General features: G+C 37.4%; 2 protein-coding genes across 2 annotated transcripts; both read left to right on the forward strand.

The window, feature by feature from the left end:
- Positions 1 to 11,533: 11,533 nt before the first annotated feature.
- ATR (ATR serine/threonine kinase) lies at positions 11,534 to 117,006 on the forward strand. Its single transcript, XM_052645566.1, has 47 exons — positions 11,534 to 11,541; positions 21,506 to 21,597; positions 22,721 to 22,870; positions 24,584 to 25,461; positions 26,320 to 26,498; positions 27,394 to 27,585; positions 28,593 to 28,783; positions 29,249 to 29,401; positions 30,042 to 30,234; positions 30,462 to 30,724; positions 32,459 to 32,649; positions 32,742 to 32,842; positions 33,033 to 33,204; positions 33,836 to 34,006; positions 35,760 to 35,954; positions 37,134 to 37,319; positions 46,111 to 46,203; positions 47,706 to 47,836; positions 49,171 to 49,314; positions 51,256 to 51,349; positions 52,339 to 52,464; positions 57,974 to 58,180; positions 62,082 to 62,195; positions 66,044 to 66,159; positions 68,812 to 68,932; positions 73,367 to 73,504; positions 75,138 to 75,348; positions 78,372 to 78,550; positions 82,159 to 82,323; positions 83,469 to 83,560; positions 88,563 to 88,654; positions 88,876 to 89,053; positions 90,403 to 90,582; positions 91,005 to 91,164; positions 93,067 to 93,246; positions 97,565 to 97,707; positions 99,194 to 99,291; positions 99,752 to 99,984; positions 100,948 to 101,082; positions 102,572 to 102,772; positions 106,007 to 106,150; positions 108,603 to 108,753; positions 109,349 to 109,505; positions 109,616 to 109,769; positions 111,058 to 111,209; positions 115,505 to 115,610; positions 116,833 to 117,006. Exons 1-47 carry the CDS (start codon positions 11,534 to 11,536, stop codon positions 117,004 to 117,006), a joined length of 7,884 nt encoding a protein of 2,627 aa, XP_052501526.1.
- Positions 117,007 to 118,394: 1,388 nt separating this feature from the next.
- On the forward strand, positions 118,395 to 230,845 carry XRN1 (5'-3' exoribonuclease 1). Its single transcript, XM_052650292.1, has 43 exons — positions 118,395 to 118,549; positions 131,718 to 131,950; positions 140,083 to 140,180; positions 141,322 to 141,431; positions 141,522 to 141,632; positions 143,324 to 143,406; positions 144,861 to 144,948; positions 145,030 to 145,198; positions 146,082 to 146,149; positions 146,478 to 146,615; positions 148,374 to 148,440; positions 148,649 to 148,754; positions 153,486 to 153,575; positions 155,442 to 155,598; positions 157,132 to 157,251; positions 166,884 to 167,053; positions 168,053 to 168,173; positions 168,271 to 168,369; positions 172,257 to 172,360; positions 174,971 to 175,102; positions 177,371 to 177,533; positions 178,514 to 178,627; positions 181,210 to 181,308; positions 184,067 to 184,182; positions 184,675 to 184,821; positions 191,625 to 191,714; positions 192,093 to 192,228; positions 195,107 to 195,163; positions 195,297 to 195,429; positions 198,379 to 198,448; positions 203,208 to 203,415; positions 203,888 to 203,983; positions 210,006 to 210,108; positions 216,875 to 216,936; positions 218,320 to 218,430; positions 218,587 to 218,709; positions 219,132 to 219,291; positions 220,649 to 220,827; positions 222,490 to 222,603; positions 222,697 to 222,799; positions 229,528 to 229,566; positions 229,917 to 230,077; positions 230,549 to 230,845. Exons 1-43 carry the CDS (start codon positions 118,475 to 118,477, stop codon positions 230,843 to 230,845), a joined length of 5,220 nt encoding a protein of 1,739 aa, XP_052506252.1. The 5' UTR covers positions 118,395 to 118,474.
- Positions 230,846 to 257,139: the final 26,294 nt, after the last annotated feature.

Here is a 257,139-nt window from a genome sequence, read left to right on the forward strand (position 1 = left end):
CAGCAAGCTGCAGGGCTGTGGCAGTCCTGGGACTAGCATCCACCCACTGGTAAGACAACTTCCTGGGGCTAGTACCAGCCCACTAGTGGATACAGCTGCACCCTAGGGTCTCTGGTTGCAGAGCCTGGGGTCCCTAAGCTGGTGTTTTGGCCTACTAGTGGCTGGAGCTGGGGACTCGGGGATCCTAGGGCTGGTGTCTACCTACTGGTGGCTGAGGCCAGTCCCTGGGCTAATGCCAGCCCATTGGTGGATGGAAGCAGATCCCAGCGTCTCTGGCTGTGGGGCCCTAAGGCTAATGCTGATGCACTGGTGTTCAGGGCCAGGTCCAGGACCCCCTGGTGTGTGGGGCTGAGTTAGGGTGGCTGTGTGCTCAGGGAGTATTATGGCAGCATGCCTGCTGGTAGGTGAGACTGTCAAATGCCAGTGGGCAGGGCTGAGTCCTAGTGCTAATCCTGCCAGTGACAGGATTCCAAATGGCATTTGTCAGCTCCAGTGTCCTTGTGGTAGACGGTGCTCCCCAAAATGGCTGCTACCACTGTCTATGTCTCCAGGCTGAACTCCAATTGCTGTGCCTCTCTGGGAGGCTCTTAAGATCTGACCCAAATTTCAATTTCATTACCTGCTGCTGCTGCTAAGTCACTTCAGTCGTATCCGACTCTGTGCGACCCCATAGATGGCAGCCCACCAGACTCCTTCATCCGTGGGATTTTCCAGGCAAGAGTACTGGAGTGGGGTGCCATTGCCTTCTCCATCAGCATTACCTAAGAGCCCATTAAAAATGCAAGTCATTGAGGTCCCTTTCAGACCCACTGAATTAGAATGCACTGGTGCTCAGGAATCTGTTTTAATAAGCCTTTCAGATGCATGTTCAAGTTGGAGAACTCAGAATCATCTCTTCAAGCTTTATTTGTATCACAGAGCTTCCTGTGCTCAGTTGCTAAATTGTGTCCAATTCTCTGCGACCCCATGGATGGTAGCCTGCCAGGCTCTTCTGTCCAAGGGATTTCCCCGGCAAGAATACTGGAGTAGGTTGCCATTTCTTCCTCCAGGAGATCTTCCTGACCCAGGGATCAAACCTGCACCACCTGGTGGCTCAGTGGTAAAGAATCTGCCTGCCAATTCAGGAGACACAGGAGATTTGGGTTCAATCCCTGAGAAAGGAAGATCCCCTAGAGGAGGAAATGGCAACCCACTCCAGTATTCTTGCCTGGTAAATCCTATGGACAGAGGAACCTGGTGGGCTACAGTCCATAGGGTTGCAAAGAGTCGAATATGCCTGAGCACACACACAAAATAATGGTTGCAAATGCACATAATCCTTACCATTTGAACACATCTGATATAATCTTAGGGTCATACTTCAGACCTTAGCAATGTAAATGCCAATAATTCATTACTGAGATAGAAATCTCTTGGACACATACAAAAGTACTCCATGTCATTTCTGAATTATCTCCAAATACAATGGAGTCCTATTCCTGTAATACAGCTGTAGTAGATGTACACATGGACAGGAAGACAAATAGTTTACGTTTAAGTTTCTTCAATATTTTAAGTTCCTTTATGAGAACAAGGTGTTTTTTTTTTTTTTTGATAATGCACCTTTTCAATGTTTCTCTTAAGTGGATTTAATAGAATTAAACTAATTCATTAATGCAGCTTGGCTGTACAGAATCACTTGTTCTGCGTTATTAAGTTTCAGAATGTTGGCTTGTGGTTACACTGGTCTGTTACTTGAGGCTTTATCCAGTGAAAACCAGCAGACATGTGCCCCTTCTTAGCCACTAAACAATATTCAACACATGGTCAAGCTACTGAAGCACAGGAATGGCATAATCACATTCAGGTTTTGGAAAGATACTCTCTGTCTGCTGTGTAGAACAATTCCAAACAGTACTGGCATCACCTAGGAGAAAAGTTTTAAAAACCATTAAAAATGAAAATTACTAAGTAGTAAAAAAAGAAATAACTTTAAAATTTTTTAAGAAATGAAAGTTATTAAAAATAATTTGAAATGTGAATCTGTGTATTGAAGTCCATTCAGTTGTAGAAAGGAACTTGTAAAAATGTTTATATTCTTTAAGCTCGTTTCTTTAAGATTTCTATTTTAGTATATACAGTAAAATCCTGAGAAAATGGAATTTAAAACAAAAAGTCTACTGCATTTCAATGGAACTTGCTGAGGTAAGCAGCCAGGAATTTGGGCATCTGACAGAACAAGTTCATCTTGGTCTCATTTAGGTTCTTGTGCCACCTGGTGGTCACTTTTCACTCTAGTTTAATCATGTGAAAGTGTTAGTTGCTCAGCCGTGTCAGACTCTGCGACCCCAGGGATTATAGCCCGCTAGGGTCCTCTGTCCATGGGATTCTCCAGGCAAGAATACTGGAGTGGGTTGCTATTCACTTCTCCTGGATCTTCCTGACCCAGGGATCGAACCAGCATCTCCTGCACTGGCAGACAGATTCTCTATTGTCTGCGCCAACAGGGAAGTTTAATCACAGTGGTGACAATTCTATAATTATTATAGAATAATAGTATACACAGGCTGGCTGAAACTTCCAGGACATTGGTAGGTGTCCTGTTGTCAATTGACCTGAGATGCTGGAGTTAGGAAACCAAGGTCTCAGGGACACAGGAACCCACTCACCTCAGCTTCTTTGCTTTCTGCTTCTCTCCCCACACATTCCACGACCCAAAATGAGACAGAGGGGAAGAGGATAAGAGGAAGACAAGAAGCAATCAATAGCTGAATTATGTCCCTGTATACCCCTAAAATATGTGGTTAATAAATATGCATATGTCAGTGTACATATTTTAAATGTTTTCAATAATACTGTTGAAGAGCAAAAAAAAGTTGGAACACTTCAGTGAGGAGAATAGACTGGAGAAAAAACAAGCCCAAGGGAAGAAAGATAAGAAAGAATGTCACTGAAGTAATAATCTGGGCATAAGACATCCGATGGTCTGAAACTGGAATGGCAATACCGCACTGGGACTGGGAGAGAAGCGGATGGGTTTAACACTCACAGGAGGTAGAATCGAGTCCTTACCATTTGTTCAGTTCAGTTCAGTCGCTCAGTCGTGTCCGACTCTTTGCGACCCCATGAATTGCAGCGCGCCAGGCCTCCTGTCCATCACCAACTCCCGGAGTTCACTCAGACTCACGTCCATCGAGTCACTGATGCCATCCAGCCATCTCATCCTCTGTCGTCCCCTTCTCCTCCTGCCCCCAGACCCTCCCAGCATCAGAGTCTTTTCCAATGAGTCAACTCTTTGCATGAGGTAGCCAAAGTACTGGAGTTTCAGCTTTAGCACCATTCCTTCCGAAGAACACCCAGGACTGATCTCCTTTAGAATGGACTGGTTGGATCTCCTTGCAGTCCAAGGGACTCTCAAGAGTCTTCTCCAACACCACGGTTCAAAAGCATCAATAGTTCGGCACTCAGCTTTCTTCACAGTCCAACTCTCACATCCATACATGACTACTAGAAAAACGATAGCCTTGACTAGACGGACCTTTGTTGGCAAAGTAATGTCTCTGCTTTTCAACATGCTATCTAGGTTAGTCATAACTTTCCTTCCAAGGAGTAAGTGTCTTTTAATTTCATGGCTGCAGTCACTATCTGCAGTGATTTTGGAGCCCCCCAAAATAAAGTCTCACACTGTTTCTACTTTTTCCCCTTCTATTTCCCGTAAAGCGATGGGACCAGAAGCATCAGTCCTTTCAACGAATATTCAGGACTGATTTCCTTTAGGATGGACTGGTTGGATCTCTTGCAGTCCAAGGGACTCTCAAGAGTCTTCTCCAACACCACTACTTCTGTGTAGAGTTGAAAATTGCCATAATAAAAATGTAAAAAAAAATAAAATGCCTGGGAAAATTTCAAGAGAAAAATGCAGCAGAAACGTAGGCATATGACATATAAAGCTCACAGAGCCATCTGAACAGAAGGAAGAATTTGGGAGAGGTCAGTAGGTCACTCAAATACAACAAATGTTAAATTTATCATGATTAATCTAATACTATTAAAAGAAAACCTTCACAAATGTGCTGAAACCTTATCATTTCATTCCCTTCTATCCCTCTCCAGAGGTATTACTTTCCGGGAGTTGATGTATATCCTCCCCAACATATTTCTATACTTTTATCAGACATGTATGTATACATGATTCACTCACACAAAGTCTGGTTTTAAAATGGTATGTAGTGATTTAATATTGTTATGTATCTCTTTGCAATTTGCTTTTTTTCACTTATCATCTTCAGAATTCATACTTCACTTTACCTAAGAAATGGTATTCTTGAATAAAGTTGTATATACAGTACACATTAGAAAAAGAAGTTGTATATACAATATACAATGGAATATTATTCAGCCATAAAAAGGAATGAAACAGAGTCAGTTGTAGTGAGGTGGATGAACTTAGAGTCTGTCACACAGAACAAAGTCAGAAAGAGAAAAACAAATACCATATATTACGTATATGGTAGAAAAATGGTACTGATGAACATATTTGCAGGGCAGGAATAGAGATGCAGACGTGCCATGAAGAAATAAGTCAGGATGGAGGAGAAAAGAGTAAGTGTAAGTGTGCTAGTCTATATGAAGCTCTCAGATGACATTTCAGCTTGAAAGAAGTCAAGACAAGTCAATTCAGTCACATCTGACTCTTTGCAACCCCATGAACTGCAGCATGCCAGGCCTCCCTGTCCATCACCAACTCCCGGGGTCCACTCAAATCCATGTCCATTGAGTCGGTGATGCCATCCAACCTTCTCATCCTGTCATCCCCTTCTCCTCCTGCCCTCAATTCTTCCTGGCATCAGGGTCTTTTCAAGTGAGTTAGCTCTTTGCATCAGGTGGCCAAAGGATTGGAGTTTCAGCTTCAACATCAGTCCTTCCAGTGAACACCCAGGACTGATCTCCTTTAGGATGGACTGGTTGGATCTCCTTGCAGTCCAAGGGACTCTCAAGAGTCTTCTCCAACACCACACTTCAAAAGCATCAATTCTTCGGTGCTCAGCTTTCTTTATAGTCCAACTCTCACATCCATACATGACCACTGGAAAAACCATAGCCTTGACTAGATGGGCCTTTGTTGATAAAATAATGTCTCTGCTTTTTAATATACTGTCTGCTGCTGCTGCTGCTGGTGCTGCTAAGTCATTTCAGTCATGTCCGATTCTGTGCGACCCCATAGACGGCAGGCCACCAGGCTCCCCCATCCATGGGATTTTCCAGGCAAGAGTACTGGAGTGGGGTGCCATTGCCTTCTGCGAATATGCTGTCTAGGTTGGTCATAACTTTTCTTCCAAGGAGTAAGTGTCTTTTAATTTCATGCCTGCAATCACCATCTGCAGTGATTTTGGAGCCCAGAAAAATAAAGTCAGCCACTGTTTCCACTGTTTCCCCATCTATTTGCCATGAAATGATGGGACCGGATGCCATGATCTTTGTTTTCTGAACGTTGAGCTTTAAGCCAACTTTTTCACTCTCCTCTTTCACTTTCATCAAGAGGCTCTTTAGTTCTTCTTCACTTCCTGCCATAAGGGTGGTGTCATCTGTATATCTGAGGTTATTGATATTTCTCTCTGCAATCTTGATTCCAGCTTTTGCTTCCTCTAGCCCAGCGTTTCTCATGATGTACTCTGCATAGAAGTTAAATAAGCAGGGTGACAAAGGGTGCAACAAATGCAAAAAATCCCTGAGGCAGGAGTGTATTTGGCTGTTACTCCATCACTTTGAGTTTTTTGTTTGTTTAAAGATACTGTATAATGATTATTCTCATTTGCTAAGTAACAAATGTAAGCACACCACACGCCTTGTCTGATCAAATACATAATTTTGACGTTAACAGTCTCTTATTATGACCATTTTTCATAAACAAACTGGGTTGAGCTAGAAAATATCCACAGCCAAAAGCCACTGATTTTACTTTAAAAAAATTAAATCACAGGTAATAGATGCCCGTAACGGTGACATAAATATATTAAATACATAGCACTGTTGCTTACTTTATGAAACACAAATAAATACAATTCAACTCTCTTTTTCAATACTAAAAGTGCGAGAACTCTCAAGGAACCCTAAGGGAGACGTCTAGTTGTTGGGGGAGGGAGGGGTGGTGAAATCTGCTGAAACAGAAAGGACAAGAAGGAGCCCAACTTCTGCCCCGTAACTCTCAGAAAGGATGTCAAGGCAGTGGTAGAAAATGAGGAACCTGGGAGCTTGACTCTGGGGGGGAGGAAACCTGCGATCTAATTCCGGGCCTTTAGCTGCTGAATTGCCTCAGTTTTCAAGTTTATGATGCGAGGGATTCTGGGTTGGTCCCCACCACGCCCCTGTCGTCCCCAGATTCAGAGGTCTGGCTTCTCTGAGCCTCTGTGTCTGGGAGTGATAGTGCAGAGCAGCTAAAAACCAAAACTAGCAAATCTCGCCTGCCGAGCGCTCCAGGCTGAGAGAGAACCTTGCCCGGGAAACCGGACCGGAGCGCGTCCCGCCCCTCGCCACGCCCCCTCACGGCCTCCAGGCCTCCCCCGGGTCCTACACGGAAAAGAACTGCGGCCTAGAGAGCTGACCGGCCGCGGCTTCCGGGAGGAGTTTTGGGCCCCGTGAGGCTCCGTCGGGCGCCGCGCCTCCTCACCAGAGGTAGTTGTGGAAACGCCAGGAGCCCGCCTCGTTGTAATTGAAGAGTGCCGCGCGTCCTCAGAATGGGCGAGCATGGCTTGGAACTGGCGTCTATGATCCCAGCCCTCCGGGAGCTGGGCAGGTAGGGCCAGGCTGGCGTCTAACGTGCTCTTCCTCACCGGTCGCGCGCGTCCCCTCAACCCCGACCGCGGCCCTTGTGGAGATGCTCCACGGCTGACTGGAGCGCTTCTCCCTCAGAGAGGCCGTTGAAAGGTCGCGGGGCGCGGGGAGTCGCCGCAGACCTGCGGGATACGGGTTGGAGGGGACAGGTCGTCTGTTGATCCCACTTTACCTCAGCCGCTGGCGGAAGTTCTTCCCCCAACCTCCATCCCGAGCCCCCAGGGGATTGCCTCAGCGGCGGGAGGGAAGTTGCCTTCTGATCACTTTCTCGTCACTTTCCTTCACTCATTTGCTTCTCCAAAGCCTCGTCCCTTAGATAGGGTGCTTGCCCCCTGCACTTTCCACAGCTCCTATGCTTTATGATCACTGGTGGTATTTAGTATTTGGTATTGGTATTTAGCTTTTTGACCCAAAACTACCCTCGGAAGAAAAATCACTCATTCTGATTTTGTGCAAGGAAGCCCAGTTGTTTTAAAAAGTTTCTAAATGAAACTATAGGCCATTCTGGAGACGGGACCTTTTCGTACTGATCATCCACTCTTCAAAACGTTATTTTACTCAGAAATCCCAGGGATCTCCCACAACGTCCACAAAACATAAATGTTCACAGAATGTTGCTAAAATTTGAAGATAGCTTAATGTTCCAGTTGCAAGTTGTTATTTCCCGTAAACGTCGTGTCTCTCTGACTCTTTGTGACCCCATGGACTGCAGCCTGCCAGGCTCCTCTGTCGATGGCATTTTTGTCAGCAGCCAACCAGGCTCCTTTATCCAAGGGATTTTCCAGACAAGAATACTGGAGTGGGTCTTCCGGACCCAGCAATGGAACGAACCCACATTTCCTGCATTGGCAGGTGGATTCTTTACCACCCAAGTAAAAGTAAAATTCTGTAAACGAGCTGCCGAAAGAGAGGGGACACATGTCAGTGGCTGCTATCCCCATTCAACACACATATAGCCTTTCCTAAACCTGACCTGAAGATAAGAGACAGGGTTTTTTGTTTAATTTTTGTAATACACTGTGAATAGAAAATAAGTGAGCTTGTACCACTGCTGCAGTTGAACTGTCAATTGGAATAGTTGCTTTTCGATTTCTTAAACTGCTTGAAAACTTAGCACACAGCCACAACTGACATTAATCCCATGGGATATTTAATTCCTTTTGTTTTTGCCATACATTTGTGTCTATCTCCACTTGTAGATCCTATAGACATTGACATTTAGTCTTCCTCAGTTACATAAATAGGAGAATATAAATGAAGGGACCATACTTATCTTAACTGAATCATCCTATTGTTGTGTATATAATTTTTTCCCCATTTTGCATGAATGTTGCAAGCATACTTGTGTTAACATTTTGTAAAGTAACATCTGCCTTTCTAAAATAAGATGAAGGCAAGTGTTCATATGGGAAACTGATATACAGATTTCATCTTTCAGGCTCAGTGTGAAGCTCAGTGTGTTTTCCCCACCTTGCTTTAATATAGAACTTATTGATTAATACTTCTCTTCCCTTTTCTGTCTTCCTCTGTAATATTTGTTAATGAAAATAATAGTATCTTGGATTTGTTTATACTCTCTTTCATCAACAGAACTTAGATTACCTTTTACTCATTTGTAGCCGTTCTAATAGAAGGAGTAGAAAAACTGACACATAGAATTGTCTAGTAATAGTTCTTAATGATCATGATTTTTTCATTGCAACTGCTTCATTCAAGCTTACTCAGTCTCCCAGTATCTCCATGATCTGGGAGAATGGGGCAGATACTATCACTTGATTAAGAAATGGAGTCATGAAAACTGAAGAATTAAAGTCAAAGAGATAGCAGTTATTGGAGCTAAGTTTACAGAGTCAAGCTGTCAAAGCTTTATTTCCCCATTCCCCTCCCCCTCCCTTTAATTGATCACAGCAGTTACATTTCTGAAAAAAGTAAGATGTTACTATTTAATGTGTAGTCTCTTCTTCCTCTGTCTCTCAGGGATAAATTTTACTCCTGTTTTTTGCTGGTTGAACTTTTTTTTCTCTGCATAGCCTTTGTGGTATTCTCATCCATTCTCCTGCCTTTGACTACCATCTGCTATTTGATGACTCCAGATGTGTGTCTCCAAACCATATTTCCTTCCTGTAGAACCAAAATGCAACTGTATATTGGCAGTTGTTAGTGTAACCCACTTTCCCTGGGTGTCCTGTGTACAGTTAAGACTCAATATATCCAGTACAAATTCTCCACACATACCAACCTCTCCAAGCTTTTTTTTTTTTTTTTTTTAAATTCTCTTATTTGCTGAGGTAGGGATATCTCAGTAAATGATACCATGTTCATTCATTTTTCCAAACCAGAAATCTGGGCATCGTTCTTGACTCTGTATGTGCTTTCAGGCTATATCCTTAGTCTTCTTTCCATCTTTTTTCTTTTTTAATATTCATTTCTTGTTATTTATTTTTGGCTGTGATGGGTCTTCGTTGCTGCACACAGCCTTTCTCCAGTTGTGGCGAGCTGGGGCTGCTCTCTAGTTGCAGTGTGAGGTCTTCTCATTGCAGAGGCTTCTCTTGTTCTGGAGCACGGGCTCTAGGTGTGTGGGCTGAGTAGTTGTGGCACACGGGCTTAGTTGCCTCACAGCCTGTGGGATCTTACCAGACTAGGGATCAAACCAGTGTTCCCTGCATTGCAAGGTGGATTCTTAACCACACAAACCCCTCTTTCCATCTTATTCCTCAGTAACTTGTCTAGTCCCATGGCTTTAAATATTGCCTATGGCAGAAAGTGAAGAGGAACTAAAAAGCCTCTTGAGGAAAGTGAAAGTGGAGAGTGAAAAAGTTGGCTTAAAGCTCAACATTCAGAAAACGAAGATCATGGCATCTGGTCCCATCACTTCATGGGAAATAGATAGGGAAACAGTGGAAACAGTATCAGACTTTTTTGGGGGGGCTCCAAAATCACTGCAGGTGGTGGCTGCAGCCATGAAATTAAAAGACACTTACTCCTTGGAAGAAAAGTTATGACTAACCTAGACAGCATATTCAAAAGCAGAGACATTACTTTGCCAACAAAGGTCCGTCTAGTCAAGGCTGTGGTTTTTCCAGTGGTCATGTATGGATATGAGAGTTGGACTGTGAAGAAAGCTGAGCACCGAAGAATTGATGCTTTTGAACTGTGGTGTTGGAGAAGACTCTTGATTGAGAGTCCCTTGGACTGCAAGGAGATCCAACCAGTCCATTCGAAGATCAGCCCTGGGATTTCTTTGGAAGGAATGATGCTAAAGCTGAAACTCCAGTACTTTGGCCACCTCATGTGAAGAGTTGACTCATTGGAAAAGACTCTGATGCTGGGAGGGATTGGGGGCAGGAGGAGAAGGGGACGACAGAGGATGAGATGGCTGGATGGCATCACTGACTTGATGGACGTGAGTTTGAGTGACCTCCAGGAGTTGGTGATGGACAGGGAGGCCTGGCGTGCTGCAATTCATGGGGTTGCAAAGAGTCGGACATGACTGAGCGACTCAACTGAACTGAACTGATGTGCTGATAGGGTTTCCCAGGTGGTGCTAGTGGTAAAGAATTCACCTGCCAGTGCAGGAGATATAAGATCCTTGGGTCAGGGAGATCCCCTGGGGGAGAACATGGCAACCCACTCCAGTATTCCTGCTTGGAGAATCCCATGGACAGAGGAGCCTGGTGGACTATGGTCCATAGCCTCAAAAATGAATCAGACATGACTAAAGTGACTTAGCACACATGCATGCATATGCTGAAGGCTCCCAAACTTATATCTCTAGCCCAAAGATATATGTTAGGTTCTTACTCAACATCTACACTCAGAAATTAAAATGAATATATTTAAAGCAGCACTTGTGATTTACTGTCCTTAAATCTGTTCCTTCCCCAGGTTATTATAAATCTACCAACCAAAAGCCTAAGAGTTATCCTTACTTTTTTTTCCTTTATGCCTTAATAATCCATCAGTAAATCCTGTCCACCCTATCTTTAAAAAAACACTTTTCACCATCTCCACTGCTATCACCATAATTTCTTATCTAGACTATTAAAGTAATTTCCCAGTTAATTTCTTCATTTCTACTTTTACCCACTCACAGTGGATTTCCTGCTCAGCAACCAAAGTGATTTTTACAACCATGAATCATATTGTAGATTATGTAACATTATTCCCCTGCTCAAAATCTTCCCTTGGTTTTCCAGCATACTTAAAATAAAATCCAAACTCCTTCCCAGAGCCTCTAAGGTCCACCATAATCTGGCTTCTGCCTACCTCTGATCTCACAGCCGTGTATTCATCCCTTGCCCACTCTACTCCAATGACGTTGGCTTTATTTTTAGAGTACACCAAGGTCGTTCCTGCCTTCATTCCTTTATACTTGTTTCTTCTATCTTAAACACTGGCTGATTCCATTCAGATATCATTTCCGAGGACCATCTCTGACTTTCCTGTTTAAAATTTCATTGTAATCACAAAATATTTTCCAATAGTGATAGTTCCCATCAAAATGTTAAATGAGACAATGAGAGGGAGATGAGGGACTGGAGAGCAGCAACATTAGCCACTAGAGAAGGTTTAGATGGTGAGAAGAAGCTCATAATGTGAAACTGAGAGAAGTGTCTGAGATGGAGTAGGAAATACAAAGATCCCAAGGTGGGAATAAGCCTACTTTGTCAAGAGGAGGAAGAAGCCTGGAACATAGGGAGCAAAGAGGAGAGCAGTATTAAGGATGGAGGGGTACGCAGAGGCCAGATACTTTAGCACTTTATAGGGTAGAATTTAAGTTCAGTAGGAAGCTATGGAATTAACATAGTTGAATTCATGTTTTAAAAACATGTAAATTCATTCAGCTACTTAGAACCTTTTGCTGTCCCATCGCCTTCAGTACAGAATTCAAACTCCTTAGTCGGTTCTTTGAGCTTTGACCTTATCGTCCCTCTTCAGCTTCATTTCCAGATAATGCCTCCCTGATCTTTGGCCATGCAGACGCTCTGACAGTTTCTAGAGCAGCTTATGTTCTTTTTCCTGAGCCCTTACACATGTTTCCTCCACAGGAATACCCGCCTTCCTTCCCTTATTTTACCTGCCTAGCCTCCTAGGGATTCTACTTTGTGTCACCTCCTCCAGGGAGCCTTGACTCCTCCAAGGAGGCTTGACTCCTCCAGGTCCTGCTCAGGACTTAGTGTCCCTTCTATGTTCTGTCTTGGCTGTATTAACTCTCAACCACACTGTGTTAAAATTGCCTTCTTACTTTTTTGTCCTTTAAACTGCTCATTGGTTTAGGGGAGATACATCAGTTCAGTTGCTCGGTTGTGTCCAACTCCTTGTGACGCCATGGACTGCAGCATGCCAGGCTTCCCTGTCCATCACCAGCTCCCGGAGCTTGCTCAAACTCAATGTCTGTTGAGTCGGTGATGCCATCCAACTGTCTCATCCTCTGTCATCTCCTTCTCCTCCTGCCTTCAATCTTTCCCAGCATCAGGGTCTTTTCTAATGAGTTAGCCCTTTGCATCAGGTGGCCAAAGTATTGAAGCTTCAGCTTCAGCATCAGTCCTTCCAATGAATATTCAGAACTGATTTCCTTTAAGATTGACTGGTTTGATCTCCTTGCAGTCCAAGGGACTCTCAAGAGTCTTCTCCAACACCACACTTCAAAAGCATCAACTTGGTAAATACATGGTATCTTGGTTTTCCTGGCATTTGATGCTTGCCCAGGTGAAGTGCTAAAGTGTTTATTAAATGTATCCAAACTCTATGTGATACTAAAATTACCACCCAAATATTATTGTATACTTTTGAAGAAGTATACCCTCTTAAGCTCAGTTCTAAGGTCGAGGTTGCAAAATAAGAAATGCTTACCCTCCCATGAATTTCTTTATTCTAATAGTATATCTAATAAATGATAGTCACTTCACCTTTATAAACTGATTTTTTAAAATTATGCAAATGACACATGAATGCATAGTCTTTTTTACAAACTTAGACTTTATAGGAAACTCTCACCACCGCCCACAATCCCAGTTCCTCTTCACCACAGACCTCCTCATTCACGTTTTTAAGTGACACTTGTCAAATTACACTTGGTTTATGACAAAATCTCCTGATTTTGTCTAAAACAAGTCATGTTACCTTGTAATTTCAGACTTGAAAAATTTTTGGTTATATTTAAATCTGTGATGTCCTAGAGTACACTATAGACACCAACTTTATGTGGCCATTGAGCATTTCACATGTGTCTAATCTAAAACTGAGATATGCTATAAATATGAGATACTAGGTTTCAAAGACTTAGTTCCCAAAAGGAGTATAAACAATCTCGTTAATAATTTTTATATTGATTACATTTTCAGATAATATTTTTGACATATTATTGTGATGAAAATTGCCTGTTTCTCTTTACATTCTTAATGTGATTATTAGAAAATTTATAATTATGCATGTGGCTTGCATTATATTTCTATTGGCCAGTTCTGGATTAAATAATAAGATAAACAACATAGTTTTTTCTCTGATGTATAAATACAACTACTTATTCTTTGATTCTGTGTGCCTAGGGTTTACATTATTTGTAAATATTTATTATTTCAGTTAGTGATTTTTTTGTCAAACAGGACACAGTTCTAGGTGGGGTATAGGCAATGCAAAGAGAATTAAAACACAGTTTCTCTACTGAAGCAGCTTATGGTCTCTTGGTAGTGCAGAAATTCATAGAGAAATATAATCTCCCACCTCTAGGATCCTATGGTCTATTGGTAGATATTCCGCAGGTTCGGAAAAGATTACACATTAAGGATGAAGGAGGCATAAGATTCAGAAAGATTCTTATGAACCATTGATTCATTCCACAAAGTTTTTTGGACTGTTTACTATGTATCAGGACCATTTCCATCATGGCAGTTATAAACTGTAGATGCCTTGGGTCCTGTATGTAATCACTTATATTGGACTTTGTGATTGAATAATCAAGAAAATAATTAGCTTTCTCATTTTTTCTTTTAGCATTGTTTAAGTGGGAAAATATATGTACATTTACAGTACTATGTAGATGTTATAAGTTATTTGTATGAAATACTTAATTTTATTTTTTGTAAATAACCAGCTTACCTAATATATCCTCAGCTGTTTTGCCAGTAGAAGTGATGGAGTAAGCCCATCACTTATACACAGCTTTCCCTGAGTCCTCTAGGCAGAGTTAGTTATTTCCTGCTGCGGGTGTATATAATGCTTGATTATTGTTTTTGTGTGTTCTTCCCCTCTCCCCAGCAACTTCCTTGAAGCAAGGCATCTTGCTTTATTTGTCTTTTGAATTTATTATTAGTACCTTTACTCATCTTTTCATCCTATATTAATATATATTAATGATTATCATTATAACTAATGATAATCATGCTATCCAAGGAGTCTCTCTACTTAAACATGGATCCCAGGAAGGAAAGCCAAGTTCCAAGAATTAGTTGTTCAAGTCTCTTCATCTTAAGGGAAACAAAACAAAGTTGTCTTGATCTCATGTATTCATTTAGTTAGTGCCAACTCCAATTCTTCCCTTCGTTTCATGGTCAAGCTTTAGAAAGAGCATGCTCTTCTCAATATTCACATTTCATTTGTTTTTCAAACTTTTAAAATCTGGCTTCTGCCTTTACCTCTACATTAAAATTTTAAAATTCAAAGGACATTAAAAAAAATCAGCTTAAAATGGATCAAAGACCTAAATGAAAGAGTAAAAACTGTAAAACTCTTAGAACTCTTAGGGTAAAAGCTTCATGACATTGGATTTGGCAGTGATTTCTGAATATGACACCAAAAGCATGACAGCATATCAAAAAATAAATTACATTTTAAATTATCAAAATTAAAAATTTTGTACAGTACAGTATCAGCAGAGTGAAAAGACTACCCATGGAAGGAAAGAAAATGTTTGCGAATCATATATCTGTAAGGAGTTATCATCCAAAAGTTATTAAGAACTATAACTCATTATCAACAGCAACCAGAAAATTAACCTGATTTAAAAATGAGGAGATGGTCAGTAGAGCATGAGACTTAAAAATAAAGAAAGGTCTTGAGTCGACTTTCTCCAAAGAAAAAGACAAATGGGCAAAAGGCACATGAAAAGATGTTCAACATCCCGAATTACTAGGAAATTGTGAATCAAAACTATGAAGAGATATCATTGCAACCCCATGAGGATGGGTACTATTAAAAAAAAAACAAAATAACAAGTGTTGGTGAGGATAAGGAAAAATTGGAACCTCTGTAAATTGTTAGTAGGGCTGTAAAATGGTGCAGCTATTGTGGAAGCAGTATGGCAGTTTCTCAAAAAAATTAAACGTAGAATTACCATACAATCTTTCATTTCACGTCTATGTATATACCCAAAATAACTGAAAGGGAATAAAACAGATATTGTGTTCTCACCTTTTTAGGGGCATTATTCACAGTAGCTAAATGGTGGAAGCAGCTCAAGTATCTGTGGAAAGATAGATAAAATATGATATATGCACACAGTATATAGAATATTATTTAGCCTTAAAAAGGAAGGAAATTCTGACACGTGTTACAACAGGCATGAACTGTGAAGACATATGCGAAGTGAAATAAGTCAGTCACAATGGACAAATATAGAATATAACTTGTATGATGTAGTCAAATTCATAGAAACAGAATTGTAGGAAGAGGAGGAGGAAGTCGGGAGATAATTGTTTACCGAGTACAGTTTCAGTTTGGAAAGATGAAAAAGTGCTAGAGAGGGATGATGGTGATGGTGTAGGATAATGTGAATGTGCTTAATGCCACAGAACTGTACTCTTAAAGGTTAAGGTGGCAAATTTTATGTTAAATGTATTTTACCATCTAATATATATATGCAAAGGACATTTTAACTAATTTTATTTGATCTTGTTGACAGCTCCCTCCTTAGAATTCTTACCTCCTTGGATTCTAGAACACATCTCTCATGGCTTTTCTGTTTCTCTGACCCTTTGCTTTTCTCCTCATGGCTTCTCTAACCTTAAGGTTCTGTCTTTGGCTTTCCTGTTACTTACTACCTTTGCATCCTTATTCAAGGCTTCCACTGCTACTAGCTCTAATACTGGTAGATTATATAATCTGCATAAGAATCAGTTTTCTCATGTGAAAATTAGGGTCTAATTTCCTGCTTTTATTTCGTGTGAAATATGAAATAATACAGTATGTCTAGCTTTGCTTGATATGTACTATTATGTATCGATAACTTAGTCTGTATCTCTAGGCTAGTTAGTCTATATCCCATTTCACTTGAGGTCTAGAACTGTTACTCCAACAGTCTTTTGGACATCCCACTTAGTTCCCTTGAGACCTTAAACTTGCCGTTTCTAAAACTGGGGTTTTTTCCTCCCCATACCTGTGTTTCCACCTGTGTTAACTGTTTTGGTGATTAAATCATAATCCGGTCTGGATAGAGGGCTAGATTGACTTATCAGTCTCCTCCATTAAACTATCTTTTACCTTCCCAATAGTAGCTTCTGATGAGTTCTCTGGTACATTCAGTTCAGTTCAGTTCAGTTCAGTATAGGCACTCAGTAAGTGTTTGTTGATTACATGATTGGCTTAATGATTCCTCATCATGTAGTGGAATACAGACTTTGTATTATATTCTTATGTTCTATTCCTTGGTTACTCATACAAAATTATAGAACTCAAGTTGAATTCATTCAGGATTCTAGAATACTCTTCCTCAGATTAATTATTGTATCTCCTTTTAATATTACTTTTTCTTGGTGGTTCTTAGGTGAAGTTGCTCAGTCGTGTCCGACTCTTTGCGACCCCATGGACTGTAGCCTATCAGGCTCCTCCGTCCATGGGATTTTCCAGGCAAGAGTGCTGGAGTGGATTGCCATTTCCTTCTCCAGGGGGTCTTCCCGACCCAGGAATCGAACCCGGGTCTCCCGCATTGCAGACAGATGCTTTACCGTCTGAGCCTATTGAATTTTTATTGTGGAAAGTTTAGAACATACAATAAAAGAGAAAATGGTATATAGATTTCCCATTTCACATAATGATAATAATCAATTAATGGCTCTATTCCTCTCCTCAGAGTTTAGTTCATTTCAGTTCAGCTGCTCACTCATGTCCGACTCTTTGCGACCCCATGGATCACAGCATGCTAGGCCTCCCTGTCCATCACCAACTCCTGGAATTTACCCAAACTCATGTCCATTGAGTCAGTGATGCCATCCAATCATCTTATCCTCTGTCATTCCCTTCTCCTCCTGCCTTCAATCTTTCCCAGCATCAGGGTCTTTTCAAATGAGTCAGCTCTTTACATCAGGTAGCCAAAGTATTGGAGTTTCAGCTTCAACATTAATCTTTCCAGTGAACACTCAGGACTGATCTCCTTTAGCATGGAGTGATTGTATCTCCTTGCAGTCCAAGGGACCCTCAAGAGTCTTATCTAACACCACAGTTCAAAAGCATTAATTCTTTGCCATTCAGCTTTCTTTATAGTCCAATTCTCACATCCATACACGACAACTGGAAAAACCATAGCCTTGACTAGATGGACCTTTGTGGACAAAGTAATGTCTCTGCTTTTTAATATGCTGTCTAGGTTGGTCATAACTTTCCTTCCAAGGAGTAAAAGTCTTTTAATTTCATGGCTACAGTCACCATCTGCAGTGATTTTGGAGCCCCCCCAAAATAAAGCCTCTCACTGTTTCCACTGTTTCCCCATCTATTTGCCATGAAGTGATGGGACTGGAGGCCATGATCTTAGCTTTCTGAATGCTGAGCTTTAAGCCAACTTTTTCACTCTCCTCTTTCACTTTCATCAAGAGGCTCTTTAGTTCTTCTTAGCTTTCTGCCATAAGGGTGGTGTCATTTGCATATCTGACGTTACTGATATTTCTCCTGGCAATCTTGATTCCAGCTTGTGCTTCCTCCAGACCAGTGTTTCTCATAGTGTATTCTGCATATAAATTAAATAAGCAGGGTGACAACATACAGCCTTGACATACTCCTTTTTCTATTTGGAACCAGTCTGTTGTTCCATGTCCAGTTCTAACTGTTGCTTCCTGACCTGCATACAGATTTCTCAAGAGGCAGGTCAGGTGCTCTGGGATTCCCATCTCTCTCAGAATTTTCCACAGTTTATTGTGATGCACACAGTCAAAGGCTTTGGCATAGTCAATAAAGCAGAAATCGATGTTTCTCTGGATATCTCTTGCTTTTTTGATGATCCAGCAGATGTTGGCAATTTGATCTCTGGTTCCTCTGCCTTTTCTAAAACCAGCTTGAACATCAGGAAGTTCACAGTTCACGTATTGCTGAAGCCTGGCTTGGAGAATTTTGAGCATTACTTTACTAGCATGTGAGATGAGTGCAATTGTGTGGTAGTTTGAGCATTCTTTGGCATTGCCTTTCTTAGGGATTGGAATGAAAACTGACCTTTTCCAGTCCTGTGGCCACTGCTGAGTTTTCCAAATTTGCTGACAGATTGAGTGCAGCACCTTCACAGCATCATCTTTCAGGATTTTAAATAGCTCAACTGGAATTCCATCACCTCCACTAGCTTTGTTCATAGTGATGCTTCCTAAGGCCCACTTGACTTCACATTGTAGGATGTCTGGCTCTAGGTGACTGATCACACCGTGATCATCTGTGTTGTGAAGATCTTTTTTGTATAGTTCTTCTGTGTATTCTTGCTACCACCTCTTAATATCTTCTGCTTCTGTTAGGTCCTAACATTTCTGTCCTTCATTGAGACCATCTTTGCATGAAATCTTCCCTTTGTATCTCTGATTTTCTTGAAGAGATCTCTAGTCTTTCCCATTCTATTGTTTTCGTCTGTTTCTTTGCACTGATCACTGAGGAAGGCTTTCTTATCTCTCCTTGCTATTGTTTGGAACTCTGTATTCAAATGGGTTTATCTTTCCTTTTCTCCTTTTTTTTTTAACTTCTTTTCTTTTCAGAGCTGTTTGTAAGGCCTTCTCAGACAGCCATTTTGCTTTTTTGCATTTCTCTTTCTTGAGGATGGTCTTGCTCCCCGTCTCCTGTACAATGTCACAAACCTCTGTCCATAGTTCATCAGGCACTCTGTCTATCAGATCTAGTCCCTTAAATCTATTTCTCAATATATTTAAATAGATTTCTTAATAGATTTAAATCTACTCCTCAGAGTACTTTGCAGCAAATTCCAGACATCATTTTATCAATAAATACCACTATTTATTTCTAAAGTGTAAAGACTTTTTAGACATACCACAATACCATTTTCATACCTTAAACTTTAATTTCTTAAAAACATCAAATATCTAGTCTGCTCAAATTTTCCCAGTTGTTATTTATGGTATTAGTTTTTATTCTTGATTCAGAATCCAATGTAGGATCAGCCATTGTGCTTGGTCGATACAGCTTTTTTTTTTAAATTTATTATTTTATTTTTTTTTTTTACTTTACAATATTGTGTTGGTTTTGCCGTAGTTCAACATGAATCCGCCACAGGTGTACACGTGTTCTCAATCCTGACATCCTGGGTCGATATAGCTCTTAAGTCTTCTTTATAAGTTTCTTCTCTCTTTTTTTCCCTTGGAATTTCTTTGTTGAAGAAACTGTTTTCTCTTGATTTTTCTAGAAGTCTAGATCTATTCAACAGAAATATGAAGGAAGTCACGTATATAATTGAAAGTTTCCCATATTACAAAATGCTACATTACAAAAAGGAAATAGGTGAAATTAATTTTAGCAATATATATTATTACCATATTGTATATATCACTTATATGTGAAATTTAAAATACAACACAAATGAACTTATTTTTGAATCAGAAACAGACTCACATATAGGGAACAGACTTATGGCTGCCAAAGGTGGGGAGCAGGGGAGAATTGGGCTGGGAGTTTGGGACTAGCAGTACTCTTGCCTGGAAAATCACATGGATGGAGGAGCCAGGAAGGCTGCAGTCCATGGGGTCCCTGAGGGTCAGACCCGACTGAGCGACTTCACTTTCACTTTTCACTTTCATGCATTGGAGAAGGAAATGGCAACCCACTCCAGTTTTCTTGCCTGGAGAATCCCAGGGACGGGGGAGCCTGGTGGGCTGCCGTCAATGGGATCACACAGAGTCGGACACAACTGAAGTGACTTAGCAGCAGCAGCGGCAGATGCAAATTATTATATACAGATGGATAAACAACAGCATCCTATTGTATAGCACAGAAAGCTATATTGAATATCCTGTAATAAACCATAATTGAAAATAATATGGAAAAGAATATATGATAACTGATTTACTTTGCTGTATATCAGAAACTAATACAATGTCATAAGTCAATTATGCTTCAATTAAAATAAACTAAAGAAACCCAACATATATTATTTAACTCAGTATATCCAGATGTTATCATTTTGACATGTAATTAATATAAAATTATTAATGCAGTATTACACATTTTTGGTAGTGAATATTCCAAATCCAATGTGTATTTCATACTTGTAGCACATCTCATTTTGGACTAACTATATATCAGGTTCTCAATAGCGTGTGATAAAGGTTTACCATATTGGGCAAGACAGGTCTAGACTTTGCAGATTGTATACTTTGCAGAATACTATCAGTGTCAACATTAAAACTAAACACGTTTGGTAAGTTCAACTTTAGAGAATTCTTTACAGATGAAATCATGAGTCCCTTTAAGGGTTGTTGTTCATTCGCCCACTTATGTCCAACTATTTGTGACCCCATGGATTGCAGCACGCCAAGCCTCCCTGTCCCTCATCATCTCCCAGAGTTTGCCCAAGTTCATGTCCATTGCTTCCCTGATGGCTCAGACGGTAAAGCATCTACCTACAATGTGGGAGACCTGGGTTCAATCCCTGGGTCAGGAAGATCTCCTGGAGAAGGAAATGGCAACCCACTCCAGTATTCTTGCCTGGAAAATCCCATGGATGGAGGAACCTGGTAGGCTACAGTCCGTGGGGTCACAAAGAGTTGGACACGACTGAGCAACTTCACTTCATGTCCATTGCGTTGGTGATGCCATCCAGCCGTCTTATCCTCTGACACCCTCTTTCTTTGTGCCCTCAGTCCCTGCCATCAGGGACTTTTCCAGAGTTGGCTGTTCACATCAGGTAACCAAAATACTGGTGCTTCAACTTTAACATCAGTCCTTCCAATGAGTATTCAGGGTTGATTTCCATTAAGATTGCCTGGTTTGATCTCCTTGCTGTCCAAGGGACTCTCAAGAGTCTTCTCTAGCACCACAATTCAGAGGCATTAATTCTTTGGTGCTCTGCCTTCTTTACAGTCTAGCTCTCACAACCCTACGTGACCACTGGGAAGACCATAGCCTTGACTGAGTTGGACCTTTGTTGGCTGAGTGATGTCTCTGCTTTTCAACACACTGTCTAGGTTTGTCATAGCTTTCCTGCCAAGAAGCAATTGTCTTCTGATTTCATGGCTGCAGTCACCATTCACAGTGATTTTAGAGCTCAAGACGATGAAATCTGTCACTGTTTCCACCTTCTCCCCTTCTATTTGCCATGAAGTAATGGGGCTGGATGCCATGATACTAGTTTTTTAATATTTAGTTTTAAGCTGGCTTTTTCAGTCTCCTCCTTCACTCTCATCAAGAGGGTCTTTAGTTCATCTTTGCTTGCTGCCGTTAGAGTGGTATCATCCATGGTATCATCCCTTTAAGGGTTAAAAGCATTTTATTTGTGTTTTAGTGCCAGTCCAGAGGAATATAATACTGTTGTACAGAAGCCAAGACAAATTCTATGTCAGTTCATTGACCGAATACTTACAGATGTAAATGTTGGTAAGAAACAGTTATTTCTGATATAAATCATGAATTGTTTTCTTTTTCATGTATGCACATTATAGTAGCATTTTTCTCCATGTAGCTTTAGATATATAGTTAGGATTTATGATAGTTACTTGTTGTTGTTCATATTAAAGTATGTATTACTTATTATATAATGTGATTTACACTTTTAAAATAATTCTGTTTTCCTCATTGTTATCTAGATAGTGCTTGCCACTGATTCTTCTTTGATATATGAATTATTTTAAATAAAAATATTTGGCCAGTTCTCTCTTAGATAGGTCTTATGTCAGTGGTTGAAAAACAGCAAATGCCATTTTAAGAAACTCTTTATATAAGAGTTGGCCACTTTGTCTATGGAAGGTAATAAGATTCTGTGAGTTGTTGAATCAACTATTTACTGTTTGTGACAATCTAAAAGACAAATACTACCAACTTGGTAAGATGGTGTCATATGTGCCATGTCTGTTGAAATTACATGGAAGGGACAATCTGGAGTGGCATGTGGCTCATGATTTATAAATTTAATTCCAAATTTGACATAGATTTTAAGAATTACAATAGTCATCTAGCCTTTCTTTTTCAATCAGTAAAATTTTGAGTTCCTGAAAAATAACAAAGGACTACTGAGTACTTGCAAAATGTGTTTTCATATGGTACTCCATCTGTTTAGACCACTTGTCCTTACCCTCTCTGTTTGACCAACTTCTCATCATCTAGGAATCAACTCCTTCACAGGCTCTTTCCAGACCCTTGTTTCATTTATTGTAGATTAGTGTAGTTAACACATCATATTATTGATATAATTACTAGTTTATTTGTCTGACTCCCTCACCTGATTGTTAGGGTGTTTTTTTTAATCCTCAGATTTTAACACAGTGCCAGGAATATTATAGGCCTATAGCCTACATGTTTGGTAAATGGATATATGACAGATGAATACATGTGATTATTAAACATTTAAAATTAGGAAGATAGGATTGTAGTGTTTAGTCCCATGAATTTATCATAAACACTGTATTGGACATAATTCTTGTCACCAAAGACTAGTTACTTAACAAAAAAACTGCCATTTAATTTGTTATGACTTTTTAAAATGAATCTTTTGTTGTTTTAGTTGCTCTGGAACTTGTAAAGAAAACTGACTCTCAGCCAACCTCTGTGATGTTGCTTGATTTCATCCAACATATCATGAAGTCCTCCCCACTTATGTTTGTAAATGTGAATGGAAGCCATGGGCAAAATGAAGCCAGAGGCAGTTGTATTGGTAAGTTCTGCTGTTTGTACATTCATTTTTGATCTCTTATATGAATTCTGCCTCTTCTGCTCTCCTGAAATGTCACATACACATTGTTATGTGTATTTTAGTCAAATTTGCTATAAGTTGAGGGAGCGAAATGGTTTTATTTCATGCATCCTTGTTTTCTTTTATTATGAACTAGATACCACAAATGGAGCAGAAGTAACTGAAAATGTTTATACACCATTGAACATTTAAGCAGTTTTCTTTTTTCTGTTTTTGATAATGTCTTTTTTTAGATCATGCATTAGCAAACCATGGCTCATAGACTGGCTGCCTATTTCTGGAAACAAAGTTTTGTTGGAACATAGCCATGATCATTCATTTATGTATTGTCTGCAGCTACTTCAAAGGCAACTGAGTAGTTGACATGGAGATCATATGGCCCTCAAGCCTGAAATATTTCATATATGGCCCTCATGCCTGAAATATTTCATATTTGGCCCTCTCAGAACAAGCTTACTACTCCCATTCTGGATGTTGAAATTTTTTTCCAGGCTTTTCTCCTTATTCTCACTACTTTTGTCCCTTTGTTAGCTTCATCATAAAGAGATGTAAAGCAAATATCTTTTTTTCTGTACAATGCATAGAGTATTTTAAAATTTTTTGCTTGAATCTTAAGAGTCAACTTTGATAGTATGTCCTCTAAAAAGTCTTTTCTGACGATTACTGATGGTCTATGCTAGGACTAGCTTAGTTAGGCTTTCTTTATGCTCTGTTGATACAAAGTGTTCTACATTTCTTCTGTCATGGTACTTATTAAACTACTAATACATTATCAGTTCAGTTCAGTTGCTCAGTCGTGTCCGACTCTTTGCAACCCCATGAATCGCAGCACGCCAGGCCTCTCTGCCCATCACCAACTCCCAGAGTCCACTCAAACTCATGTCCATCGAGTCGGTGATGCCATCCAGCCATCTCATCCTCTGTGGTCCCCTTCTCATCCTGCCCTCAGTCCCTCCCAGCATCAGGGTCTTTTCCAATGAGTCAACTCTTCTCATGAGGTGGCCAAAGTATTGGAGTTTCAGCTTTAGCATTGGTCCTTCCAATGAATACCCAGGACTGATCTCCTTTAGAATGGACTGGTTGGATCTCCCTGCAGTCCAAGGGACTCTCAAGAGTCTTCTCCAACACCACAGTTCAAAAGCATCAATTCTTTGGCGTTCAGCTTTCTTCACAGTCCAACTCTCACATCCATACATGACCACTGGAAAAATATAAATACTTGTTAATCTATATTCTTTGCTGCACTGACTTTTAAACAACAGGTTATAACTCATTTAGTGGGTATTAAAGATGAAATATAATTGACTAGAAATATCATAGAACATTGCAGAATAAGTAATATTTTATGAAACTTGTATCATTTATTAAATAAAATAATATTCATATTTATGCTACACTGTGATATAAAATATATATCTCTTAGTTGCAATTTAAAAGTTCAGGAAATTATATTGTAGGATTTAGGAGGACACAACTACTAAGTGGAAAGCTAGAATCTTGTCTGACTCCAAATTGGTATTCTAAACTATTATAATATGTTTCCATTGTGTAGGGAATGTTTTAGACTATTTGGTCAATGAAGTTTATACTTTAAAAATAAATCAAGCATTTAGCAAATTAAGTAGCACTCTAATATACTTATTTATTTAATATCTTTTTCTGTTTATTTCAAAGAATTCAGTAATTGGATCATAACAAGACTTCTGCGGATTGCAGCCACTCCATCCTGTCATATGTTACACAAAAAAATTTGTGAAGTCATCTGTGCATTATTATTTCTTTTTAAAAGCAAGAGTCCTGCTATTTTTGGAGTACTGATGAAGGAATTATTACATCTTTTTGAAGACTTGATTTACTTCCACAAAAGATATGCAATAGAACACTTTGTGGAATGGCCAGTGGTAGTTCACCGGTTTTTAAGTCAATTCGATGAACATGTAGGATATTTACAGCCAGCTCCTTTGCAGCTCACGAACATGCAAAATTTAGAGTTTATTGAAGTCACTTTATTGACGGTTCTTATTCGTATTATTGCAATTGTGTTTTTTAGAAGGCAGGAACTCTTCCTTTGGCAGATAGGTTGTGTTCTGCTAGAGTATGGGAGTCCAAAAGTTAAATCCTTAGCAATTAGTCTTTTAACTGAACTCTTTGAGCTTGGAGGACTACCAGCACAACCAGCCAGCACTTTTTTCAGCTCATTTTTCGAATTATTAAAACAACTAGTACAAATGGATGCTGACCAGTTGAAACTCTATGAAGAGCCATTGTCAAAGCTGATAAAGACCTTGTTCTCCTCTGAAACAGAAGCTTATAGAAATATTGAGCCTGTCTACTTAAATATGCTGCTAGAAAAACTCTGTGTCATGTTTGAAGATGGTGTGCTGTTGCAGCTTAAGTCTGATTTGCTAAAAGCGGCTTTGTGCCACTTACTGCAGTATTTCCTTAAATATGTGCCAGCTGGGTATGAATCTGCTTTACAAGTCAGGAAGGTTTATGTGAGAAATATTTGTAAAGGTCTTGTAGATGTGCTTGGAGTTCAGGCAGATGTGGAGGTAAGTCATTTTTAAGGTTACTTGTTAAGCATATATTTTTGCTTTAAGTGTATGCATTGTGCAAAAGTAATAAAGAGGAAATAGAATATCGTTTTTTGGTTGTGAGAATATCTATAATAATGTACATTCAGAATGGGATACTTTTTATAATCTACTTTGACTTCCTATTATGGATTTTTAATTTGGTTTCAGAAAGGTTTGTTCACTATGTTGGTAATGAATTGCCAATGGAGTAGAATGTTTTAGAGTTTGTGAAGAGTAAACATGTTTGTTGCATTACTAATTAAAAGGGGGCCAGGTATCAACTTCATTGCAAAAACTGAGCACTCACCTAGACTTTTTCTTTGTCAGGTTATAATCGATCACTTCTAGAAAATCTATGAGTATATAGTACTAATCATGCCAAATTATGTATGACTAGTTATGACTATTTTTTTTCTATTTGAACTGTGGGAGTGTGATACAATAGATATGCAATAAATTGATTAAATATTTTAGTTTATATATAATAATATTTTACTTTATCTGTAAATCTTGCTAGATTTGTTGTATAAAAGAAGTTAGTCATTTTCTTGTAGAATTTTTCTTTTGGTCAAGGGAAAACAGGTTATAGAAGGATTTGTCTTAGGCCTTCTAAAACTATAGAACCATAATTCTAGATATAAAGCTATATATGTGTCTATATATACACTGTGAAATAATTAGATTAACTTAGGTTTTTGTTTTGTTTGATGAGACTCTGAAAATAATTTACCTTCTTTGGAATCTTGATACCTAATGCATTTTTGCTATCTATGAATAATACATATAAACTTATTTTCTAAGAAATAGTTTTTAAAATTATTTTTGCTTTCTCAGTATTTGTTGGGCCCACTATATGCAGCCTTAAAAATGGAAAGTATGGAAATCATTGATGAAGTTCAGTGCCAAATTCAACAGGAAAACCTCAGCAGTAATAGCAATGGACTATCACCCAAAAGGCGTCGACTCAGCTCATCTTTAAACTCTTCCAAAAGAGCACCAAAACAGACCGAGGAGTATGACTTTCATTCAGTTTGTATTTAGCCACTTAATAGAACTTTAGTGACTTAAAAATCACCTTTATTTAAGTGCTTTGCCTTAAATACACCAAGAATATTTGTTCTTTCTATAAGTAGTCGAAGGAGTGCTTAAAAAGTCTAATAGTTCTTGTAGTCTATTTTAGTATAAAAAATTCCATGACTAAATATGGTTACTTGAAAGTCTTTACTTGCCTGATTTGACTTTTTAATACATTAAAAAAATCTCTGTGACTATACATCTATCAACAATTTAAAAAATGTTAGCAAATTATTTTTTTGGTAATGTAGCCAAAGAGTTCCCATATTTTAGCCAATTGTAAAAATTGTTATAAATTTCAGTAGTTGTAAGGATTTCCCTGGAGAAGGCAATGGCACCCCACTCCAGCACTCTTGCCTGGAAGATCCATGGACAGAGGAGCCTGGTAGGCGGCAGTCCATGGGGTCGCAAAGAGTCGGGCACGACTGAGCGACTTCACTTTCACTTTTCACTTGCATGCATTGGAGAAGGAAATGGCAACCCACTCCAGTGTTCTTGCCTGGAGAATTCCAGGGACGGGGGAGCCTGGTGGGCTGCCATCTGTGGGGTCGCACAGAGTCGGACACGACTGAAACGACTTAGCAGCGGCAGCAGCAGGGATTTCCCTGGTGGTCCAGTGATGAGGACTCAGTGCTTTCACTGCTGTGGCCTGGATTCACTTCCTGGTTGGGGAACTAAGATCCCGCAAGCCATATGGTATAGCAAAAAACAAACAAAATGCCAGTAGTTGCCATTACATGCTGTCTTTTGTTTAAAATATTTTTCATGTACAAGCAAGATTATATAAATTCATATGAATATGAATCTTTACACTCTGGTTATAATTAATTACAGAATTAAACATGTGGATATGAACAAAAAGAGCATATTATGGAGTGCACTGAAACAGAAGGCTGAGGACCTTCAAATTTTCCTTGAATCCAATAATGTGAAGAATCCTATTAGTGAGATTTTAGAAGGAGTTGCTGTCATTCTACAACTGACTGCTCTGTGTACTGTTCACTGTTCTCATCAAAACATGGACTGGTAAAAACAACTTGTATTTTCTGGGTGTAATACATTTGAATTTATTGTCTTGGAAGACCTCTTTATTCACTTGATTTTTGTGACCTTAGAACACAAAATTTTTCTGTGAAAGAGAAATTTGTTTTTTATTGAGCATCTGCTAAATGCCAGATACTGTGTTAAGTACTGTACATATCTTATTTAATCTTTACAATAATTCTCTGAAGTAAATGTTTTTATGTCCTCTTTACACATTCAAAATTGAGGCTCTTTTTTGTCTGAAGCCTGAACTAACTTTCTGGGGTGGAAAGGTAGAACATTTTTTTATACAACTCAAAATTCAGTGCTCTTTAAGCCAAATATTTCATCAAGAGAACTTTCCCCTTTGATAATAAAAGTAGGAATTTAAAACTCATTAGAGATATTTTTAGTTTAGCGTTAATATAGGTTAATTACTCTATCAGAAGAAATACAGTGTGAACCCTCTCTGAAGATTTAGTCTTATTTTTTACTGCCATGTTATAGACCATCACTCCTTGATAATTTTTTATATGATCATTTATTCCGTGTTTCCTGATTCACTCGTTGTTTTTCTTTTTTTTTTAATCTTTTAATTTTCCTGAGTCACTCTTCACTTGCTAATACAAAGTTATGAAGGAGATTAAAAAAGCTGTATTAATTCAGATTGCCTTAAATTTGGAATTTGAGATAACTTGAAGTAATAGCTAATTTGGGTAAAGTCTGCTTTTGTCCTATTATTAAGAAAGGGTTTACACAGCTATATCTTCTGTTATTTTAAAGCCTGGTGGTATCACATTTAAATAGCATAGATTAACTTTAATTACCAAATCCTGTGTGATTTAGACTGACATGAAGAGATTAAAATTAATTGATATGCATATTTACTTTGAATTGGTTTATAGTTTTAGGTTAGTTTTATACTCACAATTTCTTTTTGCTTACTACAATATTAGTTTTGACTATAATAAAATTCATTTTAATTGTCTTAAAAAATGTTTTAACTGCAGCTATAATTTCAAGGACTGTCAACAGAAGTGTAAGAAGAAACCTTCGGTAATGATAACTTGGATGTCTGTGGATTTTTACACAAAGGTGCTTAAGAGCTGTAGGACTTTGTTAGAATCTGTTCAGAAACCTGATCTGGAGACAATTATTGACAAAGTGGTAAAAATATATGATGCTTTGATGTATATTCAAGGTGAGTACAAAAAAGCAACGGATCAAAATAACCAGTAATCAGTATGAAAATAGGTTTTGTTTTTTGCCTAAGGCCTAAATGAACCAATGTTGGGAATGCCCAAAAGTTTATTTTTAATTTCAGTTCTGTTAAGCGTATCAGTAATATATAAGTTCTAAATTTATTTGTATAATACTTTTAGTATTCTTTTTCAGTCAGTAGAAATTATTTATAGCTTTTAAATTTTATTTTAAGAATATAAAGAATGCTACTAAAAATATAAATGCATATTTTCATAAAGTCACAGTTAATTCCTTTGGATTCGCAGACCTCAGAACATCATCTTTATGTTAAGAACCCCTGTTTATGAATGTTTATTGTAATTCCATTTGATGTGTAGAATGTCTTTTTTTAAATTGAAAGAAGACATAGCTAAATATGATTAAAGAAAAGATATCATTAATCACCTATTGTGTGTTTCTGTAGTAAACACTTCATTTGAAGATCATATCCTGGAAGATTTATGTGGAATGCTCTCACTTCCATGGATTTGTCTCCATTCTGATGATGACTCTTTAAAGTTGACCACGTTTGCCACCAGTCTTCTAACATTAAGCCAGAGGATTTCAGATAGCTACTGTAAGTGGTCACAAAATTCTATATGTGTGATTATAAAATAAGGTACATTTTTAAATAGTTCAAAAAGGAGTTAGACGTGTAGAAAGGGATAAATTGTAGGATTTATGCATCCTCAGCTCTATTCTGCCACATTGTTCTCCAAAGATGTCATTCCACATTACATTGCTGTTAGCAAAATATGAGTTCCTTTTGTTTCATATCTTTACCAGCACTTGGCATTATCAAATTTTAAATTTTTTGCTGTCTTAAAAAAGAGAGGGAATTCCTTGGCAGTATAGTGGTTAAGACTTTGTGCTTTCACTGTGGAGGGCCCAGGTTTGATCCCTAGTCAGGGAGCTAAAATGCCACAAGCTGAATGGTGTAGCCAAAAAAAAAAGTCAAAGATGTAACTACCTAAACAAATATATGTTTTTTTGCTATTTTCTGGGTGTTGTTTTCAGTTTGGATTTCCCTGTTACTAGTAAGATTATACATAGACCTTTTTTAGTGCATGTGCTTAATAAATGGAAAAGGAGTTTTTAATTAAATGCTGTATATATTTTAAATGTTATTTGACTTTACAATAAGGAATAAGTATGTATGTTGTGTGTATATAAAATAAACACTTAGAAATCTTGATTAATGGACTTAATTTTTTTAGCACCACAGGCCCAGTCACGATGTGTATTTCTTCTAACTCTGTTTCCAAGAAGAATACACCTTGAGTGGAGAACAGCAGTTTACAGCTGGGCCCTGCAGAGCTCTCATGAAGTAATCCGGACGAGCTGTATTAATGGATTCTTTATCTTACTGCAGCAGCAGAATCCTTATAACAGAGTTCCCAAGATTCTTGTGTATGTATTAATATTTTAATTTGAATATACAACTTGATTGAACAGATATCATATATACAAATTTATGTTTATTGCTGGATATATAGAACAAATGTTGCTTTTAGTTTTAGAATTAAAATTTTTTTGCTTCTATTCTTTGTTTAATCAGTACTTTTGCCCCAAATGAGGCAAGACTATTTAGACCACAAAATGAAACCAAAAGATTTAGTACTTTTTTTCCCCCCTAGAGATAAAGTCAAAGATGATTCTGACATTGTCAAAAAAGAATTTGCATCTGTACTTGGTCAGCTTGTCTGTACACTTCATGGCAAGTTTTATTTGACAAGTTCTTTAACAGAACCTCTCTCTGAATATGGGCATATTGACCTCTTATGTAAGAGCCTAAAAGTCGCTTCTCAACCTGAATGTTCATCTTCTCGACTAAAAGCTTCCGTTTGCAAGCCATTCCTTTTCCTACTGAAAAAAAAAACACCTAGCCCAGTGAAACTTGGTAAGTGGTTTGTTATGATTTATTTAATATTTTGAAACCTATTTAAGCTCCTTTAAAAAAAAACAAAAACAATGGTGGAGTTAGCCTGAAGCCTTAAAAAATTAGACTTGCTTGATAGATTCAGTGCTTATGTAATTATTTATAAACAGGATGTCTGATATTAGACTGTATCACAGAACTAACAAGGGAAGTAATTTTTAGAGTTTTAGAATGCTCTTGTGATTAGACACTGTAAGGGAAATACCTGTTGTTTAGTTCAATATTGTGAGGTTCAGTATCCTGTATCCTCTTTAGTGATCCCAGGGACCTTCTTAATGTGTCCCCTGCCACTGCTTTGGACCTTCAGAACTTCTAATAGTCCAATACTTTGCCCCCTGAGGAGTATAGATTATATCTTTACCACTTTACAATGGTAATGGTGTATGAATTTGTTGGGAGCATGAAATGTATACACATACTTGGATGATGGCTTGCTTTGGGTGGTTATTGTTATTGAGTCACTAAGTTGTGTCAGACTCTTTGCTACCCCATGGACTGCAGCATGCCAGAGTTCCCTGTCCACCACCAACTCCCAGAGCTTACTCAAACTGATGTCCATCAAGTCAGTGATGCCATCCAACCACCTCATCCTCTGTCGTCCTCATCTCCTCTTGCCTTCAATCTTTCCCAGCATCAGGGTCTTTTCCAGTGAGTAAGTTCTTCACATCAGGTAGACAAAGTATTGGAGTTTCAGCTTCAGCATCAGTCCTTCCAATGAATATTCAGGGCTGATTTCCTTTAGGATTGACTGGTTGGATCTCCTTACAATCCAAGAGACTCTCCGGCTCAATGGTAGAGAACCTATCTGCCAGAGCAGGAGGCATGGGTTCGATCCCTGGTTGGGGAAGAGTCCCTGGAGAAGAACATGGCAATCCACTCCAGTATTCTTGCCTGGAAAATCCTGTGGACAGAGGAGCCTGGTGGGCTACAGTCCATGGGGTCGCAAAAGAGCTCGACACGACTTAGTGACTAGACAACAAAAACAACAAGCTTTCCCGTTATTCACACTTCTTTAGATTATGGAAATGTGCTTTTAAGTCTATCCCAGTAATTTTAAAAATCTGACTGAGTAATCATTTTATAACTTTAAAAATTCTAGAGATTATTTTAGATTTAAATTATGTATAACTTTTACTAAAAAGCATAAAATAAATTTTTTTAGTATAAAAGATTATTTATTTATTTTTGCCTGTGCTGGATCTTTGTTGCTGCATGCCCTCTTTCTGTAGTTAAGGTGAGCAGGGCTATCCTTTGTTGAGGTGTGCAGGCTTCTCATTGTGGTGGCTTCTCTTGTTGTGGAGCACAGACTGTATAGGGCAGGCCTTAGAAGCTGTGGCTCACAGCTTGTAGAGCTCAAGCACAATAGTTGTAGTGCATTGGCATAGTTGCTCTGTGGCAAGTGAGGCCTTTCCTGACCAGGGATGGGACCCATGTCCCTTGTATTGGTAGGCAGATTCTTAACCATTGGACCACCAGTGAAACCCCTAAAGGAAATTTAAATTTGTAGGTATTAGTTTTTCAAGTATTCATTTTAATCCTCCACAGTTCTATATGCTTTACAAATTTAAACACAAAATATTGACTTTATAAGACAACTTAGCATTCTGTGTAGTGTATTATTTATTGGCAATATTTTTATAGTACAACTTTTTAATGTAATGTGTTAACTTAGGTATTATATGCTCTTGTTTTTAGCTTTCATAGAAAATCTGCATCATCTTTGTAAGCATCTTGATTTTAGAGAAGATGAAACAGATGTAAAAATGGTTCTTGGAACTTTATTAAATTTAATGGAAGATCCAGACAAGGATGTTAGAGTGGCTTTTAGTGGAAATATCAAGCATATATTGGAATCCTTGGATGCTGAGGATGGATTTATAAAAGAGGTTGATGACTTTTATTTAAAATTTTTATTTTTATGTATTTTCATAAACTTGGTTCTAAAAATTTCTTTAACTAGTTAATATTATTGTTCCAGCTTTTTGTCTTAAGGATGAAGGAAGCATATACACATGCTCAGATCTCAAGAAATAATGAATTGAAGGATACCTTGATTCTTACAACAGGGGATATTGGAAGGTAAGTTTGGCAGCTTTCATAGACTTCCATATTTATTTTGGCCATTCACCTTTTTTGTTTGCCTGCTGTTAGAAATGGTAATATGAGAGTTGTGATGTTATAGAGAGAAGTGTGGTAACAGTTTGCATTTATTTATAGATTTTTATTTTCAAGACATTGATAATAATTTTTTTTTTTTAAATAATTTTAGGGCAGCAAAAGGAGATTTGGTACCTTTTGCCCTCTTGCACTTATTGCATTGTTTATTATCCAAGTCAGCTTCTGTCTCTGGAGCAGCGTACACGGAAATTAGAGCGCTGGTTGCGGCTAAAAGTGTTAAACTGCAGCACTTTTTCAGCCAGTATAAGAAACCTATCTGTCAGGTGAGATTCAGCACTGGCCTTGACTTTAGGAAATAGCATTACTTTACTTTGCAAAAAGCTAAAAAAAGAACATATATATGTTTTACTTTTCTTGTTTTAAGAGAGATATTTCTTTTTTTAATGATGTATTTGGTTTATTTAAAAGACCCTACATCTTGTCATTTTTCTATTAGCATCCTAGTCTGAAAATGTAGGGCTATAAATGGGAGAGGGGAAAAAAATCATCTTCTAATAATTATTACTCTATTGTTAATCTATGAAGAGAAATCTTTTTTTTATTAGTGTTTCTTTTAGTGATAAACTTTTTTATGCTTTGATATTATGGATAAGGTACTTTGTTTTAAGAAAGGTTCACTCAAGAAAGGTTCATTCTGAAAAGTTGGGAAATGTTAAAATACAGGCTTTGCTCTGTGCTAGTGGTGTAATCCTTAAGAACATATTCCAGTTTAACTAAGCCTGTTTACTTCATCTATAGAAGGGTGTTTATATATACCTCATTAAGGTTGTTATAAAAACTAAATGAACTATTCAGGTAATATGTTTAGAACTCTGATACTGGCCTTTATGTTAGCCTAAAACATAATAGTTAAATGTTCTTCCTTGTGTGAAAACTAACATCATTTTGCTCTAGTTTTTGGTAGAATCCCTCCACTCCAGTCAGATGACGGCACTTCCTAGTACTCCATGCCAGAATGCTGAGATGCGAAAACAAGATGTGGCTCACCAGCGAGAAATGGCTTTAAATACCTTGTCTGAAATTGCCAATGTTTTTGACTTTCCTGATCTTAATCGTTTCCTTACTGTACGTTGCAAAGTATAGTTGACTTTATTGAGGTTTTCAGTTCCGTATTTTGTGTTTATTCCATTCTCTCTCTATTTTTTAAAAAAATCTGGCATTGTTTATTATCTGGCAAGTATAATGAGGACCATAGATTTTCAAATTTACATGTTATCTTTTGACTTTGATATGATGATATTACTTATGTTATAAAAGTGAAATATGTGTTGTTTTGAGTCATTGCTCTTTATGGTTAGCTATCTTGAAAAGTTAATACTAATTAATTAATGCTAATTAATTCCATTTACCAAGCATTTATGTCTTTAGTGCTATGATGGGTTTCGTTGGTAATGCAAAGTCTAATATGATCATATCTATCCCAAAGTAGTGGGAGTACAAAATAATGCTATAGATAACATGTGAATTCAGATAATGAAGTTTGTAGTATGTAGTGGTTTGGGAAGCCTTTGAAAAGTCATTAGTGGGGCTGAGGTTTCAAAGATGGATGGTGTAGGTTATCTTCTTATGTGTTCCCAAAGGCAAAGTTTATTATTATTAGTTAATAAATTATAATAATGATCTAGGCAAAATTTTTCCCTACAGTATTTCATATTTTAACAAAATTAAATTGTGTGTAAATTGGACAAATCTTAGAAGAAACTATGATACTATACTCTAAGGACCACAAAGATATTTTTAACCTTTTCATTTAGTAATTTCATCTGAGGGCCTCAAAGCAGAGGTTTACTGCAGCATTTTCCAAGTATCAAATAAACAAAACCCTGAGAAGAAACTTAAGTAGATAATAATTAGGTCATAAAATATTATGCACTGTAATACAATAATTATAAATACTTGGTAGAAACTACCTTATAATGTCCAGTCTTACTGGATTAAGTTGAAAGACATAACACAAATAAGGTGTAAGTACCTCTGAGGGTAGGGTTTGGGTCTTGTTTATTGTCATATCTTCTGTCCTATAATAGTCACTGACATGTAGTAGTTGTTCGTTAGATATGTGAATAAATGAAAGGCCAATTGTTTTATGTTTGGAATTTTATATATTATTTAAGAACAAGATCTTAAAGGAAATAGACCAAAATCAAAATAGATTTGTTGCCATGTTGGGATGACGGTGTATTAAAAAGGTTTTCTTTAATATTGTAGCATCAACTTTTTTTTTTTTACACTCAACGTATTTTATTTTATTTATTTATTTATTTTTAATGTTTATTTTTACTTTATTTTGCTTTACAATACTGTATTGGTTTTGCCATACATTGACATGAATCAGCCACAGGTGTACATGAGTTCCCAATCCTGAACCCCCCTCCCTCATCAACTTCTTAATTTGAAGAAGTTAAAATACTGTATTTATGGCTCCTTTTGTTTATTGTCTAAATACTAGTTAGATCAAATAATAAATCAAGCTTGAAACCTCTGCTTTAATTAAAAGCATGAATACATACTAATGAGAAATTATTTTCTTTGCTACTTGAACATTAGCTTCTTTATTTCTCTCTCCCCACCTCCAGTGTAAACTTCATACCATCAAGAACCTTGCCTATTTTTCACTGCTGTATCTGCAGTGCCTGTGCCATAGTAGATGCTCAGTACACGTCTGTTGAGTGAATAAGTGGTAAATCTGAATTCAGATATGTTGTAGGTGGACTCCAAATTTGGGTGGTATTTTTAATTATTTTTGTACATAGCTCATGTGAATATTTTATCACCTAGTCAAATATGCTTTTTGGTAATTGTAGTGTTTCTTTTTCAGAGAACATTACAAGTGTTGCTTCCTGACCTTGCTGCCAAAGCAAGCCCTGCAGCTTCTGCTCTCATTCGAACTTTAGGAAAACAATTAAATGTCAATCGTAGAGAGATTTTAATAAATAACTTCAAGTATATTTTTTCCCATTTGGTCTGTTCCTGTTCCAAGGATGAATTAGAACGTGCCCTTCATTATCTAAAGGTAATTGAATGTTTGTATATGCTTTACTCTTTTGTGTAAATTAGTATTATAGGAAAGCTATTGTGACATTCTTATGGAAGTAGAGTGAGTAGTTTATAATTTATCTTAGAGTAATATAAGTTCAAGTGGTACATAAATAAGTATTGTCCTGGGCCAAAGGAGAGTATTAAATAGAAGTATTCTTTTGTTATTTTTTTTTTTATTGTTTTATAGTGATGGTATGTGATAGTCATCCATTCATGGATCAGCTTCTCAACTAATTTCATTTTAGAATTTATTAATTGATTGGAACTATCAGTGACTAATGATAGATAATTATATCTGTCAGAAGAGGCAATATGCTTCAACTGTAGTATTATGACAGCATTGAATTTAGTTACTTCGTGCTCTGATTACAGTTTGGCCCACTTTCTTGCTAGTTTTCAAATTTAAAATTATAGCCTGTGCTGCAATTTTTGGTGTCGTAGTAGCAACAAAATCTGAGGAATAAGAGGCTACATGGGAACAAGAGAACCTGTCAGATATGCATATGTAACTATTGTTTTTCTCCAATGTTAATTTATTTCCTATATTTCATGATATGCCAGCTATGGATCTCTTTCTACGTGAGTCTTTTTGAGTATTGAGTGTATTTATTCATTTTGAGAAAGAAAATCTGTGTTATGAAAGTGGAATGGTAACAGCATTCCAATGCTTACATGTCGGAAACTTTGCTAAGCAATTTTTATGGATTATTTCACTTGCATAACTCCTCTCAGTTACCCAGTGAGATAAAGTACTATTATTTTTCCATTTTGTGGATGAGAAAGCTAAGGCAGAGAGAGGCAGAGCCACTAATTTGCCTCTCAGCGGTTATATTTCTTTGAATGTAATGACATTTTAAAACTTTATAAAAAACTATACTCCCTTTAAAAAATTTTATTTCAAAACAAAGTCTGATCACTTCTCTTTTTTACCTGTAGTCCATGCAAACCTACCAGGAAAAGTCAAGATTAGGATCGTTTTCCAATGCCTTTTTAAATATTATTAGTAATTCTTGTCACCTGATCCAGAGTTCATGATTAACTATAGCGTATTAAAATCAATTAAAAAAAAATAAAATCAATACACTTATTACCAAGATGTTACTATGGAGGAAAAAAGCAACTTTTTATTTTTTTTAATGTATCTCTCGGTTAGAATGAAACAGAAATTGAACTGGGGAGCCTGCTGAGACAAGATTTCCAAGGACTGCATAATGAATTATTGCTCCGTATTGGAGAACACTATCAACAGGTTTTCAATGGTTTGTCAATACTTGCCTCATTTGCATCTAGTGATGATCCATATCAAGGTCCAAGAGATATCACATCACCTGAACTTATGGTAAGAAATACATTATATGGGTTTTTTGGTTTGCTTTTTTCCTTTTTGTAGCTTTATGTAATTGAAAAAACAGGTGTTTTATATATTTTCCAAATGCTAGAGATTTATTTAAATTTTAAATTGGAATTTTTGTTTTGAAAAGACTGTTTATTTAAATTGCATGGTCACAGCATACATATCGAAATTGAAAATATACATTTTCAAATGATTTTAGATTTTATTTTTTCACTGGGTAAAGCTGTTTATTTTTCTTCACTACCTTTTAACTATGGATCAGAATACATTCATAGCTTTCCCCAGTGCCACTATCCCTTCCTTGGCACAACATACTAACTTTATCAGTTCTAAACTATATTTGAATTCTTTGTTGGGTTTAAGGCAGGTTAGAAAATATTCCTTTTTGTCTTTCCCTGTCTTAAATTTGTATCTGAAATCATCTTACTATTTTTTTCTTTTTATTGTCTTCATTCTTTGAAGATATTCAAAGTGCTATCAGCAAAATATCTTGAGAGGTTTCTGTCTTGGCTTTCTCATTTACCACCATTCTTTAGCTCATTCAACTCTGACTCTGAAATATTCTACTGAAATTTTCATCTTGTCAAGGTCAAAAATGATCTTCCTGCTATCAAATCCAGTGGTTGCTTCTCTTTTTCTGTCTTATTCGACTTTCACTGGTGTTCAGTACAGCTGACCATCCCTTCCTATTTGACATCTGTTACACCATATTTTCTTGATTTTCTTTTTGCTTCACTGTCCACTCATTCTTTATTTCTTAATTTATTTTGTTGAAGTATGGTTGATTTACAATGTTTGGTTAATTTCCATTGTGAAACACAGTGATTCAGTTCTACATATATATCTATTCTTTTTCATATTCCTTTCTGTTATGGTTTGTTACATGATACTGAATATAGTTCCCTGTGTTATACAGTAGGGCCTTGCTATTTATTTGTTCTATATATAATAGTTTGCATCTGCTAATCACAAACTCCCAATCCATCCCTCTCCCACTCCTGCAACCACAAGTCTGTTCTCTATGTCTGTGAATCTGTTTCTTTTCATAGATAAGTTCATTTGTGCCATATTTTAGATTCCATGTATAAGTGATAGCATATAGTATTTGTCTTTCTCTTTCTGACTCTCTAGGTTCACCCATGTTGCTGAAAATGGGATTATTTCATTCTTTTTATGGCTGAGTAGTATTCCACTTGGCTTCCCGGGTAGTTCAGCTGGTCAAGAATCCAATGTAGGAAACCCTGGTTCAATTCCTGGGTAGAAAGTTCCCCTGTAGAAGGACAGGCTACCCACTCCAGTATTCTTGGGCTTCCCTGGTGGCTCAGACAGTAAAGAATCTTCATGCAATGCAAGAGACTGGGTTGGATCCCTGGGTTGGGAAGATCCCCTGGAGGAGGGCATGGCAACCCACTCCAGCATTCTTGCCTGGAGAATCCTCATGGACGTAGGAGCCTGACAGGCTATAGTCCATAGCATAACAGAATCAGACATGACTGAGCGACTGAACACAGTATTCCATTGTATATACATATATATGTGTGTGTGTGTGTGTGTATAATATTCATTCATATATTCATTCATTGGTGATTGTCCACTCATTCTTAATTTGTACTTTATCTACTTATTCTCTATATGTTACATTCAGTACTATGTAATTGGGTCTTTTTCCTCTATAAATATTCACTCCTTAAATGACAGGGAATCTGAATTCCTCTGATCCTTTAATATGATTTATATTTTGATGATTTTATAATTGAAATTCTAGTCCAGAGCTCTCTTGAACTTTGGGCTTGTGGACTTAATGCAAGTTAGGTCCTGGCAGGAAATAGATGGCACACACGCAAATGTTTCATTGAAAATAATTTAATGAAGGGGCTATTTTCATTGACATAAGCAAGGTTAAGAGAACTAGCAGGGAGTGTTAAGAAACCCAAGACTAGAAACAGCAGAAAACACATGCTCCCCTTCCTCCTAGGCAAGAAAAAATGGTATCATCAGAGAGCTAGAACCATGGTGTTTGGGAAGGGCTATTGTCGTGGAGGAATATAACCACTGCCAGAAGCACCTCACAACCCAGATAGTGCAGGAAGTTATAAATATCACACTCTCTACTCCTGCCCTATGTTCCCCTGTTGGTGGCTCCACTTGACTGAATTTAGTAGGAAACCCAGAGGAAAAGAAATCTTGAGTGATGAAACCTGGTTGGCCTCCCAGGCACATCAGTGCAGTGCAGTTCAGTTCACTCACTCAATCGTGTCTGACTCTTTGCCACCCCATGGACTGCAGCACACCAGGCTTCCTTGTCTATCACCAACTCCTGGAGCTTGCTCAAACTCATGTCCATCAAGTCGGTGATGCCATCCAACCATCTCATCCTCTGTCATCCCCTTCTCCTGCCTTCAATATTTCCCAGCATCAGGGTATTTTCCAATGAATCAGTCCTTCACATCAGGTGGCCAAAGTATTGGAGTTTCAGCTTTAGCATCAGTCCTTGCAGTGAATATTCGGGACTGATTTCCTTTAGGATTGACTGCTTTGATCTCCTTGCAGTCCAGTTCAGTTCAGTCGCTCAGACATGTCCGACTCTTTGCGACCCTATGAATTGCAGCACGCCAGGCCTCCCTGTCCATCACCATCTCCCAGAGTTCACTCAAACTCACGTCCATCGAGTCAGTGATGCCATCCAGCCATCTCATCCTGGGTCGTCCCCTTCTCCTCCTGCCCCCAGTCCCTCCCAGCATCAGAGTCTTTTCCAATGAGTCAACTCTTCACATGAGGTGGCCAAAGTACTAGAGTTTCAGCTTTAGCATCATTCCTTCCAAAGAAATCCCAGGGTTGATCTCCTTGAGAATGGACTGGTTGAATCTCCTTGCAGTCCAAGGGACTCTCAAGAGTCTTCTCCAACACCACAGTTCAAAAGCGTCAATTCTTTGGTGTTCAACTTTATTTATAGTCCAAATCTCACATCCATATAGGACTACTGGAAAAACCATAGCTTTGACTAGGCGGACACTAAGCTTCCTCTCTACAGTGAGCTGGTGTACACTTTTCTTACCTCCTCATCCAACCTGGTAGCATGTGTGACCTAAAGATACATGAATTAGGTACCTCAGTGTCAAACAATGCAACTTTCTCCTGGAGTTGGAAAATATTCTAATTGCTGCTTCTCCCTAGCAATTAGCTGACAAAAGTCCACATAGTCAAAGTCAAAAATTATGTCTCTGCTTTTTAATATGTGATCTAGATTGGTCATAGCTTTTGTTCCAAGGAGCAAGCATCTTTTACTTTCATGGCTGCAGTCACCATCGGCAGTGATTTTGGAGCCCAAAAATACAAAGCTTCTCACTGTTTCCCCATCTGTTTGCCATGAAGTGATAAGATCGGATGCCATGATCTTTGTTTTCTGAATGTTGAGCTTTAAGCTCATTGTCTTCTTTCACTTTCATCAAGAGGCTCTTTAGTTCTTCCCTTTCTGCCATAAGAGTGGTGTCATCTATGTATCCGAGGCTATTGATATTTCTCCTGGCAATCTTGATTCCAGCTTGTGATTCATCCAGTCCAGCATTTCGCATTATGTATTCTGCATATAAGTAAATATGCAGGGTGACAATATACAGCCTTGACATACTCTTTTCCCAATTTGGAACCAGTCTGTCGTTCCATGTCTGGTTCTAACTGTTGCTTCTTGACCTGCATACATACTTCTCAGGAGGCAGGTCAGGTGGTTTGGTATTCCCATCTCTTTCAGAATTTTCCACAGTTTATTGTGATCACACAGTCAAAGGCTTTGGAGTAGTCAATAAAGCAGAAATAAATGTTTTTCTGGAACTCTCTTGCTTTTTCAATGATCCAGCGGATGTTGGCAATTTGATCTCTGGTTCCTCTGCCTTTTCTAAATCCAGCTTGAACATCTGGAAGTTCACCATTCACATACTGTTAAAGGCTGGCTTGGAGAATTACGAGCATTACTTTACTAGCTTGTGAGATGAGTGGAATTCTGTGGTAGTTTGAACGTTCTTTGGCATTGCCTTTCTTTGGAATTGGAATGAAAACTCACCTTTTCCAGTCCTGTGGCCACTGCTGAATTTTCCAAATTTGCTGGCATATTGAGTGCAGCACTTTCATAGCATCATCTTTTAGGATTTGAAATAACTCAACTAGAATTCCATCACCTCCACTAACTTTGTTTGTAGTGATTTTTCCTAAGGCCCACTTGACTTTGTGTTCCAGAATGTCTGGCTGTAGGTGAGTGGTCACACCATCATGATTATCTGTGTCGTGAAGATCTTTTTATATACTTTTTCTGTGTATTCTTGCCACCTCTTCTTAATATCTTCTGCTTCTGTTAGGCCCATACCATTTCTGTCCTGTATTGTGCTTATCTTTGCATGAAATGTTCCCTTGGTATCTCTAATTTTCTTGAAGAGATCTCTAGTCTTTCCCATTCTATTGTTTTCCTGTATATCTTTGCATTGATCACTGAGGAAGGCTTTCTTGACTCTCCTTGCTATTCTTTGGAACTCTGCATTCAGATGTGTATATTTTTCCTTTTCTCTTTTGCCTTTCACTTCTCTTCTTTTCTCAGCTATTTGTAAGGCCTCCTCAGACAACCATTTTGCATTTCTTTTTCTTGGGGATGGTCTTGATTACTGCCCCCTGTACAGTGCCATGAACCCCCATCTGTAGTTCTTCAGGCACTCTTTCTATCAGATCTAATCCCTTGAATCTATTTGTCACTTCTGCTGTATAGTCATAAGGAATTTGATTTAGGTCATATCTGAATGGTCTAGTGGTTTTCCCTACTTTCTTCAATTTAAGTTTGGATTTGGCAATAAGGAGCTCATGATCTGAGCCACCTTCAGTTCCCGGTCTTGTTTTTGCTGACTATATAGAGTTTCTGCATCTTTGGCTGCAAAGAATGTAATCAGTCTGATTTCAGTGTTGACCATCTGGTGATCTCCATGTGTAGTCTTCTCATGTGTTGTTGGAAGAGGGTGTTTGCTATGATCAGTGTGTTTTCTTGGCAAAACTCTGTTAGCCTTTGCCCTGCTTCATTTTGTATTCCAAGGCCAAATTTCCCTGTTACTCCAGTTGTCTCTTGACTTCCTCCTTTTGCATGCCAGTCCCCTCTGATGAAAAGAACATCTTTTTGGGGTGTCAGTTCTAGAAGGTCTTATAGGTCTTCAAGAACCGTTTAACTCCAGCTTTTTCAGCATTACTGTTTGGGGCATATACTTGGATTACTGTGATAGTGAATGGTTTGCCTTGGAAATAAACAGAGATAGGCAGGCCGAAAAGGACAGAGAATGGATCTGAGGATGAAGGAAATTGGCAAACCGAGACTGTCCAACTTCTTCTTTGTCATCTATATTTGCCTGTCTTTTAAACATCTCCAAACGAGTCCAAACATAACATTTCCATTGCCCAATGTTAGTCAGTCAGTCATGTCTGACTCTTTGTGATGCCATGGACTGTAGCCTGCCAGGCTCCTCTGTCCATGGAATTCTCCAGGCAAGAATAGTGGAGTGGTTTGCCACTGGTTCCCTTATCGAGGGGATCTTCCCGACCCAGGGATTGAATCTGGGTCTCCTGCCTTGCAGGCAGATTCTTTACCATCTGAGCCACTATGGAAGCCCAAATTATAAAAATCTGTATTTTCCTTCCCTAATTCTGTTCCTCTCATAGTCTTTACTTCTCAGGAAATGGTACCAATATCTACAGTATCTGTCCTCAGATACCAGTTCCTCAGATCAAAACCTGGAAGGCCTCCATTTCCTGTATCCTTTAAAATTAAGTATCAACAAGTCCTTTCAAGTCTGTCCCCCAAGTCTGTCTTTCCTTATCTGCAGCCACCACCCTTATACAAGTGACCATCATCTTTCTCCAGGACAACTGTGATCACTTCCTAATTATTCTCTCTTTTTGCTCTTTCTTTCCTACGTCTTTAATCAGTTACTTACACAGCATTTGAAGTACTCTTCTGACAGCTTAAACTCTTTCCCTTGGTTAAATTTCTTCTGGGATTTTCATTAATCTATAAGGCTCTACATGGTGCATACTTTTCCACCCTCACATATTGTGCAACTTTTATCTTCCTTTCTGCCTATGTTTCAGTATTGTTTGTATTTCTTAAAGATGTCAAGCTTTTTCCTCCTTCACAACCTTTACAGAAAATAGTCTCTTTACTTGAAATTTTCTCCTGGATGTTTCTCATTCTTTAGATCTCAGAGTTTCTTGATCATCCCATCTAAATTCCTAATCACTTCATCCCAGTTCTTCTGTCTCGTGTGACCATGTCTGTTTCTTTATAGCACTTATTGCAAACTTATTTACATACTTACTTATAAATGTTATCTTCTATCAGTCTCCCGTGTAAGCTAGTAGGGAGAAAGTGACTGCTTATCTTGTACACTTGCACCTGGCAGAGTATTCTAGACATACATAATAAATATTTGGTGAATGGCAGGTGAATGAACTATTTGTCTAAATGTAAGAGCTTTAAAATTAGAATGTTGACATAGATTATGTGAGTATCACCTATATCAACTTTTCATTTACGAATAAGCTGCTGCTGCTGCTGCTAAGTCGCTTCAGTGGTGTCCGACTCTGTGCGACCCCATAGACGACAGCCTACCAGGCTCCCCCGTCCCTGGGATTCTCCAGGCAAGAACACTGGAGCGGGTTGCTATTTCCTTCTCCAGTGCATGAAAGTGAAAAGTGAAAGTGAAGTTGCTCAGTCCTGTCTGACTCCTAGCAACCCCATGGACTGCAGCCTACCAGGCTCCTCTGTCCATGGACTGGAGTGGGGTGCCATTGCCTTCTCCCTAAGAATGAGATAGAACCTTGCAATTAGTGAATTATGACATATTAAACTTGAGTCTTAATCCAAATTGGAAGTTTGTAAATTAAGTGCAGTTTTAGGCTTTGGTAAACATGATTCTCTGTGCTCTGCAAGAGAAAAAAGTTTATCCCAGCGTCTAATCTGGAAAATGTGTTGGACACTAAGCTTCCTCTACAGTGAACTAGTGTGCACCTTTCTTACCTCCTCACCCAACCTGGTAGCGTGTGTGACCTAAAGATACTTGAATTAGGTACTTCAGTGTCAAACAATGCAACTTTTTCCTGGAGTTGGAAAATATCCTAACTGCTGCTTCTCCCCGGCTTCCCTCCTTGTTTTTGGTCCCTTTTCTTGCCTATATGTGAAGTTTTTTTTTGTTTTTTTTTAATCACACCCACCTTCATTGTGTTTATTGTGGAAGCTTAAACATGCACATTACTCATGTCCTTGTCGTAACTAATTTTGTTAAAGATTTTTTTCTTTAATTTTGTTTATTTATTTTTGGCTCTGCTGGGTCTTTGTCGCTGTGCAGGCTTTTCTCTAGTTGTGGTGACTGGAAGCTTTTCTTTGATGTGGTGTGCTGGCCTCTCATTGCAGTGGCTTCTCTTGTTGCAGAGCACAGGCAGTCAGGATTCAGTAATTACAGCACGTGGGCTCAGTAGTTGTGATTCCTGGGCTCTAGAGCACAGGCTCAGTAGTTTTGGTTCACAAGCCTAGTTGCTCCACAGCATGTGAGATTTTCCTGGACCAGGGATTGAATCCTTGTCTCCTGTACTGACAGATGAATTCTTTACCACCGAGCCACCAGGGAATCCCCCTGTTGAAGACTTTTATAGAGAGGAAAATTCTTCTTTGCAGAGTACTCACAGTCCCAGTTTGTAATAATGTTAAGATTTATTTAACATTTGCTGTATTCCAAGTATTTAATACATATTATCTTATTTAATCTCTACAGCAGCGTTACGCAGTTGATACTTTCATTGTTCCCATCTTATAGACTCAGAAGAGCTGAGTAACTCATCCAACATGATAAACTAGGAAGTTTTAAAATTGGGATTTGCACCCAGGTTTGGCTGACTTAAAGTCCATACCCTGTCCTCTACTCCCTTCTTTCAAGAAAGAGTTAACCCTGTCCACTTCAGGAGACTCAAAATGCCATAATTAGTGATACCTAACTTGTAGCTGTTGATGCCCAAGGTTTGTAGCCCTTTTACTATTTCCTCAGGGGATATTGACTGCTATGGCAGACCATTATTCTGGCAGGGTGCGTGTGCATGCATGCTAAGTTGCTTCAGTTGTGTCTGACTCTTTGTGACCCTTTAGACTGTAGTTCACCAGCCTCCTCTGCTGGGATTCTGCAGGCAAGAATACTGGAATGGGTTGCCATTTCCTCCTCCAGGGTATCTTCCCGACCCAGGGATCAAACCTGTATCTCTATGTCTGTTGCATTGGCAGGCAGGTTCTCTACCATTAGTGGCACCTGGGAAAAGCCCCTCTGGCAGAGTACCTGTTTCTTGTTCAAGTAACTTTTCTTCCCCACGTTAACTCTAAATGCTCTAAATAAGGACATTCACTAGCTTTTTTCTATTCTTCTCCTTAAGATGAATATCCTCACCACTCTAGATCCTGACATGAGTCAGATCCTGAGGATTCTATCATAGCTCAACTCTAATTCAAAGGCTTATGATTTTCTCACAGTACAGAACTATTTAATCATATATTATCATAATAATTGTGAATCAGTTTTATTAATTTTTGAAGTATTACATGTGAAAATATATGCTTTGGGAGAAACGTAATTCTGCAAGTGGTTATTTCCAGTATTCTAATGTAGTTAGATAAAACAGAAATGATTTTAAGTAAATGGTTGACTTATGAAATTTGGTTTGTATGAAACTATGTAATACCTTTTTTATGTGTTGGTTTTTTTCCCCTTAGGCTGATTATTTGCAACCCAAGTTGTTGGGCATTTTGGCTTTTTTCAATATGCAGTTACTAAGCTCCAGTGTTGGCATTGAAGATAAGAAAATGGTAGGTGATGATAGTTGGTTACAAAGGGCCAGAACAGAATTCATATAGAATATGTAGGAGACATCTGCTTCTAGCTGCAAACATTCAAAGAAAAAAAATTATCAAACATAATATTCTGTATTCCTGAACAACTCACATATGCTTTTGAGGAATCTGAAAAGAAAATGTTATCATTTACTGTTCTTTTGTTTATAAGGGACAGAAAACTCACCCAAACTGGCTTGAAGGAATTTGTTGCCTATGTAACTAAAAGTATAAAGATAATACATAGCTTCTGGCATAACTTGATTTTGGATATTGTATTCTCAGAATTAATCACTTAGCTCAAATTTCCTTGGATTAGCTCTAACTTAAGTGCCAGGTAATGGTCTCAGCAGCTTTAGGCTCACATCATCACAACACGTAGGTCAATGGGAAAAAAAGAGACCGGCGCTCCCTGACAGCGCAAACAAAAGTTGCTTTATTAAATTCATTAACCCAAGTTGGTCTCATGTGAGTCATGTCCCATTGTGTTTTTGAATACCAGAAGTGTTGGGCTATAGAAAGTAAAGTAACTTCTGTATTTGTCTGTATATATTTAAACACATTTGGCATAGTGTAGTTTCATTATGATTGCAAACAAATGGAAATTTTTGTCTGTAGTTTGGGATAGTATTTTAGATACTGATTAAATTTTCCTTTTTATTGCTTCCCACTCTGCAGTCAGTAAAATTATAATAAAAACCCATGAATAGATGCTTTTTTTTCAATCTATACTCCACTTTCTTAATGACCTTAAAGAGCTAGGAAAGATGGGGTACAATATTAATCTATGAAAATTTCAGCAACATATACTTGTTCTTTTGGTGTCAACTGGTGAATTTAATCCCCAAAACGACTTCTGTGTATGTAAACTCTTTCTTATTGTTATCCCAAGTGAAAGGATAACCTCAAATCTAAGAAAACTAGAGTTTGTTTGTTTAAAACATAAAGAGCTTTCATGTTTTTCCACAGAGTTAAGGTTGACAGGAGAGTTTCTTTACCCATTCATTAGAATCTGAAGCTATTCATACAAGTCTGATTCTGTGTTCCACACAATAAAATGTGTGTACTATTTTCTGAGTATGCCATTAGTTACCTGTTTTACTAAATTAGAGCATTTGAATTTAGTACCATTAGGACATAAATGCATGTGTTACATAGCTGTTCAGGATGGATATGAAGACGTTTAAAAAATAGGTATTATGGTTTTAATAAATTTGAAAATTACTGCTTAAGAAGACCACAAAGACCAGAATAACAAATCACTTTCAAAAGCAGGAAATAAAAGGAACCCAACTTGTATTTTTCAAATTACAATTCTTACATAAGCACTTGAACAAAATAAACTACTGCCATTAGGCTTTGTGTTGTCAGAGAATAGATATACACTGAGATTAGGATGGAAAGCACTTGTCCTTAGGGCTCATCTGCTCCTGCCAGCTTGTTTATGGCTTTATTTTGAAGCCCTACTTACTTTTCAGGCCTTGAACAGTTTAATGTCTTTGATGAAATTGATGGGACCCAAACATGTCAGTTCTGTGAGGGTGAAGATGATGACCACGCTGAGAACTGGCCTTCGATTCAAGGATGATTTTCCTGAATTGTGTTGCAGGTAAATAACGACCTGAATTCATTAGATATTTTGCATCTTCCTGTAACACTAACTTGAATTCTTATCCCTTTGAGGGAAATTGGGTTCAAACCAGTTGTAATATAGAGGGGCATTTGCACTGAAAAGGGAATGTGTTTACTTCTTTTAAAACATTTTGCTGTGAAATCTTTTAATATCCTGAGAAATAGAATAACATAATGAACCCCTGCATACTCACTTCCCAGCCTCAGTAGTTAGCAACCTTTAATCTTATTTTGTTTAACCCTTCTACTTCTAGTTATTGTTACTTAGAATGTTTTAAAGAAAACCCAATATCATATCATTTTATTTCTAAAACCTTAGATGTATCTAATGGATAAGGACATCTTAAAAATATGTAACCATCATAAATTATTATACTTAGCAGAATTAATAAGGATTTCCTTAATATCTTCTAAAATTCAGATTTCTCCAATTGTCTCAGAGATGTTTTCCCCAAAGATGTTGACTTGTTTGAATTAAAATCCAAATAAAATGTCACACATTTGACTGTATGGCCCCCTAAGTCAGTCCTATAAATAGATCAATCCCTTAAACACCCTCTCTACATTTCTTTTCGGCCATTGAGATTTTGGCATGTAGGATTTGGCTGATTGCTAATTTGGTTTAATTTCAGTATTACTGCTAACAGTAAAACTCCTGAATGCAGTTTAAGCTTCTTAAAGTTTCTTTTTGTTCTTGACTGAATTTTATTGGAGATGTATAGTCAGAATAATGTTTTACTATATTCAAAATTCTGTGATAAATTATAATGGGAAAGAATATGAAAAATAATTTTTTTAAGAAAGAATAATATGTTTTAAAGTCATGTAAAATAATTTTTTCCTGTGTGCCTGTGCCATCTACTTGGTATTGTGAGGTTCAATTGTTTCAATTTGCTTAATAGAGATTGATTTTACCATCTATTTTATTTAATTTAAAGATCATATAAAACATTTACTTTGTCATAAATTCAAATTTGTGTAATAAGTTACACTCAAAGAACCTAGCTGTCATTCCTAAATTACTAAAAATAGATGTGTCTAATTTTATTTTGTGTAGTCCCCCCTTTCTAAAAGTATAAGCAAATTTTTTTATATTAATCCTGCCCCAAAAGGTAGCATATTATAAGCTTTGTTTTTCATCTTGCTTTTTTTTGACTTAGTGTATTATAGAAGTCACTTGATTTGAGTATACTGACTGATCTTTATTACATTTTTACAGCTGCCTTATATTCTTATTGTTTGTATTTACCATTGTTTGTTCAGCTAATAATTAACTGATGTGACTTTTAACTTTTTTTTTTTTCCACATAGAGCTTGGGACTGCTTTGTTCGTTGCCTGGATCATGCTTATCTGGGCTCCCTTCTCAGTCATGTAATAGTAGCTTTGTTACCACTCATACATATCCAGCCTAAAGAAACTGCAGCTATATTTCACTACCTCATAATTGAAAACAGGTATTGTAAATGAAATAGAGATAGCAGCTTTTTATTACTGCATTTTTGTATCAAGGTATTAGGATTACTGTGAGTAAACTGTTCACATTCTTTTTAATTTAGAGTCCATTAATAAATAGAAGTAATTGACATGTTTAAAGTCAATATTCAGTTGTGACATGGCTTTTATTGTAATTATATTTTAAACTTAATAGTTAGTAGATCAATAGCTCACAATTATTTTTCATCAGTTTTGAAAGAGATGAGGCTCAATTTACCTTTCTTCTCACAGTTAAAAGGCAGACAGTTGAATGCATGAAAAACGTTAGGAGGGCTAATCACATAGTTTCTACAGCTTGCCTTATTTTAAACCCTTATTCATTGCAATAACCCTTTAACCAGCCTCCCTTCCTTTAAGTTTTTATTATGTTTCTTTGTATTGTTCATGTTTTAAAACAGCTCTTTATCTTTATCATTCCAGCATGGAGGGACATTCTGTGATTCTCCATTTCTGAATTGCAAATTGTTTATCTGGATATTTAAAGCTTTCTAAAATCTGGCCACATCTTATTTCTTAAAATTCTTTGCCAAGATTTTTCAAAGCAGATACCAGGCTGTAGTCAATCCACATTGCTAATGCAAGAATATGCATTACTCCTTTCCATTTTTATTTTTCACTCAGGCTGCTTTTTAGTTTGGAATGTCTTTCTGTACACCTGTTTTTGTTTTTAATTTTTGTACATACTGTTGTATATCAGGATTCCTTTGCTTCTGAAAAATTAGAATTTAACTACTATTTACTTACTTATCTATATGCTATTGCAATTCCATTAGTCATTTTCAGGAACTATCCAATCAAGGAGTAAATAAAGAATAAAAAGTTAATGGAGTTTTTTCCAATTAAAGTACTTTTATTTTTGGTATTCTGAACATAGTAGAACAACATTATCACTGATCTAGATCACTTTTCAAATACCTTTTGGATTGTTATGCAAATAGTTTATCTGTGCTGTTTATTATAGAGGAATCATTTCTCTACCTTTTAATATAATGAAACAATTCTCTTTCACTCTACTGGAGAGAAGACTTTAAGCTCTCTGAATGAAGGAATTATTGCAGTTTTCTTGGTTGTTACATCCCCAGCTTCTAGGAAACAGTAGCACATAGGAGTTACTTAATACCTGTATGTTGCATGAGTTAGTAAATATAGAATTTAGAAACCCTTTTATTTGGACCTAGAAATATTAGGGCTTTATATTTGAAGCATGTTAAAAATTGTAACCTCCAGTAGAATTACTTATGTATTTTTCTCTAATATACCTTCGTGAGAATTTGTATTTTGGGGTTGAGTTTCTGTTGCTGCATTATAAACCACTTCAAAACCTAGCACTCATAATTTTGCAGTCTGGGCTGGGTTCAGCTGGTCAGTTCCTTGGCTGTTCTTACCAGTGGTCATTGCAGTCAGCCAGTAGGTAGACTTGACTGGACTTCTCCCTCTTTCCATTTAGTCTCAGAGCTTCTTACTCTCTCCATATAGCTTGTCCCTGATGGTGACCAGACTTCTTACATGGTGACTCAGGACTCTCATGAGAACAAAACCAGGAGCTGCCAGACCTTTTTAACACTTAGGCCCAAAGTCAGTTCAGCATCTCCTCTGCCACATTCTAATTTTTAAAACAAATCACACACCTAGCCCAAATTGAAGCTGAAGTGACTCTACATGGGAGCGTATATCAAGACATAGAGATTTTTCAGAGCCTCTAATGTAGCAGACTGCTACAGGGCGATTTTCTCAGATTTGACTATTTGCCAGTATTGACTGAGCATCCTAGACATGTCAACAATCAGCTAGCACTTTTAAGTGTGAATTAAGTTGGCCTTAGTTTCAACCTCTGCTTTGTATGTTTTTTTTTTAGTGTTCATATTTGGTAAATAATTCTTTTTCTTTCAACTGACTATTAGGGATGCTGTGCAAGATTTTCTTCATGAAATATATTTTTTACCTGATCATCAAGAATTAAAAAAGATAAAAGCAGTCCTACAGGAATATAGAAAGGTATTCAATTTTTTATGTATGGTTTAGGAGATAATTCATACAAAATTATTTCCAAGTGCTAAAACACTGAATAGAGATTCTTTAGAATGATGTCTGGGGATATTATAGTGATATTCTGATGCCTAATTTCTGATGACTGTATAATCCTGTCTTGAGTCTGATTTTTAGAAGAAAGTTTTAGGATCTGGATCAAAGATATAATATAGAATTAGATAGAACAGAGAGCAAAGGATTCAGTTTGTGTGCCATCCCTACCCAGATCAATATGTTCTTACTTACAGTCCCTAAAAGAAGTGACCATAGCTGTATACTCTTGAGTAAAGGAAAAAAAGTGCTATGGGAAGATTCCAATTACTTTGTGCTATAAACCATGGTATAGATATGTCAGGTCTGACTAATTCTGAGCTTTAGGAGAATCATCTATCATTCCAACATCTGGAAGTTCAGTGAACTCTCTGAAATATAAAAAAGATTGTTGGTGATTTTATTTTAGGGCAGAAAGTGGGATACCTGAGCATGGGTCAGAGTAGAAAATGTATTTACTACAGATCCCAAGATTGATTCTGAAGACTTAATATGCTTTTTTACTGAGTAAATCATCAGTCATAAGAAAGTAAGTAGTCAAAATAAGGAGTGAGTTATCTGCATAATCTGTAGACCTTGTTCAAGGCTTTTATGTAGCCCTTTTTAAATTAAGGGAAACTTGTATTTCTTACCAAGAAGGGTTTATTTTGGATAAGTAAATTCTTATTTAGTTAATATAAAATTTTTCTCTAAAACTAAAAATTTTGGAAGAAAATCCCTTTCCTTGAGAATTACTGAAAATTGATATGCTATACAAAAGAGATAGAAATTACTCTTTAAAACTGCATTCAATTGGGGTCCCATTTAACTACTTTGATGGTAATGGTGTAGGAAATCCAGACCTTCTGAAATGGTTCCTGATGTGATTAACTGATAAGGTGTATCTCTCTGTGGTCTTTTAATAGGAGACCTCTGAGAGTACTGATCTACAGACAACTCTTCAGTTATCCATGAAAGCAATTCAGCATGAAAATGTAGACGTCCGTATTCATGCTCTTACAAGCTTGAAGGAAACCTTGTATAAAAATCAGGTATGAAAAGTGAAAGTGTCAGTTGCTCAGTTGTATCCAACTCTTTGCGATCCCATGGACTGTAGCCCACCAGGCTTCCCTGTCCTTGGGATTTTCCAGGCAAGAATACTGGAGTGGGTACCTATTCCTTTCTCCAGAGAATCTTCCCTACCCCGGCATCAAACCTGAGTCTCCTGCATTGCCGGCAGATTCTTTACAGTTTAAGCCACCAGGGAAGCCTAAGATATAATTAAAGAGCTACAGGAAAGAAAGGGTAGCTTTCAAGAAAAGATGACGATAGGCATATTTGCTTGAGATTCAGTAGGGTCAATGAAAAAAAGTGATTTTTATTTAACAAGATTATCAGAGCTGACCTAGAATCAGTAAATTCATGAGATGCCCTTTAAGGCTGAAGAGGTTTGCATATTTTTTTCTTGTTTTTTTTTGAAGGATCATGATTTGGCAGTTATATTTTAGGTAACTGCATCTTCCTAAGGAAGGATGTATGCAGTTTATATGAGTCTTCTCATGTAATTTCCTGTAGATATCTTTTATGTAAAATTTCAATAATTTTGCCAATTTTCAATTTGATGGAATTCTGTTAGTTTTAATAAAGCTAAATTTTAAGTTTTTATGAGGTCAGTGAACTTTATTCTTTTCCTTGTCAACATAATATAGATTATCCCAAACCTTGGTGAGAGTGAGAATTGGTATTTAAAATACCAGATCACTATAAATCTATAAAATGGAAAAAAATTGTTAACGAAGTTTTCATTTTTGCATATCAAGAACTCATATGATAAGATGTGAGAGCCTAAGACCCTCAGGAGTTAGTTGATTGCAAACTGAGTTGTATTTGTTTTCATGATAGAAAGAAGCATTTTCTTAGGATAAAAGATATACATGATGGTAGCAAGTACATTCTTCTGGGTCAGTGAGCTTTTATACCCAAGGTGGGAAGCAGCCAATGTGGACATGATGCTACCACATGGAGGAGCCTTGAATCTCTTTGAGTGTAGATATTATACTCTCCTAACTGTAAATTTGCATTATCAGTAGAAAATATAATCAGCACACTGCCCCAAAACATCTAGGACAACAAGAAAAATGATTTCTTTTCCAACTGTGGCAAGCAGGTAACATCATCTAAGATATCACAAGCTATCTGGCATGCCCTCCCCCCCAAAAAAAGAGGAATTGAATGAAGAATTTAAAAAGAGAAATGGGCAAAAAAGCAAGATATGAAACAAGAGGTGACTAAACTGAATAAAGAAATTAAAGAAATGAAGATTAAATTATAAGGAGCATACAGGAGGAATATATATGACTAAAACTTTAGGAAGGAGCATTGAAGAAAGGCAGGAGAATAATCAAGAGAACAAAAATGAGATTAGAGAAAGGAGTACAGAGGATCAAAGAAGCAGGTGAAATGGAAACTTGGCAGAGATCTCACATACAAATGAAGTTTGTAAAGAAGAAACATAAAGCAATAGTTGTAATATTTAAAGCTATAATCCAAGTAATTTTTCTGTAAATAAAAGACCTAAGTCTGTATATTGAAAGGACCCATTGTGTACCTGTAAAAATTGACCCCAGCATAGTCAACTCTGAGACATATCTTAGACTTTAATAATAAGAAATCTTCAGGACCTACAGGTAAAAAAATATTCTTAAAAAATCACTTAAAAGGGCAAGAAAAGTAAATTAGTATCATTATTCTCAACAGTAATATACAGAATAGACCTAGAGGATAGCAGCATTTTCAAAAATGAAAGGACATAAAGAATAAGGCAAGCTGTCCTTAGAATATCATGGATAATAAACAGAGTTTTAACATATAAGAACTGAAGAAATACAAGTTTCACAAGCAAGCCTTTCCTAAGAAATATGCTAGAGAATGGTTTCATTCAATGAAGTGATGACTGGGGAGACTTTGGCAAAAGAACTGATGGTTACTAGTTATATATTTAACAACAGTGGGGCAACTTCAGGAGAATTCTATGTAAATGCTATAGCATTTTAATAAGATAGAAAGAATGCATTTTTTTTTTCTAATGAGAGAAGAAGAGACTAAGATATGAGTAAAATGAGCTTAGTCCCTATTGTGTAGGCAATAACTCGGGGTCAAAATATACTATTTAAAACTGGCAAACTGGTTAAAGAAGATTAAATAAAGATACTTTTATTTATATGAAGGATACCTCTAGAACCTTTTTATTTATATAAAGGATACCTCTATATAAAGGATAGCTCTAGAACAAAAGTATAAATTTTCTTCTGTACCAAAAGAAATTAAATTTTAGGAGTTAGTTATAATACATACAGTATTATAATTTTAAAAGGCATGGGATTCTCCAGGCAAGAATACTGAAGTGGATTTCCATTGCCTTCTCTGAGAGATCTTCCTGACCCAGGGATTAAACCTGGGTCTCCTGTATTGCAGGCTGGTTCTTTACCATCTGAGCCACCAGGGAAGCCTATTTATGTAAAGGATACCTCTAGAACAAAAGTATAAGTTTTATTCTGTACCAAAAGAAATTAACTCTTAGGAACTGATTATAATATATATAGTATTATAACTTTAAAAAACTGATAGAATTTAGGCCCAACATATCAATCATATTAATAAATGTGAAAAGACCTTAACAGAAAAAAATTACAAATTGTTTTACAAAGCAGAAAACAACTCTGTAATACACACATATAAAATAAATTATTTAGAAAGGCTAAAAGTAAAGGAAGGAGCAAATTTATGACAGATAAATTGAAATTAGAAAGCAGGAATTCTGATTCTGCCACCAGACAAAGTAGAACAGAAACCAAAAAGTATCAAATGTGATGAAAAGAGGGCACTTTATACTGCTAAACGCTGTAATTCACAAAGATACAAGAGACGATACAGAATTTACAAAGAAGATACATTATGAATGTATATACTTCTGAGGAGCTAAACTCCTAGAGAGAGGAGACAGATTAGTGGTTGCCTGGGGCTCAGAGATTGGGGGAAAATGATAAGGGAACTAATAATAGAATTAAACAGAAAATATAATACCATTATTTTCATAAATGCTGAAATAGCCTTTGACAAACTATAACATCCATTTCAGATAAAAGCACTCAAGAAAATAGGAATCGATGGATAATACTTTGATACATCATAAATGTATACATATACATATATGTGTATATGTATACTACATACACATGTGTGCACACACACATGCATGCTTCATGGGGAGATAAGACACCTTCCCACTAAAAATAAACTTGCTCATTATCTCCACTGCAATTTAATATTCAGTTGGAAGTATTGGCCAATGAATTTAGATTAGAGAAAACCATATACAGGCATAAGATTTGGAAAAGACATGAAAATAGCCCTATTTACAGATGACATGTAATGTACTTGAAAAACTATAGAAAAAATCAATTAACTCAGACAACAAACAAATTCAGTAAAGAGAATATAAAAATCATAATCTTCATATAACTAGCTGTAACCAGGTAGAAGACTTGTTGGAAAACCCAATTTGTAGTAGTAACAGAAAGAGAGAATATACTTAGGAATAAGCGTAACAAGAAATGTATAAACCAGTAAGGAAAACTTTGAAACACTCCTGATAGACACAAAAATATAATTGATTTAAACAGAAACACCCCTTATTTATTAAGTTGGCTCAATATTATGAAGATTTTAGTTCTCCCTAGTATAATATATAAAGTTAATGCCATCCCAAAGATGCCAAGTTGTTTTTTTTAACTAGAAAACTTCATACTAATGTTCAGACAGAAAAACAAACATGTAAAAATAGCTAGAAAAAATCTGGGGGGAAAAAGCAACTAGGAGAGTTCAGTAGCCCTCCGAGACATTAATATATTCTATGTAGTATGCTCTATAGCCTCTATAATTATTATAAAAGTGTGATACTGGTACATGAATAAACAGACCAGTGGGAAGAAATAGAAAGTCCAAAAATAGACCCAAGCATATATGGACATTTATGATATAAAAATAACGTTTCAAATAATTAGAGCAAACATGGATTTTTTTTTTTTGACAACTGGTTAGGTGTTTGGAAAATGATATAATTGGATTCATACTTTAAAAACACTTTCTAAATAGTTGCATTGAACACATAATTCTTTTGGAATTGGATATTTTTTGTTGAAAATACAAACCCAGTTTATGTAACCTAAAAGTGAAATAAAAACATTTTTAAGTAACTGATTTTGCTCAGTCGTGTCCGACTCTCTGCGACCCCATGGACAGTAACCTGCACCAGGCTCCTCCGTCCCCGGGATTTTCTAGGCAAGAGTACTGGAGTGGGTTGCCATTTCCTTCTCCAGGGAATCTTCCCAACCCAGGGATCGAACCCAGGTCTCCCACATTGTAGACAGACACTTTACCGTCTGAGCCACCAGGGAAATCTGAACTTATTAAATAAGTATATTTTAAAATTATCTTTCTTTTAGTGTCTCATTTATATATTTAGTATGAACTGCATTTATCTTTTACAACTAAAATGTTCTTTTCCATATTATCTAGTTTTAGCAAAGTAATAAATGCCTATAATTTTATTAGTTTTGCTGTTTATTGTTTCCTAGTTCATCTCTTTAAAGTATTTATGCCTGAATTAACCTATAATGTTAATTTAAGTCAGCTACTATTAAAGATTCTAGATGAGATAAAGTTGTCTTTTTATTTTTCTTTTGAAATCTATTACATTAATTTGAATCACAGTTTTAACATGGAGTTTGAAGTGCTTGTATGTGCCTTACTTTTGCTAGCAGGAAAATTATGTAAATGAAGCAGTTCTAAAATGGTTAAAAAGATACAATGTCTAAATCTTACCTGGCCTGAAAGTAGTCACTTCTTATCCCTAAGTTTTTTATTACAGCATCCTCAGATGATAGATTTCAAAAGATTACTTGAACCAACATTTTTTTTCATAAAGCCTACCTCTTTTTCCTGTGTCTTTTTTAAAAAAATCATCTGCATTGATTTCTTTTCCTGTATCTTTTTCTCCTGTACTTGCTTTTTATACTCTTCAGTTTTCTTATTTGAACTAATAACTCATCCTTCTTGAATTATTGAAATACCTATTATGCTTGAAAAATACTCTGGGCTCTTTTTCATCTTTTTCACTGCTTCTTTACCTTGTACATATATTTGTTAATGCACATATTGTATAATATTTTAATTATTTGTTTGTATGTCTATTTTCACTTTAAGTTGTGAACTCACTGGGATAAGACCATGTCTTCTGTATACTGATGTAATAATAGTCCCTATTTATTTAGTGGATTAATAATAGAAATTCTTAAACACAATTATGATTCTAATCCTACAGAATATATTGTGAATTATATTATGTGAACTCAGCAAAAACTCAGTGAAAAGACTGCAGAACCTGAGTTTAATTTTGTCAATATTTATCAGATATTCCTGAATGTTTTTAAGCTTTCTAGTTAGGAAAGTATACTAGTTTGTAGAAGTTACATATAAACTTCCTTTCTATTTTTATTTTAGGAAAAACTGATCAGATATGCAACAGATAGTGAAACAGTAGAACCTGTTATCTCACAGTTGGTAACAGTGCTCTTGAAAGGTTGCCAAGATGCAAACTCTCAAGCTCGGTTGCTCTGTGGAGAATGTTTAGGGGAATTGGGGGCAATAGATCCAGGTCGACTAGATTTCTCAACCACTGACACCCAAGGAAAAGATTTTACATTTGTGGTAAGTTATGATAATTTGGTTTGACAAGAAGAGTTCTCTCTCCTAATGGGATTTCTACAAGAAATTTGTAGAAATGGGATTTCCATTTACAAGAAACTATTCAGTTTGTCCTTCAGTTCAGTTCAGTTCAGTCGTTCAGTTGTGTCCAGCTCTTTGTGACCCTATGGACTGCAGCATGCCAAGCCTTCCTGTCCATCACCAACTCCCAGAGCTTATTCAAATTCATGTCCATTGATTCGATGATGCCAACCATCTAATCCTCTCTCATCCCCTTCTCCTCCCGCTTTCACTATTTCCCAGCATCAGGGTCTTTTTAAATGAGTCAGCTCTTTGCATCAGGTGGCCAAAGTATTGGAGTTTCAGGTTCAACATCAGTCCTTCCAATGAATATTCAGAATTGGTTTCCTTTAAGATGGACTGGTTGGATCTCCTTGCAGTCCAAGGGACTCTCAAGAGTCTTCTCCAACACCACAGTTCAAAAGCATCAATTCTTTGGCGCTCAGCTTTCATTATAGTGCAACTGTCATATCCATACATGACTACTGGAAAAACCATAGCCTTAACTAGACGGACCTTTGTTGGCAAAGTAATGTCTCTGCTTTTTAATATGCTGTCTAGGTTGCTCATAACTTTTCTTCCAGGGAACAAGCCTCTTTTAATTTCATGACTGCAGTCACCATCTGCAGTGATTTGGAGGCCCCCCAAAATAAAACCTGTCACTGTTTCCCCATCTGTTTGCCATGACGTGATGGGATCAGTCAGATGCCATGATCTTTGTTTCCTGAATGTTGAGCTTTAAGCCAACTTTTTCATTTGCCTCTTTCACTTTCATCAGGAGGCTCTTTAGTTCTTCTCGGCTTTCTGCCATGAAGGTGGTGTCATCTGCATATCTGAGGTTATTGATATTTCCAGCAATCTTGATTCCAGCTTGTGCTTCATCCAGCCCAGCATTTCTCATGATGTACTCTGCATATAAGTTAAATAAGCATGGTGACAACATACAGCCTTGACGAACTCCTTTTCCTATTTGGGACCAGTCTGTTGTTCCATGTCCAGTTCTAACTGTTGCTTCCTGACCTGCATACAGGTTTCTCAAGAGGCAGGTCAGGTGGTCTGGTATTCCTCTCTTTTTCAGAATTTTCCACAGTTTGTTGTGACCCACACAGTCAAAGGCTTTGGCATAGTCAATAAAGCAGAAATAGATGTTTTTCTGGAACTCTCTTGCATTCCAATGGGTATATCTTTTCTTTTCTCCTTTGCTTTTTGCTTCTCTTCTTTTCTCAGCTATTTGTAAGGCCTCCTCAGACAACCATTTTGCCTTTTTGCATTTCTTTTTCTTGGAAATGGTCTTGATTCCTGTCTCCTATACAATGTCACGAACCTCTGTCCATAGTTCATCAGGAACTTTGTCTATCAGATCTAGTCCCTTAAATCTATTTCTGACTTCCCCTGTATAATTGTTAGGGATTTGATTTAGGTCATACCTGCATGGTCCAGTGGTTTTCCCTACTTTATTCAATTTAAGTTTGAATTTGGCAATAAAGAGTGCATGATTTGAGCCACAGCTCCCGGTCTTGTTTTTGCTGACTGTATAGAGCTTCTCCATACTTAGCTGCAAAGAATATAAGCAGTCTGATTTCAGTGTTGACCATCTGGTGATGTCCATGTGTAGAGTCTTCTCTTGTGTTGTTGGAAGTGAGTGTTTGCTATGACCAATGCATTCTCTTAGTAAAACTCTGTTAGCCTTTGTTCTTCTTCATTCTGTACTCCAAGGCCAAATTTACCTGTTACTCCAGGTGTTTCTTGACTTCCTACCTTTGCATTCCAGTCCCCTATAATGAAAAGGGCATCTTTTTTGGTTGTTATGCTAAAAGGTCTTGTAGGTCTTCATAGAACCATTCAACTTCAGCTTCTTCAGCATTACTGGTCAGGGCATAGACTTGGATTACTGTGATGTTGAATGGTTTGCCTTGGAAAGGAACAGAGATCATTCTGTTGTTTTTGAGATTGCATCCAAGTTCTGCATTTTGGACTCTTGTTGACTATGAGGGCTACTCCATTTCTTTGAAGGGATTTTTGCCTCCAGTAGTAGATATGATGGTCATCTGAGTTAAATTCACCTATTCTAGTCCATTTTAGTTTGCTGATTCCTAAAATGTCGAAGTTCACTGTTGCCATCTCCTGTTTGACCACTTCCAATTTGCCTTGATTCATGGAGCCAATATTCCAGGTTCCTACACAATATTGCTCTGTACAGCATCGGACCTTGCTTCCATCACCAGTCTCATCCACAACTGGGTGTTGCTTTTGCTTTGGCTCCATCTCTTCATTCTTTCTGAAGTTTTTTCTCCACTGATCTCCAGTAGCATATTGGGCACCTACTGACCTGGGAAGTTCATCTTTCAGTGTCCTGTCTTTTTGCCTCTTCATACTGTTCATAGGGTTCTCAAGGCACGAATGCTGAAGTGGTTTGCTGTTCCCTTCTCCAGTGGACCACATTTTGTCAGAACTCTCCACCATGACCCGTCTGTCTTGGGTGGCCCTACGCAGCATGGCTCATAGTTTCATTGAGTTAGACAAGGCTGTGGTCCATGTGATTAGATTGGTTAGTTTTCTGTGATTGTGGTTTTCAGACTGTCTTCCCTCTGATGGAGAAGGGTAAGAAGCTTTGAAAGCTTCCTGATGGTAGAGACTGACTGAGGGGCAAACTGGGTCTTGTTCTGATGGGCGGGGCCATGCTCAGTAAATCTTTAATTCAATTTTCTGTTGTTGTGTGGAGCTGTGTTCCCTCCCTGCTATTTACCTGGCTCCAAACTATGGTGGAGGTAATGAAGATAATGGTGACCTCCCTCAAAAGATCCCATGCATGCACTGCTACCCTCAGTGCCCCCACCCCTGCTGCATGCCACCACTGACCCACGCCTCTGCTGGAGACTCCTGGACACCCACAGCCGAGTCCGGGACAGTCCCTTGTGGTGTAACTGCTCCTTCCTCCTGGTTTCTGGTGCACAAGGTTCTGTTGTGCCCTCTAAGAGTCTATTTCCCAATCCGGTGTAAGTTCTGGTAGCTCTGTGGTGGGGTTAATGGCGACCTCCTCCAAGAGGGCTTATGCTATACGCAAGACAGTTGTACCCAGAGCCCCATCCCTGTGGCAGACTACTGCCAACCCATTTTGTCCTTAATGGCAAGTTAATCTAAACTAGATAATTTGGGTAATTTCTGAGTTTATTCCTTAATACTATTAACAGAGACCTTTAGCCAAAAAATATAAAGCTAAAGTCTAGTCTCGAGTGCTGCATTCTTTTAAATAAACTTTCTGACATAATTGTGACAAATACTTAAAATCTAATTGACTATTTAAATTTTACTATTTAAACCCAATTTCTCAATGTCTCCATGAGAAATTAATTTCCCAGGGTGTTTTAATAGTGTGTATATAAAGATGTTTCCATGGTCAAATGAGTGTGGGAAATCTTGTAAAACAAAATTAAACAGAACTTTAACATATTGGAGAACATTATGAATCTCCTACAGAAGGGCATGTTAAAATTATTTTTTGAAGCTTTTCAAGTGACCAAGGTTCTAATGAATGTAATTTAGGAAATTCTATAGAGCAAATTTTCTTTTTAAGAGTTAAAAAAACCAAAATATGCAAATTGCTGACTCTGTAAAATTTGAATGAGTCTAACACTTTAAAAATAGTTTAAGAAGTGTTAGATTTGGCTTCTTAGCTACAGATTATATTTTAGACTTGGTGCCAAACTTCATTTGAACCTTACTGAGCTTTCCTTCTCTAAGTTAAATTCACTTAAGTAACTAAGTTAAATTCACCGTGGTATGCACAGTACAATTTAAGAAAATGTATACAAATTATCATATAATTTTTTCTTTTTTTTTTGAGACTGGAGTAGAAGATTCAAACTTCGCCTATGGATTATTGATGGAACTAACAAGAGCTTACCTTGCGTATGCAGATAACAGCCGAGCTCAAGATTCAGCTGCTTATGCCATTCAGGTAAGAGTATATGTATACCTTACTGGCTTTATGTTATTAAATTTTATTAAGAAAGTTGTAAATTCTCTACTTTAGGAACTCTTAATTTTTAACTATCATTTTTATTATCAAAGTAATACAAGTTCTTGACAAAAATTTCAAGAGTACAGAAATGTACTCTTCTAACATTATTATACGTACTTTAACATTTTTTCTATTTATATACAAATATATGTGTGTTCTCCAGCAAACAAGCAGATCATATTTGTTGATTTTCTTTTGTGTTTAACAGTATATGTTGTGTAATTTTCCATGTCAGTACATATAGCTCTAATTCATTCTTTTCAGTGACTTTATATTCAATATAATATACTGTAATTTGTTTAAAAAACTTTATTTAAGATAACTAGGTTCTGTTCAATATCTTGTTTTTACAAAAAAATTATTTAGAAAACATATATATAATTTCTGAGTATTTAGTGAGTATATCAATAATATAGATATCTTGAAATTAAAATCTCAGAGCAAATACAGTTTACGTTTGATTATCAAAAAAGCTTCACCACTTTATACTCCCTTGACAAACCTGCCTTTAATTAAAATTTTAAATCTTTGCCAGTATGACAGATAAAATATGATATTGTTTCATATTAATTTATACTTAATTATAAGAGCAGTGTAACATATTTTATATATTTATTGCTTTTTTGTGAATTTTCTCTAAATGATCTTTTCTCATTTTTCCCTTGGTAATGATCTATTTTTTAAATTGACCTTTTAAGACCTATTTGGATGTAGTGGAAATTATCCCTATGTCTTCCATACGAATAACAAACACTTTCTAGTTTGATTTTCTTTGCCCCTTTTCATATTTTTTCAATTAAAATATTTTTTTAATTTTGTTAGATATTCAGGTCTGAAATTCATGATTAGAGGCCTGAGTTAAAGATACAATTTGGAGGTGTTCATAGTTCGTAGTAGAGATGGTATTTAAAACTGTGATTCTGAGGAAGTATGTATAGGTAAAAAGGTTCTAGTAACTGAGATCTGGATAATGAGGAGTCACTGAGAAGAGGGAAAAAGTAAGAAAAGGGAGAAAGAGCTATCAATAAGGTGGGAAGGATGGTGTTCTGGAAGACAAGAAAGTGTTTCAGAAAGTATGTCTGTGTGTGTGTTAGTTACTCAGTCATGTTGGACTCTTTGCACCCCTATGACCTGGAGCCCACCAAGCTCCTCTGTCCATGGAATTTTCCAGGCAAGAATACTGGAGTGGGTTGCCATTTCCTACTCCAGGGGATCTTTCCAACCCAGGGATCTGACCCAGGTCTCCCACATTGCAAGCAGATTCTTTACTGTCTGAGCCACCAAGGAAGACCCTTCAAGAAGTATGGCGTGATCTAAATGCTGACCATATTCTATAGGTGTAATTATTTCAGGACTACTAATTGACCATTGGCTATAGTAACATAGAGATCATTGCTGTCCTTGAAAAGAGCAGTTTCAGTGTAGTTTAGAAAGCCTCATTAGAGTATTTTTAAGAACATGTGGGAGGAGAGGAATTAGAAAAATTACAGAAATTCTTTTGAAGAGTGTTGCTGTCAAGGAGAGCAGAAGAATGAGATAGTAGCTAGGGAGGAAAGAGGGGTAAAGATGGAAAAAATGACAATGTGTTTACATGTGCTTGGGAATAGTTCAGCAAGAGGAGAATAGTGATGATATAGAAGAGAACTGATCTAACACTACTTTAAGTAGGTAAAGAGATGTGGAATATAGTGTACAAGTGGGAAGAATAACCTTAATTAAAACAAAAACAGTTCATCTTTAGTAACAAGAGAAAAAGCAGAGCATGTAAGCACTGATGTGGTATTGTCACACTGGGGAGATATTAGCATGGAAGTTGTAGAGGTCTCTTGTAAGTGCTTATTTTATCAGTGAAATATGAAACAAGATGAACAACTGTATATTAGTGTTTTTTGTTTGTTTTTTCTTCTAATTTTGTAGATTTATAACTGACATACAGCACTGAATAAGTTTAAGGTGCATAGCATAATGATTTGACTTTTGTACATCATGAAATGATTATCACAAGTTTAATGAACATCCATTTATCTCATATAAATACAAAATTAAATCTTAAAAAAGTTAAATTTTTTTTAGCACAAGGAATGTTTTCCCTTGTGATTAGAACTCAGGATTTACCTTCTTAACAGCTTTCCTGTATAACATAGCAGTGTTAATATATTTATCATGTTATACATTCAGTTCAGTTCAGTTCAGTTGCTCAGTTGCATCCGACTCTTTGTGACCCCATGAATCGCAGCACGCCGGGCCTCCCTGTTCATCACCATCTCCCGGAGTTGACTCAGACTCACGTGCATCAAGTCAGTGATGCCATCCAGCCATCTCATCCTGGGTCGTCCCCTTCTCCTCCCACCCCCAGTCTCTCCCAGCATCAGAGTCTTTTCCAGTGAGTCAACTCTTCGCATGAGGTGGCCAAAGTACTGGAGCTTCAGCTTTAGCATCATTCCTTCCAAAGAAATCCCAGGGTTGATCTCCTTCAGAATGGACTGGTTGGATCTCCTTGCAGTCCCAGCGACCCTCAAGAGTCTTCTCCAACACCACAGTTCAAACGCATCAATTCTTCAGCGCTCAGCTCAGCCTTCTTCACAGTCCAACTCTCACATCCATACATGACCACAGGAAAAACCATAGCCTTGACTAGATGGACCTTAGTCAGCAAAGTAATGTCTCTGCTTTTGAATATACTATCTAGGTTATACATTATATCTCTAATATTTCTTTATAACTAGAAGTTTGTACCTTTTGATTGATCTAATTCTAAATATAAAGTACATATTCTCTTAGTGTTTATAATTGTTATTAATAGGAATATATCTGTTGCATGTGGTCCTTTATAGTGGAATTGTAAAGAAAGAATAGTAGGTGATGAAAGATATAATATCCTAACATTTGTCTTGTGTTAAAGATTGATATTAGAAAGGTTTTTTTTTTCCTTCATCTATAAAATCCCACTTGTTTTATTTTCAGGAAAGTAAAATATAACCATTTCATTGCTGGATTTGACTAATGAATTGGTCTTTAACATTTGCATCTTATTTTCAGAATTTTAAGCTCAGTATGTTATATCTAGAATTTGAAATATCTTAAAGTTTTGAACTATTTTAGATTTATAGTACTTTAATTAAAATTCAGAAAAGGTCACACTCTAAAAATTCTGCAAGTATGCTGCTGCTGCTGCTGCTGCTAAGTCACTTCAGTCGTGTCCGACTCTGTGCGACCCCACAGATGGCAGCCCACCAGGCTCCGCTGTCCCTGGGATTCTCCAGGCAAGAACACTGGAGTGGGTTGCCATTTCCTTCTCCAATGCATGAAAGTGAAAAGTGAAAGTGAAGTCGCTCAGTAAGTGTCCGACTCTTCATGACCCCATGGACCACAGCCTACCAGGCTCCCCCTGACCCCATGGACCACAGCCTCCCAGGCTCCCCCATCCATGAGATTCTCCAGGCAAGAGTACTGGAGTGGGATGCCATTGCCTGCTTCGTCTGCAAGTATAGAAGATTTCAATTTTTTCCTCCAAATAACTTAGTCATTTATTTTAGAACATGTTATATGTAGCATGCAAATTACATGTTCCATTATTGGTACTACCACAGCTTTGTGACCTTGAGTAAGTCACCTGAATGGTTTTAAGCATTGAGATAAATCTAAGCAAGTTCATAACTCCAAAAATGTTATAATTTTATATATTTTTCTATGTATTTTTATAGCTGTAGTATGTAGAATGTTGGTGGATGTAAAGGTGTATCTGTTTCATTGATGATTTACAACTGTAAAATATATATTTGTAGGAGTTACTTTCCATTTATGACTGCAGAGAGATGAAAACTGATGGCCCCGGTCACCAATTGTGGAGGCGATTTCCTGAGCATGTTCGGGAAATACTGGAACCGCATCTAAATACTAGGTCTGTAAACTCATTAATACTATTTTGATAGAATTTTTTTAACTTTATAAAATAAAAGTTACTTTTGATATAACATTTTAGCTTTAAAAGTGTTTTTAGTATGTTTTAATGTGTATTTTTCCACTATGATTTATGTTTATAATCTTGTCAAAATGGGAACAATCTGCTCATTGTTTAAATTCTATAACTTTGAATATTTAGACAAATTCATTGAAGCTGAAAGGATTATTTTTTAATTCCATTGTCAGTAGTACTTTGAAAAAAATCTACTTTAAATTGAATATGAGTTGAAACTTTTGATGTATATGTGCTAAGTCACTTCAGTTGTGTCCAACTCTTTGCAACCCTTTGGACTATATAGCCTGCCAGGCTCCTCTGTCCATGGGATTCTCTAAGCATGAATACTGGAGTGGGTTGCCATGCCGTCCTCCAGGGGATCTTCCCTGACCAAGAGATTGAACTCATGTTTCTTAAGTCTCCTACATGGGCAGGTGGGTTCTTTACCACTAGTGCCATCTGGGAAGCCCTGTGAAAATATTTTCTTCTCCTTAAGAAAAAATTTTTTTTCTAACCTTTTATTTTTACCATTTAAAAAACTTTGTTAGGATTGATTGAAGTCCATTAATTATTTTTAGTTAGAAACTTTAGTTTTAGTTAGTCTAAGTCCCAAAATTATTGGATATTTGACCTTAGATAATTACTTTAGCTTTTGAACCCTAGTACAGTACCTAGACACATAGTAAAATTCTTTATAAGAGCCCTTAAGTATGTATACTTATTTGCTACATATCTTTTAATATTTAGAAACTTTTTAAACATCATTTTATTTCTTATGAATAGTACTATTTAAAGATATAGTTTGTTAAGATAAAGTTTGTTTTTTCTGTTTTGAGAACTCTATACTTCTCCATTTCTTTATCTGTATTTTATAGCACTTACAGATGCTTAAGAGTTTCTGTGAACTAGATAGATCAATCACCTATGGTTCACAATTGCCACAGAAGTAATTTTAGGAGAAAATATCAGGATGTGACTTGACAGAGCCTTACTTGTTCCCCAATACCCATAGTTTCTAAGTTCAGCATAAAACTTGTAAAAATCATCCAGAGAAGTATATTTGTGATGGTTCAAAATAATGATGATTAACTGAGAGACACTGGATTTTTCATTTTTTAGCAATTTGCGATACAGTGAAATACATAATGTTTGCTGAGAACCTTGAGTGTAGGGCATTAATTATATTTGTCATTTCCAAACCTTACACTGGTGATTAAAAAGGAACTGACTCACCTCAATAATTCCTGTACACATGTGTAAATGAGACCTGTTTGAACAGGTTTAAATGTTAGTGCTGAGGAGCAAATAGAAAGAATCATGTTGAAGTTATGGAAGAGAGAGAAGTGTTAATTGATAAAATAAGGCCCCAAGGAGCATCCAGAATACTAGCCATGGGTGATTAAAGGAAGTCACATCTCTTTCTCTGTAACAGAGGAAGATAAAAGTGGTGGACAGAACTTATTTACAAATTTAACTGTGGGGTTGTGTTAATGGTTTCTTTTTTCTCCATGAAGTAAGAGGTATAAGAGACAAGATTATTGGCTGAAAGTAGCAGTGCAGTTGGTAATAGGTCACATAAGGAGAACAATGATCATTTGACATAGCCACTGTGGAAAACAGAAGAGAGAGCTGATAAGGGATATTTAGGATTTCTGGGCAGCATAGAGGTCCATTGAGGTTGAAAACTAAGATATGTAGTAGTACTAATCTCTTAAACAATTTCATGATGTTTCCTCTATCGATGCAATGGCCTTGATATCGTTTCAGTGAGGGCAAGCATTTAGACTGATCCAAGATTTGGAGCTTGGCAGATGGGTCCAGCTGGTAAAGACAGTGTGGCATTGGAGTGTATAGAGGATATTACCAAGAGAATGCTTGAAGTGAAGGACCATAGAAAGCAAGCTGGTTAGGAAAAGAAGTAAATGAAAAGGAGGTATTATAGGTTAGAAGCATTTAGCAGAATCAAGATACAGAAGATCTCAATGAGAGAGAACAGATGTGTCAGTAACTGAGTGAAAGAACTGGAAATTTGGGAAACTGTGACCGCAAAGTGGGGACTAAATAGTACATTTTGGAAGTGAAGAAGTTTCTCTGTTCTGGCAAGGGAGTCCCGAAAAAGAAGTAGAGGAGAAAGCCACTGAGAAGTTTTCAGTTTGACTGGATGGTCCAACCGGACATTGAAGTCACTCAGGATGATAAGACTTGGGGAGGAAAGAAAATGCTGAGCAGTCTGCTAAATTTATCAGTGAGTTGGTAGATGTCCATAATGAGTATAGTATAGTATGTATATGTGGATGACTTGAACCTCAAAGGAACAGACCTTTTTTGTTCCAGGGTGGGGTTGGAAGGATCTGAAAGAGCATTGAGGAAGGGAAGAAGCAGACTCAAATACTTTGATGTACTTGGGGAGTTCAAGAATGACCTATCACCCCGTCACTAAGAAGGCTTTAGAGAAAGTAGTGTCTTTAGCCAGATTTCAGTAAAGGCAAGGCTGTAGTAGGGTAGTCAGCAAAAGAGTTGATATGATTCCTTATACTAAAGTTTTAGACAAATGGATATATATTTATTTTTTAATAAATAATTTTTAAATTACAGATATAAGAGTTCTCAGAAATCAACAGATTGGTCTGGAGTAAAGAAGCCAATTTACTTAAGTAAATTAGGTAATAATTTTGCGGAATGGTCAGCATCTTGGGCAGGTTATCTTATAACAAAGGTAAGAGAGCCTTGTCCAGAATTTAACTGAATAGAAATTGTCAAGGAAATGAGAACATTTTATCTGAATGCATAGCACACACAGTAGGCACTGAAATATTTGTGCTGTTAGTGATAGAAATTTTTGTAGAAAATGTTTACTAATAGAGAGTTTCTCTTTTGTTACTAGTAACAGTTTCTGAGTAAGAAGGTAGTTTTTTAATCAAGCAAATAATTGTGTTCTTAGTGTGTTTGTAAAATATCTATTACATTACATCCTATCATTTTATGTTTTAAATAATATTGTTTAAAAGAATATAAATGCCTTATCAGACTTTTTATATATAATAAAAAGATTTCTTAGGTAATAAAAAGATATATTATCCCTCAGTGGCCATTTCTAAAAGAGAATACATTATCTGAACTTCCTCTAAAATAAAAGTAATCTGAATGTGAAAGTTCAGTCATGTCCAGTTTTTTTCTTTTTTAGTGAATATACTGAAAATATTATATGTGAAATGTTAATACTATTGAATTAATTACTTTCAGCTGTGGAATATTTTATTTAGCTGTATTTAGTTGGTTTTTTTTTTTTTTAGTGAAGGATTTTTATTTGAAGAAGGAAAAACCTTTAAACTTTTATAGGAGAAACCCAAGATGATAGGTGTTGCAAGAGGGCATCAGAGGGCAAACACACTGAAACCATACTCACAGAAACCTAGTCAATCTAATCACACTAGGACCACAGCCTTGTCTAACTCAATGAAACTAAGCCATGCCCACGGGGCAACCCAAGATGGGCAGGTCATGGTGGAGAGGTCTGACAGAATGTGGTCCACTGGAGAAGGGAATGGCAAAACACTTCAGTATTCTTGCCTTGAGAACCCCATGAACAGTATGAAAAAGCAAAATGATACGATACTGAAAGAGGAGCTCCCCAGGTCAGTAGGTGCCCAATATGCTACTAGAGATCAGTGGAGAAATAACTCCAAAAAGAATGAAGGGATGGAGCCAAAGCAAAAACAATACTCAGCTGTGGATGTGACTGGTGATAGAAGCAAGGTCCAATGCTGTAAAGAGCAATATTGCATAGGAACCTGGAATGTCAGGTCCATGAATCAAGGCAAATTGGAACTGGTCAAACAAGAGATGGCAAGAGTGAACATCAACATTCTAGGAATCAGCTAACTAAAATGGACTGGAATGGGTGAATTTAACTCAGATGACCATTGTATCTACTACTACGGGCAGGAATCCCTCAGAAGAAATGGAGTAGCCATCATGGTCAACAAAAGAATCCGAAATACAGTACTTGGATGCAATCTCAAAAACGACAGAATGATCTCTGTTCGTTTCCAAGGCAAACCATTCAATATCACAGTAATCCAAGTCTATGCCCCAACCAGTAACACTGAAGAAGCTGAAGTTGAACGGTTCTATGAAGACCTACAAGACTTTTTAGAACTAACACCCAAAAAAGATTTCCTTTTCATTATAGGGGACTGGAATGCAAAAGTAGGAAGTCAAGAAACACGTGGAGTAACAGGCAAATTTGGCCTTGGAATGCAGAATGAAGCAGGGCAAAGACTAATAGAGTTTTGCCAAGAGAACACACTGGTCATAGCAAACACCCTCTTTCAACAACACAAGAGAAGACTCTACACATGGACATCACCAGATGGTCAACACCGAAATCAGATTGATTATATTCTTTGCAGCCAAAGATGGAGAAGCTCTATACAGTCAACAAAAAGAAGACCAGAGGCTGACTGTGGCTCAGATCATGAACTCCTTATTACCAAATTCAGACTTAAATTGAAGAAAGTAGGGAAAACCACTAGACCATTCAGGTATGACCTAAATCAAATCCCTTATGATTATACAGTGGAAGTGAGAAATAGATTTAAGGGCCTAGATCTGATAGATAGAGTGCCTGATGAACTATGGACTGAGATTCATGACATTCTACAGGAGACAGGGATCAAGACCATCCCCATGGAAAAGAAATGCAGAAAAGCAAAATGGCATTCTGGGGAGGCCTTACAAATAGCTGTGAAAAGAAGAGAGGCGAAAGGCAAAGGAGAGAAGGAAAGATATAAACATCTGAATGCAGAGTTCCAAAGAATAGCAAGAAGAAAGCCTTCTTCAGTGATCAGTGCAAAGAAATAGAGGAAAACAACAAAATGGGAAAGACTAGAGATCTCTTCAAGAAAATTAGAGATACCAAGGGAACATTTCATGCAAAGATGGGCTCCATAAAGGACACAAATGGTATGGACCTAACAGAAGTAGAAGATATTAAGAAGAGGTGACAAGAATACACAGAAGAACTGTACAAAAAAGATCTTCAGGACCCAGATAATCATGATGGTGTGATCACTAATCTAGAGCCAGACATCCTGAAATGTGAAGTCAAGTGGGCCTTAGAAAGCATCACTACGAACAAAGCTAGTGGAGGTGATGGAATTCCAGTTGAGCTATTTCAAATCCTGAAAGATGATGCTGTGAAAGTGCTGCACTCTATATCAGCAAATTTGGAAAACTCAGCAGTGGCCACAGAACTGGAAAAGGTCAATTTTCATTCCAATCCCAAAGAAAGGCAATGCCAAAGAATGCTCAAACTACCACACAATTGCACTCATCTCACGCGCTAGTAAAGTAATGCTCAAAATTCTCCAAGCCAGGCTTCAGCAATACGTGAACCGTGAACTTCCTGATGTTCAAGCTGGTTTTAGAAAAGGCAGAGGAACCAGAGATCAAATTGCCAACATCCACTGGATCATGGAAAAAGCAAGAGAATTCCAGAAAAACATCTATTTCTGCTTTATTGACTATGCCAAAGCCTTTGACTGTGTGGATCACAAGAAACTGTGGAAAATTCTTCAAGAGATGGATATACCAGACCACCTGACCTGACTCTTGAGAAATCGGTATGCAGGTCAGGAAGCAACAGTTAGAACTGGACATGGAACAACAGACTGGTTCCAAATAGGAAAAGGAGTACGTCAAAGCTGTATATTGTCACCCTGCTTATTTAATTTATATGCAGAGTACATCATGAGAAACGCTGGACTGGAAGAAACACAAGCTGGAATCAAGATTGCCGGGAGAAAGATCGATCTCCTCAGATATGCAGATGACACCACCCTTATGGCAGAAAGTGAAGAGGAACTAAAAAGCCTCTTGATGAAAGTGAAAGAGGAGAGTGATGAAGTTGGCTTAAAGCTCAACATTGAGAAAACAAAGATCATGTCATCCGGTCCCATTTCTTCATGGGAAATAGATGGGGAAACAGTGGAAACAGTGTCAGACTTTATTTTTGGGGGCTCCAAAATCACTGCAGATGGTGACTGCAGCCATGAGATTAAAAGATGCCTACTCCTTGGAAGAAAAGTTATGACCAACCTAGATAGCATATTGAAAAGACGTTACTTTGCCAACAAAGGTCCGTCTAGTCAAGGCTATGGTTTTTCCAGTAGTCATGTGTGGATGTGAGAGTTGGACTGTGAAGAAGCCTAAGCACTGAAGAACTGAAGCGTTTGAACTGTGGTGTTGGAGAAGACTCTTGAGAGTCCCTGGGACTGCAAGGAGATCCAACCAGTCCATTCTGAAGGAGATCAGCCCTGGGATTTCTTTGGAAGGAATGATGCTAAAGCTGAAGCTCCAGTACTTTGGCCACCTCGTGCGAAGAGTTGACTCATTGGAAAAGACTCTGATGCTGGAAGGGATTGAGGGCAGGAGGAGAAGGGGACGACAGAGGATGAGATGGCTGGATGGCATCACTGACTCAATGGACGTGAGTCTGAATGAACTCCGGGAGTTGCTGATGGACAGGGAGGCCTGGCATGCTGCGATTCACGGGGTCGCAAAGAGTCGGACACGACTGAGCAACTGAACTGAACTGAACTGAACTGAATGCTGGTAAACTGAGGTTTGGATCATACCAATAAAACTTGACTCTGACACCAAGTAATTTAAACTTTTTATTTCTTTCATTTTCTTTCTGATAGTTAATCATTGTTGATTACTTAATAAAAATATGGTCTTGTATGTAATTTACTGGCCCAGGAAATACTTTCTAGTTACTTTCCTCATCTATTTGTTCAGGAGAAAAATACACTAAATTTAATGTAGCTAAGTAAAAGATAATGTAATTAGCAAAGTTAATCTGTAACAAAACATGATACATTTTAAAATGAAGTCTGTGGTGAAAAGACCATTTTTGCTGAGATAATTGGCAGCCCAAGTAGCTATGTTGCTCTTGTTAGGGGTCTCAGCAGTTTAGACACTTGACCAGAGGGATGGTGAGCTAAATCCTCCCTACTTGAGTGCCTTTCTTCATAGGAAAATACCTACTCTACAATGATAGACTAGCTCACATGTTGTCTTTTGGTGTTAATCAAAAGAATAAAATGTACAGAACTACTTACTCTCTCTAAACCATTGGAGTTTATAGGTTCGGCATGATCTTGCCAGTAAAATCTTCAACTGCTGTAGCATTATGATGAAGCATGATTTCAAGGTGACCATCTATCTTCTTCCACATATTTTAGTATATGTTTTATTGGGGTGTAATCAAGAAGATCAACAAGAGGTGAGATAAATTATTTTATTTGGTTTCTGTTTGTACAAACATTTGGGAAACGTAGTTAGTATTAAAAAGGCTATGTATTAGTTGGACCTGTAGATCAATGTATGCTATTTAATGGGATATCTAAACACTTACAAAATCCTTTTTTAAACTTTTATTTATCAAAGAGTTGTTTAATGCTTAGTTCATATCCTTTGCCTATTTGAGGTTGTGTATGTGTGTGCCTTTTTAAATAATTAGTAGGAGTTTGATATGTATTCTGGATACCAGTTTGTGCCAGTCATATTGTAGAAAATTTTTTTCCAATTACATCTTTTGCCATGGGAAATTTTAAATATAAATGCCAAATTTTTATATATTTTATAACTTTTTAATATTAAGTGTTTTATGCGATGCCTTCTCTTATCCAGTATCATGAACATATTTCCCCGTATTTTCTTTTGATTTTTTTTGTTTGTACATGCCCTTCAATTACTCTGAAGTGATTTCTGCAGATACTGTATTTATTTTTGTGACTCTTTATGTTGTTTTTGTTTGTTTAATAGGGGCTCTGCTTTATTTTCTTAAATATTAACTAATACACTAGCATTTGGCACGAATCCAAAATATGATGACAAAAGTCACTATTAACTTTTTATTTCAAATATATCATTTTAGTTTAAAAGGCTTTAAGAGGCTTGCAAGTTCAAGCTTGACAGGTTTCCTACTGTCAAAACCAAGAAACCTTAGAAAATGAGGAGGGCACTCTGTGCCCTTTTGATCTGATTCAGTAAGGCAACAAAACAACTTTGCAGTGTGATTTTGTTTTGCTTTAGAATTGGTGTGTCATTACAGAGCATGGTCTGTAATTCCATTCTGTTGAGGAAATTAAGACACAGAGAAGTTAAATGACATGGAAACACAGACTCTTTGAGTAGAAGGGACCTTAGAATTAACATAGATCAGATTTTGGAGGCAAAAAAGTTTTGCTTTGGGGAAAGAGGCCTCCTTAAGGAAATCAAACTGCAGGCTAGTACCCCAACTTCTCATGACTGCCTCCCTTGAACCTCTAAACCCATACTATATTTATATTCAGCACTGAAGTGCTCCATGATATTGTCACACTGTTTACACCTTATCATATGCTACCTTGTATTGTTCATGTGTGCACATCAAGTATACACACAAGAGGGCTTTCTTGGAGCAGAACCCATAGCTGGTAAAAGTCTGAATCCCACCCAGAGCCCATAGCTGGGGAATGTCTGAATCCTACCACAGGGCTTTGCACATGAATATCTGCTTGCCTGTTTGACAGTGACATTCTAGAAACTGCCACAGTGAGCAGCGGGCTTTCCTTTTGTTTGAGGTGTCTGTTTGTGGATGAAGCACGAAAGAGACATCATAATCTCTCACAGGCGCTTGAATAGTCTCAACCATCTTCACCAAGTCTATTTTTGTGACTCTTTTACAGTATGTTTTCTCTTCAGAGAAACATTTTATTGGCTTAATTTTAATGAGAAAGATAATTTATTATTAATCCATCATGGATTTTTTTTCTTTTGAAAATTATTCCCTGAAATGGCCAACCTTATATGTCAGGTAATAGTAAAATGGTATTATGTAGACATATCATTAACCATAAAATGGTTCTTCTTAGGTTTATGCAGAAATTATGGCAGTTCTAAAGCATGATGATCATCATACCTTAAGTACCCAAGACAGTGCATCTGATTTGTGTCAACTCAGTACACAGACTGTGTTCTCCATGCTTGACCATCTCACACAATGGGCAAGGCACAAGTTTCAGGCACTGAATGCTGAAAAATTTGCACAAGGCAAATCAAATAGAGATAAGGTGGACTCCGTGGGTAAGTCATAAGTTCTATATACTTCCTTCTCTTTATTATTAACCAGTTAGCTCCTTCCTATATCAATTCTATAATGTAAGCATTAGCTTTTAAAAGACCTATATTTTCTTTCATGCCTTTTCCCCCTACCTCCCCAGGAGATGGCCTTGTCTGAGAAAAAGCGGTGACTTTATAGTAAGAAAGCCTCTCTTTAAACTCTTACTCTCACTTCCTCAAGCAAAACACATACCTAATTTTTCTTTGCATAAAATAAGGTTTATATTATCTCCCCTAGAAGACTGAGGATTAAGTGGGTTGATGATTATATATAGTAAATTGTAAAGTGTTAAATAAATGCTATGTTAATGTTATTAACCCACTCCTCACTGTTAACTCATTTATTCCATGCCCTCAATGTGTGTATACATTGTATATATACATATATGTGTATGTATATAAGTGTTCTTTATCTTTTTTCACTTATGAGATACTCTTTGCAGTCTTTTTCACAGTTAAGTTTTACATTTCAAAGATTTTACTTTCATTCATTTCATGACCTATTTTTTTTTATTCATGTCACATATTTTCTTCTTTTTTTTCCCTGTCTCTGGTAGTTTGGTATCCAGCAGCCTCTCCAAATATGCTTAATATAGGGAGGGAGGTGGGAGGGGGGTTCAGGACAGGGGGACACATGTACATCCATGGCTGGTTCATGTCAATATATGGCAAAAACCACCACAATGTTGTAAGTAATTAGTCTCCAATTAAAATAAATAAATTAATAATAAAAGGAATTAGTAATCTTGTTAATCTGTACCGCTATGTACTTATCTACCCCGTATTGTTTGTAAGTAAATCTTAGGTATCATTATTTCATCTATAATATTTGAGAGTATAGCTCTAAAAGATAAGGACTCTTTGCAAAGAAATATAATCAACATATCTTTATGATACCTAAAAAAACTGGTCATTATCCCTTAATATCAAATACCCAATTTCCAAAGTTCTAATTATCTCATGAATGTCATATTTTTCAATAATTTGTTTGAATAATTTATAAACAATATTCACACTTTACAGGTTCTTTCAGTTCAGCATTGTTATATCTTTTAATTTGAGTCTAAAGATTCTCTCCAAGTTGGAGGGGATAGATGTATACATATAGCTAATTCACTTTGTTGTACAACAGAAAATAACATAACATTGTAAAGCAATTATGTACAATTAAAAAAACACCACTACCAAAAAATAAAATAAAGATTCTCTCTCCAAAAAAAAGAAATATGATTAGTACATACTACAACACTAACACCCTGTTGTACCTGCTAACATGTTATTTTTTTCCCTTTGATTTTACAACTCCCACTAAGGTGACTAAAAGAAGAATCTCATTAGAGTCTAAAATGACACTTGCCCCTATGATATAAGCATTTGGTAAGATTTTTATGAATTACATTCTTCAGACATTAATAGATACACTTAATGTCTTTAAACTTTTGCACTTTTCATTCTTGTGGCAAATGGGTAAAGTATATGATCGTTCTGCTTCTCTGTACTTCAGCCATTTTAGTGGGAATACATGATTTTCCCCCAAAGCTTTGAGACTAATTGGAAAAACTGACTAAGACCCTTAAAGAGGCCTTTACTTAAGTTCTCCACTTGTGAGCATCTCCTTCTTGTTCCTCTATCTGTGGAAACACATACATTCCTGTTGTTAAGCACAATAGTTTATTTTTTTAGGATAGTTTGGACTGACAAATAATTATCTCTTTAGGGGAATGTTTTTCTGTACTATATGACATATTTCTCTACAACATATTGATATGTTTTATATTAACTCTACAATTAAAGGTTTGTTTCTGTTTCTGCATGTGAAAATGGTACATAAAAACCAAACACGAACTCAGTTATTATCATTTCTTACTAACATTGTAATAAAAATTCTAGCTTTTAAGAGTAACATTTGTAATATTTCAAAAGTACAATACCTTTAACATTTCTCATAATTTGAAATGAGTTACAAATTTTGATGGAAGTAAGAAACTAATTTTAAATATAATTTCATTTAAATTTACTATCTTGATTGTGAAATTTGTTTCCTGTTTTCTACATGCTGTTATGAGTCATTATTAAAAGCTATAGCTTTTAAATAAGACTTCTTAAACTAACTAGTCCAGAAGTTTCTCAGTTAGGTCTTTTCTTAGATTCTTTTTTTAAAAATTACCATTTTAAAGTATTTGTGATTTTATTTGAAAGGCACTTTTACTTTCTATTTCCATCTTAATATTTAATGTTGTAGATATAGCAACACAGGAAAGAAATAGATTGTTAATAAAGAAAGCTATTTCCATAATTCTGCCTTTTCCCAACTCATATTTTATCACTGTTTTTATAGTTATTAATAATAATTAACTCATCTTTGTATCTTTTGTGCATGCGTGCTAAGTCAAATCAGTTGTATATGGACTGCAGCCTGTCAGGCTCCTCTGTCCATGGGATTCTCCAGGCAAGAATGCTGTAGTGGGTTGCCTTGCCCTCTGTCAGGGGATCTTCCTGACACAGGGATCGAACCTGCATCTCTTAAACGTCTAACCTGCATTGGCAGGAGGATTCTTTGCCTCTAGATCTTTTGTATCATCTTTATATATCCTCAACATTTAATGTGAATTTACATTTAATCCTTACAACATTTAAGGAAGGCAAAACAGATGCTAGTATTTTTAGGAAAGTGTGTGTTAGTTGCTCATTAGTGACTGATTCTTTGCGACACCATGGACTGTAGCTCCCCAGGCTCCTCTGTCCATAGAAACAGAAGTTCAAGTAAGTTAAATGACTTAAGTTAAATGTTCAAGGTAAGGTAAGTAATAACTGCTGTTGGACCAAGAGTATTCTGAGCAATCATCTTGCTAGTAGTTACATTCTAAATAAGATACACTGGTACATGTAGATTAATTTATTTCATGAAATAAAATAAATTTAAATGTATACTTTTAAAATTACATCTTCTAAGTCTTTAATTACTCAATTATCTTTTTATGATCTAGTGTCTACTGTGGATTATGAAGACTATCAGAGTGTAACTCGTTTTCTAGACCTCATACCTCAGGATACTCTGGCAGTAGCATCCTTTCGCTCCAAAGCATACACACGAGCTGTAATGCACTTTGAATCATTTATTACAGAAAAGAAGCAAAACATTCAAGAGCATCTTGGATTTTTACAGGTTTGAAATTAATATAGTGAATTTAATAATGATGTTTAATATTGCCAGTCTTTTATGTTTAGATTGTTCATTTTATTGGTTTAAATGATAATGCTATGATTGTGTATGGAAGAAAAGAAAGTAAGGACCAGTGGGACTAATACAGTGAATTAAATAAGAGGTCAAGATTGGTGGGCTTCTTTTCAGGTCGAAAAGCAGAATGCTGTGAGAGAACTGGAAAATAAGTAGCTTGTAGTCTTTTGGTGACAGTCTGTCCTGTCTTTGTTTGCCTTCTTGTCTAGCATTAGTCTCTGTTAATTGTTAAAGACATTCTTTTATAAGGGCATTCAACTCCCATGTCTTTCTCCCTCTGTATTGTATTCACTTCGTAAGACTCCAGTCCTGAATAAACTCACCCATGTGTTTTCCAGTTGTTTGCATGTAAGCACCTGAACATCACTGGAGAAAAATCACACTGTGGATATTTAACTGGTTTTCCTTCACACTCATAATCTCAAACTTCAGCAGAACTCTTTAACACTGCCTTCAGTCTATGTTTCTCCAATTAAGACTACTTTCCCTCTCTTCATGATGACTATTTCTTACCTTCTCTTCATGTCTCTTCTCACCTCACTTATTCTCAGTTGGTGACCTTGCTTTATTGTTCATTAGGAAAATAGAAGCCAAATCTACCAAATCTGAAAATTCATTGGATTCTGCACCATATTCTAATTTTCTTCTCTATTCTGTTCCTAAGGAAGAATCCCTTCCTGCCAAAATTCAGTTCTTCTACTTTTGTTCTTGATTTCAAGGATTTCACTCCTTCAGATATTCCTTCTTTCTCCAGTATGATTAACTTTTCTTTCTCAACCAGAGTAATAAAGTATATAGACATGTTCTGGTATAACCCATTTTAATTTTTTTCTAATTCCCTTGAAAAAGTCTTACAGTATCTTTTTTCAGATACTTCCCAACTTTCTGTTTCCCTCCATAGCCAGTTTTTAAAAGAACTGCCCATCTTCTTTATAGACCTTTATTCCTTATTTACTCTTTGCCCATTCCAATAAGAGTTCTTTCTCCATTCAACTGACTCTATTCTTGCTAAGAAAATCACTGACATATATATATATATATACTATTATGTATAAAATAGATAACTAATGAGAACCTTTGGATACTGTTCATGGGATGAAACACAAGCTGGAATCAAGATTGCCCGGAGAAATATCAATAACCTAAGATACGCAGATGACACCACCCTTATGGCAGAAAGCGAAGAAGGACTAAAGAGCCTCTTGATGAAAGTGAAAGAGGAGAGGGGAAAAAGTTGGCTTAAAACTCAACATTCAGAAAACTAAGATCATGGCATCCGGCCCCATCACTTCATGGCAAATAGATGGAGAAACAATGGAAACAGTGAGAGGCTTTATTTTCTTGGGCTCCAAAATCACTGCAGATGGTGACTGCAGCCATGAAATTAGAAGACACTTGCTCCTTGGAAGAAAAGCTATGACCAACCTAGACAGCATATTAGAAAGCAGAGACATTCCTTTGAGAATGTCTTGTTGTCCGGAGACGGCCAACAAAGGTCCATCTAATCAAAGCTATGGTTTTTCCAATAGTCGTGTATAGATATGAGAGTTGGGCTGTAAAGAAAGCTGAGCGCCGAAGAATTGTGGTTTGAACTGTGGTGTTGGCCTTGGACTGCAAAGAGATCCAACCAATCAGTCTGAAAGAAATCAGTCCTGAATACTCATCAGAAGGACTGATGCTGAAGCTGAAACTCCAATACTTTGGCCACCTGATGCAAAGAACTGACTAATTTGAAAAGACCCTTATGCTGGGAAAGATTGAAGGTGGGAGGAGAAGGGGACAACAGAGGATGAGATGGTTGGATGGCATCACCAACACGATGGACATGAGTCTGAGTAGGCTCTGGGAGTTGGCAATGGACAGGGAAGCCTGGTGTGCTGCAGTCATGGGGTCGCAAAGAGTCGGACACAACTGAGTGATTCAATTGAATGGAATGAGAGCCTACTGTATAGCAGAGGAAACTACTCAATACTCTGCTCTGTGGTGACCTAAATGGGAGAGAATTCTTCAAAAGAGGGGATAGGTGTATATGGTTAGGTGATTCATTACTCTGCCAACAAAGGTCTGTATAGTCAAGGTTATGGTCTTCCCCATGGTCACATACTGTTGTGAGAGCTGGACTATAAAAAAGCCAGAGAGCCAAAGAATTGATGCCTTCAAACTGTGGTGTTGGAGAAGGTTCCTATGGGTCCCTTGGACAGCAAGGAGATCAAACCAGTCAGTATTAAAGGAAATCAACCCTAAATACTCATTGAAAGGACTGATGCTAAAGCTGAAATGCCAATACTTTGGCCACCTGATGTGAAGAACTGACTTAATGGAAAAGACTGATGCTGGGAAAGATTGAAGGCAGAAGGAGAAGAGAGCTTCAGAGGATGAGATAGCTGGATGCCATCACCAATGCAATAGACATGAATTTAGGCAAACTCCAGGAGATGGTGAGGGACAGGGAGGCCTGGTGTGCTGCAGTCCCTGGGTTTGCAAAGAGTTGTACATGGCTAGGTGACTGAACAACAGTGACATTGCTGATTCACTTTGTTGCACAATAGAAACTAACACAACATTGTAAAGCAACTATTCACCAGTAAAAGTTTAAAAGAAAGAAAATTGGGGGCCTCCATGTTGCCAAGTCCAATAAATACCTCCCAGTCCTCATTTTCTTCATGGCATCATTTGACCACTCCTTTATTAAGATATTTTCTTTTCTCTCACAACTTCTGGGATACCACATATTCTAGGTTTCTTCAAGCTAGTCTCTCCTCTCAGTTTCATTTGCCAGTTTTTCCTCATCTGTAAATATAGAAGTACTCTAGTGTCCTCTTTTCTTCTCTGCCTCTGTTCATTTCATAAATCATTTCATCCTTTCCCCTGCCATCTTTGTGCTAATTGGTCCCAAATTTTTATCTTCAGCCTGAATATCTCCTTTGAACCCAGATTTAGTGTCTTGTGTTTCTTATTGTTCAGTCTCAAAGTTGTGTCCAGCTCTTTGCGACCCCATGGACTGCAGTACAACAGGCTCACTTGTCCTTCACTGTATCTCAGAATTGGCTCAAACTCATGTCCATTGAGTCGGTGATGCTGTCTAACCGTCTCATCTACTGTTACCCCCCTTCTCTTTTTGCCTTCAGTCTTTCCAAGCATCAGTGTGTTTCTTGAAAGTATGTTAATACCAATATATTAAATGCTTATTTAAAATATTTTAAAATTTTAGTATGTAACTTATACACTATACTCAACAGAATTTATTATATATCGGATTTTAACAAGAGTTCAAGACCTTGAGAGTCTTTACGGTTGTCATTGTCACTAGCAGTTACTAGTGGAGATTTGTATTTAAGTGGAATATGAGTATATTTAAGTGGAACAGAATGCCTGGAAGTAAGTTTGCAGTTTTACTGTGAATCTACCCTGAAACAAATACTTATTGTTGCTTTGGATTAAAAAAATGCTTATATGCTTTTTTACATGAATGGGTGGTTTTATTTCTAGTTGTATCTTTTTTCTTATTTCACTGTTTCTTTAATGATTGAACAAAGAAATTATATGCTGCTATGCATGAACCAGATGGAGTGGCTGGAGTGAGCGCAATTCGAAAGGCAGAACCATCTCTGAAAGAACAAATCCTTGAACATGAAAGCATCGGCTTACTGAGGGATGCCACTGCTTGTTATGACAGGGCTATTCAGTTAGAACCAGACCAGGTAAGAAAAGAAATGAAAGGCAACATAATAAAAAGAACTATGAACTAGAATCTCTGAAAACCTTAATTTCAATACTGTCTCTACTAGTACTCTTGCCTGGAAAATGCCATGGACGGAGGAGCCTAGTGGGCTGCAGTTCATGAGGTCGCGAAGAGTCGGACACAACTGAGCGACTTCACTTTCACTTTTTACTTTCATGCATTGGAGAAGGAAATGGCAACCCACTCCAGTGTTCTTGCCTGGAGAATCCCAGGGACGGGGGAGCCTGGTGGGCTGCCGTCTATGGGGTCGCACAGAGTCAGACACGACTGAAGTGACTTAGCAGCAGGAGCATACTTAGTTTTAAGCTGTATGTTCAGTTACTCTGAAATTAAGGTAATTTTGCTTTACTATTAAAAGTGTAAGACTTGCATCAATTTTTAATAATAATAGTGATTCTATAGCCTAAGAAAGTTTTTCAGATTACACATGCCCCATCACCATCTGGGAATCTCTGAAATGGTCCCTTAGTATCACTGAGCTACAGTTGCTAATGGGGGCACGTCATGTATCTCATGTATATTAGAACAGGAAAGAGGTTTAGAATCATTGGTTTACAATCTTGGCTTAGAATCTCTCTAATCTTAGGTATCCCTTTTTTGTCATAATTGGCCTGTTCATTTTCTCAGAAGTTCAGTGTATAGGGCCTTTATTTTTCAGAATCTTGTTCTCAATTTTAAAGAATACTTCATAATCCTATTTAACTTTTCAGTTTCTATAGCCTGAAGTCTATATTAATAATATTGTGACCTTTGAGTTTAATTTTTACATGAGAAAAAATGACAGTCTTTAAATGAAGTATTAAGAAATACTCTTACTTTTATATTTAATCTGAACAAAAAATTAGACCTTATCTGGGAAAAATAATAAAATCAATCTGGGATACTTTTTAGGTTGTCTGAATTAAAAAAAAACAACAACAATTCAGATGTGTATAGAACATCGGCAGAGGACTCTGCCATATAGCCAAGCAAGTCACTTGTTAAACTAAGAAATGTAGGCTCAGTGAAGAAGAGCATTTTTTAAGGACAAGCAGTTAAACACTTTTTGGTTCCTAAGATGTATTTGAAGTAACAATTGCTATTTTAAATACTTTAAATTTCCAGATCATTCACTATCATGGTGTTGTGAAGTCCATGTTAGGTCTTGGTCAACTGTCTACTGTAATCACTCAGGTGAATGGAGTACATGCTAACAGGTAATGCTTTTTAAAAGAATTTTTTGTTGTTTTGTTTTGAAATGGGAAATTTTAAATTGACTGATTGGTTTGAAGTAATGTTTACTAAAGTAATGAAATCTTTTTTGTTTTCATGGTGTTGGAGATAAGCACCAAAAAATATTTTGTCCTACTGTCTCTCTCGTAAGTCAGCTAGCACTTAACAGCTTATCTTTTGTGCAGAGAATCATCTTTGAGGTAAATTTGCTTTATGACAGGAACCTGCCTGACTTTACCTACTGTGGGTGAAGTTAATATTCATACTTCTAAAGGGTACAAGCTCTGCCTACATAATCAGCACCAGTTATTTTATGTGTTGGAGAGAGAGAAATTTTGTGACTGAATTAAAGAATACCACTCTAAAATCTAGGGATTGTTTTCCCCTAAAAGACTAATAAAAATGAAAACAACTTTCCTTTCCTAAAGAAAATAGATTTCTTATAGCAAACCAAATGATACCCCCAAAAAAAGTGCTTATATGTGGCAAAGATTAAAGCATCTATGTTTCTTTTAATATAAAAAATAATTAAGAAGGTTGGTTTTGCTCTTGAAACTGCCTTGCTCTGCCAGCTGAAAACCTTTTTCCTTAATATATTTGCCAGACCCCAAATGACTTTTCCAGACAGTGTTCGGTTCAGTTCAGTTCAGTTCAGTCACTCAGTCATGGCTGACTCTTTGCAGCCCCATGAACCACAGCACGCCAGGCCTCCCTGTCCATCACCAACTCCTGCACTTTATCCACACTCATATCCATTGAGTCGGTGATGCCATCCAGCCATCTCATCCTCTGTTGTCCCCTTCTCCTCCTGCCCTCAATCTTTCCCAGCATCAGGGTCCTTTCAGATGAGTCAGCTCTTTGCAACAGGTGACCAAAGTATGGAGTTTCAGCTTTAACATCAGTCCTTCCAATGAACACCCAGGACTGATCTCCTTTAGGATGGACTGGTTGAATCTCCTTGCAGTCCAAGGGACTCTCAAGAGTCTTCTCCAACACCACAGTTCAAACGCATCAGTTCTTCAGCACTCAGCCTTCTTTATAGTCCAACTCTCACATCCATACATGACTACTGGAAAAACCATAGCCTTGGCTACACGGATATTTCTTGACAAAGTAATGTCTCTGCTTTTTAATATGCTGTCTAGGTTGGTCATAACTTTCTTTCCAAGGAGTAAGCGTCTTTTAATTTCATGGCTGCAGTCACCATCTGCAGTGATTTTGGAGCCCCCCCCAAAAATAAAGTCAACCACTGTTTCCATTGTTTCCCCATCTATTTCCCATGAAGTGATGGTACCGGTTGCCATGATCTTAGTTTTCTGAATGTTGAGCTTTAAGCCAACTTCTTCACTCTCCTCCTTCACCTTCATCAAGAGGCTCTTTAGTTCTTCTTCACTTTCTGCCATAAGGGTGGTGTCATCTGCATATCTGAGGTTATTGATATTTCTCCTAGCAATCTTGATTCCAGCTTGTGCTTCATCCAGCCCAGCATTTCTCATGATGTACTCTGCATAGAAGTTAAATAAGCAGGGTGACAATATACAGCCTTGATGTACTCCATTTCCTATTTGGAACTAGTCTTTTGTTCCATGTCTGGTTCTAACTGTTGCTTCCTGGCCTACATACAGGTTTCTCAAGAGGCAGGTCAGGTGGTCTGGTATTCCCATCTCTCTCAGAATTTTCCACAGTTTATTGTCATCCACACAGTCAAAGGCTTTGGCATAGTCAATAAAGCAGAAATAGATGTTTTTCTGGAACTCTCTTGCTTTTTTGATGATCCAGAGGATGTTGGCAATTTGATCTGTGGTTCCTCTGCCTTTTCGAAAACCAGCTTGAACATCAGGAAGTTCACAGTTCACGTATTGCTGAACCCTGGCTTGGAGAATTTTGAGCATTACTTTACTAGCGTGTGAGATGAATGCAACTGTGTGGTAGTTTGAGCATTCTCTGGCATTGCCTTTCTTTGGGACTGGAATGAAAAGTGACCTTTTCCAGTCCTGTGGCCACTACTGAGTTTTCCAAATTTGCTGACATATTGAGTGCAGCACTTTCACAGCATCATCTTTTAGGATTTGAAATAGCTCAACTCGAATTCCATCACCTCCACTAGCTTTGTTCGTAGTGATGCTTTCTAAGGCCCACTTGACTTCACATTTCCAGGATGTCTGGCTCTAGGTGAGTGTCCAGACAGTGAGATCTGGTCAAAAGGGATGGGGTCATCTTACTTTACCAAAGAGCACAGGCCACTGTCTTTAGTTAGTTCATGCAGTACTTCTAAATACAGGTTCTATATATTCAAAACTATGGTTTTACAGACCACTGTTCTACAGTATCTGAGAGCAGAGAAACTCAGTCTTAGTTGTATGGTTTCAAAGTAGTGGAATTTATAAAATTATGAAAAAAAAAAAAAGCTTTACAGAAGCAGGGAAAGATTGGATATATGTTTTAGACTTGTTTCTCCAGATTATTTGAGACACCTGATGAATAAAAGGGTTGCAGGAATTTGGGGAAGTTTGTCATGGCTCAAGCCAATGTGTCTTACTTCCTTATGATGCACACTGCATGCTCTTCTCTTTGGATCTGGGGTACATAGAGCCTCCTGATCATTGTACTGTAAAAAGGCAAGCTTCAGTATTCAATGAAGGATACTATATCACTGGTGCAAGTGGTCACTGAGGGGATGTGTTTTTCTTGGAGTGAATACTTGTGTTTAAACAAATATTTCTCCAAAATTATTGACTGTGCTTAAACTACACATTCTTTTATTTTTTTAAATTTTGTATTGGAGTTTAGCAGATTAACAATGTTATAGCAGATTAACAATTAACAGTGAAACAGTAGTTTCAGGTAGACAGCACAGCCATGCTTATTATACCTGTATCCATTCTCCCCCAGACTCCCTTCCCATCCAGTCTTCCATATAACATTGAGCTGTGTTCCCTGTGTTGTACAGTAAGTCCTTGGTTGGTTATCCATTTTAAATACAGCGGTACACAGTCATCTTTTTAATGCATTTATGGAAGTATCATCACAGCCTGATCCTCATGGTCATTTGGTACAGCACTTCTTGGTACAGTGCTTGGTGTGACCCTCTGGTTTAAGGTCATGGCATCTAGTTCCATCACTTCATGGCAGATAAAAGGGGAAAAAGCAGAAGCATTGACAGTTTTATTTTCTTGGGCTCCAGAATCATGCAGATGGTGACTGCACCCATGGAAATAAAAGACACTTGCTTCTGGGAATTAAAGCTTTGACAAACCTAGACAGCATATTAAAAAGCAGAGACATCACTTTTGCTGACAAATGTCCATATAGTCAAAGCTATTCCAGTAGTCACATATGAATGTGAGAGTTGAACCATAAAGAAGACTGAGTGCTGAAGAATTGATGCTTTCAGTTTGTGGTGTTGGAGAAGACACTTGAAAGTCCCTTGCGCTGCAAGGAGATCAAACCTGTCAATCCTAAAGGAAATCAGTCCTGAATATTCATTGGAAGGACCGATGCTGAAGCTGAAGCTCCAATACTTTGGCCACCCAATGCGAGGAGCTGACCTACTGGAAAAGACCCTGATTCTGAGAAGGATTGAAGGCAGGAGGAGAAGGGGATGACAGAGGACGAGATAGTTGGATGGCATCACCAACTCAATGTACTTGAGTTTGAGCAAACTCTGGGAGATGATGAAGGACAGAGGAGCCTAGTGTGCTACACAGTCCGTGGGGTTGCAAAGAGTTGGACATGGCTTAGTGACTGAATGAAAACAACAGTCCTCTCTGGAGAGCAATTCTTGCTAATTCTACTCAGATTTAGATCCTAAAATTTTTGATACTTCAGCATGTTGTAATAAACTTGTGAAGTTATTCAAGTTTGGATTTTTGAAAGTTATATTTCTGTTGTATTTCTTTTAGCTTTGTTCTAAATCATTTTTGGTGTATTCAGAAATTAGAAAATATTCAGTATTTATGCTGCTACTTTATTTTTTTAAATAATTAATTGATTCATTTGTTACATTTTCTTTATGTATTTTTACTACAGAAAGAACAAAGAGGGCTTTTAAGGGCATTGATCCCAGCCTGTCTGAATCTGTTACCTTATTTATAATATGGGGATATGTGTACATTTTGGTATTATTAACTAATTAAATGGAAAAATGTACCTGGCCTAAGGTCTAACATATAGCAGGTATTCACATAATATGATTTAATAAAGAAGAAACATGGAGAAAGTGTAGCTTCTTCTATACAGTCATGATCTAAATATCACTAGCCATGTTAGTATCACATAAGTAGGATGCTTAAAAAAATAGTAACCTATATCATACTGCTTTTACAAACCCCAATTTTAAAGTAACTGAAAATAATTTAAGAATAGATAAGTATTTGAGGTAGCTAATTTTGTATCTTTTTTTATACTATTGACACATAATTAGTAACTTGGTATGCCCTTATTATTGAGTATTCTGTGTTCCCTAATGCTCAATCCACACCACCAGTTTCTATGTTTTTGTATTAAATTTAGTTCAAAATTTTATTAGAATTACTTACTTGGGATACATATATGTTCAGTTGGCTCTTTTTCCTCCCTGCTCTTAAAGTTAAACCTCCAGCTAATCTTACAACTGTTCTTTGTAATTATCCAGGCATTAATTCTGATTTAATATATGGCAAATTTGTCAAAAATGAGATTTTTAAATGGCTCTATCAGAAGTAATTATTGAAAATAATTGAATTATTGAAATTGTAATTCAATTTCAATTGTAATTATTGAAAATTTCAATTGTAATTGCTGTAAAATATAATTTCAATTGTAATTATTGAAAAAGATATTTTGGGGGACTGGAAAGATTAAAATTGGGATTGTTGTGGATAGATATTAATTATTTTGTACTTAAGTACAAAATACAATAAATAGAGTATATAAACAAATGAAAAGTCTGTAAATGCCACCTTAAATTTAAATAAATGTTTAATTGATATGGATTTCTTTTAATAGGTCTGAATGGACAGATGAATTAAACACATATAGGGTGGAAGCAGCTTGGAAATTGTCACAGTGGGATTTAGTAGAAAACTATTTGGCAGCAGGTACAATTACGTTTTTAAAAATAACCAGTTTTAATATGACATAAAGCTAAGCAATATTCGTAATTAATTTGTCAGCTTTTCTTATGATTGTCTTGTTTAGTTCAAAGTGTAATGAAAGCATCTATTCCAGATTTCTGTTGACTATTTTACCAAATGAAATAAAGCTTGTTCTGGTACCAGCTATCATGGCATTCCTTTACTATCTATCAGTTGTTTTTCAGATGGGAAATCTACAACATGGAGTGTCAGACTGGGACAGCTATTATTATCAGCTAAGAAAAGAGATACCACAGCTTTTTATGACACATTGAAACTAGTGAGAGCAGAGCAAATTGTGCCGCTTTCAGCTGCAAGCTTTGAAAGAGGCTCTTATCAACGTGGATATGAATATATTGTGAGGTATTTTGAGGTTTCCATTTTTATATTCCTGGTTTGTAGGTGTCATATGACTAGTGATAGTATGTTTGGTGTCATGCATAGCTACACATAATGGCTCTTGCATTTTTTTAACTTCACAATCACCCTTCATCAAATTATAGTTTTTTTTTTTAATGTATATCCTTTTCATTAGAAAGGCAATTATGAGACTGCTAAAAAACTGTAAAAATATCTTACATTTATCCTAATATAGTGTCATAGTTTATTTTCTTTATACCTAAATAATTAGATACCTACTCTGCCTGGCACATTGGTGTCAGTACTTTTGGTTCCTTTTCCTTTTTCTCATTTAGAAATGCATTTGACATTTCCCACATCAAATTTCCCCCCTCAGATGTAGGCATTACATTACTCACAAGGAATATTAACTTTTAGAGGTAAAGAAGGCAATGATGGAAAACATAGATCTGTTAATTTACCTGAAGAAAATGATAAAACATGTTATAACTGAACTGTAGGAAATTGAAAAATAAGCAGCCTTTTTTTTTAGTTCATAAAAATTTATTAAATTTTGTATCAGCCCCTTTGATAACAGCTTAATGAAACCAGAGATTGGATCACTGAGATCAATTTAGTTCTGTAGCTACTCAACTGCATGCTTGAACACTGTCATAGAAATGGGAAGAAGCTGGTATGAATGTATCACAGATGTTTCCATCAGCCTTAGCAAAAAGAACAATTAAAATTGTGTTCATTTCACAATTTTTTACTGGCATTTACCATACCAGGTCCTCTTACAGTGGCACCAGTGATATATACAGATATTTATGTTGAGTTTTCCCAGGTGACTCATTGGTAAAAAATCCTCCTGCCAAGCAGGAGATGCAGGTTCAATCCCTGGGTCAGGAAGATTCCCTGGAGAGGAAAATGGCAACCCACCCCAGTATTCTTGCTTGGGAAATCCCATGGACAGAGGAGCCCAGCGGGCTACAGTCCATAGAGTCTCAAAGAGTTGAATACGACTTAGCAACTAAACAACATTATCTTCTTTATACATTTGAATTTTATACTTTCAAATGGCTTTCATACATTTTAATTTAGTTATATATACCCTTCTCCAGTTTAATTAGGGTAATCTGGTAATCACAGCATAGCACTAAATATTCAAATTAACATAAATTGGTGTGTATACTCAATTTGAAATATTATAAATGTTAATGTTTATATATCAAGAATATATATCAGTTAAAGTTCTTCAAAAGAAAACTACACATTCCATATTCTTCATGGTTAAAGTACATGCTTTATGTGTCAGATTAATGTAACTAAATATATGACAACATATTAATATAGGCTCTGTCTGTCTTCAGATTGCACATGTTGTGTGAGTTGGAGCATAGCATCAAACCACTCCTTCACCAGTCTCCAGCTGACAGTATTCAAGAAGATTCACTAAATTGGGTAGCACGACTAGAAATGACCCAAAATTCCTACAGAGCGAAAGAGCCCATTCTGGCTCTCCGGAGAGCTTTATTAAGCCTCAACAAAAGGTTTTATACACTTTTTTTTATGTCAGTTATTGTGTATTTAGTATTATATTTTCATATTATTTGGACTATTTGTCTTTCCCAATTTGTCTTTCTATTGTCAATTACCAAGACTGCACTATATAGTTGAAATGAACCTAGAACTTAAAAATTACTTGTATGTGCTATATATCATATTTTTTGAATATTAAAAACACTTGAGGGAGGTACAGGTATAAGTCAGTAGTAATATCTTCATAACCTTATAATCGATAACAATGGAGAGCTCTAAAAAATTAAAATTAGTCTTTTAACAAATTAATCTTCTTGATTCCTTTGAAAAGATATACTGAAAGGGTTCCATATTGGGAAGAGATGGTACAATTAAATTATTTAAAATATACTTAAAAATGCTCTTTTTGCTCTGTTTTGTCACATTTCTTTAGACCAGATTACAGTGAAATGGTTGGAGAATGCTGGCTACAGAGTGCCAGAGTAGCTCGAAAGGCTGGTCACCACCAGACAGCCTATAATGCTCTCCTTAATGCTGGAGATTCACGACTCGCTGAACTATATGTAGAAAGAGCAAAGTGGCTCTGGTCCAAGGTAATGGCGAAGGAACATCATCATATATATCTTCTGTTGTAGACTGGGTACTTCCTACAAAGTCCTGACAGAGATGATCCCTAATCTAAATTCAGAACCTTCCTTTTCTGTCACCTTTCTGCATCATTTATCTACCATCATTTGAAAGAAACTTCCTTCTGTACTGAAGTCCCAAATATTTTCCCATTCTAAGACTGAAAATGCAGTTATTTCAGTTTTCATCTTGTCTTTCATTTTTTTCTTGAAAGAAATGACCAATTTTTACTTTGATTTTACCTTCTATATGTTTACATGAGTGCATGTAGTAGGTACTTTAAAAATATTTAAGTGAGCATAACCCTGTCCTTACTTACATTCTTGGCAGATAATTAGTTTTGTGTAGACTTGCCAGTGTTGCTATGAAAATTTACTTTTAATCTAGCCTGTTAGGAAGAGCTTAGCTTCAGAACAAAAGTTCTCAGCAATCCTCAGATTAAAGCTATGGTTATAGGAAGGGGACTTTTTAAATATCTAAACTTGAAAAACGTGCCCCAGGTTTAAACGGCTCTTCCTTACATCTCTTCATGCTTGCCACCAGTCTAGAATTAATAGAGGCATAGCTTGTTCTGAAGTTGACAGTTAGTAACTATAGTTTGTGCCATCTGTAAATGCCCCAAGTGTTATGGTGACTAAGAAAGGACAGGGGAGGAAGCATTTCCTAGATGGGAAGTGAAAATAATAATTCAGCCTGCATTAGTCAGTATTTGGTCATTTTCAGAGCTAGTGATGGTCCATGTGTATATTGTAGTACCTTAAACTCAGTATGCTCAAAATACAATTCATTATGTAAAATTCAGTGTCTCTTTCCCCTCCTGTATTCCCAGTTCTTCTAAGTAGAGCTCTAGCACATCTTCTTATCTATGACAGAAATCTGGCCCTTCCTCTCCCTCACTTTCTACATCTAATTGAAGACTAAATGTATCTTTAAAATATCTTTTGAATCCTTTCTCTTATTTTATCTTTACTATTTTCCTTCATGCCCTTAGCATTTACAGCCTCTGACAATATTAACAGATTTTTGTTTTTGTTTTTCTTGAGGTCTCACCTTTTCTTGGTGTTCATTACTATAGTCTTTCCTCTTTCTAAAGTGCACACTGAATCGTACTGCTCCCCCATTAAAATTCTTCAAAGTATTCTTTGCAGCTTTAGGGTTAAGTCAGAACTCTAGAAAGTACATAGGCTCTTTCTCATTGAGTCCAGACTTCCTCTTTGGCTTCATTTGTCACTATCTCACAAACCTTTTAGTCTTCAGCTAAAACCAGCCTCCTTGCCTTCTCCCAATTAAAATCATTATTCCTTCTACCAAGAAAGTCCTTCACTGAATTCTTTGCCAGGAAAATTACTGTTCATTCTTTAAGACCTAATTCAGATTTTCCTCATTTGATTATCCTGCCTGACCACAGCTCAACTCTGTTTTCTTATATTTTTAGGTAGATTTAGCAGACCCTTCTCTTTCTTCCATAATATGCATGTATATTCTTCTATTAATTGCACTTGGTACATTGTGTTGTTGTTTTATAGTTTATTTCCTTACTTGACAATGAACTTTTTTAAGCTGGAGATTTTGACATACTTATGGTTATCTCTAACCATCTACTTATATCTTTAGTGCCCTATTCTTTGATTGTTAAAAAAAATAAACAATTGAATAAATGAATATAGGAGTTCTACATGAAATGAAGCAATAATTTCTTTTTAGGATTTTACTTTCATAGAAGGAAAATGCAAGATGAACGTGAAATTACAAACAGATTTATACATACGATACCTAATGAACTGTAAATTCTAACAATATTATTTATTTTTCAGAAAATGAAAATTTGTTCTTAAGTTAAAGATCTTTTGTTGCCTTTTTTCTTTCAGGGTGATGTTCACCAGGCACTAATTGTTCTTCAAAAGGGTGTTGAGTTATGTTTTCCTGAAAATAAAACCCCACCTGAGGGTAAGAACATGTTAATCCATGGTCGAGCTACGCTACTAGTGGGCCGTTTTATGGAAGAAACAGCTAACTTTGAAAGCAATGCAGTTATGAAAAAATATAAGGTAAGTGTATGTATAATGCAGTTTCTCACTTTTGAAAATAGAAAAGTTATTTTAAATTCCATATGGAAGAACATGTAGAAAAATAGCCAGGAAGCTTTTTTGACTTTTTAGTGAGTATGTAATGTAAGTATATAGTTGGAGGAATTATCACAAAATAAATATACTCATGAAAGCACCACTCATATCAAGAAGTAGAATATTAGCACTCCACAACTCACCCTTTCAGCCTCCTCCCCAAAGTTAACCATATCCTAGCTTTAAAATTTTTGAACACAATGAATACCTTCCTTACCAGAAAGTAAGCCTTACATAGATAGTGTTACAAAAGGGATAATTCGCAGTAACCCATGGGTCAAAAAAAAAAACTACAATAGAAATTTAAAAATACTTTGAACTGAATGATAATAAAAATAAGACATAGCAAATCTTGGATTCAGCTAAAGTCATTCTTAAAGAGAATTTGAAATTTTATTTACATTGTTAGAAGAAAATAAAAGTTCAAAATTAATGAACTAAATCAATTTCAAGAAGTTAGAAAAGGAACAGAAAATAAAACCTAAAAACTTAGAATATAAAAGATAAAGAGTAATAAAATAAGACAGATGGCTAGAATTGTGAGCTAAACTACCTGAGAAAAAGGAGTTAGACGAAAAGTTCTAGATTCTTTGACCAAATAGCAATATACATACATATAACTAAAACTCTATGTAAAGTCCAGATGGAAACAGCTGCTAAGGAAGGAACAATCATGAGGGAACTGTAAGAAAAACAATTTTCAGAAAGCAAGTAGGCCCACTGATATAAATCAGCAGTGTCAGTCTTTTGGGACACAGAGCAGGGTAGAAAATAATTAAGTGTGACAAGTATAGTTTGGAAGGGCAAACAACTGAGAATAACCAGCATGTATTTTAAGACTTATTATAAAAGTATAGTATTCCAAGTGATGTTGTGTTCATGTAAGGTTAGACAACCAGTAGGACAGTAGAGAGAACTCAGAAATGTATTCTTGGTGATATTAGAGAATTGTGAGAAATACTCTTTTTAGTAAATGGTGTTGTGTCATTTGGATATCTTATGGGGGAGAAATCAAACTTTATGTCTTCTTTATAACATAAAAATAAACTTCAAGGAGATTGTAGATCTAAATGTGAAAGGCAAAAGAATAAATTTCCCAAAATAGAATATAAGAGAGTATCTTCAAACCTAGATGTAGCTCAGGACATCTTGAACAGACCAAAAGCAACAACCATAAAAGGAAACAATAAATTTGACTAATATAAAATTATTAATTTCTGTTCATGGAAAGGTACCATTAAGAAGGTATACGCAAGAGTGAGGGGAGGTGGGTGGAGGGGAAATAGATGAAGGGGATTAAGAGGTACAAACCTTCAGTTATAATAACTAGGTCATGGAGATACACAGCATAAGGAATATGGTCAATAATATTGTAATAATTTTGTATTGGGATAGATGGTTACTAGACTTACAGCAGTCATTTCATAGTGTATGCAAATGTCAAATCACTGTGTAGTACACCTGAAACTAACATAATATTGTACATCAATTGTATTTCAATTTAAAATAAATATATATTTATTAATAATTATGAATACCTTTATTTATTTATTTTGGCCGTGCTAGGTCTTCATTGCTGTGTGGGCTTTTCTCTAGGTACGGCAAGCAGGGGCTACTCTGCTTCTGGAGTGCAGGCTTCTCATTGCGCTGGCTTCTCTTGTTCCAGAGCACAGGCTCTAGGGCACATGGGCTCCAGTAATTATGACAAGTGGGTTCAGTAGTTGCAGCTCTTGGTCTCTAGAGCACAGGCTTAGTAATTGTGGCACATGGGCTTAGTTGTTCCACGACATGTGGGATCTTCCGAAATCAGAGATCGAACCAGTATCTCTTGGCAGGCTGATTCTTTACCACTGAACCATCAGAAAGGTCCCTAATATAAATATTTTTTAAAAGAATGTAAAGACAAGCTGTAGATTACAAGATATTTTCCAATATATAAATGACAAGAGACTCATATCCAAAATATAATAAGAACTCTTAAAAGCCAATAAAAATACAGATAGCTCAATTTTAATACTGAATAGAAAACTTCACGGAAGTAAATATACAAATGGCCCCGCCAAAAAAAAATTTTGTTTTTCACTGAGTAGATAAGAATAGATGTAAATTTTAAAAGTATCATGATGAAACTAATAAAATATGTAAATCAACTGTTCAGTTCAGTTCAGTCGCTCAGTCGTGTCTGACTCTTTGCAACCCCATAAATCGCAGCACGCCAGGCCTCCCTGTCCATCACCAACTCCCGGAGTTCACTCAGACTCACATCCATCGAGTCCGTGATGCCATCCAGCCATCTCATCCTCTGTCGTCCCCTTTTCCTCCTGCCCCCAATCCCTCCCAGCATCAGAGTCTTTTCCAATGAGTCAACTCTTCGCATGAGGTGGCCAAAGTACTAGAGTTTCAGCTTTAGCATCATTCCTTCCAAAGAAATCCCAGGGTTGATCTCCTTCAGAATGGACTGGTTGGATCTCCTTGCAGTCCCAGGGACTCTCAAGAGTCTTCTCTAACACCACAGTTCAAAAGCATCCATTCTTCTGCGCTCAGCCTTCTTCACAGTCCAACTCTCACATCCATACAACTGTAGTTCAGTTTTAAAAGTATTATGACCTAACACTGTATACCTACAAGAATGGTTAAAATTTAAAAGACTGATATTTTAAAGTGTTAGAAAGACTATGGAGCATTTAGATGCTCATACAGTGCTGCTGGAAGTATAAATTGTCACAGTCATTTTGGAAAACACTTTGATGTTTTCTCCTAAAGCTGATAATACTATGACAGCCACTTTACCAATGCTCAACATGTCTCCATATAACACATACAAAAAAACCAAAAATGTTTGTACCAACATTATTTGTAGATTTTAAACTGGAAGTAAAAATGTCATTTATAGAATGGATAAACAAATTATAACATATTCCTTTAATGGAATACTGTATTTATAGCAATAGTTGTCATGGTTCAGGTACTCAGTTGTGCATTTTGGGAGACCTGGGTTTCATCCCTGGTTTGGGAAGATCCCTTCCCTGGAGAAGGGAATGGCAACCCCCTCCAGTATTCTTTCCTGGAAAATTCCTTAGACAGAGGAGCCTGGCTGGCTACAGTCCATGGTGTCACAAGGGGTCGGACACGACTGAGTGACTAACACTTTCACACTTTTCATGACTAGATGGTAAAAGCACACTGGGTTCCTCGTCCCGGTGGCCAGTTTTAGTCACATGAATCCAGCATCTCTGCTTCATACACCTAGTCCTGTCGTTCTCTCCTCTGTCCACAAGCAGGTTTGTATCTGGAAGCTTTTAGGATTAAATTCAGAGAAAACTTAAGATCTCATTTAAAGGTTCCTGGCCTAAACCATGTTCTTGAATTAAAAGCAGAGCTTTATAATTTTTTACTCAGCTATTCTATGTATTTTTTATCACATTTTAAATAATATCATTGAAAAATTAATAAACCACACAAATATACAAATATAAAGGAAAGGGAGAGGAAATGACAAAGGCAACTCAGAAGGAGTAGCCAGAAAGGTAGGAGAAAACTTGGAAGGTTGTGGCCTCACAAAAGCAAAAGGAAGAAGGGGATTCAAAGGAGACAACAGCAGGCTACCGAAGAGAGCTCACATGAGGTCAGAATCGGAAAGTACCTGTTTAAGTTGCTGCTTAAGTGGAGTGGTATCAACTAAAAGTGAAAAGCAACAGTTTGAGGAATGAATGTGAGATGGAGAATTCTTTTTAGAAGCCTGGTTATGAAGTAGTTGAGAAGAGGGAAGCAATAACTTATGAGAGATCTTAGAGAAAAATAAGATATGTGTTTTTTTTTAACCATATCTGTTTGCTTTTAAAGTCCTGTCCTCTTCAGAGATTTGATATTACTTCTTTCTCTGAGGTTTTTTTTTTCTAAATGATAAAAATAAACATACACACACATATATAAAATACTTTAATCCATCTGAAAATTATTTTGATGTATTATATGTAGTGGCAGTGAAGTGGAGTTTTTTCCCCCTACATAGCTAATTATCATGACATGTTGGTCAGCGGGCAACCCATCAGAACATCAGCCATCCTGAGAACAGCTTTGTAAGAAAGTAGCTCTTACTTACACCAAAGTGTCAGTCTGCCTTTGACTTCACCCTGACTAGATGTGGGTCTCATACTTTTGATCCCTAATTGTCTATTCATGCTTTACTTACCAGCATAATGGGGGATTTTCTTAAGTGAGTATTCTGTGTTCTCTTCTACAGGATGTAACCTTGTTTCTGCCAGAGTGGGAGGATGGACATTTCTACCTTGCCAAGTATTATGACAAATTGATGCCCATGGTCACAGATAACAAAATGGAAAAGCAGGGTGATCTCATTCGATATATACTTCTTCACTTCGGAAGGTGAGAGTAAGAACTGCATGTTTGCTGATTAAACAGATCAGAATGGTTCTGTGGATACTGAACTGTTTATCACAGATCTTTGCATAAGTAGAATGTTTTCTGCTTTACCACTGGTTCAGACTATCACTTTAGATGAGATGTAAGTTTTTTTCTTTATACAGTTTTTCCCTTCCCTTTAAATAATAACTATTTTAATGGAGTAAGTAATATACTTATGTGTTTTTAAGTTCAGTAGTACCAAGAACATACAATGAAAATTGTGTCCTTCCCACTCTGGGCCCTCATCCTCTGAGTCCCCTTCCCTAGAATTTTAGAATACCCTAAATCTAATGTATTTAATGGTTTTATTTAATTGCCAGTGAAATCTTTCCTTCCAGACCATTCTGCTAAGAAGTAGTATATATAAAAGTGGTTCTTACATTGTACGTGCTAAGTCATGTGAGTCATGTTTGACTCTTTGCAACCCTATGCACTGTAGCCTGCCAGGCTCCCCTGTCCATGGGATTCTCCGCTAGAATACTGGAGTGGGTTGACATGCCCTCCTCCAGGGGATCTTGCCGACCCAGGAATAGAACCCACATCTCTTATTAGTCTCCTGAATCGGCAGGCAGGTTCTTTACCACTAGTGCCACTTGGGAAGCCCGGTTCTGACATTAGACTTGTAGAAAGAGCTTATTTCCAAAACTAGATAACAGGTGCAATGTAACTTAATTTCATATATTAGTGTATTATAGTCATATAATATATTATCTCATGCCTACAGTTTATATTGTTACAAATTGTTAATTCCTGAGAAGTAATAGTAACATTCTACTCATTATTCTTATCATACTCATGTACCATTGCTTTACCTTGAAAAGTAACTTAATTCAGATCAATAAATTTATATAAAATTACCTATTATTTGGTATTTTGGCTTCTCAATTCAGTATTTTTAGGAATTAAAGCAGTATTTGTTTATTCATTGTCAGTGTTAAGATTGTAAGATTTGGCAAAGCCTTTCTTCCCAAAATGGAATTCAAGGGTTTTTTTGTTGTTGCTGTTTGTTTTTTGGTCCTACTGCATGGCTTGTGGGATCTCAGTTCCCCAACCAGGGATTAAACAAGGGCCACAGCTGTGAAAGCCTGGAATCCTAACCACTAAGCCTACCAGGGAACTCCCAGAAATGGAGTGATTAGGCCTAACCTCCGCTTATGGCCATGGAATACAAATAAAGGCACAAATCCTAAGGACAATTTGAAAGAAGTATTGACAGGACTTTGACTCAGTCAAAACCTGAGTTATTTTTGGTCCGTGTAATGTAGAACTTAGTGAGGAAGTTATAAAGGAAAAAATGGGAAGAGATGAGTCAAATGGGAAGAGAGGAAAAATACTGATACTATATAGTACAAAATTATAGTCAGAAGGTTATATATTCCTTTAAGTGGTAGAGTCTTTAAATATGATGTAAAAATTAATACTATGTTAATATCTTTTCTATTTGCAGATCTTTACAGTATGGAAATCAGTTCATATATCAATCAATGCCACGAATGTTGTCATTATGGCTTGATTTTGGTGCTAAGGCATACGAATGGGAAAAAGGTATGATTTTTTTTGATTAAAAATTTTAAAGGACTGAGAAGAATTATAATTTACACATGAGCAAGAAATCAAGTGTTAAAAAAGAGGAGAAAGACTAAACAGACTTTTAAAAGTTGTTGCAATTGCAAAGCCTGCAAGTGAAGATTTGCTCGTTCCTTGGTCAACCTAATACATATTGAAAAGTACTAGTTTAAGCCAAATAGTTTACCTTAAAAATTACTATGGATTGTTGCTTGTTCTCTTTGCTTCTAGTGAAAATTAATGGGCCTTGAGTTTTTCAGTGGACTTAAATATTTTTTCCTACAGGGATAGAAAAATTATCTTTTCACAAATTGGCAAGTGATGTAGCTTTGGACTTGGGAATAACATATATCATAAACCTGTTTTTAAAGCAAAACTGTTCTGGGGTGTTGTTTTTTTTTTTTGCTGGTATTTTTAACTTTTTTTTTTCTTTTTCCAGCTGGCCGCTCTGATCGTGTACAAATGAGAAATGATTTAGTTAAAATAAACAAAGTTATCACAGAGCACACAAATCAGTTAGCTCCGTATCAGTTTTTGACTGCCTTTTCACAGTTGATTTCCCGAATTTGTCATTCTCATGATGAAGTTTTTGTTGTCTTGATGGAAATTATAGCCAAAGTATTTCTGGCCTATCCTCAGCAAGCAATGTGGATGATGACAGCTGTGTCAAAGGTGATATATTAAACACAAAGCCATTGTCTTTTTCCATTTGATGTGGCATTGATTATTCAATGCTGATACATGTCCCAGGGTATCTCTCTTATATTAGATTTGTAGCAAGATAATACATTTTAAGTATTTTTAAAAAGAAATTGTAGCACTATTTCTCATTATAAAATTCAGAAATATATATCAAATTAAGTAAATAGTGTGTTTAAGATCAAAGGATTTATCATGCATTTTCTTTATGAAAGTATAGTAAACTGTTAGTGCTTGGTGTAAAATGGTAACCAGTTTTTTGTTCAAGTTTTTTTAAATTAAAAGTGCCTGTGCTATTAATACTAGAAAGTTTTTAGTGCATTATATTAATAATGTACAAGTTGGTAAATATATTTAATTAGTAAGTATATTAGGAGATTTAGAATATATACAGATATTTAAAAAGATAATTAAAATTCACTGTTTATATCGTTAATATTTTGATGTATTTTTGTATTTTTATCTCTTCATATTATAGCACTAAATTTGGATTACATAGGTATATAATTTCATATTTCTCACTTAAGATTGTTACCATAATCATGTTCCCATGTTATTAAATATTCCTTTGAAGACATAATTTTTTAAATTTTCTATAATGGTTACCCATCTATGTTCAATTCTTATGGATTATTAAGGTTGTTCACTTTCTTTGCTGTTATAAAACATCTGGACACGTCTGTATTTATTCTCATTTCTGATTATTTCTTCAGGGTAGATCCTAAGAAGAGGATTCATCAGGTCTCAGGATAGCAGCATTTCTTTGGCTGTTGATAGTATTGCCAAATTGATTTCCAGGACATTTGTATCACTGTAAAGTTTCATCATGCATATTGTTTAAGCTGATTTTTGTCAACCAAAGTTTTGTTATCTTAAAAAAAAAGACTTTGTTATCTCTTATAAATCTTTTAACAATTGAACTTTTTTTTATGACAGTCTTCTTATCCCATGCGTGTAAACAGATGCAAGGAAATCCTAAATAAAGCTATTCAAATGAAAAAATCCTTAGAAAAGTTTGTTGGAGATGCAACTCGCCTAACAGATAAACTTCTAGAATTGTGCAACAAATCGGTACTATCATAAATCTTACTACTTATAAATCAAGTTGGGTAATTTTATACCAAATTTCCATATGATTTTAGTGGGTTTTATTTTAATTTGATTAGTTAAATTTAAATTCTCACATCTTTTGATATCAAAAGTTATCAAATCATGTACTTTAAATATGTGCAGTTTACCTTAATGAAGCTGTTTTTTTAATTTCTAACTTATACCCTCTCTCAAATATTCTCCAAATTTCTAAAAGTTCTTAATATAAATTCTTTTGAGAGTGAATTATCTGTATTTATTAGAAATTTTTTTAAGTGGCAGATATGAAATATAAGTATATAAAATAGAGTTCTCTCTATGATTGTTTTCTGTCATATCTTCAAACTTTCAAAATTCATATACATTAACCTACACATGCAAGAGGAAAGTTTTGAGTTTCATTCTCTTGGTACACATTTCATAATCTTCCAGGGGACAGGCACTGTGCTAAGGGAAACAAAGATGAATAAGACATGTTCTTCTGCCCTGAGGTACTCATAGTCACATAGAAAACCACATAGATGGTTGTCATCTAGTGTAAGAGCTACATTTTTAGTAGGTGTATGACTGGAATATGGATATACTTATAGGAATGAACTGCTGTTCTTCCTAAGGCATTGGAGGGGAAAATACCTAAAGAATGTGTAGGAAAGGTAAAAGTGAGGATAAAGGTGTTTATAAGGAGGGACAGACTATAAGATAAATAGCTAAACTTCACTTTACAGACATTCACTCTATCACCTATTTACAGGTGGGAAAATATAGAATACCCTATGTCTCACCTTCCCATCAATAAACATCTTGAAAGAGTAATCTGTTTTGGCTATCTGCATTAATCCTATGTGACCTCTGATGCACTTGACATTGTGAAAGATAATGTTATGATAATGGCCAGCATTTATAAAATACTGGCACTTTTAAAAATTCTTTATATGTACAAACTTCTAGTTCTTTATGTAAAATCTTTATGGTTAGCTACATTAGAAATTCAGGATTTTTCAGATTTTTAAAGGTAATACAATACATATACTTTTTATTAAGTATCATCACTAGGGGTAATCTGACAGGGTATCCCATAATCAGATACATAACTATTTCTGCAGTGCAACATGTTAATTTTTGCACTAAGTGAGAAATTCAGGTATCTTTTTGCTACCAAATGAAATTTGGTACAAAAGAAAGTTTGATGTAAGGACCCCTTTGGAATTTATGTGTGCTAACAAATTGTAGGCCACTATTATCTTGTCATTTCATATCTTGTAATGTAGGTACTATTATTATTGATGAGGTAAAAGAGTACAAACAGGTTTAAATGAGATGATGTATTTTTTAAAAAATTAGAAAACTACAGGCTGCTGAGCCATTGAAATTAAGATATTATAGAAGTGAAATTTTTCTTTGGGTAAAATGAAGCATTCTGTAATTGGAGGTAAACAGAGAAATTAAAATGTACTACTTTTTTTCCCCCCAGGTAGATGGAAGTAGTTCCACACTGAGCATGAGGACTCATTTTAAAATGCTTAAAAGGCTGGTAGAAGAAGCAACGTTTAGTGAAATTCTCATTCCTTTACAGTCAGTAATGATACCTACTCTTCCATCAATCCCGGGTGCCCATGCTAACCATGAGCCGTTTCCTGGGCATTGGGCCTATATTGCAGGCTTTGATGATACGGTAAACTGCATTTTTATGTTGCTATGTTTTTAAGATTGTTAAAAATTTCAAATTAAGTTTAAGAGTGTTTTTCTCAGAGACTAAGTGAATTTTTTGTGTTTGTGAAGAAAAAAATGATTATAAATACAGAAAATTAATACTCTATTATACTAATGGGACAAAATTAAGTGATAAAAATCCCGTATTCAATCTGTTATTTTGATTTTTCAGATATTCATTTTCTCTTAGTATGACTAAAATCTTTATTTTTTCCATAATTTTCTTTTTCCAAATTCTTTGTCATAAAAATGGAGAGAGAAAGAGAACAAAATACAATTTTGTTTGTTATTTGTGTTTTGGAAAGAAGTGAAATTCCGCTAGGAAGAGCTTGATTCATTGTTGTTGTTGCTATCTCAGAGAAATAGTACCACAGCACTTCTAAATAAATACTTTTGAAAACTCTAGATTTATTCTAGTACTTCTGTGGCTCAAAATGTTTTAACTGTTAGCTTCAGAACCAGCTACTAAGCCACATAATGAAATCATTCTTGTTACTTATAATCATGCTTTGTTCTTAAGAATATTATTCAGCTTATTAAATTCCATCTTTAATTGGACCTGATTGTGAAGGAGTTCTTTTGTCAAAAATCAAATTACTTTCTATTGATAAACATTTCTTACCATTCAGTATCAGTATCAGTTCAGTCGCTCAGTCATGTCAGACTTTTTGTGACCCCATGGACTGCAACATGCCAGGCCTCCCTGTCTATTGCCAACTCCCAGAGTTTACTCACGTTCATGCCCCTTGAGTTGATGATGCCATCCAACCATCTCATCCTCTGTTGTCCCCTTCTCCTCTAGTCTTCAATCTTTACCAGCATCAGGGTCTTTTCAGATGAGTCAGTTCTTCGCATCAGGTGGCCAAAGTCTTGGAGTTTCAGCTTCAGCATCAGTCCTTCCAACAAATATTTAGGACTGATTTCCTTTAGGATGGACTGGTTGGATCTCCTTGCAGTCCAAGTGACTCTCAAATGTCTTTGCCAACACCACAGTTTAAAAGCATCAATTCTTCAGCGCTCAGCTTTTTTCACAGTCCAACTCTCACATCCATACATGACTACCAGAAGAACCATAGTCTTGACTAGAAGGACCTTAGTTGGTAAAGTAATGTCTCTGCTTTTTAATATGCTGTTTAGGTTGGTCATAGCTTTTATTCCAAGGAGCAAGCCTCTTAATTTCATGGCTGCAATCACCATCTGCAGTGATTTTGGAGCCCCTAAAAATGAAGTCTGACACTGTTTCTACTCTTTCCCCATCTATTTGCTATGAAGTGATCTGGGACTGACTGCCATTATCTTAGTTTTCTGAATGTTGAGCTTTAAGCTAACTTTTTCACTCTCCTCTTTCACTTTCATCAAGAGGCTCCTTAGTTTTCACTTTCTGCCATAAGGGTAGTGTCATCTACATATCTGAAGTTATTGATATTTCTCCCAGCAATCTTGATTCCAGTTTGTGCTTCATCCAGTCCAGCCTTTCTCATGATGTACTCTCGATATAAGTCAAATAAGCAGGGTGACAGCCTTGCTGTACTCCTTTCCTGATTTGGAACCAGTCTGTTGTTCCATGTCTGGTTCTAACTGTGGCTTCTTGCCTGCATACAGATTTCTCAGGAGGCAGGTCAGGTGGTGTGGTATTCCCATCTCTTTCACAATTTCCCACAGTTTGTTGTGATCCACACATCAAAGGCTTTGGCATAGTCAGTAAAGCAGAAATAGATGTTTTTCTGGAACTCTCTTGCTTTTTCGATGATCAAACAGATGTTGGCAATTGGATCTCTGGTTCCTTGCCTTTTCTAAATCCAGCTTACACCCCTGGAAGTTCATGGTTCACATACTGTTGAAGCCTGGCTTGGAGAATTTTGAGCATTACTTTGCTAGTGAGATGAGTACAACTGTGCGGTAGTTTGAGCATTTTCTGGCACTGCCTTTCTTTGGGATTGGAATGAAAACTGACCTTTTCCAGTCCTGTGGCCACTGCTGAGTTTTCCAAATTTGTTGGCATATTGAGTGCAACACTGTCACAGCATTATCTTTTAGGATTTGGAATAGCTCAACTCAAATTCCATCACCTGCACTAGCTTTGTTCATAGTGCAAAGTTAAGGCCTGCTTGACTTTGCATTTCAGGATGTCTGGCTTTAGGTGAGTGATCACACCATCGTGATCATCTGGGTCATGAAGATCTTTTTTGTACAGTTCTTCTGTGTATTCTTGCCACCTCTTCTTAATATCTTCTGCTTCTGTTAGGTCCATACCATTTCTGTCCTTTATTGTGCCCATCTCTGCATGAAATGTTTCCTTGGTATCTCTAATTTTCTTGAAGAGATCTCTAGTCTTTCCCATTCTGTTGTTTTCCTCTATTTCTTTGCACTGATCACTGAGGAAAGCTTTCTTATCTCTCCTTGCTATTTGGAACTCTGCATTCAAATGGGTATATCTCTCCTTTGCCCCTTTGCCTTTTGTCTCTCTTCTTTTCAGACAACCAATTTGCCTTTTTGCATTTCTTTTTCTTGGGCATGGTCTTGATCCCTGCCTCTTGTATAGTGTCACGAACCTCCATCCATAGTTCTTCAGGCACTCTATCAGATCTAATTCCTTGAATCTATTTGTCACTTCCACTGTATAGTTGTAAGGAATTTGATTTAGGTCATACCTGAATGGTCTAGTGGTTTTCCCAACTTTCTTCAATTTAAGTCTGAATTTGGCAGTGAGTTCATGATCTGAGCCACAGTCAGCTCCCACTCTTGTTCTTGCTGACTTTATAGAGTTTCTCCATCTTTGGCTGCAAAGAATGTAATCAATCTGATTTCTTACCATTTCTTTCTGATTTGTTACCATTAAAGGCATTTAAAAATAGTCTTAAGTTCTACAGAAAAGTCCTAAGGAAAATGTTTCAAAAATCGTTTAAACATTGTGGATGCTTTAAGAGGCTGCCTAAATTTGGATACTATAAACTTACATTGCTGACAAAGTAATCCTTTTACTTCAATAGCCATGTCTAATGGGTGAAAATGTGTCTCTACTTACGGGCAACCATTCTTTTCATAGATCATAGATAAATTAATAAAATAGTCAACTTTCTATATAATACAGGTTATTATATTTTCCTTTAATTATGTGAGATAACACAATATAGTACACATACAAATTTAAACAAAAATTTTGACCTTAATTTATATATAACTCATCATCTTTTAGGTAGAAATTCTTGCTTCTCTTCAGAAACCAAAGAAGATCTCTTTAAAAGGATCTGATGGAAAGTTCTACATTATGATGTGTAAGCCAAAAGATGACTTGAGAAAGGATTGTAGACTAATGGAATTCAATTCCTTGATTAACAAGGTTTGGATACAGTTTGCTTTTATTTTAGAATTGCTACAATTACTATTAATGAGATATGGGCAAGTAGATCCCTCTTGAAGAAGAAATGAACTATACTGCCTTTTTCATGTTCACTTAATTTATTTTATCAGGATAAAATACACTTACATAAAGTTTACCATCTTACCCATTTTTAAGTGTTCAGTTCAATTTAGTGGTATTAAGTACATTCACATTGTTGTGTAGTCATCCTTCTCCAGAACTTTTTTCATCTTCTCAAACTGAAACTCTGTATCTATTGAACAGTAAACTCCCTATTCCTGTCCTCACTGAGGCTCTGGTAACCACCATTCTACTTTATGTCTCTATGAATTTAACTATTCTAGATATCTCGTGTAAGTGGAGTCAAATAGTATTTGTCCTTTTTGCTCAGCCAATCAGTTGTGTCCAACTCTTTGCGACCTGTGGACTGTAGCCCACCAGGCACCTCTGTCCATGGGGATTCTCCAGGCAAGAATACTAGAGTGGGTTGCCATGCCCTCCTTTAAGAGATCCTCCCAACCCAGGGATCGAACCCAGGTCTCCTGCATTGCAGGTGGATTCTTTATCATCTGAGCCACCAGGGAAGCCCATATTACTGGCTTTTTCACTTAGCATTATGTCGTCAAGTTCATCCATGTTATATATAGTATGTCAGAATTTCTTTCCTTTATAAGGTTGGATAATATAGAATTGAATGTGTAATCCACATTTTATTTAATCCATTCACCATCAGTGGACACATGGGTTGCTTCTACCTTTTGACTGTTGTGAATAATGCTGCCATGAACATAGGTGTATAGATATTTATTTGAGTCCCTGCCGTCAGTGTTTTGGATATGTGTCCTGAAGTAGAATTTTCTGGTTTCACTTAATTTTCTAAAAGTAAGATACTTTTGTTATATTGAGAAAAAGAAGTAAAAGACATAGTAACAAAGGAAAATATTTTCTATGTAATGTTTAAATTATCTATAATGTACTTTTTCTATCAGATTTGTGTTTTATGTTTCAGTGCTAGAAAAAAATGTTCGTTCTATTTTTACCAGCACTCTTTTTAAAGGTGATCATTAGTGGGGGTTTTTTTTAATGCTATTGGTAAGTGCTTGATTTCTGTCTCAGAGATGGTATGAAGATTCTCATTAAAAGGTTATTATAAATGTATGGTCTTTAGGTGTTTTGAATTATTCTCTAGCAAGGTTTTTATAAGTGCATCTATTTTTATATTGTTAAAAAATTAAACCATACTGTGAAAACCTTACCTTTTTTTAATATGCTCTTTGTTCTTCCTCTCTATCCCCTTCCTACATTTTACTGGTACCTCTTTTATTAGCAGGAAAAGTTATGGACCTTTAACACAGAAAACGTATAGCAGCAGATGAGTTTTGTTTTTTGTTTTTTTTTAAGGAGAATTTGTGCTCAGTTTAACCAAAGGTAGTTTAAAAACTAATTCCATGTTAAAAACCAATTTCAAGGTATTATGAAGGGAAGGAATATTCTTTATTTAAAATGTTGTTTGGTAACTTGGTAACCTAATTTACTGATATTAAACTATCAATATGTTTGTTCCAAAGCTCCTTGAGTGTTTTTCTAGTTGGGAGTATCAAGTGGCCTGCATTTCATTTATAAATTTATCTTAATCAGCTTTGTTACGAATTAAGTTGTTTCATTACCATTCCCTCACATTAATATGGTCAGATAGCCTGATGGTGAAAAACTAGTCTCATTATGTTGGTCTAGAAGGTCATATTACTGATCTTGCTATGTGATTCTCATGCCATACTATTTTGCTGACATTTGTGTAGCCTATTTATTCCTAACACTTAAAATATATTTTTGATCAGTTGCTTGTGCTTTTGAATTTGACAGGTTACAATTATATATCTGTGCATAGTTTGTTCATTTCATACAGCTCCAGAATTAAATAACATACTGTTTATCCTTACCTAGTATATTTTAGGATTAAGCAGATGAGATGTGAAAAGCTTTCCTCTGCTAGATGATTTTTCAAATGAGGCTACATGGGGATATCGTAAAACTCATATTTTTTTGATCATGCATCTTTTGGATAAAATTAAATAGCTTCTCTGTGACTAAGGACTTAATGTTTCAAGAATGTCTTGGAAGCAATTTTTAAAGATTATTTTGTCATTATTTGTCATAATTGTAATATTTTTGAAGACTGTATTGTTGTCATATTAATAGTGAATAATTTAAAGAAGTACTTACCCAAGGCATTTTTAATGATTTGGAAATAAATTATGGATACTGTCCCAGTAGTTTCCTGCTCTACCATTCTGAATAATTATTCATCTGTACTACATAGTAATCTTTTATTGACATTCTTTTGCTATGAAAAGAAAAATCTTTAGATAGACTTGACATAACATTTAGAAATTTTTAACTTTTAAGTGTGTGTGTTGTTTTTTTTTAATAGTGCTTAAGAAAAGATGCAGAATCTCGTAGAAGAGAACTTCATATTCGAACATATGCAGTTATTCCACTGAACGATGAATGTGGGATTATTGAATGGGTCAACAACACTGCTGGTTTGAGACCTATTCTGACCAAACTATATAAAGAAAAGGGTACTAAAATTAATTCTTATGGTATAAACATACAATATAGGTATAATAACTATTAACATATATCATCTTACATTTTAGGGGTATAAGCCATAGTAAAATTTCTAGGTACTATATACAGAAGTACTTAAGACATTTCTTCCTTCCTTCCTTGTGTTTTAATTCTTTTTATTTATTCCAAAAGGATTTTAGATAGCTTGCAAATATCTATATGAAAATGTATTTCTTTAGGAGTTATTGGCTAGCAATTCTTAAACTACTTTATGTGTAAACTAGACTTGACTAAGTAAATAAATACACTATGGTTAATGAGAGCTAGTTTTACATTATTAAAGAAAGAAAAGGAAAGATAAAGCTAGAATGAAACCAAAGTGTTAGACTAGGATTAGACTCTCCCACTGGCCAAACCTCAAATAATTTAAGCACCAGAATAAACAATGACAGTATTAGATTATAACCCATGGAATAAAATAATTTGAATAAATTTGAATACAATTTGATTAAAAGTAGATATTTTCCTGTCCTATTTTCACCAAAAGAAAATTGCCCCTTTTTCCATTTGGCTTGTGTGATTAATGGAAATCACTTTACCTTGCAGGAGTTTATATGACAGGGAAGGAACTTCGGCAGTGTATGCTACCAAAATCAGCAGCTTTGTCTGAAAAACTCAAAGTATTCCAAGAATTTCTCCTGCCCAGGCATCCTCCTGTTTTTCATGAGTGGTTTCTGAGAACATTCCCTGATCCTACATCATGGTTAGTTACCAAGATTATAATATACTGTTATGGTTAGCTTTTTAAAAAAAATATATGTATGTTGCCTCATATGATACAAGGATATTTGATAGGCATTATATTTCCTTTAGGTACAGTAGCAGATCAGCCTACTGTCGTTCCACCGCAGTTATGTCAATGGTCGGTTATATCCTGGGCCTTGGAGACCGTCATGGTGAAAACATTCTCTTTGATTCTTTGACTGGTGAATGTGTACATGTGGATTTTAACTGTCTCTTCAATAAGGTATGTGTTATGACTTACCATAGGTAATTGTTATGTTTTCTCCTAATATCCTTTCCTCAACAGCTGTTCTTCCTAGACAATTTGTAGCAGTTACAGTCTCAGTTAAGTGACATTGCAAGTTGGTTAACTGGTTTTAGTCAGTGGATCCTATATCCCTCAGTAAAGCAACTTAGGTTGGAGAGAACTCAAAAGAGTGATACAGTAAAACTAAATTAAAGCACTGAACTTTTAAGTCCAAAAGTATAGATCCAAGGTCAGACTCATAGTTCTCTTAAATGAACAGTTCATTTGACTAAGACTCAGTTTTAAAGGGACAGTAATTTGACGTGATTGTTTCCAAACCTGGCTGCACATCAGAATCATTTAAGAAATTTTTTGTAATGCAGATACCTAGGAAACATCCCAGGAAATACAGGTTCTGTATTTCCTGCCTGGGGTTTGGTAATAAATGAAGGTAGTTGGACACTGCTTAAGGCCACCCTCCAATTTTCCAATGTTATGATCCTGAAAGGCAAGCTGGTAATTAGATCCGTTCTTTTCTTCATCCTGATTTTCTATGGGTTGCCGTCTGCTGTTTGGAAACCACAAAAAGCCACAGACCCAACAGAAAACAAATCGGAGATAAATCACTGGTATAGGAGATTCATACAAGAGAGGAACTTAGGGAAACTGACCAGAGGGATGAAAACATTCTAGGAAAGGCAGGTTAGAGAATGGCAGAAAATAAATGAACTGGACTTCATCATAATACATGTTACATACATTTCCTGTCTCTGGGATGTGTGTGTGTGAGTTGCTCAGTCATGTCTGACTCTTTGCGACTCCATAGTCTGTAGCCCACCAGGCTCCTCTGTCCATGGAATTCTCCAAGCAAGAATACTGGAATGGGTTGCCATTCCCTTCTCCAGGGGATCTTCCCAACCCAGGGATTGAACCCAGGTCTCCTGCGTTGCATTCTTTACTGTCTGAGCCACCAGGGAAGCCCCGTTAATATAAGGCTAAATAATAAATCATAAATACTTCTCTATAATGCTATTCACTTTAGTAATTCAGTGAAAGATGAATCTACCCATCCTCTAGATCTTATCCAAGGAGTTGTGTTTCAGTTGCTCAAAAGCAGAGGTAGAGTCATATGACTGATGATATAGGCCACTAATGTAAGATGCAAATATAAATATTTTGAGAGAATGTTTGTTCTTTGCTAAGAGTCTAAATATGAAGCCCCCAATTTTTTGCATATTTTAAACTTACAGCATTTTTACTTTTTAATGAAATGCCTTGTTTTTAGGGAGAAACCTTTGAGGTCCCAGAAATTGTTCCATTTCGCCTGACTCATAATATGGTTAATGGAATGGGTCCAATGGGAACGGAAGGTCTTTTTCGAAGAGCTTGTGAAGTTACAATGAGACTAATGCGAGATCAGAGAGAACCTTTAATGAGGTAATCCTTTATATTCTGTAAACAATTTAATAGTAACTTTGGATGTGATTATGGTTCTTAAGTATGTTTGCTTTATACAGAAGCTACTTTGTACTGGTTGAAGTTTTTTTTTAATAATACCTTTCATTCAGATATATTTTACCTAACAAAAATTCAGTCTTAATACGTATACTACAGTGGTTTTAGTATATTCACAAGATTGTGTGACCATCACTGCTATCTAATTATAAAATATTTCCATCACTTCCAAAAGAAATTAGCAGTCACTCCCCAATTCTACTCCCCCACCATCTCCTGGTAACCACTGATCTCTTTCTGTCTCTATTTGTTGTTGTTATTCAGTTGCTAAGTCGTGTGCTACTCTTTGCAACCCCATGGCACGCCAGGCTCCCCTGTCCTCCACTAACTCCTGGAGTTTGTTCAAATTCACGTCCATTGAATCCGTGATGCTCTCTACGCATCTCATCCTCTGCTGCCCCCTTCTCTTCTGTCCTCAGTCTTTCCCAGCATCAGGGTCTTTTCCAATGAGTTGGCTCCTCGAGTCAAGCCAAAGTATTGGAGCTTCAGCTTCAGCATCAGTCCTTCCAATGAATATTCAGGGTTGATTTCCTTTAGGATGGACTGATTTGATCTCCTTGCAGTCCAAGAGACTCTTGAGAGTCTTCTCCAGCACCACAGATAGAAAGCATCAGTTCTTCAGCACTCAGCTTTCTTTATAGTCCAACTCTCACATTCATACATAACTGTTGAAAAAACCAAAGCTTTGACTATAAGGACCTTTGTGGGCAGAATGATGTCTCTGCTTTTTTAATACATTGTCTAGGTGTGTCATAGCTTTCCTTCCAAGGAGCGTCTTTTAATTTCATGGCTGCAGTCACTGTCTGAAGTGATTTGGGAACCCAAAAAATCTCACTGCTTCTGTCTCTATAGACTTGCATATTCTGAATATTTCACATATAAATGGAATCACACAAATGTGACCTTTCGTGTGTGTCATCTTTCACTAGCATAATGTTAAGGTTTTATCTGTGCTGCAGCATGTATCAGTAATTCATTCTTTTTTATTGCCAAATAATATTCTATTATGTGGATATATCACCTTTTGTTATCAGTTCATCAGTTAATGGACATTTGGATTGCTTTGGCTATTGTGTATAGTGTGGCTGTGAACACTGAGCACAAGTTTCATGTTGATACATGTTTTCTTTTGGTTATACCTAGGAGTAGAATCCTGGATCATAAGTTAACTCTAAGCTTAACATTTTGAGGAGCTTTCAAACTGCTTTGAAAAGCAGATGTAATACATTAGAGTCCCACTAGCAGTGTCTGAGGGTTCTAATTTCTCCACATCCTTACCAGAACTTGTTATTGTCTAGTTTATTTGGGGCCTCCCACGTGGCTCAATGGTAAAGAATCCGCCTGCCAATGCAGGAGACGCAGGTTTGATCCCTGGGTGGGGAAGATCCCCTGGAGAAAGAAATGGCAACCTACTCCAGTATTCTTGCTTGGAAAATCCCATGGACAGAGGAGCCTGGCAGGTTACAGTTCATGGGACTGCAGAAGAGTCAGACACGATTTAGCGACTTGGTCACCTGCATATATTCTTTGGACAAATGTCTATTTAAATCCTTTGCCCATTTTAAAAATTGGATTATTAATCTTTGAGTTGTGATAGTTCTTTAAATACTCTGGATACAGACCTTCATGAATATATGATTTGCAAGTATTTTCTCTGATATATGAATTGCTGATTAATTTTTGATGATGCCCTTTGAAGCAAAACAGTTTTTACCTTTGATGACTAATTTATCTACATTTGTTGTTGTTATTTGTACTTTTTGGTGTCATATCTAAGAAACTACTGTATAATTCAAAGTCATGAAGAGTCACATATGTGTCTTAGTGTTTTATAGTTTTAGCTCTTATTTAAATCTTTGATCATTTTTAGTTATTTTGTGCATCTAGAGTGAAGCTGGGCTCTTTCTTCTTTTAAATATGTATATCCAGTTGTTTCAGCACCATTTTTGAAAAGATTATTTTTCTCTTATTGTCTTGACACTTCTGTTGAAAACCAATTGCCCATACATGTAAAGGGTTATTTCTAGATTCTCAGTTTTATTCCATTGATCTATATGTCTGACCTTATGCCAACAGCACACTGTCCTGATTACTGTAGATTTGTAGTAAGTTTTGAAATCAGGAAATGTGAATGCTCCAACTTTTTTTTTTTTGAGATTATTTAACTGTTACAAGTATATTGCATTTCCATATACATTATAAGATCATACTGTCATTTTCAGCAATGGCCAGCCTAAATTTTGATAGGAATGACATTGAATCTATAAATCAATTTAGGGAGCAGTGCCATCTTAACAATATTAAGTCTTCTGATCCATGAAGTTGATAAGTCTTTCTATTTATTTAGTTAGTTAAGTTGCTCAGTCGTGTCCAACTCTTTGCGACCCCATGGACTGCAGCCCACCAGGCTCCTCCATCCATGGGATTCTCCAGGCAAGAATACTGGAGTGGGTTGCCATTACCTTCTCCAGGGGGCTATTTAAGTCTTTTTCAATTTCTTTCAACAATGTTTTATAATTTTTAGTTTGCAAAACTTGTAGTTAACTTTTTAAAAATGTGTTCCTAAGTCTTTGTGACCCGTGGACTGTAGCCCACCAAGCTCCTCCGTCCATGGGATTCTCCAGGCAAGAATACTGGAGGGGGTTGCCATTTCCTTCCCCAAGTATTTTATTCCTTTTAATGCTATTCTGAAAGGAATTTTTTTTCTTAATTTCATGTTTGTTCATTGCTAGTATATAGAAACATAACTAAATTTATATATTGATCATGTATCCTGTAATCTTACAGAACCCATTTATTTGTTGTAATAGTTATTTTTATAGATGCCTTAAGATTTTTCTCTCTACAACAGCAGGTCATCTGTAGATAGAATTTTACTTCTTCTTTCCAATCTAATCGCAGTGTCTTTTCTTTTTCTTACCTAATTGCCCTAGCTAGATCAACATCAAATAGCCATGGGGAGATATCTATATCCTTGTCTTGTTCCTAACCTTTGGGGTAAAGAAGCCAGTCTTTCACCATTAAATATGATGCTAGTTGTGGGAAGTAGTTTTTTAGAAGAACATGGAAAGCTTACTTACCCACTTTTTTTTATTTAAGAGCTGTCTACCAGGCATTGTGGTAGAATACATTGGTTACGTGTCAGTTCAGTCAGTTCAGTTGCTCAGTTGTGTGCAACTCTTTGCGACCCCATGAATTGCAGCACGCCAGGCCTCCCTGTCCATCACCATCTCCCAGAGTTCACTCAGACTCACGTCCATTGAGTCGGTGATGCCATCCAGCCATCTCATCCTCTGTCATCCCCTTCTCCTCCTGCCCCCAATCCCTCCCAGCAGCAGAGTCTTTTCCAATGAGTCAACTCTTCGCATGAGGTGGCCAAAGTACTGGAGTTTCAGCTTTGGCATCATTCCTTCCAAAGAACACCCAGGGCTGATCTCCTTTAGAATGGACTGGTTGGATCTCCTTGCAGTCCAAGGGACTTTCAAGAGTCTTCTCCAACACCACAGTTCAAAAGCATCAATTCTTCAGCGCTCAGCTTTCTTCACAGTCCAACTCTCACATCCATACATGACCACTAGTCTAGTCCACCTTGACTAGACGGACCTTTGTTGGCAAAGTAATGTCTCTGCTTTTCAATATGCTATCTAAGTTGGTCATAACTTTCCTTCCAAGGAGTAAGTGTCTTTTAATTTCATGGCTGCAGTCACCATCTGCAGTGATTTTGGAGCCCCCCAAAATAAAGTCTCACACTGTTTACACTGTTTCCCCATCTGTTTGCCATGAAGTGATGGGACCAGATGTCATGATCTTCATTTTCTGAATGTTGAGCTTTAAGTCAACTTTTTCCCTCTCCTCTTTCACTTTCATCAAGAGGCTTTTTAGCTCCTCTTCACTTTCTGCCATAAGAGTGGTGTCATCTGCATATCTGAGGTTATTGATATTTCTCCCAGCAATCTTGATTCCAGCTTGTGCTTCTTCCAGCCCAGCGTTTCTCATGATGTACTCTGCATATAAGTTAAATAAGCAGGGTTACATGTAGGCAAAGGCAAATTCTCTGAAAGAGGAAGTATAGCATTTTCTCAAATAGTAGTAATGTGTTTAGTAAAGTATTATGATTAGCTTCTCATCCTTTAGTTACCCTTCACCTAAGTGTTGACTTTAATGAGAATTCTTTTTATAACAATAACACTGTATTATCATATTTGTTTCCATTTTAGTGTCTTAAAGACTTTTCTACATGATCCTCTTGTGGAATGGAGTAAACCAGTGAAAGGGCATTCCAAAGCAGCACTGAATGAAACAGGGGAAGTTGTCAATGAAAAGGTTAGTAGAAGGTGTAGCTTGATATGAATTGATATTGTGTTTCTCTGCAAATGGAAACTGATTCTAAATACTGTCAGTGACCACTTAATACTCTGAAATCTAGTTCTCCATGTAGTATGACAATGCCGTTAAGTTTTCTTGTCATTACTAATGTTAACACTATTATCCTTCATGTAATAAGGAGTTCAAGATATGTCTGTTTAATCATAACAATTCACAGTTATGATAAAGAGTGGGAAAAACGTGAACACAAATTGCCTGAATTTATAGAGCAGCAGGTCTCAGCTTCAATATATAGAAATCACTCTACTAACACAGTAGTCCCTTTTCCCTGGGTTTCCATTGGAGATAGGTTCCAGAACCCCCTTGGAGTGGATACCAAAATCCCAGATTGCTCAAATCCCTTATATAAAATGACATGGCATTGTATATAACCTGTGTATATCATCCCATATACTTTAAATCATCTCTAGATTACTTATAATACCTAGTACAAAGTAAATACCATGTAAAATAGTTACAAATATAGTGTAAATGCTATGTAAATAGTTGCTGGTATGTGGCAAATTCAAGTTTTCTGTTTTGGAACTTTCTGGAATTGTTTTTCCCTGAATTTTTTCAGTCCACTGTTGGTTGACTCATTGGCTGCAGTGAGCTGACTATATTGGTTGAAGACTCAAATTTTGCAGATAGCTGTTTTAAATAAGTTAGAATAGGTTGAGGATTGTTATTCTAATAACATCATTCTCACTTTTGCATTCTGATATGCTGTCTTGATTGAGAGAAATGTGTAGGATTCCAGGTGCTCATGTAGAACTCCCATTTGCATATACTAATGGAAAATATTAGGCATCAGAGTATTATTGCTATTCCTAGAATATTAATATTCAAATGTTTATGTCCTAAACACTTTTTAGGGTAGATTTTTTAAAAATTATTTTTCTAGACTTCTAATGTGGAAGACATTCTTGATATTTTACTTAGTCCTGAAAAACTTCCACGCAGTTGATGTTAGGTCAACACTGCAAGTTTTAAGATCAGTATCTCAAGTTATATTTGTTTCTTCTCTCTTTTGTCTGTATTTGCTCTTACAAAAGGGGTAAGGGTCAGTAAAATGGCATTAATATTTGTTAAATAACAGAAAGTCAGTAATTCCAGTTTATAAACATACATCCACATGTCATTGGGACCTTAGTTCTTACGATCTTCCATTTGTTTTTAGGCCAAGACTCATGTTCTTGACATCGAGCAGCGACTGCAAGGTGTAATCAAGACCCGAAATAGAGTGACAGGGCTGCCATTATCTATCGAAGGACACGTGCATTACCTTATACAAGAAGCTACTGATGAAAACTTGCTATGCCAGATGTACCTTGGTTGGACCCCATATATGTAAAATGGAATTACTTTAAACAATGTTAATAATCTAAATTTAATGCATTTGGTGCATTAATCTGTGGTTGTATCTATTCAATTCCAAAGTACAACATATGTTTATATTCTCAGAGTAACTGGTATTTCTCCCTGATTGTTAATAATATTTAAAATAATATATGTTATTATGAAATAAACAGTTTTCTTAATATATACTGTGTATTATAACTGGAGAAATGGAATATTGTATGTTTTTATGCTCTAAAAAGATATTTGCAAAAAACAAGCCAGCCTAATTTCATTTCCCAATTTTCACTGATTATAAGTGCTAGCATAAGGATTCATTTGAACAAAAAAATTATATTGAATAAATACTCTTTATGTTAACACTGTGCTATATTTGTGCACAAAGCTAACAATAGTTGCCCTGCCATCTGGGAATTGTCTAGTAAGAGAGATGTAAAACATAAACAGCACATTATAAAGTTCACTTAGTAAAACTCTCTTTTTTTGGTATGGTTGAAAATATGATAGGGAGAGAAAAGTTAGCCAATTAGCATGAATATGAAAACTATATAAATATTCTGCAATTTTAAAGATGCTACCATACTAAAAGTGTGCCAGAATGCAGAATCCTGTAGTTTGGGGGGAAAGCAGTACGTAACATTTCATCAGGTTTTAAAATCTAAACAATTTTAATAATAAATTTGGGGGTATGTTTTATTACAGAAGATTTAAAATAACTGATAGTAATTACAAAGCAATGAGATTATATGCAAATAAATGGAAAACTTTTTATAACAGGTAATTTCGCTTAAGTTCACCTTACAGAATTCTGCCTTTTGTACAGTTTAAGTGTGATGGGGGTAACCCAAGAGGTATAAATGTGAAAACTAAACATATACTTTCCTATTCAAGGAAAGTCACAATGTAAACAGTTGTAGAGTAAGCTGGATGGAGGGGTGTTAGGAAATTATTTTAAGCAAGTAATTTGGAAAAAGAAAGTTTTGAAAAGAAACTGTCGTAACCTCGAAAAATTTCCACTCACAAAGTAAACCAAATAAATCATCAGACCTTTACAAATTCGTGTTGAAAACCACTGAGATTTGTAATCCCAGGAGACAGAAACAGCCAGGATTCTTACAGTCGTCTCATGGGGTTTCCACACCACTTCCAAATCCACTGATAGAGCACGGCTCCATCAACTGACATTTTCAGAATTGAATTTCACACGCGCATTCAAATACGCCTTGGGTTTCTTCCGTGGAACCCACCAGGAAGCTCGGCGGCGGGCCTTTCGGCTGGGACTAGAGCCCCGCCCCGGGGATGCGGCCTCAGAGCCGGCCGCTCTAGGCCCGGCGGCCGCTCTCTATGGTCGGGCGGGCGGTGTGTTGTCATCCGCGGAGCGACGGCCGGAGGCGGCTGCGTAGGCCCCGGCGGGGCGTTTGGTTTCTGTTGGGCCCTGACTGGAGTTAATATTGACGGCCGAAATGGGAGTCCCCAAGTTTTACCGATGGATCTCGGAGCGATATCCCTGCCTCAGCGAAGTGGTGAAGGAGCATCAGGTGGGTGAGCACGGGGGCAGCGGCTGAGAAGGCGGAGGAGCCGGGGCTCGGCGGCCCTCTCCACCCTAGCACCTGGGCTCCTAGCCGCCGCCTGCTGCTCGTCGTCAGCTGGCTGAGCGGCGAAGGGAGGGCAGCAGGACGTTTGAGGACACCCTGGTGATCTGAGTGGGAGCGAACGCGCAGGTCGCCCTCCTGTGGGCAGAGCCGCAGGGATGCGGCGGTTCTGACAGCTCCTGCCGGAGCAGGGCCTGCGTGACTCCGACATCAAGTCCGGGGGAGCAACGCTCTCGGGAGTGCTTCCCCTTCCTTCCCAGGAAGTTGCAGGTTTCGTTTTTCGTTCTAGAGGTTTCGAAGCGGAGTGGATGTTCTCCTAGGGCCTCCCCCGGGTCCTCACCCAGAGCCTGCGGCAGACCCACCTACGAACGTTACTACCGGCCTCAGCCGCTGAATACCCCTGTTTACTTTCCCTTATCTCGAGCTGCATCCCGCCCCACCCCCAACGCCTAGACTTTCTGACGTGGCTGATGGTTCATATTTATGATGCCTTTCTGTACATTTTTTTCTACTACCCCAAGAACCGTACCAATCCCCCTTTCCGAAAGAAATAAAAATATATTTGGACGGGACCAGGACACTTATTTGAAGGCTTCATTGTGCGTGTCTGTGTGCTAGAGAAAGGTGGGGGGAGAGGGAGAAGAGAAGGGGGGAGAACGGAGAGAGGAACAGATTGTAAGAGCAATAATACTTGTAATCGTCATATTCGGTATATAATGACCCCAGGGCAGAGTTTATGTGCACGCTTCAAAAATGTAGTTCATGTATTGGAACTGTGGCAAAAAATAGTAAGCCAGCAAACTCCGGGAGATAGTGAAGGACAGGAAAGCCTGGCGTGCTGCAGTAGACGGGCCAAGGTTCCGACACGACTTAGCAACTGAACGACAACAGTATATTAGATAAACTAGAATTTGGGACTAGTGTTTGTTGCTTGTGTTTATTTAATGGTTTTGGTAGATCTCTTGTCCATTTTATATTTTACAGGGGAAAAATTATTTTTAAAATTTTTATAGCTAATTGACTTAGTTGTGATGATAGCATTGTTTAATATGAGGGGAAATAATCCGGTGAACACCATCATCCTGCTGCTGTTGCTGCTGCTAAGTCACTTCAGTCGTGTCCGACTCTGCGACCCCATAGACGGCAGCCCACCAGGCTCCCCGGGATTTTCCAGGCAAGAGCACTGGAGTGGGTTCCCATTTCCTTCAATGCATGACAGTGAAAAGCGAAAGTGAAGTCCCTGAGTCGTGTCCGACTGTTAGCGACCCCATGGACTGCAGCCTACCAGGCTCCTCCGTCCATGGGATTTTCCAGGCAAGAGTATTGGAGTGGGGTGCCATTGCCTTCTCCGGAACACCGTCATGCTGTCTCTTAAACTATGGTTTATTCTTTTTAAAAAATACTAAAAGTGGGAAGGTAGGGTTAAACTTCCCGGAGGTATTCTTTGTTGTTGGAGTCCTATCAGATTTGGTATATGAGGAAAAGCTTACCAAAACTTGCAGAATGGTAGTTTGTCTTTAATTTATCTGAAACGTAGTTTGAGTTAGACAGGAAAACATTTCTTTCAGAGAAGAGGATGAAAATAGTGACAACTAACTTAGGTTTTTCCTGGATCCTTCAGTCAACAAACATTTGAGTACCTGCCATGTATCAGTCTCTTTCTCTCTAAATTAAGACATTCAGACTAACTTGATAATACACAATCTGTTCAGTATTATTTTACCTCCCTACTCTTTGGCAAAGAATTTGGTTTGATGTAAGGATCTTGGATTTTCTCCATCTTGAGAAATTTTCTTGCTGAACAAAAATAATAGCTCTCAGGCAATTTTATGATATGAATCACTAATAATAGGTTTAAAACTTTGTTCATCAAAGTGATGTCTTTCAAAAAGCAATCACCAGCTACTCTCTCAAGCAGTACTTAAAAGATGGTAGTGCTAAGTAAGTCACAGTAGTTCAAAAGCTAGTCCTTGGGGGAAGGGATTGGATGGAGGAGTGGGTTCCAGTAAAATGATGGTAGTAATGACAGGGCATAGTTTTTGGTTTCTCTGAAAACTTATTTAAAAACAGATACTTATTTAGAAACAGATACTAGGTTGCAAAATTTAAATTGATAAAACAATTGCAAGAAAACCTTGGGACACAAGAATTCCAAGATAAAATAGGTGGGGACAGACTACCAATAACCTCTAGACCCTGTTGATATTGGCATCTCTGCAAGAGGAAAAGGAAAAAAATGGGGCAACATCTGATGAACCTGAGAATAGAACTTCAGGATATTTACTAACTCTCCAAGCCTATTAGTAGCAGTAGCTGTAACTGAAGGGTTTTAAAGGGCAAGAGCAGACTAACTCCTGTGAACCTTCAAAACTGACTTGCCAAGGCACCATTCTAAGGCACAGCCTACCCTAAAGAAAAACTGCCAGGAGTGAAATAAAATTTAATCAGGAAAGGGACAAGAGAGATAAGAGAAGAAAGTGAAGATAAAAGTCAGGAAGAATTACACAGTCAAGAAATCTTAGAAAACAAACCAAGCAAACCACCGTATTTGTAATACTATCCCAAAGTAGCAGAAGAGGAAGCTTTAAAGTTTTCCTAAATGCATCGTTCTTCCAAAAGTTCAGGAAAAATTAAATTTACATAAAAATGAACAATAGAAAAATGTCAAGGGTGTATAGTATGCGAAGTTATGGGGGAAAGGGGAACAAAATAACATTTGTACAGACAATAACCCTGGTGGCCCTAGTGATGAAGAACCTGTCTGCCAGTGGAGACATTAGAGACCAGGTTCGATCACTGGGTTGGGAAAATCCCATGGAGGCGGACATGACAACCCACTCCAGTATTCTTACCTGGAGAATCCCATGGACAGAGGAGTCCGGAGGGCTACAGTCCTTAGGGTCGCTAAGAGTCAGAGACAACTGAAGCAACTTAGCGTGCGCCCACACACACACAGACAATAAAAGCTTGCAATAAAGACATGTGCACAAAACAGATCAAAATTATAACCTATTTCAGAATGAGCTAAAAAGGCACTAAGAAAATGATATAAGGCATGAAAAACAACATATAATCAATTACAAAAATCCAGGAATAAGGTGACAGAACCTTATTAGAGAAAATTAGATGTAAATGAAAAAATCATGTCAGAAATGAAGCCTAGTAGCAAGGCAAAAGCAAATTAACCATAAGAAAAAAGATAGAAGGTAGAAATAAAAGAAAAATTTTAAAGATAAAAAAGATTCGAGTGAAAGTAGTGATAAATATAGTCAAAGAACACAATAGGCATTCTTGAAAAAGGAAATCAAAGCAAAATAATAGAAAAATGTGAAAACTATAATTAAAACTTACCTGAAGTTAGAAAACAAATTGACACCATGTTGAAAGAATATACCATGTACCCAAGAATATTGACATCAAGACATGCTCTAGTATGTTCTAGTATAATTCATGGACTTTAAAAAGAAAAAGAGAAAAAAGCTTTGTCACCTAGAAAAAAGAAACATATGACTTTTAAAGGAAAGGAAATTAGGTTCCCATCACAATTTTTCACAGTAGTGCTTTATGGATTAACATAAGGATACTATACTCACTTTTAAGTATAAGCTGATCAAGTATAGTTCATCAGGCACTCTATCAGATATAGTCCCTTATATCTATTTCCCATTTACACTGTATTATCATAAGGGATTTGATTTAGGTCATACCTGAATGGTCTAGTGGTTTTCCCTACTTTCTTCAATTTAAGTCTGAATTTGGCAATAAGGATCTGAGCCACAGTCAGCTCCCAGTCTTGTTTTTGCTGACTGTATAGAGCTTCTCATCTTTGGCTGCAAAGAATATAATCAATCTGATTTTGGTGTTGACCATCTGGTGATGTCCATGTGTAGAGTCATCTCTTACATTGTTGGAAGAGGATGTTTGCTATAACCAGTGCGTTCTCTTGGCAGAACTCTATGAGTGTTTGCCCTGCTTCATTCTGTACTCCAAGGCCAAATATGCCTGTTACTCCAGGTGTTTCTTGACTTCCGACATTTTTCTTGGGTGTTAGTTCTAAAAGGTCTTGTAGGTCTTCATAGAACCGTTCCACTTCAGCTTCTTCAGCATTACTGGTCAGGGCATAGACTTGGATTACTGTGGTGGTCAATGGTTTGCCTTGGAAATGAACAGAGGTCATTCTGTCGTTTTTGAGATTGCATCCAAGTACTGCATTTTGGACTCTTGTTGACTATGAGGGCTACTCCATTTCTTCTAAGGGATTCTTGCCCACAGTAATAGATATGATGGTCATCTGAGTTAAATTCACCCATTCCAGTCCATTTTAGTTCACTGATTCCTAAAATGTCAAAGTTCACTCTTGTCATCTCTTGTTTGACCACTTCCAATTTGCCTTGATTCATGGACCTAACATTCCAGGTTCCCGTGCAGTATTGCTCTTTACAGCATTGGATCTTGCTTCCATCACCAGTCACATCCACAGCTGGGTGTTGTTTTTGCTTTGGCTCCGTCTCTTCTTTCTTTCTGGAGTTATTCCTCCTATGATTTCCAGTAGCATGTTGGGCACCTACCGACCTGGAGAGTTCATCTGTCAGTGTCATATCTTTTTGCCTTTTCATGCTGTTCATGGGGTTCTCAAGGCAAGAATACTGAAGTGGTTTGCCATTCCCTTCTCCGGGGACCACATTTTGTCAGAACTCTCCACCATGACCCATCTGTCTTGGGTGGCCCTATGCAGCATGGCTTATAGTTTCATTGAGTTAGACAAGGCTGTGGTTCATGTGATTGGATTGGTTAGTTTTCTGTGATTGTGGTTTCTGTCTGTCTGCTGTCTGATGTCTTCACTCAGCGCCTACCATCTTATTGGGGTTTCTCTGACCCTGGACGTGGGGTATCTGCTCACAGCCCCCGCTCCTGACCTTGGACATGGCGTAACTCCTCTCGGCTGCTCACTGCTCCAGCATCATGTGGCTGCAACCCACCACTCCTTACTGTCGAAGGAGGTTAGTGACATTGTATAGGAGAAGGAAAAAGAAATGCAAAAATGCAAAATGGCTCTCTGAGGAGGCCTTACAAACAGCTGTGTAAAGAAGCGAAGCAAAAAACAAAGGAGAAAAGGAAAGATATACCCATTTGAATGCAGAGTTCCAAAGAACAGCAAGGAGAGATAAGAAAGCCTTCCTCAATGATCAGTGCAAAGAAATAGAGGAAAACAATAGAATGGGAAAGACTAGAGATCTCTTCAAGAAAATTAGAGACACCAAGGGAACATTTCATGCAGAGATGGGCTCGATAAAGGACAGAAATGGTATGGACCTAACAGAAGAAGAAGATATTAAGAAGAGGTGGCAAGAATACACAGAAGAATTGTACAAAAAAGATCTTCACGACCCAGATGATCACGATGGTGTGATCACTCACCTCAAGCCAGACTTCCTGGAATATGAAGTCAAGTGGTCCTTAGGAAGCATCACTACGAACAAAGCTAGTGGAGGTGATGGAATTCCATTTGAGCTATTCGAAATCCTGGAAGATGATGCTGTGAAAGTGCTGCACTCAATATGCCAGCAAATTTGGAAAACTGGGCAGTGGCCACAGGACTGGAAAAGGTCAGTTTTTATTCCAATCCCGAAGAAAGGCAATGCCAAAGAATGCTCAAACTACCGCACAATTGCACTCATCTCACATGCTAGTAAAGTAATGCTCAAAATTCCCCAAGCCAGACTTCAACAGCATGTGATCCAAGAACTTTCAGATGTTAATGCTGGATTTAGAAGAGGCAGAGGAACCAGAGATCCAATTGCCAACATCTGTTCGATCATAGGAAAAGCAAGAGTTCCAGAAAAACATCTATTTCTGCTTTATTGACTATGCCAAAGCCTTTTACTGTCTGGATCACAACAAAGCGTGGGAAATTCTGAAAGAGATGGGAATACCAGACCACCTGACCTGCCTCCTGAGAAATCTGTTTGCAAGTCAAGAAGCAACAGTTAGAAATGGACATGGACCAACAGACTGGTTCCAAACTGAAAAAGGAATCCTTCGAGGCTGTATATTGTCACCCTGCTTATTTAACTTATATACAGATTACATCATGAGAAATGCTGGACTGGATGAAGCACAAGTTGGAATCAAGATTGCCCAGAGAAATATCAATAACCTGAGAAACACATGACACCACCCTATGGCAGAGAGAGAAGAGGTACTAAAGAGCGCCTTGATGAAAGTGGAAGAGGAGAGTGAAAAAGCTGGCTTAAAACTCAACATACAGAAAACTAAGATCATGGCATCCGGTCCCATCACTTCATTGCAAATAGATGGGGGAACAATGGAAACATTGAGAGCCTACTTTTTTGGACTCCAAAATCACTGCAGATGGTGACTGCATCCATGAAATTAAAAGACACTTCCTCTTCAGAAGAAAAGCTATAACCAACCTAGATGGCATATTAAATAGCAAAGCCATTACTTCGCCAACAAATGTCCATCTAGTCAAAGCTAGATGTACTAGCTAGACATTCCATTAGTCATGTATGGATGTGAGAGTTGGACCTTAAAGCTGAGCACTGAAGAATTGATGCTTTTGAACTGTGTTGTTGGAGAAGACTCTTGAGAGTCCCTTGCACTGCAAGGAGATCAAACCAATCAATCCTAAAGGAAATGAGTCCTGAATATTCATTGGAAGACTGATGCTGAAGTGAAACTCCAATACTTTGGCCGCCTCATGCAAAGAACTGACTCCTTTGAAAAGACCGTGATGCTGGGAAAGATTGAAGGCGGGAGGAGAAGGGGACGATAGAGGATGAGATGGTTGAATCGCATCACTGACTTGATGGACATAAGTTCGAGCAAGCTCCGAGATTTGATGATGGACAGGGAAGCCTGGAGTGCTGCAGTCCATGGGGTCGCAAAGAGTGGGGCACGACTGAGCGACTGAGCTGAACCGAGTAATTTACTTCCTTTAGTTTGTAGGATATATGTGTAAACAGGAAGGAATATGGCAACTGATGGTAAAGGTAACAGCCAAATCATATAGGACATTTTATGGCATTAAGAATTTATAGTAGAAGTTTGAAAAGGCAGCCACATGATCAGATTATGCTTTAGAAAAGTGGCTGAACTATAGTGTGAAAACTAGAAACAAGTACTACAGATGGAAAACTGAAGGTTTGAGGTAAGATGGGAAATCTGGGGATGGAGAAAAAGATGGGGTTGCCTAAGACAGTGAGCAGGGGTAGGAAGGTGATATTCTGGGAACATTTAAGATGTTAAAAACAAAAAGAAATCTTTATGGCTAATTAGATATAGAGTAGAAGGAGAGGGGAAAGTATAAGATACTTTCTAACTTGCAGATGTAAGAACTCAGTATTGTGTCTTAGTAAAAGAGCAGGATTCTTCTGTGTGTGATCATTTTCTTCATCACATTGGCCTATGATTATCATTCTGTATCTTTCTTAATAATCTGAAACCTAAGGGAATTAAATTTTTTTTAAGGAAAATTACGTTTTTTTCAGTTTATAAAGGTGCTCATTATATAAAAGTTCATATAATGCAGAAAAATGTGAAAGGTATCATATAGTCTCAGTCAGTGAAAGTTGCTCAGTTGTGTTGTACATTTTGCGACCCATGGACTGTGGCCTGTCAGGCTTCTCTGTCGATGGAATTCTCCAGGCCAGAATACTGGAGTGGGTAGCCGTTGCCTTCTCCAGGGGATCTTCCCAACCCAGGGATCAAACACAGGTCTCCCGAATTGCAGGCTGATTATTTACAGTCTGGGCCCCCAGGGAAGACCAGTATATAGTCTAGAGGGAAGAAAAGAGCAAATGAGATTCATCATCCAGGATTAACCACCAGTAGCATCTTGTTTCAGAGAAGGCAATGGCACCCCACTCCAGTACACTTGCGTGGAAAATCCCATGGGTGGAGGAGCCTGGTGGGCTGCAGTCCATGGGGTCGCTAAGAGTCGAACACGGCTGAGCGACTTCACTTTCACTTTTCACTTTCATGCATTGGAGAAGGAAATGGCAACCCACTCCAGTATTCTTGCCTGGAGAATCCCAGGGATGGGGGAGCCTGGTGGGCTGCCATCTATGGGGTCGCACAGAGTCGGACACAACTGAAGCGACTTAGCAGCAGCAGCATCTTGTTTCTATGTCTTTCTAACTTTTCTATGCAGATACACATGTAGATAAGTATTTTCAAAACATGGAGAATAATTCACCTGTTTTGTAACCTGCTTTTGTCATTTGACCATTTATATTGTGTTCACTGTGTGTGCATGCTCAGTTTGTCTGACTCTTTGAAACCCCATGGACTGTAACCCAGCAGGTTCCTCTGTCCATGGGATTCTCCAGGGAAGAATACTGGAGTTGGCTGCCATGCCTTCCTCCATGGGGTGTTCTCAACCCAGGGATCAAACCCACATCTCTTAGATCCCCTCATTGGCAGGGGGATTCTTTACTACTGCACCACCTGGGAATCATTTTGTACATTATCCCATGCCAAATATGAATAATAATATCATAATTTGTAATTGCTTTGTAATACTTGGTTGTGTTAATGTACCACTATCAGTTTTCTTTATTATTAGGCTTTTTTTTCATTTTCTATCTTTTCTGGACATACTGCCGTGAATACTTTTGTAGTTACGTCTTTGTGCACATTTCACATTTCTGATTATTTCTCAGAATAAATTTCTAATAGTAGAAATCCTGGGTCAAAGATTGCACACCACAGATTTTGATATATGTTTTCATATTCATTATACCAGTTTATATTACCATCCCAGACTGTTGTATGTAAATGCTACCTCTCTTTTCTGACTCTGTGATTTTCCTCTAATGTAAATTGGGAAATCTATCTTTTCTTTTAAGATTTTTAACCAAAATTGAGAGAATGAATATGTGTTTAACCCAATGTTTGACACCTAATAAGTACTTAATAAAGGCCAGCTCTTGCTTTTATTGACATGAAATACGCATTTCTCCAAACCCTTACCTATACTGGGTAACATTAGTCTTTTGCTAACCTGATGGGAAAAATAATGTATCATATTAATTAGAACTTGGGTATGTTGAACATTTTTTCATATGATTTAGACTTTATGTTTCTTCCATTTTGAATTGCTTTGCATTTTCCATGCTTTTAACATATAATGTTTTTCTTAATATTTTAGGGTTGTTTTTTGTATATTAGAAATATTGACTTTGTCCTAATTTGCAAGGATCTTCCTGCATTTTGTCATTTTTCAGCTGAGTTTGTTTATGACACTTTCTAGTTAACCCTACAAGGTTTTTAAAATACATTTTCAGGTAGCCAGCTTCATCATTTGTTTGATTTATGATTTCTGACTTTCCCCACCTGAAAACTACCAATATATTTGTATATCATTTTCTGATTTACATTTCTCACATTAAAATGTCTAATCCTTCTGACATTATTCTGTTATAAGTTGAATTACAGTTTTGTTTCCAAGTAGTTAGCTAGGTGCCCCATCCCTTTTTTTCACTGATTTGGAATGTCTCTTACATACTACATTTCTGTGTCCCCTTGGACTACAGCTAAGTTATTTGGTTCAATTAAACTATTTTTTAATTTAAAATATCATTTAGGGCAGGTTTTCTGTCATTCAGTTCAGTTCAGTTCAGTCACTCAGTCGTGTCCAACTCTTTGTGACCCCATGAATCGCAGCATGCCAGGCCTCCCTGTCCATCACCAACTCCCAGAGTTCACCCAAACTCAAGTCCATCGAGTCAGTGATGCCATCCAGCCATCTCATCCTCTGTCGTCCCCTTTTCCTCCTGCCCCCAATCCCTCCCAGCATCAGAGTCTTTTCCAATGAGTCAACTCTTCACATGAGGTTGCCAAAGTATTGGAGTTTCAGCTTTAGCATCAGTCCTTCCAAAGAACAACCAGGACGGATCTCCTTCAGGGTGGACTGGTTGGATCTCCTTGCAGTCCAAGGGACTCTCAAGAGTCTTCTCCAACACCACAGTTCAAAAGCATCAATTCTTCGGCGCTCAGCTTTCTTCACAGTCCAACTTTCACATCCATACATGACCACTGGAAAAACCATAGCCTTGACGAGACGGACCTTTGTTAACAAAGTCTCTGCTTTTGAATATGCTGTCTAGGTTGGGCATAACTTTCCTTCCAAGGAGTAAGCGTCTTTTAATTTCATGGCTGCAGTCACCATCTGCAGTGATTTTGGAGCCCAGAAAAATAAAGTCTGACACTGTTTCCACTGTTTCCCCATCTATTTCCCATAAAGTGATGGGACCAGATGACATGATTTTAGTTTTCCCAGTGTTGAGCTTTAAGCCAACTTTTTCACTCTCCTCTTTCACCTTCATCATGAGGCTCTTTAGTTCTTCTTCACTTTCTGCCATGAGGGTGGTGTCATGTGCATGCTGCTGCTAAGTCGCTTCAGTCGTGTCCGACTCTGTGCGACCCCCATAGACGGCAGCCCACCAGGCTCCCCCGTCCCTGGGATTCTCCAGGCAAGAACACTGGAGTGGGTTGCCATTTCCTTCTCCAATGCATGAAAGTGAAAAGTGAAAGTGAAGTCGCTTAGTCGTGTCCAACTCTTAGCGACCCCATGGACTGCAGCCCACGAGGCTCCTCCGTCCATGGGATTTTCCAGGCAAGAGTACTGGAGTCGGGTGCCATTGCCTGCATATCTGAGGTTATTGATATTTCTCCCGCAATCTTGATTCCAGCCTGTGCTTCCTCCAGCCCAGCGTTTCTCATGATGTACTCTGCATATAAGTTAAATAAGCAGGGGGATAATATACAGCCTGACATATTCCTTTTCCTATTTGGAACCAGTCTGTTGTTCCATGTCCGGTTCCAACAGTTGCTTCCTGACCTGCATACAGGTTTCTCAAGAGGCAGGTCAGATGGTCTGGTATTCCCATCTTTTTCAGAATTTTCCACAGTTTATTGTGATCCACACAGTCAAAGGCTTTGGCATAGTCAATAAAGCAGAAATAGATGTTTTTCTGGAACTCTCTTGCTTTTTCCATGATCCAGCAGATGTTGACAGTTTGATCTCTGGTTCCTCTGCCTTTTCTAAAACCCCAGAAGGCTGTGGGTAGGCCTTCTCCAGTTGTAGGGAGTGGGGACTACTCTCTAGTGGAAGTGCTTGGACTTCTCACAGCAGTGGTTTTTCTCGTTGCGGAGCGTGAGATCTAGGCACACGGGCTTCAGTAGTTGCATCATGTGGACTCAATAACTGTGGAGCACAGGCTTAGTCGTCCTGAGGCATGTGGGATCTTCCCAGACCAGGGATCGAATGAACCTGTGTCCCCTGCACTGTTAAGGGGATTCTTTACCACTGAGCCACCAGGGAAGCCCCAAACAGTAAATCTTGAATGTACATTTAAAACCTCATGATCACAATTGTCATTTCATTTGCGCCTGTTACTCAGCAAGAGCATTTAAATTATTTTGTGTAATACTTAGTACAATCTTATATAAATGAGTATTTTATAAATATGTTTTTTGGTGTTCATTGATTCAAAGACCAAAACTTTACCCTTAAAATTCAAAGGCATGCCGTTTTCTCAATATTAATGAAGTATATTGTTACCTAAGTGCAGTGAACGTGAAAGTCGCTCAGTAGTGTCTAACTCTTTGCGATCCCATGGACTATACAGTCCATGGAATTCTCCAGGCCAGAATACTGGAGTGGGTAGCCTTTCCATTCTCCAGAAGATCTTCCCAACCCAGAGATTGAACCCAGGTCTCTCGCATTGCCAGGTGGATTCTTCACCAGCTGAGCTACCAGGGAAGCCCCTTTGTTTACCTATGCCTGTGGTAAAATTTGAATAATTGTTTCAGAAATAGTTTTAAGTTTAAGAAAGCCCATAATGTTTTTATATTTGAAAATTCAAAATGCCTTTCTTTCGTTAGCATATAAGGCAGACTCCTCTCACATTCCTTTATTTTTCTAGATATTAAGTTGTGCCTGTTTCAGTTTTTTGTGTTGTATATTTGTTTCAGAGCGTTCGCCTTGAAGTGAAGTGTTAGTTTCTCAGTCGCGTCCAACTTTTTGTGACCCCATAGATTACCCCGCAGGCTCCTCTGTCCGTGGAATTCTCCAGGCAAGAATACTGGAGTGGTTGCCGTTCCCTTCTCCTGGGGATCCCAACCCAGGGAAGAAAGCTGGGTCTCCTACATTATAGGCATATTATTTACCTGAGTCTAAGCCATGAGGGAAGCCTTGCTCATAAATATTTAAATGGAGGAAAAGTAGATCAGAATCAGAACCATGAAGGCCTTTCTGTAAAAGCAGATGCCTCTTAGCCAAAATTTAGAAATTATTTAATCCATGTATGAAAAATCAGTTTTCAAAATTTCCTAAATTTCTTGGCATAATCTAAGCTTTTTAAATTAATATAAATAAATTAATGATTCTATTTTCAGTGAAAGCTTTCCAGGTGGTGCTAGTGGTAAAGAACCTGCCTGCCAGTGCAGGAGACATAAGAGATGCAGGTTCAGTCCCTGGGTTGGGAAGATCCCCTGGAGGAAGGCATAGCAACCCACTCCAGTATTCTTCCCTGGAAAATTCTATGAACAGAGAATCCTGGTGGGCTACAGTCCATGGGGTTGCAAAGAGTTGGACACAACTGAAGCAACTGATCGTGCACACACACACACACACACACTTCAGTGAAACCAAATATTCAATAAGGCTTTAAATCACTTGTAAAACCTTTTAATGACCATGTGCATAGAGCCATTTGCTGTAAATGTATATCATGTTACCCATTTATAGAAAAAAATGAGGCTTTTAGAAATTAATCTCAAATGGAAGAAAGGAGACTAATATTTTGAGTACCAGATCAATCAAGTACTTTATTTGATGTATTCTCAGGTTATCATATTTTAAATAAGTAAATAATTTCCTGGCAGTAAATGTGATCAAGCTTTTGGTGCATAGTGTAACCACATAATATGTCTCTGTCTTCCTTATTCCTCCTGTTTGTTTACTTTATTTATTCAACTGTGTTTACTGAGTTTTTATATAATCAGAATAAGCCCCTATATCCTGCTTTTTATCAGATGCTTATGTATATGTGATTGATGTGGCCTTGGTCATTTTTTTGTTTTTTAGATTCCTGAATTTGATAACTTATACCTGGATATGAATGGAATTATACATCAATGTTCCCATCCTAATGATGATGATGTTCACTTCAGAATTTCAGATGATAAAATCTTCACTGATATTTTTCACTACTTGGAGGTGTTGTTCCGCATTATTAAGCCCAGGAAAGTATTCTTCATGGCTGTTGATGGTGTGGCTCCCCGAGCAAAGATGAACCAACAGCGTGGGAGACGTTTTAGGTAAAACATTTATGATTTGTTTTAGAATGCCATTTAGATTAATAAAATGTAATATTTTAAAGAAAATTGACTTGGCTTAACACAGTGAATCTCCTTTTCATGTTTCTTCTCTGCTTAAATCCCCTGCAGAAATGGAATATCTCACTTACAATGTCACATTTTACCAAGTAAACAAATTAATTATTCAAATGACATGTTATTTCTCAGGGTATATGTTGGGTTAGATAAAGTTGCTCTGTTCTCTGTCACAAATTTCTCAGACTTCTCAAAACTTAGTAGTTTGGAAATGGTCATAGTAAAGTTCCTATAGTATTCATCCTGAGCTATGGAATTGCATAGTGAATGAGAGATTGTGCTAATGACAGTGTTGCTGACATTTAATTTGACCCTGGGCTTGATTCTGACTTTGCTTAAATATGGGTCCTCCCTGGATAGAAAGGCAAATGAAATTGGAAGGTGATTGTGGAGTAGAAGAGAGCTGAGTTAGGACACTTGAGATATTATCAGCTCTTTGGATAACTTGGGGAGTAAGAGAAGTAAAAGGTTGGGAAAGGGTTGTATACAGAAAGACGATGCTAAAGTAAAAATCCTGTACCTGTGGGATATTTCTAAATAACAATGAAAGCATGCTGTGTCCTTGTTTTGAGTAGCAGAAGTAAAGTTTAGAGGGTTATTGGAAGTGCAGGAAAGAAGCCCTGAGTCTAGTGAGTTTGATAAGTTATTACCATAATAGATCCTTTCCTTTTATCACAATCGTAGGTAGAGGAGTAGAAAGGGCACTCTTGAGTCAAATGTGGGAAAGATCAAGGAAGGTTGGGAGACTACGTTGGAGGAGTTTAGCCCTGAGAATGGGAGTTCAGTTGCAGTTCAGTTGCTCAGTCGTGTCCAACTCTTTGCGACCCCATGAATCGCAGCATGCCAGGCCTCCCTGTCCATCACCAACCCCCGGAGTTTACTCAGACTCACGTCCATCGAGTCAGTGATGCCATCCAGCCATCTCATCCTCCGTCGTCCCCTTCTCCTCCTTCCCGCAATCCCTCCCAGCATCAGAGTCTTTTCCAGTGAGTCAATTCTTTGCATGAGGTTGCCAAAGTACTGGAGTTTCAGCTTTAGCATCATTCTTTCCAAAGAAATCCCAGGGCCGATCTCCTTCAGAATGGACTGGTTGGATCTCCTTGCAGTCCAAGGGACTCTCGAGTCTTCTCCAACACCACAGTTCAAAAGCATCAATTCTTCGGCACTCAGCCTTCTTCACAGTCCAACTCTCACATCCATACATGACCACTGGAAAAACCATAGCCTTGACTAGACAGACCTTTGTTGGCAAAGTAACATCTCTGCTTTTGAATATGCTATCTAGGTTGGTCATAACTTTCCTTCCAAGGAGTAAGCGTCTTTTAATTTCATGGCTGCAGTCACCATCTGCAGTGATTTGGGAGCCCCCAAAAATAAAGTCTGACACTGTTTCCACTGTTTCCCCATCTGTTTGCCATGAAGTGATGGGACGAGATGCCATGATCTTCTTTTTCTGAATGTTGAGTTTTAAGCCAACGTTTCCACTCTCTTTCTCTTTCATCAAGAGGCTTTTTAGTTCCTCTTCACTTTCTGCCATAAGGGTGGTGTCATCTGCATATCTGAGGTTATTGATATTTCTCCCAGCAATCTTGATTCCAGCTTGTCTTCCAGCCCAGCGTTTCTCATGATGTACTCTGTATATAAGTTAAATAAGCAAGGTGACAACATACAGCCTTGACATACTCCTTTTCCTATTTGGAACCAGTCTGTTGTTCCATGTCCAATTCTAACTGTTGCTTCCTGGCCTACATACACATTTCTCAAGAGGCAGGTCAGGTGGTCTGGTATTCCCATCTCTTTCAGAATTTTCCACAGTTTATTGTGATCCACACAGTCAAAGGCTTTGGCATAGTCAATAAAGCAGAAATAGATGTTTTTCTGGAATTCTCTTGCTTTTTCCATGATCCAGTGGATGTTGGCAATTTGATCTCTGGTTCCTCTGCCTTTTCTAAAACCAGCTTGAACATCAGGAAGTTCACGGTTCATGTATTGCTGAAGCCTGGCTTGGAGAATTTTGAGCATTACTTTACTAGCATGTGAGATGAGTGCAACTGTGCGGTAGTTTGAGCATTCTTTGGCGTTGCCTTTCTTCGGGATTGGAATGAAAACTGACCTTTTCCAGTCCTGTGGCCACTGCCCAGTTTTCCAAATTTGCTGGCATATTGAGTGCAGCACTTTCACAGCATCATCTTCCAGGATTTGGATTAGCTCAACTTGAATTCCATCACCTCCACTAGCTTTGTTCGTAGTAATGTTTTCTAAGGCCCACTTTGACTTCATGTTCCAAGATGTCTGGCTCTAGGTGAGTGATCACGCCATCGTGATCATCTGGGTCGTGAAGATCTTTTTCGTACAGTTCTTCTGTGTATTCTTGCCACCTCTTCTTAATATCTTCTTCTTCTGTTAGGTCCATACCATTTCTGTCCTTTATCGAGCCCATCTCTGCATGAAATGTTCCCTTGGTGTCTCTAAACTTCTTGAAGAGATCTCTAGTCTTTCCCATTCTATTGTTTTCCTCTATTTGCATTGATCGCTGAGGAAGGCTTTCTTATCTCTCCTTGCTGTTCTTTGGAACTCTGCATTCAGATGTTTATATCTTTCCTTTTCTCCTTTGCTTTTTGCTTCTCTTTTTTTCACAGCTATTTGTAAGGCCTCCTCAGACAGCCATTTTGCTTTTTTGCATTTCTTTTCCGTGGGGATGGTCTTGATCCCTGTCTCCTGTAGAATGTCACGAACCTCCCTCCATAGTTCATCAGGCACTCTAGCTATCAGATCTAGTCCCTTAAATCTATTTCTCACTTCCACTGTATAATCATAAGGGATTTGATTTAGGTCATACCTGAATGGAATGGGAAGAGAATGGTAAACTATAGAGATTTAAATGTCAAAAGAGAAAAGACGCTGAGGATATTGGAACAATGAAATCCTTGAAGACAGGGGCTGTCTCTTACTCAAATTTAGATTCTCAAGTACCACCCAAGACTTACTTTAATCTGAATCTCCAAAAACTCTGCCCTAGAAACTGTTTTTTTAACCAGATTATCCTGATAATTGTTAAACTGATTTTGGGGAGCTGCTGGGCTAGAAAATCTAGTGTTGAAAAAGGATTATATAAGCCCACTATGTCAGTCAGTGTTCAGTTGCAGGTAATAGAAGTTTATTCTAAGCAGAAAGGGATATAATAAGAGAATTGGGTACTTATAAAATCATTGTGAAAGTCAAAAGATTTCTTGCCCACAGTAGTAGATATAATGATCATCTAAATTAAATTCGCCCATTCCTGTCCATTTTGGTTCACTGATTCCTAAGATGTTGATGTTCAATCTTGCCGTCTCCTTGCTCATATCCAATTTCCCTTGATTCATGGACCTAACATTCCGGGTTCCAACATTATATTGTTCTTTACAGCATTGGCTTTACTTTCACCACCAGACACGCCCACAATTGAGTGTCATTTCCACTTTGGCCCAGCTGCTTCATTCTTTCTGGAGCCATTCTTTCTGTAGTTGCCTTCCACCCATCCCCAGTAGCATATTGAACACCCTCCAACCTGGGGAAATCCTGTTCAAGTGTCATATCTTTGCCTTTTCATGCTATTCATGAGGTTCTCTAGGCAAGAATACTGGCGTGGGTTGCTATTTCCTCCTCCAGTGTACCACATTTTGTCAGAACTCTTCACTATGACCCGTCCATCCTGTGTGGCCTGCACAGCATGGTTCATAGCTTCATCAAGGTATGTAACCCCCTTCACCATGACAAGGATGTGACCCATGAAGGGGTCAATTTAGTTATAATTCAACAATAAAGAAGCCATAAATTTATCTGTTAGCTCCAAGGCCCCAGTATACCTGCCATATCCGTACTGGAAAAATAACAGATGCCCTGCACCTTGCTCTCAGCACTTATAAAGCTGCTAAATATTGAAATCTCTCTACTATTGGTAAAACACACCCCTGCCTATAACCCCAGTGCCACAACTGTCATGTACACCTCACCAGACTTCTCCCTTCCAAATGTTTCGTGGGAACATCTGACAAAATCTAAGTCACATCCAGAAGCCTAGCTGAAGGAAGCCTGAGAGTTTAATATTTTATAGCTTTCCGACCTCAGGAGACAAACTAGAAGAAAGGAGTGGATGTTTTGGGCCACTTCTCCATAACCACCACAGGCATTTACTCAATACTGTGGTGGCATCCCGTGCTCCATGTTTCCCCAAAGTCCCCCAGGTAGCCCTTTCTCATTCTCCATAGTGCCTGTTTCCTTTGTTCGTACTCTCTGACCATAATCTCTACACATCTCTTACTCATTTTTAAATCTGCTCCTATCTTTCATCCCCCTCATGCCACTGAAACATCCTTAAAAAATTACAAATAAATTTCTTAAAGAGACTAAATCTAAAGAATAATTCTGTCTTTATATTACTTCATTTATCTCTTGTATTTAGCAGTGTTGGCCATTATTTCTCTCTTGAACTTCCTTCCCATAACGTTGAGGTAACTACTGTCTTTGACCAGGAGTCAAGCCCGGGCCCCAGGAATGGAAGCACCGAGTCCTAACCACTGGACCACCAAGGAATTCCCTTCAACACTATCTTTTAAAAAAAAAAGTGTATTTATTTGGCTGTGCTGGGCCTTAGTTGTGGCATGTGGAATTTAGTTCCCTGACCAGGAATTGAACCCTGGCCACCTCCATTGAGAGCACAGAGTCTTAGCCCCTGGACCACCAGGGAGGTCCCTGACTTGACCTTCTTAATCTCCTTATCTTCTCTTCCCCTCCTTTTTTTTCTTGAAAACTGATGTTTCTTAAGGTTCTATCCTAGGTCTTGAGAGATTTTATCCAATGGCTTTAATTACTGAAACTGTACTGACTCCCCAATTATCTTTCTGGTGGATATCTCTTCCCAGAACTTCTATATATCTAAATGCCTGCTAAATGACTCCTTCTGGATACCACAGATACATTTCAGGCTTAACATATTCAGAACTGAACTGATCTTTGCCTCAAACTTTGCCATCCTTCTACGTTCCTGTTTCTGTGAACTGCGAACTGCGAAGTCACTTCAGTCGTGTCCGACTCTGTGCGACCCCATAGACAGCAGCCCACCAGGCTCCCTCATCCCTGGGATTCTCCAGGCAAGAATACTGGAGTGGGTTGCCATTTCCTTCTCCAATGCATGAAAGTGAAAAGTGAAAGTGAAGTCGCTCAGTCATGTCTGACTCTTAGCGACCCCATGGACTGGAGCCTACCAGGCTCCTCCATCCATGGGATTTTCCAGGCAAGAGTTTCTGTGAAAGCACCATGTAAATAGCTGCTCAACTCCAAGAGAAATTGGGCCTCTCCTTCTTCCTCATTCCTCACATCTTATACTTCTTTTCTTTTTTTATTTTTTTTATTTTTTATAGTTTTTTATTTTTTTAATTTTAAAATCTTTAATTCTTACATGTGTTCCCAAACATGAACCCCCCTCCCACTTCCCTCCCCATAACATCTCTTTGGGTCATCCCCATGCACCAGCCCCAAGCATGCTGTATCCTGCGTCAGGCATAGACTGGCGATTCAATTCTTACATGATAGTATACATGATAGAATGCCATTCTCCCAAATCATCCCACCCTCTCCCTCTCCCTCTGAGTCCAAAAGTCCGTTATACACAGCTGTGTCTTTTTTCCTGTCTTGCATACAGGGTCGTCATTGCCATCTTTCTAAATTCCATATATATGTGTTAGTATACTGTATTGGTGTTTTTCTTTCTGGCTTACTTCACTCTGTATAATCGGCTCCAGTTTCATCCATCTCATCAGAACTGATTCAAATGAATTCTTTTTAACGGCTGAGTAATACTCCATTGTGTATATGTACCACAGCTTTCTTATCCATTCATCTGCTGATGGACATCTAGGTTGTTTCCATGTCCTGGCTATTATAAACAGTGCTGCGATGAACATTGGGGTACATGTGTCTCTTTCAGTTCTGGTTTCCTCGGTGTGTCTGCCCAGCAGTGGGATTGCTGGGTCATAAGGGAGTTCTATTTGCAATTTTTTAAGGAATCTCCACACTGTTCTCCATAGTGGCTGTACTAGTTTGCATTCCCACCAACAGTGTAGGAGGGTTCCCTTTTCTCCACACCCTCTCCAGCATTTATTGCTTGCAGATTTTTGGATCACAGCCATTCTGACTGGTGTGAAGTGGTACCTCATTGTGGTTTTGATTTGCATTTCTCTGATAATGAGTGATGTTGAGCATCTTTTCATGTGTTTGTTAGCCATCCGTATGTCTTCTTTGGAGAAATGTCTATTTAGTTCTTTGGCCCATTTTTTGATTGGGTCGTTTATTTTTCTGGAATTGAGCTGCATAAGTTGCTTGTATATTTTTGAGATTAGTTGTTTGTCAGTTGCTTCATTTGCTATTATTTTCTCCCATGCAGAAGGCTGTCTTTTCACTTTGCTTATATTTTCCTTTGTTGTGCAGAAGCTTTTAATTTTAATTAGATCCCATTTGTTTATTTTTGCTTTTATTTCCAGAATTCTAGGAGGTGGATCATAGAGGATCCTGCTGTGATTTATGTCTGAGAGTGTTTTGCCTATGTTCTCCTCTAGGAGTTTTATAGTTTCTGGTCTTACATTTAGATCTTTAATCCATTTTGAGTTTATTTTTGTGTGCGGTGTTAGAAAGTGATCTAGTTTCATTCTTTTACAAGTGGTTGACCAGTTCTTTACTGCTACTATGTCAGTCTGGCCTTCAAAATCTTCTACCTAGACTAGTAATTTTACCTTGTTCCTGTCCCAGACATTCTCTGTATTGCAGCTACATTAAACAGTCTGTTTTATATCTATCTATTTCTTATACTCTAGGGCTTCCCTGGTGGCTCAGATAGTAAAGAATCTGCCTACAATGCTGGAGACCTGGGTTTGATCCCTGGGTCCGGAAGATCCCCTGGAGAAGGGAATGGGTACTCTAGTATTCTTGCCTGGAGAATCCCATGGACAGAGGAGCCTGGCAGGCTACAGTCCACAGGGTTGCAAAGAGTCGGACATGACTGCGCGACTAACTCTTCACTGTTTTCTTACACTGTGTCTAGCGTGTAACTCTAAGAAGAGGAATCATTTCTTTTTTGTTGTAGCCCAAGAACTTATCACATAGTAACATTGAATAATCATTTCTTCAAAGAAGAAAGAGGAGAAATGAGGAAAGAATGGATTCTATTGGAGAGATTACAAATGAGTTGTTATCTTCAAAGTTTTTGTTATATTGAAGAGGTTGGTGAGAGAGAGGTTAAATACAAAGAAGAGTTTGTTTATCACAGAAATGGAATTCAACAGAGCACAGTAGTTAGAACTAGTAACAGGGCTGTAGAAAATGTACATAAAGCAGGACTTACTAAATTATGTGCCATGTGGCAAATCTGTGTGCCACACACGCGTTACCAGAAAAACCATACTGGAATTGGAATGCTGATATTCAAAACTATTTCTGTCAGACTCTGAAATAATCATGTTCTTCCTAGTAAATTCTGTTGCCTCAAAAATGAAATCATTTTGGCTACTGATGTCATTAATGTTATTAGGCTTTCATTTTAGATATTTTCATGAGGGAATCCAAAGGTGTACATTATAATTTTATAATTATTTTTATGTAATATTCTTAGAGATCCTTTTAGTAATGTACTTCTTGTTTGATGTTATTAAATGTAGTGCATATAATGAATGTTTATGCTATACTTTTGAAATTATTTCTAGAACCAATATGTATATTTGTGATAAGAAAAGAATTATTTTACAATAAGTATTTATAACATTTTATGTCAGTTTTACACCATTATAATGTTGGCTTCTATAGTCCATAGCTGAAAAACTTAATTCTTTTAATAAATAAAACAAACAATGCTAAGGCTTATCTTTATCGATTGTAGTCATTTCAAAACTTACATGTTTTGAACTTAGAATTGATGAATTAGTATTTTAGTTACGAAAGCTTCTAAACGACAGTTTACTGCATGTAGAGATCTCTTTTTTCCTAGAAAGTTGAGGATTCTTTTTTCTCCCCCCTTAACATTTAAGGTCAGCAAAGGAGGCTGAAGACAAAATTAAAAAGGCAATAGAAAAAGGAGAAATTCTTCCTGCAGAGGCCAGATTTGATTCCAACTGCATTACACCAGGTAAATTCACTGAGAGAAAAATTCTAGGAAATTTAAAATGTAAATTTAGTTTTCTTCTGTAACTTCTATTTTTTTTTGTCCTTAGAATTCCATTTGTTATATTTTCCCAGTTATGTCTCTTTGTAAGATAGTTTGGTCACCTTGGTTATAAATGCCCCTATGAAGACCCACTGTAGGAATTTACAGATGCTGATAAGAGCAACTACGGACAGGATTCTCCTACCTGCACAGAATTCCTGACCTAGAACGAACTTACAAGATCAGTCCTACTACTCTTGACATTTATTTGTATGAAAACTGACTCAGTGAGGTTGTGGCTCACCCAAGTTCATATAGCCAGTTTGTTTTATTCAGGATAAGAAAGCCATTTTCCTTATCTAGAATGCTTACTGCTCTGCTCCTCAGAGGTGGTTAAGACCTCTGTGACTTTAAGGATTAATTATTAGTATTACAAGTTTAATTTTAAATGCAACAGCATAGTCTGCAGTTCCAGGAGTCTAACATCATTAGAACCCTTCACATTGAAGAAAAGTCTTAAAATTGTATCTTTTCATTAATTCTTTACTGTGGTAGTTTTCTCTTTCATTAAGTGCCCTAATGACAGTGCTCAATTTAACAAGCAGTTGTATCATTATACGGTTTAAGACTGTGTTGCCTGTTGATCATCTAGGCTTTTCCTAAAACATAATCACTGTATACTCTGTTTCCAGATTAATAGTAATTTTTTTGAGTTAAAAGTAGTAATAATAACAGTTGTTGTGGTTATTGGCAATCTTATTGAGGCTGCATGTCTTACAAAAAGAAAACAAAAACCTTTTAGAATCCAGCAGAAGAGATTGAAGATTGAAGTTTGTTAGAGAGTTGAAACTCTGCCCTTGAGTGGAAATATTTGAAGTATACTCCCAAGGAAGTAGTAAAATTCTTTGACTTTCTGTATCTGACATTAACTTCATTTAGGGCTGACTAGTGAAATTGGAAATAGCTGTGATCTTTGCTCGGGAAAGATGTAACATGATTTGCTTTTCAGGATAAGCCAGAGAGCTTTCAACCTCCAGACCCATAATCCAATTTCATGCTATCACTGATAACTCTGTTTTTATTTCTCACTCAGGTTAAATTTCTAAAATCTTTTTATTTAAAGGGACTGAATTCATGGCCAGGTTACATGAACATCTGAAGTACTTTGTAAATATGAAAATTTCTACAGACAAATCGTGGCAAGGAGTTACCATCTACTTCTCAGGCCATGAGGTTATTATCTTTTCTTACTTAAACAGTTTTTCAACTGAATCTTGAGAAATGTAGCATATTACTGTATATTTTTTTTAACATTATATCTAGACTCCTGGAGAAGGAGAGCATAAAATCATGGAGTTTATCAGATCCGAGAAGGCAAAGCCAGATCATGATCCAAACACCAGGCACTGTCTTTATGGCTTAGATGCTGACTTGGTAGGTAAAATGCTTATTGTTATTGTAGTCTTATGCCTCATGCGAAGAGTTGACTCATTGGAAAAGACTCTGATGCTGGGAGGGATTAGAGGCAGGAAGAGAAGGGGACGACAGAGGATGAGATGGCTGGATGGCATCACTGACTCAATGGACGTGAGTTTGAGTGAACTCTGGGAGTTGGTGATGGACAGGGAGGCCTGCAATTCATGGGGTTGCAAAGAGTCGAACATGACTGAGTGACTGAACTGATGCCATTATGATAAATATCTGTTTAGGAAACTTAGTCTTAATATTAGCAGATTTCTGATTGTGGCAAGAAATATTAGAGACATGATAATAATTGCTACTTCTGCTGTTACCAAAGTTCAAAACATTTGGAAAAGGTGTTCTTTTGCCATTGTTTATGATCAACAGGTGCATATAGATAGTGTTCACACCTGACTGACCCTAGTGCTGTGAATTCTCTGCTGAGTTCTGGGTAGAGGACCCTTTTTATCTTCATGCTTAATACAGGATTTTTAATACCATCTGATCTGATAACTCTGTAACCCAAGTTTGCTAGACTTTGTTGTTATTGTTGTTGCTGCACAGAGGCTTCATTGCTGCATGCAGGCTTTCTCTAGTTGCAGTGAATGGGGGCTGCTTTTCACTGCATTGTGCAGGGTTCTCATTGCTGTGGCTTCTCGTTTTAGGGCATGAGCTTAGTAGTTATGGCTCAAGGGCTCAGTTGCTCCACAGCAGTATGAGAACTTCCTGGACTAGGGATTGAGCTCGTGTCTCCTGCATTGGCAGGTGGATTCTTAACCACTGGACCACCAAGGGAAGTCCCTGCTAGATGTTTTTTAACTTTTTATTACAGAAATTTGCAAGTATAAACAAAAATAGAAGAGTGAGCATAATGAACATCTTTGTGTCCTTCTTCCTCCTTTGATTATTTTCAGCTCCTTTTTCTAACCATCTGTATCCTTCCTCCTCCTCCTCTGGATTCTTGAAGTATATGACATTATATTATTTAATCTATAAATATTTCATGATCGAGAATATTAAAAATAATAAAATAGCTCCAGTGTTATCCCATATAAAACAATATTAATAAATCACTCTTTAATATATATGAAAACCATCCAGGATTCTCATTTCCCTGATTGATTCATAAGTGTTTTATTTTGTGTAAATCAGGATTAAATTAAACTCTGCTTTGCATTTGGTTGATATGTCTCACTAAACTATTTGACTTACTTCGGGGATTAGAATACTATGTGAGAATATTAACTGAAAAGATCCTTTCCCAGTTTTTTCCCCAAGTTTTCACATACTAAAGGTATCCTGACCTCCAGAAGAGTCCTGTATTCTGATATGGAAATGCTATTGCCTCTAATTCCTTCCCATTCCCCCATGGCAAGTAGAAAGAAATAAAAACTAAGAGAGATTATTATTATAGGCATGCAGTGGTGTGGTTGTAAAGGTTATGTGAGTCTAAGGTGAACATTGTTTTCTTAGGAAAGTACACACAATTTACCCCATTCATCACCTATAAGTGGATCATATTTTGAAGTTTATATATTTAACTTGCTCATTATTTTCCTTAAATAAGCATGTTCTTCTTTATATAGAACTGTTGTTGATTGCTTTTGTGAACCTGATGCTATAAAAAATGAGAATAAAAACATTTCTTAATCATTTTTCAACAGATTATGCTTGGATTAACAAGTCATGAGGCACATTTCTCTCTTTTAAGAGAAGAAGTTCGATTTGGTGGCAAAAAGACTCAAAGGTAAGTCATACTGCCTGTATATTGGAAGGTAGATGAGAAATTAAGTTAGAAATAGTAACCCCTTAACAGGCATATGATCTGTAAATATTTTCTCCCATTCTGTGGGCTCCCTTTTCGCTCTGTTGATAGTGTCATTTGATGTACAAAGTTTTTAAATTTGATGAGTTCTGGTCTGTATTCTTTTGTTGCCTATACATTTTAGCGTTGTTCAGTCATTCAGTCATGTTCAGCTCTGTGACTCCATGGACTGCAGCACGCCAGCCTTCCCTGTCCTTCACTGTCTCCCAGAGTTGGCTCAAATTCATGGCCATTGAGTCATGTACACTTTTTAGTGTAGTATCCAGGAAATCATTGCCAAATCCAATGTAATAAAGCTTTTTCCCATTTTAGTCTAAGGGTTTTATAAGTTTTAACCCTTACATTTAAGTCTTTGATCCATGTCAATTTTGGTCTTTCAGCATTGATTATGCTATTAGCTGTGGATTTTTCATAAATTCCCATAATCATTCTAAGGAAATTCCTTTCTGTTTCTACTTTGCTGAGTATTTTTATCATGAAAGGGTGTTGAATTTTGACATAGGCTTTTTCTGTTGAATGAGTATGTGGGGTTTTTTTCCTTTGTTTATTAATATGGTGTATTACATTGATTTATCTTGAACCATTGGGCTTCCCTGGTGGCTCAGTGGGTAAAGCGTCTGCCTACAATGCGGGAGACCCGAGTTCGATCCCTGGGTTGGGAAGATTCCCTGGAGAAGGAAATGGCAACCCACTCCAGTATTCTTGCCTGGAAAATCCCATGGACTGAAAAGCTATGGTAGGCTGCAGTCCATGGGGTCACAAAGAATCAGACACGACTGAGTGACTTTCCCCTATTACATTGATTTATCTTGAACCATTTTTGCATTCCTGTGGAAAATGCCACTTGTTCATGGTGGATAAGTGCTTTTAATATGCTCTTAAAAACTTACATTCTTACTTGTAATTAATCTTGGAATATAAGCCAACAGCCAGGAATATAGACCCCTGGACCAAGCCAGGGAAAGGTAAGAGGAGAAAGTAATAGTGCCGCACCATTGAAGCTTTAACCTATACTGCAGTAGACATAAAAGTATATACTCGCTAATCTGTATGCCTTTTGCTGGTGGCCAGCCTTAAGTGGGCCAGAACAGATCCCATTGTTTTCTTACATCTGTTATTTATTATTTAGACTTTCTTAATTCTGTGAGTCCTTCCCCAGAAAGCATGCTGTAAACCAATTATTTTGAACTTTATATCTATTATAATTGTTATTATGTTTTTATCTTAACATTACCCTGCAGCTTACATATAAATTACATGCCTTAATGTCAAGAATTAATTATACTGCAGTGATAAATTTTATTTTAAGCCGCACTTTTAAACTTGAACCTTAAAAATATAATTAATTCTGTGTTGATCATCTTGACTAATTATAGGGTATGCGCACCAGAAGAAACCACATTTCACCTCCTACACTTGTCTTTAATGAGAGAGTATATTGACTATGAGTTTTCAGCATTAAAAGTAAGTATTAATATAAATAGATCAGAAGTGAATATGCAGAAATTTCCAAAGGATTTGACTGTTTTCTTCATATTGCTATAGGACAAGATCACATTTAAATATGATATTGAAAGGATAATAGATGATTGGATTTTGATGGGATTTCTTGTTGGCAATGATTTTATCCCTCATCTACCTCATTTACATATTAATCATGATGCACTGCCTCTTCTTTATGGAACATATATTACCATCCTGCCAGAACTTGGGGGTAAGAAAAGTTTAATATTCATTTGAGGCTACTTTAATTTAAAACTCAACTAACCCTGGAAATGTCACTCAGTTTATTAGATTATTGCTTGCAGAGCTAAAGTAGGAAAAGAATTTGGAGTTTCTTTTAGTCTAAGGCATCGAGTTCTAAAGTTGCAATTTTCAATGGTTCACAAACAGACAAGATGACACAAGTTAAGCAATCTCATTTATTCATAGATACCTAACTAATCTCTACCTTTAATGGCTTATAAAAGCCTGCAGAGGTTGTAGGTTTCACTTAGCTCTTTTCATATTTAACTGTAAAAATTCAATTTTCTGAATGGATAAGCATCAGAGTATTTACTATCAGGGAGAGACTTTTAAGTTACAGTGGGAAACTGAGAGGTAGTGATGATGCTGAATAAAGCGGACAGCCGAATTCCCTGGCAGTCCAGTGGTTAGGACTCCACACTTACACTGTCAAAGGCACAGGTTCAGTCTCTGGCCAGGGAACTAAAATCTTGCAAACCATACAGTGAATCAATCAATCAATCAAGTAGCAGGATATTGGTCTTTTTCTTCTTAAGTTAGCATATCAAATAAATGACCTCAATTCTAGAACTTACTTAATTTAATTAACTGTCACCCCAGTGTTTGGAAATTTAGGAGGATTATTATTATGTAAACCTGGAACTTTTTCTATTTTGCTTCAATTCTTACATATTGTGTGTTATAGTAACGTCAAGTTTGTAGAAACTAGGGTCACTTATATGGTCCAACACTGAGTGTTTTTTCTTGATTAGTAGAATGTCAAAACTCAACGTTTTGTAAAACAGAATTTTATAAAATTGTTTTTTAAAAATGTCAGCATTTAGTGCAAATTCAGATCTTGTTCCTTTTAGGTTATATTAATGAAAGTGGGCATCTCAACTTACCTCGATTTGAGAAATACCTTGTGAAACTATCGGATGTAAGTAACTATAAGTTTTTGTTTTTCTGTCCCAGGGTAGCTATAAATGGTCCAGTTACCTAATATCAATTACATAATACCAGAAGAAAAAATTTTATAGTTCTACTCCAGTTGGTTATTTTATATAAATAATTTCATCTACATTATTTTTATTTCTACTTGCTTTTTATTTTTAGTTTTCAGAGTAGTAGATGAAGTCCCTATGTGCATCAAAAGTAATATCCTCTGATTTCCTATGCCCTAGAAGCAGTCATTGTTAAAAGTTCGTTTTATTTTCTTCTAGACGTACTTAAGTTATTTTAAAATAAATTTAAATGTTTCTGTATAGTTTGATCGAGAACACTTCAGTGAAGTTTTTGTGGACCTAAAGTGGTTTGAAAGCAAAGTTGGTAACAAGTACCTCAATGAAGCAGCAGGTGTTGCAGCAGAAGAAGCCAAGAACTACAAGGAAAAGAAAAAATCAAAGGTGTCCATTTTTTTAGGTGTCCTTTCATTTTTTTACCTGTAAAGGTAAAACTGATATTCCTTGTTTCTCATTTTCTTTCTTATGATTTTGGGGTTCCTCAGTTTGGTTTCATTTCCTCTTTTCCTTTATGTACATTTTAAAAATTCTTTGGTTTCTTTTTCTCTATTAGATGCTGTCATTTAAATCTGATCTTTGAAAAGCAATTTATTTTTGCCATTGAAAAGCATTGCATCTTCTTTGCTCTTCCATTCTATTAATAAGTGTAGAGACATTTCTAAGAACCCAGAAAATTAGTTATCTCTTTAAAAATGTGGATATTTATAGCATTTAATGTTATAAGATCACTTATTTTTCTCTAGAAATAATTTATATATAAAATCATATATAAAATACAGTGTCACAATATATGGTGAATATTAGGTGCTCAATAAATGAATAATAGAGCCAATTAGAATCTGCTGCTGCTGCTGCTGCTGCTGAGTCACTTCAGTCTTGTCCGACTCTGTGCGACCCCATGGACTGCAGCCCACCAGGCTCTGCCGTCCCTGGGATTCTCCAGGCAAGAACACTGGAGTGGGTTGCCATTTCCTTCTCCATAGAATATGCTAGTACCCTGTAAAACACCTTTTGTAAGCCATAAAGAATGTCTTATATGTGTTAGCTTGGAAAATAAACCTCTTCTGAAATTTTCCTCAGCCAATCCATAGTTATTAGATTCTGGTGAAATTGATGAGCTTCCTGCACTCTCTTTGCTGTACTGCTTCTCTTTAGGTTCGAGCCTAATATCTCTTGCTCCAGAAAGGGCAGCTGTCCTGATTTTGTTTAATGTAGCCTTTCTAACTGCTGAACTTTTCCTCTGTGGAACTTAGCAGTAGTCTGCATTCTACTCTGTTTTTTATCTTAATAAAACAGGCTCTGCAACTTTTGGGGGACGTGTACTCACAAACTTAAATATCAGTAATCCCTGGCTCCACTCACCTCAGCTCATTACTTAAACTTCACAAGTCATCTGGGGGTATGTAGTTAACTTTAGAGACACAGGTAAAACAAGGAAACTTGAGAAACAGCCCAGGCAAGAAAACTGGCAGAGGCCCTAGTTTGGAAAAACTAGTGAAAGTCACTGGCAGTTTGTAGACAATCAGAAAATAGAGAAGAGAAAGGATGAAATCACAAGAGTGGAAAAATAGATGGGCAGGATATGAAGGATATGATGACATGGAAGAACTTTAGAAAAGCAGATGAGTTGCGTGGAAGAAAATAGAAGTGGAGGGTAGAGGTATAAGAATGATGGGAACCAGAGATATAAAAAAATAGGTAATAGTTGTAATTATTGGACTCCACTATAAACAGATTGTTTCTTGTTATCAGTAGCCCAGAATGTGACATATAAAAATGTTGAAGTTGAAAGGATTTGATATTGATTGTGTACTTTTCTCTAAATGAAATGTTTTTGAAATGTTCTTTTCTTAGAAAACATATGTAATTAAATATATTTCTTTTTTGTATTGGTGAGCATTGTTACTTATCATTGAGGGTCCTAAATGTTAAGTTGTAATAATAAAGATTTATAGCTTCAGGAAACAAGTGATATAAAACCAAAAACATTTACACAGCATTTGAGGATTATTTTTAAAATAAACTTTTATAGTATATCACTTAAAGATCATTCAGTTATCTTTAATATTTTATAAATCTTTCTGTTAAATGTCTCATCTTGAAGTATATCTTACTTTTATATTGATTTATAATTTTTAATAGGGCCAGGAAAATTCTATATGTTGGGCTGCTTTAGACAAAAATGGAGAAGAAGTGGTAACTTCTAAGGGTGAGTACAGACTATTTTAATATATGTTATTTTTTTTTGACAGAATAGTTATTATATTCCATTATGAGGACTAATTCAGTAATATTGGATGAAACAGATTTCTGTGATAGTTTATAAACATCTACTTTGACGTGTATTTATCAAAGCATTAAATGGAAGAGTGGAATATTCATAATTGTCAGCCACTGTCTATTTATCTTTTTTCCAGACAATTTAGAAGAAGAGATGGAAGATGATGACCTATTTGAAACCGAGTTTAGGCAATATAAAAGGACATATTACATGACAAAGATGGGAGTTGACGTAGTTTCTGAGTATGTTCTTGCCATTGCTTTTACTTTAAAGTAGGAAAAAGTAGACTTTGCAGTTCTACAGAAAACAGCATAATTTTGATCATTATGGTAATGGGAAGAAGGGATTTTTTGTTTTGCAAATTAATGTAGACCTTTCAACTACTATGGTTTTGGAGAAGATAATATTCATTGGCATGTATTATGCAGTATACCCTTGAACAACATGGGCTTGATCTGCATAGGTCCATTTACATGTGGATTGTTTTTACTGAAGGCTTAATACAGTACTACATTTTTCCCACTTGGTTGAATCCATAGATGTGGAACTGCAGATACAGAGAGCTATCTAAAGTTATGAGTGGATTTTCTACTGCAAGAGGGTTGGCATCCCTAACTTCTGCATTGTTCAAGTCTCAACTGTGTGCCTATGATAAAAATTGCCAGATAGAAAATGGTTAGTGTTTTGCTTCATTTCTTCTAAAGCTCACATCCCACTTATCTCAAAGGCTACCTGGCTCAGCCTCAGGTTAACAACTAGTATAAAAGTTCCTTAACAACCTGACCTCTAGAATGGTGGCTCATATTTCTGAACTACAGCCCTCTATAACAGTTCAGTTCAGTTCAGTCACTCAGTTGTGTCCAACTCTTTGTGACCCCATGGACTGCAGGACACCAGGCTTCCGTCTCCGTCACCAACTCCCGGAGCTTGCTCAAACTCATGTCCATCGAATCAGTGATGCCATCCAACCATCTCAAACTCTTGTCGTCCCCTTCTCCTGCCTTCAGTCTTTATCAGCATCAGGGTCTTTTCCAGTGAGTCAGCTGTTTGCATTAGATGGCCACAGTATTGGAGCTTCAGCTTCTGCATCAGTCCTTCCAATGAATATTCAGGACTGATTTCCTTTAGGATTGACTGCTTTGATCTCCTTGCAGTCCAAGGGACTCTCAAGAGTCTTCTCCAGCACCACAGTTAGAAAGCATCAGTTCTTTGGCACTCAGCCATCTTCATGGTCCAAATCTCACATCCATACATGACTACTGGAAAGCCATAGCTTTGACTGTACGGACTTTTATTGGCAAAGTGATGTGTCTGCTTTCTAGGTTTGTCTAGGTTTGCATAGCTTTTCTTCCAAGGAGCAACCATCTTTTAATTTCATATCTACAGTCACTGTCTGCAGTGATATTTCTCCTGGCCGTCTTGATTCCAGCTTGTGATTCATCCAGCCTGGCATTTCACATGACGTACTCTGCATATAAGATATATAAGCAGGATGACAATATACAGCCTTGTCATACTCCTTTCCCAGTTTTGAACCAGTCCATTGTTCCATGTCCAGTTCTAATTGTTGATTCTTGACCTGCATACAGGTTTCTCAGGAAACAGGTAAGGTGGTCTGGTACTCCCATCTCTTTAAGAATTTTCCACAGCTTGTTGTGACCCACACAATCAAAGACTTTCACGTAGTCAATGAAGCAGAAATAGATGTTTTCCTGGAATTCCTTTGTTTTCTCCATGATCCAACAAATGTTGGCAATTTGACCTCTGGTTCCCCTGCATCTTTGAAACCCAACTTGTACCTCTAGATGTTCTTGGTTCATGTATGCTGAAGCCTCGCTTCAAGGATTTTGAGCATAACCTTGCTAGCATGTGAAATGAGCACAATTATCTGGTCATTGGAGCATTCTTTGGCATTGCTCTTCCTTGGGATTGAAATGAAAACTGACATTTTCCAGTCCTGTGGCCACTGCTGAGTTTTCCAAATTTGCTGACATGCTGAGTGCAGCACTTTCACAGCATTGTCTTTTAGGATTTGAAATAGCTCAGCTGGAATTCCATCACCTCCACTAGCATTGTTTGTAGTAATGCTTCTTAAGGCCCACTTGACTTCACACTCCAGGATGGCTTCCTCTAGTTGAGTGACTACACAATCATGGTTATCAGGGTTATTAAGACCTTTTTTGTATAGTTCCTCTGTGTATTCTTGCCATCTCTTAATCTCTCCTGAGCCACCAGGGAAGCAATGAAGTTGCTCAGTTGTGTCCGACACTTTGTGACCCCATGGACTATAGCCCACCAGGCTCCCCTGTGTATTCTTGCCATCTATTAATCTCTTCTGACTTCCCTGGTGGCTCAGACGGTAAAGCGTCTGTCTACAATGCGTGAGACCTGGGTTCAATCCCTGGGTTGGGAAGATCCCCTGGAGAAGGAAATGGCAATCCACACTCCAGTTCTATTGCCTGGAACGTCCCATGGACAGAGGAGCCTGGTAGGCTACAGTCCATGGCGTCACAAATAGTCGGACACGACTGAGCGACTTCACTTCACTTCTTCAGTCTCTTCTACTTCTATTAGGACCTTACCATTTCTGTCCTGTATCTTCCCCGTCCTTGCATATAATGTTCCCTTGGTATCTCCAGTTTTCTTGAATAGATCTCATCCTTCCCATTCTGTTGTTTTCCTCTATTTCTATGCATTGTTCATGTACTTATTTCTACTTGGTGTTCTCTGGAACTCTGCATTCAGTTGGGTATATCTTTCCCATTCTCTCTTGCCTTTTGCTTTTCTTCTTTCCTCAGTTATTTGTAAAGCCTCCTCAACCAACCAGTTTGCCTTTTTACATTTCTTTTTCTTTGGGATGCCTTTTCAGTCACTGCCTCCTGTACAGTGTTATAAACCTCTGTCCATAGTTCTTCAGGCACTCTATCAGATGTAATCCCTTGAATCTATTTGTCACCTCCACTGCATAATCATAAGGGATTTGATTTAGGTCGTACCTGAATGGCCCAGTGGTTTTCCCTACTTTCTTCAGTTTAAGCCTCAATTTTGCATTCAGGAGCTCATGATCTGAGTCACAGTCAGCTCCAGGTTTTGTTTTTGCTTACTGTGTTTAGAGCGTCTCTGTCTTTGGCTGCAAAGAACATTATCAATCTGATCTTGATATTGACCATCTTGTCTAGTGCCAGGTACTATCCTAAACATTTAAAAAATAACTCATTTATAATTTAAAAATATAAACATATATAAATACATGTACATAATGTGAAAATGTTAAGTTGTTGTAATTCTCACAATAGTTTTTTAAGATAAATAGAATTATTATTATTTTAAAATAGAGGAAGTTAAGAAATAGAGAGATTTAAGTGATTTGCTCCAGGTGGCATGCGTAGGTAATGAGTGGCAAAGCCAGAATATAAGTAACAGGCAATCTGGCTCCGGAGCCCATCCTTAACCATGAGATGAGGCTGTTTTTCTGTCAGTGAGATAAAAGTTTCATAAAATTCTTTGTACCTTTATTATATGTACTATACTTAGATATTTTCTGTACTATTATTTTTACTTTAAAAAAAAATGAAATACTAAGAATCTTTCCTAGAGACTGCCCAAGGAAAGATCCAAGATTTCCATGTTGCTCCATTTACTCAGACTGTTTTCTAGTCTAGACATAGCCTTTGTGTAAGGCCTGTATTCATGCTTATCTCTGGTAGCTAGAGATAGAGAAATTGTAGTACAACTCATCAGATCATTTGAAGTTTTGTCAGCTATCATTAGCAAGTAGGACTTTTGAGACTTAGAAATAAGATATTTATAATAGTTATGCATTTAATTCTTTATTCCTTAGTTCTTTTATTTGCTTGATTCTGTTATAGAGAAGTATAGTCAGTTCAGTTCAGTTCAGTTGCTCAGTCATGTCCGACTCTTCCCCATGAATCGCAGCACTCCAGGCCTCCCTGTCCATCACCAGCTCCCGGAGTTCACTCAGACTCACGTCTATCGAGTCAGTGATGCCATCCAGCCATCTCATCCTCTATCGTCCCCTTCTCCTCCTGCCCCCAACCCCTCCCAGCATCAGAGTCTGTTCCAATGAGTCAGTTCTTCGCATGAGGTGGCCAAAGTACTGGAGTTTCAGCTTTAGCATCATTCCTTCCAAAGAAATCCCAGGGCTGATCTTCTTCAGAATGGACTGGTTGGATCTCCTTGCAGTCCAAGGGACTCTCAAGAGTCTTCTCCAACAGCACAGTTCAAAAGCATCAAATCTTCGGCACTCAGCCTTCTTCACAATCCAACTCTCACATCCATACATGACCACAGGAAAAACCATAGCTTTGATCTCCCCAGACCAGATATCAATCTCTTGTGCCCTTCATTGGCAGGCGGACTCCAAGCCACTGTACCACCAGGGAAGTCCCCAGGGTGCTCTTTTTTTGCTGTGTGTGTGTGTGATTATTTTACCTTAAATGATAGTTTTTTGGAGAAAATGACATTAAAGGGAATATTGTTCAGTGGATATAACACTTTTCAAAATATGTTCTAGCTGCTATAACCAGATTTTAAGATCTTCCTGATTTCCTCCTGTGATTCGCTCAGGCATCCTCCCAAATAAGATTTCCATCTTTGTCTTCTATCACACTCTGAATATTTAAGAAAGTGGTAGTGCCACTGTTTAGAAAGCTTCATTAAACCCTCAAACTTGATACTAAAGATATAGTACATTGACTGAAAAAGTATGCACAGCAGGTTTAAGTATTCTGATAGTTGGTTTAGGAAAATTATAAGGCAAATTTTTAATGTGGCATGATAGAATTTTTTTTAATAATATTTTAGAGTTTTTTCTGATTGCAGTTTTTGGCTTATTCATTGATTAAATAAATCATGTGAGGCAGAATGTGATATTAGTAGATATCATGTTTTAAACACAGTGGCCTATCTTCAGGAAATAATGTTATAATGAAAATATTCTTTTCTATTTTCAGTGACTTTCTGGCTGATCAAGCTGCATGTTATGTTCAGGCAATACAGTGGATTTTGCACTATTACTATCATGGAGTTCAGTCCTGGAGCTGGTGAGGGAATAAAAACAAAAATGAAGTTTTGTAGTTTATAATGGCTCATTCTACTATAAGCTCATTTGATAATCTCTTCTTTTTACTTTTATTTATAATATTAATAGTATTTTTTAAAAAATACATACAGCCAAGTTTAAGTGAAAAAGAATCTTTTTTAGTATTGTAATATTTTTAAAAGATCCTTTTATAACAAAGATACTTCCAGCTGTAGTAGATGGCCCATAATAAAAAGTTCTCTGTTAATCTAAGGATTTAAAACTTTCTATCATAATGAATGAAGTGTCACAAAGTCTTGACAATTACTGGGTCTGAGTGATGGTTAAGTGGGATTGTTTATTATATTCTTCTCTACATCTTTATGTGTTTGAAAATTTTTTCTGTTAGTAATGAAGAATGGATTATATGCATGTTAGACTGGGAAGGGTAATGAAGAAAGGAGAAAAGAATTTACTTCTCCTGGAATATAATAATTCTCTATTTATCTCATGTTTTTTATTCCAGCAAGTTCCATCTACATTTCCAAACCATCCACTGAAATAGAAAACAAGTAAAACAATGATACAGGGAAAAATAGACACTTTTAAGTGATGAGATAGCTTGTTTTGTTTTGTTTTCAGAGCATCTTCTAGGCTCTGTGTTAAAGCACCAACAGCAAAACATACCAGTGCACAATAATGTGGCATTAATTATTAATAGAATTTCACTTACTAATAGCCTTTAAAAAAATATCTACAATAACTAACAAGATTCTCAGGGCATCTATGAAGAGCACTGTAGTGACAAAAAAAATCCTCGATTTGCCATTTTTTAAGAAGGTGAGTGTAAGTTATACCTATTATATTACCAGGCACTGAGGCCAAGCACTTGTAAAGCATGTGCTCATATAGTCCTCAAAGCTGTTTAAAGTAAATATTGTTTTCTGCTTTTGACAGATGAGGCTCAGAGAGGTTAAATAGCCTTTCCAGTATCACACACCAATATCCAAGTACATGCCTATCTGATTTCCGAAGTCTTTACATTTTCTTTTTTTTTTTTCGAAGTCTTTACATTTTCTATTGTTCCACATGCCATTCTGCCTCCTAAATTTTCCCATTCTTTTGAAGTATGCCATAATTGTGGAATATAAAAATATTCTGTTGGCTTTTATTTTGGTATTTTTAGTCAGACATTAAGAACATTGAAATTTTTAAAATTTTTAAAAAATTATGTTTGAAATTTCTAAAAATATTTCTTCATGTTAGATATGGGAAGATTTTAAAAACAAATAGTGTGCATGATTGACAAATGGTTTAATCCTTATCACAAACACAATATATATATATGCACAGCTAATTCAAAAATGATGATTCTTAGAGCTGACTAGTAACAACCATATGAGCTCAGACTTCCCTATGTCTTCATGAGAGAAGCTCAGGCCCACATGAAGTAACTGAATGTCTTCTGACTGGCTTATTAGTTCATTCTGAGAATCTTCTTTGGAAGATTCACACTCAATACTTCTGAAACTGGAGTCATTGTATTATTTATATAAATAATAAATTATATTTTAAATGTGTTATTAATATATATACCCTTCAATTACATATATCTAAATTTTTGAAATATAAACCACTTTAAAAATTAAGGAAATAAAATACTTGTTGTCATCAAGTAATCTACATTTTCCAACATTGCTGATTTCTTATATTCATGTGGCATAATTGTGAGTGATTTTTTTTCTTTAGAATTACTGCTATGTGTGGACACGACTGAACATACACACGGAGGCACAGCTGTTAAAATAGAATATTGAAAAGTATATACTAACTATTGATCTGTTTCATAAAATTTGTCAATTGTTTAAAGTTCAGTTTTGTCTTACAGGTTTTATCCGTACCATTATGCACCTTTCCTGTCTGATATCCGCAACATCAGTACACTCAAAATCCATTTTGAACTGGGAAAACCTTTTAAGCCATTTGAACAGCTTCTTGCTGTACTTCCAGCAGCTAGCAAAAATTTACTTCCTGCATGCTACCAGGTGGGTTTTAGAATTAAATGTATTTGTGTTATTTTTAATATTTAGGAGTTCCTCCTCCAAACCTAGAAACATCATACCAAATTTCTTTAATAGCTAAATATATTTATTTTCAGTTTCAAATATAGTATTTCTTAAGCAAGTCCCTTGAAAAGTAATTCCTTGATTTAAAGTTAACTTGTTTTAAAAATGCAGACACATTTCATAAACCATTCAAAGCATAGCTTCTTTGTTTTCAGTATCTTTAAGCACATCTCCAGTTTGTCTCTGCACTGATGAAAGTAAATTGAGCTTGGCAAAATCTAAAGCCATCTGCTCTGTCCAGATATTAGATTTTGTTTCTGTTCTCTTTTACCCTCTACCTGATAGAATATGGATGATTCTAATAAGTTGTTTATCTCAACAAAATTGCTGCTTCCATATATATTTGGATTTTAAGAATTTCATTTATCAAATTATGGAGTAAAAAACTTCTCTCTGATTAACATACTTCATATGACAGGAGAAAGCTGTTTCAGGGGTGATTGGGTCACCAAAGTTACACTAAGCCTGCTAAACTGATTTTGAGGGCAAACTTCAGTTAAGTTCTTCTAGAGCATCAGTCTGTTCTTCTAATTCTGTGGCCTATGCCAGGAATATAGACACACATAAATATATACATATCACATACCTTCGCTGCTTGAACAGTATCCAGCTTCCTTCTAAATCTTTCTGAAACTTCACCTGTCCTTCATTCTGGCCCATGGCTTTCCTTCCTTTAGTTTCTTTGATGCTTTTTTTTCCTATCTTCAATACATTAAGAATTGATACTCAACCATTCTGGACTGATATATCCATGCAAGTTTCTATAGCCACATGTGTTTTGATTCTTCTGTACCCATGACATACTGATTATTTTATTTTGAATATTACCCTGAGAAATATGCTTTTATTTCTTTAAAATTTTTTATGTCAAGATCTTCTGTATTCATTTCCTAGAGGATATCTTTAGGTTTCTTTATCTACTTCTGTTATAAAATCTCTAATTAAAAACATGTCTTATTGGGCTTTCTATCTTTGCTATTGGTGGTAAAGAGATTCTTGTATTTTAGGATTTCTTTTTATTTTTAAATTATCTTAGATGACAGTTATATAACTTAATAAAATCAGTTGATTATGACATGAAATAAATTGTCTCAGGTTAAAAATGGAGTGTGTGAAATGAACTGAAATCTAAATGGAAAAACAGAATTTAGATGAGCCTTGTAGAGTGAAAAGACTATAGAAGATGATAAAATTCAGAGTAAGGATAGTTTGGCTATATAACTAGCTTAGTGGAATGAGAAAGTGATGAGTGGCAGTGAAATAAGAAGTCTCATATTTGAAAATCAAAATATAATAAGTATACTGTAACACATCTAAGATGTGAAAACTTACTTTTGCTTTGCTTAGAAATTTTCAATTGTAATAGGTAAACAAATATTATTAATATATTAAGAAAAAGCTACATTGATATTAGTTCTTACATTTCTATTACACTATTTTATGTTTTCACAGCATTTGATGACCAGTGACGATTCACCAATTATAGAATATTATCCACCTGATTTTAAAACTGACCTGAATGGGAAACAACAGGAATGGGAAGCTGTGGTACTAATACCTTTTATTGATGAGGTCAGTGCATGAAATGGTTATATATACACTTGTATTTTAATTAGAGATTACTTCACATAAATGAATGAGCAATGGATTTTAATCACCATTTGTGTTAATGAATTTTAACTACTCTCATCTTCGTTCTGTGCATCAAAACTTCTGTGTATGCTAATTATAAGGAAGCTGGCATTGCTTTACTAATGTTAGACCAAGTAGGCTTCAGAACAGAGAGTATTACCAAAGATCAAAGACTTAAATAACATTATAAACCTACTTAACCTCATTAATATTTGTAGGACAGTACACCCAGCAACTAAGGAATACACATTTTTAAGTGAAAGACTGTTCACCAAGATTATTTCGTAAGGCATAAAAATGTTTTAATAAATTAAAAAGGGTAAAATCGTAATGTGAATGTTCTCTGACCACATAGAATTAAGTTAAAAATCAGCAACAGATCTCCGAAAATTTATAAAAATTTTGAAATCAAATAACCCACTTCTAAATAATCCATATATTAAAGAAATTTAAAGGAATATTTGAAATGTTTTATCTGAATGATAATGAGAACACATATCATACATAATCTGTGTGATAAAATTAAAGCAGGCCTAAAAGGGAAACTTAAGGTTCTAGGTACTTATACTAAACAAGAAAATATTTTGAAGTAAATTAAACTTCCTACCGTAAGAAGCTAGAAAAACAAGAGCAGTTTAAATCTAAACTAAGCAGAATGAAGAAAACAAAAAGACAGGAGCAGAAATCCATGGAAAATGAACAAACAATAGAGAAAAATCAATGAAACCAAAAGTTGATCCTCTTGAAAGATTAATAAAATTGATAAATCCTAGGAAGACAGATCAGAAAAGGCTTTAAAAAACTAGAGCACCAGGGGAGAACACATAAATTTAGAATGAAAGAAGAGGTGTCCTATAAATCCTATAGTTATTTTAAAAATCGATAAGGCATATTGTAAGCAATTTTATGCCAACAAATTTAACAACTTAAATGAAATGAACACAGTTCCTTAAACGCGATTCAGCAAAACTGACAGAAAAAAAAATATAAAAATCTGAGTAATCCTATATCTTTTAAAGACATTTAGTTCATAATTTAAAATCGTCTCGGAGAAAAATTCTAGGCTCAGATGTCTTGACTTGTGAATTCTAGTAAGCATTCATGAAAGAAATAATACAAATTTTATACAAACTTTGAGAACATAGAAGAGGAATAATCACTTCCCAATATATTAGGCCAGCATAATAGCCAATGGTGCTATAAGAAAAGAAAATTACTTGATAATATCCCTCCTAAAGTAGATGCAAAACTTTTAACACAGTCAAGCCAGATGGGATCCAATAATATAGAAAGATAATACTCATAACCAAATGAGATTTACTTAGAAATATAGTGTTGGTTTTCAATGTGATTTACCACGTTTGAGTATTCAACACCCAATTTTAATAGAAATGCTCAACTACTAGAAATAAGAGGGAACTTCCTCAACCAAATAAGTGAAATCGCTCAGTCGTGTCCAACTCTTTGTGACCCCATGGACTGTAGCCTACCAGGCTGCTCCATCCATGAGATTTTCCAGGCAAGAGTACTGGAGTGGGTTGCCATTTCCTTTCCCAGGGAATCTTCACGACCCAGGGATCAAACCCTGGTCTCCCCCATTGTAGGCAAACGCTTTTACTGTCTGAGTCACCAGGGATGTCAAAACCAAATAAAGTGCATGTTTAAAAAACCCATGGAGAGAGGAACCTAATAGACTACAGTCCATAGGGTCACAAAGAGTCTGACACAACTGAAGTGATTTGGCACACACATATGCACTGCTAACAATATACTTAATAGTAAAATTTTTAATGTTTTCTTCGTAAAATCAAGCTTAAGACAACGATGTTTATTCTAATCAATTCTCTCTAATACTGTATTAGGAGTCCACTGTATTAAGTCAAGGGAAAGAAATAAAGGCATTAGAAAGGAAGAAGAAAAATTGTTTTTATATGCACATAACATTACTACAAAAATAGAAAATTCTAAGGAATCTTCAAAAAGATATGATTAACAATAAGTAAATTTAGCACGGTCACAAAATATAAAGTCTATACAAAATTCAATTGTTTTTATATATACTAGCATCAAAAAATTGGAAAATATAAATTTTTTAAATAAAAAGACTTTTACTTTCAGTAGCATTAAGAAATATAAAATACACATTTATAAATTTAACAGGATGCACACTGAAAACTACAAATAGTGTTGAGATATGGAGACCTAAATAAACGGAAGAATATACCATGTTCAAGGAATAGAAGATTTGATATTGTTAAGAAATAACCTCTTCCCATATTGATCTTTGGGCTCAACATAATCTCAGCAAAAATGTAGCAAATTTTTGTATAGAAATCAAAAATCCAGTTTTAAAGTTTGGATGAAATTGCAGAGTATCTAGAATAGCTAAAACAATCTATAGGAAGAACAGTACTGAAAGATTTTCATTATCTGATTTCATGACTTATCATGAGGCTAAAGTAATCAAGGCAGTATGTTTCCTACATCATAATAGGCATAGATCAGTGAAACAGAATAGAGGCCAACAGCCTAGATCGATACTTGTCCAGTTAATAAATTTTCAATTAAGACATCAGAGCTATTCAATAGGTAAAGAAAAAGCTTTTTAACAACTGGTACTGAAACAGCTGGCTATAAATGCGGGTAAAAACCTTTACATTATTGTCCAGAGCAAGTTATTTGTGATAACTCCAAACTGGAAAAAAATTCAGATATCTTTCAATGAGTGAATGGATTAAAAAAACCTGCAGTACATTCATATAATGGCATACTGCTGCTGCTGCTAAGTCACTTCAGTCGTGTCCGACTCTGTGAGGCATACTACTCAGCAACAAAAAGAACTACTTATATAAACAAAGGATGGGGAAAAGTTCATTTGACTGAAAAAGTCAATCTTTGGAGGTTTTATATGGTTCCATTTATGTAATATATTTGAAATGATAAAATTATTATAATATAAAACAGGTCTTTGGGGGATAGAATGTGACTATGAAGGGATAATGCGAAGGAGTTTCTTTACAATGATGTGACAGTCCTGTATTCCAGTTTTAGGGGTGGTTACATGAAGTTTTCAGACTCTTTTGTTGACCATGATGGCTACTCCATTTCTTCTAAGGGATTCCTGCCCACAGTAGTAGATATAATGGTCATTTGAGTTAAATTCACCAATTCCAGTCCATTTTAGTTCGCTGATTCCTAGAATGTCGACGTTCACTCTTGCCATCTCCTGTTTGACCACTTACAATTTGCTTTGATTCATGGACCTGACATTCCAGGTTCCTGTGCAATATTTCTCTTTACAGCATCGGACCTTGCTTCTATCACCAGTCATATCCACAACTGGATATTGTTCTTGCTTTGGCTCCATCCCTTCATTCTTTCTGGAGTTATTTCTCCACTGATCTCCAGTAGCATATTGGGCACCTACCGACCTGGGGAGTTCCTCTTTCAGTATCCTATCATTTTGCCTTTTCATGCTGTTCATGGGGTTCTCAAGGCAAGAATACTGAAGTGTTTTGCCATTCCCTTCTCCAGTGAACCACATTTTTTCAGAACTCTCCACTGTGAGCCGCCTGTCTTGGGTGGCCCCACATGGCATGGCTTCCTTTCATTGAGCTAGACAAGGCTGTGGTCCGTGTGATTACATTGACTAGTTTTTTGTGATTATGGTTGGTGTGTCTGCCCTCTGATGCCTCTTGCAACATCTACTGTCTTATTTGGGTTTCTCTTACCTTGGACGTGGGGTATCTCTTCATGGCTACTCCAGCAAAGCACAGCCGCTGTTCCTTACCTTGGACGAAGGGAATCTCCTCAAAGCCACCCCTCCTGACCTTGAACATGGAGTAGCTCCTGTGCCCGCACAGTAGGCTCTCCTGTGCCCACACAGCCATCACTACTTGGGCGTGGGGTAGCTCCTCCTGGCCACCACCCCTGACCTCAGGAGTGGAGTAGCTCCTATCGGTTGCTGCCCCTGACATCGGACGTGGGGTAGCTCCTGCCAGCCACAGCCCCTGACCTCAGGCGTGGGGTAGCTCCTCTTGGCCGCTCCTGTGCCATTGCACCCTGGCATTCTTGGCCGCCGCCCCTGACCTCGGACATGTAGTAGCTCCTTTTGGCTGCCACCCCTGACCTCGAATGCAATCTCAAAAATGACAGAATGATTTCTGTTCGTTTCCAAGGCAAACCATTCAGTATCAGAGTAATTCAAGTCTATGCCCCAACCACTAATGCTGAAGAAGCTTAAGTGGAATGGTTCAATGAAGACCTACAAGACCTTTTAGAACTAACACCCAAAAAAGATGTCCTTTTCATTATAGGGGACTGGAATGCAAAAGGAGGAAGTCAAGAAACACCTGAGGTAACAGACAAATTTGGCATTGGAATGCTGAATGAAGCAGGGCAAAGGCTAATAGAGTTTTGCCAAGAAAATGTGCTGGTCATAGCAAACACCCTTTTTCAACAACACAAGAGACAACTCAACACATGGACATCACCAAATGGTCAACACCGATATCAGATTGATTATATTCTTTGCAGCCAAAGATGAGAAGCTCTGTATAGTCAGCAAAAACAAGACCGGGAGCTGACTGTGGCTAAGGTCATGAACTCCTTATTGCCAAATTCAGACTTACATTGAAGAAAGTAGGGAAAACCACTAGACCATTCAGGTATGACCTAAATCAAAGTCCTTATGATTATACAGTGGAAGTGAGAAATAGATTGAAGGGACTAGATCTGATAGAGTGACTGATGAACAATGGACTGAGATTCATGACATTGTACAGGAGACAGGGATCAAGACCATCCCCATGGAAAAGAAATGCAGAAAAGCAATTTGGCATTCTGGGGAGGCCTTACAAATAGCTGTGAAAAGAAAAGTGAAAAGCAAAGGAGAAAAGGAAAGATATAAGCATCTGAAATGCAGAATTCCAAAGAATAGCAAGGAGAGATAAGAAAGCCTTCCTCAGTGATCAATGCAAAGAAATAGAGGAAAACAACAGAAAGAAAAAGACTAGAGATCTCTTCAAGAAAAGTAGAGATACCAAGGGAACATTTCATGCAAAGATGGGCTCGATAAAGGACACAAATGGTATGGACCTAACAGAAGAAGAAGATATTAAAAAGAGGTGGCAAGAATACACAGAAGAACTATACAAAAAAGATCTTCAGGACCAAGATAATCACGATGGTGTGATCACTCACCTCGAGCCAGACATCCTGGAATGTGAAGACAAGTGGGCCTTAGAAAGCGTCACTATGAACAAAGCTAGTGGAGTTGATGGAATTCCAGTTTAGCTAGTTCAAATCCTGGAACGTGAGGCTGTGAAAGTGTTGCACTCAATATGCCAGCAAATTTGGAAAACTGGGCAGTGGCCATAGGACTGGAAAAGGTCAGCTTTCATTCCAATCCCAAAGAAAGGCAATGCCAAAGAATGCTCAAACTACCACACAATTGCACTCATTTCACACGCTAGGAAAGTTATGCTTAAAATTCTCCAAGCCAGGCTTCAGCAATACATGAACTGTGAACTTCTAGATGTTCAAGCTGGTTTTAGTAAAGGCAGAGGAACCAGAGATCAAATTGCCAACATCCCCTGGATCGTGGAAAAAGCAACATCTATTTCTGCTTTATTGACTATGCCAAAGCCTTTGACTGTGTGGATCACAATAAACTGTGGAAAATTCTGAAAGAGATGGGAATACCAGACCACCTGACCTGCCTCTTGAGAAATGTGTATGTAGGCCAGGAAGCAACAGTTAGAATTGGACATGGAACAACAGACTGGTTCCAAATAGGAAAAGGAGTACGTCAAGGCTGTATATTGTCACCCTGCTTATTTAACTTCTATGCAGAGTACATCATGAGAAACGCTGGGCTGCAAGAAGCACAAGCTGGAATCAAGATTGCCGGGAGAAATATCAATAACCTCAGATACGCAGATGACACCACCCTTATGGCAGAAAGTGAAGAGGAACTAAAAAGCCTCTTGATGAAAGTGAAAGAGGAGAGTGAAAAAGTTGGGTTAAAGCTCAACATTCAGAAAACAAAGATCATGGCATCTACTCCCATCATTTCATGGGAAATAGATGGGGAAACAGTGGAAACAGTGTCAGACTTTATTTTTCTGGGCTTCAGAATAACTGCAGATGGTGATTGCAGCCATGAAATTAAAAGATGCTTACTCCTTGGAAGGAAAGTTATGACCAACCTAGATAGCATATTGAAAAGCAGAGACATTACTTTGCCAACAAAGGTCCATCTAGTCAAGGCTATGGTTTTTCCAGTGGTCATGTATGGATGTGAAAGTTGGACTGTGAAGAAAGCTGAGTGCCAAAGAATTGATGCTTTTGAACTGTGGTGTTGGAGAAGACTCCTGAGAGTCCCTTGGACTGCAAGGAGATCCAACCAGTCCATTCTAAAGGAGATCAGTCCTGGGTGTTCATTGGAAGGAATGATGCTAAAGGTGAAACTCCAATACTTTGGCCACCTCATGCGAAGAGTTCAGTTCAGTTCAGTTCAGTCGCTCAGTCGTGTCTGACTCTTTGTGACCCCATGACTTGCAGCACGCCAGGCCTCCCTGTCCATCACCAACTCCCGGCGTTTACTCAGACTCATGGCAATCAAGTCAGTAATGCCATCCAGCCATCTCATCCTCTGTCGTCTCCTTCTCCTCCTGCCCCCAATCCCTCCCAGCATCAGAGTCTTTTCCAATGAGTCAACTCTTCGTATGAGGTGGCCAAAGTACTGGAGTTTCAGCTTTAGCATCATTCTTTCCAAAGAAATCCCAGGACTGATCTCCTTCAGAATGGACTGGTTGGATCTCCTTGCAGTCCAAGCAACTCTCAAGAGTCTTCTCCAAAACCACAGTTCAAACGCATCAATTCTTTGGGCTCAGCCTTCTTCACAGTCCAACTCTCACATCCATACATGACCACAGGAAAAACCATAGCCTTGACTAGACGGACCTTAGTCAGCAAAGTAATGTCTCTGCTTTTCAATATGCTATCTAGGTTGGTCATAACTTTCCTTCCAAGGAGTAAGCGTCTTTTAATTTCATGGCTGCAGTCACCATCTGCAGTGATTTGGGAGCCCCCCAAAATCAAGTCTGACACTGTTTCCACTGTTTCCCCATCTATTTGCCATGAAGTGATGGGACCAGATGCCATGATCTTTGTTTTCTGAATGTTGAGCTTTAAGCCAACTTTTTCACTCTCCTCTTTCACTTTCATCAAGAGGCTTTTTAGTTCCTCTTCACTTTCTGCCATAAGGGTGGTGTCACCTGCATATCTGAGGTTATTAATATTTCTTCCGGCAATCTTGATTCCAGCTTCTGTTGTGAAGATTTGACTCATTGGAAAAGATCCTGATGCTGGGAGGGATGGGGGCAGGAGGAGAAGGGGTCGACAGAGGATGAGATGGCTGGATGGCATCACCGACTCGATGGACATGAGTTTGAGTGAACTCCGGGAGTTGGTGATGGACACGGAGGCCTGGCGGGCTGCGATTCATGGGGTTGCAAAGAGTCGGACACGACTGAGCGACTGAACTGAACTGACATGAGGTTTACCTGGTAGCTCAGATGGTAAAGAATCTGCCTGCATTGCAGGAAACCTGGGTTCGATCCCTGAGTTGAAAAGATTCCCTGGAGGAGGGCATGGCAACCCACTCCATTATTCTTGCCTGAAGAATACCCTGTGGACAAGGAGCCTAGCAGCCTACAGTCCATAGGGGTCGCAAAGAGTCAGACACTACTCAGCGACTGAGCACACACACATGAGTCTGCATGTATGATAAGAATTCCATACTGCTGTATATACACAGTACTTACATATAAAACTAGTGAAATCTGAAGCTTCCCTGGTGACTCAGACAGTAAAGAATCCACCTGCAAATCAGGTGTCCTGGGTTCGAACCCTAGGTTGGGAAGATCCCCTGGTGAAGGGCATGGCGACCCACTCAAATATTCTTGACTGGAGAATCCCCAGGGACAGAAGAATTTGGCAGGCTATAGTCCGTAGGGTCCGTAAGAGTCAGACACAACTGAACAACTAAGCACATTGAAATCTGAATAAGTCTGTAGTCATGGTGTACCAGTGTCAGTTTCCTAGTTTTGATTATTACTGTGGCTCTATGTAAGATGTTATCATTGGGTGAAAAGTACATGAGAACACACCATACTTATTTTGCAGAGTCTTACAACTCTTTATGTTTTTGCTATTGTACACAATGCTATGATAAAAGTACTTATGTATTTATGTATTCTTTTTGTTTATTAATACATTCTCTTATATTGGTAATTTTATTTTTATAAAGTAGAATCCCCAAAGCAGAAATGCTTGGTTAATGGGAGTGTATGGTGTTCGTTTTAACTGATTTTACCAGATTCTTTTTCAAAAAGACTGGTCTAATTCATAGCATCAATACTTGAGAGTACCTACTTCTCTGCTTTTCTAGTCCTGAATGTTATTGTTAATTTTCACCTGTCTACTGATGATAAAGAATGCCATTTTATTATTATTCAAGTTTATTTTTACCTGCTCCCTAATTTGATATATTTTTATGTGTGTTTGTCTTTTGCATTTTCCCTTTTATAGATTATCTGTTTATATCCTTTCCCTCATTTTCTTTTTTTGATTTTGAGCAACTCTTTTTATGCTTGGAATATTTTTTCCCATTGTGGCATTTGCCTGTTGATTTGTTCATGTCCTCTTTTATCACATATATTTTCTTTTAGTTAAAAATGTCTTTTTCCTTAAAATGGCTAGGCTTTTTTCTGCCTTACTTGAGAATTTTTCACTACAAATTATCAATACTTTCCTAGATTTTCTTCTAATACTTTGTTGTCTCATTACTGCTTATTTTGTATATAGTATGATATTGAAATATATATGTGCTTTCTTTCCCAGCTGGACAAAAACATTATTTTAAGTGTCTGGAATACTATGTTTGACATGTATTTGGATTTGGTTTTTAACTATTTATTTTGTTCTTCTCATCTGTGGGTCTTTTGTGGTGTCAGTACTTAAGTGTTTTGCTTATAGGTGATTTTATAAAAAAAGTGATAGGATCTCATAAGACAAGTTTTTGATAACTTTGCAGTTCAACGTTTATTCTTCCAGTATGAACACTAACATCATTTTTCCTTTGAAAAATATATTTTAAACCATTGTGATTTTCATTGGAACTGCATTAAATATAAAAGATAATCATAAAGATGAACATTTCTATATTAATGCACATTTGCAATGTGAGTGATTAAGGAGCAGTGAATTGTGATAAATTCATATTTAAATTTTGATTCTCTACTGTTCTTATCCACACTTCAGTGGCTGCTCTTGGAGTAATATTTTCAGAGGAATTTGTAGTGACAAGAAATATTCTAAAGCCCTTAGAAACAAGAATAGCACATCAGTTTTTCATGTAATTAAATTGAAAAGAATTCTGTTATTAAGGTTTTTGCTTTTTAAGAACACAAATAGTAATTTTGTTTTTTGAGGGAAAAGATTCATTCTATGTGTTAAGATTACAAAATTTTTAGGTTTCTGACCCCTCTCTTCAATGTTATATTCAGAAGCGATTGTTAGAAGCCATGGAGACATGTAACCACTCCCTCAAAAAAGAAGAGCGAAAAAGAAATCAACATAGTGAGTGCCTAATGTGCTGGTTTGACAGCAACACAGAGTTCACCTACCCCTCTCCATGGCCAGAGAAGTTCCCTCCCATAGAGCGATGCTGTGCAAGGTAATGTTGTGTGGTAATTCTTCAAAAACAGAGAGTGAGCCAAAAAAAATAGAATTAACTTTTACAAACCTTTTGAATATCAATTTCGAGAATTAACAGATAATTTATGACATTTGTATGCAGCTGATAATGAGTTACATCCAGCTTTCCAAGGATCATAGCTTCTCTGTCTGTTTCAGTTGTTTCTGTAGTTCTCTGCTTCGGTCCAATTCTGCTTCTCTGTTTCTGTCTTCTATTAAAGTTGTTCCCTACCCTACTGCCTCTGGCATCCCCACGGTATATATCTCTTCTCTTCCTCAAGAAATGTGTGAATTTTTGTTTTCATTGCCAGTGTCTACTCCCAGCATTATTTGACATGCTATGACTTTACCTTTTACACTTCCTAACCACCCAACAGGAAAGAAGAAAAACAAGAAATAAAAGAGCTCCTCTGTTTTCTTGCCTCAAATCCATTTCAGTCCATTTCTTCTTTCTCTTCTTCATTAAAACGTTTTCCTTTTTTTTGTCTTTTCTCATCTTCCCTGCAGTAATACCCAGATGGAAGTTGAGTTGTAGATAAAGTAAACGTCTCTCCATTATGATTTTTCCTTTTCTTAAAGGGGAAAGATGAAATAGACATTATAAAGTGTTTATTTTCCATTCTGGGTTTTGGAAAATGGAAGATGTAGAGATTTGTAATATGTGTTATATATTCCTTTAGTATAAAAATCATATATACATGTATAATTTATATATACTATATATTTACACATTTATATATTATATGTATTTTTAAATAAATGGGAAATTTTCCACTCAGTATGTTACAGTCATGGTTGTGTCTGAATTAGTAACAACAGAGGATCTGCTGCTTTATATTTTCTTTGTCTGAAAGGACAAATTGTTATTCTCCTGTATAAAAGCAAGGATAACTCTTGCAAAATACTGAACGGATGCTGAAAAACTGTGATTGCTTGTAATGTATGAATTTTAAATCAAATACCTTGATTTATTTTCTAGGTATAAAATAATATCATTAGATGCTTGGCGTATAGATATAAGCAAAAACAACATAACCAAGGTTGACCAGAAGGCATTATATTTCTGTGGATTTCCTACTTTGAAACACATCAAACACAAAGTCAGTGGCTATTTAGTTCAGAATTTTTTTATTTTATTGAAAGTGAAGTAATTATGGAAAAATAATTAAAAATTAAATTCTGTGAATTCTTTTAAAGTTTTTTTTAAAGAAAAGTGGGGTTCAAGTATTCCAGCAAAGCAGTCGTGGAGAAAACATGATGTTGGAAATCTTAGTGAATGCTGAGTCAGATGAACTTGTAAGTATTTTCTTTATTGTATATTATGCATAAAAGTGTTTTAGCTGCAATGTGTTTGCCAAAGTGGTATAACATGTAGGAACTCCAGAAATTCACAGGAAATAAGGATAGAGTAAAGACACATTTACACAGATTAAAGGATGTGTATAATTGTGACATAATGAGCAAAAAAATGCTGGAGGAATTTTGAAAAGATGAGCTGTGTGAATTTAGGTTAAGTACTGATCTGTAGATAGGAATAGACTTAAGCAGGGTACTAACAGAAAGATTTCCTCACAAAGAGGAAAAAGGAGGGGAAAGGGTATGCCAGTTGAAAAAAATAACATGAGATGGGAATTATAGTGAAAATTAAGTGTGATATTAGCACATTATCTTTTTAACCTTTTTGTATGTCTGAAATTTTTAATACTTTTTCTTTTTTTAGAGTAAATGTGATGTATTTGAGGAGAAGGAATAGATATACCTGACTGAAGCAGAGGCCTTGTGTTGGGAAATAGTAGAAGATAAGGTTGAAAAAACAGATTGAGGCCAGATTATGGAGGACCTTGAATACCAGGCTAAGGAGTTTGGACTTATTTTTTCGTGACTGTTATCTTGAAATTGGTATTTTCATAAAAATTAATTTGGTAGCAGCATAATAGACTAAGTTGCATAAAAGAGAAATGGAAGAAAATGGAAAAGCCTGTAAGTTGAGGTTGTGGTTATAGAAGCCTTAGATAATAAAGACATAAACTGTCAAAGTGGTAATAGATCTAGATGAATAAGACTAAATTCACAAGTTCCATCATTTGTTCAAAAATAGGGGATGAAAAGAAAAAGAAAATATTAAATATGACTGACTCTAACTATCAGACTAATCAATTGAAAAATTTACTGGAATAAAGAAGCTAAAATGGAAGAGGTACTTGTTTGAGGGGATAAATGATCAGTAATAGAATTTTAAGTTGGTTCTAGAACATTTATCTGGAGCTGCCCTGTAAGCCTTTCTTAGCAGCGTTCCACAAGAGATTTAAACCCTAATGCGCTGAGTCATCCATTTGCTTATAAAATTAAATTAGTTTTTATGCATTTGGAATAGTACTAGTTATGTATCATCCTTAGGAGAATTAGTAAAATCCCTAGTCCAATTGTTTTTTGTGTTCTATGGTTCACATGAAAAACTTCAGTGAAGAAAGATGATTATACTTAGTTGAATACATAGAGCTGAGGCTTGACGGGCAATAAGGATATGCAGGTCGTGAGCAGGGAAGTGATGGCTGGGGCCTTGGGGCTGACTTCCCTGAAAAAATGGAATTCTGAGGGTTCAAGGCCCCATTGTAAAGAAATACTCACAGGTATAAAGGGTGGAAAAGGAGTCAGTAAATGTGACAGTGCTCAGAGAAGAAAGAGAATGATTCCCAAGTTAAGCAGTATCACAAAAGCACAAGTAGATGGTACATGCAGTTCAAGAACAGTGAAAACTAGGTCTGTGAATTAGACCTAGTGAATTAAACTAGGTCCTTTGGTCACCATTATTGGACTTTGAGAATTCCATTCCACTAGGTTGTTGGAGGCAGAAGTCCAGTTCCTGAGTACTAGTCTGTGACTAGTTAGATGGAAAGTAAAGGAAGCAGATCTTAAGCCCTTAGTTCAGAAGTTTCTCATTGAAAAGAAATCTGGAAACATAGCTATAGGTAAAGAAGAAGCAACTTGTTAAGCAGAGCAGAACAGTAGAGCTTATTAAGCAGATCAGTAGAGCTGAAGAACAATGGAGGTCTTAAAGTCACCGTGGAGGGAAGGGATGTGAAGAAATAAGGGATATCCTGTAGGGCTTAAGTGAAAGGATTAATCTGGGCAAGAAGGATAACTGTTCCTCCAAATGAAGGGAAGTGTGGGAGAATGAAATTAGATATATAGAAAGGAAAAGTATAAGGGAGCTTTGTTCTAATAATGTTGAAACTTGTTTTATCAGAATAGTAACTCTTTTATATGTTCACAGTAAGAAATGTCTTCATATAATAGATACAATAAAGTTATCTCCCAAAGTCTAAAAATAGTCATCTCTAATTATTAAAGAAATATTTGCTTATAATGATCAAGCATAATAAAAAGGGGATGAAAATTTATATTTCAACTTCAGTTTCTACTACAAAGTTGTTGTTGTCTAACCAATAGTAGTAATTTTTACTTAAGATATTTTTCATACAGAATATTTATAATCAGTTGGTATCCATGGGGCATTGGTTCCGGGACCCTCGATTGATCCTAAAATCCAGTGGATGCTCAAGTCTCTCATATAAAATGGTGTTGCAGCTTCCCTGGTGACTCAGTGGTAAACAATCCGCTAGCCGATGCAGGAGAAAATGGGTTCAGTCCCTGATATGAGAAGATCCCACATGCCTGAGGAGCAGCTACATCCTTGTGCCCAAAAAAAAAAAAGGCTGTAACGTTTGCATATGACCTACATATATCCTCCCTTACACTTTAAATCATCTTTATTGTTTATAATACCTAACACAATATAAATAATTGTAAATACAATTTGTATGCTATGTAAGTAGTTGCCAACATTTGGCAAATTCAAGTTTTGCTTTTTGAAACTTTCTGAAGTTGTTTTTTTTTCCCCAAAGTATTCTCCATTAGAGGTTGGTTGAGTCTGCAGATGTGGAACCCATGGATACAAAAAGCTGACTGACTGTACAGCATTTTATAGTTTACAAAGGTGTTGGGGTATATTATTTTATCCTTAAATGAATATTGTGAGATAGATGTTACAGCTTCTCATAAAAGAAAACTGAGACTCAGTGGGATTAAAGGATTTGCTTAACACTCTATAGCTGAAAAGAAATAGAACTCAATTTTGAACCTGTGGTTTCTAACTTGAGATAAGTCTAGTGTTCTTATTTAATCATACCAATCACAAATGAAATCACGTTTCTTAGATTCTTTTTTTGCTGTCTATCTGATAAGAAATAATGAATAATAGCTCTTTTCTAGACATCTGTGCTGTTCTTTTCCCTTTTTTCAGTTCCCATGAAAAAATAAACAGATAATCATGAGAATAATAGAATTTTACTACTAGATGGAATTTTGTAAAGCAACTAATCCAGCTCATTAATTTTACAAATTAAAAAAATTAAACTAAGGAGATTGAAAAGCAGACATTGGCTCAGCTAGTTAGAAGCAGAACTAAAAACCTGAGTTTCTTGGTGAACATTATTTCTATTAACGTTGGCTATATCATGAGCAGTAATACTCACGTTATAGGTCAGTGTCCTTTTGTTTGAATTTACTGAAATCTGTTTTCTCCCCAAGTAATCTCATTTAGGATTAAAATCAGTGGGCTTCACTTCACTTATAACTGCCAATGCTGTTGAAGAAATGAGGAGGAGGCAAGCTTCCTAGTGTGATGTTTATACTGTTGAAAAGTACTTAAGTTGGTCATAGTTCCTGTCTAATAAGAGATTGGCAGAGGGGAAGGCTATGTTGGTAAACTTCCACAGATTCATAATAAATTATAAAGAGTAAAAAAAAGCAGATAGGTAAAAACAGCTTAAAACTATTTTTTAAAAAAAGGAAAGGGGAAAAAAAACCCCAAATCTAAAGGAACAGAAATCCTAGAAAGCAAAAAAAAGAGTAGTTAGCAGTAAAGGCACTACTTAAGAGAAATTTAAAAAACAAAATTTGACTGGCTAGAATAATTAAGTTGAAATAAAGCTGTGAAGAGCAGTTATTAGCAGGGAATAATTGGCTTAAGTGATCAAATATTTTTAATTACTAAGGTGGGGTTTTATAGATTTCAAGTACACAGTTAAAAACACAAGCCAGTTTTAATTATTTAATTTTGCCTCTGTAAAATTTTCTCTTGGACCTAAAACAGTAATGAATTTTTCTGCTTTTACTTTAAGAGTATAGAAAATATAGCTTCATCAGTGCTTGGGAAGTCTGTCTTTGTTAATTGGCCTCATCTTGAAGAAGCTAGAGTTGTTGGTGTATCAGATGGAGAAACTAAGTAAGATTTTATTTGTAATTTTTAAAGTGTATATATGCTTTGCTATTTGATGGCTTTTATTCATACATTTTGGAGAAGGAAATGGCAACCCACTCCAGTATGCTTGCCTAGAGAATCCTATGAACAGAGAAACCTGGTGGGCTGCCCTCCATAGCGTCACACAGAGTCAGACACGACTGAAGCGACTTAGCACGCATGCTTGCATTGGAGAAGGAAATGGCAACCCATTTCTCCAGTATTCTTGCCTGGAGAATCCCAGGGACAGAGGAGCCTGGTAGGCTGCTGCCTGTGGAGTTGCACAGAGTCGGACACGACTGAAGCGACTTAGCAGCAGCAGCAGCATTCATACATTTTAACTGATAACAATATTTGTAAAATATTTACACTCTCTAGTGGAAATGAAAGTTCTCTAATCACACCCTTCAAGTTCAACCACTGTTGACAGTTTATTGTACATCCCTTGAGATGCATATATTTTAGATGCATATATTATTTTTACCCTTTTGCCTTCTTTTCCTTTTAATAGCTTGAAAGTTCCATATCCTAATTCTTTTCTACTAGTTGTCATTGTTAGCAAATATATTTATTTCTGACAAGATTGAATAGCATATGTAACTTTACCTTTTGCATACCCTTCCCAGGTTTCATTTAAATAATATGTAATTTTTAAAACATATATCTTCTATTCTAAAGATAATTTCTTAACACTTTATTAAATTTCACAATCATTTTATCAGTGAGTATTTAGGCAATCTATTCTTTGACATCTTTTATGTTTATTTCATGTAAACTTGGTCTGACATCTTGTTCTTTTTTCATGTTTAAACCTTCCTAAAGTAATTTTTTTTCCAGAGAAAATGTAAGGATGTTAATGCTTTCTGAATTATTACTTATCCAAAAAAATTTTTTGTGTTGTTTTTCCCCCACATAGGTTTAGAATTAGAAGCCTAATCTTTTTCCTCAGATCTCTGCAAACATATCTCGGTTTGTCTTGTCATTTAACTTTGTTGGTGAGAACTCAACACTAATATGAATCTTGAGGAATCTTTTTTAATCACCAGAATTCACTTCCCCTGCCTTTCTGTTGAAGTTTAGTTTTTAATTAGTTTTTTTTTTTTTTTAATGGATCATGCTTTTGGTCTAAGCACTCTTCACCTAACCTTAAGTTCCAAGATTATCTTGAAATTTTTTTATAGTTTTTCCTTCTTTTGTACTTAAACCCATGATCTATTTTGAATTAATTTTTATATAAAGTGTGAGGTCAAGTTTCATATATTTACCTATGAATATTGAATTGCTTGCTCTAGCACTGTTTGTTGAAAAAACTCTCCTTCCTCCGTTAGATTGCTTTTTCATCTTTGTCAAAAATAAGTTGAGCATATTTGTATGGATCTACATTGTGAGTTCTCCATTTTGTTCCATTCGTCTCTGTGTCTGTTTTTTATGCCAGCACCACACTGTGTTGTTTCTGTAGCTGTGTAGTGAGTCTTAACCTTAGGAAGAGGATATAATCCTTCCACCATTTTTTTATTTTTCAAAATTATTTAAGATATTTTTGGTCCTTTGCCTTTCCATATATATTTTAGAATTTTTTTAATATCTATAAAAAAATCCTTAATAGATTTTGATAGGAATTTTATTAAACATAATTTGGGGAGATTTGACATCTTTGTTGAATTTTCTGATCTCCTTTTATCGCTCCATTAATTTTAATCTTTGATTTCTTTTATTGCTATTTTGTTTTTTCAGCATACTGAACCTGTCCATACTTCGTTAGATTTATACCTACATAAGTATTTAAAATTTCTGAAGCAACTATAAATGGTATTGGGCTTCCCAGATGGATCAGTGATAAAGAATGAGCCTACAGTGCAGGAGATGTGGGTTCAATCCCTGGGTCAGGATGATCCCCTAGAGAAGGGAATGGCTACCCGTTCCAATATTCTTGCCTGGAGAGTTCCATGGACACAGGAGCCTGGCAGGCTGCAGTCTATGGGGTCGCAAAAGAGTCAGACATGACTTAGCAACTAAAGAACCATAACAATAGATGGTCTTATATTTTAAGGTTCCATTTCCCCTGCTAGTATACAGAAATATAATTGATCCTGTATATTAATTTTATATCCTAAGACCTAGCTAAACTTACTTCCCTGCCTTTTTTTCTTAGAGTTCAGGTCAGTTATTTTGTAGAATTCTGAATTTATGTAGTTGTTTCCTATTAGTGTCATTTAAATTGGTCCTCCATCCCACATATTTCCTGTAAACTGGGAGTTAGGTATGGTGGCTTGATTAGGATCAATTTAAACATTTTTTCAGCAAAAATACTGTATTGAATTTGAGAGTATTAATTCTTTAAAAACTTGTATTTTATTATGTATTTATTTTAATTTCTTAAAGAGACAGAATACTATTTGTTTTTAAATTTTGATTAAAATGTTTCATAAGTCCTTGTTCTGAAATTCCTTTTACAGTTTTAAAAAAGGAGGTTGTTTTTTTTTCTTTTTCTATTATACCATGTGGAAATCTTTTCACTTTGAAGACTCACACTACTGGAACTCTATGTTAAACCACAAATTTGGGGGTAATTTAATTTTTATTTTAATTTTCAAGGTTTTACTTGGAAGAACCTCCAGGAACACAGAAGCTTTATTTGGGAAGAACTGCACCACCATCTAAAGTGGTCCATCTTGGAGACAAAGAACAATGTAATTGGACAAAAGAAGTACAAGGAATTTCAGAATAGTGAGTATTATAAATAGTGTTTAATGTCATTGAACTAGAATGTGGAGGTCTAATGTACTTATCTTTTAACTGATTTTTCACTTAACACTGTGGTCACTCTGAATACTGAGTGCATCTTCATTTTATATATTAAGAAAGTAATGAGTTCTAATGTAAAATAAAACCTAATTAGCAGCAGTTAGAACCTTGTCCATTTTGTCAGTAAAATACTTCACGATGTACTGAAAAAGAAAGGAAGGAAGGAAAGACATAATCACTTACCCTAGGAATACAGTTAATAAGTTGCCTGAATTTCAGCATTCATTTTACCAACCATAAGGTTATGAGTTTCTTGCCCACATGTAAGTAATAAGATGGAATACTCCCCTTTGTTTTTCACCCTTCCCTCCTCCCTACTCTTCTGTCTTCCCTATATCCAAACCCCTTATGCCCCTGAATTCAGAAATGCAAGTTGTATACCAACTAAGTAACAAAGAAGCTAACCCTGGATTTTCAGGATGTTTTGCGTCCCATGATCCCACTCTAACAGTACCTCTCTTTTTTCATCCAAACGCTGCTGCTGTTGCTGCTGCTGCTGAGTCACTTCAGTGTCCATCCAAACACTGGAATTCCTTAAATCAAGATAGAGTAATAAAAACTGGCAGGGGCACATAAAGTGTTGTTATAAATGTACATCCATGAGTCCTCCTGTTTAAACTATAATAGCATCTATTGATAAATGAGAACTCAAGAAGATACCTCTTCTATAATTTAGAAGCTAATACCAGGCCATAATATCCTTATTCTAAAATTATTAAACAGGAAAAATTTAAAACGACCATGAAAAGCTATCTAGCATAAAAGGAGATAAACATAGCTGTAAGAGGGAAAAGTAGAGCATTTTTTGCCTCCCAGTAGTGTAAGTTAGATACCCTTGTCATAGCTCACAGTATTCTGAATTTTATTTTATAGCTCATAAATAGAATCATGTTAATAGATTTATGAGTGTGATTACTCTAATGACTCTTTTCATGAATGTATGCTCCATAAGGATAGGGAACACATCTTGCTTTTACAGCATAATTTAAATTTTGGTATAAAAAAAAAATATAGTAATGTTATTAAACTGCATACTATGTATATAACTATAAGACATATTATATAATACATATATTTAAGTATAAGCATGTATACAAAAATTAAAATTGTGATTTTTATAATTAGTTCAGTAGATGTTCTAAGTATTATATGGGCATACTGAAGACTGAATCAGTGAGCTAAAAAATCAAGCTGAGAAAGGATCAGCAAACTTTTTCTGTAAAGGCTAGAGAGTAAATACTTTAGGTTTTGTGAATTTTATAGTTTTTGTTATAACTACTCAACTCTTGTTGTATCACAAAAGCAGCCATTGACATTAAATAAATGAATGACTGTTTGAATAAAATTTATTTATAAAAACAGGGAGCAGTCTGAATTTGGCCCATGACCGTAGCTTGCCAGCCGCTGGTTTAGGCTGAAAAGGCCCACTGAATGCCTCTCCCTGTCAATCTCTATTTGCTGTCTTTTTAGATTCCCCTATTCTGGATATTTCATATAAATGGAATCACATAATATGTGACCTGTTCTATCTGGCTGATTTCACATAGCATGTTTAGGGAGTTCATACACATTGTAGTATATCAGTACTTACTTCTTTTTATGGGCAAATATTTGATTGTATGTATGTGTCACCTTTTGTTTATGCGTTCATCTGTTGGTGGACATATGGTTTCTTTCCACCTTTTTGCTATTGTGAATAGCACTGCTATGAGCATTGGTCTATAAATATTTATTTGATGACGTGTTTCCAGTTCTTTGGTTATATACCTAAAAGTGAAATTGCTGGGCTGTTTAGCAGTTCTGTGTTTAACTTTCTGAGGAACTGTCAAAAATGTTTTCCACAGTGGCTGCACCATTTAACATTCCCATCAGCAGTGTACAAGTGTTTCAGCTTCTCCATATCCTTTCCACCATTCTTGTTTTAGCTGCTTTTTGTAATAGCCAGCCTAGTGGTTATGAAATGTAGGCGTTTCTTATAACTCTCTGAGTTCTCATTTAATCTTACAGACTTTGGTAAGGGTAGCCACAGAATAGTGTAAAAAGTCTTATTAGGTACTCAGAACTACTAGCATATTTATTTAAAATTTATTTACGGATTTGATTATGAGTTGGTGGTTTAATGTTGACTATCATTATAGAATGTATATACACTCGTACACAACTTTGTTTCTTTTTTATTTTTTCTTTGAGCTACCTGAGAAGAAAAGGAATAATAATAAATGAAACATCTGCAGTTGTATATGGTCAGTTACTCACAGGTCGTAAATATCAAATAAATCAAAATGGAGAAGTCCGTCTAGAGAAACAGTGGTCAAAACAAGTTCTTCCATTTGTTTATCAAACCATTGTCAAAGTAAGTCTCCATCAGTTCTCCATCTTATCTTAATGTACACTGTTGTACACTGTATACATAAAAGACTAAATCATATTAATATGCAACAATATATAATTGATACTGTTATTTAATGTAATTTGCAAGATACTATGGTCTTTAAAAGGAGTATAACATGCTCAGACACTCATTCTGGGTATGTCTAGGAAACTTGTCTTTTGTATTTATTTATTTTTATCCTTAAAAAAATCTTGCTTTAAATAAATTAGTAAATTTATTGCTGTTGTGTTTCTAATCTTAGATGTTGTGAGGGGACCAAGTTTTTTTAAAGCATGTAGCAATAACGTAATTTGGAGGAAATAGTGTAGCATACGGAGAAGGCAGTAGCACCCCGCTCCAGTACTCTTGCCTGGAAAACCCCATGGACGGAGGAGCCTGGTGGGCTGTAGTCCATGGGGTCGCTAAGAGTTGTACACGACTGAGCGACTTCACTTTCACTTTTCACTCATGCATTGGAGAGGGAAATGGCAACCCACTCCAGTGTTCTTGCCTGGAGAATCCCAGGGACGGGGGAGCCTGGTGGGCTGCCGTCTATGGGGTCACACAGAGTCAGACATGACTGAAGTGACTTAGCAGCAGCAGCAGCAGTGTAGCATAGTGAGTAAGAGCACCGACTGAGTTTATTTCTTAGCTATATAACCTAAGACAAGATCGCCTCTTTCCATGCTTTAGTTTCCTCATCTATAAAGTGGGTCTAGTAATGGTCTTTGCTACAGAGGGTTGTCTTGAGGATGAAATGAGCTAATAAATGTGTGAAGTACCTAGAAGAGTGTCTGGCATATTAGGTGATAAAATTTCATTTCTAATATTGTTATGTAGAAAATCTTTACATTTGACATTTGTGGCCCACATAGTCATAACCCCATAGGAAAAAAATCCTGATATGCAATCTATAGAAATTTTGACCATGATGACTTACTTTTATATTTCATTCTACATAGGACATCCGAGCTTTTGACTCCCGTTTCTCCAGTATAAAAACATTGGATGACTTGTTTCCTCCTAGAAGTATGGTCTTTATGCTGGGAACACCCTACTATGGATGCACTGGGGAGGTTAGTTTCTGTTATTATTACTAATTAAAATTCTTCCTGGTTTCAAGTTAATACAATTATTTAACTTCTCTTCATTTAGGTGTAAAGTAAAAATGTAATACTGAATGGGAAAAATAAGAAAAAATTTATTCATCTAATTTATAAGCACAGTATTTGGCTGTATATTTTTAGTGTTGAACACATTGAAATCAGGAGGTGATGGAAAAAGAATTCAGATTCTGATCTCCTTTTTGTAGGTTTATTTATTGTGGTAGCATGCATGAGGCAGTTCTGAAATTATTTTAGATGTATTATTATGTATTTAAATTATGTAAATTATGATGAATTTATATATGTGTTGATGTTTTGGGGAACTCCACCTCTCACATGAGAAGAGGTACATGCATGTATAGAACAGGAGAATGCAAGAAAGAACTTGTGAGGAAAGATTAAAATTGGGGCTAGTAATGTGAACTCATGATTACTAAAATACCTTAAAAGATTTATAGGTATGTATATAGGCATGTGTGTATATATATCTATGTGTGTATATTTGTAGATGCATAAATGTATATGTCTCAATACAGAAATATATTTTCTGGCTCTATTTGCTTTAAGAATTGGAAGCAAAGAGACCGTGGTACCATGTAACATGTTGATCTTGATCTCTAACACCATATCCCAATAAAAGGAATGAGGCTTCTCAAAGAAAAGGCTGAATACAGGGCTGGGGCAGAATAAGTTCAAAATGAGCCTAGAACCTCTAGTTATGCAGGAAAGCAAGGAAGTATTCACAAGATTGATGTGAGCATATCACATAAACACAGGAACCAGGTTGAAGAGCCTCCTACTGGCCAAATGTTTAAGTACTAAATTAATCAAGTAAATGTTAATTATAAATCATTAGGAATGCATGATTCCATAGTGATAAGAAATAGATAAACGAATGGGGAGGGGAAGAGCTTTTGCTTCTAGTATTATTTCAAGGATAATTGTGGAGGGAGTGAGGGAGTTGGAAAACCACCGTTTAACATGCATTGTGATTCAGGTTGGATCAGGCAACAGTCATTGGAAGATAAATCTAAGGGGAGCCTTTGATCCAGGAACAAGATATTTTTATGGTCTTAGAAAATGTCTCCCCACAGGTTGTTAATTTAGTTGCAGGGAAAACAAAAAACTAAAAAACTATCATTGTACAGTTAAGAAGTTGAGCAACATCTTGATTTTATGATTAATATTAATATCATTGAGGGACAGATGAATATTCCGTACCTCCAGACGGGATGTCCTACAAAGGACATATTTTCCGTGCACTCTTCTGGCTGAGAATATATAACATTAACCTAATCACAAAAAAGCACTAGAAAACTCCAAATTGTAGAACTTTTTTTTAAAACACAGAGTAGAGAGGGAGGAATGAAATATATTATTTGAAAAGTTAGTATATAAAAGGCACTCTGGGTAAATTTTAGATTAAAGGAGGCTAAAGAGATAATAACAACAAAATGCAATATCTGATCCTTGCTTGGTCCTGTGGTAGAAAAAAGAGTTTTCTATAAATATACTCATTTTTAGGTCAACAGACAAAATTGATATACAGGCAGTAAATTAAAGTATTTGTCATAAGTTTATGTACTTAATAACTATACTATGGTAATATAATACAATATCCTTCTTCTTATTTACCAAAATATTTCGTGGTTACAGATACGTATATAATACACTCTCAGAAATTTCCAAAAAGTAATTATGTACATGTAAATACACACATGGTGAAAGTGTTAGTCGCTTAGTTATGTCCAACTCTGCAACCCATTGGACTGTATGCATCCTGCAGGCTCCTCTGTCCATGGAATTCTCCAGGCAAGAATACTGGAGTGATTTGCCATTCCCTTCTCTAGGGGATCTTCCTGATCCAAGGGTCTCCTGCACTGTAGGCAGATTCCCTACCATGAGCCACCAGGGAAGCCCATATATGATATATATAATATACCCTCAGAAATTTCCGAAAAGTAATTGTGTGTATGTAAATGGGGCTCCCCAGGGACTCAGCAGTAAAAAATCCTCCTGCCAAGCAGGAGACCTGGGTTCTATTCCTGGGTCAGGAAGATCCCCTGGAGAAGGAAATGGCAACCCACTCCAGTATTCTGGCCTTGGAAGTCCCATGAACAGAGGAGCCTGGTTGGGCTATAGTCCTTGGGGTCACAAAGAGTTGGACACAACTTAGTGACTGAGTACGGAATCACACAAATACACACAGAGCACAAACGTTAGTAAAATGCTGATAATAGGTGAATCTGGATAAATGTTCTTTGACTTGTTTTTATTTTTGCAACTTTTCGGTAGTTTGAACTTATTTGCAAATTGAAGTTTTTTTTTTTTTAATAAAAGACTGGTTAACAACTGCTTAAAGCAAAGTACAGTGACTCAAATTTATAATACAAGCACATTCACTTACAAGTTCCAAGAAAATTTCCACTATCCACCTTGTTTTACTGTATTTCAGAAATAATAAACACTGTTCAAATAAGTAGAAAAATAAGTAAATAAAATGTAATGAAAGAGACTCAAATATATTGTGATTTTTTTTTTTTTCTTCTAAGGTTCAGGATTCAGGGGATGTGATTACAGAAGGCAGAATTCGTGTGGTTTTCAGCATTCCATGTGAACCCAATCTTGATGCTTTAATACAAAACCAGCATGTGAGTATAATAGTCCATATTGTTTAATCTAGAATTAACTTGTAAAATGTTAGAAGGATATTTTTGGTACCTCCTTTGAGTCATTGCAAATATTTTATTTAACACTGATTAAATTCTCTCACAGTTGCCTCTAGTATTATTTTAAAATAAGTATGGCATCTGTGCTCAAAACTTCATGCAGATCTTTGGGAGGGAAAAAACAGCTGAAATCCTATTATTAATCTGTAATAGTTGTTATGGGTTATTTTGTTCAAGCTTGTAAGTGGCACATTGATTAGTATACGGGGAATAGATAGGGTTTTTTTTTAAAGCCTTTCATAATTAAAGCCTGAACTTTTAGTTACAAGTGAAAAATGACCTTCTTGCAAAGGTTATGCATCTCTATTCAGCTAAAGATGAACAGTCCCTGGAGAAAATTAGAAACTGCACTTAAGTTCATGGCATTCTTTTATTTTTCCCTTTTAAAATAAGATGATAATCCTGGTATCTGTCATTTGTTCATACTGATTGATTAGATAATTAACTTGACTGAAATTAATTCACATTTAGCCAGTTGTTGCTGCTGCTGCTGCTGCTAAGTCACTTCAGTCGTGTCTGACTCTGTGCAACCCCATAGACGGCAGCCCACCAGACTCCCCCATCCCTGGGATTCTCCAGGCAAGAACACTGGAGTGGGTTGCCATTTCCTTCTCCAATGCATGGAAGTGAAAAGTGAAAGGGAAGTCGCTCAGTCGTGTCTGACCCTCAGCGACTTATATTTTATTTTCACTAGTGGTAAAATCTAAAATTTTATTTACTGTGAAATGAATTTAAGGCATTAGTTATTAGCATACATGTGAGGATGCTAATAGAGAGCAGAGAAGGCCCTAAAATCTTGCCATGGGGTCTCTTTTGGAGAAATCATTCAGAAGTCGTAGTCAGGAAATCAGGAAAGTGAACCTTTAAATGAAGAAACTGGAGCTTTGTTTGGGAGCCAGTGGAGGTAGAAGAGCTTCTGTTGCTTCATCCTTGGGTTTTTCTAGATCTGAAACAGCCTGCCCAGTTCTAAGGGTACAGTGTTGCTAGGCATGCCCTCTCCAATGTATTTTCTTTCTTTAACTTTCACTCAAACCTTTCTCTACTTCTTATTTTACATATACTAGGATATTTGTGGTGATTTAATTAATTTTAACCATACTATAACCCAGTACTTCTCAAAAGGAGTACTAATTATTTTCTGAGTGGATCAACTGTGTTAAAGAGGACTGCCCTATATGTAGCAGGACAGTTGGCATCCTTGGTCCCTGGACACTAAGTACCTGTAGCCTGTCATTTATTGTTTTCAGATGCTTATTCAAAAAGCACTACCGTCTGTGATAGAGAACTACTGCCTTAATTCTTCCTTTCTATTCTGGAAAGCATTACTTGATTTGTTTGTATTATTTCTAAATCTGATAATGATTTTGATGGAAAAATTGTGTTGCATTCTTTACTAGCATATTAATGTATTGTGATAGTGACATTATGGGACTTCCCTAGTAGCTCAGTTGGTAAAGAATCTGCCTGCAATGCAGGAGACCCTCGTTCGATTCCTGGGTCGGGAAGATCTGCTGGAGAAGGGAGAGGCTACCCACTCCAGTATTTTGGGGCTTCCCTGGTGGCTCAGCTGGTTAAGAATCCGCCTACAATGCAGGAGACCTGGGTTCAATCCCTGGAGAATTCCAAGGATTGTATAGTCCATGGGGTCACAAAGAGGCGGACATGACTGAGTGACTTTAAAAAAAAAAAAGACTGTGTGTCTCAAGTGCCTATAGACATGATCATTAAAAAAAAATAATGGTGGAAAATAATTCCTTACGAATCTCTGGAAATTTTGCTTTACTTTTGATAAACTATCCTTATATTCCCATGAAATAAGAATATAAAATAATTATATAATTTATTAATAAATATAGCATTTATTGTATTTATATATTCATTTATAAGAATATAGTATATGAAATCTATATAAAATAAGTATGTGTGTATTATTGTACACATGATGTTAGTAGTATATGATAGCTTACCATCATTGGTACTGAATGTGTGAATAATTTGCTTCCTGGGGTTAAAAATTATATGATCTGATAGTTTTTTTTATTTTGACTATCTTCATAGTTTCTTCCCCTAAATACATAAATTAAGGTTACATTTCATTGACTGAATTATATTAACAATGCTATTATGAGCTTCTGCATACTTGTTATTTTCATATGATAATTAATGATTAGGAGAAATAAATATTACGTATATCCACATATGAAGGGCACTCAGTTTTGCTCAGTAGCAACTATTTTGATGACATACTCATGTTTTAATTCACCGTTGTAATTATCAAGACCTCATTTTGTCCCAAGTACTTTGCCAGGTCCTTCTTAAAAGTAATTTTTTAAAACTAGTTCTCACCTATAGAACTTGCCATTTAGTACTTATAGTAGCATTTATGTCTTGAGACAGTTTCACAAACTGTGTTATTTCCTCCCCCTTTCATCCATCCTTGGGAATCCTGTCCTTTAAGGATAGAAAAAAGCAGAAAAATTCTACCTATAAATCCTCTTTAAAAAAAGTTGGTGATGGGGTGGGATGGGAAAATAGGTCACTTACTTTTTTAAGAATCTTTTCATTGCCACAGTCCAAAATGTTAGTAATGTCTTGATTGTCTCCAGATTTTAAAGGTAAAGATATACTGTTTTAATGCTTTGTGTTTCCATAATTGACTTTTTTGTTTTTATATTTAAAGAAATATTCTATAAAGTACAACCCAGGATATGTGTTGGCCAGTCGCCTTGGAGTGAGTGGATACCTTGTTTCAAGGTTTACAGGAAGTATTTTTATTGGAAGAGGATCTAGGAGAAAGTAAGTTTATGTTAGAGAAATTTACTTAAAGTGGCAGAAAAAAATAAATGATAAAAATAAAATGGTTAATATTTCAGTATTTATTTTCGCTCATTGCTTTGAATTTTCCTTAAAAAATACGTATAAATCCTCTGATGGTGATCTTTCATCTAAATGGCACATGCTATAGGTGGTTGGAAAGACAGTTCTTATTTTTAGCAGCTAACAAATTGAACCTTGAAAAAAGGTATCAGAAGGTGTGTGTGAATCTCATAATATATTTCCCTGAATTTTCCTGTTTCATTCTCCTCTCTAATTATATAATCTGTTTATATGCTTTGTTAACTTGGGTTTTGAAGCCTTTCCTCTAGTTTTTCTACTTCTACTACTTTGGAAATAACCGTGATAACTAAAACATAGAAAACTTTTCTAAAAATTGAAAGCAAAGCTTTGTATTCTTTGAACAAAATTTTAAAACTTTTGTGTGTATGTGTGTGTGTGGTTTAAATTCAGCCCTCATGGAGACCATAAAGCAAATGTGGGTTTGAATCTCAAATTCAACAAAAAAAATGAGGAGGTACCTGGATATACTAAGAAAGTTGGAAACGAATGGATGTATTCATCTGCAGCAGAACAACTTCTTGCAGAGTACTTGGAGAGGTAAGTTCCTATGGCACGATCCTACTAGGCATCCAAAAACAGGAATGTGATAAGGATTTTGCCTTGCTGATAAGGAAAGTGTTTCCTTTAGTAAAACATGATACATATAAATTAATTTAATGTCATGGAGTGTTATAAACTAAAACAGAGTGGGAAATACTGTACTTAAATTATTCACCATGGAAAAAGTTAATGAGAATGGCCCTCCCTTTAATTAAAAATCTATTTTACTTACTGTCATAAATTTTTCACTAGTCTAAATGTCTGTGTCACTAGTAATAAAATTGATATGTATAAACACAACAACCCTTGGCATAGTGAATTTTCTTAAAACTGCAGCTGGACAGTTGATTTTATCGTAGAATTATCGATTTTTATTACTGAAACAGTCTGAGAAATCAACAGGTCTCAACTCCTCAGTATAAAAGTGAGAAATCTGAGTACCAGGATTTACTGAGTTTATTCAGTGTCAAAGATTTACAGGAAATATCTCTTATTTCTGTTAAATGATTGAATGTTCTCTCCATTGTTTCACTGGTTTCTAACTCTTTCGTATTTGAGAATCATTAGTTTCCTAGGGCTGCTTTGCTAAACTACCACAAACTGCGTGGCTTAAAATGACAGGAATTTATTGTCTCAACAGTTCTGGAGACCGGAGTCCAAAATCAAGGTGTTGGTAGGGCCATACCTCCCCTGGAGGTGCTAGGGAAGGAACTGTCCATGCCTCCCTCCTAGCTTCTTACAGCCTCATAAGTTTTGTTCCTTAGCCTATAGCTGTATTATCCCAGTCCTCCATCTTCACGTGGTTTTTCTCCCTGTGTCTTAATATCATCTTTTTCTTTTAATTTTATTGGAGTATAGTTAATTTACAGCATTGTCTTTCATGTATACAACAAAGTGATTCAGTTATATTAAAACATATATATATTCATTCTTTTTTACATTCTTTTCCCTTATAGGTTATCACAGAATATTGAATAGTGTTCCTTGTGCTATGTAATATGTCCTTGTTGGTTATGCATGCGTGCTGAGTCACTTGAGTTGTGTCCAACTCTATGCGACCCTATGAACTGTAGCCCACCAGGCTCCTCTGTCCTTGTTGGTTATCTGTCTTATATATGGTAGTGTATGTGTGTTCTTCCCAAGCTCCTGATTTATTCTTGTCCCCCACATTTCCCCTTTGGTAATCATAAGTTTGTGTTTGAAAGTCTGTTTCTGTTTTGTACATTTGTATAATATACAAATACATAAGTTCATTTGTCTCATTTTTTTAAAATTAGATTCCACATATGAGTGATATCATATTATATTTGTCTTTCTCTGTCTGATTTCACTTAGTATGATAATCTAGGTCAATTCATGTTGCTGTAAATGGCATTATTTCACACCTTTTTATGGCTGAGTAATATTCCATTGAATATATGTATACATCTTCTTTATCCATTCTTCTGCCGATGGACATTTCCATTGCTTCCATGTCTTGGCTATTGTAAATAAGAGTGCAGTGGTGAACATTGGGGTGCATTTATCTTTTTGGATTATGTTTTTCTCAAGATACTGGCCCAGGAGTGAGATTGCTGGATCAGATAGTAATTCTATTTTTAGTCTTTCATGGAACCTCCATACTGTTCACCATAGTGGTTGTATCAGTTTATATTCCCAACAACAGTGTAGGAGGGGGACCCCTTTCTGCACACTTTCTCTAGCACTATTGAACATATTTTCATGTACCTTTTGGCCATCTGTGTTTCTACTTTGGAGAAATGTATATATTTCTCATAGATCTGCACATTTTTTTTATTGAGTTGTTTGTTTTTCTAACATAGAGCTATGTGAACTTTTTGTGTAGTTTAGAGATTAATCCTTTGTCAGTCACTTTGTTTGCAAATATTTTCTCCCATTCTGTGGGTTATCTTTTTGTTTTGTTTATGGTTTCCTTTGCTGCATATCCAGGACTTCCCTGGTGGCTCAGACGGTAAAGCATCTGTCTATAATCCAGGAGACCTGGGTTCCATCCCTGGGTTGGGAAGATCCCCTGGAGAAGGAAATGGGAGTCCACTCCAGTACTGTTGCCTGGAAAATCCCATGGACGGAGGAGCCTGGTAGGCTACAGTCCATGGGGTTGCAAAGAGTCGGACACGACTGAGCGACTTCACTTTCACTTGCTGCATATCATCTTTCCTTTGTTTGTGTCTACCTCTTTGTGAAAATTTCCCCTTTTATAAGGACACTGGTTATATTGGATTAGGGCTTATCCTAATGACAGGAAGCAACAGTTAGAACTGGACATGGAACAACAGACTGGTTCCAAATAGGAAAAGGAGTACGTCAAGGCTGTATATTGTCACCCTGCTTATTTAACTTCTATGCAGAGTACATCATGAGAAACGCTGGGCTAGAAGAAGCACAAACTGGAATCAAGATTGCTGGGATAAATATCAGTAACCTCAGATGACACCACCCTTATGGCAGAAAGTGAAGAGGAACTAAAAAGCCTCTTGATGAAAGTGAAAGAGGAGAGTGAAAAAGTTGGCTTAAAGCTCAACATTCAGAAAACAAAGATCATGGCATCTGGTCCCATCTCACTTCTTGGGAAATAGATGGGGAAACAGTGGAAACAGTGTCAGACTTTATTTTGGGGGGCTCCAAAATCACTGCAGATGGTGATTGCAGCCATGAAATGAAAAGATGCTTACTCCTTGGAAGGAAAGTTATGACCAACCTAGACAGCATATTCGAAAGCAGAGACATTACTTTGCCAACAAAGGTCCGTTTAGTTAAGGCTATGGTTTTTCCAGTGGTCATGTATGGATGTAAGAGTTGGACCGTGAAGAAAGCTGAGCACCGAAGAATTGATGCTTTTGAACTGTGGTGTTGGAGAAGACTCTTGAGAGTCCCTTGGACTGCAAGGAGATCCAACCAGTCCATTCTAAAGGAGATCAGTCCTGGGTGTTCTTTGGAAGGACTGATGCTAAAGCTGAAACTCCAATACTTTGGCCACCTCACGAGAAGAGTTGATTCATTGGAAAAGACTCTGATGCTGGGAGGGATTGGGGGCAAGAGGAGAAGGGGACGACAGAGGATGGGATGGCTGGGTGGCATCGCCGATTCGATGGACGTGAGTCTGAGTGAACTCCGGGAGTTGGTGATGGACAGGGAGGCCTGGCGTGCTGTGATTCGTGTGGTCGCAAAGAGTTGGACACGACTGAGTGACTGAACTGAACTGAACTGAACTGAATGACATTTAGTTTGATTACTTTTTTTAGAACCCTATTTCATGTATTCAGTATCCTGTGATAAACCATAATGGAAATGAATATAAAAAAAGAACGTATGTATGTTTATAACTAAGTCACTTTGCAGCAGAGATTGGTACAACATTGTAAATCTTCAATTTTTAAAAAAGCATAAAAAAATAGAGAACAGATTTGTGATTGCCAAGGGGGAGGAGGGAGAGAGAGCGATGGATTGGGCATTTGGGGTTGGTGGATGCAAACTATTACATTTAGAATGGGTAAACAACAAGGTCCTAATAGCACAGGGAACTATATTCCTATCTTGTGATAAACCATAATGGAAAAGAATATACAAAATAATGTGTGTGTGTGTATATATATATATATATATATATTTATATATTTATAACTGAATCTTTTTGCTGTACAGCAGAGACTGGTACAACATTGTAAATCAACTATACTTCAGTTTATTTAAAAAAAGACATTTTAAAAAAAACCTATTTCACAGTAAAGTCACATTCTGAGGTACTAGGAGTTGAAACTTTTATTTGAGAGGGATGGAGGGGATACATTTCAACCCCAAATTACCATCTGAAAATTTAGATTATTTCTTCTATTTACCTCCATATTTCTTTTAAAATGCCATATTTAGCCTGCTTTTTCTTGACTTTTCAACTTGATATATGCAGGTAGCTTCCTAAGAAAGCTTGCGTGTCTGGACATTTCTTCAAACCTCCCTGATACTTCACTGATAGCTCAACTTGGTCTAGAGTCCTAGATTGGATATTCTCTTCGTTCAGAATTTGAAAAGCACTGCTTCATTCTCTTGTTTCCTTTGCTGTCAAGAAGTCTTGTGCCATTCTGATTCTGAATCTTTATGGATGATCTGTTTTCATTTTCTGAAAACTTTCTAGAATATTCCATTACCAAGCTGTTTAATAATGCGATGGTGTGTCATTTTTCTTTCATTTTGCTGTTCAGCCCTTTCAGACTTGAAACTGATGCCCTTCCATTCCAAGAAACTTGCTTGTATTATTTCTTTGATAATTTCCTTGTCACCATTTTGTGGTTTTCTTTCCAGGATTCCTTTTGATAGATGTTAGACCTACAGGATTAATTCTCCTAATTTTCTTATCTCTTCTTATCCATTTTCTATAGTGTTATACTCCTGTTCTACTCTATGGGAGATTTCTTCACCTTTAACTGATACCATTTTTTATTTTTCTTTAACCATTTTTAATTTCTAAAAGAGTGTCCTCATTCTCTGACATTCCTTATTTATAGCATCTTTTTCTTATAACAAATGAAATATCTTTTATTATCTAGTGATAGCAATCTAGATTTTCTTCTGTTCTCAATATTTTCTGTTTTCTACAGATTGCTTTTCTTTTTTTTCTTTTCTGTTTGATTTGATCCCTCCTTTCATGTTAAAGTGTTTTCAGATTTGGGGCAAGGGGGAGGGTGATGTTTGTTTGTTTTGAGGCTTTTTTTTTTTTTTTCTTTTGGCCTGGTAGTTCTTCAGTGTCTTACCATATTTTAGTATGCAGTGTTAAAAAACTGATTGGAAATTTAATGTGCTTCAATAAGGCTTGTCCAGTGGGATTGGGCTATTTTGGCAGAGCATCTCCAAATATCACTACCTATATGTATATCTTTTCTGCCGGGCTGAGTAGTTTTCCCAGAAATGTGTTCTCCAATGTTTTGCTTGGAGGACAGATGTGGAGAACAAAACAAACTTCAAGTGTTCTGGAAATTAACGAGAGGAATGGGGTCTCATTACATAGTGGAGTCTGTAATACACCCCCAGATGCCTCTTCAGGACTGAAAATCTATTCGCTGTGCAGCAGGAATGCTGCTGTCTCTCAGCCCTCAGCAGTAAGACCTCTGTAGAAATTGCCTGGCAGAAGAGAACTGCCTTCTACAGTTACATCCCTTTCCCGCAATAGCCTCATGTCCAGTACCTCATCAACAAGGAGATATGTTTAAAAAAATAAATAACAGCAAAAGAGACACGTATGTATAGAACAGGCTTTTCAACTCTGTGGGAGAGGGAGAGGGTGGGATGATTTGGGAGAATGGCATTGAAACATGTATAATATCATATAAGAAATGAATCGCCAGTCTAGGTTCGATGCAGGATACAGGATGCTTGGGGCTGGTGCACTGGGATGACCCAGAGGGATGGTATGGGGAGGGAGGTAGGAGAGGGGTTCAGGATGGGGAACACATGTACACCATGGCAGATTCATGTTGATGTATGGCAAAACCAATACAATATTGTAAAGTAATTAGCCTCCAATTAAAATAAACAAATTTAAATTTAAAATAAATAAATAAAGTGATATAAAGGCTCAGCCAACCTGATTGTCCCAGTTCAGAATAAGTCTGGGGAGCCATCCTGGTTTGAGATCTCTATGCTGCTGGCCAAGGAGTTCATTAAGAATGAACCATAGCCCAACTTCTACATGTGCCCAGTTCTGCTTCCTTCCCTTCCACAGGTGTTTTCACAGACCACATAATAAACTTGCTCCATGTTCATCTCCATCTCAGGGAGTGCTTCTTACAGGTGTTATACTTCCTAGCCTGCTTCCTACTGGCATATATAGTAGTTATACTCTCACTGATGCCGTTTTCTGTAGAGCACCTAGCCTCTCCTCCTTATGCCCCTTGCATCCAATTTCCCATGTCTGGAATACACAAGGCTTGAGCAGCCCCTGTTCAACTTCTCCGTAAATAAACTACAGGATTTACACTGAGGTAGAGGTGACTGCCTAACTGTTTATTAGACAAAATTTTCAACTAAAAGCCTCATAAACCTCACCCCATAGTGCGGCACTAAAACATACAGAGGTCATATCTCCTGAGCTTTTGCAGACTTCCACAGTTCGCATCAACTTGCTTCTTGTTGACTTCTCACTCTGGCAGCTTAGGGTACAGCTTATTCCCATCTGTCAAATCATTTCACACTTCTCTATTCAGTTTTGAGTTTCTGAGGTTTTGTTAACTCACATATGCTATCAGATTCTCTGCTTCTTTGTTCATCTGTCTTCTAGGTCCATGCCCTTTTTTATCCTTTACTATTCTTTTCGTGGGCTGGGAAAGGAACAAAAATAAGCACATATATTCTGTCTGGTATATATATTTAGAAGTATTGCTACACTGTTAGGAGAGCAATGGAATTTTGAAGACTATCAGAAGAAATTTTTAATGGATTTTCACTCGTTCTGTTGTGAAGTACTCTAGCTTTATTGTGAATCTGTACATATTATTTTATATATTTATCACCTGTCATTATAGTCCAAGAAGGATAGAATCAGTGACTGAAGTTTATAAGTATTGTAATAGTTTATTATATTTATGAATTGTCATTTCTCCATCATCTTTTTATGAGGGCCTGGGAATACCTTCAATCTTTTAGTCTCTATCCCTTATGTGTGTATAGTAATGAGTTCTCAATATATTTACTATATCCCCTTGAGACCCAGAATTATTTGATCAGAAGTTTTTATGAAATTCGCCATGTGTATTTTTAAAAGCAGTGTTGTCATTTGTTTCTTTGGCTAGAGCTCCAGAGCTATTCAGTTACATAGCCAAAAATAGCCAAGAGGATGTGTTCTATGAAGATGACATTTGGCCTGGAGAAAATGAGAACGGGTAAGCAAAAGTTATGAGATTCACCACCTCAGAGCTCAACTTCGTGGTTCCACTGTTAAGTAGTAGTTAGTTTCTCAAGAATTTATATTACTTTTTTGGGGGAAGATTTTGCATTGTTTTGTTCTTGCTTTAAGATCTTAAAATGATTTTTTCTTTCATTTGTATCAGTAAAGTACTTTTAAACTAATTTTTGTGTTTTTTTTTAAATTACTGAGAAGTAACGTCCATATTTACATTTAGCCCCAATTAAGTATAGTGATTAGTTAAATATTTTATATCATTTATAATTCACAGCCTTCAGAAAGTTTATATCAAGCTTTTTATATAAGTCCTCAGAAAGTTTTAATTAATGTGAAAAAATTATTGTTTTTAATATAGTGCTGAGAAAGTTCAAGAAATTATTACTTGGCTGAAAGGACATCCTGTCAGTACTTTGTCTCGGTCTTCTTGTGATTTACAAATTCTGGATGCAGCTATTGTTGAGAAAATTGAAGAAGAAATTGAAAAGTGCAAGGTATGATTTTCAATTAATGAAGATTACTGATGTGATTTGAAGTTAAATGAACTATTTGTTGTCCTATAAATAATTTGTTTCAGTCAAATAAAACATATATTTAGTGATTCTAAATTATATCAAATTATTCTATAATTTTAAAAAGTATTCCAGCCTTTTCTAGTGTCCATCAAGTTTGTCTACATAAATATAAATGTATGTCAATATAAGAAAGCCCATAGCATTTAAATTTTTGTGTCCTTGTAGTGTTTCTGAGGGCTTCCCTGATATCTCAGTTTGTAAAGAATCTGCCTGCAATGCAGGAGATCCCAGTTCGATTCCTGGGTCAAGAAGATCACTGGAGAAGGGATAGGCCACTTAACTCCAGTATTCTTGGGCTTCCCTTGTGGCTCAGCTGGTAAAGAATCCGCCTGCAATGCGGGAGACCTGGGTTCCATCTCTGTGTTGGAAAGATCCCCTGGAGAAGGGAAAGGCTACCCACTCTAGTATTCTGGCCTGGAGAATTCCATGGACTGTTTCTGATTTTAAGAATTAATATTTTATGAGTCTAATCAATAAAAAGTTTGTGGTTGAGAAATACGGTTAATTCTCAGCTCTTTCCTGTTCTAAGTTCTTTAAAGATACAGTTCATTTTTATTTTAATTATCTATTCTTTGGCTGCACTGGGTCTTTGTTGTTGTGCATGGGCTTTCTCTAGTTACTGCGAGTGGGGGCTACTCCTGGTTGCAGTGCACGGGCTTCGCATTGTGGTGGCTTCTCTTGCTGTGGAGCACAGGCTCTAGGTGCTTGGCTTCAGTAGTTGCAGCACTTGAGCTCAGTATTCGTGGAACATAATGCCTAGCTCCACAGCCTGTGGAATCGTCCTGAACCAGGGACTGAACCCATGTTCTCATCACTGGCAGGTGGATTCCTGTCCACTGTGCCACCAGGGAAGTTCCCATCTTTTTACAGAACATAAAAATTATATTTATTTCACTTTTACAGAATCACTCCTAAAATACACTTTCCCACTGATAGACTCATTCAGCTACTGTGTATTTTTGAAAGTCCACTTAAACTATTCATTTTTTATGTCTTGATTTTAAAAACTAATAACCTTCTGTGTAGGCATAACTGTTTTTATCTATTTTGATTCTCTGTCTTAATGTAATAAAAAATGGGTTAATTATGTTCCTTTTCTAAGCTTACAATTTTATTTTTCACACATTTGCCTTTTTATTAAAATAATGTTGCTTTGCTCACACAGCGCTGTGTTGTTTGAACTAATAGAGTAAGTTAAGAACTGGGTCTCAAGCCCTGGTCCCCCATCCCTCTTTCAATACTTAAAACCTTAGGCAAGATAGTTAACCTTTCCATGCCTGCATTTCCTGACTGGTAAAATAAGAATAAATTAGTACCATCTCATATAGTCCTCAAAAAAAAAAAATTAACTGTGTTAATACATATAAACTCCTTCTAATAATGCCTGGCTATTACTGATGCTTAATAATACTTAGCTGTTATTTTTTTAATTATTTTGTCATGTGCTAAAGAGCTGTGAATACAGCCTAAAAAATCACCACTAGATGACTCTTATGAAAAAAATGTAAGGCTTGAAGCCAAGAGTTTGATATTTTGAAAGGTTAATGATATTCAGTTGAGATAGAAAACCTGCATTTCTTTTTAATAATTGTCTTTCAATGTAGAGTTATTTGTCCAGCATTACTTTTGAAATGAGTTTTCCACTTAACAAAAGTTTATAACTTTTAAGTCCCCAAATTTTAGCTGAACCCATTTGGATGCAGAGTTGTAAAATGTTTTACATATTCTCCCCTTATTTTGCAAACCGATGATACACATGCAGAGTTGTAGTCTGTCATTTTGATGATAGCATTTAAAAAATGTGTGTACATATAGATAAAACAGCATTTTTTTTTTAAACCTGTTAGTGAGTCAAAGCTGAGCAGTTATGAGTGATTTTTTTTTATCCCTTTTTGGTTTTATAGTGTTATTAGGTAAAGAAGGAGAAAAACTAAAAAATGAACATAACATTCTGAATATAATTTAAACTTTTCTTTTTAATGCAGGGTCATGATTAAAAGTATCTATAGTTTTTCTTATTGGGCAGTGGTTCCCAAACTCAGCTAATTATCAAAATTATTGGAGAAGTATTTTTAAAAACACACATTCTGGATTCCACCTTCAGATCAGTACTTGTTAAACTTTATGTCCAAATGGATCACTGGAGGATCTTGTTAAAATACAGATTCTGAGTCAGTATCTCTCAGATGAGCAGCTCTTGATGTTCTGCATTTCTAACAAGCTCCCAAGCGGTCACACTTTGAGTAGTTATTCCCTATAACTTTTTATTCAGTAGCTATGGATTGGGGCCTGTAGTGAAAATGCGCTTGTTTGTTAATTTGCCTCATAATCAGGTTTGAGTGCCATATTTTCTGATCAGTGCTATAATTTTATTGATAGTAATAATGCCTAGGGATGTGTTAAGCATATGGGTTGTATTTTCATATGCAATCTTCCAGGCACAATTCTTTTAAACTACTTTAAATCTCTTCTCATATCTTTCTTTCTTGCTGTTTTTCGTAGGCGCCAGTTGTACTTTATTAGTACTTCTGGTCTGCCTTGGGTTGGAAACTTGTCAGTAAGACCGTCATTTTTTATCTTATTAAAATTTTTTCTGTATGTCTTATATGTCAACAAAAAAGTTTTACTTTAAAAAGATTCAAGAATTAATTTATTCATCCTTGCTTGCATCTAAAGAAAGTCATATAGTCTTAAAATTACTCATTTCTTTTGGCTTTTTAAAATTTAGGCATGTGCAAATATGAGATAATTTTTAATTTTAATATTTTAAAAATATTTTTAAAATTTCTTTCCTCAGCAAAGAAAGAATAATAAGAAAGTTCGAGTGACAGTGAAGCCCCATTTGCTATACAGAGTAAGTTTCCTGTCAGAGAATTCAGAGTTGTTGTTTTGCTTTGAAAGTACAGAAGGAACAAAATGTTTTCAGTATATTAGTAGAAAAAATTTTAAATGAGAGTTGATAATTATATTTACATCTTTCTTTTCAGCCTTTGGAACAGCAACATGGGGTTATTCCTGATAGGGATGCAGAATTTCGTCTCTTTGACCGTGTTGTAAATGTGAGAGAGAACTTTTCCGTTCCAGTTGGCCTTCGGGGCACCATCATAGGAATTAAAGGGGGTAATAACTCAATACTTAATATGTCTCCATCTACATTTCTACTGTATGTCTTATATATATATATATACTGTATGTCGTATATACAAGCAGAAAGCAACTGTAAATCAGGAAAAACACTAAATTCTTTTATGTTTTAGTTAATTTTTTTCCAGCTTTAGTTTTCAGAGGAAATTCTCCTTTTCCATCTGTGTAATCATCTGGGAAGTGATTAAAAGATGTGAAAGTTGGAGAAAGACTGCTGAAACTTTGGTAGCTTATGTGTAACACATTAAAATTATCTAAAAGCTTAGTGAGAATACATATATGTGTTTTCATGAAACTAAGACAAACATTTTGTTGGGTTTCATCTAACCGTATCCAGGGCTTTGCCTTAATTGTCCTTGTAATCACTTGATTTCTACAGAGAAATAAACAAACATGATGTATGAGCTTATTTACAGTTAAGAGATTTACCTGTTAATTTGAATTTTATGAATACAACTAGATTGTGTATATAAAACAAATCTATCAATCCATTGTGCAACAATGTACATACAGTTGTGCGACAATGTACATGTAATTAACACTATAGTACTGTACACTTAAAAATGGTTACAACAATAAATTTTATGCTGTGTTTTTTACCAAAAAAAAAGGAAAAATGAGTATGGAAAGCAAAGGTAAGAATTAGCTAAGAATCTAAAAATTCTTCAAAGGGATGCCTGGAGTGAGAAGCTTTGCAATATAGATTCTAAAACTAGTCAACCCAACACAAAGGAACACATCAGGTACCTAGAGGCTAGGGCACCGGCAGCACTGACCCTCCATATCCCAGGCACTCAGTCTTGGTCTCACTGTCCAGAAAGATGGAAGAGCAGACAGACCGTGAGCCCAGGAGAACTGCTTATTTATTGGCAACAGTGTGCTGGGCACTTTTACATTTAACCCTCCCATCCACCTGAGAAGTAGATATTATTTCTTTTTTATTATAATTTCATTTATTTTTGGCTGTGCTGGGTCTTTGTTGCTGTGTGGGCTTTTCTCTAGTTGTGGCAAGTGGGGGCTACTCTCTGGTTGTGGTGCATGGGCTTCTCACTGAGGTGGCTTTCCTTGTTGTGGGGCTCTAGGTGCTTGGGCTTCAGTAGTTGCAGCACATGGGCTCAGTAGCTGTGGCTCTCCAGCTGTAGAGCACAGGCTCAATAGCTGTGCAGGGCCTGGTTGCTCTGAGGCATGTGGGATCTTCCTGGATCAGGGATCAAACCCATGTCTTCTGCATTGGCAGGCGAATTCTTCACCAGTGAGCCACTAGGGAAGTCTGATATTGTGTCATCCAAGAGTTTAAGTGACTTGCCCGAGTTTACCCAAAAAGTGACAGAGCTGGGATTTGAACTCCTTCCCCTGATTCTTTTCTAACTTTGAGCGCTGGTTCTCCATATTTTGCACATCTTCTTGGGTTCTACCTCTAAAAGAGAATTTTCTTCTCTGATTCTTCTTTGAATTTTTTTGGTTGTGTTTTTTGGTGCTTAAAATGAAGATAAGAAAGTCAAGTAGGTTAACAAACCCAGGCTAAGCATGGTAAGGGTCACATGCATGTCTTGAAGCAACCCTCCTGCTGCTGTCTTCCCGGCCTCACATATTGGCAGTTCAAATTCTGAGCTTAGTGGAGTCTACTCTGATTAGGTTGTCCTGAAAAGGCCTTAGTAATGATAACAGAAGTTTCCTTTCTTCTGACAACCCCAGTCAGTAATAGTGACCGTTGGAATTTTGTCTAGAGAAGAATTTTAAAGCTGTATCTACACTGAGTGGAAAAAGCATTGTCATTTATTAAACATATATCCCATGGACATGGAATGTAAAGAGGAATATTTGTCTTACTGCCTTAACCTGCTGCCTCATCTCCATAGAAATCTCCACTAAAGGGGTGAACAATCCTTTGGTCAATAATCTTTTCAGTAAGTGGCTCCTCCCTCAGACAAGAAAAGGAACCTAAAAAGTGTATCTTAAACCTTCACAGAAGAGGCTCTTGCCTCTCATTGAGCCCCACTTTCTTGGGTTTAGATTTTAGGTAAAAGTGTCAGATGAAAGATACAGCTGCCAAAGATACAGCTGCCGGGAGAGAATTAGTAAACTCTGCAGGCCTGCTTCCCATTGGACAATGAAAGGCTGAGAATGAGGGAAATATCCCCCCAGCACCTACCCTGGGTTAACATAGTATCAGATATGGTATTAGTCAGGGTTCTCCAGAGAAACAGAACCAAGGGAATGGAAAGGGTGGGGGTAGAGGTGGGAAGAGAGAAAGATTCTGTTGTGAAGTTCTGTGACAGACTCTCTGATTAATTTGGGCTTAGAATTCAAATGTTATGATAGCTAATGATTTCACTTTACCTTGGAACTTTGGTAAATTTAAACTTTCCCATCATCCTCTCTGCCACATTTATTCATCTCTGCTCCTCTTTAAGGTTTATTGTACCATAGTCTTTCTCTCATGTCTCATGTCTCAATCCTGACATCCATTATCTACCAAGTCATCTCCTGCCAGAACCTTGGAGTTGTCTTTGCCATCCCCAGTCTTTTTATCTATACAGGTCACAAACTCCTGCCAGTTCTATCTAGTAATATATCCTTTCTCTCCATTCTCTGTCCCTCATTACTGCCATGTCTTCAAATCTCCATTTCCTATGTCTAACTGTAAAATCTTCTAAACTACAATTCCAGAGTTATCTCTTTTATTAACTCTCTTTTTGTGAATAATTTCCAACATATAAAAAACATAAAAATATAATTAATTCTCACAGCATCTCATTTAAAATAGTATTATTTTTCTTTAAGTTATTACAAGTAAGGGAATCTGTGAGCTTATCTTCTTTTCATTTGCATCTGTATTGATAATTGGAATGCTTCTAATACTCCAAAAACTCACATTCCATTTTTTTTAATTATATGATTTTTCAATCTCTCTTTTTTAAACAGCTAATAGAGAAGCTGATGTACTATTTGAAGTATTATTTGATGAAGAATTTCCTGGCGGCTTAACAATAAGGTTTGTATTTCCAGATGATAATTACACTTCGTAAATATGTCCATAGGGCCAATGGCTTTACATTACTTGCTTTTTTGTCCACAATTTCAGTTCCTAGTATGTATGAGACTCATACTTGTTACTAGGGTTGTAACAGTGAATAAGACAGACATGGTTTCTACCTTCACAGAGCTTTCACTTTAGTAAGGGATATAACTAACTTACTAAAAATAATAATTTTTTAATTAAAATGTGACAAGTGCTGGGAAGAAGTATTAATAGTTCAGGTGTCTATAATAGTGTGTGATCTGTTCTGAGCATTCTAGAAAGGCTTTCTTGAAGTGATGTTTAAAATGGGACATGAAGACTAAATACTGAAAGAGTAGTAACAGGTGGTCAGAAAAACAGAATAGCATATGCAGCAGAGGACATTTTCACTCATTTAAAAGACTAGAAGAATGCAGGTGTGTCAGCCTCAGCAACTATGTAAGATTAGAGTAAGGGAAAAGAACAAGAACCACACTGTGCAGGAACTGGTAACCTGCTTTCAGGACATGCTAAGGATTGTGGTATCTTGGTCTTTATCCTTAAAGCAGTGTGAAGCTATCAAAATCAGAGATGTGACATGAGCAGATTGCATTTTTTTAATGGTTAAATAACTTGAGGAATAGAAACATTCTTTGAATTGAGAGACATGATCACTCTTTGTCATTTGTTTTAGTGAAATTATAGACATTCAGGCTAGGATGAAATGGTTTGAGAAGTGAACAACCAGTGTAGTAAAGGAGACAAGAAATAGCTAACCCTTGAGAAGTTTGACCTTGAAGGGGAGAAAAGATAACTGGCAGTTAGGATAACTGGCAAAGGAGAAAATGAAAGTTATACCCATTTGAATGCAGAGTTCCAAAGAATAGCAAGGAGAGATAAGAAAGACTTCCTTGGTGATCAGTGCAAAGAAATAGAGGAAAACAATAGAATGGGAAAGACTAGAGATCTCGTCAAGAAAATCAGAGATACCAAGGGAAATTTCATGCAAAGCTGGGCTCAATAAAGGACAGAAATGGTACGGACCTAACAGAAGCAGAAGATATTTAGAAGAGGTGGCAAATACGACCCAGCAATCCCACTTCTGGGCATACGCACTGAGGAAACCAGAATTGAAAGAGACACGGGTACTCCAGTGTTCATCACAGCACTGTTTACAATAGCCAGGACATGGAAGCAGCCTAGATGTCCATCGGCAGACGAATGGATAAGAAAGCTGTGGTACATATACACAATGGAATGTTACTCAGCCATTAAAAAGAATGCATTTGAATCAGTCCTAATAAGGTGGATGAAACTGGAGCCTATTATACAGAGTGAAGTAAGTCAGAAAGAAAAACACCAACATAATATGCTGCTGCTAAGTCACTTCAGTCGTGTCCGACTCTGTGCAACCCCGTAGACGGCAGCCCACCAGGCTCCCCTGTCCCTGGGATTCTCCAGGCAAGAACACTGGAGAACATAATATACTAATGCATATATATGGAATTTAGAAAGACGGTAATGATGACACTATATGCGAGACAGCAAAAGAGACACAGATGTAAAGAACAGTCTTTAAGACTGTGGGAGAAGGTGAGGGCAGGATGATTAGTGAGGGTAGCATTGAAACGTGTATATTATCATATATGAAGTGGATTGCCAGTCCAGGTTTTGATGCATGAGACAGGGTGCTCAGGGCTGGTGCACTGGGATGACCCTGGGGGATGGGATGGGGAGGGAGGTGGGAGAGGTGTTCTGGATGGGGAACACATGTGCACCTGTGGCTGATTCATGTCGATATATGGCAAAAACCACTACAATATTGTAAAGTAATTTGCCTTCAATTAAAATAAATAATTCATTAAAAATAAAAAAGAGGGGCAAGAATACACAGAAGAACTATACAAAAAAGATCTTCACAACCCAGATAATCACGATGATGTGTGATCACTCACCTAGAGCCAGACATCTGGAATGTGAAGTCAAGTGGGCCTTAGGAAGCATCACTACGAACAAAGCTAGAGGCAGTGATGAAATTCCAGTTGAGCTATTTCAAATCCTAAAAGGTGATGCTGTGAAGGTGCCGCACTCAGTATGCCAGCAAATTTGGAAAACTCAGCAGTGGCCATGGGACTGGAAAAGATCAGTTTTCATTCTAATCCCAAAGAGGCAATGCCAAAGAATTGTCAAACCTCCACACAATTGCACTCATCTCACATGCTAGCAAAGTAATGCTCAAAGTTCTCCAAGCCAGGCTTCAACAGTACATGAATTGTGAACTTCCAGATGATCAAGCTGGTTTCAGAAAAGGCAAAGGACAGAGATCAAATTGCCAACATCTGCTGGATCATCGAAAAAGCAAGAGAATTCCAGAAAAACATCTATTTCTGCTTTATTGATTATGCCAAAGCCTTTGACTGTATGGATCACAAAAAACTATGGAAAATTCTGAAAGAGATGGGAATCCCGGACCACCTGACCTGCCTCTTGAGAAACCTATATGCAGGTCAGGAAGCCACAGTTAGAACCAGACATGGAATAGACTGGTTCCAAATCGGGAAAGAAGTAGAACAAGGCTGTATATTGTCATACTGCTTATTTAACTTATATGAAGAGTACATTATGAGAAATGCCAGTCTGGATGAAGCACAAGCTGGAATCCAGATTGCTGGAAGAAATATCAATAACCTCAGATACTCAGATGACACCACACTTATGGCAGAAAGCGAAGAAGAACTAAAGAGCTTCTTAATGAAAGTGAAGGAGGAAAGTGAAAAAGTTAGGTTAAAGCTCAACATTCAGAAAACTAAGATCATGGCATTTGGTCCCATCCCTTCATGCAAATAGATGGGGAAACAGTGAGAGACTATTTTTCTGGGCTCCAAAATCACTGCAGATGGTGATTGCAGCCATGAAATTAAAAGACGCTTACTCTTTGGAAGAAAAGTTATTACCAACCCAGACAGCATATTAAAAAGAAGAGACGTTACTTTGCCAACAAAGGTCCGTCTAGTCAAAGCTGTGGTTTTTCCAGTGGTTATGTTTGGATGTGAGAGTTGGACTATAAAGAAAGCTAAGGGCCAAAGAATTGATGCCTTTGAACTGTGGTGTTGGAGAAGACTCTTGAGAGTCCGTTGGACTACAAGGAGATCCAACCAGTCCATCCTAAAGGAAATCAGTCCCGAATATTCATTGGAAGAACTGGTGTTGAAGCTGAAACTCCAATACTTTGGCCACATGATACCAAAAAGCTGACTCATTTGAAAAGACTCTGATGCTGGGAAAGATTGAAGGTGGGAGGAGAAAGGGACGAGATGGTTGGATGGAGGATGAGATGGTTGGATGACAGCACTGACTCAATGGACTTGAGTTTGAATAAACTCCAGGAGTTGGTGATGGAAGGGAGGCCTGGCGTGCTGCAGTCCATGAAGTCACAAAGAGTCGGACACGACAGCTATTGAACTGAACTAGGAGGTTTAAAGCAAGAAGGTTGTGTTATTTGTTTTTAGCTTACCATGGCGGAGACCTCCTCAAGTCTATTTTGGGTGACCATTAATAGAAAGTTTAAAGTGACAGAAAAAAGGATCATTAGAATGAAGGTTCCATGGAATATTAGAATTATGACCTCTCTCACTTGGCTTTGGTGTTTCCTTGGGTAGGTTAGTTAGAGGCATTCTGACCCTCAATATCCTCATCCATAATGAAGATGTACACTTCACTAGATGATTGTGAAGATTAAATGAAATCATTTCCAGTTTTCCTTTCTTTTCTAAACACCATCTGGAAAACTGAACTGAAGTTTGTTTAGTTTCTTTCCTGTTTTGATTAGTGGTAATTAAAAGCGAATTACTCTTTAATCTCTTTACATAAAATCACAATCTTCAGTCCTTACAGCAAGTGATCACCTTCAGAATGTTGTTATTGTTTTGCAACTTGAATGTGCCTGTTTCCCAGAGACATTGTCTGTGCCTTTAAATGCAACAGCAGAGTCTGGATCCCATATCTGATTTTGATTTTCATTTGGTTACCAATAACCCTAGCCAAATAATTTTGAAATATGTTTTTAAGATTAACTTCTTTTTTGATTGATTGAGAGTTATATAAAAGATTGCCTGCCTGCTGTATATTCATTTCATAATGCAGAATCTTATAGTATATAGTTCTCACAAAAATACTTTCTGGAAATCTTACAAAGATTTCTTATGAAAGAATTCTACTTCCCCATGATCTCAGAATATAAGAATAGTACATTCTAGAGAAGTGACAGAGTTGAAAGCTTTTGACCACAGAGGGCTTATTTTAATATCTAAACACTTTTATCATGACCAAGAAGGAAGAAATCACAAATGCTTGTCTCTTAGCCTTCCAAGGTCTAGAACTTTAAGATGGGAAGATGAGGATAAAAAGAGCTGAACTCAACAATTGATCAGGAAATGGAAGTGATCAAAGCTAACATTTCTCCTATTGCATCAGTAGCCTAAGCCTTTGCACCACAACTACTGAGCCCATACTCTAGAGCTGCACAGCACTGAGAAGCCACCGCCCAACTAAAGGGTAGCCCCTGCTTGCCAGAACTAGCAAAAGCCTTCACGCAGCAACTAAGACCTGGTGCAGCCATAAATCAATTAATTAATTGAAAATAATAATCTTTATGAATCAAATTATGAACAGTCCACCCAAAATTATTTGATTCTTCTCCCTAGCACATTTAGTTTTAGTTCCCTGTTAGCCTGATACAACTTTTTACTTTTAGGTGCTCACCTGGTAGAGGTTATCGACTGCCAACAAGTGCCTTGGTGAACCTTTCTCATGGGAGTCGCTCTGAAACTGGAAATCAGAAGTTGACAGCCATTGTGAAACCACAGCCAGCTGTGAATCACTATAGCTCAAATTCATCAGTTTCATCTGGGCATTTGGGAGGCCTGAACCATTCCGCTCAATCGCTTTTTGTTCCTACTCAAGTAAGATTTTTATTTAAATAACGAGCTTGAAAATAACTGTTTTCTCTTTATACATTTACTTCATGGATTAACTGTTATATTTTGAATTATATCACCCAAATGATCTATGTTATCCCCTACGAAATGACATTAATTTGAAAGGTAAAAAGGAGGGGACTATATCATGTTTATCCAAAGTGGTTTTCAAATGCCCACCATATAACTCGTGTGATTTCCTTTATTTCATCTCCCTGAGGGCAAAACTTGAATTGTTTTATGTGAGATACTTAACTTGATTTAATTACATGGTCTAAAATTTTAACCAGACTTTTAAATCCAAATAACAGGTATAGACTAATTAGGAAACAGGAAAGTAGATGATAAAAAAGGAAACAAGCAAAACTCCTCTCAAATCTTGTAGGTAACTACTGGGTTTTTTGGTGCATATTTATGTTTCAGTTTTCCTTAAGAAGTTTTTTTTTTACTTCCCCAGGTACCTGCTAGAGATGATGATGAATTTTGTAACATTTGGCAGTCCTTACAGGGATCTGGAAAGGTTCAACACTTTCAGCCACTGCTACAAGAGAAGGTTAGTATACCTTGCTTAATGGACATTTCATTTTTTTTTAATTTATTTTATATTTCTCTTTTAGGTATGCAGTGATTAGTTTTTCTTCTGAAATCTCATAAAAGAGAAATAACACTTCTGATCTTAAATTTTCATAGTTCTCTTCAGCCACGTATGTTTTTGGACCAATGAGTAAGACTATAGAAAGTTTTTATTTTAAATCAGTTTTGGATTTTTTTCTAGTTGTTTACAAATCATAATAACTATATTTTAAATTTAATAAAGGCTTTAATGGTATGCATTAACTCATTCACTTCTACTTGAATGTATAGCTTTATGCTGGCAGTTAGTTGTCTTAAATATGAATGAGCAAATCCTTGATCAAGAATAAGAAGAGGAAAGAAATTTTGCTAAAAGAGTAGACTCAGGCACCAAACAAAGGAAGATGAAAAGGAACAAATTCCTATTACATTTTTTGCTAGTTACCCTCTTCTCAGCTTCAGTCAAAAAGGAATGTCCTCTCAAGTTCATAAACCAGTGGCCTCCACCATGAGAGCCTAATTTATTCTGATACCTCCAGTAATGGTAACATTATCAGTGCTAGAGAAGGGAAAATAGCAAAGGCAATGATGGTGAAATTAAAATAAATGAGAGTGACAGCAACATTTTAAGTCAGCTATACTTCAATTTTAAAATAATAAAATGGAGGGAAAAATCTAAAATTAAAAAAAAAAGGTGAGAGTGACAGTGCATAAGTCACCTCTGCCAATATGCTATATTTTAAGTTTTCCCTTAGATATTCATCAATGCTTTCTACATAAATGTAACCCATATCCAGATTTTTAAACCCTTTGTTCCTCTGTTTAATACTGCTAACCACTCATTCTTCAGGAGTGCTTTTTTAAATCATTCTTTCATTCATTCAACACATTCATTCAATGCCTGCCATGTGCCAGGCATTGTTCTGTGCACCAAGAATATAGCTGTAAACAAAACAAAATTCCGGACTCGCATACAATTAGTATTGTAGGGAGAAAAGGATAATAAATAAGACAAAAGAAAATAAATGGTTTTAGATGATAATATAAGTTTGAGAAAAATTGTAGGGAAGCAGGATAGGAAATTTAGTGGAGAGGGCAGGCAAGGTTTTGTAATTTTTTAAATGGAATGTTCCAGTAATATTTGGGCAAAGATTTGAATGAAATGAAGAATAGGATATACAAATATCTGAGGAGAGAGTATTCCAGACGAAGTCAAAGTTTCTGTTGGGAGTGGTGGTCTCTGATGTACACAAGGAAGCAGACCATTTGTCTGAATCAGTACGGTGAGTTATAGGAAATGTACTTAGAGAGTTAACAGATAGATACTAGTAGGTCTTTCTGGATCATTATAAGGACATTGGCTTTTACTCAGTGAGACAAGGAATCAGTAGAGGGTTTTGCACAGCAGAGTGACATGATTTGACTTGTATTTTAATTCTATCACTCTGCCTGTTACCTTGAGAATAGAAAATAGAGGAACCAAGGTGGAAACAGGTTAGTTCAGAAACTACTGAAATCATCAAGATTGAGTTGATATTGACTTGGATCAGGATAGTAGGACCCTGTGAGAAGTAGTCAAATTCTTAACATATTGGAAGGGATTTCCAGCTGATGATGAGATGGATATGGGGTAAAAGAGAAATAATGTATTAAAGAATATAACTCTTCAGGTCTGAGTAACTAAAATGATAGATGGGCTGTTAACCGAGATGGGAAAGATTGCAGGTCTGGTAGATCTGTGGGAGAAGATCAGGAGTTCAGTTTTGGTAAGTTTGAGATGTATGTTAAACATTAAGAAGGGATCTGAGTGGAGATGTAGAGTTGGACATTTGAGTCTGAAGGTCATAAATGTTGTCCAGGCTGGAGAGATAAATTTGAAATTTGGAAGTCATTTTATGTTTTGTGTGTATGTATGTACAGATGTGAATATATGTGAATATATACATATTTAAATATACCCTATATATATATGTTATCTCTGTCCACTTTCTTGGATATAGATAGAAAAAGGGTTCAGTAACTTAACCTTAGAGCATTCCATCCTTCAAGAGTTGGAGAGACTAAAAAGAAGACTGAGAAGGAATGGCCCACAAGACAGGAGGGAAACCAGGGAAGGGTGGTTTCTACATGCCAAGTGAAGAACAGATGTTAGAATAGAGTAATCGACTGTGTCAAATGGCTGTAGATGGATCAGTTAAGATGAAAGCTGAGAATTGACTACATACAGAATTTAACACATGAAGGCCATTGGGAACCTTGACCAGAGCAGTTTCAATTGAATGATAGGTGTGAAATACTGATAAGAGTGGGTTTAAGAGAGAAGAGGAAGAGAGAAATTGAAGGAAGCAAATATAGGTAATTTTGACAAGGAGTTCTGCTCTAAGAGAAAACGTTACCCTGAATCTCCTCTTTCCTTTCCCCTTGTGTTCAAGTTCTTTGTTAACCTCTGTGCTTTCAACCTTTCACTGGGGACTGAAACACAACAGATGTGTTTTCCCTGTTGCCTCATTGCTTAACGGTGACTCTTACTTCTCTGCTAATTACCACTCGGTCTGTCTCTGATTCCAGCCTTTCAATCAAGATCAACCCAGTATCTCCACCTTCTAGAAGACAGGTATAGATGGATGCTACACCATCACCTCAACTTCAAGATATCTCACAATTGACCTCACCTAAAATCTCTTCTATCCTTATTTCCAGCGTAACCATTTACCCGGGCATATAATCCGAAAAGGATGAAGTTAAAAGTTTTTGCTTCTTTCTAATATTTTTTTCATTGAGATCCCAAATCCTTTTGCCCCTTCTCAGTTTTTACAACGGGGACCTTTAATTTTGCCCCTAGCCCTAGATAAACCTCCTATCTGTGCTTCCTGTTTGTTGTCTTTCTAGCCCTTCTTACGTAGTACTACCTACATAATCTTTCCTAAAGATCTTTTCACGTGTGTTGGCCCCATGACATAATTGAGCCAAGTATCTAATTAATAAGAACTCATGGGTTTTTTTAAATAATTTTATTTATTTTTTGGCTGTGTTGGGTCTTCGTCCTTCTGCATGGGCTTTCTCTAGTTGTAGTGAACGGGGGCTATTCTCTAGTTGTGGGGTGTGGGCTTCTCATTGCTGTGGCTTCTCAGGCTCAGTTGTGGCACATGGGCTTAGTTGCTCCACAGCATGTGAAATCTTCCCCAGACCAGGGATTGAGCCTGTGACCTCTATGTTGACAGGCAGGTTCCTATCCACTATGCCTGTAGGGAAGTCCAAGACTCCTGGTTTTGAACTCACTTTATACCCTGAGGCAGTATAGTGAAGATAAATCTGATATTAGCCTCAGAATTAGGAAATCAGGTTTTGTGCCTCAAGTTGCACAAATCTAATTTCCCTGGGCTTCTTTGGCCTCAGGTATAAAATTAAGGCATTGGACTTAGAGGAACTCTGAGGTCTTTTCAAACCCTAAAACAGTGTTATTCAAATATTCTAGAATGTATAGGGCTCCCTGTTTAAAACTACTGGAGTTCAGCCTCAACTCAAACTAATATCTAGGCCTTCTATAATCCAACCCTGCACAGTTCTTATATAAAGTATGTCCAACTATTTGGTAAAATGCTCTCTTCCAATCAAATTGATCTCCTTACTTTCCCTCTCCCATAAACAGATAATTTCCATTTCAGGTTATATGTTTGCATTGTTCTTTCCTTCTCTTTCCTCTCTCACTGCCAAAAGGTCTGCTGGCATATTACCACCAATTTCCTTTAGATGGAACTCAACACTTGATATTTTGTATTTCCATAGAATCTTCTGTATGCATCTCGTGTTATTAAGGTGCTATTTCATTATTCATATCAGCTGAACACTCCCATGTTTTTTCTCCTGTATATTCTAAGAATTATGAGCTACCACATACAACCCTTATATCCATGAAGCATTAATAAGCAGTCTGGTATTCATCTAATAAGCAAATTCTAGAGAGCTCAACATGATTTTTTTTAAGGTATTCAAGCTTCTGGGAAAAGCAAAACCATAGAGACAGTAAAAATATCAGTGGTCGCCAGGATTATTGGGAAAGGGAGAGATAATAGGTGGAGCACAGATTTTTGGAGCAATGAATATATTCTATATAATGGTAGATATAGGTCATTACACATTTGTCCAAACCCACAGAATATATAACAACGAGAGTGGAACCAATGTAAAATATGGACTTTAAGTAGCAGTTATGTGTCAGTGTAGGTTCATCAGTTGTCACAAATGTACTACTCCAGTGGGAGATGATAATAATGGGGAAGGCTATGCATATATGGAGGTGGGGGTGGGGGGAATAGGGGAATCTTTGTCACCTTCCTCTCAGTATTATTGTGAACCTGTTGATAAAACTGCTTTTTTTAAAAGTCTTTTAAGAAACATTCAAGTCTTTATTGGCAGAATATAACAATACAACTAACATAAATAGACATGTAGACATCAAACAGAATAATTCAAAAAACTATACTTGAAAGTGGAATATTTTCTTTCTTATTAAAGTTATGGCACTTTTTCTCTGAAATCATACTGTGAACATGGGTTTTAGAGTTAGGGCTCAGATGTCAGCTCTCCTGTTGTTTAATCCTGTAACCATTATCATTTTGAGCCTCAGTTCTGTCATCTGTAATGTGGAATCTGAATACACCATAGCATTTTTATGATTGTAGCATTATTATAATGATGTTAAGCGAATGGATGCAAAGTACATCTTATTACACCTGGCACATAATAGACACACAATATTTGTTCATACCAACCTATTGATCCTGATGTTTTGATTCCCTGTTTAGCATCAGAATCCCCTGAAATGAACTGCTTTAGCCCAAATCCCCACCAGCCATTGTGCTGTGCAAATGGAAATCTCTTGGCCCTTTTCTTTAGTCTTAAAGACCAAAGAACCCTAGATGTTCCTGTGCATGTGAGTTCACTAGACCTTTCTTCACACTTTGGTGCATATCACAACTGTTTTGGAGCATGTCCACTGCCAACTAGAACATGAGATGCCTTTGCTCATACCCAGTGTTTATTCATCTGTGCTCAGAAGAAAATAAATAGGGTCCACCAGAAGCAAAATTAATCACTATAGAAAGATTAATTTATATTGAACATCTCCACCCTCTACTCTGCTTCTGCCTCCCACTTCAGCTATGGCAAGTTATCTGTCTCTTTTTGCCTTCACGCCTCTTCTCCCTATCAGAAAGCAAAAAGATCAGATATGATCTTTATATGAAACTTACTCATATGTCATTTTGCTAATTTTGTCCATTCAGGTGCTGTCTCAGTTACAGTAGCTTTACAATCAGTCTTGCTATCTGGTAGTAGTCTTCGAGCACTTGGATACCTTGACAACATAAATATTAATTAATAAAGATCAGGTGCTGGAGGAAGTGATGTGGAATGACTAATATCCTCAACTTTTATAACATAGGGGCAGGAATAATAAATTTTTAAAATTCATTAATGGAAATATTTAAAGTAATTAAGTCAAGAGAATAGTATTCATCCTTTACCTTGAACATGTCCAGTTCTCTCTTAATACCTACTCATTTCCCATCTCACATACTCTAGAGATAGGGTTACTTTGAAGCAAATTTAGAAAGATCTTTGGAGGCTGATATTTCTGTTGTGAAGAAATAGTCAACTAAAATTTAATGTTTAGTTTCTGTATTAACTTCAGACAAAATTAAACTTAATTCCTTCTGTTGAAAGCATTTTTGTAAAGTGATGTTTTCTATGTACCTTACTATCTAGTGCATAGAGAAGCATCTGGAGTGATGATCATAATGTCAGTAATAGTTATATCAAGGGTGGTAGAATTTGAATGGTTTTCTTAAATTCTCTTTACTTTTCTGAATTCCTTAAATCTTTTTCTAGTGAAGTCTATAATTTTTACAAAAAAAATAAAGTAACTATTAAGCATTGAAGAAGAGAAGTGGTTTTAATATTAAGAGTTTATTTAAATCATTTATAAGAATTTTAACTTGCAGGGTGCAGTTCTACCTCAAGAAATAAGTCAAGTAACTCAACATCATAAAACTGGCTTTAATGACAACAGCGTTAAGCAGAGAAAACATGAGCCTCACAGAAAATGTAAGTTATGAGTTAGAAAATATACATGTGGTGCTAAGTGCTTCCTTTTATTTTTATAAATTAACAGCTTTATTGTTATAATTCATATATCATAAAATTCATTCTTTTATAGTTCAATCAGTGTTTTTTTAGTGTTTTCACAAAGTTGTACAACCAATGCTAGTATCTAAATTTAGAACATTTTCATCACCCCAAAAAGAAATATCATGCTTATTAGTAGTCATACTCATTAGTCTGTACTTACTATTAGTCATTCCCCTATCCCTGGCAACTGCTAACTTACTTCTGCCTCTGTGGATTGACCTGTTCTGGACATTTCCTGTAAATAGAAACATAAAATATGTGATCTTGGAGACCGACTCCACTCACTCGGCATAATCTTTTCAAGATTCATCCATGTTGTAGCATATATCAGTACTTCATTCCTTTTTAGGACTGAACAATTTTCTGTTATATGAATACAACGTTTTGTTTATCCATCCTCCCATTGATGGATATTTGGGTCATTTGGACTTTTGTGTTATGTAATGCTACTGTGGATATTTATGCATAAGTTTTTGTGTGAAAACCCTGGTGGCACAGATGGTAAAGCGTCTGCCTACAATGCAGGAGACCCAGGTTCGATCCCTGGGTCGGGAAGATCCTCTGGAGAAGGAAATGGCAACCCACTCCAGTACTCTTGCCTGGAAAATCCCATGGTTGGAGGAGCCTGGTAGGCTACAGTCCATGGGGTCGCAAAGAGTCGGACACGACTGAGTGACTTCACTTTTGTGTGAACATATGGTTATAGGTCTCTTGAGTATATATGAAGTAAAGGAATAACTGAGTCTTTTGTTCATTTACTGAGTTAACCGAGTTAACTCTATGCCTAACTTTTTGTGGAACTACCACACTGTATCCAAAATGGCTATACCATTTTACATTCTCACCAGCAATATATGACGGTCCAATTTCTTCACATCTTCCACAACACTTGTTATGGAGTGTTGTTATCCAACTTTTTTGTTATAGTCATCCTAGTAAATGTAAAGTGGAGTCTCCTTGTGGTTTTCATTTCTAATTCATTAATAACTAATAGTGCTGAACATGTTTTCATGTGCTTATCGGCTGTTTATCTTCTGTAGAGAAACGTTCAAATCCTTTGCTCATTTTAAAATTAGGTTCTCTTCACTGGAGGGGGAAATGGCAACCCACTCCAGTATTCTTGCCTGGAGAATTCCATGGACAGAGAAGCCTGGCAGGCTATAGTCCATGGGATCGCATAGAGTTGGACATGACCGAGTGACTAACACACACACCCAGCCCACTTGAATCTGCAGCCTAACCCAGGAGACAGATAAGGCACAGAGGGTGGCAGGATGAAGTGTCTTTCCAAACCCTACAAGATAGGGGCGAGGTAGGGAAAGTGGACGGAGCCAAGAGACAAGCTTTCAGGGGTCCATGCCTGTGTGGAGGTCTTCCCTGAGGAGGAGGCAGGTGAGATGAGGCCAAGAGGGTGTGTGAGTGTTAGCTTGCAGAAAGGGAAGGACAAAGGGTTCTGGGCAGAGGTTAGAGGGCCAGGTGTGCGAGTATCCACTGGGCCCAGGGTGTATGTGCAACACCACACTCCATGCCAGGGGTATGGTGGGGTGCCTCTCCAGATCCTAGGCTTTGGGAAGGTGCTATGCTGCTGGGGTCCCAGGGACACAGGGCAGGCAGTACAAATTCAAACTTTGGCGGTAACACACCCTGCAGAACAGATGAGCCCCCAGATACAATGCAGATGAGAAAAGCCAGACACAGAAGGCCGTAGAATGTGTGATTCCATTTCTACGAAACGTCCAGAACAAGAAAATCCACAGAGATAAAGAGTGGATTTTTGGTTGTCAGGGTCTGGAGGAAGATTGAGGGGTAACGGCTTATGTGTCTCTCAGGCCGGAAGGTGTAGGCCGGAGGCAATTGTGGGTACCCTGAAAGGAGCGTGCACCCCAGTCAGGCACACACCCAGCTGGGAAAGTATGCCAGCCTGTACCCCGCTCCTCCTGGTACCCAGCCCCCAGCAGTGGCAGGCCCAGCAAGGGAGTAGCTGTGTCAGTGGCCAAGCCTTGGTGACCTGTGACCATTCCACCCTGAATTCTGGTAGGAGCAGGAGTGTATTGGGATGCAGCCTGCCCCCTCCTTGTACCCCTGGGTTTTCAAAAATCCTGGCCAAGCCCGGGCTCCTCCATGCTGGGCCTCAGGCTTCTCTTCTGGAAGATGGAACAACAGCATCGTCCTCAGTGGACAGTGGTCATGCTTAAGGGTGTTAGTACCCAGAAAAGACTGAATCAGCTGAGCTGTCCTTATTGACTCCTCGGAACAGCCACTGGGTTCTGGGTTCCATCAGGAAAACTCAGTGCTTTTATTAATGACAGCAGCAGCAGCAGCAATAGTAGTAATAACAGTAATGGGAGGACTAGTATGAGAACATAAGAACCGTGACCTTGCACTTTCACATACTGTGGCAGTTGAGTTCAAAGCCTCAGGTCACCTCCCCTAGGAAACCACGCCCCTAAGAAGTCGTGTCCATGTGAAATGCCACACCCCTTACTAGCCTTCAGTTCTTCACCTGCAAAGTCAAAGAGCCAAATACCCAAAGTTTAAATCAAACTGGGTCAGGAACACTGCCCAGAGGGACAAATCAGCTAATCCTACCTTGATTTACAGTTTTGGTCCCCAGGGGATTCTCTCTCTCTCTTTTTTTGTTTGTTTGTTTGCATCCAAGTTAAAAATACATTGCTTGGAAATAAAATTTTAAAAATTAGGTTATCTTTTCATTCTTGAGTTGTAAGAGTACTTTTAATATTCCATATCCTATGAAGTACTTCTTATGTTCTATATACTATATGGTTGTCTTTTAATTTTCTTACAGTGTCCTTGAAGCACAAAAGTTTTAAATTTTGACCAAATCCAATTTATCTATTTCTGATTTTTCTTTAGTTGCTTGTGCTTTAGGTATCATCTAAGAAAGGTCACAAAAATTTACACCTGTGTTTTCTTCTAAGAGCATTACAGTTTTAGCTGTAACATTTAGGTCTTTTTTCCATTTTTGAATAAGTACATATATGGTATGAGTCCATATTCACTCTTTTGCATATAGACACGTAGTTGTCCCAGGACTGTTTATTAAAAGACTGTTCTTTGCTCATTGAATTTTCTTTGCACTGCATTGAATTGTCTTGGCACCCTTGTCAGAAATCAGTTGACCATAGATGCATAGGTTTATTTCTAGTCTCTAATTGCATTTCACTGATCTGTATTCCATCTTTTTGTGCGCAACACATCATCTTCATTACCATAGTTTTGTTACCAGTTTTGAAATTAGGAAATTTGAATCCTCCAACTTTGTTTTTCAAGATTATTTGTCAAGTTCTGGTCTCTTCCATTTCCATATAAATTTTAGTATCAGCTTGTCTATTTCTGCAAATATGGCAGCTGGAATTTTTATAGGGATTATACTGAATCTATAGACCACTTTGGGTAGTATTGTCATCTTCAATAAGCCTTTCTATTTCTTTCAATGATGTCTTATAGTATTCAGCGTATAAGTCTTGAATTTTTTGTTAAATTTATTAATAAGTATTTTATTCTATTACAGTTGTCAGTGGAGCTGTTTCCTTAATTTGGGGAGCATATTGTTCATTACTATTTATAGAAATAAAACTGACTTTTGTATATTGATCTTGTATTCCTCCACCGTGTTGAATTTATTTATTAGCCCTATTTTTTTGTGGCTTCTGCAAATGTAGTTTTATTTCTTCCTATACAGTCTGGGTGCCTTCTGTTTATTTTTCTTGCCTAATTGTTGTGGCTAAAACCACCAGTTTATAAATAGAAGTGGTGAGGGTACACATCCTTGTCTTGATCTTGAGGGTCACCTTTCAGTCTTTCATCATTAAATATAATGTTAACTGTGAGGTTTTGGTAGCTCCCCTTCATTAGGTGAAGAAGTTTCTTTGTATTCCTAGATTGTTGATTTTTTTTTTTAACCTAGGAGGGATATTAGTTTTTGTCACATGCTATTTCTTTGACTTTTGAGATGATCACATGGATTCTGTCTTTTATGCATTCGACGTGTTTTTTTTCATTGATTGTTTTTCATATGTTGAACCAACCTTGCATACCTGGGATAAATCCCACTAGATCTTGGTGTATCATCCTCGTTATACACTACAAGATTCTATTCACTGGTATTTTGTTGAGGATCTTTGCATCTGTATTATTAAGGACACTTGTAATTTTCTTGTGATGTCTTTAATTTTGGTATCATGGTAATACTGGGCTCGTAGAATGTTGGAATAACACTTTGAAAGAGCTCTAGCCTCATTCTAATCTCAAGTAGCAGCCAGGCTATGGATTTTCACCAAAAAATACTACCTGTTTTTTTTTTTTTTTTTCCAAGACTTTGTGGAACTGGAGAGTAAGGGATGGAACTGAGCAGGGCAAGTTAAAATGTCACAAAACTCACTGTTTTTACTAAGATTCAGTCCTTTTTCTTGAAGAAATACATCCCAGATTGTTGCAAGTCTTTGATTAATTTCCATCATTCTGAAAATTAGGATTCTGGTAATTTATATTCGTTTTCTTGTTGCTTTTATGGAGGAAAGAATTTGTAGAGGTCCTTCAGTATTTTTGCTGATGTCGCCTTACTAACCACATTTTGAGATAAATTTTATTTAGAGTAATCCAGTTACCTTTTTGTGTATATAAACACTTGCCTATTACATTACTCCAGGGACTTCCCTGGCAGTCCAGTGGTTAAGACGTCATGGTTCCTCTGCAGGGGCACAAGTATAGTCTTTGGTTGGGGAACCTAAGATCTTACATGCTGCAAGGCATGGCCAAAAAATTAAAAATAAATAGATAAATTCAAATTATATTACAGATTTTTGTTAAGAATATGTGCAAGTATTTTATTGTTAATATTCTCTAACGTATTTTATATATTTTGACTCTCTTCATCTGTTTCAGTAGTCCACTGTGTTTTAGGCACAGTAGGGAATACAGATACGCAGATGAGAATCTTCATCTTACAGTTACTTTTTCTCTTCTCTTGATCACAGTATTCCCAAACTGTATCAAATTGCTCTTCATGTTCAAAATATGACTCTTTTGTTATTCATTTATTTATTTATTCAGCTGTATTATGTGCAAGGTATTGTTTTAGGTGCTGGGGATAAGTCACACAAGTTTTCTGACCTAATGGACTTTATATTCTAAGGTTGAGACTAATAATAGGCAAAGAGTAAACTCCATAATCTGTAGTAATGATAAATCTATGATGAAAAATAAAGCAGAGTAAGAAGATTGAGTGATGCAGATGCTGTTTTAAATAAGGCAGTCAAGTAATACCTCTCCAAGGACACATTTGAGTAGAGACCCAAATGAAAGGGAAATGGAATCAGCTTGCTGGAGAGCTTTCCAGTAGAGGAAATACCAAGTGCCGAGTCCTGAGTCTAATTGATTATATTTTATATGCACATTGTATTTTATGTATTTATATATTTCCTATACTTTAAGAATAGTCTTTATAAAATGTTTTTCTAAAAACTATTTTGGAAAAACTTTTCTTGTTTTATAACTTTGGTTCAGATTTTTGTTTTTGTTTTGCACCAATATCTATATGTTATTTTTGTTTCTTTTACATTTTAAGTTAAATATAGATTCATGTCCCCATAAATCTGATAAATAAAGCTTCAATATTTCATAGTTAATTAAAATGTTTGTGATTTTTCTTCAAGTTATTCTTTGTAAGAAGTTTGTAAGCCATTTACATTATGTGGAATTCCAATTAGTTTTCTTCTGTGTCTCAACAAAGGTTTAATGTTGAAGCATGTCATATTACTTTCAATTTTCCTCCTTTTTTGCAAGAATTCTTCCTTGCCTTCTTCTCTTCTTTTACCCTCTCTGTTCTCCATCTTCCCTTCCCTTCCCATCTTTGTGCCTTCCTTCCCTTTTCTCTCATTCCATCCCCTCCCTCCCTTCCATCCCTTCCTTCTACTTCTTTCCTCATCCTCTCTTTGCTCTTGTGTCCCTCTCTTTCTTCCTCCTTTTTTCTTTCTTCCTTCTTTTCTTTCCTCCTTCATTTTTCCCTTCCCTCCTTCCTCTTCTCATCTATCCTTTTTCATTTTCTTTCTGTTCTCCTAATTTCCCCTTAACAAGAATACTAACATAGCTTCCTCATTGGTCTCTAACTCCTTGTATATAATAAGCCACTGCTATCTTTTAATTTTCTTAAAGAACAATTCTGATCAGATTCCTACCTGATCAAAACTTTTCTGTGATTATGCCCATTACCTCCGGTGTAATTCCATAGTCTTCAGTCCTTGGCAGATTATGGCTACAGCCTGCTCCTCTAGTTCAACTAAGCTGCATTATACTTCTTAGCCTCCAGCAGAACTTGTCTATTTAGAGTGCCACAAATATTCCTTGCTTTCTGCTATTCCTATTATTTGTCTTTTCTCTTATTATTTTCTTTGTGGGAATACTTAGCCCCCTATTCTGCCCTTTGGAAACTTGCTGTTCTGCAAGACTCAATTAAATGCCACCTTTCTTTTTCTTTTGTTGTTGCCTGTATCTTTTCTCCCCCTCATCTAGATTACAAGTTCCTCAAAAGCAGGGCCTTTGTCTCCCTCCGTGGAATTCAGTGAATTCTTTAGCACAGTGCCTTGCTGTGGTAAATATTTGGTAAATTTAATAGGTATGCAACAAATTTCATTTAACAGAATTTCTATTTTCTTGTGTCTAGTTAAAGAAGAGTGTAAGAGTCCTAAAACTGAGAGTCGGTCACAAAAAATGTCAAATAGGCAGGTAAGCTTCTTAAAATCAAATTTCTAGTAGCCCACTTTTTATTGGAATTGGTGGCTCTGGGGCATCTGCCTTAAATTTGCAGCCCTTTCGACCAGATTCATAATGTGTGTGGCAAGAGGGTTGCTGAGCCTGTCAGTCCCTTGGATGGGAGGCTGCACAACTAGAGTCCAAGACTTGGAATTAGAGATACATTCTGGTTCTCCTGTTTAATGGCTCAGTGGCCTTGAGCAAGTCACTGCACGTCTCACGCCTCAATTTCTTCATCTTTAAAATGGAGACTAAAATATATCACTTGTCCCTCTCATTCATTATATATAGTCTGGTGCTAGTGCTTAGTCCCTCACTCTTGTCCAACTCTTTGCCACCCTATGAACTGTAGCCCTCCAGGCTCCTCTCTCCATGGGAATTCTTTACCAGCTAAGCTACCAGGAAAGCCCTATACAAATACATACAAACATGCCTATTTATATGAGTGTGTGTACATTTTATGTATAAACTATTTGGAAATAACAGCTGCTCTCCATGGGATCACAAAGAGTTGGACATGACTGAGCGACTAACCATGCATGCACGTTTGTATATAGTGAAAGTCAATGAAAGTATATAGACCAACATGGAAAAGTTAACAGTTAATTCTGTGGAGTTAGGTTAATAAGAGAAACTGAGATCATTCATGTTTTAAGAGTTTCTGCTGACTGATAAAGAGTCTATATACATTTTATAATAAAAAAAGTTTAAATCTAAAAATATACATGTATACTTCGCATGTGTGCATTTTATATGCATATTATGTTTTATAACAAAGTTTTTTAAAAAGTTAGATCTCTTATAAGCTATAATATATTTATAAAAGATATCTTAGCAGATATCTTGGCACATAACAGGTTCTCAGTAATGGAACCCATTAATTTTCAGATACCAATAAAGGGTTGAATTACATGACTTTCAAAGCCCTCTCCTTCTGAAATTCTTATGCTATAATTTCCTTTCTTCTAGAAAAGGAGTTCATAAACTCTATAGTGCTGTGGGCCTCTTTGGTGAAGTGTATGGACTCTTTCTGAGAATAATAGTATTAATGCTAAAATAAAATAAATAAGATTTGAAAGAAAACCAATTATATTGAAATGCCATTAGAATCACCACCATTATATTAATAGTTTATTGCCTACATTCATAATTGAAGGGAATGATAAATCTTATTTAGAAATTAATGAAGGTAAAGATGTAATTTTTCCCCTCATCAAGTTTATGGGCCCCCCCTTTTTTCTTACGATATAAAAGAAAAAATAACACTCCAAAAAGTTTGCAGTGATTTATTTAGAATACTGTTAAGTAGTAACTATTATTTTATTTGCACAAAAACCCATTCTTACTCTTTTATAGGCATTTGGAGGCCCTGCCAAATGTAATTTTAAGCTACTGAAGAGAAATGGAAGTTCAGAAGTCTCAGAAAATCAAAAGGTTGTGACTGGTTATCCAAGTGCTGTTGATAAGGTAAAAGACCATTCATTCAGTTTATCTTCCCACACTTTAACACTTGGAAAGACGAGTGAGTGAAAATTAAATGATTGTTTTTGTACATAAAACTCTTAGTGATTTTCAGGTCCTTGTACTTTCAAAACTTCAGTCATAAAATATTTATTCTTTTAGCCTAATCCTGGAATTGAGAACTTCTTAGCATCCTTGAATATCTCCAAAGAAAATGAAATACAGTCATCTCATCATGAAGAGCCTCCAAGTGAAGAACATTTGTCACCACAGTCATTTGCTATGGTTCGTATTTTGTAGGAGCTTGTACAATATGGTAATTTCATTATTGTTGGCCATACGTACCCTGTGCAACAGCTAAGACACCTTCTCTTACATAGACTGATGTGATGCATATTATTGTCATCCTGTGAGGAAAACCAGGCTGTCCTGGGCAATTTAGCCACCATAGCTCCCTTGTTTTTCAAACATTGTTCCCAGACTGTTTGGTCAGAAATTAAGCAGGAATGATAATTATTATTTCTTTGCCAGGAAATGTGGATTTTTTTTCAACTCTATTGATTTTCCTTATTCTTTATCTGAATGTAGTTATTGTCTTAATTTTTAACAATAGAACTTATTAAAAGGAGGATCAGTAAGCTTTGTAACTCTATGTTTAACTTTTCTCTCTACCCCCACTATCTCCACACTAATCATTTTCAAAGCAGAAGGGAACTCGGATGCTTAAAGAAATTCTAAAAATTGACAGCTCTGACAGTATGGACCATAAGAATGAAATGAAACAGTTTGGTAATGAAGTCACTGTTTCCTCTAGTAGAAGAGATGAATATGGATCTTCCTCACAACCTAAACAAAATAAGAAATTGAGTAAGTAAGCTAAGTACTTAATAAGAAATTAAGCTAATAGGCAACTTCAAAAATTCAGTTCATTTGGTTTTTTAATCTTGTACTTTTTAAAGATAAAACTACTTTTATTTTTTTAAGTATAATGAAGGGTAATAAGAGTATGTTTTCTTATGCTTATGTCATTATATAACAATGTATTAAATAACTGTAACCAGTAGATCTCTAATTATCTTCTTGTAACTACTTAAATTATACTATAGCACTCATTCTGTAGATTCCAAACCTAGAAAAGTTTTTACATTTTAGCTTTTTCTCAATAATTTAAAAATTATTATGTAATTTAAATATATTATTTAACTTTTCTTTTATCTATGAAATAACATTGCAGATGTCTGTTGCAATAATTATATGACATATATAAAACAGTTAGCACTGTGTCTAACACATCCTAGGTGCCAATAATTGGTATTAGTATTATGTTAAAATAACTTGACTCACATAAAAAAGAAGAAGCTGGAAAATCAATTAAAAATAATTAATGGAGGCACACATCGGAAAGTGGCACTTACCATAAATCTGTGAAGCCTACAGCATAACATGGGGCACACAGCTGGACTTCACTAGATGTCAATCATTGCCCCTACTTCTGTGTCCACTATACTTAATATTCATCTCGGTAATTATCTTCAAAAGTCCACCAGGAATAATGGTAGGTGGGGATAAAAGTTTCTCAGGTAAAAAACATTTTGAAATAAGCCAATTTGAATTTATTAAGGATCAAAATCTGGAACAATATCAGAGCCTAGCTTCATTTCTACTGAGTATCAGGATAAATAATTAAAATTTCAATAACTCTCAGGAAACAATATATATCATAGTGACAGATGTATTCTTGAAATAGAGCAAAATAAAATTTTAAAACAGTATCAGCTAAGTATGATCCCACTGTCAAAAACAAGTAACTTTTACTATATTTCAGTATAATAAAAAGTATTATATACCTTAGAATGAAGAGCTCAGAACCCAGTCCATGTAACAGAACTAATGTATGACTTTGGGCAAGCCACTTATTTTTTAATCTATAATAGTTAGAGGTTTAGATTCATTCTCCACTAGGGTGTGCTTTTGTTCTGTTGGTGAGTTTCTTGATTATAAAGAATGTGATCTTCCAGAATTTTTAAAATCATATTCTATATAAAGGCACTTGGAAGGTTTGATTTCAGAAAAAACATTCAAGAAGCACTATTTTAGAGCAAAAACGTTGATCCATGTGGCTCAGAAAGTAAGGTGGATTTTGAGAAAACCAAAGCTGAAGCCTCAAAACTTAAGAATTTTAACACAAGGAACTCTACTCAGTGATCTTTCTCTTTTTTTGTAGCATCTTATATGAACAAGCCTCACAGTGCTAGTGAGTACCATAATGTTCAGTCTGTGGACAGTGTGTGCTGGCCTGCCGGCCAGATTCCTCCTGTGTCCACACCAGTAACTGAACTTTCTCGAATTTGTTCCCTTGTTGGAATGCCACAACCAGATTTCTCCTTTCTGAGAACACCACAGGTATGGTATACTACTGTTCTTCTGTTTCCATAAGTCATTGATCACTGATGTTAAACAAATCAACTAAAAATCTTTGGCTGGAAATAATATAGTGGAGCTGGTATTTTTTATTTTATGAGAAGCATAGATGAATACTTCTCCCTCTGGCTTTTCCATTTATGCATAACCACTGACAGGAACTTGGGCAGCAGGTCGCCTCGCAGGATTCTTCAAAATGATGATAGGGCTAGGGGTCTTGGTGTACAGTGCAGCTGTACACCAGCTGCAAACTGTTTGGTCTCAGAAACTACCCATCTTTTTTTTTTGAGAACCCCAAAGAACTTTTGTTTACTTGTATTATATCCATATTTACCAAATTAAAAATGAAAAAATTTAAATTGTTAATTAGAAATGACTTTTTGAAAAAATTTAGTGAGAAGAATGTCATTGCCCTACATTTTTGCAAGTGTTTTCCATCTTCTAGATTAATAGAAGAAGCTAGATTCTCATATCTGCTTCATACTATCCATCTCTTGTAATACATGGTTTTGGTTGAAACGCATGAAGAAAATCTGACCTCACACGAATAGTTGGAAAAAAGGAAGAAAATTTTAATAGCCTTTTCATATCATTGTGGATATTTTTTTTATAACAACATTAAAACATGGTATTTTCTTTAAAGTTAGTGCAATTGTAGAGTTTGAAATTATATTAATGAACGTTTGGTTCTCTCTATACTTATGAGAAAGAGAGAGTGAAAAGAGCAAATAACATTTTCTTATTATTATAAAAATAGTTTGAAGCTCTGGAAAGGGTCTCAGGGACCTCTGAGGTCCCCATACCACACCTGTAGAACCACTACAGGAAATCTGTTTCATCCTTTGTCCAAACTCTTGGTATATTCTTACCTAAAACAACCATTAATAATAATGGTAATAATACTAAGTTAGCATAATGATACTAACATAGTATTAATAATAATAGTAATAATTCTATAGTTAGTAATACTACTACATAAATATGACTACTTTCTGAAAAAGCAGTTTTCTTAAAAATCTTTTATCAAAGAAAAAAAGTATTGTAAAAAAGCAGTAAAGAATTGTCATTCAAATGTAAATATAAAATCAGTTAGAACTTTGGAGTTTTACGATTTTGGCAGTTAATTCATGTTAGCAAAATGTCTACTATTTAAAGGATGGTGGAAAGCAGGGGTCAGCAAATTTTTACTATAAACAGCCAGACAGTAAATATTTCAGGCTTTGTGGGCCATATGGGCTCTGTCACAACTGCTTTCCTCTGCAGTTACAGTAGGTATAGGCAAACATTAAAGAGTGGACTTGGCTGTGCTCCAATAAAATCTTACATACAAAAACAAATAGGAAACCTAGTTTCCTGATCCTAGATGTAAAGAAGAAAGTTTAGCTGACTTTCATTTACAATTGGATTCCTGACCCTTCAACTAGCTTAGAGATCATTTTAACTTTGTAAACACTGAAAGATAAGGCAACAGTTTTAAAGTTTTTGCATCATAACTGAAAACTTAAGCTATAGTCCTTCTTTGAATTCTTGAAATTTTTTTTTACAGAATGTTAGATGAAATTATTCTACTTGTTTAAGCTTTCTAGAAGGAGGTCAATTTCCTGGACAGATAACTTCATAAACATTCCTGTTCTCTTTTTTTAGACAATGACAGTTTGCCAGGTAAAATTATCTAACGGTTTACTGGTACATGGGCCACAGTGCCATTCTGAAAATGAAGCCAAGGAAAAAGCTGCACTTTTTGCTATACAACAATTGGTGAGAACTGTCCATGAATTCTTTACTAAATCTTTAAGTAATCCCTCTAGATGTTTTTGATGCATTGTTTTACAACTTTAAATACTTCCCTAGGGCTCCTTAGGAGTGAATTTCCCTTTGCCTCCACCAATATTTCCAAGTTATCCTCCAGCTGTACCACCTGGAACCATTCCTCCAGTTTTTCCCCAGCCTACTGGTAAGGTATCTTTCTTGTCTAAATATTTACCATTTAATTATTGTTTTTAGAAAGTTCTTTTAAGGAGCATCACTTCGAGGAAACGAAAAAATGATCTAAATATCTCAGTAATGTAAGGAGTTGTAAGGGGTAAGCCTGAAACCACAGCCTGCAGATTCATCTAGAAATGCAGGGAGTGTTAAACTGGTTGTCTCTTCTCTTTGTCAGACTCCATTAAACTGAATAATAAACTATTTTAAGAGTGAACCTTTAAAGACAAAGAGATGAGAGAAGAAATATCAGCACATTAGAATTTGAAAACAGTTTGTGATGGGAAAAGAAGAGAAATAAAAACCAATGCAACAGAGTAGGGTTATGCTCAGACTGAAGAGTGAATAAAAGAGGATACAAACCGATAGATGAGCAGATTGTCTCTCACAGTTCCCAAGAGATTCAGAACTTGAAAGTGTCGGAAGCTATCAGAGGCATGGCCTGAAAAGAGGGGGTCAGTTCAACATCTGTAGCAAGAGTGATAGGACCCCTCCCCAGAGCCTTCCCCCACACAGTCAAGCAGTTAACTACAGGCAAAAGCCTGGAGGTATGGTCTCCAGAAGGTTCCATACATATGAGACACCAGGTACAGAATAGAGAAGGAGATACTAGGCTGGAAACTGAGGTTACATAAAGTTCCTTTTCCCATCCTATTCCCAGGCTATAATAAGCCTTAGCCCAGATAGGAAGTTGGAGGATGGTTTTTTGAGAAATTCATTGAATTTCAAGCAAAAGACCCACCAACTTTTGGAGGATGTTCCAACCAAAAGGCTGGCTCACTATTCAGTCATCCTAGAGAGAAGCTGAGGCTCTCAAGTCATCTAGCCCTATACCCTCCCAACACAGACACTGCTTCTAATCATAGTTTTAATGTCTTGCTCTTTAATATGAAGAAATAATAGACTGTGAGAAACCACTGAACATTTTAGGAAAATCTCTATTAAGAGCCTAAACAAAAATAAATGAAAGGGATCTGGAGATAGTGTTGGAAAGAAGAGAACTTCAGAGACAACTTTGGTTAGCATTCTTATGAAATGAAACAGTATTGCAACCAAAAAAAAAAATTAGGAACAAAAATTGTTGACCCAAATTTTTTAAATTCAATAGGTAAAACAAAGCCACAGAACTCTCAGGAAAAAGATCAAAATAAAAGGAGGAAAATAAAAAGTAAGAAAGATTTAGAGGAACTGTCCGTAGATCCAGTACCTATCTAATTTGAGTTCCAGAAAAAGAGACCAGAGATCCTGGGAAGGAGGAAAGTTATCAAGGAAATAGTTTCTTCTGACCAAGGGACATGCATCTGTAAACTGAAAGGGCCACCAGATGCTTAGCACTAAATGAAAAGAGACACAGATTGCCTTGGAATTTAGAATACCAGTAATAAAGAGAAACAATAAACAAAGCAAAAACAACACTCAGTTGTGGATGTGACTGATATGGAAGTAAAGTCCAATGCTGTTAAGGGCAATATTGCTTAGGAACCTGGAAGGTTAGGTCCATGAATCAAGGCAAATTGGAAGTGGTCAAACAGGAGATGGCAAGAGTGAGCATTGACATTTTAGGAATCAGCGAACTAAAATGGACTGGAATAGGTGAATTTAACTCAGATGACCATTTTATCTACTACTGTGGGCAAGAATCCTTTAGAAGAAATAGAGCAGCCATCATAGTCAACAACAGAGTCCGAAATGCAGTACTTGGATGCAGCCTCTAAAATGACAGAATGATCTCCACAGTAATCTAAGTCTAAGCCCTGACCAGTTAATGCTGAAGAAGCTGAAGTTGAATGGCTCTATGAAGACCTACAAGACCTTTTAGAACTAACACCCAAAAAAGATGTCCTTTTCATTATAGGGGACTGGAATGCAAAAGTAGGAAGTCAAGAAGTACCTAGAGTAACAGGCAAGTTTGGCCATGTTGTATAAAATGAAGCAGGGCAAAGGCTAACAGAGTTTTGCCAAGAGAACACACTGGTCATAGCAAACACCCTCTTCCAACAACAGAAGAGAAGACTCTACACATGGACATCACCAAATGGTCAATACCAAAATCAGATTGATTATATTCTTTGCAGCCAAAGATGGAAAAGCTCTATACGGTCAGCAAAAACAAGACTGGGAGCTGACTGTGGCTCAGATCATGAACTCCTTATTGCCAAATTCAGACTTAAATTGAAGAAAGTAGGGAAAACCTCTAGACCATTCAGGTATGACCTAAATCAAATCCCTTATGATTATACAGTGGAAGTGACAAATAGATTCAAGGGATTAGATCTGATAGACAGAGTGCTGAAGAACCATGAACAGAGGTTCATGACATTGTGAAAGAGGCAGTGATAAAGACCATCCCAAAAAAAAGAAATGCAAAAAGGCAAAGCAGTTGTCTGAGAAGGCCTTACAAACAGCTATGAAAAGAAGAGGCAAAGGAGAAAAGGAAAGATATACCCATCTGAATGCAGTTCCAAAGAATAACAGGAGAGATAAGAAAGTCTTCCTCAGTGATCAATGCAAAGAAGTAGAGGAAAACAATAGAATGGGAAAGACTAGAGGTCTCTTCAAGAAAATTAGAGATGCCAAGGGAACTTTGCATGCAAAGATGGGCTCAGTAAATGACAGAAATGGTAGGGACCTAACAGAAGCAGAAAATACTAAGAAGAGGGGGCAAGAATACACAGAACTGTACAAAAAAGATCTTCACAACCCAGAAAATCGTGATGGTATGATCACTCACCTAAAACCAGACATCCTGGAATGAGAAGCCAAGCGGGCCTTAGGAAGCATTACTACAAACAAAGCTAGTGGAGATGATGGAATTCCAGTTGAGCTATTCCAGATCCTGAAAGATAATGCTGTGAAAGGGCTGCACTCAAACTCAGCAGTGGCCACAGGACTGGAAAAGGTCAGTTTTCATTCCAATCCCAAAGAAAGGCAATGCCAAAGAATGCTCCAACTACTGCACAGTTGCACTCATTTCACACACTAGCAAAGTAATGCTCAAAATTCTCCCAGCCAGGCTTCAACAGTACATGAACCATGAACCTCCATGTGTTCAAGCTGGTTTTAGAAAAGGCAGAGGAACCAGAGATGAAATTGCCAACATCCACTGGATCATCGAAAAAGCAAGAGTCCAGAAAACATCTGTTTTATTGACTGTGCCAAAGCCTTTGATTGTGTAGATCACAATAAACTGTGGAAAATTCTGAAAGAGATGGGAATACCACACCACCTGATCTTCCTCCTGAGAAATCTGTATGCAGGTCATGAAGCAACAGTAGGAACTGGACATGGAATAACAGACTGGTTCCAAATCAAGAAAGGAGTACATCAAGGCTGTATATTGTCACCCTGCTTATTTAACTTATATGCAGAACATCATGAGAAACACTGGTCTCGATGAAGCACAAACTGGAATCAAAATTGCCAGGAGATGTATCAATAACCTCAGATACTCAGATGACACCACACTTATGGCAGAAAGTGAAGAAGAACTAAAGATCCTCTTGATGAAAGTGAAAGAAGAGAGTGAAAAACTTGGCTTAAAGCTCAACATTCAGAAAACTAAGATCATGGTATCTGGTGCCATCACTTCATGGCAAATAGATGGGGAAACAGTGAGAGACTTTATTTTGGGGGCTCCAAAATCACTGCAGATGGTGATTTCAGCCATGAAATTAAAAGATACTTGCTCTTTGGAAGAAAAGTTATAACCAACCTAGACAGCATATTAAAAAGCAGAGACATTGCTTTGCCAACAAAGGTCCATCTTGTCAAGGCTATGGTTTTCCAGTGGTCATGTGTGGATGTGAGAGTTGGACAGTAAAGAAAGCTGAGCACCAAAGAATTGATGCTTTTGAACTGTGGTATTGGAGAAGACTCTTGAGAGTCCCTTGGACTGCAAGGAGATCCAACCAGTCCATCCTAAAGGAGATCAGTCCTGAATATTCATTGGAAGGACTGATGCTGAAGCTGAAACTCCAGTACTTTGGCTCCCTGATGTGAAGAACTGACTAATTTGTAAAGATCCTGATGCTGGGAAAGATAGAAGGTGGGAGGAGAAGGGAACGACAGAAGATGAGATGGTTGGATGGCATCACCGACTCATTGGACATGAGTTTGAGTGAACTCCAGGAGTTGGTGACAGACAGGGAAGCCTGGCATCCTGCAGTCCATGGGATAGCAAAGAGTCGGACATAGCTGAGCAACTGAACTGAATAAAGAGAGGTCAGAGATGAAGGAAAAATACAAATAAAAATCAAAAATCAGAATGTTACTGCATCATTGAACAGAGGCTAGAAGCTAGAAAGCAGTTGAGCATTGATTACCTCAAAATCCTGAGACAGAATTAGTTTCATCTTAGATTTCTCTCTAAAGCTAAAGCGTGAATCTAGTGCAGGGTAGAATGAAGACATTTCAGACAGGCAAATTTACTTATTATGTACTGTTCTTTAGAAGTTGCTGAATTCTGCACTCCAAAAAGCAAAGCAATAATTTTTGTTTATTTGTTTGTTTTAAAGAAAACCATGAAACTAAGGACTTCCCTGATAGCTCAGTTAGTAAAGAATCTGCCTGCAATGCAGGAGACCCTGGTTCAATTCCTGGGTCAGGAAGATCCCCTAGAGAAGGGATAGGCTACCCACTCCAGTATTCTTGGGCTTCCCTTGTGGCTCAGCTGGTAAAGAATCTTCCTGCAGTGTGGGAGACCTGGGTTCAATCCTGGATTCGGAAGATCCCCTGGAGAAGGGAAAGGCTACCCACTCCAGTATTCTGGCCTGGAGAATTGTCCATGGGGTTGCAAAGTGTCAGACATGACTGAGCGACTTTCACACACACACACATGAAACTAAACTGCATGATACTAATATACTTATGCAATGAATGGGAATTCCAGAATGCCAGCTGCTCAGCAGGTGTAGAAAGTAACTGGTCTCAATTGAGAGGGCAGGGGAAGGTCTTGGCAGGTGAGATAATGATCTGATAGATGGGCAGCATTTGGGAAAAAACATGAAGGATGTATAGAAGACTAAGGTGCTTTTAAAAGGTAATTACTCTTAAAAGAGTGTTTTAAGTTTTACAAGGAACAAAAAGTAATCAGAGTACCCTACTTGGCTTTGAAGTGATAATATTTATATAGTGACATACCACAAACACTTATTTTTTAAATGAATATTATAATATATTGGGAGGACAGGGCAAGTAATGAAGGGTGGTATAAAAGAACTGAATTTTGATCTATCATAGTAGTTTTAGTCTAAAAATGCCTAAAGTTGAAAAATCAGCTAGTAGTATAAGCAAATTATTGAACAGTGTGCAAATAAATAGCTAAAACAGTTAAACCTGGGATGGACCAGATGACTGCTATATTTTGTTGAAAACCCTTTTTATTACAATATGTATGTGTATAATTATTTTTACTTTGATTTGTTTAAAAAATGCAATTTGTCTAAGGCCATAACTTACTAAGTAGCAGTAGTAGCATTCAAAAGCAAATCTATCTGATAACAAAACCCACAATTTTGTTACTATACTACACTGGCATTCCTTTGCCTATATAAACCATGGTTAGTCATAAAATTTTTATGACACAATAAATCTGATGTTTTCATATAACTCAAGGTCGTAAGTCCACTATAACTTAGAAAATCCATTTTGATTGCTTTTTCACTTTCAAAAATGAATCCGGGGGATTTCCCTGGCGGTCCATTGGTTAACACTTCACCTTCCAATGCAGGTTCAATACCTGGTTGGCGAGCTAGGATCCCATATGCCTGATGGCCCAAAAAAACAAAAACATGAAAACAGAAGCAATATTGTAATAAATTCCTTAAAAATTTTAAAAATTACCCACATCAAAAAAATCCAGCAACTATATATAAATTAATTAATACATATAGGTTATCTAAAGGTATACTCACAAGCTTCTCTGAAACGTAGCTGTTTTAGTTGAGCTGCTGCTGCTAAGTCACTTCAGTCGTGTCCGACTCTGTGTGACCCCATAGACGGCAGCCCACCAGGCTCTGCTGTCCCTGGGGTTCTCCAGGCAAGAATGCTGGAGTGGGTTGCCATTTCCTTCTCCAATGCAGGAAAGTGAAAGGTGAAAGGGAAGTAGCTCAGTCGTGTCCAACTCTTCGCGACCCCATGGACTGCAGCCTACCAGGCTCCTCCGTCCATGGGATTTTCCAGGCAAGAGTACTGGAGTGGGTTGCCATTGCCTTCTCCGTTAGTTGAGCTATATAGTCTTAAATTCTGTCTGCTTTTTTCTCTCTCTAAAAAGAAACTTTGAGCACAATACAGACTTTCTTTGGTGGCAGTGTGCCAGAGTCTTGGTTGTTATTGTTCAGTGCAGTAGTTCACAAATACTGAACTGGTGCTGAATGTGTAAGGATCACTTGTGGAGCTTATTAACAATACAGATTCCTGGGCCCTCACAGTCTGATTAGTAGGTCTGGAGCTTTGCCCAAGAATCTATATTTCACAAGCTTCCGTGTGATTCAGATAAACAAATCAGTTTTGGGAACCACTGATTCAGTGCACTTTCAGCAAGAAACAAGCTGTGAATTACAAATGTTAGAATAGGGAATTCTTGAATTACAGATGTTAGAATAGGGAAAAGAAAGATTGTGTATATCATATGAAAGTGATCACATTTCAAGACTTGAGCTTTTCTGGTGTTTTTTTTTGTTTGTTTTTTGTTTTTTGTAGGCTGGGATCACTATGGAAGCAACTTAGCACTGGGGGCAGGTGAGATCCTTAAGATTTCTCTCTTTGTGCCCTGCCTTTTCTCCCCCAAGGGACAGATTAATGACCCTATTATTTTTTAAAAATAGTATTACAAATATTCCTAAGGCTTGTATCAATATAAGGTACTATTGGCCTTCCTAGGCCAGGCAGCATAATGACAAGCTGAATGTAGGTATTTCATATTCCTTAAGAGGACTTTGAATGTTGAAAGCAAGGTTAAACAGAACTTAAGTGTATGCTCTTTGCCAAAGTGAAATAAGTTAAAAGGAAAAGTAGCAAAGGGAGGTCTTAAATTTCAGGGCTTTAATGATGCCTTTTTACTAAAATAGCTTTTCCATGATTTTTAATAGCTAATATCATGCCTTCATCATCTCATCTCTTTGGCTCAGTGCCATGGGGACCACCAATGCCAGTTCCTGGGAAGCCCTTCCATCATACATCGTATGCTGGGACCATGCCCATGGCTGGGGGAATGCCAGGTGGTGTGCACAATCAGTTCATACCTCTGCAGGTGAGACCTAGAAGAGAATTATTATATTTTTAAGAGAACTTTTTTACTGTTCAAAAGCTATTGATAAAATTTTATTTATTCAGTGATTTCATACTCAGTGCCAAGTAGAAGCCTGATCAGTACCGGAGTGGGTACTGAGAATATATTTTGACCACTGGTGAACCGTCTAACCTAATCCCTGCTGTCTGAGTTTGTGTTCTAATAAATAATTGTAGCAAGTAATAATATCCTTTTCTAAAACAGTGATTTAAAATCAGGAACATAAATTTTCTTTATACTGAAATTATGGATACATTTAAAATATCTTATCATAACTAGATTCCTTGAATTTCTGAAGTCTGGTTTGGAGATTATAAGTGAAAGTCACAGTCAGCAGTGCTTGACAAGCATTAGCCGCGTGATTTATGGTATTTTCTGACACTAGTTTTTTTTGCCTACATTGTTAATTAATTATTCTTTTATTCCTCGAAGGTAACTAAAAAAAGAGTTGCAAACAAAAAGAACTTTGAGAATAAGGAGGCCCAGAGTTATCAAGTCACCCTGCTTCACACTAGCCAGTCAGCATCTTCTGATGTCACCAAAGGAATTCCACAGGAGACTTCATCAGCTTCCTTACCATCTTCTCAGATCCCTCAACCTGCATCTTCTTTTCAAGTTGCAGCTGCCTCCTCAGGCCATAGTATGCCTCACCAGAAGTCGGCACCAAGCGCTTCAAGAAGAAAATCAAGAAAACTGGCTGTCAATTTTGGCGTTTCTAAACCTGAATAAATTTGGTACTTGGAATTAAATTTCTTTCCTTTCCTCCCACCTTTTTATAAATCCATACCTGTGTCTCACAAGAAATTACAATGTACTATTTTAAAACAATACATTTCAATTAAATTTTTTAATTTTCTAGTGGCCAGGCACTTTTCATGCTATTTAAAAGACTGTAAATCAAATTGTGCATCTTAAGTATGTACAATTTGTTTTACATCAATTATACCTCAATAAAGCTGTGAAAAAAAAAACTAAAACCTTGTGTTAAAATACTGTCAGTGGACTGAGCATTCACATGTACCACTCTAACCATTGGCCTTGTCATTAAAAGCATCCTGAACTATGAATTAGACATGGTACTGCAATAATAATAAACATTTTTTTTACACTATCATTGAGGGATAATTAAATGGAGCATGAAAATTGGGCCTCAAGTATAATTTACTGAATGTAGATTTTATTTCTCTTTTTAATGATGTAATAGAATTGTCAGGAGAGTTGCGCTTATTTATAGGTATTTTAACTTATGTTCTGTTATCTCTGAGGGTCCTTTAGACCTGTTGTGACGTGATCACATTGTGCTGGTGCTGCCAGTTTTGCTTTATTCTCCATTTTGTACCAAAGCAATTTCAGAATACTGATCAGAATATTTCATTTAACTGCTTAGAACTATACATAGTGATCTAGATTTGAGGAAATAATTACAATTTTTTAGATTATTCAAGAACCAGCATTAGTTAACCTCTAATAAAAAATTAAGTTTCAAAATCTACAGGGTGTAATGATTACAGATTAATCTTCTGATAGAAGTACAAAATATTAATCATGTCATTAATTAAAATGTGTTATCCTTTTGTTTAGCTTTTTACTTGCTTACTTAAACATACACGACAGCTCCATTGTTGATCCATGTGTAGCCTTTCCTGGGACAATGAAATTCTAAATTTTTAAAAATGCCAAGGTTTGCACAGGCACAATTAGTATATAATATGCATTATTTACATGACAAATGCCCGTCCTTGTTCTCTTTCCATACTTTTAGCTTTATGCTGAACTGTGCAGTGACTCTGGCATTTTGTCTGTACATGTCATGTGTGGGTGTGTGTTATTCAATCTGTGGCTGTTGAAATTATGTCAGAGTTTATGAAAATTTCTCAGCGGTACCAGGGCCTGGATTTATATACATATATATATATATATATATTTATGCTTTAGTTTTTGTGATATGCTTATATTTTTAAGGAAGTAAGTTATCATACTTTTTTAAAAGTATTTTAAAAGTAGGAACCACAATCTTTGTATGGAGCTGCTTATTATTGTATCTAGTTTCATTTGGCTCATTGAAAACTCTGCCTTGAGTCTTAGTCTGTTTGTTTTTTAAAACGCTAGTATTGAGTTAAATGGATTTCATTCTCTAACTGCTAAATGTTAAGAGTTTCTCCAAATGTTAATAGGATATTTGTATATTAGTAGTGCCTTTAGTATGAAATAAGTGTTCATTATTTGTCATTTATGATAGTCATGTGAGTTTCTGTGATTTTATTTTCTATTAATTTTCCTAGATTCAGATGTTCGTTGGTTCCCAGCATTTCATTTTTGGGAATACATGTTTCTCTGTAGTAGGATCTGAAATAACGAGGCTCAAGTAATTCTCAGAGTTTGTCCTTTTTGCCTCACAAAGTAATTTTTTTTTTAATGGAAATACAAAAAAAAAGTTGAATTGTGACAATAAGATTATGTTAACCTCTACTACTTTAGAGTGTATATTTTCCACCTTATGTAACTATACAAACTCCAGCATTCAAGAATTGCCTCACTCATCATTTCTCTGTGACCACCCTATATAAACAGTGTACAGCCCACATCTTTATTTAAGCACCGAAGAAGGAGCACATGCCATCTTCCAAAAACTTCAAGAGAAACTTTGATAAGCATAGTGCCACAACCCATATAAGGGGGTTTCCTCAATATTCAAACAAAGCAAACTGACAGTTCTAGATGGAGAGGCAGTAAGTGTTTTCTTTTCATTCTTCTCCTAAAGCAACTCAAGACTAAAAAGAGATTAAAATGGGAGAGAAATCCATAGTGACCAGGTAGTGTCATGCATTCATCTATATTTTCTTCACCTTGTACACCTATTCCAGAGATGGGCCTGAGAGCAATAGATGAGATCCTCATCCATTGCGTCCTGAGATCCTCTCTGGAGAGGACGTAAGAAGCAGAGACTGTGTCTCATGACAGTCTTGAGGAGTCTAGATCCACTGATAAATTTGGGAAACTTACAGTTTTTCCTTTGTGGATGGCACAGACTCAGACTATCCCAAAATTTAGAAATATGCCCATTCAACTGTTGAATCTGTTGTGGACTGTGTGTGGAAACCATGGACTGTGTAGGGCACAGAAGAGCAGGTTCCCCAAGATGCTTCATGTTTCCACATCACAAGAGCAGTTAAATCTGTTTAAACTTTCCTCTCCTTACTAAAACATTATTTCTAGATAACCTTGTTCAATAAAGTTGTTGGTTTTTTTTTTTTTTTTTGAGCAGATTAAGTGAATTGTGAAGCTTGGTCCTTTCAGTCCTTTTCACCATTTCCAATACATTACCTGAGTCTTATAATTTTACAGATAGACTGTATTAATTGATTTAAACATCATGCAGACTCATGTCTTAAACATCTGAGACTCAGTTGCCTGAAAAATTAATTTCACCTCTATGTGTACTTTGGTTTCAATTAAAGACTTCCCTTGCTGTTCAGAGGGATAAGTAGTTCTTTTAGAACTGAAAAACAAAAGTTTGATCTTTCTTTTCCTATTGGTGGGAGAGATGAGGAACTCTTGCTGTGGGTTTTGTTGTTTGTTTCCTTTTTCATGATCAGGTACTTGCTTTGGTTTTAAACTGATATTTTTCAAACTAATCTGGATTTGGGAGGAGAGGCAGATAGGGAGGCAGTTGGAAGGAGACCAGTTAAATAAGACCTGTCCTTCACTGCATTTTCAGACTATACTCTTCCTAGCTCAAGGACATAGATGAACTGCAGTGATTTATTTCCTCACTTTTAAATCATCTGTTCTGTTTGTACTAGTAAATCATACATTATCATAGTGATTGTCTAGTTTAAGAGAGCTAGAATTCTCCCCCTCCCCACTAAAGTTCATTCTAATATGCTTCATTTCATTGTCCAGAGCCTCTTTTTTTTAAAGCCACTATGTACAATTTCCCAGCTTTTTGAGCTTGCTATATTTCTTAGTACCATCTTGCTTCCAAATCATGTTTTTACTGGGGAGGGGAATTCATTTATTGGAGAGAAATGACAGACATTCTCTACCTCTGAAAAAAAAAATGAATCACAGAAGTCCCCTTATCATTTTTCTAGAGAGTGACAGAACTTAAACTGGCAGTGTTCTTTCAGTACATCTTATAAGCTTTGTCAGTGAAGCAGTCTTTTTTGCTGGAGCTTCCTTTCCTAGTTAGGATAATGCTTAAAAATGCTAGAAATGAATATGTTTCAGACAGAGCTGGCTGATATTTCCCTCAGATTGCTCCATCTTCCGCCAGAGGGCAGTTAAGAGACCATGACGATCAGAACGAAGGCAGGCTGGAGTTTCACTGGCTTATCTCCAACACCACTGATGCGTCTTTTAGAGAGAGGAAAACAGAAAATAGTCTTGATAGTTAAGAATATCAGAAATCCATAGCTGCTTTTGTGTTTGTTTGTGTGTTTCAGTGAACCAACAATAATGCCTTGCTCAATCAATGCATTCAGCCATCTCAAGTGCAATTCGTGATGGAGACTCTGGTTTCCAGTAGATAAAGTTTTACATATTTAAACCTATAAAAATTAATTTTTTTCCAACAATACACCTATTGCTGTTATTTCGGCAGTTGACGTACTAGTAAATTGCCAAGGCCAAATAATTAAATGCCTGTAGATGTTTTAGTGATCCAACCAAATCTTCATACTGTTTTCTCATGAAGTAATACGAGTGATTTTTTTGTTTGTTTTGGAATTTAGGGGCTTTTTTGGCCTTAAGTCTCATATTTTCTTTTGCCTGCATCCAATTGCTTCTTTGAGTGTTTGCATCTATTTTGATATCTGAGTAATAGTGTACTGTATCATCAACATGTTCAGCATTTTTTTCATTTAAACAATATAAGTAAGTATAATTCATACATAGAGATCTTAATTCTTTTTTTCCCTCACATAAGTATTTTATAAGTAACTGGAATTTTTCATTAGATCTTATACAGAGCAGTATTTTATTAAAAATTCAAAAGGGAAGATTTTATGTGCTCATTTTGTAGCTTTTGTTTTTTAAATATCGATACATTGTCTGCAATTAAAGTGTTTTCAACTTGCATTGGAATGGACTCCAAATGTATTTTTGTGTTAAACTGTACATTTGTAGATTTTTGGCATGAAGTTAGCCTCAAAATGTTGTGCAAAAGGATTTTAAAATATGAGTCACTGAAAGAGTTTAAACATCTATACATGTTAAATGCTATATGGATTTTAATTAAACATTTGAGAATGATTTCATAAGCTTTTGTTCTTGTATGTTTGCAGTGATATTAAAAATGGATTACAGGATTCACTTAAACCTCATATCCTCTTATATTGGTATTTGAATCTGTGTCAATTAGCACAAAATTGACAGCATGATTGGTGGAGAAAGTCTGAACTGCAGATTTTGATGGCCACAGTTCAGATCCTGGCTCTGCCTCTAATTGTAAATATGTCATGATATTAGGATTGCCGAGTTATATAATGCCTATGCCTCAGTTTCTTCATGTCCTAAAGGAAGAAAACAACACCCCTTGTATGGTAGTATATTTAAAGCACTGGGTACTTAGTGCCAGTTTTTTTACTGGAAAATCAATAAACAAATCAAAATCCTCTCAAGTTAGCTTAAGAAAAGGAAATTTGTTGTAAGAATTCGGGACTGTCTCAGAGAATCCAATCCAGGAAGTACAACAAGGCTTCTTAGAAACTGAACCTTAACTGAGGTGTTACTTTCAAACGCACACTCTTTCTCCCCATGGGGCCATGGGCTCTGAGATGTGGCCCTCTGCAGATCAGGTCTTTGTTCCAGCATCTGCAGTTGGGGATGGGGCAGGGCACCTTGAGGGGCTACCGCTACTGGACTGTGGGTTGTTGAGGAAACCTGGACCTCTCAAAGGCAGGCTGTTCAGCAACCACATTCTGAGCTGGCAATCAGTCCTTACAGTTCATACATAAAAGAAGCTCTGTAAAACAGCTTTGCCCTAATGGTAAGCGGAGCTCACTCTCTGATGTGCCTGCAAACAGCCTTCATACAAGGGTTAAAAGTTAAAGTTAAGTCACTCAGTGAGTGTCTGACTCTTTGTGAGCCGGCGGACTGTAGCCCACCAGGCTCCTCCGTCCATGGGATTCTCCAGGCAAGAATACTGGAGTGGGTTGCCATTTCCTTCTCCAGGGGAAGTTCCCAACCCAGGGATTGAACCCAGGTCTCCTGCATTAGAGGCAGACGCTTTAACCTCTGAGCCACCAGGGAAGGCTAGGGTACAGGGGTAATCCCAGTTAAACTCCTTCAGCTTCGGAAATGATTGCCTTTAGAATTTTGAGGTGCTTTATGAAGTCATGTATTCCTACACTTGCAAGAGTCTTAGCCATGTTTCACTGACTTCCTAAATACAGGAACAATAAATAAATATACCTACTAATTATTAAATCTTTATTAAGGATTTAATATCACAGGCCAATATACTACCTGGTCTACAAAATCATCTCCTTTAATTCTCAGGACCCTACCATGTAGGCAGGTTTCACCTATGCAGTAGTCTGATTCCAAATCCTATGGTCTTTGCTTTACTGTAAAGCTTAGGCTTTCTAATCTAGTTTCTATACCAATTCTCTCTAGTTTTATTTTAAACATATTATTTCATTCATTTCTTTGCTATTTATTGGTATCTTTTAAGGGTTTAGCTCAGGCAGAGAGTGATGAATAAGACCTAGACTTAGTCTTGATCATCCACGAAGTCTAGCAGAGAAGGAGCAGTTAAACCACCAAGTGTAATACCAGTATAACAAGTACATGCAAGAAAGGGATATCTCACAGACTGGGAGGATTATCAGGGTGTCTTCTAGAGGAGCTGAAACTTAAAGGAGCCAAGCAAGGGAAGGGAATTGATCAGAGCTGAATTGTATATAGTGCAGATTAAGAGGGATCAGAGGAAAAGTGGAGGTGAAGGTAGGCATAAGACCGTAACACTAGGTACTGAGTTTCAGGCCAAAAGCTTAGTCCAAGCTTTTTTGTTTGGATGTAACAAAATCCCACTTAAAGTAACTCAAGAAAAAAATAAGATGGAGGGAATAGAATCTATTATATGAACGCAGAAAATCTAGAACCAAAAAGCAGAAACATGGCTGAGCTTCATAGGGGCCTGGACCAAGAATAGAAAGCTATCAGAATATACCTCCCTTCTCTAGTCTCACCTCTGCCTTTCTGTTTAACACTGGGCTTCCATATTCCCTTTGGACATTGCTTCAGTTCCAGCAACCAGCCTAAGACTAGCATTTCTCCATCTCAACTCTGAATGAGCTAAGTTTGTGTCAGATGTCCATCACCATGTAAGCAAGTAAGATCAACTAACACAATATGGCTGCCGCAGCCCATTCCTAAAGAGCTATGTTCTTGGAAGCAAAAAAAGTCAGGATGTGAGGTACTCCTAAATGCTATTCTCATAACAGCCATCACATGATTTTAAGAAGGGGTTGTTTTCTTTCAAAATGAAAACTGGTGTCATTACAGAGAACAGATTAGAGAGTGGAAATCATAGACAAACAGCCGTTTCAGTCATTCAGGAAGAATGATGCAAGCTCACTAACTGTTAGAAACTCCCTATATTGTGTAGCATGTTGGACAGCAAAGAGAAACAGAAACATAGAATCAGTTTCCAGCATCACCTTCTCAGGCTGACACAGGAATATTTTACCAGAGATTCTCTCTGCAATTCATGGCATATTGGATCTAGAAACAACAAAACAAGAGCTCCAAGTCTTCCTGAGAATTACTTTCTCCCACACCCTATCATTAATTATGCCTCTATGAGTATAGATAGCACTGAAGGTTTGTGCTCCAGGCTTAGTGATAATAACAGTTACTATGTACAGGCTATCCACTAGGTACCATTCACTTTATATAACACTTTCAATCTTTAAAACATAGTATTCAAGCTGGTTTTAGAAAACGCAGAGGAACCAGAGATCAAATTGCCAACATCTGCTGGATCATGGAAAAAGCAAGAGAGTTCCAGAAAAACATCTATTTCTGCTTTATTGACTATGCAAAGCCTTTGACTGTGTGGATCACAATAAACTGTGGAAAATTCTGAAAGAGATGGGAATACCAGACCACCTGAGCTGCCTCTTGAGAAATCTGTATGCAGGCCAGGAAGCAACAGTTAGAATTGGACATGGAACAACAGACTGGTTCCAAATAGGAAAAGGAGTACGTCAAGGCTGTATACTGTCACCCTGCTTATTTAAATTCTCTGCAGAGTACATCATGAGAAATGCTAGACTGGAAGAAACACAAGCTAGAATCAAGATTGCCGGGAGAAATATCAATAACCTCAGATATGCAGATGACACCACCCTTATGGCAGAAAGCGAAGAGGAACTAAAAAGCCTCTTGATGAAAGTGAAAGAGGAGAGTGAAAAAGTTGGCTTAAAGCTCAACATTCAGAAAACGAAGATCATGGTGTCCGGTCCTATCACTTCATGGGAAATAGATGGGGAAACAGTGGAAACAGTGTCAGACTTTATTTTTGGGGGCTCCAAAATCACTGCAGATGGTGACTGCAGCCATGAAATTAAAAGATGCTTACTCCTTGGAAGGAAAGTTATGACCAACCTAGATAGTATATTCAAAAGCAGAGACATTACTTTGCCGACTAAGGTCCATCTAGTCAAGGCTATGGTTTTTCCAGTAGTCATGTATGGATGTGAGAGTTGGACTGTGAAGAAGGCTGAGCGCCGAAGAATTGATGCCTTTGAACTGTGGTGTTGGAGAAGACTCTTGAGAGTCCCTTGGACTGTGAGGAGATCCAACCAGTCCATTCTGAAGATCAGCCCTGGGATTTCTTTGGAAGGAAGATGCTAAAGCTGAAACTCCAGTACTTTGGCCACCTAATGCAAAGAGTTGACTCATTGGAAAAGACTGATGCTGGGAGGGATTGGGGGCAGGAGAAGAAGGGGACGACAGAAGATGAGATGGCTGGATGGCATCACTGACTCGATGGACATGAGTCTGAGTGAACTCCGGGAGCTGGTGATGGACAGGGAGGCCTGGCGTGCTGCGATTCATGGGGTCGCAAAGAGTCGGACACGACTGAGCGACTGAACTGAACTGAACTGAACATAAAAATAGTATTAACTCATTTCACAAATAAGGAAAGGTTGGTGATGGACAGGGAGGCCTGGCGTGCTGCGATTCATGGGGTCGCAAAGAGTCAGACATGACTGAGCGACTGAACTGAACTGAACTGAAGGCATTTTATGAAACAATAGGTATCTTTGAAAATGGGTGATGTTATTGACCTGACCCCATTGAATTAGGGTCAGTTTTCTCAGGTACAACAATGATACTGCAGTTAAGTAGGAGATGTTCATAATCTTGGAAGTTGCACACCGTTGTATTTAGGGGTGAAATGTCATATATCTGCCTCCCACTTTCAGATGGTCTGGCATAAAGGAAGTATAGAAAAAGATGGAGCATGGTCAGATGTCAGCAAGAGCCCTTTAGATGAGGACTGTTCAGGTATGAATGCTGACTACTATTCTTTCAACTCTTCTGCAGATTGAAAAGAAAAAATTTTAAGTACTTCTGAGGAGGGACAAATGTGAGGATGAGTGGGCTGCTGTTTCATAAACAAGCCTTTTTGAACATGAACTCTATCTAAACAGTACATGTTAAACCTTGAGAAAAAGTAACAAAATAAAATTGGGCAAAGTCAACAGGAGAAACATTACAATTTGGGGAAATGTCATTTGGAAATTAGTACTTTTTAAGTCTGACCAAAAGATGATGCTGTTAAAGTGCTGCACTCAATATGCCAGCAAATTTGGAAAACTCCAGTCCTGGCCGCAGGACTGGAAAAAAGTCAATTTTCATTCCAATCCCAAAGAAGGGCAATGCCAAAGAATGTGCAAACTACCACACAATTGCACTCATCTCACATGCTAGTAAAGTAATGCTCAAAATTCTCCAAGCCAGGCTTCAATAGTACATGAACCATGAACTTCCATATGTTCAAGCTGGATTTAGAAAAGGCAGAGGAACAAGAGATGAATTGCCAACATCCATTGGATCATAGAGAAAGCAAAAGAATTCCAGAAAAACATCTACTGCTTTATTGACTACGCCAAAGCCGTTGACTGTGTGGATCACCACAAACTGGAAAATTCTGAAAGAAATGGGAATACCAGACCACCTGACATGCCTCCTGAGAAATTTGTATGGATGTCAAGAAGCAAAAGTTAGAACCAGACATGGAACAATGGACAGGTTCCAAATCAGGAAAGGGGTACATCAAGGCTGTATATTGTCACCCTGCTTATTTAATTTATATGCAGAGTACATTATGAGAAATGCCAGGCTGGATGAAGCACAAGCTGGAATCAAGATTGCCAGGAGAAATATCAATAACCTCAGACACCCAGCTGACACCACCCCTATGGCAGAAAATGAACAGGAACTAAAGAGTCTCTTAAGGAAAGTGAAAGAGGAGAGTGAAAAAGCTGGCTTAAAACTCAATATTCAGAAAACGACGATCATGGCATCTGGTCCCGTCACTTCATGGCAAATAGATGGGGAAACAATGGAAACAGGGACAGACTCTTTTCTTGGACTCTAAAATCATTGCTGATGGTGACTGCAGCCATGAAATTAAGACACTTACTCCTTGGAAGAAAAATTATGACTAACCTAGATAGTATATTCAAAAGCAGAGACATTACTTTGCCGACAAAGGTCCATCTAGTCAAAGCTATGGTTTTTCCAGTAGTCATATATGGATGTGACAGTTGGACCATAAAGAAAGCTGTGTGCTGAAGAATTGATGCTTTTGAATTGTGGTGTTGGAGAAGACTCTTGAGAGTCCCTTGGACTGCAAGGATATCAAACCGGGTAATCTTAAAGGAAATCAGTCCTCAATATTCATTGGAAGGACTGATGCTGAAGCTGAAACTCCAATACTTTGGCTACCTGATGTGAATAACTGACTCACTAGAAAAGACCCTCATGCTGGGAAAGATTGAAAGCAGGAGGAGAAGGGGACGACAGAGGATGAGATGGTTGGATGGCATCACCGACTCGATGGACATGAGTTTGAGCAAGTTCCGGGAGTGTGTGATGGACATGGAAGCCTGGTGTCCTTTAGTCCATGGGGTCGCAAAGAGTTGGACACAACTGAGCGACTGAACTGAACTATAGTTTGGCCAAGAAAGAATAGCAGGTGAGTTTTAGGGCTAAAACTTGCCTGGAGAACCTCTCAGCCTGCTTCATCCATTGCAGAGATTGATAAAGTGAGGCTCAGAGGAGTTGAGTGACTTGCCCAAGGTCACACACCGACAAAGCAGCAGGGCCAGGTCTAGGATCACCACACATCTGCTTCAGGAACTTTTCCTCTATGGATCATGAATCGGCCATCTTCTATTGTATAGTATTACTGCATAGTGAGCACACAACTCAGCAGTAATCTGTGCGCTTTCTCAAGAAAGATGACAGCAACAGATGTGAAAGGGGAGGAAGAGGGAAAACCAGGTGGCTGCAAAGACCACAGTTGGATACTGGCTGGTAGGGAAATGGAGACTGACCATGAATAGTAGTTACCCTCAGGCAGTAAAGGATCCATTCCACCAAATTAGAGGGTTTCATCAGTTGACAATGTAATTGGCCATTAAAGCCTAGTAATTGATTCTAAGAAGCTTGACTCCGAACGTTTGTCCCAGCTGTCAAAAGGCCATACGGTCCAGATAGACAAAGAAGCTTTGTAACAGCTCTTGGTGATCACTGAGATTTTTAGACAAAGAGAAACAGTTCTTAGAATTTGGGGTACTTAGCTAGTTTTAAAGAATATTTGTCCAATTCTCTTGCGAAGTTTTAAGACTCCAGACAATAAGGTGGGTTTGACAACATATATTTTATTATTTTCTCCAATATCTTTGTTTTGTTACGTTTATTTATTTCCTTATTTGGTGCACTGAGTCTTAGTCACCGTGTGCAGGGTGTTTTAGTTACAGCATGTGGGATCTAGTTCCGTGACCAGGGATGGAACCTAGGCCCCCTGCATTGGGAAGGTGCAGTCTTAGCCACTGGACCACCAGGGAAGTCCCTCCTGTATCTTACTATTAAAAGTTTCCAAACATACATAAAAGTTAAAAAATAAAACAACTTCTGAACATTCATATACACATCACCTTATTCTACCATTAATATTTTACTATGCATCAGTCCATCTCTCTTTCCATTTACCAATCCATCTTATTGTTGTAGGCATTTCAACATAAGTTGCAGATGTTAGTATGTTTCCCCCAAACACTTCAGCATGCGTATCACTAACTGGAATTCAATATTTTATGGTTCATTTTTGTTTCTCTACAGGTAAAATTTCCATGAAATGTACAAATCTTTTTTTTTTTTAACTTTATTTTACTTTACAATACTGTATTGGTTTTGCCATACATTGACATGAATCCACCACGGGTACATGCGTTCCCAAACATGAACCCCCCACCCATCTCCCTCCTCATAACATCTCTCTGGGTCATCAAATGTACAAATCTTAAGTGGGCTGTGAGGTCTGACAAACAGTAAACAGTGCAGTGTAATCATCACCAAGATACGGAATAGGAACATCACACACAGAAAATTCCCTTGCGCCCTTTCCCAATAAATTCCTAAGTACCAAGAGGCACCCATTATTCTGAAAAATTTTCACCAAAAATAAATTGTGTCAGCTCTAGAACTTTATGTCAACAGAAAAATACAGTATGTTTTCTTTAAAAGAAAAAAACAAGTAGAGTTTAAAAAACTGAAGTACAGACAATATTATTAGTTTCAGGTGTATAAATATAGGGATTCCATATAGAGTATACACACTTTATGCTAGGTTTCTTTTACTCAGTGTTTTAGGATTCATTCATGTTATTGTGTATATCAATAGTTTGCTTCTCTTTATTTCTCAATAGTAGTCCATTGTGAGAAGAATATAGTTTGAGATTTATTCTCCAACTGATAAACAGCTGATCTGTTTCCAGTTTGGGGTTCTTATGAATAAAGCTATTATGAATGTCTTTGTACAAGTCTTTTTGTAGACATTTGTTTTCATTTATCTTGAGTAAATACCTAAGAATGGAATTTGTGGGTCATAGGATATGCATACATTTAGTAACATAAGGAACTGTAAGACTTTTTTCCAAGTGGTCATACCATCTCACCATCCATGGGTGAGAATTTGATTTATCCCACATGTCCACCAAACTTTGTTTTATTCATCTTTAACATTAGCCATTCTGTTGGAGTGTAGAGTATTATTTATTCTGTGATAAATGCATTAATACCATTAAAGTCAGTCTTTTTTTCTTTTTTGACCCCGTGAAGTACGGGATCTTAGTTCCCTGACCAGGGATTGAACCCACAGTCCCCGCATTAGAGGCGAAGTCAGCCAGTGGACTGCCAGGGAATTCTCAGAGTCAATCTAGTTATAGAAAAAAAGTGTACCCTCAAAGAGGTTAAGACTTTCTTTTCTTGCACTCACAGGAATTGACATACTTTAAAACATGTACCTTTAGCCTCTCTTTCTCTTTTTTTTGACTTGGTCTCATTTTTTGTCTTGTAGTTTTTTAAAAACGTGGTAACATACACTAAGCACACACACACATAACCAAATTTACCATTTACCATTTTAACAATTTAAAAGTATACGACACAGTGGTATTAAGTACATGTCTGAGGCTAGGCATCCACTACTGTGGGCAGCGGCAGAACTTTTCCATCAGCCCAAATGGAAACCCTGCTTGTCACTCTCCCTCTCCTTCCTCATGGCCCCTGGCAGCCACAAAGTTGATTTTCATCTCTATGGACTTTCCTATTCTGGATATTTATAAAAACAGGGTAGTAATTACAAGATATTAAGTATAACTATGGATTCTTTGGATGACAGGACAGAACACAAAGACACTCTGCGCAGAGGAAAGGCAGAACACTTTGTTACTTCCCTAGGTGAGAGAAGGCTTTCTTGAAGGGCCAACCTGGGTTTGCACCTGAGACAGTGTAGGAAGAGGCTGGAGCTGGAGGAAGCAGCTCACACATAACAAGCAGGGTGAGATTAACTTGATTTTATGGGCTTCCTGGGAATCGGGAATTTTGAAAAATCATGTAGGTCTAAGGAAGAAGAGGTCACCCCTGTTGGGTATCTGGGGGCCTCTGGCGACAGGGAATGTGCACACATAGCCCAGGAGTCCCAGAGCCCCAGAAGGAAGTAGTTAGGGTGGAGGCTTAGCAAACCTCCCACGAAGAGGAAATAAGAATTTTCACCATGACTTTAAATTGGGTCAAGACACTTGTGAAATATAGTACAGCAACTTTTCGTGTCAGGCTTCTTTCATTTAGTACAGTGTTTTCAAGCCTCATCCACGTTGTAGCATGCACCACTACTTCATTCTTTGCTATGACTGAATATGATTCCATTGTATAGATATACCATATATTTTTTATTCCTTCATCCGTGTAATGGATTTTTGGGTCGTTTCCATCTTTTGGCTATTATGAATAGTGCTGCTATAAACATTCACATACATGTTTTTATTTAAATACTTATGTTCAATTCTTCAGAGTATAATTGTGGGAGTGGAATTTCAGGGTGGTAGGTAGAATACTGAGGAATCTCTAAACCGTTCTTCCCAGAGGCTGCATGATTTTACATTTCCATCAGAAATGGACGAAGTTCAAATGGCTTCCCTGGTGGCTCAGACGGTAAAGCGTCTGCCCGCAGTGCAGGAGACCCGGGTTCGATTCCTGGGTTGGGAAGATCCCCTGGAGAAGGAAATGGCAATCCACTCTAGTACTCTTGCCTGGAAAATCCCATGGACGGAGGAGCCTGATAGGCTACAGTCGATGGGGTCGCAAAGAGTCGGACACAACTGAGCGACTTTACTTTTACTATATCCTCACCAACACTTATTATTTTCCCTTTTTTAATTATGACAGTCCTAGTGGGTATGAAGTGGTGCCGCTCTGCAGTTTTGATTTGCATCTCTCTAATGGCTGAAACTCCAGTACTTTGGCCACCTCATGCGAAGAGTTGACTCATTGGAAAAGACTCTGATGCTGGGAGGGATTGGGGGCAGGAGGAGAAGGGGACGACCGAGGATGAGATGGCTGGATGGCATCACTAACTCGATGGACGTGAGTCTGGGTGAACTCCGGGAGTTGGTGATGGACAGGGAGGCCTGGCGAGCTGCGATTCATGGGGTCGCAAAGAGTTGGACACGACTGAGCGACTGACCTGAACTGAACTGAATGGCTGCTAACGGCGAGCACTTCTTCCTGGGCTGGTTAGCCATCTGCATGCTTTCTTTCGAGAGCTGTCGATTCAACTCCTTTGCCCATTACTAAACTGGGTTGTTTGTCTACCTTAACTCCATTAAGCAACTTTTTTTCCCCAAATAATTTCCTCTTATTTTCAGTACAAGCATACCTCATAGATAAGAACGGTATTGCAGATTCAGTTCCAGACTATCACAGTAAAGCAAGTATCACAACAAAGGGAGTTATATCAACTTCATGGTTTCTCAGTGCATATACAGGTTATGTTTACACTATATTGTAGACTTTTATGTGTGCAATAGCATTATGACAAAAAAACAATGTTCATAGCTCAATTTAAAAATAATGCTGTTGGGAAAATGGTGCTGTTATATATGGTCAGTATGAGGATGCCACAAACCTTCAGTTTGTACAAAATGCAATTTCTGCAAAGTATAAACTATAAAGGAAGCCTGCCTGCATTTTAATTCTAACTTAATAAAAGATTAAGGTTTGTTTACTCCAACATCTGGTATTTTTTACAACATGCTTAAACAAATTGTGTGCCTTGTTTACATAAAAGGATCAACTTTTCAGATGACATTATTCTAGTTTTCAGAAAAAGAATTGAATATCCTGATTAGGAGGCATTACATTAAACTGAAATTCAAATCTCATCTTATTATCAAAACAGGTAGCAACAACACTGCTCTTATAACCAGAGATGTTAAATACAATGGAGAAATGAGTCTCCTCAATTAAACCTCATTAATCCTCCAAATCATATTTTAAATGTGGGCAAAAGTTCAACAAGCTGTAGCAATGAAAACTAAATTTTAACACTATAAAAATTAATCAAAAACAGGCCTTTGCCACTATAATTTTAGTCAAGTTTTTTTGCCTGCATCAGACAAACTGTATCATAATCAGGAAAATCACAGCCAACATGACCAACTGAAGGATTTAATTTTCACATATATATCAAATTGCAAACACCCAAGTGTCAGGGAACACATGCAAAGTAACTTCTGCTGCTGCTGCTGCTAAGTCGCTTCAGTCGTGTCCGACTCTGTGCGACTCCAGAGACGGCCGCCCACCAGGCTCCCCCGTCCCTGGGATTCTCCAGGCAAGAACACTGGAGCAGGTTGCCATTTCCTTCTCCAATGCATGAAAGTAAAAAGGGAAAGTGAAGTCGCTCAGTCGTGTCTGACTCCTAGCGACCCCATGGACTGCAGCCTACCAGGCTCCTCCGTCTATGGGATTTTCCAGGCAAGAGTACTGGAGTAGGGTGCCATTGCCTTCTCCGAAACTAACTTCTAGTAAGTACTAATTGAATTCAACCCGTTTAGGAACCACAGTTTCTCAGAGTGAGAAAAAAGGGCAGGGCAGTCGAATAGACTTTGAACTTTCAAGTGCTAAATAAGTGGCCATAAAACATATAAACGAGAATAAAGTTTATTTAGTCTAGAAACATGAGTGCAACTAGGCTTTACATCAATATCTCTTTTTAAAAAAAGTTTCCTTGATCTTAAGGAAATGTTATCTGGAGATCTGCATTACAGATGAGAAACAGGGCAAGAAAGAATGGACTTCTCTTTCATTTTCACATGTTTCATTTAACATTTTGGTACCCAGTCTGGGAGAGGAAGTTCATAGTGACATATAGGTTGTTTGATGAACCCAAATTTTTCCGTTATAAAAATTTCAATCAATAAATGCAGAAAGAATGATGGAATTTTAAAATATCACCATTTGGCAACTATTTTAATAATTTATTAGAGCCTCCCTAGTGGCTCAAACAGTAAAGAATCTGCCTGCAACTCAGGAAACCCAAGTTTGATCCCTGGGTTGGGAAGATCCCCTGGAGGAGGGAATGGCAACCCACTCCAGTATTCTTGCCTGGCAAATACCATGGAGAGAGGAGCCTGAAAGGCTACAGGGTTACAAAGAGTTGGACACAACTGAGTGACAAACACTTTCACTTTTTTTTCACTGATTAAAGCAAGGATCATCAATGGATGTTAAACTTAATTGGGTGAAAGTTTGAAGAGTGATAGGATATTTATATTGTCTCAAAGTATCTCCGTATCAGATGTTTATTAACTGCAAAAGACATTTACTAATTTCAGATTTCTGCATAATGAAGAAACCTGGCACCACATTATCAAGTGACCAACAAACATCATATTAAACTAATGGATACCACATACTTCTTAAGATGATGTACTGGCAAGCAGGACTGGACTCAGGTGGGAGAAATGAGCCATTTAGGGCTGAGCTTGTACTTGCATGTAGCTAGACTGACTATCTCCTTAAATGTTGTGCACTGGGTACTTCCTCTGCTTTATCCAAGTCCCAGCCCTGTTTAAGACGAGCAAGTTGCTTTTGCGCTGCTCTGGCCCAAAGTGCATAGCCTGAATCAAATCACAAAGAAACCTCAGATGAACTCAAAATGAAGGACTTTGGGGACGTCCCTGGTGGTCCAGTGGCTAAGACTCTGTGCTCTGAATGCAGGCGGCCCCAGTTTGATCCAGGCTTCCCTGGTAGCTCAGACAGTAAAGAATCTGTCCGTAATGCAGGAGACACAGGTTTGATCCATGAGTTGGGAAGATCCCCTGAAGAAGGGAATGGCTTCCCTTCTCCCATGGAGTGGGAACCTACTCCAGCATTCTTGCCTGGAGAATTCCATGGACAGAGGAGCCTGGTGGGCAACAGTCCATGGGGTTGCAAAGAGTTGGACACAACTGAGTGACTAACATACACACACACATACTCCTGTTTGATCCCCTGGTCAGGACACTAGATTTTACATGCCACAATTAAGACCAGGGGCTGCCAAATAAATATTATAAGTAAAATTTTTAAATTATTTTTAAAATGAAGGACTATCTACAAAATGACTGCCTTATACTTTTCAAAAATGTCAGTATCTCTAAAGACAAAAACAGAGCAATGGTCCCAAGAGAAAGGAGACTAAAAATTATGACACTGAATGCAACACACAGAGTGGGATTTGGGGGCACTGTTGTGACAATTGGTGACATCTGAATAAGAACACTAGACTAATGGCTTTGTGTACGATGATTATGCAAGAGAATATACTTGTTTTTAGGAAGGTCTGACCCAAGTGGGCATCATGCCAGCAACTTACTTTCAAATGGTTCAGAAAAAAAATATGGGTAAACAGATAAACAGAAAAATAGAAAAAGATAAGCTTAATATGGTAAAATGTTAATGTTTCAGAAATCTGGGTAAAGGGTATATGGGAATTCTTTGTGCTATCTTGTAACTTTTCTGTAAGTCTGAAGCTGTGTCAAAATAATTTTTAAAATCAAATCTCTAATAGGAGAAATTAGGGAGAATAGGAAGAAGGCAACATGTACAAAGCAGCAGTACATTTTCCAGAACTCAAGGCCAGGGCCTCAATCTGAAGGATCACATCTAAGAAGACCACACATAAGACCAGAACATTGAATTTTAACAGAAAATCTTAAAGGCCCTGGAGAGAAAAGATGGAGTCCCCACAAAAGAAAGAGAATTAGACTGGCAGCAGATTTCTCATTAGTAATTACAGCTAGAAGCCAATGAAACAATATTTTCAGAGTGCAAACAGTGTGAAACTAGTATTCTCTACCATGTCAAACTATCTTTTAAGAGTGAAGATATATGTTCAGATATTCAGAAACTATGGAGGTTTATTCCTCAAAGATCATAACTGAAAGAACTACTTGTTGAGCCCTATATCAAGGTCACAGGTGTGGAGCTCTGCAACAGGGTCACAGGATAAAATTTTCTGGAATTGATCAAGCCCCATAGCAACTGTGGCCATGAGCCAGATCTAAACCAGCCAGTTCCCTGACCCCGTATTAGGTAAAATACCTACCCTATTACCCAACCTGGACTTCCCTGGTGGCTCAGAGAAAAAAGAATCTGCCTGCAATGCAGAAGACCTGGGTCAGGAAGATCCCCTGGAGAAAGAAAGGCAACCACTCCAATATTCTTGCCTGAAGAATTCCATGGACAGAGGAACCTGCCAGGCTTCAGTAAATGGGGTCACAAAGAGTCAGACATGACTGAGCGACTAACACTCACTCATTACCCACCACCCTACTCAGTTCAGTTCAGTTCAGGAGTTCAGTCATGTCTGACTTTTTGCTACCCCACGAACTGCAGCACACCAGGCCTCCCTGTCCATTACCAGCTCCCAGAGCCTACCCAAACTCATGCCCACTGAGTCGGTGATGCCATCCAACCATCTCATCCTCTGTCATCCCCTTCTCCTCCTGCCCTCAATCTTTCCCAGCATCAGGGTCTTTTCAAATCAGTCAGCTCTTCACATGAGCTGGCCAAAGTATTGGAGTTTCAGCTTCAGTATCAGTCCTTCCAGTGAACACCCAGGACTGATTTCCTTTAGAATGGACTGGTTGGATCTCTTTGCAGTCCAAGGCCTATAACATCCTAACCAATCACCTGATGCCAGAATTCCAGTAGGAATTTTCTCTGTCTTAAACAATTGGCTACCAGTCTGCAAAAAGGTTCAGCTCTTCCTTGAGCCAGCCTGCTGTTCTAACCACATCTCCCTCTCTAATAAACTTTATTCTCCTCTCATTCTGTCTCATGTCTGGCAATTCTTTTCCAAGTGGCTCACGGACCATGACACTACTTACTGGTATAATCTGAGAAAAGGAAACTGGTCTAGAAAGATGAAAATTGACTGAGATGAAAAGCACTGCTGGGAAAATAAGATAGTGAAAGTGTTAGTTGCTCAGTCGTGTCTAGCTCTTTGTGACTCCATGGACTGTAGCCTGCCAGGGTCTTCTGTCCATGAAACTCTCCAGGCAAGAATACTGGAGTGGGTTGCCATGCCTTTCTTCAGGGGATCTTCCCGACCTAGGGATCAAACCCGGGTTTCCTGCATTACAGGCAGATTTTTTACAATCTGAGCCACCAGGGAAGCCCAGTAAACGCGTTACTAAATCTAAATACAGAGAGACTTAGAGACAGTGAGTGCACATTCCAGCTGAGCTCAGATAAGACAGTCCGCCTTCTTGTTTCACCCTTCATACTGTAAACAGATGTCCTTCCTCTAGTCTATTCAGTGCCACGGTTTTCACATGCTTGTGCTTTTTGTTGGTGACTTTCTGTTTAAAATGGCCCCAAGTGTAGTACTGACATGCTCTGAAGTGCTCTGCAGCCCAGGCAGGCCACAATATACCCTGCAGGGAGAATACGTGTGTTAGATAAGCTTCACTCAGGCATCAATTATAGTGTTGTTGGCTCTAAGTTCAGTGGCAATGAATCAACAATATTAAATAACATGTCTTTAAAAACTGAGCAACTGAGCACACACACACACAAATGGAAACACACAGTGAACAAGGTCCTGTATTGATCAGCCATTGCAAATGTGACCAGAAAATGTGGGAGCCTTACCCTGTATTTCCTCTGGGATAAATGATTCAGTATTGGCCAATTCAGTGTTGGCCATAACCTTACAGAACATAACTACTGCAAATGATGAGAGTCTACTATAATTCTTTTTCAGTTAACTTAGCATCTACTGTTTACTCTTTATGGTGTTTTATTTCTTTCTTTACTTGGTGTTCTGAGTTCATTATATTTTATTCTGAGTTTCATCCTCTTTATTGTTAAAGGATCTATCTTAATATTTAAGCCTAAGAGAGTTTATTAAAGCATATTATCTGGAGTTTACAAAACAGGGCTTTTTCTTCCTTGACAGGATAAAATGTAAGTATGCCTACTGAATGTTCTCATTACTAAGAATCATATCAAGCAGTGTGGATTCACTCAAGTCATAGGAATGAATCAGGAATTTTCAAGCTATTATGTTTAGCTTTACATAAACATTTCATTTGGTAAAAATCCCTGTCTGTGCTAAGTCACTTCAGTCGTGTCCAACTCTGTGTGACCCCATGGACTGTAGCCCACCAGGCTCCTCTGTCCGTGAGATTCTCCAGGCAAGAATACTAGAGTGGGTTGTCATGCCCTCCTCCAGGGGATTTTCCCCACCCAGGGATCGAACCTGTGTCTCTTATGTCTCCTGCATTGGCAGGCAGTTTCTTTACCACTGGAGCAACCTAGGAAGCTCCAAAACCCCTAGGTTCAAACATCTGGCTCTTATGAACTGGCCATTTCTTTTGGGGATGTGTGCATCTAAAATGACTGAGATCAATCAGCTACATTCAAGAGTTCTGAGTTATATATGTGGATGACATCACTTTGTACTAAAGGATTTGGAGTACTGAGTGCAAAAGGGACTTTTGAGGGTGATGGAGACATTTTCTATCTTAATGGTGGTGGTTGTGGTTACGTGGCTGCACGTTTGTCAAAAGTCATCGAACTGTACATCTCAATAAATATGACTTAAAAAAAAAGAATCCTGTGGAATCCTGGAAGAAAATAATGCCAATAGAAGCTAAGCAGTGGAGAGGAGTTTCCTTCTTTATTTTGTCTTATTCTTAGTCAAATGGCTGAGATAGTTTTATTTTTGAAAACTTACCTTAAATCTAGTAACAGCTTGTTTTCCACATTTTCTTCCACAGTATCATTCTTTATTTTGGATTTAAAATTGCCTTCTCCCAAAAATTTTCCTCAAAAAACAAAGTTTTATTTGTATCCAAGAGTGTTTTCAGCCGTTCTTGAATGTGGTTTAAATCTTAACTCACAGAACTCATTTATCTGAGATTTTATAATGTCCCTAGTTGCAGAAAGGCTTCTGCAGTGGCTCAGCAGGAAAGACTCTGGCCGCCAACGCAGGAGAGGTGGAGAACCAGGTTTGTTCCCTGGGTTGAGCAGATTTCCCAAAAAAGAAATGGCAACCCACTCCAGTATTCTTGCTTCAAAAATCTCAGGGACTGAGGAGCCTGGCACTGGCATGCTACAGTCCACAGGGTTGCAGAGTCGGACATGACCGAGTGACTCAACAACAACTCATTGAATGAAGGATTCTGACCACGAGTGAAACAAGATGCCTGGGGTGAGGAGGGGAGGCAGAATGGCCTTGCTTCAGAATTTTTCCGGCTTCTGGGTGTTCACAAACATGAAAGTTGTGTTTAAAAACCTGGTCACAGAAGGCTCCTTCCCCTCCTGCAAGGTATATAGACAGGTGAGTGAATGAAAAGATTTCCTGACACTTAATCCCTTTCAGGAGGGAAGAATTTAAGACACGGATGAATGGGTCAGCTCATGTTTCTTATACTGAATGCCTCAGAAGGGCATGGAGAAGGGCAGATACCTGGGCAGGTGTGGCAGGTGTGACTCTGGTTTCCCAGAGATTAGATGGCAATCTTTTCTGAGGCTCCCAGCAGCTCAGTCATATAGAGGCCACTGTTTTCACCAGGGCCCCCGCAAGGTCCAGACATGCCACGGACCTTTTCAGCTCCCTCTGCTCAGGATAGGAGACATCTTCCACATGGTGGCAACTATGCCGTGGAGTTTGTACAACTATCAGGTGGCAGGATATGTTCTTGTTTACTTCTGGAAACAAGCTGATGTTTCAGGCTCTCTGAAGGCCCACTGTATGGGGAAGAAGCCTGCTCTCTTTACGAACTAGCTGTGCAGCCTTGAGGGGGTGGTTTTCCCCCACAGTAACAGCACAGTGTGCCTCCCTGGGTTCTGGAGAGAATTAGTTCAGGATTGTACATATAAGGTCATAGTGACTGACACAGCTGTTACTCACATGACTCCTTTCTCTCTGCACAGATAGGAAATTCAGGTTTCCCTTTACGCTTTGTTTGCTAGGAACCAAGGAACTAAGCTTTCCTTTATTTAAAAATTATCTTCCTTTAGCCTGTGTTTTCTGGTATAGTTTTTCAATTTCAGTTTCCAATTCTCCCCTAGATTTTGGTCTGACCCAAAGTCCTCTTTTATTTTCAGGTCTTGATGAACATCTAGCCTGAGAACTTGAATTTCTGGATTTCCCCCCCACCACCCCCACTTCCAGTTTGACTGCTTTGAGGAGTGAATGGGCTTAAAAAGCAGGCAAGCAAGGACCTCAGCAGAACAATGGGGAGAATTGTCAGGGGCTGGATCGTAAGTTGGCCCAGATGGAGGAAGCTAGCTCTGAGTAGACCGTTCAGGGTGGACAGCCTTCATCCTTGCTGATGTCAGTATTCAGGGATTTCCGAATGGTGAACTGGGGACTGTGGTAGTCAGAGTGTGTGCAGGCAGCGTTCCAGATCACCTGGGGGTCCAGATAAGGGTGTCCAGGCTTTGAGGGCTCTGCAAAGGTGAGGAGGATTATGGCATTTTTTAATAATTTTTATTGGAGTATAGTTGTTTTACAATATTGTGTTCGTTTTGAGTGTACAGTAATGTGAATCAGGTATGCCTATACATATATCCACTCTTTTTTGGATTCTTTTGCCATATATAGGTCATTACAGAGCATCGGGTAGAGTTCCCTGGGCTATACAGTAGGTCCTTATTAGCTATCTGTATACATAGCAGTGTGTATATGTTAGTCTCAATCTCCCAATTTATCCCTCTCTTCCCCCATTTCCCCCCTGGTGGGAGGATTATGGTTCTCTGGGAATTGAAGCTTGTACAATTTGGAGGGCCCCGTTTAAGAAAATAATACAAAAAGAATCCACTTTTGCAGATGCCATAAAGCACAGGACACTGAACAGCCTGCTAGGGCTGTGCTCAGGGCCTTGGCAGGGGCCTCTGCAAAGTGGGGAACACGAAGCCATACCACCCAAGTCTACCCGTGTCCTATAGAGGTGTTTCGGCCAGGACTGCATACACAGTCATGAGCGAAGGTACTGAGGCAGGAGCCCAACCCAAGTTAGACTGAGCTCATGAACGAGAGTGAAGAGAAAGGAGTCTCGCATGGGGTTCTGGAGCTCAGTTCCGGTGTTCCAGATGCCAGGCTCAGGGCTGGCAGCTCCAGACCCCCCTCCACATGAGAAGGGCTACATCTGCGATAAGATGACATGCCCAGAAGAAGTGCAGACGTTAGGAAGGTCGCACTGCCTGCATCTTGTGGCCACATCAGGCAGAAGGTAAGGTCTGATAAGGACTTGCAAACATTAACTTGTTTGTTCACTTACTCATTCAGCAGTTACTTTGTGTGTCTTGGAGGGGAAAAAACTAAGGGCCTGTTTCTGTGCTCAGGGTACTCACTGTCTAAAAGCAGTGGCTGACACCTAAGTGTGAAGTAACCAGGATCCCAAAGGAAGTCACCTGTGGACCCCAAGAGTCTCTGAGTAGTGAGGAGAACTGTTCTGGTTTTAGCATCAAAAGTTCTGTTTCAAGAAACCCCTCAGACCAGGCAAATAGGGGCAGTTGGTCACCCAAGGAGGGAGGGACAGTGACCAGGTTTCTTGGAGGGAAAAGGGCATTGGGTGGTGGTGGTGGGGTCGGGGTGGGGGGCGGCATCCATGAAGCCCTGAAGCCCCATTTATTTCCCTTCAGGGAGTGGCAGGGAATGGTGGCCTCAAAGACTTTCTGGTCCAGCCCCGAGGAATGAATCCGCATTTCTCAAGAGTGTGGGAGGCTGCTACAAGTTTTAATTCTGGGCCTGTCGCCAGAGTAAGTGTAAGGAGAGACAGTGGCTGGGAATGAGCCTGGAAGAAAGCCTTAGTGGCCACCTCTGGGGCCTGAGTCCAGAAAGGAGCAGAGCAGCACCCAAGTCAGATGCAGACCACTACGTGATGGAGCTCAGAGCAACTCTCTGAATCAAGAACAATGGACCAAGGGGCTTCCCTGGCAGTCCAGTGGCTAAGATTCCAAGCTCCCAATGCAGGGGGATGGGTTCCATCCCTGGCCGGGGAACTAAGATTCCATATGCCACTCCGCGCAGTTAATGAAGAACAATTCACCAATCCACTAGCAAAGGGACTTTCAGAGTTTCTGAGCCCTGTAGCCACTTGCTCCTTTTCCTGAGGACAGAGCAGGGTTAGAACATACAGCAGAGAACAAGAACTTGGAAGGAATACAGTATCTCTTTGTTCCGCTAGGCCTCTCCTACGCAATGGTCTGTCCAGATTAGGGAACTGGCTCTGGATTTTTAATCTGAGATCTTCATGTTTAGTTTATCCCACACCTGCCTGAAACCACATGCCAAGTATTATGTATATAAACAAGTTCTTGAGAAGACAGCATTCACCAGGGTCTTGAAAGTTGTTCAAGGGACTTCCCTGGTAGTCCAGTGGCTAAGATTTCAAGCTCCCAATGCAGGGGACCCAGGTTCAGTTCCTGGTGGGGGAAGTAGATTCCTCATGAAGCAACTAAAGATCCTCATGCTGCAACTAAGATCTGGTGCAGCCAAATAAATAAATATTAAAAAAAAATTTTTTTTAAGTTGTTCAAGATCAGAAACAGATTAAGAAACATAAGACTAAGTGGTTTCTAAGCCTCCTGTTTTGTGTGTCTGTGTTCAACAAATTGACTTTTTTTTGCCCACAAGTTGATTTTGTTCAAACCCCAAAGATAAAATGTTGCTTCAAAGAATTCCTGACCCTAGGAAGGTGGACTCTCAAGTCTGCAGGGGGCTGGGAGAGGATTCCTTTCAGTACATTTTAGGGTTCTTGTTCATTTTTACCTGTGGTCAACCTAGGACCTCTTAGGGCATGGTCTTTCAGCGTTCCTCGTTCAGGTGTAAAGGGCCATCCCAGCAACCACTACCAGCACAGCTGGCCTCACCGCAGACGCTATGGCCTTTAAACTCAGACAGAGGAGCCCTTGCCACATGGAAGATATATGCGCTTTTCACTACTGTCATCTTCTGAAGGTATCAGAGGTCGCCCCTCTTGAAGCCGAGCTCTCTCCTCTCCCACTCTCAGCTCTAACTAGGCTAGATCAGCAAATGGTCTTGGGACTGCCAGTTCTTTTCTCTTCTCTCCTGTACATCACACGTCGCCCCCTGCCCGACAACCCCCACCGCCCCCCCCCCCCCACCCCCGGCTTCCTAGAAAAGCAGTAGCTTCCCAGAAACCATGTTTCTAAGATCATGTATGCGTCCCCCTATTTTCATAGTCTGTGATTCTTTGATAATACTCAAGATGTTTGATGTGAATGTATAAAAATGATCACACAGTAAAGTGTAGGTGTCCAAGAAGCCCAAGCATGATCACTTTGAGAAATATACTAAATATTCATATCAGGGAACACAAAACAGCTTTCTCTTGTGAAAGGGTATCTGTGATGGTTAACTTCATGTATCAACTAGACCAGGCTAGCGGGCACACTGTGTGGGTGCCCAACTGTTTGGACAAGCATCAACCTAGATGTCAGATATTTTTTAGAGGTGATTAACATTTAAATCCATGAATTCTGAGGGCTTCCCTGGTGGCCGGGTGATAAAGAATCGACCTGCCAATGCAGGAGACACAGCTTCGACCCCTGGTCTGGGAAGATCCCACATGCTGTGGCGCAGCGAAGTCCGTGCAGCACAACTACTGAGCCTGAGCTCTCGAGCCTGGGAACCTCGACTACTGAAGCCTGCGCCCCCTAGGGCCCCTGAAGCGAGTGAAAGATCACTCAGTCATGTCCAGCTCTGCCACCCCACAGACGGTAGCCTGCCAGGCTCCTCTGTCCATGGAAATCTCCAGGCTAGAAAACTGGAGTGGGTAGCCATTTCCTTCTCCAGGGGATCTTCCCAAGCCAGGGATCGAATCCAGGTCTCCCGCATTGCAGACAGATCCTTCACTGTCTGAGCCACCGGGGAAGCCCTGTGATCCACAACAAAAGAAGCCACCACAACGAGAAGTCCA

The sequence above is a fragment of the Budorcas taxicolor genome, chromosome 1 (assembly GCF_023091745.1).
Source record: "Budorcas taxicolor isolate Tak-1 chromosome 1, Takin1.1, whole genome shotgun sequence".
Classification (NCBI taxonomy): domain Eukaryota; kingdom Metazoa; phylum Chordata; class Mammalia; order Artiodactyla; family Bovidae; genus Budorcas; species Budorcas taxicolor.

What these genes read in the sequence shown, in the direction of transcription:
- ATR (XM_052645566.1), top strand. An exon ending in TCCTACAGGAATATAGAAAG is followed by an intron (nt 51,350 to 52,338) that starts GTATTCAATTTT and finishes GTCTTTTAATAG; the next exon opens with GAGACCTCTGAGAGTACTGA. An exon ending in GGCATACGAATGGGAAAAAG is followed by an intron (nt 99,292 to 99,751) that starts GTATGATTTTTT and finishes TTCTTTTTCCAG; the next exon opens with CTGGCCGCTCTGATCGTGTA.
- XRN1 (XM_052650292.1), top strand. Translation starts at nt 118,475, where the DNA reads ATGGGAGTCCCCAAGTTTTACCGATGGATCTCGGAGCGATATCCCTGC. An exon ending in CACCACAGTCATTTGCTATG is followed by an intron (nt 218,710 to 219,131) that starts GTTCGTATTTTG and finishes TTTTCAAAGCAG; the next exon opens with AAGGGAACTCGGATGCTTAA. An exon ending in TAAACAAAATAAGAAATTGA is followed by an intron (nt 219,292 to 220,648) that starts GTAAGTAAGCTA and finishes CTTTTTTTGTAG; the next exon opens with CATCTTATATGAACAAGCCT.